At 39.6% G+C, this 273,474-nt stretch overlaps 3 protein-coding genes and 1 long non-coding RNA gene across 4 annotated transcripts; 1 reads left to right on the forward strand and 3 right to left on the reverse strand.

Moving 5' to 3' along the window:
• Nucleotides 1-11,437: 11,437 nt before the first annotated feature.
• On the reverse strand, nucleotides 11,438-228,365 carry b4galt2 (UDP-Gal:betaGlcNAc beta 1,4- galactosyltransferase, polypeptide 2). Its single transcript, XM_057856644.1, has 7 exons — nucleotides 227,581-228,365; nucleotides 138,726-138,844; nucleotides 137,121-137,237; nucleotides 70,960-71,147; nucleotides 70,717-70,839; nucleotides 47,622-47,726; nucleotides 11,438-13,326 (listed from the first exon to the last, which is right to left on the reverse strand). The coding sequence occupies exons 1-7, from the start codon at nucleotides 227,912-227,914 to the stop codon at nucleotides 13,176-13,178; spliced, it is 1,137 nt and encodes a 378-aa protein (XP_057712627.1). The 5' UTR covers nucleotides 227,915-228,365; the 3' UTR covers nucleotides 11,438-13,175.
• LOC130929486 (uncharacterized) lies at nucleotides 60,237-64,855 on the forward strand. Its single transcript, XM_057856643.1, has 9 exons — nucleotides 60,237-60,803; nucleotides 61,207-61,317; nucleotides 61,540-61,627; nucleotides 62,331-63,076; nucleotides 63,169-63,352; nucleotides 63,422-63,679; nucleotides 63,776-63,947; nucleotides 64,108-64,256; nucleotides 64,480-64,855. The coding sequence occupies exons 1-9, from the start codon at nucleotides 60,426-60,428 to the stop codon at nucleotides 64,665-64,667; spliced, it is 2,274 nt and encodes a 757-aa protein (XP_057712626.1). The 5' UTR covers nucleotides 60,237-60,425; the 3' UTR covers nucleotides 64,668-64,855.
• Nucleotides 61,821-66,384, reverse strand: LOC130929488 (uncharacterized). Its single transcript, XM_057856645.1, has 3 exons — nucleotides 65,965-66,384; nucleotides 65,474-65,683; nucleotides 61,821-65,294 (listed from the first exon to the last, which is right to left on the reverse strand). Exons 1-3 carry the CDS (start codon nucleotides 66,216-66,218, stop codon nucleotides 65,135-65,137), a joined length of 624 nt encoding a protein of 207 aa, XP_057712628.1. The 5' UTR covers nucleotides 66,219-66,384; the 3' UTR covers nucleotides 61,821-65,134.
• On the reverse strand, nucleotides 213,153-219,992 carry LOC130929489 (uncharacterized). The gene is made up of 2 exons (XR_009066903.1): nucleotides 215,453-219,992; nucleotides 213,153-215,419 (listed from the first exon to the last, which is right to left on the reverse strand). It is a non-coding gene; the product is annotated as an uncharacterized LOC130929489 (long non-coding RNA).
• Nucleotides 228,366-273,474: the final 45,109 nt, after the last annotated feature.

The raw sequence follows: 273,474 nt of genomic DNA on the forward strand, positions 1-273,474 counted from the left end.
AGACGTGGCTGGGTCTTTCAGCATGACAATGATCCCAAACACATAGCCAGGGCAACAAAGGAGTGGCTTCGTAAGAAGCATTCCAAGGTCCTGGAGTGGCCTGGCAAGCCTCCAGATTTCAACCCTATAGAAAATCTGTGGAGGGAGTTGAAAGCCGTGTTGCCCAACAACAGCCCCAAAACATCAATGCTCTAGAGGAGATATGCATGGAGGAATTGGCCAAAATACCAGCAACAGTGTGTGAAGAGTTACAGAAAACGTTTGGCCTCCGTTATTGCCAACAAAGGGTACATAACAAAGTATTGAGATGAACTTTTGGTATTGACCAAATACTTATTTTCCACCACGATTTTCAAATAAATTCTTTAAAAATCAATGTGATTTTCTGTCTTTTCTCCACATTCTGTCTCTCATTGTTGAGGTTTACCCATGTTGACAATTACAGGCCTCTCTAATATTTTCAAGTGGGAGAACTTGCACAATTAGTGGTTGACTAAATACTTATTTGCCCCACTGTAAGTCGCTCCAGAGTATAAGTCGCACCCCCAGCAAAACTATGAAAAAATCTGCTTATAGTCCAAAAAATACAGTAAAGTCCGTTACTAACCAGTAACCAGTAATATTAGCCGGGGGAAAAAAAGCCTTTTAAAGTACAGGATAATATTGAAATCAATGTTCATCATTGGTTTTGTGCCAATATGCATGTTGCCTTCAAAGTGAACGTGGAAAAAATACAAACATACAAATGTTCAGTTAAAGAGATGGCTTGAGTGTCGAGGGCTGAAAAAGACGGGGAAAATAAGCTAACTGTGGATCAAGTCGATCCAGTTTTTCGCTTTTTTTATCGACAACTTTTTCTTGTATGCATTGCCTTAAGCCACTGACAATGACATTATCCTGTTTCAACAATCTATCCTTTACCATCATACGCCCTGTCTTTCTTATATATCCTCTGGTTGTCTTATGTCTAAGCCCGTTCTTGGGGGCAATTTACATTGCTATTTTTGTGTAGCGATCACAAATGCTAGTCAGTGACAGCCAACGAACACTTAATTTTTTTTATTAATCACAAATCTTAATTCTATAATTTATTTACACTTCCCCCTGACTGAAGTTGTTTTTTGTTTTTTTTCCACAAAAGAAAAGGTAAGCGTGGCAGTCAGATACCATTTTAATTTTTTCAGGTCATTCATTGTCAAACAGAAGCAGCACGGCAAAACACCACGCTAAAAAATAAGTAAAAATATCATAATGGCTTACCTCTTCATCCTCTGTAGGGCCATGGCCCCAAACAAAATGTTTACTGAACATGAAATATGAATGGCTTCACCTTGCTGGTTGGTGTTAAATTGGTCTTTTGGACGTCCGTCCAAGTTGATCCATTCTTCACATTTTTTCCTCCGAGTTTATGGTTTCGGGAAACGTATGAAGAAAACATCGTTCATTTGTCGTAATGTTTAGAGTTGTTTCTACAAGTTCCATAGCAGCAGTGTTTGATTGGCATGTTTAAAAAAAAATTTTTTTTAAAAGCTTACCGAAGAAAACAAGCAGAAATAACATGCGACAGCGCGTCTATAATGTCCCACAACCGCGCTATGATGGCGACGCCACGGTCTAAAAATAGCATTCGTGCGGTTCGCTATTGTAATCAATTGTTTGAATTGCTCATTTCAATATATAATTCATAAGGATCTCTTATTTTTTATAACTTCAGTTGAAGTTATATTTTTCACAGAATATTTATTTTATTTGGAAAACCTTGAAGTTGTTACATTTATCATTATGAAAGTATCCAGTGAGGCATCACAATACAATTAGGAATAACACGTTAAGTGCACGACCGCATATATCGGTATCGGATTTTTGATGTTGGACAATATCGGTTAAAAAGTAATTATTGGAAAACTCTAATAATAACCATAAAAACTGAATTATTACACATACTGTTTATGCACTTTAATACATACTCTATATGATCTCATTCAGTGCCATGGGGAGGAGGTGGTTCATTTTTCAAGTTTGGAGAAAATTGAAACTCATTCACCACCAATGATAAACTCATGCACTGCCATACCTCCCAGCTCAAATGAATTTCACGTCTTTCATTGTCAATGGCAGCCAATGTGTTAACAGAATAAAAATAATGGGTACATGTCCAAAAAAACTGAAATCAAAATCTGACCCAACAATAATGACGTAATGCACATCTTCAAGTCACAACAGCAACACCAACATCCCCCAAAAATGACAGACATCAATCTTTAACCAGCAGATTTATTGATTGTATAGAAAAATTAGTTTTGATATGACACAATGCATTCTATATAAGATACAATTTCCAACATTCAATGTACAAAAAAAAGGAGCTTGGATTTTCAGTAGATATTTTTTTTGATCAATCTTAAAAATGCCTACGGGCCTAAAAGTCCCGCATACAAGAAGCACGTCCTGTCGTGAGAAAAGAAAACACGTAAGCACCTGAGGTGTGCTTCAAACATCCGACAGCACGCCGAGTCCATTAGCAAACATGGAGCGCCACACGCCGCACCGCTGAAAGCAAAGCAAATGAATCGAGTTCTAAGAACCCACCTCGGTGTAAACGTGCATTGGGGGACGCTTCTGTCTGCCCTTTACTCACCTCAAATCAAATTAGGTCTGACTGATGTGAGGCTGGAAGCCTTTTCAGTCTCTTCCCGTACGAATTAATAAGTCTCAGTGTACAAAAAAAAAAAAAGAAAAGAAAAAAAAAGTGCTGTAATTAGTAGAACCAGTTCATTTTTTTGCATGGCTATGAACAAAAATAGTTCTCCTGATTTGTGATGGGAAGAAATTAAGTACTACTCTGTACTTTTATCAACCTTTACAACAAATGATGACTTAAAGCAACACTAGGTAACTTTTCAACCTTTATAAGATATTTTCATAACATTTGTCCTGATAAGTCGACTGACAACTAGTTGAATGACACCTCTTTTATATCTTTAGGGGGTCTGTATCGCTTTCAATGGCACTAATTAACTTTGAGGAGGGTGACAGGAACCCTGCCACACAAAAAAAGTACAAATGTGTTGACTGCTGTACGGCATACGTCACTTCCCCCTTACTGCATTTATTATATATATACATACATATACATTGTCCTCCATAATTATTGGCACCCCTGAAAAAGATGTGTTTTTAGCTTCTAATATATATATATATATATATATATATATATATATATATATATATATTATATATTTAATTCAAATAATATGGGACCTTAATGGAAAAAAAGAGAAAAATCCAACCTTCAATACAAGTGCATTCATTCAGTGGGGAAAAAATCCCACATAAAGAAAAAAATATTTGACATCAAATAATGTGTGTCACAATTAATGAGCACCCCTGGTGTTAATACTTTGTACAACCCCCTTTTGCCAACAAAACAAGGTCTGGGGACTGAGATGGCCATGGGAGGAGCTTCATTTTGTGTCTGGTGAACAGTGTTGGGAGTAACGCCGTTATAAATAACGCCGTTACGCAACGGCGTTATTTTTTCAGTAACGGGGTAATCTAACTAATTACTTTTTCCGCCGTTACAACGCCGTTACCGTTACTGACGGTCAAAAGCGGTGCGTTACTTACTCTGAATAAATTGAAGAAACTACCAGCCGTGTCGAGTCGACTCTCTGCTCTGTTGATTTGTCATCCAAGACTTGGGGTGCGTTCAGGTTCGAGAACAGTGCACGTATTTCTGACTCCAAGCTGTTTGTCCCTGCTCATTCAATTAGACAATGCTTTCCAAAGTTTGGTAACATTTCTGTGTTTGCTACACCTGATGCTAGCCACGTTCCCATCTCTCACTGTCAGCCAGCAATAATTCTGCTTCCATCTTGAGGACGGCAGACGCTTTGAAGGTGACGTGAATTGTCGGGAAACGGGCCTACCTGAATGCCCCTCGAGAGATGCGATGGAAGTGATTGTGATTGGCTGAGGGTTAGAGTCATGTGTCGTGATAAGCCAAATCAGAGCCGGTGATTTCACAAGCAAACCGGAACAGCGGGTGCGGCAAACACACACACACGCAAAACAGATGCACAGGGTCGGGATGGCAGAGCATTCAGAAGAAAATTTGTCCCTTAAGAGGTGGGGATATAGACACTATTTCAAGTTTGTCGAAATTAAAGAACCTGCATGTAATGTGTAATTTATGTCCCAGGGCAAAGCTTTTGTCGACATCTGTGGTAAGCAATTCAAATCTGCTGAAGCACCTAACAAGTTAACTACCTGTCTGTTCTTCTCTATTCCGCTGACTCGAATACTGCTCAGAAAATTTCAAATTCTTTGACATACAACAAGTTCTTTTTAAAATAACGGAAATAGTTACTTTCCCTGGTAACTAGTTACTTTTACTTTAGAGTAATTCAGTTACTAACTCAGTTACTTTTTGGAAGAAGTAGTGAGTAATGTAACTAATTACTTTTTTAAAGTAACGTGCCCAACACTGCTGGTGAACCATTTCTGTGTAGATTTGGCCATATGTTTAGGGTCATTGTCTTGCTGAAAGACCCAGTGACGACCCATCTTCAGCTTTCGGGCAGAGGGCAACAGGTTTTGATTTAAAATGTCCTGGTATTTCAAAGCATTCATGATGCCATGCACCCTAACAAGGTTCCCAGGGCCTTTGGAAGCGAAACAGCCCCACAGCATCACTGACCCACCCCCAGACTTCACAGTGGGTATGAGGTGCTTTTCAGCATGCGCATCTTTCGTGGCACGCCAGACCCATTTAGAGTGTTTGTTGCCAAAAAGCTCAATCTTGGTCTCATCTGACCAAAGCACACGGATCCAAGCTTCAACTGGGAACTCGCAGTCTTCCTTAAGGCAAAACACTACCGGTTTTGTCCACCGGTGTCGCTAAAATCGACAAAACCTGAAAAGTTACCTTGGTGTTGCTAAAGTCGAAGTAAGTTGATGCAAATCTTGATTGATCAAGATGTTGGAAAAAAAACAGCAATGACATTGCAGAACATGAATTAGGGAGCACTAATGCAAATGGCTAGGACTTTTTGTGTATACATACTGTAATCAACAGCCAATTTTTTTGTTACTATATTTCAGAGTATGTTCATATTTCTGCTTAAAGTTGATTCAGCATTTCTACTTTTAAACAAGTATACAGTATACAGAGTGTCAGTACTTTGCCACCTCTGCTTCTAATATAATAAACTTAACCATTTTTGGCTTATGTTCATGAAATCTTTGTACAAATTCCTACAAAAAAAGTAGGAAACGTTGACTTATTTGATGGAATATTCATCAGCGAGTAAATTAAAGGCAAAACGAAATGGATTAGGAAGCACGCTTTTCTGATGGATAGAATGATTGCCTCATATTTAGGTTCACAAGTTTGATATTTTCTTCTATTTATTTTACACTTAAATAAGAGCTGATTTTTAGTTTTCGTCAATAGAAAAACTTTAGGTGACTTCTAACCAAAACCTTTGCCGTACAATTACATATATTTAACAAAGGGATTGTTGTAGTATTTCATAAATGCTCAAAATGATCAAATTAATTTGAGCCAGTCATCCCAATCCAACATACGGCAGCTGTAATTGCGCGCAACAAACAAGCTTTTGTCGCGTCGATAAACTGAACCGGTTAATGACTTTTACACTGCCTCATAACCCAAATTGGAGTATAGTCCAGAGGTGGATGATTGCATTTGGCTGCAGTTGGTGGCATGAAAGCCTGCAGTGAAATTTGCAGGAAGGAGGGCGGGAAAGGTCAATGGGACTCTGCGAAGGCAATCAGAGGTGATGAAATGCAAAACAAATGCTGTAAAAAAAAGGGAAGACAGTGTGAATGTGTGAATGCTTGCATGCGCCAAGAGAGGAGCCATCTAACCTTCTAAAAACAAAAAAACAACAACAACCTTGAGGCCAAGATGAAAGTACTGAGCAGAAGGGAACTTTTTTTTCCCCCTCAAGGCTCAACAAAGCCAACAAATAGGAAAGAATTGTTTTGGTTTGACAGTTCATCGTTTTAAACATGTCATTTAATGACTAGAAATTAACTACCGGTAACTACTGAAGGCATCAACTCGGTGTATATACTACAGTGGTGTGAAAAAGTATCTGAACCTTTAGGAATATCTCACATTTCTGCATAAAATCACCATCAAATGTGATCTGATCTTTTTCAAAATCACACAGATGAAAAAACAGTGCCTGCTTTAACTAGAACCACCCAGATATTTATAGGTTTTCATATTTTAATGAGGATAGTACGCAAACAATGATAGAAGGGGGAAAATAAGTAAGTGAACGATCACATTTAATATTTTGTGGCCCCCCTTTCGGGAGGATTTACTTCAACCAGACGCTTCCTATAGCTGCAGATCAGTCTGGCACATCGATCAGGACTAATCTTGGCTCATTCCTCTCTACAAAACTGCCGTATTTCAGTCAGATTCCTTAAATGTCTGGCATGAATCGCTGTCTATACAGTGTACTCCATAATTATTGGCACCTCTGAAAAAGATGTGTTTTTAATTCAAATAATATGGGACCTTAATGGAAAAAAAGAGAAAAATCCAACCTTCAAAACAAGTGCATTCATTCAGTGGGGAAAAAATCCTACATAAAGAAACAATTATTTGACATCAAATAATGTGTGTCACAATTATTAGCACCCCTGGTGTTAATACTTTGTACAACCCCTTTTGCCAACAAAACAAGGTCTGGGGACTGAGATGACCATGGGAGGAGCTTGATTTTGTGTCTGGTGAACCATTTCTGTGTAGATTTGGCCATATGTTTAGGGTCATTGTCTTGCTGAAAGACCCAGTGACGACCCATCTTCAGCTTTCGGGCAGAGGGCAACAGATTTTGATTTCAAATGTCCTGGTATTTCAAAGCATTCAATATGCCACGCACCCTAACAAGGTTCCCAGGGCCTTTGGAAGTGAAACAGCCCCACAGCATCACTGACCCACCCCCATACTTCACAGTGGGTATGAGGTGCTTTTCAGCATGCACATTTTTCGTGGTATGCCAGATCCACTTAGAGTGTTTGTGGCCAAAAAGCTCAATCTTGGTCTCACACAAAAATACACACCCAGGCTTCAACTGGGACCGTGTGCTTTGGTCAGATGAGACCAAGATTGAGCTTTTTGGCAACAAACACTCTTAGTGGGTCTGACGTGCCACGAAATATGCGCATGCTAAAAAACACAACTTTTTCAGGGGTGTCAATAATTATGGAGGGCACTGTAGGTCATGCCACAGCATCTCAATGGGGTGAAGTCTGGACTTTGACTTGGCCACTCCAGAACGTGCATTTTGTTCCTCTGAAACCATTCTGAAGTTGATTTACCTCTGTGTTTTGGATCATGGATAGATTGTGTTGTTGCAGCATCCATCCTCTTTTTAGCTTCCACAGCCTGACAGACGGCCTCAGGTTATCCTGCAAAACATTCTGCTAAACGTTTGACTTCATTCTTCCATTAATAATTGCAAGTTGTCCAGGCCGTGAGTCAGCAAAACAGCCCCAAATCATGATGCTCCCTCCACCATGCTTCACGGTGGGGATTAGATGTTGATGTTGGTGAGCTGTTCCGTTTTTCCTCCACACATGACGTTGTGTGTTATTCCCAAACAATTCAACTTTGGTTTCATCAGTCCACAAAATGTTTTGCCAGAACGTCTGTGGAGTGTCCAAGTGCCTTTTTGCTAACATTAAACGGACAACCATGTTTATTTTTAGACAGCAGTGGCTTCCTCCGTGGAGTCCTCCCATGAACGCCATTCTTGGCCATAGTTTTACATATAGTTGATGTGTGCACAGAATTATTGGATTGCGCCAGTGATTTCTGTAAGTCCTTAGCAGACACTCTGGTTCTTTTTTTACCTTTCTGAGTATTCTGCGCTGAACTCTTGGCATCATCTTTGGTGGACGGCCACTCATTGGGAGAGAAGAAACAGCTCCATTTGGAGACAACTTCTCTGACTGTCGATTGATGAACATCCAGACTTTTAGAGATGTTTTGTGTCCTTTCCCAGCTTTATGCAAATCAACAACCATTGATTGCAGGCCTTCGAACAGCTATTTTAACCGAGCCATGATGCACATCAGACAATGCTTCTTATCAAGACAATTCTTACCAGGTCTGTGTTTTATAATGGGCAGGTTAGCTTTAAACCACTCATCAGTGATTGGGCACACACCTGACTTAAATTGTTGTGTAAAAATTGGTTTCAATTGCTCGTTAAGTCTCCTTAGACAGAGGATTCAATTACTTATTTTTTTCCCCTTCTGTCATTGTTTGCATACTATCCTCATTAAAATATGAAAACCTATAAATGTTTGGGTGGTTTTAGTTACCCTAATTTTCGGACTATAAGCCGCTACTTTTTTCCCTCATTTTGAATCCTGTGGTTTCTAGTCCAGTGGGGCTTATTTGATTATTTGGGTTAATAAGTAACACTTTGCTTGACAGCGGCATCATAAGACTGTCATAAGAATGTCATAATTATGACATGACACGACAATATCATGGGTATTACTGAATTATTATGACAGATGTCAAAATGTGTCATGTTGCATATTATGTCACTAACTCCATTTATGTCCAGCTCAGATCTTTTACGTCCATTTAAAAGTAAGATAATTTGCTGTATGACACTAACCGACATCTATTATAAGCATTCAATAATGCCTATGACAGTGTCATGTAATAATTATGACAGTATTATTACACCACTATCCAAAAAATGTTACCAAATACCATAACTAGCAATTAATAAAACAACTAGAACAGTAACTGAAGAAATAATTAGCACAGAACATGAATTTTATTTATTTATTTTTACATCTGTAGCACTGCAATGCATGCTAGGAGGAATGTTGGATGATAACAGTGTTGACAGCAGGTGGCAGCAGAGGTTGACTGTCTCCCCCAAGGGAGAAGTGATGGCCAAATGAAGATTTTTAAAACAATAAGGCTTTGCACCAAATTGGTTCAAAGCTTAATGGTGGTTCATTTGGTTTCATTACAGTCTTATGATGCCATTGTCAAATGAAGTGTTACCAGTTAATATCTTTTGGTGTAAATATCCCATAATACAATGAGGACAACTGCGGCTTATAGTCCAGTGTGGCTTATCTATGAACAAATGCCGTTTTTTATGTCAAATTTGGTGGCTGGCGGCTTATAGTCAGGTGCTCCTTATAGTCCAGAAATTACAGTAAATCAGTTTTTTCATCTGTGTGATTTTGACAATTATCAGATCATATTTGATGGTGGATTTTATGGAGAAATGTGAGAAATTCCAAAAGGTTCAGATACTTTTTCATACCACTGTATATGTAGGCGACAATAGTGTGACAATGTAAAACAGCAACAAAAACTAGATTAAAGCATAAAAACCTTGGATATGCTTCATATGGGAAAATATGGAAGTACTCATTTCAAAAGATAAGGCTAAGTGTTTCTGAGATACCAAGATTTGGTGAGATAATGAATAAAAACTGCACTATTTGTTGTCAATGGAAGATTAGAAAGGACAATTTCTCTAAACCAGGGGTGTCAAACTCATTTTGCTCTGCAGGCCTCATTTATGGCAATTTGATCTCTTAGTTTATTTTTTGCCAAACGAGTTTTCACACTGGCTACCATTGAAAACGCTCAATGTCCAATCCATTTTGACTTGCCCCTCCGAGTCAAAATGGGTTGAACATCGAGTGCTGTCAATGGCAAAGGAAAATTAGCATTTGCTTGCAGTTCTTCCAGTTTAAGTTAATTGGACATCTATCGTTGACAATGGCAGGCATGATTTTTCATTTTACATCACTTTCGTGTAATTTTGATATACAGTGCCTTACAAAAGTATTCGGCCCCCTTGAACCTTGGAACCTTTCGCCACATTTCAGGCTTCAAACATAAAGATATAAAATTTTTTATTTTTTGTCAAGAATCAACAACAAGTGGGACACAATCGTGAAGTGGAACAAAATTTATTGGATAATTTAAACTTTTTTAACAAATAAAAAAACTGAAAAGTGGGGCATGCAATATTATTCGGCCCCCTTGCGTTAATACTTTGTAGCGCCACCTTTTGCTCCAATTACAGCTGCAAGTCGCTTGGGGTATGTTTCTATCAGTTTTGCACATCGAGAGACTGACATTCTTGCCCATTCTTCCTTGCAAAACAGCTCGAGCTCAGTGAGGTTGGATGGAGAGTGTTTGTGAACAGCAGTCTTCAGCTCTTTCCACAGATTCTCGATTGGATTTAGGTCTGGACTTTGACTTGGCCACCTGGATACGTTTATTTTTAAACCATTCCATTGTAGATTTGGCTTTATGTTTTGGATCATTGTCCTGTTGGAAGATAAATCTCCGTCCCAGTCTCAGGTCTTGTGCAGATACCAACAGGTTTTCTTCCAGAATGTTCCTGTATTTGGCTGCATCCATCTTCCCGTCAATTTTAACCATCTTCCCTGTCCCTGCTGAAGAAAAGCAGGCCCAAACCATGATGCTGCCACCACCATGTTTGACAGTGGGGATGGTGTGTTCAGGGTGATGAGCTGTGTTGCTTTTAAGCCAAACATATCGTTTAGCAGTGTGGTCAAGAAGTTCAATTTTGGTTTCATCTGACGAGAGCACCTTCTTCCACATGTTTGGTGTGTCTCCCAGGTGGCTTGTGGCAAACTTTAAACGAGACTTTTTATGGATATCTTTGAGAAATGGCTTTCTTCTTGCCACTCTTCCATAAAGGCCAGATTTGTGCAGTGTACGACTGATTGTTGTTCTATGGACAGACTCTCCCACCTCAGCTGTAGATCTCTGCAGTTCATCCAGAGTGATCATGGGCCTCTTGGCTGCATCTCTGATCAGTTTTCTCCTTGTTTGAGAAGAAAGTTTGGAAGGACGGCCAGGTCTTGGTAGATTTGCAGTGGTCTGATGCTCCTTCCATTTCAATATGATGGCTTGCACAGTGTTCCTTGAGATGTTTAAAGCTTGGGAAATCTTTTTGTATCCAAATCTGGCTTTAAACTTCTCCACAACAGTATCTCGGACCTGCCTGGTGTGTTCCTTGGTTTTCATAATGCTCTCTGCACTTTAAACAGAACCCTGAGACTATCACAGAGCAGGTGCATTTATACGGAGACTTGTTTACACACAGGTGGATTCTATTTATCATCATCGGTCATTTAGGACAACATTGGATCATTCAGAGATCCTCACTGAACTTCTGGAGTGAGTTTGCTGCACTGAAAGTAAAGGGGCCGAATAATATTGCACGCCCCACTTTTCAGTTTTTTATTTGTTAAAAAAGTTTAAATTATCCAATAAATGTTGTTCCACTACGATTGTGTCCCACTTGTTGTTGATTCTTGACAAAAAAATTAAATTTTATATCTTTATGTTTGAAGCCTGAAATGTGGCGAAAGGTTGCAAGATTCAAGTAGGCCGAATACTTTTGCAAGGCACTGTACATGTAGTCCCCGGGTTACAAATGACTTCCGTTCCTATGCTGGTGAAGTAACCCGAATTTCCGCATAAGTCGGAATTAACCTTTTAAGTACCCTAAAAAAACTATCTAAAAAGTCCAAAGCTATTGTAATATGTTTAATGATGGTTGATACACTGCCCTCTGGTGGAAGTGTTGGGTCTGGCTGGACTGCCGCCTTGTATGACTGACGAGCAGACTCAGACGTCTGACATGGATAAAGGATAGCTCCGCCCTGGTTTGGCCCACATAAGGCTGTAAGTTGTTTCAGCTAATATATGTTTGCGCTTAGTTTTATGGATTTGGGTGGATACACTGCCCCATAGTCTGATTCATTTCACATGGCTGAATCCAGCTGCTCCAAGTTAAGACCAACATAAGCCAAGTTTTTCTTTGCGCTAATGTTTTTTTGAATGCATTCCTAATTTGGTTTATAGGTATATTTAGCCATTTTATGTGTCCGGAAAAAAAAAGAAAAAAAAAAGCCGTTAGCGTTTCATAGCATTTAAGTTAGCGGACTTTTGCTATGTAAGTTAGCCAATCATTCTTTTGTTGTACATAGATCCTTATTTATTTATCTTTTTATAACGTTATTTTAATTTTTCGTGTTCCTCATCCGATTACTCGATTATTCGAACTAGCTAGTTCATCGATTAATCGACTACTAAAATAATCAATAGCTGCAGCCCTAATAATGTACAGTATGAATGCGCTACAATGTGCGCGGGCCGTACGTTTGACACCCCTGCTCTGAACTGAGATTTTCTACAAACCAATAAAACAGAGGAAGTCAATGAATAAAAGTCAAGGCCAACCATTGAGAGAAAGAATATGGCATCAAAAAATGTAGAATGAATTAAAACCAATGAAGCCAGTAGGTCAGCGAGAAACGAAAGAATTTAAAACTCATGAAGCCAATAAGTCACAGCCAGAAGACTGCAATGTAAAATGAAATGACTTAATTCCGTGTTCATTTGACAACCGTGGCCGTTGAAGATCAAATTTTAGAGGAACATGGGAAAGGATTACGACCCTGTCATGCTTCACATCATGTCAAATGGAACCATTAGAACATCACAAACTCATTTGCCTTTTCTAATAAAAGGAAAACCGTCTCAATCTAGAGTGATGCCATTTTCAAACCCCTTTCCACCTCTCCGCAGTCTCAACATATATATTCCTGGTGTACAAGTTGCTCCAAAAAAAAACAAAACAATAATGTCCCATCGTCATCCCGGTGTAGGAGACGCAGGCACGATACATTCATTCATTAATGCCAGAGGCTTCGATTTGGGAGTATTTTCGATAATGTACATAAGTGCGCCAGCTAAACAGTAGCGTGACACGCACGCCTGTTTTGAGCTTGGTAAACAGGCGGGAAGCGGCGTCCGTGATGTTTCTTGGCGTTTCACTCCCCGTTCCAGAGGTGACCTCATAAATCCATATGATAGCTTCATTTGACGTTCATATCTCAAAACTGCTTGAATGTTTTTAAGCATTCTGAGTCATTTAGCCCAGAGGTCCCAGAAACGCTTGCTTTTTGCAATTTGTGCAACTTTGGTCCCACACTCCAAAGTTGTCTAGAGGCTTAGTAGAGAAAGTGAAAGTATTAAAAAAAAAAGTCTTGGCCATGATGCGCTTGTGACATCCTTTGGCTAACTGCAACCGACCTTCTGGCTATCCCTTGAAAGGCCGAGGTGGTGGTTTTCCGATCTCTACGGATATGTTGGTGTATAACTGGTACCTTTTGATCTGCACTACTCTGTAGGTGAGTGAGCTGATGCCGTCCTTCTTCATGGTGTTCTTGGTGTTCTGGATTTTATTGAACCTGGAGAAAGAGAAGAAGGTCCAATCTTAAAACTTTTCTTCAAAGGGAACCACGGACAGAAAGAGTTCATAATTTAGAGTAGTGCTTCTCAATTATTTTCTGTAAAGCCCCCCCACAGGAAGACATAAACGTTCCGCGCTCCCCCAACTCTCTGCCGGCAATGTAAATATACCGTAGTATCAATTGTCTACAAAATTATTCTTATTATAATATAAGTAAACCTCTGCATAACATTGTCTCCTTTTTAATATTACAGAAAGAAAAAAAATAAAGTGTTAAAAAAAGAACACATCCATACTATAAAAATAGACTCAAGATACATTTTTTGACCGTATGATACTGAAAAAAAACAACAATAAAATCAAAAAAATAATCCTAAAGTCAAATTGAATAGCAACATTAACTCAAGAGGACAATACGCCAAACCATTAGACTGAAAAAACAAAAATTAATACAACAAAAACGACAGTGTCATTGGACAGAGAGACAGTTTTTATTTTTTGCTGCTGGCAGTATTAGCTCATTTGATGTGGTGTTGGGCTATTTTGCATTGAGCAACTTGGTATGCCACCTTATGTCATGCTGACAGTGCTCGCTGGTTTGCTGATGTAACACTGACACAGCGGGACAATTGTTGGCAATATTCAGCACCTTTTCACTGGAAAAAAAAAATCCCTTCTGTCCGGTGCGAACATTTTTAGACAAAGTAAACAGACTGGTCTTTCCTCGTCTCCCACTGTACTAAAAGTCAAAAGCCAAATGCTACATACGCTTCGTCATATTTCTTTTTCTTAGCTTTTCATATCTGTTGTGCTCTTTGCTGTGTGCTCTTGTTTGGTTCAAAAATACTGTGCACATGCTGAAAATGAGAGCGCCACTGCCACCCAATCAGCAGATGTGCAATTACACTTTATTCTAGTTCGGCAAAAAGTAGGTTCCCCAAGGTCACATGCGCCACCCCCAGCATCACTCCACGCCCCCCTGGGGGGTCCCGCCCCACTAGTTGAGAAGTACTGATTTAGAGTATCATAATCTGTAATTAAAACCTCTCTCCAAGTTTTCGTTTTGATAAAATTTGAAAAATTTGTTGGTAACACTTTACAATAAGGCTCCCTTAATTAAAATTAGTTAATGCACTTATATAGGAAAACTAATGTTTAAGTAACATTACAATAATTAATATAATTGCTTATCTAACATTTATTAATATATTAATTAACATGACTTACAGCATTGGCATATGCATTAGTTATTGCATTAGTTAATGCATAACCAGACAGTAACTAATGGTTTGGTTAAAAAAAAAAAGGCTTATATAGGGTTAAGGTTTAGGGTTTGTTTACTTAGCATTTATATGGCTTGTCTGCGGATACGGCCTGTCTGCACATTTGGTCCGGCCCCCTGAACAATACCAGAGAGCATTTTGTCCCCCCCCCCCCCCCCGGGTACTGTTTATGTGACTAAAAAAAAAAAAAAAAAAAAAAAAAGACAGGAGACAAAATGGCGGACGAGACTCGTAAAGTCGAAACCGCGTAAGGTGAGTACGTCGTAAATCGGAGACTACCTGTATCTCAAAAACGATAGCAGCATAAACGAAACCTTTTACAGCACAAACCGGCACAAATGATTGACGTAATTTCTAATATAACTTTGCGTCTGATGGGGGAGCAAACTTCACAGAGGTTTTCTCCTTTGCCATGGGCAAGTAAACATCCATGGACAAGCTATCAATACATACAACTTTCATACATCGTTCAGGCCAGGGGTCGCGTTAACCGAATATTTTCCGTCGTTGACCGTTTTTTTTAAACGGTGACAGAAAAAACTGAAGTCCATCTGTCATTTTGACAGGTTGCAATTCACACCCCAGACCATAGGGTGGCGAGTGAGCATATTAATTAGCTATTGTCTCTATTGATGCATGACGTCCATTGGCCTTACTCGGAAAAATGTCAAGGCAACTGAGTGTCCGAAGTTTCTTCAAAAAGCCCCAAAACGACGATGGTGTTGATAAAAGAGGTGAAAAAAGAGGGACTGATGCAGTGGACAACGAATCAAGTGAATCGCCGGTTCACTCCTCACTGCGGCGAGCCGTTGAAAACACCGCCAATTACCAAGAAGCAGAGAATTGGTAATAGGTGAAAGCGGCATAAAGCCAAAAAAGCGGACCAGACTAGCCAGAGCCTGAAATTATTTCAAGGAAAATATGGAGGGTGCCACCCCTGTATGTACTCTTTTTGCTAAGCTGAGCTCGCATACCACCGTAGCACGTCGGCTATGAACGAACACTTGACGCGCCGTCACCCAGGTGTATTTCGGAAGACAACAGGAAACAACAAGCTAGCGGATTGTAAGTACATACAACTTTTTAACGATTAAAAAAAAGAAAATTTGAAGTTGCCTTTATGTGCATCGTATCAACGTGCATTTTTGTTTAATAATAATAATAAATTAAGAAATATATATATATATATAAAATGGAATTATATAATATTTTATTATTAAATGTATTAGGATCATGGAAGGTCCCACTTGGGGGGAAAAAATATATATATATATATCCTGTATATACATAATATAATAAAAATGTATATGGAAACACAGCACTGGCCTGGTTACTGTAATCCATGACTGCACTAATGTTAGTTTCTTCATATTATAAAGTATTATTGTATTATTGTATATATACAGTGCCTTGCAAAAGTATTCGGCCCCCTTGAACCTTGCAACCTTTCGCCACCTTTCAGGCTTCAAACAAAGATATAAAATTTTAATTTTTTGTCAAGAATCAACAACAAGTGGGACACAATCGTGAAGTGGAACAAAATTTATTGGATAATTTAAACTTTTCTAACAAATAAAAAACTGAAAAGTGGGGCGTGCAATATTATTCGGCCCCCTTGCGTTAATACTTTGTAGCGCCACCTTTTGCTCCAATTTCAGCTGCAAGTCGCTTGGGGTATGTTTCTATCAGTTTTGCGCATCGAGAGACTGACAATCTTGCCCATTCTTCCTTGCAAAACAGCTCGAGCTCAGTGAGGTTGGATGGAGAGTGTTTGTGAACAGTAGTCTTCAGCTCTTTCCACAGATTCTCGATTGGATTCAGGTCTGGACTTTGACTTGGCCATTCTAACATCTGGATAAGTTTATTTTTGAACCATTCCATTGTAGATTTGGCTTTATGTTTTGGATCATTGTCCTGTTGGAAGATAAATCTCCGTCCCAGTCTCAGGTCTTGTGCAGATACCAACAGGTTTTCTTCCAGAATGTTCCTGTATTTGGCTGCATCCATCTTCCCGTCAATTTTAACCATCTTCCCTGTCCCTGCTGAAGAAAAGCAGGCCTAAACCATGATGCTGCCACCACCATGTTTGACAGTGGGGATGGTGTGTTCAGGGTGATGAGCTGTGTTGCTTTTACGCCAAACATATCGTTTTGCATTGTGGCCAAAAAGTTCAATTTTGGTTTCATCTGACCAGAGCACTTTCTTCCACATGTTTGGTGTGTCTCCCAGGTGGCTTGTGGCAAACTTTAAACGAGACTTTTTATGGATATCTTTGAGAAATGGCTTTCTTCTTGCCACTCTTCCATAAAGGCCAGATTTGTGCAGTGTACGACTGATTGTTGTCCTATGGACAGACTCTCCCACCTCAGCTGTAGATCTCTGCAGTTCATACAGAGTGATCATGGGCCTCTTGGCTGCATCTCTGATCAGTTTTCCCCTTGTTTGAGAAGAAAGTTTGGAAGGACGGCCGGGTCTTGGTAGATTTGCAGTGGTCTGATGCTCCTTCCATTTCAATATGATGGCTTGCACAGTGCTCCTTGAGATGTTTAAAGCTTGGGAAATCTTTTTGTATCCAAATCCGGCTTTAAACTTCTCCACAACAGTATCTCGGACCTGCCTGGTGTGTTCCTTGGTTTTCATAATGCTCTGCACTTTAAACAGAACCCTGAGACTATTGCAGAGCAGGTGCATTTATACGGAGACTTGATTACACACATTTGGATTCTAATTATCATCATCGGTCATTTAGGATAACATTGGATCATTCAGAGATCCTCACTGAACTTCTGGAGTGAGTTTGCTGCACTGAAAGTAAAGGGGCCGAATAATATTGCACGCCCCACTTTTCAGTTTTTTATTTGTTAAAAAAGTTTAAATTATCCAATAAATGTTGTTCCACTTCACGATTGTGTCCCACTTGTTGTTGATTCTTGACAAAAAAATGGAATTTCATATCTTTATGTTTGAAGCCTGAAATGTGGTGAAAGGTTGCAAGATTCAAGGGGGCCGGATACTTTTGCAAGGCACTGTACATATAGTGACTGCATCAAGACATAGTCATTTTAAAAATTTAAGTGACGGGTAAAAATAGATTATGACCGGATTTTTATGACCCTGTCAGTCAAAATGACAGACAACGAAAAAGTCTAGCGCAACCTCTGGTTCAGGCATATGAAAAAAAAAGATTTATTGTAAGAAATACAATAAAATTTAAGGAGGGCCTATATAGCTCCCCTTCACTGATTGTCTTTCTCTACCTTGGCGTGTTGCACTCAAGAGCTTCGAGCTGTCAAGTGGCTGGCCAAGATATAGGAATTCACTATGTGCATTACATACACATACTCCTTTAAAAAAATTACTTAACTACAGTGGGGCAAATAAGTATTTAGTCAATCATCAACTGTGCAAGTTCTCCTACTTGAAAATATTAGAGAGGCCTGTAATTGTCAACATGGGTAAACCTCAACCATGAGAGACAGAATGTGGAAAAATAAACAGAAAATCACATTGTTTGATTTTTAAAAAAATTATTTCCAAATTAGAGTGGAATATTAGTATTTGGTCACCTACAAACAGGCAAGATTTCTGGCTGTCAAAGAGGTCTAACTTCTTCTAACGAGGCTCCACTCGTTATCTGTATTAATGGCACCTGTTTTAACTCATTATCGGTATAAAAGACACCTGTCCACAACCTCAGTCAGTCACACTCCAAACTCCACTATGGCCAAGACCAAAGAGCTGTCGAAGGACACCAGAGACAAAATTGTAGACCTGCACCAGGCTGGGAAGACTGAATCTGCACTATGTAAAACGCTTGGTATAAAGAAATCAACTGTGGGAGCAATTATTAGAAAATGGAAGACGTTCAAGACCACTGATAATCTCCCTCGATCTGGGGCTCCATGCAAGATCTCACCCAGTGACGTCAAAATGATAACAAGAACGGTGGGCAAAAATCCCAGAGCCACATGGGGGGACCTAGTGAATGACCTCAGTAACAAAGGCTACTATCAGTAACACAATGCGCCGCCAGGGACTCAAATCCTGCACGGCCAGACATGTCCCCCTGCTGAAGAAAGTACACGTCCAGGCCCGTCTGTGGTTTGCTAGAGAGCATTTGGATGATCCAGAAGAGGACTGGGAGAATGTGTTATGGTCAGATGAAACCAAAATATAACTTTTTGGTAGAAAGACAAGTTCTCGTGTTTGGAGGAGAAAGAATACTGAATTGCATCCGAAAAACACCATACCCACTGTGAAGCATGGGGGTGAAAACATCATGCTTTGGGGCTGTTTTTCTGCAAAGGGACCAAGACGACTGATCTGTGTAAAGGAAAGAATGAATGGGGCTATGTAGCTAGAGATTTTGAGTGAAAATCTCCTTCCATCATCAAGGGCATTGAAGACGAGACGGGTCTTTCAGCATGACAATTATCCCAAACACACAGCCAGGGCAACAAAGGAGTGGCTTCGTAAGAAGCATTTTAAGGCCCTAGAGTGGCCTAGCCAGTCTCCAGATCTCAACCCCATAGAAAGTCCGTGTTGCCCAACGACAACCCCAAAACATCACTGCTCTAGAGGAGATCTGCATGGAGCAATGGGCCAAAATACCAGCAACAGTCTGTGAAAAGCTTGTGAAGAGTTACAGAAAACGTCTGGCCTCCGTTGTTGCCAAAAAAGGGTACATAACAAAGTATTGAGATGAACTTTTGGTATTGACCAAATATTTATTTTCCACCATGATTTGCAAATAAATTCTTTATAAATCAAACTGTGATTTTCTGTTTTTTTTTTCCACATTCTGTCTCTCATGGTTGAGGTTTACCCATGTTGACAATTACAGGCCTCTCTAATATTTTCAAATGGGAGAACTTGCACGATTAGTGGTTGACTAAATACTTCTTTGCCCCACTGTATATTTATAATTTCATTTCTGGTGAACAAAATATCGATGCAAATGGCCAAACTGTGCACGGTACATTTGCTCGTATATTCATATGTATGAAGTGAGTCCGTCTTTGAATATTATCATCTTTCTTCTCGCCCACGTCTGTTTTCTATATTGACTGACACTTACTGTATGTGGAGCTTCAGAAGCCTATAAAAAAGGCTTGTGCTGCAGTTTCTGTGTATGAAAAGTGCTATATAATTAAAGGTTTTGAATTATTGGTGGAAAAATGCCAACACATCACTAAAGCAACAAGGGAGCAAAATCAAGGCCATAGAAGGATTTTCTTAGTTTTCTTATAGCATCCATTTGAAAATTCACTTCATGTTTGACACCAGGAGTACATTATTCCAAGTTCTTAAGTCTTTACTTGGGGTGTGAAAGTCATAAGTGGATTTTATGGGGGGGGCCAGGGCTCCCCTGGTGGCCGAAAAGTGTCATTGCATGTAACTGACTGACTTAAAGTTGTAAAGCAATAAAGCAAACAACAAAAATGAATAAATTGAACAAAAAATGATATTTTTTATAATGGTCAAAATTATTTTTCAAACAGATCATGTGACCAGCACCTTAGACGGTCATTTGCTTTGCATATTATTAATTTTTTTTTTTTTTTTTTTTTTTTTAAATAGAGGGCGATTTATTTTTCAAATGATTTTTTTCTTTGTTTGAATTTTTTTTTTTTTTTTTTTGATTGAGGCAATTTTGGGGGGGATTGAATTATTTAGACACAAATGTGCTACCCATAATATGGCCCAAACCAGTGACGTGCGGTCAGGGGAGGCAGGTGAGGCAGAGCCTCACCTGTCATCATGACAAAAAAATAATTATAGCATCAAATTTATATTAATATTTGTCCATTGCTCTTAATGTATGACTCATTTCAAACATTTTTTATAGTCAAAATCGCTGAATTTGCCCATTTCCTGTTCAAATAACGAAATGAAACGAGAGGTGCGGCAGCAACGAGTAAAGCCTCACCTCTGATTGCGCAATCCATAACAAACTGGGTTGATACATGGAATTGGAGCGTGGTGGTTGCCATACATCTGCATGTCGCCATTATAATGTTTCCAGATACGTTTATTTGACCTGATTTTCCACAGTCTGGCTAATGTCTTTAACCCTTAAAGTTTAATGTTTGTTAGCGACATATTTAGTTTTGCTGATGGGAAATAAAACCGCAGTGAAAAGGCACAGGTTGCGGCAGATAGTACGCTGCCGCACAGAAAGGGGGCGAACGTGAGCCAACAGGTAATGGCGCCAGGCGAATCAAGTGCACTGCGGCGAGCCGTTTTGTATTGTTTACTACGTCGACATCGGACTCCCAAAATGGAAGAGGATTATATATCCAAACTTAAAAAATTCTCAAAACTGGACTTTCAGTCAAAAGTGGACCTGATTAACAGAGGAAGACCAACGCCGGAGCTAAAAGGTTTGCTTCAAACTACGGGACAGTCTAAGATAACTCGCTCTTTTCAAACGGAGTGGTACACCTGAAGAAAAACTACTGGCTGTGTGGCTGTCCTTCGAAAAACTGCCTTTACTGCTTCCCATGCCTTTTGTTCTCAACTTGTGCCAATGTCTGGACTAACACGGGATATTGTGACATGAAAAATTTACCACGAAGTCTCAGCAAACATGAGAGATCGTACACTCACATTCAAAGCCAGACTGCTTTAAAAATTTTTGGAACTCAAGGATCGATTTGGCTTTGAACGAACAGCGGCGGCTCAACGTTAGCACCCACAATGCTAAGGTAAAGGAGAACCGCGAGATTTTGAAAGACCTCATTAATGCAACCTGCTTCTTAGCTAAGCAGGAGTTAGCATTTCGTGGTAACGATGAGAGGGCAAGCTCTACTAATCGTGGCAATTATGTCGAACTTTTATGCGCTTTTGCTGAGAAAGATGAGAGGTTAGCTAGACATTTGGACACATCCACTGTGTTTTCTGGCTTGTCAAATAGAATACAGAACGATCTAATTGTAGCAATCGGTGATGTGATACAGTCAGAATAGGACCGATTCAGGACAACTTTCCTCCCTGGCGATCATCTCCATTGAGGCGGAGAGACTTTTAAAACTAAAGGAAAATAAGGAGGACTTTTACAACAAAGTAACTGAGGTTTTTGTGGCGAAGGGCAGGCGCATGGACTTCATCTACAAATAAAGGTAAGACCACAGTTTTCATTTTAATCTTAATATTTTAAAACTAAATTTTGGCCTTAAATAAAATATACTTTTTCTTTTCATGCTTTTTGTTGAGCAATCTGTATTAAATTGATTTAAGTATCAGATTCAAGTTTTAAAAACAACTGAATATTTCACAAAAGGTCAAAATTGAAATCTGTGGTTTTGTACACCACTCTGTACTCATTTATGTTGTATGAACTAAAGACTTGCGATGGAAATTCCAACACATGGAGAGTGTAGCGCAAATGCACGTTATTTTCTACCTTTACGTATCTGTAATATGTACCGTGTGTGTGTGTTTTGTGAAGAATGCTGATGAGATATGAAATAACCAGTAGTTAACTGAATAAGCTACCCTTTTTGGTTATATATTTGTAAATCTGACACTTAAGGAGTCAGTGCCTCACCAACCACGAACCTCACCGCACGTCACTGGCCCAAACACAAAAAGGATTGCTAAAATCAAAGAAAACCTTTTAAATTAAAAATCAAGTGTTCAAATGCAAACATTTGAGTCAATTTTTTTTTCGTATTCATAAACTTTTTTTCTATGATTGAAGTTTTTTTTTTTTGATTGAGGTGATTTTTCGTATATAATATACAATTACAGGCCTCTTTAATATTTTCAAGTAGGAGAACTTGCACAATTAGTGGTTGACTAAATACTTATTTGCCCCACTCTTTATGCATGTGTGATACATCATTGGAAACCTTAAAATCTCCATTTTATGGGGGGAAGTTTTGAACAGGAGGGCATTTAAAAAAAAAAACAAACAAACATTTAAACAGCAAAACCCTAACTGGAGGTGAGAGCACGCGAGAGGAGAATTAAAGACGCCATGATTTTAACGAGATATTAATGCGTACTAACCTCTTTTCGATCCAAAAACTCCATGTAGCATGTATCACCGAGTGTCAAGACACAGCTGTGAATGGCCACAGCTGGATTTTTGGCGGATTTTATGGGTGAAACATGGTCATATAACAAGGGTCGCGACGCAGGAAACGCAGACATCAAGGAGTGTTTGAGATGTTCATTTTCATATATTTACTCTTTTAAATATATATTTTTTTCAATTTTTCTTTGTTTGGATCAATTATTTATCATCTAATATATCGGAGAAAATGCAACAGTAACAAAAAAGATACAAATTAAGCGATAGTTATGTGGTAGATATTCGTGACTTTTTTACAGACGCCATTTTTTTTATTGTGACGTCATTTATTTAAAAGTTTCAAAGATGCTAGTGAATTATTTTTTAAAGTCGTTTTTTTTTAAACGAAATATTTAACGTCAATTATTGATTTTAAGCTACAAATGACACATTTTGAATAATAAATATAATTAATTACCTTCGTTTTATGGCTGGGTTAAAACAAACTAGGGCTGTGGCTATCGAATATTTTAGTAATCAAGTAATCGACAGAAAATTATATTGATTAATCGAGTAATCGGATAAAACAAATATTTTTAGGTGAAGAGCAATTATAAATATACATGAGAAAACAAGACATTTCATCTAATTTTGAACCATTTTCAGTCAATCAATGTCTTTATTTTCGATGTACATTGTTGAAAACAGCCAACAATTGCATCTCAGATGTAACTAGAATTTAAAAAAAAAAAGAATAATTCACTGCTTTCACTCCAAAAACTTTTAGATCTTATGAAAAAAAAAAAAAAAATCTAAATTTCTTACCTAAAAATGCCATTATGCTTGATAACACACATCACTTAAAAGTTAGGATTTTTTCCCACCTGTTTCAATTGTATTCTATTTGTGTCAAGCTACTTTTAAGTTTTAGTTTAGTTAGTCTAAACTGTAAGTCCTGATAGGCTTTTGAGTTTTTGCAGTGTTCAAAATAAATGTATGATACAGGCTATATTGGAGCACATTAGCGACCAGTGCTACTTGGTGTTTTATCCAGCAATGACTACTGAGCTAAAACTGATAGTTAGCATTATTAAGTTTTTATTTTACACCCTCATCACTCCACAGCGCTATGTTATGTTAAAGCCTGTATGTAAGACACGTTAGCCACGCATCAACTGTGGTCATAATTAATAGAAACCTAGCCCTCTGCAGGGCTAACGTTACGTGAGCGAGTGTCTGTTTTATTAGCGCTTAGCGCTCTTTATTAGCGCTTAGCGCTGTACTGCTTTATGATGGCGGCTGTTTACTAACGCTGCTGACTCTGTCATATCGCATCTAGTTCAACGTACATGTGATCTCTATGGGACGCATCAGACGCTGCCTGCTACCACTGTAGCATCATGCGGGCTAGTTTTTAGCTACGTCGGCGTCGTTTGTAGCGGCTGTCGGCTGCAGTAAGTTTGGTTTTTTTTCTTCATTGCTTCTTCCTTTAAGCACGTGACATCAGCGCGTTGTCCCGCATTAAAAGTAGTCTGAGCAAAATGTGATGCTTACAGCTGTCAAAATTAAACAATTACTCGAAGTGAATAAAATTACTCGGATTAGTTTTAAAACTCGAGTTACTCGAGTTGCTCGAGTATTCGTTTCAGCTCTAAAACAAACGTCTGTAAACGGGGGTTTCCAGGGTAAAACGGACAAATTAAAAATAGTTAGGGGGCTTAATGCGCCATGAATCTGCTATGGCAGCATACAGACATATTGTTCTATCAAACACAACAGTTTTGGCTTAAAATACAGCAGCTTATTTTAAAGAGGAGTGCAAGAGCAGAAACTGCTTTTTCAGTCTTGTCTGTGTTTTCCGCCATATAGTGGTGAAATATAGGCATTTTTTTCCTAAAGTTGTTCTTATTTTTCACTGAATGTTTATTTGGAAAACCTTGAACTTGTTACATTTATCATTATTAAAGCATCCAGTGGGGCATCATAATACCATTAGCCATTTTATGTTAAGTCCATGACTGTATATTGGTTTGATGACACATCTGGGCTGGAGTCAACTCCAGCTGGTAAAGACGCTGTTGATTTATTCTCTTGCCGTCTTAACATAACATTCGAACAATCCAAACGAAAGGTAACGCTAAGGCAGTACTTCTCAAATGGTGGGGCGCGCCCCCCCAGGGGGGCGCAGAGCGATGCCAGGGGGGGCGCGAGTGACCTCGGGGAACATGTTTTTTTTTTTTTTTTTTTTGCCGTACTAGAATAAAGTGTACTTGCACATCCACTCCGTGGGTGGCAGTGGCGCTCTCATTTTCAAAGTGCGTGCAGTATTTTTGAAGTAAGCAAGAGCACACGGAAGAGACTCATGCAGAGCTAGACTCACGCAGCGACCCACTGTCTTTCTCACGTGTCCGGCCGAGAAGTGCAGTTTTCGGCTTGGGATCGTCACGACCACCGCCCTCACCTACGGTTCTCCCTCGGCCGCCGAGAATGCGCTTTTTTCGGGCCGTTTGCCTTTGACTTTTAATATAGTGGGAAATGAGGAAAGACCACTGTTTACTGAGTCTAAAAATGATTATAGCGGAGAAGCCAAATCAGTTAAGACGCCACTTAAAGACATTAGACCTCAATCTCATTGACAAGCCGCTTGATTGTTTTTCAGCGAAAATGTGCCGAATATTTCCAATTGTCACAATCGTCCCGCTTTGTCAGTGTTATATCAGTAAACCAGTGAGCACTGTGGTGAATCAGCGAAAATAAAAACTTTCCTTCTGTCCAGAGACCTTTTTCCCCCCTTCTATTCAGTTTTGTTTTTTTTCGGTCAAATTTTTTGGCATGTTGTCCTGAAGAGTAAATGTTTCTAATCAATTTGAATTTGTTATTATTTACTGATTTTATTACATTTTATTTTTCAGTATCAAATGGTCAAAAATGTACCTTGAGTGTATTTTTACAGTTTGGATGTGACTTTTTTTTTTTTTTTTTTTTTTTTTTTAACTTCAGGCAAATTGATGCGCATTAAGTCTTTTCTGTTACAAGCAACACAATGTTAAAAAAGTTATACTTTATTATAAGTTGATCTATGTTACTTTTTTTCTTTAATAGAAAAAAAAAGGACACAATGTTAGGCTGAGGCGTACTTATAATAGTAATATAGACGAATGATACTATTTACAGTGGCGGCAGAGAGTTGGGGGGGCGCGAAACATTTACGTCTTCCTTGGGGGGGCGTAACAGAAAATAATTGAGAAGCACTGCGCTAAGGCAATAACATTGCTTCACAGCTACCGGCGCAATCCATCACCGGTTTGCCAACGACTCCAGAACATCGTTCCATTGGTGATGGTTCAAGAATTACATCACGAGTCCAATTTACGTGGGAAATTGGCTGCGATCGGACCACAGGAGACGGGAAATGAGCGCTACAAGCGTGCCAAGCAGCTGGTGATGCATGCTCGTCCAACAGAAACGAGGCTGTGGTTACATTTGTTCGTCTTTTTGGACGGCAAGATAATCAGCCAGGATCGAGTCATTACATGGTGAATAGGAGTGGGAACCTCTTGTCACCTCACGATCTGATACGATTTGCGATTCCAAGCTCACGATAACGATGATCTGACGATATAACGATGATCGATACATTGGTCAGGAAATCATTCTAGGATATTCTAAAAACAACAAATAAACAGAAAAACAAGCTTTTGCTGCAAATTGGAATGAGTTTATCACTAGTAGACGTCCAATCCATTTGAATTCGTTCATTCGTTCGTTCGTTCATTCGCTGCCATCCCTCCCACTTCAAACGGATTGAACGTCTATGGCCGTCATTGGCAGCCAATGCCAGACAATTAGGTCATTTTGGGCCATTTAAGGTCATTTACCTGTTGATTTTTAGTTACTTCCTGTTGATTTTGGGGTATTTTATGGGTCACTTCCTGTTTATTTTGAGTTACAGAACAGGAAGTGACCTGGGAATCACCCAAATGATTAGGCAGTGACTCAAACGCAACAGGACCTGTAAATGAACAGCAAGTGACCTGTAAATGTCCCGAAAATCGGACAGGTTGACTGCGAATGCTCAGGTTTCAAATTAGTGCTGCAACGATTAATCGATCGAGTATTCGATTGGACAAAAAGATTCAGATTAAAATTTTGCTGATTCGAGTATTCATTTAATTAAAGTGGCTGGAAGGAATTGGGGTTCGGTGACAAATTTGTCGGCTGTATATAATTGACCTAATCCTCCTATCAGAGAAGATGCAGCACTTTCAATTGGTTTGATGAATTTTATTTACAGTTGTTTGCATCCTTTGTGCCTTTGATTGCATCTGGACATTAATGTGAGTGTGTGGTTTGTGTATCTAAAAGAAACATATTAAGAAAACCATCAATAAACTTATTATAATGAAATAAACATGAAAAGTTCACAATACAATGAATTGAATGAATTCCAGCCGAAATAAACTAGGCGTTATACCAAAAATGACCACTAGATGTCCGCATTGGGCAAGCAATCAACCATCAACAATTAATGGCAACTCCAACAAACAAGAGGGCTGCTATTAGCTGCAGGTGATGCACTCGGTAGCTAAATGAATCGGTCACCAAAGACCACAATGGACAGCGATCTCAAATATGAACAGTGAATGGGATTAAATTCGGAATGTACACTTAGCGATCCAATACAGTGTAACTTTGTGCATATATTAGCACGCGCTAGGCGCAACTTGACCAATAGAATGCTACGTTAGCAATGGGATGCTACGAGCGGAGCTAACGTGCTACGAGCGATAAACAACAATATAAACTAGTAACACAAGCACAAGCATCACATATATGATTTCAGTATACGTGGCGAACATTACAACTTACTTATCACCGAGGCACACGGTTATTCATGCGAATGTAGGCACAATAATACTCAGCCGAGGACGAACATTTTTCCCTCAACCGCGGTCTTTTTAGGAATACTCTGCGCATGCGCAGCAACACAGTTGTCCCAAAGCGATGCAGCTCGCTGTCCAGCCCTCACAGCAGGGAATTCACAACAGTGGCGTTGTAATGGTTTGTTTTGAAAATGTTTGCATTTATTTTTATTGATTTGGGTAGATACACGGCCCCCTAGTCTACCTCATTTCACATGGCTGAATCCATCTGCTCCCTGTGAAGACCAACATAAGCTAAGTTTTTGTTTGAGCTAATGATTTTTTTTGAATGCATTCGTAATTTAGTTTAAAGGTACAGTGCCTTGCAAAAGTATTCGGCACCCTTGAACCTTGCAACCTTTCGCCACATTTCAGGCTTCAAACATAAAGATATAAAATTTTAATTTTTTGTCAAGAATCAACAACAAGTGGGACACAATCGTGAAGTGGAACAAAATTTATTGGATAATTTAAACTTTTTTAAAAAATAAAAAACTGAAAAGTGGGGCGTGCAATATTATTCGGCCCCCTTGCGTTAATACTTTGTAGCGCCACCTTTTGCTCCAATTACAGCTGCAAGTCGCTTGGGGTATGTTTCTATCAGTTTTGCACATCGAGAGACTGACATTCTTGCCCATTCTTCCTTGCAAAACAGCTCGAGCTCAGTGAGGTTGGATGGAGAGTGTTTGTGAACAGCAGTCTTCAGCTCTTTCCACAGATTCTCGATTGGATTCAGGTCTGGACTTTGACTTGGCCATTCTAACACCTGGATATGTTTATTTTTTAACCATTCCGTTGTAGATTTGGCTTTATGTTTTGGATCATTGTCCTGTTGGAAGATAAATCTCCATCCCAGTCTCAGGTCTTGTGCAGATACCAACAGGTTTTCTTCCAGAATGTTCCTGTATTTGGCTGCATCCATCTTCCCGTCAATTTTAACCATCTTCCCTGTCCCTGCTGAAGAAAAGCAGGCCCAAACCATGATGCTGCCACCACCATGTTTGACAGTGGGGATGGTGTGTTCAGGGTGATGAGCTGTGTTGCTTTTACGCCAAACATATCGTTTTGCATTGTGGCCAAAAAGTTCAATTTTGGTTTCATCTGACCAGAGCACCTTCTTCCACATGTTTGGTGTGTCTCCCAGGTCGCTTGTGGCAAACTTTAAACGAGACTTTTTATGGCTATCTTTGAGAAACGGCTTTCTTCTTGCCACTCTTCCATAAAGGCCAGATTTGTGCAGTGTACGATTGATTGTTGTCCTATGGACAGACTCTCCCACCTCAGCTGTAGATCTCTGCAGTTCATACAGAGTGATCATGGGCCTCTTGGCTGCCTCTCTGATCAGTTTTCTCCTTGTTTGAGAAGAAAGTTTGGAAGGACGGCCGGGTCTTGGTAGATTTGCAGTGGTCTGATGCTCCTTCCATTTCAATATGATGGCTTGCACAGTGCTCCTTGAGATGTTTAAAGCTTGGGAAATCTTTTTGTATCCAAATCCGGCTTTAAACTTCTCCACAACAGTATCTCGGACCTGCCTGGTGTGTTCCTTGGTTTTCATAATGCTCTCTGCACTTTAAACAGAACCCTGAGACTATCACAGAGCAGGTGTATTTATACGGAGACTTGATAACACACAGGTGGATTCTATTTATCATCATCGGTCATTTAGGACAACATTGGATCATTCAGAGATCCTCACTGAACTTCTGGAGTGAGTTTGCTGCACTGAAAGTAAAGGGGCTGAATAATATTGCACGCCCCACTTTTCAGTTTTTTATTTGTTAAAAAAGTTTAAATTATCCAATAAATGTTGTTCCACTTCACGATTGTGTCCCACTTGTTGTTGATTCTTGACAAAAAAATTAAATTGCATATCTTTATGTTTGAAGCCTGAAATGTGGCGAAAGGTTGCAAGATTCAAGGGGGCCGAATACTTTTGCAAGGCACTGTATATTTAGCCATTTTTTGTGGGAATATGTGTCTGAGCCATTTGTTAAGAGCATTGTAAAAAAGCGTTAGCATTTTATAACAGTTAAGCTAGTAGACTTTTGCAATCTAAGTTAGCCAATTGTTCTTTTGTTGTACATACAGTGCCCTCCATAATTATTGGCACCCCTGAAAAAGATGTGTTTTTTAGCTTCTAACATTTTTTTTTAATTCAAATAATATGGGACCTTAATGGGGGAAAAAAAAGAAAAATCCAACCTTCAATACAAGTGCATTCATTCAGTGGGGAAAAAAATCCCACATAAAGATAAAAATATTTGACATCAAATAATGTGTGTCACAATTATTAGCACCCCTGGTGTTAATACTCTGTACAACCCCCTTTTGCCAACAAAACAAGGTCTGGAGACTTAGATGGCCATGGGAGAAGCTTGATTTTGTGTCTGGTGAAACATTTCTGTGTAGATTTGGCCATATGTTTAGGGTCATTGTCTTGCTGAAAGACCCAGTGACAACCAATCTTCAGCTTTCGGGCAGAGGGCAACAGATTTTGATTTAAAATGTCCTGGTATTTCAAAGCATTCATGATGCCATGCACCCTAACAAGGTTCCCAGGGCCTTTGGAAGCAAAACACCCCCACAGCATCACTGACCCACCCCCATACTTCACAGTGTGTATGAGGTGCTTTTCAGCATGCGCATCTTTCGTGGCACGCCAGACCGACTAATAGAGGTGGGAATCTTTGGGCACCTAACGATTCGATTACGATTTAGAGACTCCGATTCGATTATAAATCGATTATTGATGCCCCCCACCCTTTTTTTTTTTATGTTTTGTATATTTGACCAAAATGTTCAAAAATCTCCTCCCCACCAGGGGTGCTAATAATTGTGACACATATCATTTGATGTCAAATAATATTTTCTTCATGTGGGATTTTTTTCCCCACTGAATGAATGCACTTGTATTGAAGGTTGGAATTTTCTCTTTTTTTTCCATTAAGGTCTCATATTATTTGAATTGTAAAAAAAATTCTTAGAAGCTAAAAAACACATCTTTTTCAGGGGTGCCAATAAGTATGGAGGGCACTGTAAATTAAAATAAGCCTCTATCAGAGTCCGTTTACGGCATGCAAATTGAGGTCATCTAATATTCTCTATATGTACGCATCGGATTAGTCTATGGCTTTTTAATCCACGTGCTCAATGGCGGATTTATCCGTAGATTTTTTTATTTTTTAATATCAGCATATCTTCTTCCATCCATCTGTCACTCCCCCCCTCAAATAATTTTATCTCTGGGTTCATCCATCCTTCATTTTTCTTCTGTCATGCAGGCTCATTTGGCTCCAAAGCATCTGCCCCCGCCCTCCCCAACTCCGTTGAGATGGAAGTGTCAATCCTCTCTCATAATTCTATTTTTACCTCAGTGTGTCACGCTGTTCGAGGAAAAGATTGCCGATTCCTGCATCTGCCCAGCTGTCCGAAAAACAGTTTGGTAGCTGGTGTGTAATCCTCATAAGTGAAGCGCACACATTCCCCATAAAATTTGGATTCAAATTAACCATTGAATTGTGTTAAAAGTCAGCCCATATTTTTAACTGAGAAGGGCTAAACAAACAAACGTTTTAGAGGATCCTCGGCACAATAAAGTTGATGCAAATGCTAAAGCGAACGCTATGCTAACGTGACGAGTTACATTTCGTGTGTGATGATCAGTCAGTCAGCATAATGTGGTACGAAAAAATATCTGAACCTTTTGGAATTTCTCACATTTCTCCATCTGATCTAATCTTTGTCAAAATCACACAGATGTAAAAACAGTGTCTGCTTTAACTAAAACCACCCAAACATTGTGAGGTTTTCATATTTAAATGCGGATAGCAGGCAAACAATGACAAAACGGCGAAAATAAGTAAGACCTTCAAGCTCACAAAGAGCCACATCGGACAGATAAAGGAGCCAAATGCATTTCTGGAGCCGCAGGTTGCAGATCGCTGTTCTAGATCCTATTCACCATTAGGGGTGTGACAAAATATCGAAATGGTGATATATCGTGATGATTTGTATCCCAAAAGGTTATCGATACGCTCCTGCCGAGAATCGAGATATCGTTTTAAAAAGGCGTCAATGTTTAAAAAAAAGAAACACAAAAAGGGACCAACAAGTTGCTACCAAAATCTTCCACCATAATAGTGTCTCAGGTAACTAAGGCTGCCATTGACGGTCCTCGACGCCCAATCCATTTAGACTGGGAACGTTCGTTCATTTGAAATAGGGCTGCAGCTATCGATTATTTTAGTAGTCGATTAATCGATGAACTATTTAGTTATAATATTCGAGTAATCGGATAAGGAACATAAACATTTTTACCTGAGCTGAGCCTCACACGGTATAGATATATATAAAAAAAGAGGATCTATGTACAACAAAAGAACAATTGGCTAACTTAGACTGCAAAAGTCTGCTAGCTTAAATTTTATAAAACGCTAACGCTTTTTTACAATGCTCTTAACAAATGGCTCAGACACATATTCCCACAAAAAATGGCTAAAGATACCTTTAAAATACAGTGCCCTACATAATTATTGGCACCCCTGAAAAAGATGTGTTTTTTAGCTTCTAATATATATATATATATATATATATATATATATATATATATATATATATATATATATATATATATATATATATATATATATTGCATATTATTTTCCAAATAATATGGGACCTTAATGGAAAAAAAGAAAAATCCAACCTTCAATAAAAGTGCATTCATTCAGTGGGAAAAAAAAACCCACATAAAGAAAAAAATATTTGACATCAAATTAGGGTTGTTCCGATCATGTTTTTTTGCTCCCGATCCGATCCTGATCGTTTTAGTTTGAGTATCTGCCGATCCCGATATTTCCCGATCCGATTGCTTTTTTTTGCTCCCGATTCAATTCCAATCATTCCCGATAATTTTTCCCGATCATATACATTTTGGCAATGCATTAAGAAAAAAATGAATAAAACTCGGACGAATATATACATTCAACATACCGTTAATAAGTACTGTATTTGTTTATTATGACAATAAATCCTCACGATAGCATTTACATTATGAACATTCTTTCTGTGAGAGGGATCCACGGATAGAAAGACTTGTGACTTTGTATATTGTGACTAAATATTGCCATCTAGTGTATTTGTTGAGCTTTCAGTAAATGATACTGTAGCCATGCCCAAATGGATGATGGGAAGTGGAACCATGACTGTGCGTAGTGCTACCAATTGATATATCTTCTCTGCGTTGGGAAATAACATAAGGTGATAAGAAAAAGATCAATTGCTACCTTGCACTACCATCCCCACATTGCTTCCCATGATATTTCTAATCGTGGGAAGAGGGTTGTAAGGCTTTAGCCAATTAAAAAAAGGCTCAAAGGCTGCCATAATTCACTCTGCTCATTTTACGCTGCTTTTTATCTCTCTATATAGGTAAAACGGCGTCATTACAGATTGAGAGCGACAATGCGTGAGTGGATCGTGCAGCGCATGCATTAATTGTGTTAAATATTTTAACGTGATACATTTTTTAAAAAATTAATTACCGCCGTTATCGGGATAAATTTGATAACCCTTCCTTAAGCCTAAACGAAAGACTCTGGATGAGTGTAACATATTATATCTGTAACGTTAAATACAATTAGAAAACGATTTAATTAAAAAAAATATAGATATTAAAAAAAAAGGCAATTTGCCAATTCCGATACTTTGAAAATGACGTGATCGGACCCGATCGATCGGCATCCCGACATCTCTAGTGACACACAATATTTGATGTCAAATAATTTTTCTTTATGTGGGATTTTTTCCCCCACTGAATGAATGCACTTGTATTGAAGGTTGGATTTTCTCTTTTTTTCCATTAAGGTCCCATATTATTTGAATTAAAAAATATATATATTAGAAGCTAAAAAACACATCTTTTTCAGGGGTGCCAATAATTATGGAGGGCACTGTAATGTACTTCCAAGACCTTCATATCAAAGCACATTGGACATATCATTAGGTACAGCAACATTTCAGTCTGAGAGGAAATGTGGCAAATGCTTGATTGACGCTTTTAACAATACGATGTGATTGTGATCGCGTCGGTTTGGAAGTGCACTTTAACAATGCGTTCTCATTAGGCTGATGCATTGTGACTGAGCTAATCGGTCTGTGGTCTTATTCGTGCTGCAACTAAATTGTCTTTATTGACTACAGAGAGGTGGCAGGGGGGGAAAAAAAGACATTTTAAAATGTGACTAACACGCTGAAACTGATAGCGTATAAATGGAATATTGAACATGCCCACGTGAGAAATTTATAGAGATACTTGAGTGTGTGTGTGCAGGTGATGGATGTGCTTCCTTTTGCGCCTGCGCTGACCCGCCATCTCATTGATATGCCACACCACTGCTGGGAGACTTGGAGAATGGACTCTTGTGTGTGTGAATGCGTCTGTGTGTGTGTGCAAAATAACACACACCCAGTGAACTGTCAAGGCAACTCTTTACTGTATAAACATAAGTACGCCTGGATAAACGTATTAGCATTGCTTAAAAAGGATGCTTCTTAGCATCTGTGCAAAAAACAAACAAAAAAAAAGAATTACAGTCCCTGACAAAAGTCTTGTCGCTTATCCATTTTGTAGAAAGTTGCTAATAACCTGACTTTCAATTATTCAATTGGTTTCAGAAATGGCTCATATGAAAGCTAAGACCCTCCCAAATGATGTTGAATGTACAAAAATATATTTGTTTCACTGAAAAAAGATTTATTATTTAATGATGAGATAAAGGTCAAATTTTGGCAAGACAAAAGTTTTGTCGCCTACAGAAAGTAGTGTGAAAATTGAACAAAAAATGGACTTCAAATACAAAAATATGTTACATAACAAAAGCAAATTAAGTAGTGGTGCTGTGAGATCCAAATTTAATATTTTGTATGACTTCCATGGGCTTCGGCAAGGATTCATACAATTTATTGATGAAGTCATCAGGAACATCAAAGAAAGCAGTTTTGAATGCCTCCCAGAGTTTATCAACATTCTTGGGTTTCGTCTTCCATGCTTCCTCTTTCATCCTACCCCAGACATGCTCAATGATGTTCATGTCTGGTGACTGGGCTGGCCAGTCCTGGAGGATTTTGATCTTATTTGCCTTGAGGAACTTTGAGGTAGCGATTGAAGTATGCGATGGAGCACCATCCTGCTGCAGAATTTGTCCCTTTTTATGGTTAGGAATGTAAGAGGCAGCTATGATTTGTTGATATTTCATACTATTTATGTTACTTTCCACCCTGCAGATCTCTCAGGGTGCAGACAATTAAAAAAACGTTTGGCCTTTGCCAAGGCCCACAGCCTGTTAAAAGGATGGACGCTGAAAAAGCGGCAAAAGGTGGATTTTTCAGATGAATATTCCATTGAATTACACCACAGTCGCCGAAAATATCGCAGGAGACCGACTGGAGCCCGCATGGATCCGAGATTCACTCAGAAAACAGTGAAGTTTGGTGGTGGCAAAATCATGGTCTGGGGTTACATCCAGTATGGGGGTGTGTGAGAAATCGGAGAGATTTTTGTATTTGAAGTACATTTTTTGTTCAATTTTCACACTACTTTCTGTAGGCGACAAAACTTTTGTCTTGCCAAAATTTGACCTTTATTTCTTCATGAAATGATAAATCTTTTTCAGTGAAACAAATATTATTTTTGTACATTCAACATCATTTGGGAGGGTCTTAGCTTTCATATGAGCCATTTCTGAAACCAATTGAATAATTCAAAGTCAGGTTATTAGCAATTGTTCCTACAAAAGGACTGGCTGAAAAGGAGCGTCCTGGAATGGCCGAGTCAAAGCCCAGATCCTAATCCCATTGAGATGCTGTGGACCGACTTGAAACGGGCTGCACATGGAAGAAACCCCTCAAACATCTCACATCTGAAAGTATTCTGCGTTGAGGAGTTGAGCTTGAACTTTCTTCAGACCGATGTCATAGACTGGTAGATGGCGACAAAAAGCGTCTCAATAAGGTTATTTCAGCCAAAGCTTGTTAGGTTTTGTGTTGGTTTTCTCCTAGTTTGACTTGTCCCTGTGATTGCCCATTGATTTCACCTGTTGTGCCTCCTAGTGTATCCTCCAACCTGCATCCTCGTGTGCTCACCTGTTCCTCGTTGTGTCGTTACCCCTCGTCTCTGTGTGTATATAAGCTACCAGTTTCTTTTCACTTTTTGTTGCATAAAGCGTCTCAATAAGGTTATTTCAGCCAAAGCTTGTTAGGTTTTGTGTTGGTTTTCTCCTAGTGTGACTTGTCCCTGTGATTGCCCATTGATTTCACCTGTTGTGCCTCCTAGTGTATCCTCCAATCTGCATCCTCCTGTGCTCACCTGTTCCTCGTTGTGTCGTTACCCCTCGTCTCTGTGTGTATATAAGCGCCCAGTTTCTTTTCACTTTTTGTTGTGTCATTGTCTATGTCAACATCAATTTCAAGTCCTGTCCAAGACCTCGTGTACCAGTCCCTCTGTTTAAGTAAGTTTTGGTTTGAACATTGCCTTTTTGATCCCCAGTCCTTTTGGTTGTACTTTGTGCTTTTGGTTAGTTGTTATTAAAACGTTTTTTGAGTTCACCACCACCTGCCTTGCTGCTTTTTGTTTCCCTGCAATTGGGTCCACACCACTTGCTTGCCCGCGTATTCCTGACAGAATGACGCAACAAAAAGTGAAAAGAAACTGGGAGCTTATATACACAGAGAGACGAGGGGTAACAACACAACGGGGAACAGGTGAGCACAGGAGGATGCAAGTTGGAGGATACACTAGGAGGCACAACAGGTGAAATCAATGGACAATCACAGGGACAAGTCACACTAGGAGAAAACCAACACAAAACCTAACAAAGCTAGCTATTAAGTGGTAGGGTGTCCTAACTTTTTCCTCAGTTAGAATATGCATTTTTGTTGATATATTTGTTTAATGAGTAAAACGATGTGATTTTTTGTTGTTTACCTGCAACCTAATTTTTTCACACAACTGTAAATTAGCAGTATAGCCCAGCATTGACTGGCATACTACTTTTGCTGGGTTGTTGAGGCCAAGGTTTGTTGAATCGACACATAAGAACCTTGAAATAAGGGCTTATCAATGGGGCAAAAAGCCACCTCAAATTAATTGGACATCTATCGCTGTCAATGGCAGCCAATGAGTTAAGTTGCTGAGGCAACAAGAGAGCTCCTCCTTCTTCTTAGATGTATGCATCATTCAACCCGTCCCCCATATCCAGTCGCATAACACGTTGTATTATTAATGCGTGTTTTTCCTTCATAGTGTCTAGGGTTCATAATACCCAGCTTGAGTACAACTTGATAGAAAGGTCATAGCTTCCGAAAATACACCTGACGCCTGGCGCCAAGTCTCAACGCTTGGGTACATTTAGTCTGTCTTCCGAGAGAGAAAGGCCGGCGTCTCTTTTCTATAAGTGGCAGTGTGTGTTTTTAGTCGTGATGCTGAATGATTAATGTGATGAGACGTCAACGTACATTCAGGACGTACTGAATAAATAAAGCTCGCGGTAGATCAACTCGTTTGTCCACTTACGGGCTCAAGAAATCCAATAGGGCATTCATACTCTACACCAGAGCTGAAACGATTACTTGAATAAGACTTGGAGACTTTTTTTTTTCTTCAAACCCATCCTGTTCAGCTGTTTGACACGGAAAATGGAAGTCTCAGTGCCCGGATAGTCTGAACAGTTTGAATGTTCACATTGAGAGACTGACATACTCCCATACCTAGTTTATTATGACAAAGCAGCGAACAGGACGGGGTTATAGGGGAACAGAAGAAAAGAAACACAAGAGAAGAAAGATAAACACAAACTACAACAAGAAATACATTGAACATCTAGACCAATTACTAATATGTTGGTGCTATTGTCAGCTAGATGTATTTCCGGTTGACACCATGTGGAAATGACTGAAAGGGGTAGAGCAGGGTTCACTAAATCTGGACCTCGGTGCCACTTTTCCTGTCGTGTTTTCCTGGTCTCCCTCCTCCAACACACCGGAATCAAAATAATCAGGATTATTATCAGGCTTCTGGAGAGGTTGCTGATGACATAATCATTTGATTCAGGTGTGTTAGGGGAGAGAGACGTGGAAAACACGACAGGAAAAGTGGCACCGAGGTCCGGATTTAGTGAACCCTGGGGTAGAGTGTACACAAATCAGCTCTGTGAACTAGAACCCAGTAATCATGTGAATCCCTTGTGAGTGTAAGCTCATTGGCGACCAAGCCTATGCCGCCCCATCGCCAATCCCGGCACCGGGACCCTCCACCCGAACGCGCCCTATCACATCCAGCCGCACGCGAGCCCCACCAGGCGCGACAGTCACGCAGACGAGCGGAGACGCCACGCGGGCGCCAACTCAGGGCCACGGCCCCCACCCAGCCAGCCCTGGGAAGGAGGGAGGGCAGGCGGGGGCCAAGCACAGCCCATCCCTCCTCCCGCAGCCCAGCAAAGGAGCCATCGTTCCCCCCCCCCCCCCGGGATCCAGGGTGGTCCCCCGGGCCACCCGCGCACCCATCAATCGAGGGGACGCACCACCAACACCACGCCTACCCCCACCCACGCCCGCCCACCCGGATCACGAGCCACAGCCGCAGCCCCCCAACCGGCACGGCATGCCACGGGACCCCCAGCGACCCACCAAGCCCAGGGCAGGGCAGGGTCCCCCGCCGGTGCAGGCAACACCCACCCGATACACCGGCGCCCAGCCAGCGACCCGTGACAGAGCACAGGGCGGATATCCAGTCAGAGGAGAGAGGGGAAGGCGGAGGCAGGAGAACACCGAGGAACCGCCACGGGGCGATGCAAGATCGCCCCCCCAAACCCCCCTCCCCACGCCCCAGGAGCCACGCCATAGGGAAAAAGTGTGGGACCCACCTACCACCCTATTACTGTGGCTGGTAGGTTCCCGGCTTGGAGACTTTGACTTCTGGCACTTTCATCTTTCCCTACCAAGCAGCATCCGACACTGGAAGAAACCTGCTTCAGAACGTCACTTCATTAGCGAATTTCATACCCCACCTACTAAACCCTAACCCTAACCCATATTATAAAGTTTGGAAGCCAGGTAGAAGAAACAAAATGTTTTCAATGAAATAGGAAAAAAAAGATGGCTTCCCAGTGACAGAGCTCTGAAGGGTTGAGGTTACACATTTGGCGAGCGCCATTTAAAGTGTTTTACAGACACGCATAAAACCTCCTCCTGTATAAATGACTTATTTGCTGGTGTGATGAATGAGGCCCAATATGGTGGGATGAGCCCTCAGAGGCACATTAATCAGCAGGAGTATAGCGCCTCACATTAAGCTGTTTAAACGGGGATTATCACTGTTTATTCTCTCTAAAAAGCACTCCCCCTTCCCACATACTAAAACACCCCAACTGTGCCCACCCAGTTCCATGCTTGGCTCAATCAATAATTTCACCAGGACCCAGAAGCTAAGACTCTTCTTTAGTTGCAACCCCTTCAAAACTATACATTCCCTAACAAAGTCTTGTCAGTTATCCATTTTGTAGAAAATATTGCTAATGAACTGACTTTTAATTATTTTTAACTTTATATCTATACAGTGGGGCAATTAAGTATTTAGTCAGCCACCAATTGTGCAAGTTCTCCTACTTGAAAGGATTAGAGAAGCCTGTAATTGTCTACATGGGTAAACCTCAACCATGAGAGACAAAATGTGGGGAAAAAAACAGAAAATGACATTGTTTGATTTTTAAAGAATTTATTTCCAAATTAGAGTGGAAAATAAGTATTTGGTCACCTACAAACAAGCAAGATTTCTGGCTGTCAAAGAGGTCTAACTTCTTCTAACAAGGTCTAACTAGGCTCCACTCGTTACCTGTATTAATGGCACCTGTTTTAACTCATTATCGGTATAAAAGACACCTGTCCACAATCTCAGTCAGTCACACTCCAAACTCCACTATGGCCAAGAGACCTAAGAGCTGTCGAAGGACACCAGACACAAAATTGTAGACCTGCACCAGGCTGGGAAGAGTGAATCTGCAATAGGTAAAACACTTCGTGTAAAGAAATAAACTGTGGGAGCAATTTTTGGAAAATGGAAGACATGCAAGACCACTGATACTCTCCCTCGATCCGGGCTCCATGCAAGATCTCACGTCAAAATGATAACAAGAACGGTGAGCAACAATCCCAGAACCAGAAGGGGGGACCTAGTGAATGACCTACAGAGAGCTGGGACCACAGTAACAAAGGCTACGATCAGTAACACAATGCACCGCCATGGACTCAAATCCTGCACTGCCAGACGTGTCCCCATGCTGAAGAAAGTACACGTCCAGGCCCATCTGCAGTCCGCTAGAGAGGATTTGGATGTTCCAGAAGAGGACTGGGAGAATGTGTTATGGTCAGATGAAACCAAAATAGAACTTTTTGGTAGAAACACAGGTTCTCGTGTTTGGAGGAGAAAGAATACTGAATTGCATCCGAAGAACACCATACCCACTGTGAAGCATAGGGGTGGAAACATCATGCTTTGGGGCTGTTTTTCTGCAAAGGGACCAGTACGACTGATCTGTGTAAAGGAAAGAATGAATGGGGCCACGTATCGAGAGATTTTGAGTGAAAATCTTCCATCAGCAAGGGGCATTGAAGATGAGACGTGGCTGGGTCTTTCAGCATGACAATGATCCCAAACACACAGCCAGGCTTACTACAAAGGAGTGGCTTCGTAAGAAGCATTTCAAGGTCCTGGAGTGGCCTAGCTAGTCTTCAGATCTCAACCCCATAGAAAATCTGTGAAGGGAGTTGAAAGTCCGTGTTCCCCAATGACAGCCCCAAAACATCACTGCTCTAGAGGAGATCTGCATGGAGGAATGGGCCAAAATACCAGCAAGCTTGTGAAGAGTTACAGAAAACATTTGGCCTCCGTTACTGCCAACAAAGGGTCCATAACAAAGTATTGAGATGAACTTTTGGTATTAACCAAATACTTATTTTCCACCATGATTTGCAAATAAATTCTTTAAAAATAAAACAATGTGATTTTCTGTTTTTTTTCCCCACATTGTCTCTCAGGGTGTAGGTTTACCCATGTTGACAATTACAGGCCTTTCTAATATTTTCAAGTGGGAGAACTTGCACAATTAGTGGTTGACTAAATACTTATTTGCCCCACTGAATATGGACGTAAAAGTCTCGATTCTTGTTTAAGAGCAAAAAAAAAAAAAAAAAAAAGTGCAGTTAGCATTTATTTTACGCAAATATGTCGAAGTACGATGCTAGTCTGTCTGTCAATGTGGCGGCCACCATATGTAAATAGAGCTTTTCCGGTGAAAATCTTTGTAAATAAATGCTTAAATCGCTGAATTCTTTATAGATATGGGCGTAAAACAGTCTCGGTTCTTGGTTAAAAGCAAAAAAAAAAACCCCATCCAGGTAGCATTTATTTTACATAAATACTGCGAAGTCTAGTAAGTAAGGAAATTAGCGGCCGCCATATGTGAACAAAGAACTTTTTCGGTTGAAAATTCTTGTGAATAAATGCTTAAATCCCTGAATTCTTTATAGATATGGAAGTAATACAGTCTCGATTCTTGGTTAAAAGCAAAAAAAAAACAACAACGCCCAGTTAGCAGTTATTTTACGTAAATATTGCGAAGTATAATGCCAATGGCGTAGCGGCTAATTTCTCACATTGATTTTTTTCACAGCGTTTCAAAATGCATGCAAGGTGCGAAAAATTTAATAATTACCTTGAAGCCTCGAACAAACCCCACCTGAAACAATCCTTCCTGTTTGTATGCGGTACAGCTTTCGTACTTTTTCAACCTAAATCCGGCACTGGATCCTTGTATGTGTTGACTAACTGCGACCGACTGCGAATAACTGAAGCAGTCTGTAGGACAGCCCCCTACTTGAAGGCGTTGCACAGTGACTGACGAATGTGACCCGTCACTACAATTATGAAGTCTATGCACAAACGTAGCAAGAATGATTGATATCATATAATTGTTATATAAATTTGAATCTGATGGGGGGCCAACTTCCCGATAGGATATAATTTCAGATCTGTGGACATCTATATGATATTTCCCGAAATTACAAAGTCTACCACGTATTGATTCGACTCAAAAACCTTTAATCGATTTTTTTATTTGCAATATTATGTACACATTTGTCACTTTAAAAAAGTGATCTCACTTTAAAAATTGAAAATATAGAACATTTATTGAAGTTAAAAAATTTGAAATGAAAGAAATTAAAACATTCTGAAACAAATTGAAAAAAAAGATGATTAAATACTAACAATAATAGGAAAATCATTTAGAAAATCAATTTGAAATAAAACATTTAAAACAAAATGTTCAAAAAAACATATAAAAAATTTAACAAAAACAAAATATTCAGGAAAAAAATCATGAAAATGTTCCTCCATTTTTATTTCTTAATTTAAAAAAAAAATTAAAACAAAGGAAAAAGATAACTAAAAAAACGAACAAAAAATAGTAAAATAAATTAGAAAATTAATTAGAACTAAAACGTTTCAAACAAAATGTTAAAAAATTGAAAATATAGAAAATTTACTAAAGTTAAAAAATTTGAAATTAAAAAAAAAAACATTCTGAAACAAAATGGAAAAAAGACAATTAGGAACTAACAAAAATAGGAAAATAATTTAGAAAGTCAATTTGAAATAAAACATTTAAAAAAACATGTTCTAAAAATATTTATATATAACAGAAAGGAAATATTCAGGAAACAATTCATGAAAATGTTACTCCATTTTTATTTAATTAAACAAATGAACAAAAGGAAAAAGACGATAAAAAAAAAGTAAAATCAATTAGAAAATCAATTAGAACTAAAATGTTTCAAACAAAATGTTAAAAAAAACATCAAAAATACATAAAAAAGAAATAATAAAGAATAATTCATTAAAAAATTTCGTTGATTTTTATTTTTTATTTATTCATTACAAATACATTTTAAAAATTCAAACAAAATGAAAAAAGATATTTAAAAAAAAACTAACAAAAAAGAATAAATTAATCTAGAAAATCAATTCGAATTAAAACAAAATTTTGAAAAAATTAAAGAAATGTTTTATGAAAAATATATCAAAAAGAAATATTCAGGATAAATACATCAAAATATTTTATTAAAGATTTATTTAAAAAAAAAAAAACTAGGGCTGTCAAACGATTAAAAATTTAAATCGAGTTACTTACAACTTAAAAATTAATTAATCGTAATTAAACGCAATTCAAACCATCTATAAAATATGCCATATTTTTCTGTAAATTATTGTTGGAATGGAAAGATAAGACAAAAGACAGATATATACATTCAACATACGGTACATAAGTACTGTATTTGTTTATTATAACAATAAATCAACAAGATGGCATTAACATTATTAACATTCTGTTAATGCAATCCATGGATAGAAAGACTTGTAGTTCTTTAAAGATAAATGTTAGTACAAGTTATAGAAATTTTATATTAAAACCCCTCTTAATGCTTTCGTTTTATTAAAATTTGTAAACTTTTCAATCAAAAAATAAACTAGTAGCTCGCCATTGTTGATGTCAATAATTACACCATGCTCAATCATTTTGCGCAAACCCATAAAATCATTTGGACCCAAGCGCCAGCAGAGGGCGCCAAACACCAAAAAACAAGTAACAAGCGGACATTACACTGCTGTCATTTTAATCATTTTAATCATCATTAATTGCGTCAAATATTTTAACGTGATTAATTAAAAAAAATTAACGCCCGTTAACGCGATAATTTTGACAGCCCTTAAAAAAAAACACATTTTTTTAGTCATATTTCACGAATTGACTTTCTTTATTTTATTTTTTTATCAATATTTTTTTTGGTATACTTCTGTATTCCTCCAATGCTTTACACCTATTTGTTAAATCATTGGCTACCACTGATTGCGACAAACGTCCCATCCATTTGAAGTGAGAGGTTGCCACCATCTCAGTTCCAATGGATCTGGCATCTACTCATTATGAACTCATTGATAAATGGACGTCCCATGATTGGACGTCTCATATCGTCAATAGCACTGACAGTTAAATGTAAATCCAGGCAACAAGGTGTTAATCTAATGCATATGTATTGCCCACATTTCACTCTAATTAGACATCAGCATGTAATGCATTTCTTATTGCAAGTCCACCTACATAGATGAGCTCACGTCATCCTTCCCGAAATGAAGCAAAATGAGATGTCAGACATCCAACACCGATATCTTGAAAACAATCTGCGGGGTGAATGGGATGATGTCTTAAAGCAAGCAGGTGCGTCTCGCGTGTCATCCATCATAGTTTTAAGTGCGCGCGTCGTCCGTAATTGCCTGCCAGAAACCACACGGCTCCAAATGGCAGTGTCTAGTCTGCTCGCTATCATCCAATTCAATAAACCAGCCGCTAGACCGGAGATCTACGCCACTGTGTTTCGTGCTCGATTCCCGCCTCGCCGCTCCCACCCTGCCTCCTTAAGAAACAAAGTTGCTACCACCAAGAAAGAGGCTATTTATTTAGATGTCAGTGAATTATTCATGGCGTTGCAAGGGGCAGAAAATTGTGTCTTTTAAATGGAACTAACTTAATTTAGTCTTTTTAATCACCCAGAAGCTCTTGAAGGATCTTTAGGAAATACAGTGCCTTGCAAAAGTATTCGGCCCCCTTGAACCTTGAAACCTTTTGCCACATTTCAGGCTTCAAACATAAAGATATAAAATGTGAATTTTTTGTCAAGAATCAACAACAAGTGGGACACAATTGTGAAGTGGAACAAAATTTATTGGATAATTTAAACTTTTTTAACAAATAAAAAACTGAAAAGTGGGGCGTGCAATATTATTCGGCCCCTTGCGTTAATACTTTGTAGCGCCACCTTTTGCTCCAATTACAGCTGCAAGTCGCTTGGGGTATGTTTCTATCAGTTTTGCACATCGAGAGACTGACATTCTTGCCCATTCTTCCTTGCAAAACAGCTCGAGCTCAGTGAGGTTGGATGGAGAGTGTATGTGAACAGCAGTCTCCAGCTCTTTCCACAGATTCTCGATTGGATTCAGGTCTGGACTTTGACTTGGCCATTCTAACACCTGGATACGTTTATTTTTGAACCATTCCATTGTAGATTTGGCTTTACGTTTTGGATCATTGTCCTGTTGGAAGATAAATCTCCGTCCCAGTCTCAGGTCTTGTTCAGATACCAACAGGTTTTCTTCCAGAATGTTCCTGTATTTGGCTGCATCCATCTTCCCGTCAATTTTAACCATCTTTCCTGTCCCTGCTGAAGAAAAGCAGGCCCAAACCATGATGCTGCCACCACCATGTTTGACAGTGGGGATGGTGTGTTCAGGGTGATGAGCTGTGTTGCTTTTACGCCAAACATATCGTTTTGCATTGTGGCCAAAAAGTTCAATTTTGGTTTCATCTGACCAGAGCACCTTCTTCCACATGTTTGGTGTGTCTCCCAGGTGGCTTGTGGCAAACTTTAAACGAGACTTTTTATGGATATCTTTATCTTTATCAATACAGTGCTGGCCAAAAGTATTGGCACCCCTGCAATTCTGTCCGATAATGCTCAATTTCTCCCAGAAAATGATTGCAATTACAAATGCTTTGGTAGTAATATCTTCTTTTTTTTTTTTTGCTTGCAATGAAAAAACACAAAAGAGATTGGGAGAAAAAATTAAATCATGATCATTTTACACAAAACCCCAAAAATGGGCCAGACAAAAGTATTGGCACCCTTGAAAAAGCATGTGATGCTTCTCTAATTTCTGTAATTAACAGCACCTGTTACTTACCTGAGTCACATAACAGGTGGTGGCAATAAATAAATCACACCTGCAGCCAGTGAAAATGGATTAAAGTTGACTCAACCTCTGTCCTGTGTCCTTGTGTGTACCACATTGAGCATGGAGAAAAGAAAGAAGACCAAAGAACTGGCTGAGGTCTTGAGAAGCAAAATTGTGAGGAAGCAAGGGCAATCTCAAGTAGTGCTGATGTGTCTCATAGCTATCACATCTTTGTAGAACTAGATGCGATATGACACACTGGACGGCGTTAGTAAACAGCCGCCATCTTAAAACAGTAGACTTCTCAGCACTAGTAAATAAGATGTCGCTCGCTGTCACTCGCTCACGTAACGTTAGCCCAGCGGTGGGCTAGGTTTCTATGGAGGTCGATTTGTGTCTAAAAAAAGTTGCTGTAATGAATAAAAAAAAGACGATTCAATCAAAATATATTTTTTCAATTAAAAAAAGTCACTTCATATAAAAAAAAATGTGTTTGAATGCAAAAATAAATTTGAAACTCAAAAAATGCATTTGAAAACCTTTTTTTTTTTTTTTTTTTTAAATTGTATTCTTTTTATTTATTTATTTATTTATTTTGATCGAAAAAACTTTTTTTTTTGATTGAATTAATTTAGTTTTGCATTTGGGTTACATTTTGGCTTTGTCTTTATTATTTAATCAAAAAATAAGTTGCTTCAAACAAAAAAAAATATTTTCAAAAGAAAAATAACACATCAAAAATAAAAAAAAATTCAATCATAGAAAAGACGTTTTTGAATGCGAAAAAAAAATTTAAGACTCAGAAATTTGCATTTGAACACTTCATTTTTCATTTAAACCGTTTTCTTTGAAGCAATCCTTTTTTTGTTTGGGCCATATTACGGGTAGGACATTTGTGTCTAAATCAGTTAATCCCAGAAAAAGTTACTTCTATCAAAAAAACTATTTTCAATCAAAGAAAAAAATCATTTGCAAAAATAAAATTGCCCTCCCCTAAAAGTTTTGAAAGCACTTTTTTTAAGTAGAAAAGTTATGATTGAATAATTTTGACACAAAGATCCAACTTTGCCGCTACTTCCGACATCTTTGAGTGACAGGTGATTACGCCAATGGCATAAAAGTGTGACGAAGCAAGAATAATGGCCATCAGGGCTCCAGCCAGCCATCGGAAAATAGCGCACCTAAGGCGGATGACTTCGATGCGAGGCAGTGCTTCTATGGTCCGAGAGTACATCTGAGATGCAATTGTTGGCTGTTTTTATAATGTACGATGAAAATAAAGACATTAACTGAATGAAAATGGTTCAATATTAGATGAAATGTCTTCTTGTCTTGTGACGGCCCCTGGCCGTTTAATAGTTAATTTTCAGAGATTCTTCCAGTCAGCTGATCGTCGCCTCCACCAGCTGGCTGCTTCCCCTCCCACTGTGACGACAGCTGATCGATGCAGGACGGACTGACGACGTCACCACCGCTGATTGGCCACGGGAAAAGGCGCCAAGCTTCTTAAACCTGCCGCTGTCAACGTTCTAAGAGGTCGCATTTGACAGTATTCTGCCGCGGTCCTCCTCGCCAGCTATTTGCTCGCCATTCACTCTCATTTGCATTTGATCGCTACTTTGATACACTCCCGCTTTTTCGGTGAGGTCTTTTGTGTTTATTCGTTATTGGATCGTTTTTGTTCACCATTGTAAATAAGAGCACTGAAGCAAGTAAGGGTAAGTCGCCATTTCTGTTCAACCCGTTTTCTCCTGTTTTGTATAGAGTAGGAAGTTAGGTTAGAAGCTGTCTTTTCTTTGTTCCTTTTACATGATCAGGGTTTAGTTTGCGGGTGGGGTTTAAGTGTAGTTCCTTTTGTTTGTTGTTTTGGCCTGGGCTTACCCTGAAGTCACGCTTCGTCGGCATTCTGTACATATTCATTGCGAGTTTGATTGTTGTAAATAAATTTGTGTCCACTCGTACATTTGTGTGGCTTGTTTTATGTTACGCCCTTCGCGAGCCGTCCTTGGGACGTAACATGTCTCATTTATACTGTATTTATAACTGCTCTTTACCTAAAAAAAAAATGTTTTATCCGACTACTCGATTAATCGATAGAATCTTCAGTCGATTACTCGATTACTAAAATATTCGATGGCTGCAGCCCTAATCAATATATACAAAAAACCTGAAATTAAAAAAATTAAAATTGCCTTAAAACAGTATATTTTGGAAAATTGAAGAATGACATACCTTTGAGGGTTTGGCTCATTGTGTTTGTCTCTCTCATGTTTAATCATTCTGTAGCGGCCGATGCGCACGTCCGGCCTGGACACCTTCATCCCATTTAGAGTTATCCTGCAACAGACACACACATTAGACCAGGGGTGTCCAAACTAGGGATGTCCCGATCCAGGTTTTTGCACTTCCGATCCGATACCGATATTGTTTTGCACTTCCGATCCGATACTGATACTGGCCGATACCGATGCCGGCTTGTCTGAGCATGAGTTAAAGTTTAAAGTTATTTAGCCTCCTTACTTAGTTGTCAAACTCATGTTGAAAAGAGTTTTAGTACTCTTGATAACAACTAGCCAGCTGAATTAGGTGAGTTTGAATAACACACAACGGTTGGTAACAAGAAACTGACCTGTTTATTCAATGACAAACACAAAACATTATAAATAACAAACAGAAATGGCATAGTCAGTCAGTAAAACGTGCAAATAATATTGTAAACTGTCTTAAAAAAGCAAAACACACAAACAACCTCAGTGGAAAATCCCACAACCCCCCCAAGCTATTAGATGCTTTTAATGTTTCGTGCATTAGTTACAATAATTGTATAAAAGCCTCTCAGGTTTAAATAAATGACTATTTCAGTATCAAGTTAACATTTTAAAACAGTAAATAAAATACTCAAGTCCCAATTGTGTATCAGCAGCTTTAAACTACATTCAATTCATTTAATTTCGCGAATCAACAGTTAAAGTTGTTAAAATTGCTCCCGTTATTCCATAATTTTCCTTCTGTCTACTTTCGACATGTGAAAGTTTTAAAACTGTTTTGAAGATAGATTCAAGTCAAGATTTTGCCGATTTAGGAGTATTTTAGATAAAAAGTTAATTAGGTTCGCTTGGAAGGTTCACAACAGCCTACTAGGGAAGTCTCCTGCTTTAAGATGGCGGCCGTTTAATTTTCCATACTTCAATATGGCTCACCCCGTCGAGTCTGTCATCTTGCATCTAGTTCTATATACATATGATATCTATTATCTACAGTAAAACGATGTTGACGTAGTTTGTAGCGGCTGTCCGTGTTCCGATCCGATACCGATGCGCATTTTTTTGCCCAAATCGGCGTCCGATCCGATCCAAATATCGGCTTGGGACATCTCTACTGCTGACCAATTCATTAAGTCTGTGTTCGGGCCAGACGTTATTGATTTTATGACAAAGGCTGGGGGCCGGATGAAATTTGACCACGGGCCGCATTTGGCCCCCGGGCCGGACTTTGGACATGTCTGCATTAGACACATAGGACACAATAAATCATTAGACTGAGCCTCCTCCAGTTTTCCTTCACTCTATTGCCTTCATGTAATCAACTCCACTGTTGGAGTGGAGTTCTGGAGAATTTTCACACGAATCCAATCTAATGTGCTAGTGCAGACTGAATTTGGAATAATGATTGGAGCAGTCTTGAAAGTGGTGTGAGCGTCCAGATGCATGCTGGCCAGTCCACTCTCAGTCACACAACAAAAATACTGTCCAGCGGATAAATTACTCTTATTTGTTGAAGATAATAGTGTAGCAAGTCTTTTTGTGCCAAACTGTGGAGTGACTTGAATGAAATTGCCTTATTAACTACTTCACACAGACACTTATGCTTGAATTAATCACTCTTTTCTTTTCATGCTAACTCTGAATGGGAATTTGTATGCCTGACTGCTAGCCTCACAAGCAAGGGCGTAGGTTTGGTGTTAATATTAGAAGGGACGATATAACAGCATAATGTATGCATGTACACTTTTTGCTGGGGACGGGACATTAATAAGACCAAACATACTTGGTGAATGGGCGTCAGTAAAGATCGGGTCCGATCACGTCATTTTCAAAGTATCGGAATCGGCAAAGAAACATCGGACATGCCTTTTAAAAAAAAAAAAAAAATATATATATATATATATATATATATATATATATATATATATATTTTTTTTTTTTAATTAAATCATTTTCTAATTGTATTTAATGTTACAGTCAAAATGTCTTACATTCATCCAGAGTCTTTAGTTTTGGCTTAAAGTAGGGCTATCAAATTTATCGCGTAAACGGCGGTAATTAATTTTTTTGAAATTAATCACGTTAAAATATTTAATGCAATTAACGCATGCGCTGCACGACCCACTCACGCATTGTCGCGTTGAATTTATAATGGCGCAGTTGTACCTACACTCACCGGCCACTTTAATAGTTACACCTGTCCAACTGCTCGTTAACACTTAATTTCTAATCAGCCAATCACATGGCGGCAACTCAGTGCATTTAGGCATGTAGACATGGTTTAAGACTATCTGCTGCAGTTCAAACCGAGCGTCAGTATGGGGAAGAAAGGTGATTTGAGTGACTTTGAAGGTGGCACGGTTGTTGGTGCCAGAAGGGTTGGTCTGAGTATTTCAGAAACTGCTGATCTACTGGGATTTTCACGCATAACCATCTCTAGGGTTTAGAGAGAATGGTCCGAAAAAGAAAAAATATCCAGTGAGCGGCAGTTCTGTGGGCAGAAATGCCTTGTTGATGCCAGAGGTCAGAGGAGAATGGCCAGACTGGTTCGAGCTGATAGAAAGGCAACAGTGACTCAAATAACCACCCATTACAACCAAGGTAGGCAGAAGAGCATCTCTGAATGCACAGTACATCGAACTTTGAGGCAGATGGGCTACAGCAGCAGAAGACCACGCCGGGTGCCACTCCTTTCAGCTAAGAACAGGAAACTGAGGCTACAATTTGCACAAGCTCATCCTAATTGGACAATAGAAGATTGGAAAAACGTTGCCTGGTCTGATGAGTCTTGATTTCTGCTGCGACATTCGGACGGTAGGGTCAGAATTTGGCGTCAAGAACATGAAAGCATGGATCCATCCTGCTTAGTATCAACGGTTCAGGCCGGTGGTGGTGGTGTAATGGTGTGGGGAATATTTTCTTGGCACTCTATGGGCCCCTTGGTACCAATTGAGCATCATTGGAACGCCACAGCCTACCTGATTGTTGTTGCTGACCATGTCCATCTCTTTATGACCACAAAGTACCCAACTTCTGATGGCTACTTTCAGCAGGATAATATCCCATGTCATAAAGCTGGAATCATCTCAGACTGGTTTCTTGAACATGACAATGAGTTCACTGTACTCAAATGGCCTCCACAGCCACCAGATCTCAATCCAATAGAGCATCTTTGGGATGTGGTGGAACGGGAGATTCGCATCATGGATGTGCAGCCGACAATTCTGCACCAACTGTGTGATGCCATCATGTCAATATGGACCCAAACCAAAAAAAAAAAAAAATAAAAAAAAAAATAAATAAATAAAAAATATGGACCAAACTCTCTGAGGAATGCTTCCAGCACCTTGTTGAATCTATGCCACGAAGAATTGAGGCAGTTCTGAAGGCAAAAGGGGGTCCAAACCGTTACTAGCATGGTGTACCTAATAAAGTGGCCGGTGAGTGTATATATATAGCGCTAACAGGCAACGTAAATGAGTAGAGAGAATTTTGGCAGTCTTTGAAGCCTCTTTCTAATTGGCAAAGGTCTTAAAATCCCTCTCTCAACAATTAGAAATACCGTGGGAAGCAATATGGGGAAGAACGGTAGTGGTTGATCTTTTCCTTAACACCCTATGTTATTTCCCAACGCAGAGAAGATATATCAATTGGTGCCACTACGCACAGTCATGGTTGCACTTCCCATCATGCATTTGGGCAGAACAGTTAAATGGCTACAGTATCATTTACTGAAAGCTCAACAAATACACTAGATGGCAATATTTAGTCACAATATACAAATTCACAAATCTTTCTATCCGTGGATCCCTCTCACAGAAAGAATGTTAATAATGTAAACGCCATCTTGAGGATTTATTGTCATTATAAACAAATACAGTACTTATGTACTGTATGTTGAATGTATATATTCGTCCGAGTTTTAGTCATCATGTCATCAGCCAATCCAACGTGCGTTTCAGGGGAAAAATGGACTGGCACATTCAACAAGTGAAAAGGGGTCAGTGAAACTGAACATAATGAAAGTACTGTAATTGATTTAATAATGTTAGGATCAATTCTATCCTTACAACATATAGGAAGACAATCTAAATGGCCTATATATAACTGAAGTCATTATGTAATGCAAATAAGGTTGCTTAAAAGTTGGTGGGGATAATTTGAGCATACTGAAAAGTTGGTAGTGTTATGTCCCTACCGTCCCTATGCAAACCTACGCCCTTGCTCACAAGACACATGCTAAATAGTAAAGACTGTAACCATGCCTAAACATTCACAAAGACATACCCACAATTAAAAATGTTCTTTCTTGAGATGTCCCTGATAGGATCATGTGATTGGAAATCGGCAAAAGAAACGGGGAAAAAAATGGTAATGAAATATTAAATGAATTGCAGTATTTCCCACAATATAAGGCACACCTTCAATGAAGGGCCTATTTTAAAACTGTTTTCATGTATAGAGCGCACCACATTATAAGGCGCAGTAGTAGTAACAGTGGTTGGGTTGCGTGATGCATCCACTAGATAGAGCTTTTTAAAGGGTATGAAAACGCAAAGGGGGTGTGAGACATCAATAGAACCGTTATGTGCCAAGATAACAAATATTGATAAAGTTAACAAAAAAATCAATCACATTAATGAGCAATTATGGAAAATAGATCGAAAATGACGAACATTTCCAAAAGTGTTCCGGAAACAGCCGAATGGGGCGGGGACGTCACTACAAGTGAATGAAAGTCGAGGCGGAGCCAGGTGCCATTGTTTTTTATCGACGAGAGAGTAGCGTTCGGGTTTGTTTGACTAAAACATCACTAAAATGGTTAAAAACCGCTGTGCTATGTGGTGTACAAATAGCAATTTATCGGAATATAGTATCCATGAGTTCCCGAACGCGATAAAGAAAGCTGAACTACGCAGACAATGGGTAAAGTTCGTCCGTGCAAAGAGGGCTAATTTTCTAGACCCAGCGGAGCCTCCAGCACGGTTTTCTGTGGTGTGCATTGTCCACCTGAAAGCTTCTCGAACTATGGACAAGTGAAATCGGGTTTTGCTAAAAGATTGCTGCTCAAAGGAGATGCAGTGCCTACCATACACGCGCAGCCACCCAAATGTCCCGAGATATCAAGAAAGAGGACGATGACTGGCAAAGGAGGCTAAGGCTAAGCAAAGGAGGGGAGCAGCCAAGCTCGAAATGGCCAGAGTGAGTACTCTTTTATAATAAAAAAAATATCACGCATTGGATACAGGACTGGACACATGCATAAATTATCGCTCGTAAAATATATAGAACAAATCCTCTGATCCCATTCATATTTGTGTCTGTTGGCAGAGCGAAAAGCTATGATAGCGCAATAAATGATAATTATTCTATACATTATTTTGCGGTCACGGTGTATCAGCTTCACAAAAAGAAATGCAAAACAAATCATTCGGTGTTTCCCACACGATCTGCTGCTGATGTTTCATCAGTGTCTTTGCTCCCCTCAATGACCGTTTCATTACGCTGCATTGGCGTTCGTTTGGGCTGAAATTGGTAACCTAAAACACCAATTAAAGCTTCGTAAATCTCCTCGTCACCATTAGATGAACATTCGTTACGTCCTTCTACGTCGGATTCGTCGCTGAAACTAGAAACGAAATTGTCTGCCATCATCGCCGCCATTCAGTATTAAAGCACTGAGCCTTTTTCTTGTTGAAGAAACACCCCTCACTGTCAATTCTGAATTCTCTTTTATTGACAACGAGGGGGGTTTCTTCATGAGGGAACCTGGAATATGTGCAGGACGAACACAATGCAACAGCATAAACAGCTCAAAACACCCCTAATTCTCCCCTCACTAGAAGGAATTATATTGATGCAGACAAGCGCTGCCCCCCTAGTGGCCGGTGGCACTCTCTTCACTTGTAATGACGTCACGCACACAATCTGCCAGATCTCGGGCACCGGTCGTTTTAGCTTGACAATCGATCCAAATTTCTCTCATTTTCGTGTGTGTAATTACACGAAGTGGCATGATATGAATACAAAAGGCATGCGTTTATGGATAAATGATGGAATATTAACATTTCCCCAGGGGTTGACATACCCTTTAACCGATAACTGATAACCCAATATTGTCCAACTCCGAAAATCCGATACTGATATCAAACCCAGGGTTTCCCCTACAGATAACAAATTGTGGCGCACCGCCACACCAAAATAAAAGCAGCCACGCCTTGCAAATTAGATGTTTTTTTGTTGTTGTTTTTTTAAAGCCGTTTCGAACTAGCGGCAGCCTAGTGTGAAGGGTTCAGAAAGCCAAAATCTTCTAAAAGCCCAATTGTCTTGTTTCCTTTCTATCAAGATGAACAACTTCACGTTTAGTGAAGACAGTCATGTTAATAAAGTAAGGTAAAAAATAAGATACTTTGAGGTACAATTAGGTACTGTTTGTACAAGTAAAAAAAAAATAAAATAAAAAAAGACAAAATGGCGTAAGTCGAGTACGTTGTAACCAGGGACTACCTGTAATTTTAAAATGCTTTTATCTTATTATTATTATCTTATTTATTTTATTTTTGTTTTATTTTCGACCACACAATAATATCGGAGCACTCTAATATTTAACTCGTTATCGCCATGAAAAATGTGTTCGTCGACGCAATATTTTCGTTATCGCCTTCGTTGTCGAAAACAACAATGTCATGTCATCATGTCACCCTCAGTAAACATGCTAGCTCTTCACATTCAGTACTGTAGAAATTATTTTAATCACAAAAACAAGGTGGGGAAGAGCAACTTGCTTATTTTAATTTGGCGACCTGAAGCGATGGTTGCTCTGAGGATGGTAGGGATGGACTTATTTGAGAGGGTGGGGCTTAAAGTTTGGTTCTTAACGTGCGTTATTTATTTTGTTTATTTTTCAGTAACCCAGTGAGCATCATGGAGTGGAAGAAATTGGAACGCGCTTTCGAAGTTTAGGCGTTTTTTTATAATCGGTCGGGGTGGGTGGATACACTGCCCTCTAGTCTGCCTCATTTTACATGGCCGAATCCAGCTGCTCCCTGTTCAGACCAACATAAGCTACGTTTTTGTTTGAGCTCGTTTTTTTCAATGCATTCGTAATTTAGAGGTATATTTAGCCAATTTTTGTGGGAATATGTGTGTGAACCATTTGTTAAGAGCGTTGTTAATTAAAAAACATTAGTATTTCATAGCATTTAAGCTAGCGGACTTTTGCTATGTAAGTTAGCCAATTTTGCTTTTGTTGTACATAGATCTTTTTTTTAAATACCGTTTGGGGCTCATTTCAGGTATTTTAATTTTTCTATTTTCTGTATCCGATAACTCGATTATTCGAACTAACTAGTTCATTGACTAATCGACTACTAAAATAATCGATAGCTGCAGCCCTAGTCACAAGTTCACAATGCAACGTGCATTCTGTAGACATTTCAATATTTCACCCCGTGGTCATGTTCCTCGCCGACAGTCAATTGTTTCATGGGTAAACAACTTCAGGGAACGGGTGGTGCAAAGAAAAATAATCCTGGGCAAGGTTTATTTACAGCAAATACACCCAGAAAACATTGACGACCATCCTTAGCGCAACCATCGCTCCAGGCTGCCAAATTTAAATAAGCAAGTTGCTCTGCCCCAACCCGTATAATGCAAACACAAGTCTCTTTATACAAATGTAGTAAACATGTGTCCATTCACATCAACATAATGATGTAACATTCTGTGTGTCTTTCCATATGGACAGTGTTAGCTATAGGCTAATGTAGCGTATTCATAGCAGGCGAGGGGATGCTGGGAAATAGGATGCATTGCTGTCAAACCGCCCTTCAATCTGCCCATGGTGACAAGACAAGGGTACAGAGGTGGGGGTGGTTTCTCGAGGGCAAGCTTTGCCCGCTGTTGTCCTTGTCTCAGCGTGACAGTAGATTCAGACCTCGTTCAACATTTGGGTAGCAGTACCGGCTGTAGGTTAACACTAGAAGTCCCAGAGAATTCTGGTACTCCTAATAGTCCCAAGCAAGGCCGATATGGCTTCTCCCCTGGAAAAACCCAGAGGTGGCCAAAATGACCCTAGTGCTTTTGAACTGGTAAGTCATTGTCCAACAGACAATATCCCTTCATATGAAAAACACACTCACGCAGCGATCTAACGCCGTATTTAGGTTGAAAAAGGACGAAAGCTGTACCCCATAGAACCAGGAATGATTGTCTCAGGAGTGATTTGTTCGAGGATTCAAGGTCATTATTATATTTTTTGTACCATGCGTGCATTTTGAAACGTTGTGAAAATAATCAATGGGAGAAATTAGCTGCGACGGCATTGGCGTCATAGTTCGCAATATTACGTGAAATAAATGCTAACTGCACGTTTTTTTTTGCTTTTAACCAAGAATCGAGACTGTTTTACATCCATATTTATAAAGAATTCAGGGATTCAAGCACTTATTCACAAACATTTTCAACAGAAAAAGCTCTTTGTTTTCATAAGGGGGCAGCAGCACATTCGACATATAAAATAAAATAAATGCTAACTTCATAGGTCTTTGCCCTTTTAACCAAAGAATTGAGACTGTTTTACGTCCATATCTATAAAGAATTCAGGGATTTAAGCATTTATTCACAATAATTTTCAACGGAAACAGCTTTGTTTACATATTCCTGCTGCTAATTTGCTTACTGACTAGCATCATAGTTTGCAATATTTACGTAAAATAAATGCTTCCCGTTTTTTTGGCTTTTAACCAAGAATCGAGACTGTTTTACGTCTATATCTATAAAGAATTCACGGATTTAAGCATTTACTCACAAGAATTTTCAACGTACAAAGCTCTTTGTTTCCACTCGGTCAGCTTTGATGGAGATAGGCCCCCTATTAATCGACCCTGTGTCCCGTCATTATCATTATGAAAGCTATGTTTAGAGTTTTACACATATTTTATAACGTACTTCTCTTATACTCCACACACAAAAACAACAAAAATTGCCTTAATGTGTATTTTTTTTCATTCATGCTCCATGCCCCTTACTCAGTCCTTCTAAACTATAGAAACAGCTCTTGCTTTACACTCAAATTGCAGTTCTAAAACCCCCCCCCCCCCCAAAAAAAATGTACATATTTGGGCCGTCCCCCCCCCCAGTTTTTTGTGTTTAGAGTAGAGCTGAAACGAATACTCGAGCAATTCAAGTAACTCGAGTTTAAAAACTGATCCGAGTAATTTTATTCACCTCGAGTAATCGTTTATTTAGACAGCTCTAAGCATCACGTTTTGCTCGGACTACTTTTAATGCGGGACAACGTGCTGATGTCACGTCCGTAGAGGAAGAAGCAAAAAAAAAAAAAAAAAAAAAACTTACTGCAACCGACAGCCGCTACAAACGACGCCGACGTTGCTAAATACTAGCCCGCACGATGCTACGTTGGTAGTGGGTATCGTATGATGAGTCTCATAGAGATCACATGTATGTTGAACTAGATGCGAAATGACAGAGTCGGCCGCGTCTGGGCAGCGTTAGTAAACAGCCGCCATCTTAAAGCAGTACAGCGCTAAGCGCTAATAAAGATCGCTAAGCGCTAATAAATAAGATTAACGTTACTGTCTGAGTCACTAGCTCACGTAACGTTAGCCCTGCGGAGGGCTAGGTTTCTATTAATTATGACCACTTTCGATGCGTGGCTAACGTGTCTTACATACAGGCTTTAACATAACATAGCTTTGTGGAGTGATGAGGGTGTAAAATAAAAACTTAATAATGCTAACTATCAATTTTAGCTTAGTCGTCATTGCTGGATAAAACACCTAGTAGCACTGGTCCCTAATGTGCTCCAATCCAGCCTGTATCATACATTTATTTTGAACACTGCAAAAACTCAAAATCCTATCAGGACTTACAGTTTAGAGAAACGTAAAACTTAACTAGAACTTAAAAATGGCTTGACACAAATAGAAATTCAATTGAAACATGTGGGAAAAAATCCTAACTTTTAAGTGATGTGTGTTATCAAGCATAATGGCATTTTTAGGTATGTATATATATATATATATATATATATATATATATATATATATATATATATATATATATATATATGTACAGTGTATCAAATACTTGTTCTCCCCACTGCATATATGTATGTATGTATGTATGTATGTATGTATGTATGTATGTATATACATATATATATATATTTATGTATATATGTATATATACAGTGCCTTGCAAAAGTATTCGGCCCCCTTGAACCTTGCAACCTTTCGCCACATTTCAGGCTTCAAACATAAAGATATAAAATTTTAATTTTTTGTCAAGAATCAACAACAAGTGGGACACAATCGTGAAGTGGAACAAAATTCATTGGATAATTTAAACTTTTTTAACAAATAAAAAACTTAAAAGTGGGGCGTGCAATATTATTCGGCCCCCTTGCGTTAATACTCTGTAGCGCCACCTTTTGCTCCAATTACAGCTGCAAGTCGCTTGGGGTATGTTTCTATCAGTTTTGCACATCGAGAGACTGACATTCTTGCCCATTCTTCCTTGCAAAACAGCTCGAGCTCAGTGAGGTTGGATGGAGAGTGTTTGTGAACAGCAGTCTTCAGCTCTTTCCACAGATTCTCGATTGGATTCAGGTCTAGACTTTGACTAGGCCATTCTAACACCTGGATACGTTTATTTTTGAACCATTCCATTGTAGATTTGGCTTTATGTTTTGGATCATTGTCCTGTTGGAAGATAAATCTCTATCCCAGTCTCAGGTCTTGTGCAGATACCAACAGGTTTTCTTCCAGAATGTTCCTGTATTTGGCTGCAGCCATCTTCCCGTCAATTTTAACCATCTTCCCTGTCCCTGCTGAAGAAAAGCAGGCCCAAACCATGATGCTGCCACCACCATGTTTGACAGTGGGGATGGTGTGTTCAGGGTGATGAGCTGTGTTGCTTTTACGCCAAACATAACGTTTTGCATTGTGGCCAAAAAGTTCAATTTTGGTTTCATCTGACCAGAGCACCTTCTTCCACATGTTTGGTGTGTCTCCCAGGTGGCTTGTGGCAAACTTTAAACAAGACTTTTTATGGATATCTTTGAGAAATGGCTTTCTTCTTGCCACTCTTCCATAAAGGCCAGATTTGTGCAGTGTACAACTGATTGTTGTCCTATGGACAGACTCTCCCACCTCAGCTGTAGATCTCTGCAGTTCATCCAGAGTGATCATGGGCCTCTTGGCTGCATCTCTGATCAGTTTTCTCCTTGTTTGAGAAGAAAGTTTGGAAGGACGGCCGGGTCTTGGTAGATTTGCAGTGGTCTGATGCTCCTTCCATTTCAATATGATGGCTTGCACAGTGCTCCTTGAGATGTTTAAAGCTTGGGAAATCTTTTTGTATCCAAATCCGGCTTTAAACTTCTCCACAACAGTATCTCGGACCTGCCTGGTGTGTTCCTTGGTTTTCATAATGCTCTCTGCACTTTAAACAGAACCCTGAGACTATCACAGAGCAGGTGCATTTATACGGAGACTTGATTACACACAGGTGGATTCTATGTATCATCATCGGTCATTTAGGAAAACATTGGATCATTCATAGATCCTCACTGAACTTCTGGAGTGAGTTTGCTGCACTGAAAATAAAGGGGCCGAATAATATTGCACGCCCCACTTTTCAGTTTTTTATTTGTTAAAAAAGTTTAAATTATCCAATAAATGTTGTTCCACTTCACGATTGTGTCCCACTTGTTGTTGATTCTTGACAAAAAAATTAAATTTCATATCTTTATGTTTGAAGCCTGAAATGTGGCGAAAGGTTGCAAGATTCAAGGGGGCCGAATACTTTTGCAAGGCACTGTATATGTATATATTTTTTTAATAAGATCTAAAGGTCTTTTGAGTGAAAGCAGTGAATTAGTCTTTTTTTTTTTTCTAGTTACATCTGAGATGCAATTGTTGGCTGTTTTCAAAAATATACATCGAAAATAAAGACATTGATTGACTGAAAATGGTTCAAGATTAGATGAAATGTCTTGTTTTCTCATGTATATTTATAATTGCTCTTCACCTAAAAATATATTTGTTTTATCGATAGAATTTTCAGTCGATTACTCGATTACTAAAATATTCGATAGCTGCAGCCCTAGTTTGGAGTATAGGTGAAGGTAGTTAAAAATGTGTAAAAAATGTAAAACTCCATAAATAAATGTAGCTTGACTTGAACTGACACAAACTATCACGTGAATAGTTTAACCGTGGGGTGTTCCCCCCCGTTTGGGCCGCATACTACCACAATGTATGTCTAGTGGTTGCATTTACATACGAATGGTAGCTGTCTGTGGGACAACGACTTGCTAATTCAAAAGTATTTGGCTCATTTTGGCCACCACTGGGTTTTTTCGCAGAAGAGGCCATATCGGCCTTGCTTGGTAATATTAGGAGTATTTGTCTTGAGAAAGGCTGAGTTGGCCTCTGTTGGGTTTTCTAGTGTTAAATCTAAAGTGCCCATGACACCAAAAAGCATGTTTATTTCATACTTTCCGCGGTATTTTATGCTCCTGAATGAAACAGACCGCTTGGATGTGTGTAGAAGCGATCGTTATATTTATTCAGTTTTTTGAATCCCGCGCTACGAAAATGACAGACTTCCGGCTGTGATCTCGGATTTAGGAAGAAGGCGGATGTGACGTGTACGGTAGAAGACCTCTTCGCTAGCTACCCGTGCTGTTGTGTGAGAAGGACTGCGGATTCGTCTAATTTAGCAGAGTATTTCCTTTATTTTTCGCACCATGCCGAAACGATGCGTTGCAGGCTTTTGTTCCAACGTCACGGGGAGTGATGTGAGCCTTTTTCGGTTCCCAAGAGATCCCGTTCGCCGGGAAGCATGGGTAAAGCAAGTACAACGAACGAGGGACAATTGGTCACCATCCAAATCCTCAGCGTTGTGTTCGGATCATTTTACTGAAGACTGTTTCGACCCTGTTCCTCTGCGGAAAGTTGAGATGGGACTTTCAGTGCAACATGCCAGAACCCTACTTGACACAGCTGTGCCAACAATTTTCCCCCGTCCTCAACATGGAGCTAGCGGCAGTGGGCAAAGCGCTCACAAATCTCTGAAGAGGAAGTCCGCTGCCATTGATAAGCGGACGAAAAAGGCTGCAGTTGAAGTAAGTAAGCGTTGTGTTTTATATAATGTAAAATACTGTAAACCCATTTCAGTGTGCTGCCAATAAATTAGCTTTAATTAAAAACCATCAAACAAAAAAATCACATTTGTTGCTGCTGTAATTATTTGCTGAATTATTCGCGCTTTACTATCAAACAATTCGTCTTGTTGACCTCAGAGGCTAGTGGTTATGGTACCTCATTTCATGCTTTAAATGATTTCTCTCATCACGTTTTGTGAATTTTGCGGGCTGCTAGCGCTAGCTAGCGCTAGCTGCGGGCTACTAGCGCTAGCTGCGGGCTACTAGCGCTAGCTAGCGCTAGCTAGCGCTAGCAGCCCGTCTCCTACAATTGTAATCGCGCGGCGTTTATTCGAGTGATTGAATTGTGTCCTTTTCTTTTCAGTCGATGATACAAGAATACCAGGCCCATTCAAAGACACAGTGCGAAAGTGTTAATCCAGACGCGGATAATCCTGAGTTGGAAGAATTTGCCGCTGGGCCAGCTCCTAAATCGGTACGTGTAATGTGTTTTACAAAATGTTATAAAACATTTCCACTCAAAATATGACTTTTTACACCTGGTGTATGTGTCATAATAACATTCCCTAAACCTTTCTGTCTTTGGTTTTGGGGAAAATTCTTATTTTGCCATCTAGTTATCAAAATATGATTACATAGTCAATACATTTGAGGCTAATGAATAACTATAAACTTGATGTTGTCTGTGTACCCATAGGTCGACGAGTCCTGTCAGGTTTGTCTTTTGCCACCAAGTCAGACTGTTGCTGTTAGTGCTGCTTTGCAACCTCAAAGACGACATAAAGGTAATTCGAAGTACATTTTCAGTTGCTTCTAATTTAAGGAATTACCTATCGTTGCTATTAACAAACTTTCAAAACATCCATTTGACTTGTGTTTATTGAATTAATATAATACAGATTAAAGAAACATTTTTTTTTAATATATATATATATATATATATATATATATATATATATATATATAAAATACCGAGTAAGGGCAAAGTGTTTACTATCATTATAATGTTTAAATGATTAACCTATAATAGGTTGGAACTTATCCAGTGTAAGTTTTTCATTGTCATAGCTGCCTTCCAAAATACATCACAGGCCAAATGTTTGGACACACCGTCTCTCATTAGTGCGTTTTCTTTATTTTTGTCACTATTTACATTGTAAATTCTCACTAAAGGTAATAAAACTATGTGCAATTATGTACTCAGCCAAAAAATGTGAAATATAACTAAAACATATAATATTCTAGTATCTTCAAAGTAGCCACCCTTTTCTCTGATTATTTTATTTTATTTTTTGTAATATAGAATAAAAAATAATAATATAATTTTCAAGTCTGATTGTTTTCTAATTCATTTGTTTGACAGGCTTACATAAAATCTAAACTCTACTGCGGTTAAAATGAAAATTTTTATTGGGTTTCTCACACAATCATCAACATGTTATAGCAATAGGGGGAAGAAGATTGTGATCTATTGTGTGTATCTTTCAGGTGTCCAGACAACATCCGGGCCCCTCATGATGACTGTGGGTACCCAAACCTGCGTTGTTCACTCAGAGCTGAATGTTACCATCGACAGCTGGGACTCGGATGAAGAAATGTTGGTGTGCGAGGCTGATTCTGAGTATGACCTACCCACCGCACCTTCTGACTGCGAGTCCAGCGAGTCCGATTGTCCTGATATGGCTGCGGCCGACCCTGCGCCAGTTCCCAGCCGGGTATATCTAATCTACTGGGTCGTCCTCATTCAGCTCATTAGCCAGTGGGTCAGTTGTCCTGCGTGTGCCTGCAAGAAGGTCAACTGGGTCCCTTCTGAGGTCGGTACCATGTTGGTGCTGGCCTTGAAGTGTGCTGAGCCTGGATGTGGTCACACCGGAACATGGAACTCCCAACCATATGTCGGCAGAATTGCTGCTGGAAACATATTTCTTTCTGCAGCCATTTTATTTGCTGGTGCAACTGTGGGCAAAGTTCTGCGTGTGTTATCTCACATGGGTGTAGCTGTTTACTCCACTCGGTCGTACTTTCGCCATCAAGAACGCTACCTTCACCAAGCCATCAAAAGCGTGTGGCGAGAACGGCAAATCTGGCTGTTGAGCCATCTACAAGCTGAGGGAGAGGAAATTGTTTGTGGTGGCGACGGACGAGCTGACTCACCCGGTCACAGTGCAAAATACGGGACTTACACGATGATGGAACTGCGGAAGCTAACCATCTTGGATGTGCAGATTGTGCAGGTAAATTAAACTTGTGAACAAAAGATGTTCGATATAAGCCTAATTCTTTATATATCATACTGTATGTTGCTTTGTTTTTTCCCAAATCTCAGAGTAACGAGGTAGGAGGTAGCTACCACATGGAGCCCGAAGGACTGGTTCGGTCACTGCGTGTGCTCGAGGAGTTTGTGCGTGTGGGAACTCTGGTGACAGATCGACATGTGACTGTCAACAAGCTCGTCCGAGAACAGTTCCCACACATTGAGCATCTTTTTGACATCTGGCATATTGGCAAAGGTAATAAGATTCATTATCACAGCTTTATTTATAGCATATTTTACACACCTACATAATTGTCTTTCCAAGGTTTGAAGAAAAAGTTGCAGAACCTCTCTAAGCTGCGTGGATGTGAAGCCCTAAAACCCTGGATTGGCAGTATCATCAACCATTTATATTGGTCCGTGGCGTCAACGCGACCTGGGGACCCCAGACTCATCCTCGACAAGTGGGAGTCAGTACTGAGCCATGTTCAGAATGATCACTCGGGCTTCAAAGGCAGTTTCCCCAGGTGCAGCCATGGTCCTTTGGAAGGTCGGGAACGGAAAAAGCCTTGGCTCACGCCTCGTAAGTTTGCATTCCATTACAATAAGCACACTTATACTATTTCGCAAAATGCTTCTCTGTTCAAGTACAAATTTGATTCTGTCTGGTATTTTGCAGACACCAAGTTGACCAATGAGCTGGAGAAGCTGATCTGTGGCTCCAAACTGTTGGCTGACATTCGCCGGCTGTCTCCAGTCTACCAGACTTCCCACCTGGAAGCCTTCCACAGTCTGGTGAACCATTTTACACCCAAAATGTTCGCCTTTTCTTACGAGGGGATGCTCAGCAGGTATTATTGTAACAATTTTCTGCTGATTTATCCAGTATATTATCTCATGTCTTTGTTTTTTGTTGTCCCAATCACAATCTGATCGATTAAGACATTTTCAATATGAATATTAATATGGAAATACTATTCCATCCATGTTTTTTTTTTTTTTTTTTTTAAGGACGATTGTGGCTGCTCTTCACTTCAATGAAAACGCCCATCGAGCCCACAGCTTAACCCGAGACGGAGTGGGGATTTATAGCATCCACTTTCCAAAATCAAAACAAGGCGGCCATGTTGTGCGCAAAGTTTTGGAGAACCCTACATTTGGTAAGTACGCATTACTAATCCTGTCAATTGAACTCATTGTTGTAAATTATTGGGTGTCATCGTAATGTACAAACCTTTGGACACTTTATTACTGGATACAGTGTCAAGTGTGTTTTTAGAATCTGTCCCATTTTTGCTTGATATTTGCAAGATAAATGGAATGGATTTCATGTGGAATTATCTCTGTGCATTTGTCAGTACCATTTGCTTCCCTTGTTATCAGAGTATGTTAGCGAGCTGATGTCGGCGGTGGAGAGGCTTGTGCAGGACGCGAGTGATGTAGAGCCGGATGAATTGGAGGCGATACCGGCTGTGCCCGAGGCCGGGAGGTTATCCCTCAGCAGCAGCTTTCAGCGACCTGACAAAGAACAGGCGGTCCGGGATCATGTCACACGTTTTAATGTGCCATGATTGAACCTTTAATTTTGTATAATTGTGTTCCCCAGTTCTTTCGTTGTCATCTTTTGAAAATGTGAGCTAGTTTTTTGAATTTATAAGGTATTATTGGTTCGAGCCCTGTGTAAATATGTTGGTATATATAAAATATAATGGCACACTTAAATTCCGGTGAATAAAACCATTTTGTGTATTTTTCCAAATCATTGTCTTGAGCTTGATACAGTAGCAATTGTTTTTTACTTGTATCAGCATGTCAGAAATAAGTATCTTATAACGTCCTTGCATTTGTCATATTTCCATATTCCATTCAGTACAATACTTTGTCATGGAAATATAATTTTTGTATTGCACTTAGCAAATATGTAATAAGACTAACCACTGAGGCTTGCAAAAATATTGAAGTAGAGATATTCTTTTAAAAATCACATCAGGATGACTGTATAATGAAACGATTACAATATTTTATTCAACTTGGAGTTTTAGGGAGGATTACAAGGTTGGTATCCAACAAACTCCGGTGATGGGAAGCTTGTCCTGATCTGCGCGACCACACAGGCTGGTAGAGGAACCCTGATCCTCCGCCCCAGGAACTCGTACACCCAGCGCACAAACTGGCGATACGCCGTGTAACGTTTCCAGCTGAAAGCACAATAGGATGGGGTCATTCATTTCCTTTTCCATTTGAAAACCAACACAGTAATGCAAACCGTTATTTTACATTGTAATTTGTGAGACAATGCTAACTAGCCTAAGTCACTGCCGATCACAAAAAAGGTTGGTTTATGAAATTCTGATCAGTGCATATATATGACACATACTTGTTTCCTGACTGGTCCTCATAATTTTGCCTGTAGGCATAATAGGCTGTCTGAAGGACGTCTACGTTCAGGCACACGGGCTGAAATCCAGGGTGCTGGGTAATACATTGGACCCCAGCCCCCTCCATCTTCTCCCTGACTCGCTCCTGTTCACCACAGCAAACGCACTCATCTACTGTGGGCATCACTGCACAGCATTCACATAAACACCTTCAGAAAAATAAATGAAATTTTAAATCTAAATGCAGAACATGGATTGTAGTGAAAGACTCCTTGCAAGAAAAATGTATTTTCTCAGGTCTCCACAAATTAAAAATAATAACAATGAAAATGTCACTATAAAAAAATGAACAGATACAGTGGGGAGAACAAGTATTTGAGACACTGCCAATGGGTTTTCCTATTAGCAGTGTCTCAAATACTTGTTCTCCCCACTGTGTATGTGAATAAAACAGAATATACCAAAACCGATTTAATTTTCAGCCACTCACCATGCAGTGTTGCCCAGTCTGCTGTGGTCATCCTGGGAGTTTGGCTCAGTCTCGTCTGTGTCGCTGCTTTCTGATTCCATATCTTTTTCCTCCAAATATGGCTCAAACCTATATGGCTGTATGGCACATACTTCCTCTGGATCGCCAATTATGTTTGAAAATTCCAAACTTGAACCAGAATCGCTGGAAAATGTTTCCTCCTCCATTGGGCTCAATGCTAAAGCTGCCTGAAATCGTTCTACCGCTGACGTCATCAGCAAGATGGCGGCGCCAGCGGGCTTTAACAGGAGGAGGGGCCTAACAGCACATTAAAAGTCTAATTTCTCGTTATCTGTGCTTTGCAAATTTGCTGTATATAGTCGAATCGTCTCAAAATATGATTCTAATTCACACAATAATGCTATTTAAGACTTTTTTTCTCGTGTCATATGCTCTTTAAATCTAAACACCACTTCATCTTAGTTGTTAATTATTACTTCCCGTTTCTAACTCAAACTTTTCAGCAGATGTTGGGATAACGTGGTCAGCACCAAAGGGGTGAACAGGATGAACGTGTACAGAAAACCCCGCCGGATTTTATATTAAACGCGTCTGAATGCAGCAGCTTGTCCAAAATGAGCTTTGAAGGGCATAGTCCTTACAACTGCTCTTAGAAAGGCTTTTAAAGCAGCCAGCCATGACAAGGCGAGGGAGTGTGCGTGCGTGCTAGCTCTTAATGCAAGGCCACCCATAACCTTCACACACGGCAGCTTAAAGCGAGATAAATTTATTGCCTTTTTAATGTGGCTCGAAATGCAAATCACAAACAGATTTGAAAAGCTTTACGTTGGGGAGAAAAATAGGACATGGAGACAGTGACGAGAACATCCCGGCTTTTTTTTTTTTTCCCTGTCACTGACGGGGTTAAACGGTGATAAAAGGCACGGTTCTACGGTTGATGTGCCGTCTCGACAAGTTTATTTGACAAAATGAGCCTTTTACGTGACACTCAAACATTTTCAAATGGGGCCAAGTTTCACTACAGCTACAGTGGGGAGAACAAGTATTTGATACACTGCCGATTTTGCTGGTTTTCCCACTTGCAAGCCATGTAGACGTCTGTAATATTTATCATAAGTTCTCTTCAACTGTGTGGGACGGAATCTAATACAAAAATCCAGAAAATCACATTGTATAATTTATAAATAATAAATTTGTATTTAACTGCATGAAATAAGTATTTGATACATTACCAACTAGTAAATATTTCGGCTCTTAGTTGTTTTTTAAGAACCCCTTCTGTTCTCCACTCATTACCGGAAGTAACTGCACCTGTTTGAACTTGTTACCTGTATAAAAGACACCTGTTCACATGCTCAAACAAACAAACAAACTCCAACCTCTCCACAATGGCCAAGACCAAAGAGCTGTGTCAGGACATCAGGGATAAAATAATAGACCTGCACAAGGCTGGGATGGGCTACAGGAAAATAAGCAAGCTGCTTGATGAGAAGGTAACAACTGTTGGAGCGATTATTAGAAAATGGAAGAAGTTCAAGTTGACGGTCAATTTGCCTCGTTCTGGGGCTCCATGCAAGATCTCACCATCTGGGGCATCACTGATCATGAGAAAGGTGAGGGATCAGCCCAGAACTACACGGCAGGACCTGGTCAATGACCTGAAGAGAGCTGGAACCACAGTCTCGAAGAAAACCATCGGAAACTCATTACGCCGTCATGGATTAGAATCCTACAGTGCACATAGGGTCCCGCTGCTGAAGCCAGTGCATGTCCAGACACGTCTGAAGTTTGCCAGTGACCATCTGGATGATCCAGAGGAGCAATGTGAGAAGGTCATGTGGTCGGATGAGACCAAAATTGAACTTTTTGGTCTAAACTCGGCTCGTCGTGTTTGGAGGAAAAAGAAGGATGAGTACAACCCCAAGAACACCATGCCAACCGTGAAACATGGAGGAGGAAACATCATTTTTTGGGGCTGCTTCTCTGCCAAGGGTACAGGACGACTGCACCGTATTGAGGGGAGGATGGATGGGGCTATGTATCGCCAGATCTTGGCTGACAACCTCCTTCCTTCAGTGAGAGCCCTGAAGATGGGTCGTGGCTGGGTCTTCCAGCATTACAACGACCCAAAGCACACAGCCAAGGCAACTAAAGAGTGGCTCCGTAAGAAGCATCTTAAGGTCCTGGAGTGGCCTAGCCAGTCACCAGATCTGAACCCGAGAGAAAATCTATGGAGGGAGCTGAAAGTCCGTGTTGCCCGGCAGCAGCCCCGAAACCTGAAGGCTCTGGAGAAGATCTGCATGGAGGAGTGGGCCAAAATCCCTGCTGCAGTGTGTGCAAACCTTGTCAAGGACTACAGGACAGGTTTGGTATCTGTAATACCAAACAAAGGTTTCTGTACCAAATATTAAGTTCGATTTTTGTGATGTATCAAATACTTATTTCATGCAATTAAATGCAAATTTATTATTTAAAAATCATACGTGATTTTCTGTTTTTTTGTATTAGATTCCGTCCCTCACAGTTGAAGGGAACTCATGATACAAATTACAGACCTCTACATGGCTTGCAAGTGGGAAAACCAGCAAAATCGGCAGTGTATCAAATACTTGTTCTCCCCACTGTACCATATCGTCTCCAGTAGTGGCCAAAGATTGTACTTAAGTATAAATAGCGTTACTTCCAAATAACGGAGTTATTGGCTGCTTGGGGGTCGGTCGTCCGTTGTGTGTACTTGTGTGTGTGTGGGTGGGGAGTGAAATTTTTGTTGAGAACTATCCAAGCGAAGGCTGTTTGTAGAGATATTTTAACACTTAAAGAGCCTGTGACATAAAAAAGCATTTTTATTTGATATTACACAGAGAATTTTATGCTCCTGAATGAAATGGACCGCTTGGCATAGGCGGAGTTGACTTTTGGGGCAGGATGGGCACAACACGTTGATGACCCCGTTACGCAGTGTCAGCAATAAAACTGACTTACAAGAATATTTATAATAATAAGTTGACAATGAGGATTTTTTGTTTTAAGTCAGGCTGCTTAGGCAATACCATCCATTGAATATGGTACGCCCGCCGGTGTCGTGCCAATGTAGCTACCCCAATCAAAAATTGTATCCCCTGGGCGGAGCCATATGAAGGTAGATTTGTGGCTTTATTATTCAATCAAAAAAAGTTGCTTCAATCAAAATATATATTCTCAACCCAAAACAACTCGCTTCAATAAAAAAAAAAATGTTTGAATGCAAAAATAAATGTAAAACTCATAAAAATGCATGGGAAAGTTTTTTTTTTTTTTTTTTTTTTTGATTCAAGCAACATTTTTGATTGAAGTAATGTTGATTTGTGTTTGGGCCAGATTTTGGCTAGGACATATTTGTCTTTATTATTCAATCAAAAAATAAGTTGCTTCAAAAAAATATATATTTTCAAAAAGAAAAATCACTTCAATCAAAACAAAAATTCAATCATGGAAAAGGTTTATGAATGTGAAAAAATATTTGAGATTGAAAAATTTGCATTTGAACACTTAATTTTTCATTGAAAAAGTTTTGTTTGATTTGAAGCAATCCTTTTTGTGTTTGGGCCATATTATGAGTAGGACATTTGTGTTTAAATCATTTAATCCCCCCAAAAAAGAAAAAAATCATTTGAAAAATTAAATTGCCCTTCCATAATTTTTTCTTTTTTTTTAATTTAAATTATATGCAAAGCAAATGACCGTCTAAGTTGCTAGTCACATGATCTCTTCGAAAAAATAATTTTGACCCATTATAAAAAAAAAAAAATTCTTTAATTTCATTCATTTTTGTTGCAGTTTTATTGCTTTACAACTTTTATATATATATATATAGGAAAGTCAATTACGTGCAATCACAGTTTTCGGCCAAACGGGGGGGGGGTCTGGCCCCAACTTAAAATCCGCTTATGCCGCTTGGATGATGTGCGTGGAGGCGATCGATATATTTATTCAATTTTTTTTAATCCCGCGCCATGAAAATGAATGACTTCCAGCCACGGTCTCGGATTGAGGAAGAAGGCAAAAGTGACGTTAGGCAAGGAAATGACAAAAGCCGGACAAACTCTGGTGGCATAAAATACCTTTCGCGAGGTTTAAGAAGACAGTTTTGACCATTATGCAGTAATTTAGCCCTGTCGTACTGAATAGATGCATTTTAATATTTCATATTTCATTTAGCACAAGACTGTTTTTTGTCATGACCATACAATTTATTTAACAATTGGGGAAAATACTTAGATAAAAAGAATATCCTGTAAAAATATTGGAGTAGAGAGATAAAAACAATGATGACATTTTGCTGCTCTCTGTCGCATTTTCCTCATTCTGAATCTTCCTCCTCCATTGGGCTGAATTCTAAATCAGCTGAAATCGTTACTCTGCCGACGTCATCACCCAGACGGCAGCGCCAGAGCGCCATAATGACAGGAGTAGCCAAACAGCAGATTGAAAAACTCATTTGTGTTCATCTGCACTTTGCCAAATTGTTTTATATAGTCCAATCGTCTCAAAATATGATTTTAATTCACATAATAATGCTATTTAAGATTTTTTTATAGTGTCACAGGCTGTTTAAAACACTTTATTACAGCTCTGTGCGCCATCTTACCTCTCTGTTTGACCCTTCCCTCTACCAACTCCGCCCACTCTACACCCACAAACCAGGCCTCTTTAAAGCGGTTTGTGGTTACGCTACAAAATTGAAGGCAGGCAAATATTTATATTAAAACTCACCTATTGTAGATGTCGTCATCCTCCCCTCCCCAGCCCCAGTAATCGTTGGGAAAGCCATTGATTTTCAGGAACTGTTTTTTACTAAGGCCTGATACGCCCCCAAAGTAGCCGGCGTAGGGCAACCTGAAACAGAACAAACAATGACGTTAGTAAAGAACACCACTGATTTCTTAATGTCCGAATCTCCATCGATGTACTGTACACTACGACAACGTCATTATAACAAGGACACATTTTTTTCACCTGAAGCCAAACTTGTCCATAGCGATGGCAAAGTGTCGGGGCTGCTCGTAACAGTGGTATAGGTTTCGGTCGTCCATGGGGATCAGGTCCACGTCGCTGAAGATGAAGCAGTTGTAGTCGCCGTCCTTCAGCGCCTCCGCGTAGCCAATGTTTAGCAGTTTGGCGCGGTTGAATGTGTCTTCACCCAACTGCAAAAACACAAAACCCCTAAATATTAACTCAATGGCTTCCACTAAAGGCAACAAGAGGTCCAATCCATTTCAACTGGGAGGTATGGCGGTGAACGATCATGCCACACACGTCCAAAAAAATGTTAACTTCACACAGGTGGGTAGTAATGCGTTACATGTAATCTGTTACATTTATTTTACTTGAATAACTTTTGAGAAAAATGTACTTCTAAGAGTAGTTTTATTAAGCCATATGTGAAAGAATATTTTATTCAAACACATAACTGCTGTGACTGCATCTATTCATGTTCGAGTGCTTTACCTATTGCTTTGAACATAATACAAAGAGTTTCTGTGGACTGCCTTATCTGATTTTACTCCCTCTTGTACCAGCTACCGCTAAGTTCCCAAGGTTGTAACTCAAGATGTTTTTCTGTGGAAAACCACCAGAGTTGATACTTAAGGTTCACTTTCGTTTTTGTAGGTATCCTTTCATAGTAAGCAACGCCCTTTCAACAAGCATATAGACCCTTGACTTGTGTATTCTCATTGTAGTCCTGCCTGTTCATAGCTCCTGGGTGGATCACAAAATTGTGCCCTTGATATACAGTGGAGCAAAGAAGTATTTAGTCAACCACTAATTGTGCAAGTTCTCCCACTTGAAAATATTAGAGAGGCCTGTAATTGTCAACATGGGTAAACCTCAACCATGAGAGACAGAATGTGGGAAAAAAAACTGAAAATCCCCATTGTTTGATTTTTAAAGAATTTATTTGCAAATCATGGTGAAAAATAAGTATTTGGTCAATACCAAAAGTTAATCTCAATACTTTGTTATGTTCCCTTGTTGGCAATAACGGAGGGCAAACATTTTCTGTAACTCTTCCCAAGCTTTTCACACACTGTTGCTGGTATTTTGGCCCATTCCTCCATGCAGATCTCCTCTCAAGCAGTGATGTTTTGGGGCTGTCGTTGGGCAACACGGACTTTCAACTCCCTCCACAGATTTTCTATGGGGTTGAGATCTGGAGACTGGCTAGGCCACTCCAGGACCTTGAAATGCTGCATACGAAGTAGTGCTGCCAGGATTAATATATTAACTCGAGTATTCGATTAGAAAAAAAGATTCAAATTAAATTTTGCTGCTTCGATTATTAGTTTATTTAAAGTGGCATTGTAATGGTTTGTTTTGAAAATGTTTTTAATTTTATTGATTTGGGTGGATACACTGCCCTGTAGTCTGCTTCATTTCACATGACTCAATCCAGCTGCTCCCTGTTAAGACCAACATAAGCTAAGTTTTTGTTTGAGCTAATGTTTTTTTAATGCATTCTGAAATTAGTTTAAAGATATATTTAACCGTTTTTTTTGTGGGAATATGTGTCTGAACCATCTGTTAAGAGCATTGTAAAAAAAGAAAAAATAATGGCACTTTGTAGCATATAAGCTAGCGGACTTTTGCTATGTAAGTTAGCCAATTGTTCTTTTGTTGTATATAGATCCTCATTTAATTATTCTTTTATACCGTTTGAGGCTCAGCTCAGGTATTTTATTTTATATGTTCCTTAATCGATTACTCGATTATTCGAACTAACTAGTTCATCGATTAATCGACTACGAAAATAATCGATAGCTGCAGCCCTACTACGAAGCCACTCCTTTATTGCCCTGGCTGTGTGTTTGGGATCATTGTCACGCTGAAAGACCCAGCCACGTCTCATCTTCAATGACCTTGCTGATGGAAGGAGATTTTCACTCAAAATCTCTCGATACATGGCCAAATTCATTCTTTCCTATACACAGATCAGTCGTCCTGGTCCCTTTGCAGAAAAACAGCCCCAAAACATGATGTTTCCACCCCCATGCTTCACAGTGGGTATGGTGCAATTCAGTATTCTTTTCCCTCCAAACAAGAGAACCTGTGTTTCTACCAAAAAGTTCTATTTTGGTTTCATCTGACCATAACACATTCTCCCAGTCCTCTTCTGGATAGTTCAAATGCTCTCTAGCGAACCGCAGACGGGCCTGGACGTGTACTGGCTTTAGCAGGGGGACACGTCTGGCAGTGCAGGATTTGAGTACTTGGCAGCGCATTGTGTTACTGATAGTAGCCGTTGTTACTGTGGTCCTCGCTCTCTGTAGGTCATTCACTAGGTCCCCCCGTGTGGTTCTGGGATTTTTACTCACTGTTCTTGTTATTATTTTGACACAAAGGGGTGAGATCTTGCATGGAGCCCCAGATCGAGGGAGATTATCAGTGGTCTTGTATGTCTTCCATTTTCTAATAATTGCTCCCACATTTGATTTCTTTACACCAAGCGTTTTACCTATTGCAGATTCACTCTTCCCAGCCTGGTGCAGGTCTACAATTTTGTTTCTGGTGTCCTTCGACAGCTCTTTGGTCTTGGCCATAGTGGAGTTTGGAGTGTGACTGACTGAGATTGTGGACAGGTGTCTTTTATACCGATAATGAGTTAAAACAGGTGCCATTAATACAGGTAACGATTGGAGCCTCGTTAGACCTCGTTAGAAGAAGTTAGAACTCTTTGACAGCCAGAAATCTTGCTTGTTTGTAAGTGACCAAATACTTATTTTCCACTCTAATTTGGAAAAAAAAATATTTTAAAATCAAACAATGTGATTTTCTGTTTTTTTCCACATTCTGTCTCACATGGTCTCTCTCATCTTTTCAAGTAGGAGACCTTGAACAATTGGTGGTTGACTAAATACTTATTTGCCCCACTGTAATTTTGAGGCGTTTCAGGTCATTTACTGTTGATTTCAGGTTAATGAACAAGACGTGACCCAGAAATGTCCCAAAATGAATAGGGAGTGACTCATAATCAACAGGAAGTAACCTGTAATTGCCTCGAAATGAACAGGAAGTGACCAGTAAATGCCCACAAAAGACTGGCTGTGAACCCTCCGGTTTCAGTGCTATTGGCTATGCTAGGCGTGCAATCCAGTCAAAATGAATTGGATGTCTAGTGCTGTCAATGGCAGGCGGTGAGGTAGCATAGACACTATACTAACGCAAGATTTTTTTCCCCCAAACATTTTCACCTTTTTAAAACAGTATATAGATTCTTGTCGGGAGCGTATCAAAAAATTTTTGGGCTACATAGTATCGCGATATATCACCTTTTTGATATATTGTCACATCTTTAGCTCACGTTGAAGCTATGACCACTCACATATTCTGCTGTTTGTCAACATAATCTATGCCAAACTGTTGTAAAAGTAATGACCTCTTCTTGTAAATGATTACCAAAATGTTGGTCAGTTGAACCTCTAGATTCAAATGGGTCACACTGACATATTGACATACTACACAGCTATACTTCATTGCTTTATCGCCGCTATACATCTATCAAGGCAGATGATATTGATGTATCTGTATGATCCCTGGGTATGATCGGTTTAATTAGCGACAGGCTTAATCAGTATATAATCCTCACAGCTGGAGGATTTACCACATCGTCAGTGTTATTTACGCCTGGGTGTGTTTAATAAATCTGAATCTGCTCTGACACCGTTATGTGTCTAGTAAATAACGGATCCGTTTCCACGCGGCAAAATTACGACGTTGCACCGTCACCGAGTTGTGCCAAGCAATTACGGCGAAAGGTACAGGTTGAGCATGACTGCGCGGCCATATTTAGTGGGCTGCTGCGCTTGTATTATCACCCGGTAGATGTATGTATTGACCTCTACTAAGCTGCTGTGCACGGTTATGTTTTACACACTCAGCACAGTGCGCATTGTTTATGTTTGTTTAGGGTTCAATGTGTGTGTGCATTGCATGCAAAGCTATCAGGCAGAATCACAATATAGGTCCTTCTCAAAAAAATTTGCATATTGTGATAAAGTTCATTATTTTCTGTAATGTACTGATAAACATTAGACTTTCATATATTTTAGATTCATTACATACAACTGGAGTAGTTCAAGCCTTTTATTGTTTTGATATTGATGATTTTGGCAAAAAAAAGTCAAGAAAAACCAAAAATCCCTATCTCGAAAAATTAGCATATCATGAAAAGGTACTCTTAATAAGCTACTAACCTAATCATCTGAATCAACGAATTAACTGAAAACTAGGGCTGCAGCTAAAGAATATTTTAGTAATCGATTAATCGACTGAAAATTCTATCAATTAATCCAGGAATGGGATAAAACATTTTTTTTAGGTAAAGAGCAATTATTAATATACATGAGAAAACAAGATATTTCATCTAATATTGAACCATTTTCAGTCAATCAATATCTTTATTTTCGATGTACATTGTTGAAAACAGCCAACATTTGCATCTCAGAGGTGACTAGAATAAAGACTAATTCACTGCTTTTACTTAAAAAACTTCTAGATCTTATAAAAACATATATATATATTTCTTACCTAAAAATGTCATTACGCTTGATAACACACATCACTTAAAAGTCAGGTGTTTTTCCCATGTGTTTCAATAGAATTTCCATATGTGTCAAGCTATTTTTAAGTTCTAGTTCAGTTTTAAGTTAGTCTAAACTGGAATTCCTGATAGGATTTTGAGTTTTTGCAGTGTTCAAAATAAATGTACGTATAATACCTGCTGTATTGGAGCATATTAGGGACCAGTGCTACTTGGTGTATAATCCAGCAATGACTGAGCTAAAATTGACAGTTAGCATTATTTTTTATTTTACACCCTCATCACTCTACAGCGCTATGTTTTCAGAGATTAAATAAAGCTTGTATGTAAGACACGTTAGCCACGCATCGACAGTGGTCATAATTAATAGAAAACTAGCCCTCCGCAGGGCTAACATTACGTGAGCTAGTGACAGTAACGTTAATCTTATTTATTAGCGCTATGTAGTCTACTGCTTTAAGATGGCGGCTGTTTACTAACGCCGCCCTGTCTGTAATTTCGCATCTAGTTTAGTGACGGGATCTGTCGTTCACTTGAGTAAACGAATCCATTCCGGTTCGTTCAGTAAAACGATTCGTTCAAACGAATCGTTCAACGAATCGTTCGCCCCCCTCATCTCCCTCCCCACCCAAATGAATCGTTCGGTTAGTGAACGGGAAGTGACGTTGCCGAACGAATCACCAAAGACCGCTTCGCAGTATAACTGAACGGGAAGTGACATTGCTTGGTCCCTCCCTCTCTTGCACATTGACCACTCGTCGTAGTTTCAGAAATGAGTGACAGGCGATATCATTCTGCTCTCAGAGACAGCCTCGTCTCCCTCCCGCTGCTGCAAAAGCGAGGGAGAACTTCCGCGTCGTCTGTCCTAGTTCTATGGGCTCAAAGTCATGGCTCGTGCTTGCATTTCGAATTAGGACACGGTTAAACATTTTCCTTTTGAGGGGGAAGTCGGGGTTTGGGGTCGGGGGCGCACAGACTTTCTTTAGCATGATCTTGCTCACATATACAATGCTGCTGCTAACAGCCAACGCGGCATGCCTGCTGTCACGAAAATAAAAATAAATCGAAAGTTTAATTTCTAATTATGGAACGGCCAACACATCATATTAACCTCTCGCTCTGTTGTATTTTTGTTTTTTATTATTAAGATGATCGTTTTGAATTTTTGCACTGGTATTAATAAATAAAATAATCCGGTCAGCTCCCCTGTCGTCCCCGCATCTCAGATCGTCAAATGCTGACGAGAAATAATTGTTTGCTTTATGATTTCGCCTTTCTACTCTCATTAGTCTGTTAAGAAAAATGTAGACATATTGCGACATCTCCCGTGTCCGCGCGCTTTGTTTTTGGGGCGCTTGAGTAGCACATGATGGACGGATTGACATAATTTGTCAAACCAACCGACACCCTCTGACACGAAAAAAAAAAAAAAAAAAACACTCGGAAAAAATTGACATGTATATACAGTTTCATTGCAAATCAGTTATGGTGATCATACTAAATATTATTTTTTTTCTGTGCACATATGAGGTACATATCGCTGCCATGAAGCCTCCATATAGTGACAGTTCTCTGCCCGCTTCACTGCCGTCACGCGACCGCAGCTCAGGTTTTGCTTGCCTCGCAGCTACGCGTGTTTTAAATTACTGTAAATTTGATAGTATATCGTCATAGGCACAGTCCCGAGTCTGTTGAGAAAAGTAGAACACTAAACCATGCTCGCTAGATTTGTGTGGTGTTTTTGTCTTTTTGAGCAGCATTTGATAGGCTCCACGTTAACAAATATGTGACAAAGTCGTTTCCTTTCATTTTATGACTCGTTCACCGCATAGTCATTACTGGAAAGTCAAGTTAGCAGCAAGCTAGGTCAGGAACCGGAGGACCGAATCACTGAACGGGAAGTGACAAAACTCAGTCTTTCCCCCCTGCCTGCTCGCTGGCTGCTTATTGGCCACACGTGGAAATGAGTGACATACGCCATGATTCTGTTTCCGCTCCCTCCCCTGCCCGCAATGAGGCTGGCGTCTGATTGGTCGTGTGCGATGTCAGAAGACGCTGCCGCTTGCTCAACGCCCTCCCACGCAGCGAACAAGCGCCACCAACTTCATAGAACGAATCAGTGCAGATGGTGATTAGTTCGGTCTCGTTCACCCAAACAATTCGTTCAAAAAGAACGAATCGTTCGCGACCGATACAACACTAATCTAGTTCTACTTACATATGATATCGATGAGATGCATCAGAACTTAGCTACCTGCTACCACTGTAGCATCATGCGGGCGTAGTTTTTAGCAACGTCGGCGTAGCTTGTAGGGGCTGTCGGCTGCAGTAAGGTTTTTAAAAAATTTTTTTTTATTGGTTCTTCCTCTACGCACGTGACGTCAGTGTGTTGTCCCGCATTAAAAGTACTCCGGGCAAAACGTGATGCTTAGAGCTGGCAAAATTAAACGATTCCTCGAGATAAATAATACTCGGATCAGTTTTTTAACTCGAGTTACTCGGGTATTCGTTTCAGCTCTACTCAAAACACCTGCGAAAGATTCCTGAGGCTTTTGACTGCCGACCTGACTGCTGTCCAGAAGGCCATCATTGACACCCTCAAGCAAGAGGCTAAGTCACAGAAAGAAATTTCTGAGCAAATAGGCTGTTCCCAGAGTGCTGTATCAAGGCACATCAGTGGGAAGGAAAAAGTGTGGCAGGAATTGCTGCACAACCAGAAGAGGTGACCGCACCCTGAGAAAGATTCTGGAGAAGGGCCGATTCCAGACCTTGGGGGAGCAGCAGAAACAGTGGACTGAGTCTGGAGTAGAAACATCCAGAGCCACCGTGCACAGACGTGTGCTGGAAATGGGTTACAGGTGCCGCATTCCCCAGGTCAAGCCACTTTTGAACCTGAAACAGCGGCAGAAGCGCCTGACCTGGGCTAAAGAGAAGCAGCACTGGACTGTTGCTCAGTGGTCCAAAATACTTTTTTCAGATGAAGGCAAATTTTGCATGTCATTCGGAAATCAAGGTGCCAGAGTTTCAATGCAGCTAGCTATTAGGAGAGTTTGGAGCATTTCATGCTTCCATCTGCTGAAAAGCTTTATGGAAATGAAGATTTCATTTTTCAGCACGACCTGGCACCTGCTCACAGTGCCAAAACCACTGGTAAATGATTTACTGACCATGGCATTACTGAGCTCAATTGGCCTGCCAACTCTCCTGACCTGAACCCCATATAGAATCTGCGGGATATTGTGAAGAGGAAGTTGAGAGACACCAGACCCAACACTGTGGATGAGCTTAAAGTGCCTGTGACACGAAAAAGCATGTTTATTTCATAATACACGCGGTATTTTATGCCCCTGAATGATATGGACCGCTTGGATGTGTGTGGGAGCGATCGCTATATTTATTTAGTTTTTTGAATCCCGCGCCATCAAAATGAGTGACTTCCGGCTTCGGTCTTGCATTGAGGAGGAGGGCGCTGTGACGTGTACGGTAGAAGACGTTCTCTTCACTATACAGTGTACTGTTGTGGATGAGGACGAAGGATTCAGCTGATTTTGCGGATTAATACTTTTATTTTTTGCATCACGCCAGCCAAACGGCTGCAGAAAAATCATTCTGTATGCGGGAGAGGCGTATGCGCCTTTTTGGAGTTTCAAAAGGTTCCCATCCACCGTGGATATTTACTGTGGGACCATTGGACTTACAAGGAAGTGAGTAAACATCTTGTTTTGTATTATGTCAAAATACAGTGATTACAAAGTAAACACTATAAAATTCCTTTAAATAAAGGACTACTTACGTTTGATCATTGATAGGCATGTAAAAAGCTATCCTCATGCTTATTAGCAGTTAGCTGTTAGCACGTTAGCTGCACAACAACTCCAGCCACCCTCCTCCGGGGAACGAACTGTAAATTGCTCTCCGCCGGGCGGTTTGACGATCCGCAAAGAAACTCGACAACCGGGTCGTCATGTCAAATAATCCAGGCTAGTTATGTGTGATTTTCCACTTCGAAGACGTTGAAACATCCCTCGGTTCGGGTTAGCATGTCGGCTAGCTGTCTCCTTCTGGTCTGCTTACATTCTCCGAAGCCGGGGAAGGGAAATTACATATGTCCGATTTAGGTGTCATAAAATATCGTTCGGGAGGTGTGACAGTAAAGGTGAAGTCGACAGTTTTGACCATTATGGAGTCATTTTGCCGTGTCGTCTTGAATAAATGGATTTTTATTATTTTATATTCCATTTAGCACAAGATTGTTATTTGTCATGACCATGCCATTTATTTAGCAATTGGGGAAAGTACTTGGGTAAAAAGAATATCCTGTAAAAATATTGAAGTAAAGCGACAGAAACAATGACATTTTGCCGCTCTCTTCGTCGCGTTTTCCTCATTGTGAATAGTTCCCCCTCGACGGGCTGACTGGTCCTTTTCAAGCCATTTATATAGCTATTGGGGAAAAATACTTGGATAAAAAGAATATCCTGTAAAAATATTGGGAGTAGAGAGACTGAAACAATGACATTTTGCGGCTCTCTTCGTCGCGTTTTCCTCGTTCTGAACAATTCCCCCTCAATGGGCTGAATAGTAAAACCGATGAGCCCAGTCTACCGCTGACGTCATCCACCTGTTGGGGACGTTAAAGCCCTATAATGGAAGGCGTGGCTAACCGGCAGATTAAAAGACTAATTTCTCGTCATCTGCGCTTTGCTAAATTGTTGTATATAGTCGAATCGTCTCAAAATATGATTCTAATTCACATAATAATGCCATTTAAGACTTTTTTTCTGGTGTCATATGCTCTTTAAGGCCGCTATCGAAGCATCCTGGGCCTCCATAACACCTCAGCAGTGCCACAGGCTGATTGCCTTCATGCCACGCCGCATTGAAGCAGTCATTTCTGCAAAAGGATTCCTGACCAAGTATTGAGCGCAAAGCTGATATAATTAATTGAAGGTTGACTTTTTTTGTATCAAATTTTTTTTTTTTGTATTGGTCAGATGAAATATGAAAAATTTTTTGAGATAGGGATTTTAGTTTTTTCTTGACTTTTTTGCCCAAATCATCAATATTAAAACAATAAAAGGCTTGAACTACTTCAGTTGTGTGTAATGAATCTAAAATATATGAAAGTCTAATGTTTATCAGTACACTACAGAAAATAATTAACTTTATCACAATATGCTAATTTTTTTAGAAGGACCTGTAGTAATAAATGCTAATGCTAAAATGAGAATGAGCCATTTCAATTCTCATTTTCTCAGTCCTTAGTAACCTGAATGACAGCCAAAGGTTGAAGCTAATGGCAGCTAACTTAATTATCAAGCTAGTGGAATGTACTACAACATCCTATATGATGACATACACTTTACCCTTTACACATCCTAGCCTCTTCATGTTTTTATGTGATGTGCACTTAGTCTTGAATTAGTTTGACCATTTCAATCTTTAAAGTTTATTGACAGCAACAACGATATTTTCATTTGGCATAAAGGCAAGACGTCGACATTGAGGCTATGCTAGTATTTCAAACTGTCACATAAATATTTTATGCTAGTGTTGGAATGAGGCAAGGCATTTATTTATGCATGAGCGACTGACTATACAGGCATTTGGCATACTGTACAAACTATATACTTTATATACTAAGATGAGTGTTCTAATAATACATGTTAAAAGACCACAGGCCTCTGCGCTTTTGATATACAGTAAGTTCCATCTCAGCATTGCTTGGAAAGCAGGAGGCTCATCAAAGCTTGATTAGATACTGTAGCCAACCCCGCACACACACACATATCTAATTCAAAAGCTAGCAGTCTTCAATCCCTCTCCCCATGTCTAGTTTCTCATGGAGGAGTGTGGCGGAGCTGGCGAGAGGCCAAGATAACTAATTTGTTGTAATGACTTTCGCAGTGTTGCACACAATGGCAACGCGCAAGCGAAAAGGCCATGGGCCGGTGGTGGCCGATTTAATTAGTGCTTACCATCCTGTTGTGCGAGGACCAAAATGACATTAACGCAACCCAGGGCCATTCCCCTGTAATAATACACCAGTGCCTTGAGGTAAAAGAGTTATACACTTTCTATTTTAAACAAACTAACAACTGCTTGAAGAAAACTTGTTAGCATCTTGCTCATAAGGGTTAAAGTGGGCTGGAGCCCTCCGGAGCTGAGCTCCGCCTCCTTAGTCAAATAAACAAATAGTTAAATTCAACCTGGCAGTAGCACCCATAGGCTGTATATAAAAGTAACGCTATGGCTTCCAACGCAGTTTGGCAAGTTCCATAGACGCCAGAAATCTGCTATTGCTTCCCACTGGCTGGTTGTAGAACACGGCAAACAAATCAGGCTGGAGGGCTTTGCAGACCTCGGACAAAACGCTGGACGCAGTGCTCGACGGCATTTTGAAGCTAGCAGCCACAGCTAGCTGGTTTCCACCCGAGGCTAGAACTCTCTATGCGGCATCAAAAGTTGGACAGACTGCCTCGAAACTGTCTTATGCGTCACCTGTGTCTCAACATTTGTATGATCAACATTTATTCATTGTTGATGAGCTGAAGATCCACATTCAAGCGTTCCATCTTGCATTGTTTATTTTTTCTCCATTAAACTAGACAAAATGAAGTCAGCAAGCATGCCCCAAAACCATACAAACATAACGCCACACCCCTCTAGTGGTTTGGCGGTGAATTACAGAGCAACGCGTCACCCTGCCGGAGAACCATCGAATGTCGAATGACGCCGTAGTCGCTGCGCCGTCACCGCAACGCGCGAGCATAACTCAGGCTTAAATCGTCGTCATCTGACGCCTCAGGTTCAAACATGTAGGGATTAATTGAAGAAAGTCCTTCCTGGGAGCCTTTGCCATTGTTAGCGTCACGAAAGAGCGATCCTGAATGGCTACGTTTGGTGGTAATATTACTGATATCGTTGCTGCTGCTATGCTTGCTGTGGATAGTCTTCCGTTGCGTTCAGGAAATTACGTCACACTTCTGGGCTTGGGAATGCATTACTGATGAAGTGCTAAAAAACTTAAACGCAAATTATCCTCGCAGGCGTTAGAAATTACATGGTTGTTTCGACAAACTCGTCCAAAGTTTATACTCGGAAAATTACACCAAAATCCGAAAAGATCTTCACCTTAACTTTAACTCATTTGCTGCTATAAACGTATAAATACATTCTATTTTTAATTGTTTAAGTATCCCAAAGAGAAAAAATGTCTTTTACGTTTTTTTTTTCACAAGAGACATCTCTAGGTTCTGATGCAACTTAGCTCCAAAGCACAATGCTGAAAATCCATTTTATTTTTTTATTTTTTTAACCTGTCCTGTTAAGCTGTTTGACATGGAGAATGGAAGTCTAAGTGCCCGGATAGTCTGAACAGTTTCAGCGGGGGGGGGGGGTTCAGCGCAGCCCATCCCTCCTCCCACAGCCCAGAAAAGGCGCCATGCCCCCCCCCGGGATTCAGGGTGGTCCCCCGGGCCACCCGCGCACCCATCAACCGGCCTTCAGGGATGGCAAGATAGGACGCACCACCAACCCCACACCCACCCATTTTAAAAACCATTTCAAAGCAATAAAACTGGCCACTGGAGGGTAGTAGCGCATTTGATAAGACCCGCAACCCGATTCAACGGAACGAACGGCGGGGCCGCACGGCCGGGGTGCCGGCGGAAGACGACCAAATGGACGTCCAGGCTCCCAGGCGGCGGACGACCGAGCAGAACAACCGAGAGGATGCCCGGGATGCCAGGCGCTGGATGACCGAGCAGAACGAACGGGACCACCAGTGCAGCGGACGATGCCGTTGAGTCCATGCTGCTCGCCGAGCAGAGCCCTCGCTGCTGTGCTCGGCCGCTCGCATACCCCGCACCGTCCAGTGAGTCAGCCGGAAATGCGCACGGCCAAACCAGTTCTCCCCCCGGAACACAAGTTCTCCAGGCGAACTCCGCCAAGAGGCAGCAGTCACCACAAAAGAAAGACTAAAAAAAATACATCTTGAAGTTTACCCTGACTGTCGCGGCCACAACAGCGTCATCTCTCAGTTCAATAGTTTAGTTATGTGTAAATAAATATAGAAATAAGCTCTATTTGTCTTGTTGTTTGTTATTTTGTAGAAGGGAAACATTATTCAGATGTTTGAGATGTAACTAAAGCAAAAAATAGCTGTGTTAAAGTAAAAGTTATGTTTGAAATGTATGTTTTTTCAAAGCATACATTTCATGAAATGTATGCTTTTACAAAAAGCTAAATTTCTGTTTTTTAATCAGAAAATGGAAAATTGCTCAAACTAAGCCATTTTCTAATGCTGATTTCTAAAGAATGGAAAAAGATATAAACTATTTTTTTTTCCTGCTGAAAGAAGAGAGTCTAATCTTTCTATTGGTTGGTTCCATCTTTATATAGCAACAGAACAGAATTTTCCGTGGGCCTTGCAAAATCAGTCAAAATCCAATAAAACGGCTGTGAGTGAAGGGTGTTGCACCGGTGAAAATGGCTGGGAGTGAATGAGTTCCCGATTCAAAACAGTAGTTATGCCAAAACTGTCAGCAAAATTCCAAATGTGTCAAAAGACATGAATGAATAAATATATAGAGAACTGTATTCACAGTAAAATGCTAGTGAACAGGAAAAAGAAGTGTAAACAAGCATGAAGTGTGTCAGAAAGCCAGCGCACATAAGAATGACTGAAGGGACTTAAAGGGGGAGGACGGAAGGATGACGAGTGGTGACAAACGTTACTGCAAAAAGACATGACAGGCAAGGTTGCCGCTGCCCTGCGGTGGTGGGGATGAAGCTGGGAGGGGGGGGCGCCGTGTGTCACTCAAAGAGAAACAGCCGACACGTGCAGAAAGAGACAAACAGTGGATAGACACAAGTAAGTATACTCAGGGAGCTGCCACCTGGCATCAGACACTCAAGATGCATGAAGGGAGAAGACGTTAGCAGATGGTCGCAGTGGCTGCGGGCTTTCGAGTTGCCATGCCGCAACCTGATTCAATTACTCAGAAAGACAAAACATTCAAATGTTTTAATAGAATGGTGTATAAATTAAAGTACTTCAAACTTTACAATAAGGAATGTATGAAAAAACATGTCGTGTCATACGCACTTTGCGTACGACACGAGAAAAAAAGTCTTAAATAGGATAATTATGTGAATTAGAATCATATTTTGAGACGATTCGACTATTTACAATTTAGCAAAGCGCAGATGACGAGAATTTAGTCTTTTAATCTGCCGGTTAGCCACGCCTACCATTATAGGGCTCTAGCATCCCCAACAGGTGGATGACGTCATCGGAGTCACGATTTCAACTGATTTAGTATGCAGCCCGTTGAATGGGAATTATTCAGAACAAGGAAAACATGACGAAGAGAGCCGCAAAATGTCATTGTTTCAGTATCTCTACTCCAATATTTTTACAGGATTTTCTTTTTTATGCAAGTATTTTTCCCCAATAGCTAAATATATGACATGGTCATGACAAATAACAGTCTTGTGCTAAATGGAATATGAAATAATAAAAATGCATTTATTCAAGACGACATGGCAAAATTACTCCATAATGGTCAAAACTGTCGACTTCACCTTTACTGTCGCACCTCCCGAACGATATTTTATGCCACCTAAATCGGGTTTATGTCATTTCCCTTTCCCGGCTTCAGAGAATGTAAACAAACCAAGAGGCGTGACAGCTAGCTGACATGCTAACCCGAACCGAGTGACGTTTCAAAGTCTTCGAAGTGGAAAATCACACATAACTAGCCCGGATTATTTCACATGACGACTGGGTTGTCGATTGTCGATCAGTAAACCGCCTGGCGGAGAGCAAGTTACAGCTCGTTCCCCTGCTAATATGGACAGGAGAGCTCGCCGAGGAAGCAGCTGGACAATGACCGCTGAACATTTACATGCCAATCCATGATCAAACGTAAGTAGTCCTTTTTTTAAAGAAAGTTTGTAGTGTTTACTTGGTAATTGCTGTACTCGCGGCTATTTTTTAACTCAAAGGAAAATTTGACAGAACACCGGGCACATGAGCACAATAAGCCGAATATAGTGCTCTCCCGGCGGGGGGATGTGCGACGAGCCGCCGGTGTTGTGCCGAAAAATAGCCGCCCCGCATGCATGTCTGCCACAAAATGCAAGCCACTTACATAATAAAATGATCCCAGTTTTTGACATAATACAAAACACGATGTTTACTCACTTCCTCGTAAGTCCCATGATCCCACAATAGTAGGGCTTGTTTTGGCCAATTTCCACCAGTGAATGGGAACCTTTTGAAACCCCAAAAAGGCGCACACGCCTCTCCCTCGTAGAGCAAGATTTTTCTGCAGCCGTTTGGCTGGCGTAATGCGAAAAATGAACGTATTAATCCGCAAAATCAGCTGAATCCTCAGTCCTTCTCATACAACAGTACGGCTGTATACGTCACAGCGCCCTCTTTCTCAATTCGAGACTCTTGCCGGAAGTCACTCATTTCAGGGCACGGGATTCAAAAAACTAAATAAATATAGCGATCGCTTCCGCACACATCCAAGCGATCCATTTCATTCAGGAGCATAAAATACCGCGTGTATTATGAAATAAACGTGCTTTTTCGTGAAAGGAAAAAGGTATTTTTGCCAACATGCAGATAGATAATCATTGAGATGCCTGCTTCCATTGTTTTACTGCAAAATAAAGATATTACAATCATAGTGTAACCAACACTAAAATACAGTGGGAGGACAAAAGAGTCATATGTTTATGGACTGATAGCTAGCTCTAAGCTGGTGTCATGCGCTACTCCAGGCAGACGCTGAGAAAAGGTAATCAGCGTCAACTCAACAAAAGTGGCCAAGAACAATTTTGCCAAATCCAAGACTAGCGACACCCCTGCGCACTGCCCTGACAGCCCCTCCGATCTGCCTCCCGGCAACCCCCGTGAAGTTGGCCCCCAATCAGACGCAAATCTGTATAAAAATGATGTCACTGGTTTGTGTTACGTTTGTGCTTGTTTGTTCTGTACAATGTTGTTTTCGTCAACGATGACAACAACGAAAATATTTCGTCAACAATTTTTTTCATGACGACGTCGTGATGGCGCGGTGAAAACTTTTCTTGGGAGACTAAAACAACGAGATGGACGCCAGTTGTCGTCTGACGACACGAGAACGAGATGAAAATTCCCCATAGCTTCCGTCATGAATTTACAATGTTTGATATTTTCTTACTGTAAGTGTAGTTAGCACACATTTAGCAGTGTTTGGTGGTGTCACTCGTGTGACGTGCTGCGCCTCATCCATGTTAGGTCAAACATAAAATTCCAACCTCTTCTTCTTCCTCCAACTCTTCATAAACTTGGATCTCCTCCCTTGCGCTCGATCTATCGCTTATATCGCTGTTTGAATCATTGTTTGAAGGGCTTTGTATGGCGGCCGTATGGAGCGCTGCCATCGCTGTTCTCGGTGTGGCGTATCACTTCCAGGTTCATCCCCTTTCAGGCTCAAACTTCGGAAACGCGATTATTTTGTCAAATATACAACATATAAATTATTTTTTTATGCTTTATTTGTTGGACAATGTTTTATTACTTTAATTGTGACCCTATTTGGCATGTTATGAAATTACTTCACATTTGGTCTTTAAAGGTCTGCGCTGAGTGATCGTGACATACTAAACTAACTTGTAGCATTAGCATAGCGTTCGTGTTAGCATTAGCATTTACCGCGGTGACTCGGTGTCTTCCTAAACTTTTGGAAAACATTTTACATACAGTTCGTGGCATCCCAGTGAGTTTAATTACAGTAATTGCAAATAATGGGCTGTTTTCCTGCTGATGGTGTATCATCATCATGAAAATGGTGATATCCTTGTAGACTCTACGGTTGACGCTCGTCTGGCTTGTTCATTCAAAATTGTTGGAAATCTTTTATTTATTTATTTATTTATTCGTGGACTAAAACTTTTGAAGTTTATAGACAAAAACATTTTGAGAATTGTCAACTAAAACTATACAAAATGTGTTGTTTACTTAAACTAGACGAAGATAAACGCATTTTGAAATGACTAAGACTAATAAGTATTTTCGTCCAAAAGACTACGACGAAAATTAAAATGGCAGCCAAAAACAACACTGGTGCTTTAAAAAGGTTTGTTTGTGCCGCTATCATTTTTGACATACTGACAATTCTTTTAAGGGTCAATCTGAGGTCAACCAGCCTCCCCATTTTGATTCAAAATGGCTAAAAAAAATGTGTGAGTCATTTTTGCCTCGTTTGTGCTGTAAAAATTTTCATTTGTGCTGCTATCGTTTTTGAGATATTGTGATATTAATTTTGGGTGATGTCACGCAGTGTAAATGATTGACACCATTTTTAGCCATTTTTAATCAAAATTGGGGACCGGTTGACCTCACATTGACCGATAAAAAAATTGTAAATGTCTCAAAGTGATAGTTATACAAACAAAACTTTTTACAGTACAAACAAGCACAAACGTAGCACAAACAATTGGATTTATTTTTATATAAATTTGCGTCTGATGAAGGCCAAATTCACGGAGGTATCCCGGTACCTTCAAAAAGATTTGACTTTTCTTGATATTCTTGAGAATCTCAATTAAAAATGATATTAAACAGCAGGGCTTTTATACTGTATTGCCAATTGCTTTTAGCCTATGATAATCATTTTAATTAAGCGATTCTAAATAATGTCAAATAACCATTCAACAAATAATAACACAAACTTTTCATTTTATGCATCTATGGCATGCTCTCACAGGACAAAAATCTCGAAATTGTTCTATAGGCGTATTTTCCTTTTGCAGTGGACAGAATTGTCTTCCTCTTCCTCCTGTTCCCATCTTCTCATAATGTCCGGAAACACACACATACACCGTCTGGGTTTCACGCCACGTGTCCCTCAGACCTGCTGCAGCTCGATACAGCGAGGTGACTCATCCCTCCTCATTTCCCATCACGACCAATATGGGACACCATCTGCCTCACGCCTTAATGCTGGAGCCTTCTCCAATCTTGCCGTCACTTTGAGATATTGCCTCTGTGTGTTAGTGTGTGTGTGCGTACGTGCGCGTAAATGTGTAAAATATGTGCACAGTGGCACTGTGTAGTGGGTTAAGTTACAAAACTTCCTTTTCCAAGATACAACTGCCAAGGCTGATGGAGACGAGACACGTTGGACATAAAAGCAAAGCTGTCTTGGCATTGCCAGAAGATCATTCTGGTGTCATCATTTTCTATGTCCCAGAGAGGCAGTTGATTGCATGGTATTACTAGAGATTGCTATGATTTAATGCGAAGTTTCAACCAGTGTTTGTGTTTGTTCTTTTTATATGGTGGTTGAATCTTAGTTTATTGTCGAAAAAAATTCCTACGCTGCGGGGCTTGCGATAGCAACTCGCCATGTTAATGTGTGTTTATTTGGTGAACGGTATATTTAATCAATTATGTGTAGCATCGCTATTAAACATTTTCTTTCCATGTAATATTTTCTTAAATCTCATCAAATTCCGGAGGTGTGGCTTATAGGCAGGTGCGCTCTATAGTCCGGAAATTACGGTCATTCTTTTTGATATCGTCAACAATAAAAAACATGAATTAATTAAATCGATTTATTGTCTTGGCATATGTCCAGTACAGTGATCCCTCGTTTTTCACGGATGATGGGGACCAAAACCCACCGCGATAAGTTAAAAACCATGAAGTATCGCCCCCCCCCCCCAAAAAAAATATTTTATTGTGTGTGTTATGTGTTTTCACTTTTTTCCCAAAGTATAATTAAAAAAAAAAAAAAAAAAAAAGATAATATGATTTTTTTTTAAATATGGAAAAAAAAAATATATATATATATATATATATACACACACATATACACACAGGGGTGCACATAAGTGGTCCGCATGCGCGCATGCGTACTGGACGTAGACAAACGCGCTGGCCCTCAACGGCTTCCATACGCTTTTGCGTACCGATGGCTGACCTACAGTGGCCGAGAGGTGTCAGGCGAAATGCAAAGTCCAAACACTTTGCAAATAGAAAAAAACACAAACCCAAATTGCAAACGCTTTGCAAAAGAAAAAAGCACGAACCCCAATTGCCACAACACGACAGCAAATGGCTCGTAGCACGAATGCAAATTCCCACAACACTATTCCCAATTCCTAACGCGCGATTGCAAATTGGCAAAAGCACGAATCCCAACTCATAAAACGCGACAGCAAATAGCTCGGAGCACAACTCCAAAATCACGCAACACAACGGCAAGTGGATGACCCGGAAGTTTAAAAAAAAAAAAAAAAAACACACTTTATGAAGTTGCCCGCCCCCCATCAGACGCAAATTTATATAATAATGATGTTAATCGTTTGTGCTGCAACGGTTTTGTAGAAACAGTATTATGCTTTTATTGAGATATTAATTACGAGTGGGGACGTCACTCGTAGCTTTTTCTTAGCTTAGCTCCCGCGGCTAATGGAGCGTACCAACTCTCTCGATAACAGAGTGGTGTCCTAATGACTAGCACGATCATAACACAAATTCGGGTCCATTTTTCAGTAAATGAGGGGCTTAGAGGGATGTCAGCACTCGAAATTGGTATCTCAAGCCCCCAATGTATGTATATATGTATGTATATATATATATATATATACATATATATATCAGGGGTCGCGTTAACCGAATATTTTCCGTCGTTAACCGATTTTTTAAAACGGTGACGGAAGAAACTGAAGTCCATCTGTCATTTTGACAGGTTGCAATTCATACCCCAGACCACAGGGTGGCGAGTGAGCATATTAATTAGCTACTTTCTCTTGATGCATTACGTCGTTGGCCTTACTCGGAAAAATGTCAAGGCAACCGAGTGTCCGAAGTTTCTTCAAAAAGCCCCAAAACTACGATTGTGTTGATAAAAGAGGTGAAAAAAGAGGGACTGCACAAGCGGGCACGCAATTCAATCCATGTGCACCAGGAGGAAGGTGTGAGACTGCGTTCAGGCCACAGCAGGGGAACTGTTAATTTCATTGTTCCATATGTAGCCTACCTAATGCGGCCACAGTCAGCTGTTTTTGTCACTGCGGAGAAAAAGTTACATATTCATCTGCTTGATGTGTGATGGCACGGTGTGGATTCTCTGTTAAGCTTGTTCGGGCAGAATATTAATTAAAAATGAATGAAAACTAAATACTATTGAAAATGTCATTATTATCATTTTAAAAATTTAAGTGACGGGTAAAAATAGATTATGACCGGATTTTTATGACCCTGTCAGTCAAAATGACAGACAAAGAAAAAGTCTAACGCAACCTCTGATATATATATATATATATATATATATATATATATATATATATATATATATATATATATATATATAGACACACACTGAAGTGTCACTTTTTTGGGGAGCAAAAAGTTTTGAACTCATTTTTTATTTGAAGTACTAAAAGTTTTGAAAGCACTTTTTTAAAAGTAGAAATGTGTATATAATATAATTGTGTATAATGTATATATATACAGTGCCCTCCATAATTTTTGGATTTATAATAATTATGTGTTTTTTAGCTTCTAATTTTTTTTTTCCTAAATAATATGGGACCTTAATGGGAAAAAAAAGAGAAAAATCCAACCTTCATTTCAAGTGCATTTATTCAGTGGGGAAAAAAAACCCACATAAAGAAATAATTATTTGACATCAAATAATGTGTGTCACAATTATTAGCACCCCTGGTTGTTAATACTTTGTACAACTCCCTTTTGTCAACAAAACAGCACCTAATCTTCTCCTATAATGTTTCACAAGATGGGAAGACAGAAAGAGGGATCTTCAGCCATTCCTCTCTCTAAATCATCCAGAGACCTGGGTCCTCTCCTCTGTACTCTCCTCTTCAGCTCACCCCACAGGTTTTCAATGGGGTTGAGGTCTGGGGACTGAGATGGCCATGGGAGGAGCTTGATTTTGTGTGTGATGAACCATTTCTGTGTAGATTTGGCCATATGTTTAGGGTCATTGTTTTGCTGAAAGACCCAGTGACGACCCATCTTCAGCTTTTGGGCAGAGGGCAACAGATTTTGATTTAAAATGTCCTGGTATTTCAAAGCATTTATGATGCCATGCACCCTAACAAGGTTCCCAGGGCCTTTGGAAGCGAAACAGCCCCACAGCATCACTGACCCACCCCCATACTTCACAGTGGGTATGAGGTGCTTTTCAGCATGGGCATCTTTCGTGGCACGCCAGACCCACTTAGAGTGTTTGTTGCCAAAAAGCTCAATCTTGGTCTCATCTGACCAAAGCACACGGTCCCAGATTTAAAATGTCCTGGTATTTCAAAGCATTCATGATGCCATGCACCCTAACAAGGTTCCCAGGGCCTTTGGAAGCGAAACAGCCCCACAGCATCACTGACCCACCCCCAGACTTCATCGTAAAAAAAAAAAAAAAAAAAAAAAAAAAAGTTTTATTGCATTTAGGCTAGTATTACCTATTAACCCAAATGATGTGGGAAAATATTACGTGCACATTATAAATGTGACCTAGATGCCCTAACATTAGCTAGAAGGGATTCACACGAGATAACCCATAGTAATCCCATAGCTAGAAGAGATTCACACGAAATAACTTGTTTTGATTGTTTTATTCCCATAGCTAGAAGGGATTCACACGAAATAACTTGTTTTGAAGGGATTCACACGAGATAACTTGTTTTGCACCATAGTATTGTTTTGCTTACACGCCTGGGTCCCATAGACTCTCACGAGATAACTTGTTTTGACTTTAACCGCTGGGAGCCTCAACTGGGGTGATTCTCATGCCCTTACGGGGGGGACTCTCACGATCTCAGGTGGTGCGTTTTCGTGGGAGCGAGGAGTGGCCGCCCGCGCTCTCACGTCAGACGCGCCTAGAAGAGTCGGGAGATTCCTCTGCCTCCCTGAAGTTTGCTGGCGGATCTGGTACCCATCGCCCAGCTTTGTCCCTTTTGTCGCTTTTACTGGAGTGTTGACCTGGCTTCCCACTCTTTTGTCACGGTAAGCGATTTTCATTTCTAAGGGACACTCTGATGTGCTGTAACAGTAACGCGGGCGTGTGAGGTTGGCAAACTCAGACTTAGCGTGAGGTTACTACTTGCTGTGCTTGTTTTTGATATCTGTTTGCTTGCTCTTGTGGGATTGTAATCAATAAATCACATATATTCTGCAATTGTCATAAATAAACATTGTCTATTGAGCAAAAATGTGCCTGTTACTGATTCACCGCGAACCTGAAATTTCATACAACACCAAATAAATCAACAAATGAGCTGCATTGGATTATAAACCGCAGGATTCAAAATGAGGGGAAAAAGTAGTGGCCTTTTGTCCGAAAATTACGGTAAATGGTTTTAAAGTATATGGGAATTGTGAAAACAAAGGATGGATCGGTAGCACATCAAACAGGCCGAGTAGCAAGGACACGATAAAGCCATTTTGTCTTGTGACTGATGAAAATTTCACAGATTAGCATCAACTATCGCTTGCTTCAGATTGTGCGGAGAGAAAATATGCTGTGTAAAGTGTGGTAGAGTGGTGATCCTCTTAGTCTTTGAGGTCTTTTGTCAGTCATTCCCACCTGATACCATTCATGAAGTGGGATCCGTTTAATCGTCCCGTATGGGGGCTTACAGACCTAATCACAAATCACCATCCAAGAAGGATTTGCTAATTAGCATGTCGCGCAGAGAGCCAGGGAGTTGTCAAAGTTTTGGCGAACATGCTCTCAGCAAAACTCGCCGTGAATCCCAAACAGCGGCGCTTATTAAAATTTCATCCACCGTCTCAGAGCGGTCCACTGACTGGCGAACCACGACGATCAATCGGGTTGTCAATGCAATCTCTTGAAGTTGGACGGGTTCGGCAGAGGTCAACAACACAACGGGTTTAAAAGCGCAACGTTGTCCTACGTGCACTTTTATTGCCTTCGGCTGAATTCCCTTCTTATGAGTGATGCTTTCGTATACCGACGAGGGAAGGCCGCGAGGCTCATAAACGGAGACAAGATGGAGGACAGTGTTTAGCGGGAATATAGCAGACGATATGAAGCGTGCACGCTGGATGATTAAAATTAACGTGCGTGCTAATGCACGACAGATAGCAAGGTGCTAACTAGGGGTGGGAACCTCTGGGTAGCTCACGATATGATGTGATTTATGATACAAGGCTCACGATAGGATGATCTCACAATATGGCGATACATTGGTCAAGAAATCTTTCTAATATATTCTAAAAAAAAAAAATAATGAAGAGAAAAGCAAGCTATTTTAATCCTTCTGCTGCGAATTTTAATGAGTTTACCACTCGTAGACATCCAATCCACATACAACACACGACCCGCGAAAGTGCCTTTATTGATCAGAAACACCAGACTATAACAACAGCAACCACCACTCTCAATCATGGTAGAGACTACCCATGAACCATTGCTGGCGTAACACATAAATAACAGTCGCTTCAGTATGAATGTAGAGCTGAAACGAATACTCGAGCAACTCGAGTAACTCAAGTTTAAAAACTGATCCGAGTGATTTTATTCACCCCGAGGAATCGTTTAATTTTGCCAGCTCTAAGCATCACTTTTTGCCCGGACTATTTTTAATGCGGGACAACGCGCTGACGTCACGTGCGTAGAGGAAGAAGCAATTAAAAAAAAACCTTACTGCCGCCGACAGCCGCTACAAACTACGCCAACGTTGCTAAAAACTACGTACGCATGATGCTAGAGTGTGGTAGCAGGTAGAGTCCGATGCGTCTCATAGATATCGCATGCATAGGACTAGATGCGAAATGACAGACTCGGCCGCGCCTGGACAGTGTTAGTAAACAGCCGCCATCTTTAAGCAGTAGACTTCTCAGCGCTAATAAATATAACATTACTGTCACTCGCTCACGTAACGTTAGCCCCTAGGCTAGGTTTCTATTGATTATGACCACTGTCGATGCGTGGCTAACGTGTCTTACATACAGGCTTTATTTAATCTGTAAAAACACAGCGCTGTAGAGTGATGAGGGTGTAAAATTAAAACATAATAAAGCTAACTGTCAGTTTTAGCTTAGTAGTCATTGCTGAATAAAACACCAAGTAGCACTGGTCTCTAATGTGCTCCAATACAGCAGGTATCATACATTTATTTTGAACACTGCAAAAGCTCAATCCTATCAGTACTTACAGTTTAGACTAACTTAAAACTTAACTAGAACTTAAAAATAAATTGACACAAATTGAAATTGAATTGAAACACGTGGGAAAAACACGTAGCTTTCAAGTGATGTGTGTTATCAAGCGTAATTACATTTTTAGGTAAGAAATATGTTTTTTTTTTTATATAAGATCTAGAAGTTTTTTGAGTGAAAGCAGTGAATTCTTTTTCTAGTCACATCTTAGATGCAATTGTTGGCGGTTTTCAACAATGTACATAAAAAATAAAGACATTGATTGAAAGAAAATGGTTCAATATTGGATTAAATGTCTTTTTTCTCATGTATATTTATAATTGCTCTTTACCTAAAAAAAAAAAAAAAAAAAAAAGTTTTATCAGATTACTCGATTAATGGATAGAATTTTCAGTCGATTAATCGATTACTAAAATATTCGATAGCTGCAGCCCTATATGAATGTCCAGCCAAAATTAATCCCTTTGTAATATTCCGGAAAATTGTTGAAGAGACGCGTCTTTTGCCCAAAAAACGGTGCTGTCATCTCCACAATCAGGGATTTCCAATGCTAATTTTTGGAAAACAAACATCTTTGGAGATATTTTTACCGCGAAAAGAGCACCTGACGAGCCTAAAACCTCGAAGACCCACGAACGGTGAAGGAGTGGATTCGTGACCCGTTTGTGAATAAACCGAGTGATTCGAGCATGTCTGTGCAACAGGAGGATCAACTTGTAGACATCGCAAATGACGGCGACCATATTAAACGTACATTTGAGACAACAACTCTACCGAGGGTCTGGATTAAAGTCATGCCGGAATATCCTGACATCGCACGATAATTTTGACAGCCCTAGCTTTATTATATTATATTGTATTATTATATTATATTATATTTTATTTTTATTATTTTCATTTTATTTACTATTGTTCCATGAAGAATCCAGCAAGGGTTATTTGATTGTGGCTTTCTAAAAAACAATACATTTTTACATTTAGGCAGTCCTGCAATCGTCACACTCTTTTTTTGTTAAAAACTGACCCAGGCCCCTCATCAGAGAAGGGAAAAGTTATGTGGCCCTCAGAGTAGAGCTAGGCGGTAAACCGAAAATTTACCGTCACCAAAATTCTTCACGATGACCGACGTAATTTTGACCATGTCGGTAAATTCGGTAAATTAATAGAACAAGAAAACAGTCTTTTCCTCCCGCTTTGACTGTGTGTTGTTCATCTATGTTCATTCCCCTTTAAGAAAGCAGTCAATGTACTTACATAGGGAGTCACGTGATCATCAGGAAGCCAATCAAACAGAAGCCCGGTTAGCTAACGCTAGCAGCTAACGCTACAAGCAAAACGTGATGGAGTGTGGCTTAAGGGAGGTTCGCCAAACTTTCCCCCGACATTTAGTAGACTCTTGGTGGCATCCAGGCCACAGGCTAACGCTAGCGGCCGCTAGCGGCTAACGCTACAAATGAACATGATGGAGTCGGATAGCGGCTCCAACCTTGTCGAAACGGCTGAAGTTAATGAGTGGATTGGGCACGGACTGCATCTAGCAATTACTACGTCGCGTTATTTTGTATCTGACTGTGTGTGATTTCTCTGATAGCTTTTGTGATGGTAAAGCATTCAGCATAAAGCACAATCCAACGGTTAAACTTCTATTATGACCGAAAAAACCCTGAAACCCTAAAGTAAACACTTGTATTGAATAATTATGTCACAGCAGCCATTAACAATAAATTGTCTTTTTGAAGTGTACTGTTCAAGCTGCAAGTCATTTGTGTTACAATGACATGTTTGCACAGGCATATTGATTTTGACAATGTACATTGTTCAAGCCATACATGCTGTTATAAATGCTCATACTTGAATTCTTATTGTTTACAATTAACTTAATGTTTAGACTGCATGTACAATTGTTAAATATATCAAATTGAATGCTGGTAACTAAATCAACAAGAAACTGTTAATCTGTATTTCATGCATTGATTCAGATTTTCAAATGATATAACAGTCCGCTTGGGAGACTTTATCGTCATTTATCGTTATCGAGGTAAATCTGCTCAATTTATCGAGATATGTGTTTAAGGCCATATCGCCCACCCCTACCTCAGAGGGAAAAGTTTGGGGACCCCTGATCTAAAGAACAAAAAAAAAAAGATTAAGAAGTGGGGAAACAGGAGGGAATGTTTGCCACTTTTGTGTTTAAAGCTCTCTGTATGATCTCGTCATCCGATGACGCCGAAGTGACGTATCTATACGCATAGTAATGCCAGAGCATTTTGCTCAATTAGCCTCCTGCTGGAAATAATGTTCCAACGGAAAGGCGAGCACAGCGGTGATGGTAATTGCTATTGTGACAATCCCACACTTTATGGAGGCCGCGTATAATTATGAAGGATGAGCTGCTGTGATGGTAGAAAACAAACTGCAATAAAAGACACCATTCTTCCTTTGTGGAGCCAGAATAAAACTGACAATCTGCTAAAAGCCAACAATGACCACGGAAATTGGAATAATAGCCATGGATATTTCTATTGTTTAAGCAATTATGAGTTTGAGGAAAATAGCAATGGTACCTCAGCATAAAATAAAAATATCGTCATTATTTTACGCTTGCCAACAATTACCGTATTGGCCCGAATATAAGATGGCCCTGATTATAAGACGAACCCCTCTTTTTCAAGACTGAAGTTTGAAAAAAGACTTTTTGAACACCGAATTATTTTTTATACAGAAAATAATTACAGTACACCCGAAACAAAATCCGAACACCAAATTAATTTTTATACAGAGAATGGTGTTCAAAAAGTATTTTTTCAAACTGGAGTCTTGAAAATAGGGGGCCGTCTTATATTCAGGCCGATACGGTAATTTGTTTGGTTCCGATGGTCTCAAGCATGTGCGGCGGCAACCAGGTGAAGAGTACAAATATAAGTGTGTCATGCCTACAGTCAAGCATGGTGGTGGGAATGTGTGGGAATGACCCCCCCCCACATCTCTTCAATCTCTGCAGCAATGCTGACAGCACTCCTGTAACGAGTCACATGACATTTTGGAGAGAAAATGACAAGCGGTACTCAATTTGGACATTTAGGGATGTACGTAGTTTCCATGCGGTGTACTCACTTTTGTTGCCAGGGGTTTAGATATTAAAGACGATATTTTGAGGAGAAAATAAATGAACTCTATTATATAAGATGTACACAGACTACTTTTCATTGTGACAAAGTGTCATTTTGTCTGTAGGCACGTTTACATGCTGACTTTTGTTCATACCGATTCAAATCGTTCCGAATGGAAATTTCAGATCAGCTGTTTACATGTCACTTCATCTATTCCGATCCAGTGTTTACATGTGACTGCCTTTATTCCGAAAGGACGTTTGACAACTGCCGTCTGACATGCGCAGATTAATCAAAACAAAGCGTCACGTTGCAAAACATGGAGATCGATCGTCGGAGTGCTGCTGTTTTAACTTTAACCCACTTGTTGTGTTTGTGGGGTCGTATCCGCTTCTGCTGTGTTGCTCTTTTGCCTTGTAGTAGCCGGTTTTCCACCGGTTTCTAATCTGGTCAACGCTCCGGTCTATTCCGGCTTCGTGTAACCTCTCGTGAACTCTTTTAAATAGTTCACTGTTCCTCGTTTTATGCCCATCTAAGCGAGCAATTATATTCAATTCTTTTAAAGTTTGAATTAAATACAATCTTTCCGCCGGACTCCAATTAGGTGCGCTGTGCTTGGAAGCCATGTTGTAAGTGACGTTACTTACATCACAAATTGACGTCACCACGTCAGTACAGAGCATGTGCAGAAAGAACGCAACCAGACACCATTCCGCTTCCCTGTTTACATGATATAATTTTACTTCTAATCGGTTTGGGAAAAGGAATATTCCACCCCTGTGATTCGGAATGAAATTCCATTCGGTTTGGGCCTGTTCATTCCGAATGAGGTGTTTATATGGAACACATTTATTCGGTTTGAACAAATATTCCGATTGTAATTGGAATATTTGGCTCCATGTAAACGTGGCAAGTGTTGTCCCATGATATACTTAAATATCTGCGGAAATGCGAGGGGTGTACTCACTTTTGTGATACACTGTATGAGATTAATAACACTGTAAAACTCAAATGACATTATCACCAGTTTTACTTGGTCGAGTGACTTCAAGTAAAAACAGTCGTGGACCTCAACTTCCGCACTTTCAAACGAGACCAACCAGCGCCACGTGGCTGACCTATTTACAGCGTGACAAGGCTTCAGAGATGATATGTGTAAATGTGTCGCCGCCAACACGTCTGGTAGAATTGACAATAAAGCAAACTTTGACTTTGACTTTGACTGTGCTAAAGGGTTCAATAAAATAAACTAAAAATTCAACTTATACTCCAGTGTTTTTATTTCCATCTTCATTTTGCATTTTTGACTGGTGCTACTTATACTCGGGTGCGACTTATAGTTCGTAAAATAAGGTGAGTAAAAAAGTTTTGCAATTTACCTTCAACTCCCTGTCAAGAATACCTTTTCTGAATGGGTCTCATTGTTGAGAATGTCCTGGAAATCACGCAAAATTACTGCTTCAAACTAAAACTACCGTATTTTTTTGCACTATAAGGTGCACCTGACGATAAGCCACCATCAGTGTTGTTAATAACGGCGTTACAATATAACGGCGTTACTAACGGCGTTATTTTTTTCAGTAGTGGGTAATCTAATTAATTACTTTTCTCATTTTGGCAACGCCGTTACCGTTACTGAGGACGGAAAGGCATGCGTTACTATGCGTTACTATATTGGTCGAAAAGTCTGAGGGAGACGGACTCACCGAGACGAAAGAGCAGAGCAGGAGCGGGGAGGAGGCAAGAAAGTTGTGACGCCGAGCAAACGCGATGCTAGGTAGCTCCAATAATTCATGTTGTAGCCGATAGCCGACAAACTACGCCCGCATGTTATGGTAGATATGGTAGACATGGTAGATATCACATGTACTGTATATAGATATAACTAGATGCAAAATGACAGCCGCCATCTTAAAGCAGTAGGCTTTTTAGGACGGCTCTGTTGTAGAGAACCTTCCTCGCGAACCTAAGTAACTTTTTATCTAAAATACTTCTAAATCGGCAAAATCTTGATTTGAATCTATCTTTAAATGATGAAACAGTTTTAAAACTTTCATATGTCGAAAGTAGAGAGAAGGGAACTAATGCAATAATGGGAGCAATTTTAACAACTTTTAACAGTTGATTCAGGGTAAAGGGTAAATTAGGGTAAAGAATTGGGCTCGGGCCAATTGTACCAAAAACCTCCACAAAAAACTTCACATAGTATGGCCAATTTTTTTTTTTTTTTTTTTTTTTTTGAGGGAAAAAAAAAAAAAAGTAATTATCACCAATCACTTTGCCAAGTAACTAATTACTCTTACATTCAGGTAATTGAGTTAGTAACGCAATTACTTTTTGGGAGAAGTAATTTGTAACTATAATTAATTACTTTTTTTCAGTAAGATTAACAACACTTGCCACCATTCACCAAATTTGGCACGAAAAGGGCATTTGTTCATAGATAAGCCACACCGGACTATAAGCAACATCTGTCCTCATTGTATTATGGGATATTGACACCACAAGATATTAACTGAAAGAATCTGAAACAAGAAAGCTGGAATCACGCCAGTGCCAGATCCAACAACCAGGGCCGTTGAGTTCCCGACAACCCGGCCAAAATGCCAAACCTCGTGCGTTCACCTTCGTCTTAACCCCTTGTACTGACTCCATTTTGAAAGCTGGAAAAAGGCTTCGAAGCAGAAATTGACAATTTATTCAGGTCGACAGCGAGAGGGACCCAGGCGTGGATTCAGGGTCATCATATCACAAGTCAACAAAAGGTTCCCGAGAAAAAAATGACATAGCTTAGTTAAATTTTCAGTCTTTTGAAGGCTCTCGCGGGGCAGGCCGTGGGCAAGAAGAAGGGTGTGTTGAAAATAATCTTCAATCGCAGTTTGGGCTGAGTCACCATTACTGGGGAAACAGCAGTAAGAGATTTTGTTCCGCCTCAGCCTCAAAGGGGCTCTTTGAGTCTTATAAGTCGTGTTATCAGTTGAATATTGGGTGTTCTCCGGCGTTCCTTGTGTTGGGACAGGATATCCCGCCATTTGTTCTGGACTGTTCGGAAGAACTGACGTGGAGACGTGGGCTTGTAGATGTCTTGCCTATCACCTGGTAGTCAGCGTTAATCTTGCTCAGTCAGTTTCATGACACATACGTTGGGCTTCCGTGATAAGATGGTGTCATGTATCTCTTATGCCCGAAATTCTGCTTGTTTTCCTTAAACTATGGTATAAGTGCTATTTATTTTATATTGGGTGTGTTAGAGTAATACAAACAGGAAATACGAGAAAAGATACTATTCCCTGATTGATTATATTAAGTGTGTTACAGTAACGCAAACAGTCAATTGGTAAATATGAGAAAACATACTATTCGCTTCACTATTTGACAGCGGCACATTATAACTGTGAAAAGACCAAATGAACCACCATGAAACTTTGAACCAATTGGCTGCAAAGCTTCATTGCTTCAAAAAGCTTAATTTGGCTATCACTGCTCCCCTGGGGGAGAGTCAACCTCTGCTGCCACCTGCTGTCAACACTGCTGTTGTCCAACATGCCTCCTAGCATGCATTGCACCACTGTAGATGTACATTACACTCAAAATTCATGTTTTGTGCTAATTATTTCTTCAATTACTGTTCCAGTTGTTTCATTAATTGCTAGTTATGGTATTTGTTTAGACTGTATTTGACAGTGGCACCATAAGACTGTTATTATACAATCATCATTATGACATGACACTATCATTAGCATAAATGAATGCTCATAACAGATGTCATTTAGTGTTATCCAGCAAATGATCTCAGTTTTGAATGGATGTAAAAGATCCAAGCAGGACATAAATGGAGTTAGTGGCAGAATTTGCTGGATGGCACTTAATGACATAAGAATTCAGTGACGCCCATGATAATGTCATGTCATAATTATGACCAGTGTTGTCAGTAACGCGTTACTTACGCGTTACTGACAAAAGACTGTCGGCCGCTAAAAACTCTACATCCAATTCAACAAGGAAGCACTTGGAATTACAGGACAACGCGACAAAACTCGAAAAAGCCTAGAGGTAACAAGATAGTACGCACTTCTACAGTTTGTAACCAGCCTTTATGCACATTTTATTGTCAGTGTTTGTAACCATAGGCGGAGTTTTACTTTTGTGGGGCTGGGGGCAAAGCATGTTGATAACTGAAACAAAAGTCAAAAGTTTGGACACACCGAAACATTTTTCCGTTTTATATATTTTCCCTACTATTGTAAATCCTCTCTGAATACATCAAAACTATGAACGAACATGTTGAATGGCAAAAAAAGTGAAATAACTGAAAACAGGTTTTATATTCTACATTCTTCAAAGTGTCCACCTTTGAGGTGTCCCCAAACTTTTGGCCAGTACTGTATAAAACTGTTCAAGCTCAGTTCTTGTTGGTTGCGTTTGAAAGCTTAGTTTTACAGAAATTCTAAATACCCATCTTGCCTCCACAGGTGTAGTTTTGGCTTAGCAAAGCAAAAGCTAGTGTCTTTGGTGCTGGAAAAATCAGCTCGAAAAATGATTTTGACCCATTATGAAATACGTTGTAGGACTCTTGTTCATTTCAATAATTTTTGTTGTTTGTTTTATTGCTTTACAACTTTTATAGACAATATTTTAACAGCTAGGTCTTTATTTTAAAGGGGAAGTTCAGAATTTTTGACATTAGGCTTTATCTTGGAGTTAGCGGGGGTTTATTTAGTCGTTGGAGTTGATTTGGACAAATTCCGTGCAGTTTGTCAGTTATTTGTTAGTTTCAGGGCTCCGGGGTGGCTAAGCTAGCGCAAGTCAATGGTGGTTGATATCAAATCCATCGCCTAATTAAACCCCCGCTAACTCAAAGATGAAGCCTTATGTGAAAAATTCAAATACAGTGCCTTGCAAAAGTATTCGGCCCCCTTGAATCTTGCAACCTTTCGCCATATTTCAGGCTTCAAACATAAAGACATGAAATTTAATTTTTTTGTCAAGAATCAACAACAAGTGGGACACAATCGTGAAGTGGAACAACATTAATTGGATAATTTAAACTTTTTTAACAAATAAAAAACTGAAAAGTGGGGCGTGCAATATTATTCGGCCCCTTTACTTTCAGTGCAGCAAACTCACTCCAGAAGTTCAGTGAGGATCTCTGAATGATCCAATGTTGTCCTAAATGACCGATGATGATAAATAGAATACACCTGTGTGTAATCAAGTCTCCGTATAAATGCACCTGCTCTGTGATAGTCTCAGGGTTCTGTTTAAAGTGCAGAGAGCATTATGAAAACCAAGGAACACACCAGGCAGGTCCGAGATACTGTTGTGGAGAAGTTTAAAGCCGGATTTGGATACAACAAGATTTCCCAAGCTTTAAACATCTCAAGGAGCACTGTGCAAGCCATCATATTGAAATGGAAGGAGCATCAGACCACTGCAAATCTACCAAGACCCGGCCGTCCTTCCAAACTTTCTTCTCAAACAAGGAGAAAACTGATCAGAGATGCAGCCAAGAGGCCAATGATCACTCTGGATGAACTGCAGAGATCTACAGCTGAGGTGGGAGAGTCTGTCCATAGGACAACAATCAGTCGTACACTGCACAAATCTGGCCTTTATGGAAGAGTGGCAAGAAGAAAGCCATTTCTCAAAGATATCCATAAAAAGTCTCGTTTAAAGTTTGCCACAAGCCACCTGGGAGACACACCAAACATGTGGACGAAGGTGCTCTGGTCAGATGAAACCAAAATTGAACTTTTTGGCCACAATGCAAAACGATATGTTTGGCGTAAAAGCAACACAGCTCATCACCCTGAACACACCATCCCCACTGTCAAACATGGTGGTGGCAGCATCATGGTTTGGGCCTGCTTTTCTTCAGCAGGGACAGGGAAGATGGTTAAAATTGACGGGAAGATGGCTGCAGCCAAATACAGGAACATTCTGGAAGAAAACCTGTTGGTATCTGCACAAGACCTGAGACTAGGACGGAGATTTATCTTCCAACAGGACAATGATCCAAAACATAAAGCCAAATCTACAATGGAATGGTTCAAAAATAAATGTATCCAGGTGTTAGAATGGCCAAGTCAAAGTCCAGACCTGAATCCAATCGAGAATCAGTGGAAAGCGCTGAAGACTGCTGTTCACAAACACTCTCCATCCAACCTCACTGAGCTCGAGCTGTTTTGCAAGGAAGAATGGGCAAGAATGTCAGTCTCTCGATGCACAAAACTGATAGAAACCTACCCCAAGCGACTTGCAGCTGTAATTGGAGCAAAAGGTGGCGCTACAAAGTATTAACGCAAGGGGGCCGAATAATATTGCACACCCCACTTTTCAGTTTTTTATTTGTTAAAAAAGTTTAAATTATCCAATAAATTTTGTTCCACTTCACGATTGTGTCCCACTTGTTGTTGATTCTTGACAAAAAATTAAAATTTTATATCTTTATGTTTGAAGCCTGAAATGTGGCGAAAGGTTGCAAGGTTCAAGGGGGCCGAATATTTTTGCAAGGCACTGTACATGCGATGACATTTTTTGTTGTCATTTTTATGTTGAGGCAGCAAAGGAGAAAAATTGGTAAAAAGTAACTGATAAGTTACTTTTAAAGAAACTTAGTTACTTTGATGATAAAGTAATCAGTAAAGTATCTAGATTACTTTTTTTAGGTGTAATCAGTAATCAGTAATTAAATTACTTTTTTTAAGTAATCTGTGACAACACTGATTATGACGCTGCTGTCAATAAAGTGTTACCTATTAACCCAAATAAATCAGCAAACAAGCCGCACTGGACTACAAGCCGTAGGATTCAAAAAGAAGGAAAAAAGTAGTGGCTTATAGTCCAAAAATGACGGTACTGACTTCCTTTTAAATTTCAAACCTCCACATGCAGTCTTTTTTAATCGAATAAGGTTATGATAAAAAGTCATGACTGTTAAGGTATTATAAAATACAGGCGGTCATGTGATTGCCTAAATGCCACAAGGCTGGTAAAATAAATATCCAGCATGACGGCTTCTCCATCGCTAATCAACCCAGCGGTTATGTTTAATGTCAAATCTGAAGATGCACAGAGTTGGACTTCCATTAGGCTAATCTGACCGGCCTTGGGAGCAGCCCAAAGCCGCCCGAACGCAAAAAGCGCTGCAAGGTTTGGCATTTCACTATCACGACTGACTGAGATGATGGAAATCAGCCTGCGGGATGAAGTTCAGTCAAGTGAGCAAAGTCTGGGCTTGAACCACAGCTGCTGAACGCAACCATGGGGTGGGAATGCAGGCAAAAGACCAGAGGGCAGTGCTGCAGGTGTGGCAAAACAGAATCCGAGATGGAACTTGCCAGAAAATATCATGAGGGATGTACATCATTCTGCATCCTAAATGTTTCTCACAACTCTGTCCTCCAAAGTATAGGTAATCCAGAGTTACGACGTACCTGATTTATATGATTTCGACTTTAGGACACTGCCTCTCGTCCGCCAATTTTTCTCCAGTCGTTTGTTTTTTTATGTCGCGTAAGAGAGTCTCGTCCCTCATTTTCTACTTATTTTTTGCTAATTGTATTAATATGATGTATAGTACATGCTTTTGGATATTTATTTTGAGATTTAGGGGATATTTTGGGTTATCTGAAGGATAAATTCCAATTTCTGTCCCGAGTTAGCTGGGATAGGCTCCAGCACCTCCGCGACCCTCGTGAGGAAAAAGCGGCATGGAAAATGAATGAATGAATGAATAAATTCCAATTTACACGGAAATTCAGGTTATGTCGTCAGCGTGGGAAGGGGACTTGTTCGTAACCCGGGGATTACCTGTATTGGAACAGTGAGGCATTCTTTTCAGTGCATTTCAAATGGTAGCATTGGCAATTGCTCTTGGCTCTCAGATTCACAAGCTTGTTTTTTTTTTTTTTTTGCTTCAAAACCTTCAAGACCTGGTTTTTCAATTGCATACTAATACGCTGAACTGAAATATAGTGATCCCTAGCGACTTTGCTGTTAATGTTTCGTGGATTCAATGCAAAAAGTATTCATCAAAAAATGAACATGAAAATGTATGTGTCGTTTTATGTTGGGGCTTTGTACATACCCACCGGCACTCATACAAGGCATGTGATTGGTTCTTGGTGCGAAACTGACACATGTACGCACCAATGAGCACCACTGCAGCCTCTCTTATTATGATCAACCGACGAGACTGCTAATAAGAGTGGCTTTATCCTGTGATGTGATTGGCTGCATACCATGGCAACCTGCCCGATTATGATCGACAGGCGAGTCCACCAATAAGAGTGGGCTTATTCCATAAGCTGACTGGCTGCGTACCATTGCACCCTACCCCATTATGATCGACAAATGAGTCTACCTATGAGAGTGGATTCATCTCGTGAGCTGATTGGCTGCACACATCACAGCCTCGCCCAGCCTCTTACCTTGTTCTATCTCTAGTCTCATGGGGGAATTCAACAAGGAGACCTCCCGGGTCATTTTCAGCAGTACTTTTCACCGTTTTTACCCACTTTGACAGCACACAAAGCCTGCTACAAACCTCAACAACCTCTGGGGGAATTTTAATCTTTTTTTTTGACCATTTTTTTTTTACTCGAAAATGAAGCACTCTGTCCTCTCCAAACACCTCCTGGACCTCAGGGTTCATTTTCAGGGGTACTTTTACCCACTTTGACAACACCCAAAGCCTGCTACAAACCTCCAACATCTTTTCGGTAATTTCAACTTCGTTTTTACCTGTAACTGAAGTATCATATCCCTAGCCTGGTACACCAGACTCACCGCTGTTCCAGCGATTGAGCTATTACCACCACTCAGCGGATACAATTTCCAGGGTGGAGCAAGCCACAGCAAACAGACAGCGGAGTGGACCAATCAGCGACGGGCGGACGTGACGTTAGTAAAGCGACGAGGGACTTGAGCGCGGAAGTAAAAATACGTGGTGAGCGGAGTTTATTCAACATGGCTAGCGCGAGACACCCTGTTGTCAGTGACTTGTTTCTATTTGTTTTTGTTCATTTAAAACTGATTTTACCGTGGATTGGAACATATTCTCGGTGCTCCTGTTCGTCATCCTTGTTGTTGTGGAGACGACTTCCGACGCAGAAGAGTGACATTGCTCGTTAAGAACACGGCACGCAAATAAACGAATATGATTGGACGGTTGATTTTGTCCTTGCTCGAGAGGCCGTTAATGGGCTGGGTCCCAGACTATTCTCACACTGTTTAAAAAATACAGGGAGAAAAGTCTGGTCGTGCCTACACGCTCTCTTCACTCGTGAGTGGATCTAAACGACATCCAGGAGGTGTGCCAAGTTCCCCCCACGCATCACGCAGGTACTGTACGTAAAACCTACTTTGCGTTTTTTCACTTTTCGAGGGGGGTTCTGGTCTCCATAAACCGCGAACAAAGAGGCATCGCTGTAATGCTACTTTTTGAATGAATGTAATAGGTTGATCAAGGCAACACAACAGACTTTTAATTAGGGCCCGAGCACTAGACGTGCGAAGGCCCTATTGTAATGCAAAGGATTATTATTATTATTATTATTATTATTATTCTTTCTTCATGGCAAATGAAAATGGCCAATTTGGAGGCCTGAACATGCACGAAAAGTCACCAAAATTTGCACATACGTGCAGATTCGCGTAAATTTCGATAATCTTGCGTCGTTTTGAAAATATGTCAAAAAATGGCTCAGTGGCGCCCCCTTGACCCTTAAAATTTTCAAAAAGGCCTCTCCTCTCAGGTTTTTAACGTAGAGCAATGAAATTTGGGGAGTAGATACCTTATGCCTAACTGTTCAAAAAAGCCTCTTGCACCCATATTCCAAATCCAACAGGAAATCGGGTATTTTGGATCGAATGTGAAATTTTTTCGGTTCACAGTTGGAGTTTACGTTTGGAGGCTTGAACATGCACGAAAACTCACCAAAATTTGCACATACATTCAACTTTGCGTAAATTTTGATAATCTACAAAAAAATTTAACAAAATGGCTCAGTGGCGCCCCCTTGAAATTTTCAAAAAGGCCTCTCCTATTAGGTTTTTTCAACGTAGAACAATGAAATTTAGTGAGTCGATACATTGTACAAAACTGCTCCAAAAAGTCTCTTGCACCCATATTCCAAACCCAACAGGAAGCTGGAAATTTTGGGTCAAATGCGAAATTTTATCGATTTACATTTGAGACCTTGTCGCTGAAGGATAAAGTTGGATCGTCTTCAAAATTGGTCAGACTATTCAGGAGACCTATGAGATCTTAAGTTTTCAAAATGGTGTGTTTTCATTCAAGGGTCTGGCCTGGGCGTGGTCCCAAAGTCGGCCATTTTTAGGCAAAATACCAAATTCAGAAAATGATTAAAAACTCCGTGATCCAACGTTCAATCTTTTTCATTTTTAGCATGTTTATGAGATATCCCAGCCTGAACACGACTGCATTGAAATATTACCCATTAGGCCTGGCGCCCCTAGTGGAAACAGGAAATGGCCTTCTTTACGAGACAGGCTCCTCCTCCAAGGGAAAAAAATCTATTGACCTCAAACCTGTTTCAGGGGAGCCTCAAGACATGTGTTCAGGTGCCTGATGAAAAATATTGAGGTTTCGTTGAAGCGGAGAGGTCCAAACTGGAAGTGAAAATGACCGTCAACAATTTGTCTCGCCAAAAACTTTGAACAGTCATAACTCGGCAGATATGCAACATATCTGCGCCAAACTTTCCGTGTTTGTTGAGAGTCATACCCTGAAGGTTCTTGTAGGGGTCATTTGCATCAACTCTACAGTGCCAACTAGTGGCGACAGAAAGAAGTTTTAAAAAAGGCCTTTCCTGTTGGGTTTTTTCAACGTAGAGCAATGAAATTTGGGGAGTAGATACCTTATGCCTAACTGCTCAAAATAGCCTCTTGCACCCATATTCCAAATCCAACAGAAAATCGGGTATTTTGGATCAAATGTGAAATTTCTGTCCATTTCTAGTACAGTTTACATTTGGAGGCCTGGACATGCACGAAAACTCACCAAATTTTGCACATACATGCGGCTTTGTGTGGATTTCGATAATCTTGCAACGTTACAAAAAAATGTAACAAAATGGCTCAGTGGCGCCCCCTTGAATTTTTCAAAAAGGCGTTTCCTATTAGGTTTTTTTAACGTAGAGCAATGAAATTTGGGGAGTCGATACCTTGTGCAAAACTGCTCCAAAAAGTCTCTTGCACCCATATTCCAAACCCAACAGGAAATCGGGTATTTTGGATCGAATGTGAAATTTTTATCAATTAACAGGGTGCACATTTGAGACCTTGTCACAGAGGGAATCAATTGGATCATCTTCAAAATTGGTTAGACAATTCAGGAGACCTATGAAATCTAAACTTTTCAAAATGGTGTGTTTTCATTCATGGGTCTGACCTGGGCGTGGTGCCAAAGTCGGCCATTTTTTCGGCAAAATGACAAATTCAGTAAAGGACTAATAGCTCCTTGAAACAACGTTCAATCTTTTTCATATCTGGCATGTATGTGCGGGATCCCACCCTGAACACGAGTGCATTGAAATATTACTCATTAGGCCTAGCGCCCCCTAGTGGGAACAGGAAATGCCTTTTTTACGAAACAGGCTCCTCCTCCAAGGAAAAAAAAATCTATTCACCTCAAACCTGCATCAGGGGAGCCTGAAGACATGTGTTCAGGTGCCTGATGAAAAATACTGAGGTTTGGTTGAAGCAGAAGGGTCCAACAGGAGAAGTAAAAATGACTGAAGCCATTTCGTCTCACCACAAGTTTTGAACAGTCATAACTTCTACAACATATCTGCGCCAAACATATCGTGCTTGTTGAGTCATAGTCTGAAGGGTCCTGTAGGGGTCATTTGCATCAACCCTACAGCGCCAACTAGTGGCAATAGAAAGTCACTCATTTTTTAAAATATATGTCCAGTTCTTTTCAGGTTGGTCATTGTAGTTTCAAGACCTTTTAAAATACTTATTTTACGGCCCATGTCCACATGTCTCTGTCTGTTGCTGTGATGACCCTTTATTCGCTCCTTTTTTGTAGTCCTCTGTCCAATAGGGGTTTTTATCTCTTAGGTGTGTGAATGTAAAGAGGCAACTTTCGCGCATGTTAGGTTCTAATGAGATGATTAGAGAGGACGATCTGCCACCACCCTGACCTGCACACTGTCCGAGTTGCATGACGTCCGAGTTGCGCTAGATTGCGAGGGCCCGTTCAGTCCTGCTTGCAGGCCTAGTTATTATTATTATTAGGACCCGAGCACTAGACGTGCGAAGGCCCTATTGTAATGCAAAGGATTATTATTATTATTATTATTATTATTCTTCTTTCTTCATGGCAAATGAAAATGGCCAATTTGGAGGCCTGAACATGCACGAAAAGTCACCAAAATTTGCACATACGTGCAGATTCGCGTAAATTTCGATAATCTTGCGTCGTTTTGAAAAAATGTCAAAAAATGGCTCAGTGGCGCCCCCTTGACCCTTAAAATTTTCAAAAAGGCCTCTCCTCTCAGGTTTTCAACGTAGAGCAATGAAATTTGGGGAGTAGATACCTTATGCCTAACTGTTCAAAAAAGCCTCTTGCACCCATATTCCAAATCCAACAGGAAATCGGGTATTTTGGATCGAATGTGAAATTTTTTCGGTTCACAGTTGGAGTTTACGTTTGGAGGCTTGAACATGCACGAAAACTCACCAAAATTTGCACATACATTCAACTTTGCGTAAATTTTGATAATCTACAAAAAAATTTAACAAAATGGCTCAGTGGCGCCCCCTTGAAATTTTCAAAAAGGCCTCTCCTATTAGGTTTTTTCAACATAGAACAATGAAATTTAGTGAGTCGATACATTGTACAAAACTGCTCCAAAAAGTCTCTTGCACCCATATTCCAAACCCAACAGGAAGCTGGAAATTTTGGGTCAAATGCGAAATTTTATCGATTTACATTTGAGACCTTGTCGCTGAAGGATAAAGTTGGATCGTCTTCAAAATTGGTCAGACTATTCAGGAGACCTATGAGATCTTAAGTTTTCAAAATGGTGTGTTTTCATTCAAGGGTCTGGCCTGGGCGTGGTCCCAAAGTCGGCCATTTTTAGGCAAAATACCAAATTCAGAAAATGATTAAAAACTCCGTGATCCAACGTTCAATCTTTTTCATTTTTAGCATGTTTATGAGATATCCCAGCCTGAACACGACTGCATTGAAATATTACCCATTAGGCCTGGCGCCCCTAGTGGAAACAGGAAATGGCCTTCTTTATGAGACAGGCTCCTCCTCCAAGGGAAAAAAATCTATTGACCTCAAACCTGTTTCAGGGGAGCCTCAAGACATGTGTTCAGGTGCCTGATGAAAAATATTGAGTTTTCGTTGAAGCGGAGAGGTCCAAACTGGAAGTGAAAATGACCGTCAACAATTTGTCTCGCCAAAAACTTTGAACAGTCATAACTCGGCAGATATGCAACATATCTGCGCCAAACTTTCCGTGATTGTTGAGAGTCATACCCTGAAGGTTCTTGTAGGGGTCATTTGCATCAACTCTACAGTGCCAACTAGTGGCGACAGAAAGAAGTTTTAAAAAAGGCCTTTCCTATTGGGTTTTTTCAACATAGAGCAAGGAAATTTGGGGAGTAGATACCTTATGCAAAACTGCTCCAAAAAGTCTCTTGCACCCATATTCCAAATCCAACAGGAAATCGGGTATTTTGGATCGAATGTGAAATTTTCATGGGTTCACAGTAAGAGTTAACATTTGGAGGCTTGAACATGCACGAAAACTCACCAAATTTTGCACATACATGCGGCTTTGTGTGGATTTCGATAATCTTGCAACATTACAAAAAAATGTAACAAAATGGCTCAGTGGCGCCCCCTTGAATTTTTCAAAAAGGCGTTTCCTATTAGGTTTTTTTAACGTAGAGCAATGAAATTTGGGGAGTCGATACCTTGTGCAAAACTGCTCCAAAAAGTCTCTTGCACCCATATTCCAAACCCAACAGGAAATCGGGTATTTTGGATCGAATGTGAAATTTTTATCAATTAACAGGGTGCACATTTGAGACCTTGTCACAGAGGGAATCAATTGGATCATCTTCAAAATTGGTTAGACAATTCAGGAGACCTATGAAATCTAAACTTTTCAAAATGGTGTGTTTTCATTCATGGGTCTGACCTGGGCGTGGTGCCAAAGTCGGCCATTTTTTCGGCAAAATGACAAATTCAGTAAAGGACTAATAGCTCCTTGAAACAACGTTCAATCTTTTTCATATCTGGCATGTATGTGCGGGATCCCACCCTGAACACGAGTGCATTGAAATATTACTCATTAGGCCTAGCGCCCCCTAGTGGGAACAGGAAATGCCTTTTTTACGAAACAGGCTCCTCCTCCAAGGAAAAAAAAATCTATTCACCTCAAACCTGCATCAGGGGAGCCTGAAGACGTGTTCAGGTGCCTGATGAAAAATACTGAGGTTTGGTTGAAGCAGAAGGGTCCAACAGGAGAAGTAAAAATGACTGAAGCCATTTCGTCTCACCACAAGTTTTGAACAGTCATAACTTCTACAACATATCTGCGCCAAACATATCGTGCTTGTTGAGTCATAGTCTGAAGGGTCCTGTAGGGGTCATTTGCATCAACCCTACAGCGCCAACTAGTGGCAATAGAAAGTCACTCATTTTTTAAAATATATGTCCAGTTCTTTTCAGGTTGGTCATTGTAGTTTCAAGACCTTTTAAAATACTTATTTTACGGCCCATGTCCACATGTCTCTGTCTGTTGCTGTGATGACCCTTTATTCGCTCCTTTTTTGTAGTCCTCTGTCCAATAGGGGTTTTTATCTCTTAGGTGTGTGAATGTAAAGAGGCAACTTTCGCGCATGTTAGGTTCTAATGAGATGATTAGAGAGGACGATCTGCCACCACCCTGACCTGCACACTGTCCGAGTTGCATGACGTCCGAGTTGCGCTAGATTGCGAGGGCCCGTTCAGTCCTGCTTGCAGGCCTAGTTATTATTATTCTTCTTTCTTCATGGCAAATGAAAATGGCCAATTTGGAGGCCTGAACATGCACGAAAAGTCACCAAAATTTGCACATACGTGCAGATTCGCGTAAAATTTGATAATCTAGCGTCGTTTTGAAAAAATTTCAAAAAATGGCTCAGTGGCGCCCCCTTGACCCTTAAAATTTTCAAAAAGGCCTCTCCTCTCAGGTTTTCAACGTAGAGCGATGAAATTTGGGGAGTAGATACCTTATGCCTAACTGTTCAAAAAAGCCTCTTGCACCCATATTCCAAATCCGACAGGAAATCGGATATTTTGGATCAAATGTGAAATTTTTTCGGTTCACAGTTGGAGTTTACGTTTGGAGGCCTGAACATGCACGAAAACTCACCAAAATTTGCACATACATGCAACTTTGCGTAAATTTTGATAATCTACAAAAAAATTTAACAAAATCGCTCAGTGGCGCCCCCTTGAAATTTTCAAAAAGGCCTGTCCTATTAGGTTTTTTCAACGTAGAATGATGAAATTTGGTGAGTCGATACATTGTGTAAAACTGCTCCAAAAAGTCTCTTGCACCCATATTCCAAACCCAACAGGAAGCCGGAAATTTTGGATCAAATGTGAAATTTTATCGATTTACATTTGAGACCTTGTCGCTGAAGAAAATAGTTGGATCGTCTTCAAAATTGGTCAGACTATTCAGGAGACATATGAGATCTTAAGTTTTCAAAATGGTGAGTTTTCACTCAAGGGTCTGACCTGGGCGTGGTCCCAAAGTCAGCCATTTTTGGGCAAAATTCCAAATTCAGAATATGATTAAAAACTCGGTGATACAACGTTCAATCTTTTTCATTTCTAGCATGTATATGAGATATCCCAGCCTGAACACGACTGCATTGAAATATTACCCATTAGGCCTGGCGCCCCCTAGTGGAAACAGGAAATGGCCTTCTTTACGAGACAGGCTCCTCCTCCAAGGGAAAAAAATCTATTGACCTCAAACCTGTTTCAGGGGAGCCTCAAGACATGTGTTCAGGTCCCTGATGAAAAATATTGAGGTTTCGTTGAAGCGGAGAGGTCCAAACTGGAAGTGAAAATGACCGTCAACAATTTGTCTCGCCAAAAATTTTGAACAGTCATAACTCGGCAGATATGCAACATATCTGCGCCAAACTTTCCGTGTTTGTTGAGAGTCATACCCTGAAGGTTCTTGTAGGGGTCATTTGCATCAACTCTACAGTGCCCACTAGTGGCGACAGAAAGAAGTTTTAAAAAAGGCCTTTCCTATTGGGTTTTTTCAACATAGAGCAAGGAAATTTGGGGAGTAGATACCTTATGCAAAACTGCTCCAAAAAGTCTCTTGCACCCATATTCCAAATCCAACAGGAAATCGGGTATTTTGGATCGAATGTGAAATTTTCATGGGTTCACAGTAAGAGTTTACATTTGGAGGCTTGAATATGCATAAAAACTCACCAAAATTTGCACATACATGCGGCTTTGGATAACGTTCGATAATCTTGCAACGTTACGAAACAATTTAACAAAATGGCTCAGTGGCGCCCCCTTGAAATTTTCAAAAAGGCCTCTCCATTTAGGTTTTTCTAACATAGAGTGATGAAATTTGGAGAGTCAAAACTTTGTGCAAAACTGCTCCAAAAAGTCTCTTGCACACACATTCCAAATCCTACAGGAAATCGGGTATTTTGGATTGAATGTGAACTTTTTATCGATTTACAGTGTGCACATTTTACACCTTGGCACCTAGGGAATTAGTTTGATCATTCTCAAAATTGGTGAGACTGTTCATGAGGCATATGAAATCTTAAGTTATAAAAATGGCGTGTTTTCATTCACGGGCCTCACCTGGGCGGGGCGCCAAATTCTTCCATTTTTTCGCCAAAACACCGAATTCGGAAAATGACTGATAACTCCCTCATACAACGTTCAATCTATTTGAAATCTGGCATGTGTGTGAGGTATACCAGCCTGAGCAGGACTGGATTGAAAATGTATCATTTGTGCCTGGCGCCTCCTAGTGGGAACAGGAAATGCCCTTTTTTACGGGACACACTCCTCCTCTAAAGGGAAAAAATCAATCTACCTCAAACCTGCATAAGGGAAACCTTAAGACCTGTCTTCAGGTGCCTGATGAAAAATATTGAAGTTTCGTTGAAGCGGAGGGGTCCAAACAGGAAAGTGAAAATGACTGTCAACAATTTTTCTCTCCAAAAACTTTGAACAGTCATAACTCGGCAGATATACAAGATATCTGCGCCAAACTTCCCGTGCTTGTTGAGAGTCATACCCTGAAGGGCCTTGTAGGGGTCATTTGCATCAACCCTACAGCGCCAACTAGTGGCGATAGAAAGTCACTCGTTTTTCCAAAACATGTCCAGTTCTTTTCATGTTGGTCATTGTAGTTTCAAGACCTATTAAAATACTTTTTTACGGCCCATGTCCACGTGTCTCTGTCTGTTGCCGTGACGACCCTTTGTTCGCCATTTAAAGGAAATTTTTTTTTTCAGAGACTCAGGGAACTTATGGAGCCACAATAGTTGGCACACTTGGTCGAATTGGCCCAGTTAGAAGATTAATTTTGGTTTTGAATAAGGGCTTGGCTGCACAGCTCAGTAGTGGCTCCTTTTTTGTAGTACTCTCTCCAATAGGGGTTTTTATCTCTTGGGTGTGGGAATTTAAATAGGCGACTTTCGAGCATGTTAGGTTCTAATGAGATGATTAGAGAGGAGGATCTCCCACCACCCTGACCTGCACACAGTCCGAGTTGCGTGACGTCCGAGTTGCGTTAGATTGCGAGGGCCCGTTCAGTCCTGCTTGCAGGCCTAGTTTCATTTAAAACATTTCAGGGTTCTTACAAAGCGAGCTAACTTCATAGGTAATAAACTGCAATACATATCCTGGAAATAAAAGCTGACCTGTTTCAAGCTTGTAAAATGTAGGTCTTACGTCTAATGACAGTGTTGACACAGTTTCCACCAAAATAGGGCTGCAACTATCAATGATTTTAGTAGTTGATTAATTGATGAACTAGTTAGTTCGAATAATCAAGTAATCGGATAAGGAACATAAAAAAATAAAATACCTGAGCTAGGGTTGTTCCGATCATGTTTTTTTGCTCCCGATCCGATCCCGATCGTTTTAGTTTGAGTATCTGCCGATCCCGATATTTCCCGATCCGATTGCTTTTTTTTTTTTTTTTTGCTCCCGATTAAATTCCAATCATTCGAGATATTTTTTCTCGATCATATACATTTTGGCAATGGATTAAGAAAAAAATGAATAAAACTCTGACGAATATATACCATTAACATACAGTACATAAGTACTGTATTTGTTTATTATGACAATAAATCCTCAAGAGGGCATTTAAATTATTAAAATTCTTTCTGTGAGAGGGATCCACGAATAGAAAGACTTGTAATTCTTAAAGGATAAATGTGACTTTGTATATTGTGACTAAATATTGCCATCTAGTGTATTTGTTGAGCTTTCAGTAAATGATACTGTAGCCGTTTAACTGTTCTGCTCAAATGCATGATGGGAAGTGCAACCATGATTGTGCTTAGTGGCACCAATTGATATATCTTCTCTGCTTTGGGAAATAACAGGGTGTTAAGAAAAAAATCAACTACTACCTTTCTTCCCCACATTGCTTCCTAGATATTTCTAATTATTGAGAGAGGGATTGTAAGACTTTAGCCAATTAAAAAAAGGCTCCAAAGGCTGCCAAAATTCTCTCTACTCATTTTATGCTGCCTTTTAGCTCTATATATAGGTAAAACAGCACCATTATAGATTGAACTCGACAATGCGGAGTGGGTCGTGCAGCGCATGCGTTAATTGCGTTAAATATTGTAACGTGATTAATTAAAAAAAAATTAATTACCGCCGTTAACGCGATAAATTTGATAACCCTACTTTAAGCCAAAACTAAAGACTCTGGATGAGTGTAAGACATTTCGTCTGTAACGTTTAATACAACTAGAAAACGATTTAATCAAACAATATATATATATTAAAAAAAGGCATGTCCGATATTTTTTTGCCGATTCCGATACTTTGAAAATGACGTGATCGGACCCGATCGATCGAATGACATCTTTAACCTGAGCCTCAAACGGTATAAAAAAATAAATAAATGAGGATCTAAGTACAGCTGAAGAATCAATCGGCTAACTTACACAACAAAAGTCCGCTAGCTTAAATGCTATAAAATTTTCTTTTTTTTTTTTTTTTTTTTTTTTTTTTTTTTACAATGCTCTTAACAAATGGCTCACATATTCCCGCAAAAAAGGCCAAATATACATAGAAACTAAATTACCAATGCATTAAAAAACATTAGCTCAAACAAAAACTTACGTTGGTCTTAACAGGGAGCAGCTGGATTCAGCCATGTGAAATGAGTTGCCTCTTATCCACCCAAATCAATAAAACTAAAAGCAAACACTTTCCAAACAAACCATTACAATGCCACTTTATTTAAACAAATAAACGAAGCAGCAAAATTCAATTCAAATATTTTTTTCTAATTGAATTACTTGAGTTATTTGATTCATTGTTGCAGCACGACACCAAACTCTAGCCTGTCTACTTGTGTGTTGCTTGCAGCTAATGTTATCGTTTGCCCTACAACAACTCTCATAGCAAGTGTGTGCCATCTCAAGTACTGCTTATGCGCAAAATGCAGGTCTCATACACAATATCAACAAGTGTATTGTTTCCACAATCAAGAATCTGCAAGGCCTTGAAGAGCATTTATGTTGGAAAGCCGCATTCTCTTTGTCAGTGGCTTTCAGGCAAAAGAATCTCTGGTCAGCATGACAGGGTTACGCACAGATTACTCGTGAGATCATCAATCTTAGAAAAAAAAAAAAAAAAGGTTTTCTTTTTCAAATCTCTGCTCATTGTTATTAATTCAATAAAAGCTTTGCAGCATATGGACATGATTAATTTACGCGTTCGGAGAGCTTTATAGTTTTCGCGGCAATGGTCGCTGAAATGTTTGCTCAAGGCCAAAACATGATATTTGTTAAACTACTCAACATAAATCATGTTTTGTAAGAACGAATTGCTTGTTTTCAGTAAGACAGTCATTCAGCAAACCGTTTTTTTTTTTTTCATTTAAATTGCTTGCGAACAAGCTTGTATTTAACTTTATTAAATTCCTGCTTGAGATATCTAGATTACAGACTCTGAGCCGTACGGGCGTGTATTTGCTTATATCTGGCGATACGATTCGTTTCACGAGTCACAGGTCACAATTCGATTCCATCCCGATTTATAACAACACCACTACTTGAAGACGATTACTGCTATATTTGATGGATGGGCAGGTGCTCACAGATCAAAAGGAGCACAAGAATAAGAATCTAATAGACCTTACAACAACATAACTTACCGGTTTAACCAGCTTTGCAGTAGAACTGGCTGTGACTGTGACAGGCTTTAATTGAGAGGGGGGAATAGTAAATAGAAATCAACACTGTCATTAACACTTTCTGGCTGCGACAACTTTAATTATTAAAGTAGAAAACTATATGAGAAAATTATATATTATTTGGTTTTTTTAATCCCCACAATAAACCTGGTGTAAGAATTTTCACTATTTTCTCGAACATGATTTATATGGGTAACACAATTTCCAACCACCAGATGACTCACAACACACCCAGGTCAAAGAGGAACAACGTGGAGGGTGCGGGTGGGCTTAGCGGCACACAGACGGCTTTTTTTTTTTTTTTTTAAAAGGTGTTTTTGACGTTAAAGTAAAGCACTCAGTGGCGTGTCTCCACAGTCGACCACACACGTAAGCATCCCAAAAAATGAAAGCCAAGTCAAAAGGGGCACTTTGGGCAGGTAGGGGCAAAGGGGAAGGTGCTCAAGCACCCTCCCCCCTGCACGTGCCATCACTTAAGAATAAAACAAATCAAAATGGACATGAGTACATTTTTATCAATTTATTCCCAAAACCTCATCCAGCACTCCAGTAAAACTGTTTGTTTTAAGTTTGAACAACATATGGCTTCCATGATAATATTTTCTCTTTTTTAGTGCAAACCTGCTTTAGTCTAGCGCTGCCCTGACTAGTCGACATCATTGATGATGGAAATGCGTCAGCGAGCAAGGGTTAAAAAAATATATGCGTGGAAAGTTGAGAATGCAGGCGCTCGGGATTTAAGTGGGGAAAGCGGCACAATGCCAAAAAAACGCACCAGAGTGGCCAAAACATTTGACATTTCAACGAAACAAAGGAGGGCACACTGTTGTGTCTGGTCTCTTCAATGCTAAGCTTGCATACCAGGCTGCACATCGGCCGCAAAATGAACACCTAAAGCGCCGTCACCCTGTTGTAATTTTGGAAGATGACAGGAGACAACAAGCTGGCAGATCGTAAGTCCATCTAACTAACTACATTTTTTATTGAAGTTCCTATGCCTGAGGACTTGAGAAGCAAAATTGCGAGGAAGCATGGGCAATCTCAAGGCTACTAGTCCATCTCCAAAGACCTGAATGTTCCTGTGTCTTCCCAAGATGTGGACTGTCAGGGAAGTTCATGTTTGAACTCCGAGACAAGTATCAATCAATAGCTCAGATAAGAGAAAGAATCAGACCCAGCCAAGGCTCGCCTGCTTCAAAGACTTTATAGAATACAAGATATATATCAGGGGTACAATGGCGTGATCCGGCCAGGAGCCGTGAACAAGCAGGAGTACAAAGAGGATACACAATTCAAGGGTTACATATGCTTGTTGAAAGGGGCGTTGCTTACTATGAAAACAATACCTACTATGAAAGCAAAAACGAAACTTATTACAGCTCACCACTGGTGATTTTTAGCTGAAAAACATCGTGAGTAACGACCTTGGGAGCTTAGCCGTAGCTGGCAAGAAAGGGAGTGAAAATCAGATAAGAGTAGACAGAAACTCTTTGTATTATGTTCAAAGAAAAACATGTGGAGCGCAAGAACATAGATGAAAACAGTCTAACGAAAGAATATAGTATCATAGCAGTTATGTGTTTTATAAGCATGAATAACGTATTCTTTCACATGGACGGAAAACAAAAATTGACGAGAGATTTCAACGAAAGATTGTGCAGATGGTGGATTAAGAACCTCGACTAAAATCCAAACAAGTTCAAGAAGTCCTGCAGTCCGAGGGTATAACAGTGTAAACCCGTACTATCCGTCGGCGTCTGAATGAAAAGGGACACTATGGTAGGATACCCAGGAAGACCACACTTCTGACCCAGAGACATAAAAAAGCCAGGCTAGAGTTTGCCAAAACTTACCTGAGAAAGCCAAAAACGTTTTGGAAGAACGTTCTCTGGTCAGATGAGACAAAAGTAGAGTTTTTTTGGTAAAAGACATCAACACAGAATTTGCAGGGGGAAAAAAAAGAGGCCTTCAAAGAAAACATGGTCCCCACAGTCAAACATGGCGAAAGTTCCCTGATGTTTTGGGGCTGCTTTGCAAACTCTGGCACTGGAGTGCTTGACCATGTGCATGGCATTATGAAGTCTGAAGACTACGAACAAATTTTGCAGCATAATATAAGGCCCAGTGTGAGAAAGCTGTTTTTTTTTTTCATTCTCTTTTGTGTTTTTTCATTACAAGAAAAATAAATGAAGTACCAATGTAAAATGTCCTTCCAAAGCATTTGTAATTGCAATCATATTCTGTATTTTCTTCTGAATTCCAAGTCAATCACATTCATCTCCAAAAAGCAAAAAGAAAACTAAACTGAGACAAGCAGCCACTGAAGTATCAGTATCAATATCTCATATCTTGTCGGATAAACACTCTAAATAAATGGGAACAAGAGACTGAGAGAGGCATCTGTTACGCAGCCACAGAGCGACCTCTTCCCTTCAGCGCCATTCTTCACTTTCCGTGTTCTTTGAAGCATAATTTCAAGAGATATAAAACAGACCAGACAAATCAATATGAATCCTTCTCAAAGACGACGATATTTAAAAAGAGTTTTGTATCAGTGATAACATCCTTGAGCTAAAAAGTTATTGCAGACGGCTGTGATAAGATAAAGAAATCTCAAGGTCAAAAATGATCAGCTGTCTGCATGATTGAACGCGTCCAAGTCCATCATCGGCGTCCTTGTTTGGAAAAGTAATGCCTCTAACTTGGTTGCAAATCAGTGCATTAAGATGAAAGTTTTGAAGCTGATGTACCAGCAGCTGTTGTATAACTTGAGGACACATTTACAGGTATGTAGCCTACTAGTCTTAAATTTATGGAGTCAATCTTTTGATGGCATCGAAAACAGAGTGAGGAATGATCACATAGAAACACTCCTGCTGCTCCGTTGCAATAACCATCACTCTCCCATTGATTTCCATCTACAATAACTGATGTGTAGCATTTGTCAGCTTTGTGTGTCATTCTGTTGGTCAGTTCGATTTTATTCCAGGACTACTCAAAATTTGTAGTTTTCCAATATTATCGGGCAGCCGATAATATCGACTGATAAAAAAGCATTTAAAAATGATGGTGCCAATATTATTCTAATGTAATTAAATATAATTACAAATATTACAGTTATTATCAATTATTAAATTTATATATTTTCTATTATATACAGTGGTATGAAAAAGTATGTGAACCTTTTGGAATTTCTCAAATTTCAGCATAAAATCATCAAATGTTATCTGATCTTTGTCAAAATCACACAGATGAAAAAACAGTGTCAGCTTTAACTAAAACCACCCAGACATTTATAGGTTTTCATATTGTAATGAGGATAGCATGCAAACAATGACAGAAGGAGTAAAAATAAGTTAGTGAACCCTCTGCCTAAGGAGACTTCAAGAGCAATCGAAACCATTTTTTTCAAAAGTTAAGTTTAGTTTCCAAAGTTTAAGTTAGGTGTGTGCCCAATTACTGATGAGTGGTTTAAAGCTGCCCTGCCCACTATAAAACACACACCGCATCAGAATTGTCTTGACGAGAAGCATTGTTCGATCTGCATCATGGCTCGGTCAAAAGAGCTGTCCGAAGACCAGCAATCAAGGATTGTTGATTTGTATAAAGCTGAGAAAGGATACAAAACCATCTCTAAAAGTCTGGATGTTCATCAATCCACAGTCAGAAAATTTGTCTACAAATGGACAGAGTTTGGCACTGTTGCTTCTCTCCCAAGGAGTGGCCGTCCACCAAAGATGATGACAAGAGTTCAGCGCAGAATACTCAGAGGTAAAAAAGAACCCTAGCGTGTCTGCTTAAGACTTACAGAAATCACTGGCACAGTCCAATATCTCTGTGCACACAAAGACTATATGCAAAACTACGGCCAAGAATGGTGTTCATGGGAGGACTCCACAGAAGAAGCCACTGCTTTCTAAAAGAAAAAAAAAATGTTGCTCGTTTAGTGTTTGCAAAAAGGCACTTGGACACTCCACATAAATTTTGGCTAAATATTTTGTGGACTGATGAAACCAAAGTTGAATTGTTTGGGAGTGACACACAACGTCATGTGTGAAGGAAAACAGCTCACCAACATCAACACCTCATCCCTACCGTGATGCATGGTGGAGGGAGCTTCATTATTTGGGGCTGCTTTGCTGCCTCAGGGCCTGGACGTCTTGCAATCATTAATGGAAGAATGAATTCAAAAGCTTATCAGGATGTTTTACAGGAAAACTTGAGGCCGTCTGTCAAGACAGTTGAAGCTAAAAAGAGGATGGATGCGCAACAACACAATGATCTAAGTCCAGACTTGAACCTTATTGAGATGCTGTGAAAAAGTGCACTATGAAGCTTAAGATGGCGATTCAAGAAGGATGGGCCAAGATTAGTCCTGATCGATATGCCAGACTGATCTCCAGCTACAGGAAGTGTCTGGTTGAAGTTACTGCTGCCAAAGAAATAAAAAAATATTAAATGTGATGGTTCACTTACTTATTTTCCCCCTTCTGTCATTGTTTGCATACTATCCTCATTAAAATATGAAAACCTATAAATGTTTGGGTGGTTTTAGTTAAAGCAGACAAAAATGATAAGGGCTGCGAAAAAACAACACTGCTGATCAGTTCTCATCGTGTGCGTGTGTTGTGCAGTCAATAAAGAGTCGAAAACCATCCAGGTCTTCTGGAAATATTTTAAAACGTAACACAACTGAGAGTCTAGGTACTCTAGGAGTTCAAAGCTCCAAACCGCAGCAAAGAAAAAGTGGTTATATGTACTTTTAAGAACTGCTAAAATGTTTTCATATCACCTGACCTTGAAATGTGAAAATGGTGAACGATAATCGAATATAATTGGCTATTGTAACCTTTGACTACCATTAAATTTTCAAAAGGGTAACTTGTAACATTTCCAAAGGACTTCTCTTAACACTGCTCCCAGCTAACAACATGCTAACCAGTCCGCCTGCTGCTAGCACAATCAGCTAACATTGAAACGCTGACATTTTATGCTAAGTAAATGCTAACTATTCAACACAAACACAATCTGTATGCTGACTCAAAGGGTTTTGTCAGAAGAGGTGACAATCATCTGTTAAAGAGACGGAAATGAAGGTCATATTATGTCCCGGTTATGCCCACTTTGCTTCGGAATAACCCCTTGAAAGCCTTCAGGCGGGAATTGAAAATAAGCGAACTGCTTTTTTTTCAAGCAATTATCGCTAACAGTATTTTTCTCCTGCTCTGCGATGTGTTTTGCAAAATGATTCCCATTGGTAATCTCAAACACTGCTGACATTATTATAACACATCCTTCTTTTGTGTATTTTCTCAATATTATAATCACGAGAGGAAAGATTAAATGATGAAAAAAAGGGGAAAAGAGCCACAGAACAAATAAGTGTTTTATTTTATTATTATTCATAAATAAGCAACTCTACTTGTAACTCTCAGAACCAAGCTTGTCGCAAGGTACAGTGGGGCAAATAAGTATTTAGTTAACAACCAACTGTGCAACTTCTCCTACTTGAAAAGATTAGAGAAGCCTGCAATTGTCAACATGGGTAAACCTCAACCATGAGAGACAGAATGTGTGGGGAAAAAAACAGAAAATCACATTGTTTGATTTTTGAAGAATTTATTTCCAAATTGGAGTGGAAAATAAGTATTTGGTCACCTACAAACAAGCAAGATTTCTGGCTGTCAAAGAGGTCAAACTTCTTCTAACGAGGTCTAACGAGGATCCACTCGTTACCTGTATTAATGGCACCTGTTTTAACTTATTATCGGTATAAAAGACACCTGTCCACAACCTCAATCAGTCACACTCCAAACTCCACTATGGCCAAGACCAAAGAGCTGTCGAACGACACCAGAGACAAAATTGTAGACCTGCACCAGGCTGGGAAGACTGAATCTGCAATAGCTAAAATGCTTGGTGTAAAGAAATCAACTGTGGGAGCAATTATTAGAAAATGGAAGACATACAAGACCACTGATAATCTCCCATCACATCATAGCCACATCAACAACTGAACTACATAAATTTGTCTTGTAATCCTGATACTGAGTTCCTTTTTGTTTTTTCCCCTAGATCCTGTACTGCTTGCCTACTGCTGCCTTGAAACTTCCTGTTGATATCAGGTCACTTCCTGTTGATTTGGGGACATTTTGGGGACACGCCCTGTTAATATCAGATCACTTCCCGTCGACTTGGGGAATTTTCGGGGACATGTCCTGTTGCATGGCTGTCAATAGCATCGACTTACTTGGGCACTAGCTGAAGGTCAATGTGCTATAATGGAAAGTTTTTGGTCTAAAATCTAGGGCTGTCAAAATTATCGCGTTAACGGACGGTAATTATTTTTTTAAATTAATCACGTTAAAATATTTGACGCATTTAACGCACATGCCCCGCTCAAACAGATTAAAATGACAGCACAGTGTAATGTCCACTTGTTACTTGTGTTTTTTGGTGTTTTTGTCACCCTCTGCTGGCACTTGGGTGCTACTGACTTTATGGGTTTCAGCACCACATGAGCATTGTGTAATTATTGACATCAACAATGGCGAACTACTAGTTTATTTTTTGATTGAAAATTTAAAAAATTTTATTAAAACAAAAACATTAAGAGGGGTTTTAATATAAAATGTCTATAACTTGTACTAACATTTATCTTTTAAGAACTACAAGTCTTTCTATCCATGGATCGCTTTAAGAGAATGTTAATGATGTTAATGCCATCTTGTTGATTTATTGTTATAAAAAACAAATATAGTACTTATGTACCGTATATGTTGAATGTATATATCCGCATTGTGTTTTATCTTTCCATTCCAACAATAATTTACAGAAAAATATGGCATATTTTATAGATGGTTTGAATTACGATTAATTACGATTAATTTTTAAGCTGTAATTAACTCGATTAAAATTTTCAATCGTTTGACAGCCCTACTAAAACCACAACTAAACCGTTTTTTTCTGCCATTGAAAATGAATGGGAAATTTGGCCATACATGGCCGTCAATGGCATGGACTTGCATTGCTGTCAATGGCATTGACTTACTTGGGCGCCGGTTTAATGTCAATGAGAAGTCATGGTAAATAATCAAAAATCACAAGGACCAATGTTTTCCTGCCATTGAAAATGAATGGGAAATTTGGACATACATGGCTGTCAATGGCATGCCATTATAAATGAATGGGAAAGTTTTTGGCGAATTTTGGAAGAACCATAAGTTTTTGGCAAATTCTGTATACAACTTTGATGTCTCTCCAGTTCTCGATTTTTTGATGTGTAAATTATGCGACTTGGTCCAAAAATGTACGACTTGATACATTTTGAAAAAAAAAAAATTTTTTTTGCAAAATTTTTCAAAATTTGAATTTTTTTTTTCAAAAATAACATTTTGGGGAAAAATATATTTTTTCAAAATTTTTCAAAATTTGATTTTTTTTTTTTTTTTTCCCCAAAATACACGCATTTACAGGCGAACGGAAAATTATGGGGTGGGGTCATTTTTAAAAAAATCCCTGGGTTGTGCGAAAATTCCAGTCATTTTGATCTTTGAACGGTGACGGTCGATTAAACGGTTTGGGCTATTGGCCATTTAAAAACAATATTGTAATTTTATGGTGCATTACTATGTTAGCATTAATAAATGGCATGAAAAAGAAGTGTTGTCATTATTGCCTTTAATAGACAGATTTAATTTGCAATATAAACATATTACAGTATGATACATTGAACAAAATGGACCCCAATTTTAATACTGAATACGGTTTTGATACAAATCTGGCCCTGATTGGGTAACGTGTGCCATATCTGGGCATCATTAATGTGGTTTCTGCTAATTTGGACCATTTCTGGTCCTAACCTGTGTTGATTCCCTAAATCCATACTGAGTTTGGCCTATTGTTCAAAAAGACACTGAGGCGGATCCGTTTCACGTAATTGGGCCAAAATTTGTCCGCTCCAGTTATATTTTGCTATCTGCGATTGGTTGAGGTCATGCTTGAAGTTGGTTGAAACTCCAAAGTTTTCACAGACTTTAGAGGCGTACTTTTCCCCACTTAAGAACCTCCACTGCAAATTGCATTATGTTGTGAAATTCATCCCTCCAGTCTGTGTAACTAAATGATTTTTCTTATGCTTTAAAATATTTTCGGGAGCTGGCATGTTAAATTATGAATGCCTCCAATATCTTTCACTGCTAGAGCACAATGTCTGAAGTTACTGTTTTCACAGCCCGGGCTTGAAGGCTGGAAAAAGAACAATCAAATTCAAACATGGAAGGAGATCACTATCTTCTTCTATGGTCATCTGCACAAATGTGGTTTTCTTACCAAACATTGTTAACATTTCATTATCTCGTAGTGTGTTTGGTCGTAAGTAGATAAGAAAAAAATAATTGCGGCTATAATTAAATAGACTTTGCTCCCATTAGCATTTGAATGACAAGCATGCCAACAAAAGATAGCGAAGAAGATTTTAAAATGATAAGCAGGGACATCAACTACAAATGAGATTTTTAATACAATTTGTACAATTGTACGAATCAAATCAACCAGAAACTGTTCTGCTTCAAATGTTTTAAATTGATATTATCTTTCACTTTTAATCATAACACTCATTCCGATGACAAATTGAAAAGCATTCCAATGCCAATTGAAAGTAGGGGTGTTACACAATATCGACAAGGATTGATACATCGTTTTAAAAAGGTCTCACTGTTAACTCATTTGCTCCCAAAAACGTATAAATATGTTCTATTTTTAACTGTTTCTACGTCTTTTACCTTTTTTTTTCTCGAGACATTTTTAGGTTCTAATGCAATTTAGCTCCAAAGCACAATGCTCACAATCCATTTTAAAGCAATAAAACTGGCCACTGGAGGGCAGTAGCGCATTTGGTAAGACCTGCAACCTGATTCAACGGAACTAACGGCCGAGGCACCGGCGGAAGACGACCGAATGGACGACCAGGAGGACGTCAGGGGTGGGAAATCCGAGCAGGACGACCGGGAGGACGCCCGGGATGCCAGGCGCTGGACGACTGAGCTGAACGACCGGGACCACCAGTGCAGCGGACGATGCCATTGAGTCCGTGCTGCTCGCCTAGCAGAGCCAACGCCGCCGTGCTCGGCCGCTCGCGTCCCCCGCGATCCTCCAGTGTCCTGCGACTCAGCCGGAAACACGCACGACCAAACCAGTTCCCCCCTAGGAACACAACATGCCCCACACAAGTTCCCCAGGCGAACTCCGCCACGAGGCAGTGGTCACCACAAAAGAAAGACTAAAAAAAATCCATTTTGATGAGACAGGCAGTGACGAGGGAAAAGCCCACCCCGTTCGCCGAGACAGCCGCGGCCACAACAGCGTCATCTCTCAGTTCAATAGTTTAGTTATGTGTAAATAAATTGTTACTTTGCTATCAAAAACTCTATTTGTCTTGTTGTTTATGTTATTTTGTAGAAGGAAAACATTATTCAGATGTTTGGGATGTCACAAAAGCAAAAAATAGCTTAAAGTCAATGTTATGTTTGAAATGTATGCTTTTACAAAAAGCTCAATTTCTCTGTTTTTTCATCAGAAATTGGAAAATTGCTCAAACTAAGCTATTTTCTAATGCTGATTTCTAAAGAACGGAAAAAGATATGAACTAAATTTTTTTCCTGCTGAAAGAAAAGAGTCTAATCTTTCTTTTGTTGGGTTACATGTAGGGTTGTTCCGATCATGTTTTTTTGCTCCCGAGCCGATCCCGATCGTTTTAGTTTGATTATCTGCCGATCCTGATATTTCCCGATCCGATTGCTTTTTTTTGCTCCTGATTCAATTCCAATCATTCCCGATAATTTTTCCCGATCATATACATTTTGGCAATGCATTAGGAAAAAAATGAATAAAACTCAGATGATTATATACTTTCAACATACAGTACATAAGTACTGTATTTGTTTATTATGACAATAAATCCTCAAGATGGCATTTACATTATTAACATTCTTTCTGTGAGAGGGATCCACGGATAGAAAGACTTGTGACTTTGTATATTGTGACTAAATATTGCCATCTAGTGTATTTCTTGAGCTTGTGTAAATGATACTGTAGCCATGCCCAAATGCATGATGGGAAGTGGAACCATGACTGTGCGTAGCGCTACCAATTGATATATCCTCTCTGTGTTGGGAAATAATATAAGGTGTTAAGAAAAATATCAAATGCTACCTTGCTTCCCCACATTGCTTCCCATGATATTTCTAATCGTAGGGAGAGGGATTGTAAGGCTTTAGCCAATTAAAAAAAGGCTCCAAAGGCTGCCAAAATTCACTCTACTCATTTTATGCTGCCTTTTATCTCTCTATATAGGTAAAGCGGCGCCATTACAGTTTGACCGCGACAATGCGTGAGTGGGTCGTGCAACGCATGCATTAATTGCGTCAAATATTTTAACGTGATACATTGTTAAAAAAATTAATTACCGTCGTTATCGGGATATATTTGATAACCCTACATTAAGCCTAAACTAAAGACTCTGGATAAGTGTAACATATTATGTTTGTAACGTTAAATACAATTAGAAAACGATTTAATTAAAAAATATACAGTATATATATTAAAAGAAAGGCATGGCCGACATTTTTTTGCCGATTCCGATACTTTGAAAATGACGTGATCGGACCCGATCGATCGGCATGTCTAGTTACATGTTTATATAACAATACAACAGAATTTTCTGTGGGCCTTGCAAAATCAGTCAAAATCCAGTAAAACGGCCAGGAGCGGAGTGGGTTGCTCCGGTGAAAATGGCTGCGAGTGAATGAAAAAACAACAACAACAAAAATTAAACCAACAGGTTGCTACCATAATCTTCCATTAGAACAGTGTCTACGTTAGCTCAATGGCTGCAATTTACAGCGCTAGTCATCCAATTCATTTTGGCTAGGTTCATACTGCAGATCTAAATGCAACATTCCGTTTTTTTGTCATATCTGTTTTTTGGCAAGCTCGTTCAAACTGCCATTGTCCATTGAGTCTGTTCAAGTACTACGGATGCACACTCATTGCCTGGCATTGGTTGCAACTGAGAAGCCATTGACGCCCAATCCGTTTGAAGTGGGAGGGATGGCAGCCACCCTCCCAGTTCAAATGGACTGGACGTTTACTTGTGATAAACTCACAGCAGAAGAATGAAAACTGCTTGCTTGTTTTGATGAATATTCTAGAATGATTTTCTGAGACGCATATTAATAATTATTGTATTGCTATATCGTGATATCATCGTAATCGTGACTAATTTAAACTGGGAGAGGTTCAAACGGATTGGACCACATCTTCCTCAGTGGCACTGAAAAACGATCATTCACTGTCAGCCTTCCAAGTTCAATCACTCTGGCGACTGCTTCAAGTATAGCCTTATTTTTCTCTTTTTTATATCAGGGGTCCTCACCACTATCCTCCACGGTGACCAAATTTGAATAGTGTCCCAATTGGATGCCTACTTTAAATGCAGCCTTATTTTGTGACGTTACGCAAGATGCATTTCTTGTGCTAAATATAACGGCCAATTTGAAGACTCTCCTGATTCCAAAACTCCTCCAAGCACATTTCTCGATGCCTGTTTTCAGCAGGATCATTTGTGGTCATTCATTGGACCAAATTCGAGGCCTTCAAATGCACATGTTAGGGGTAAAATGCTACTACGTCTATACGGCAACAGTGTTGTTTTTTAGGGCTGTCAAACGATTACAATTTTTAATCGAGTTAATCACAGCTTAAAAAGTAATTAATCGTAATTAATCGCAGTTCAAACCATCTCTAAAACTTGCAGTCTTTTTCTGTAAATTATTGTTGGAATAGAAAGATAAGACACAAGACGGACTTAACTGTTCCGCTCAAATGCATGATGGGAAGTTGGGCACCCATGACTGTCAGTGGTGGCTGCAAATGGTATACAGTATGTTCTGCGTTGTGTTCAATTAGGCGTGTTATAAAAAAGAATGTCTCCTCCTGCGCCCAAATGCATGATGGGAAGTTGGGCAACCATGACTGTCAGTGGTGGCTGCAAATGGTATACAGTATGTTCTGCGTTTTGTGTCGTATATACAGCAGGAGTGTTGTTTTTTTTAGGGCTGTCAAACGATTAAAATTTTTAATCGAGTTAATCACAGCTTAAAAATTACTTAATCGTAATTAATCGCAATTCAAACTATCTCAAAATATGTCGTATTTTTCTGTAAATTATTGTTGGAATGGAAAGATAAGACAAGACGGACATAAACATTCAACCTACTGAACAAAAGTACTGCATTCGTTTATTATAACAATAAATCCACAAGATGGCATTAACATTATTAACATTTATGTGTATTTTGCACAGATATTTGATTGGGAATGCCAGTTCTCTTTGCATCGAGCGCTTTTCTTTTTGTGAACATTATTTTTTTGAGAGATAGGAATATTATTTTTGTTGTGCTTTCACTAAATTATACTGTAGTGACTTAACTGTTCCGCCCAAATGCATGATGGGACGTTGGGCAACCATGACTGTCAGTGGCGGCTGCAAATGGTATACAGTATGTTCTGTGTTGTGTTCAATTAGGCGTGTTATAAAAAAGGAATGTCTCCTCCTCTGCCCAAATGCATGATGGGATGTTGGGCAACCATGACTGTCAGTGGTGGCTGCAAATGGTATACAGTATGTTCTGCGTTGTGTGTCGTATGTACGGCAGCAGTGTTGTTTTTTTTAGGGCTGTCAAAAGATTAAAATGTTCAATCGAGTTAATCACAGCTTAAAAATTAATTAATCGTAATTAATCACAATTCAAACCAGCTCTAAAATATGCCGTATTTTTCTGTAAATCATTGTTGGAATGGAAAGATAAGACACAAGACGGACATAAACATTCAACATACTGTATATAAGTACTGTATTTGTTTATTACAATAATAAATCCACAAAATGGCATTAACATTCTTAACATTTATGTGTATTTTGCATAGCTATTTGATTGGGAATGCCAGTTGTCTTTGCATTGATCGCTTTTCTTTTTGTGAACATTATTTTTTTGAGAGATAGGAATATTATTTTTGTTGTGCTTTCACTAAAAGATACTGTAGCGACTTATGCTCTGCCCAAATGCATGATGGGAAGTTGGGCAACCATGACTGTCAGTGGTGGCTGCAAATGGTACACAGTATGTTCTGCGTTGTGTTTAATTAGGGGTGTTAAGAAAAAAAAACGTCTCCTGCTTCGCCCAAATGCATGATGGGAAGTTGGGCAACCATGACTGTCAGTGGTGGCTGCAAATGGTACACAGTATGTTCTGCGCTGTGTTTAAAAAGGCGTCTTAAGAAAAAGATCATCTCTAGAGACATAGTCAAGACAAACAAGACAGACATATTTTAAAATTACTAAAATATTACGAAGACTAAAAAGTATTATTGTCCAAAACACTAAGACAAACACAAAAATTAAAAGGGCTGCCAAAAACAACACTGTACAGCAGCCTGGAACACTCAATAATTTCAAACATTCTTGCATACTGACTGACTGAGTCCTGACTCAACATCCAGTTGCAAAGATTAGATTGCCAAATCAATAAAAATAAATATATCGAGGCCAGATCAAAGAAAGCTCTCATCTAACGCAGCTTGGCTCCTATCACCTGCCTACTTTCGCTTCTGGGCTCTTTTCCAATTCACACGGATGAGAGATGACAGCCAAACAAACAAACAAACAAACAAACAAACTCTGGCACAGTCATGCGTAGCGTGACACAGTCATCCCTTTGCGATGTTTCCGAGTCGCATATTTTCCCACAATGCTTTATCACCATGTACACGTGTTTTAGATTGATGAGCGACAAGAGCAGAACAAATAACAATGAGTGTAACAACCTTTTTAAAGAGACAATAAACCCTCCTACTGGGGAAAAAAAGAAAGCCTTCGGCACTTTGCGAGCTTCCGGAGAAGGAGAACACTGGCGTATCGAGGACAGACACAGCGGGGCAAGCGGATCCAAAAAGGTCTGTTCCGCAGGGGGAAGTGATTAAAGACGCAGCGCAACGTCTCAGCGAGAGAGCATCGACACAGGTGATATTGTTACCTAAAGCTAGCTCCGCGTGCTGCCTCACAAGCATTTACTTCATCTCCAGTGTGATTTAAGTATAACAGGATTTCTACAGGTATAAGCAAATTTCATTTAATGCTTTTTAATGACACATTAAACAAATTTCATGCCCATGCTCAAGTGCATAGTTTTCACACAAAAACAGTTTTCCAATAATGACTTTTTAACCGATATCCTGATATTGTCCAACTCCAAAAATCCGATATCGATATACAGTATTAGAGCTGGGCGATATGGCCTAAAGTACGTATCACGTTAATTTGGCAGATTTACCTCGAGAACGATAAATGACCATAAATTCGCCCAAGTGGACTATTACAGTGGGGCAAATAAGTATTTAGTCAACCACTAATTGTTGAAGTTCTCCCACTTGAAAATATTAGAGAGGCCTGTAATTGTCAACATGGTTCAACCTCAACCATGAGAGACAGAATGTGGAAAAAAAAAAAAAAAACAGAAAATCACATTGTTTGATTTTTAAAGAATTTATTTGCAAATCATGGTGGAAAATAAGTATTTGGTCAATACCAAAAGTTCATGTCAATACTTTGTTATGTACCCTTTGTTGGCAATAACGGCGGCCAAACGTTTTCTGTAACTCTACACAAGCTTTTCACACACTGTTGCTGGTATTTTGGCCCATTCCTTCATGCAGCAGATTTTCTATGGGGTTGAGACCTGGAGACTGGTTAGGCCACTCCAGGACCTTGAAATGTTTCTTAAGAAGCCACTCCTTTGTTGCCTTGGCTGTGTGTTTGGGATCATTGTCATGCTGAAAGACCCAGCCATGTCTCATATTCAATGCCCTTGCTGATGGAAGGAGATTTTCACTAAAAATCTCTCGATACATGGCCCCATTCATTCTTACCTTCACAAAGATCAGTCGTCCTGGTCCCTTTGCAGAAAAAGCATGATGTTTCCACCCCCATGCTTCACAGTGGGTATGGTGTAATTCAGTATTCTTTTTCCTCCAAACAAGAGAACCTGTATTTCTACCAAAAAGTTCTAATTTGGTTTCATCTGACCATAACACATTCTCCCAGTCCTCTTCTGGATCATCCAAATGCTCTCTAGCGAACCGCAGACGGGCCTGGACGTGTACTTTCTTGAGCAGGGGGACACGCCTGGCAGTGCAGGATTTGAGTCCCTGGCGGCGAATTGTTACTGATAGTAGCCTTTGTTACTGTGGTCCCAGCTTTATGTAAGTCATTCACTAGGTCCACCCATGTGGTTCTGGGATTTTTGCTCACCATTCTTGTTATCATTTTGACACCCCGGGGTGAGGAGGGAGTTGAAAGTCCATGTTACCCAACGACAGCTCTAAAACATCACTGCTTGATGGGAGAAAATATTATGTGAAATATTAGCACATTATGCCTTTGTGATGTATGATTGCCTCTTTGACCTAGATTGTAACAACTTATTGTTTTTCACCTTGGGTTCCATAGTTAGGAGGGAAACTCAGGAGATAACTTGTTTTGCATCATAGTACGCGCTTGGGTTCCATAGTTAGGAGGGAATCTCACGAGATAACTTGTTTTGCACCATAGTACGCGCTTGAGTTCCATAGTTAGGAGGGAATCTCACGAGATAACTTAAATAAACATTCTACTTTAACCGCTAGGATCCTCAACTGTGGGGGAATCTCATACCCTTATGGGGGAGGGGAGTCTCACGAGTTCGAGTGGTGCGTTTTCGTGGGGGCGAGGAGTGGCCACCCGGAGATTCATCAGGAGATTCCCCATACCCGCCCACCCCCCCCCACCCCCCCGAAGTCTGCCAGAGGATTACGTACGAGTCGCTTGGCTTTGTTCCTTTGCTGCTTTGCCGGAGCGTTGGCTGCCCGCTCATTTATCAACGGTAAGCGATTTTCATTGTTAAGGAACAGTTTGTTGTGCTGTAACAGTTCTGGGATTGACAAACTAGATCTAACGTCATCGTTACCACTTGTGTTTTGCTTGTTTTTTGCTTGCCTTTGTGGGATTGTAATCAATAAATCTAATTTATTCTGCATTTTCTAATCAATAAACATCGTCTATTGAGCAAAAGTGTGCTGGTTGCTGACTCACCGCGAACCCGGAAATTTCGGAAAACATTGCTCTAGAGGAGATCTGCATGGAGGAATGGGCCAAAATACCAGCAACAGTGTGTGAAAAGCTTGTGAAGAGTTACAGATAACATTTGGCCTCCGTTATTGCAAACAAAGGGTGCATAACAAAGTATTGAGATGAACTTTTGGTATTGACCAAATACTTATTTTCCACCATGATTTGCAAATAAATTCTTTCAAAATCAAACGATTGTGATTTTCTGGTTTTCCACATTCTGTCTCTCATGGTTGAGGTTTGCCCATGTTGACAATTACAGGCCTCTCTAATATTTTCAAGTGGGAGAAATTGCACAATTAGTGGTTGACTAAATACTTGTTTGCCCCACTGTATATACAGTAATTTGAAAATCTGAATCAATGCGTGAAATACAAATCAACTGTTTCTCGTTGATTTATTCACAAGATTTCAATTTAACATATTTAACTCATTCACTCCCGGCCATTTCCACCGGTGCAACCCCCTTCGCTCCCGGCTGTTTTACTGGATTTTGACTGATTTTGCAAGGCCCACAGAAAATTCTGTTCTATTGCTATATAAACATTGAAGCCACCAAAAGAAAGATTAGATTCTCTTTTTTTCAGCAGTACGGCAAAGCATTCATCCTTGATGTTGCCAATGAATTCTTTGACAACTTTTCGGATAAAGACAAGATTATTAAACGGATAAAAGACATGCCCCTGTCAGCAAGAACTGTTCACGATCGTACCATCATGATGTCAAATCAAATTGAGGAAAATTACGAAGGACATAAATTCGGCTCCATTTTTTCCACTCGCTTTGGATGAGTCAACGGACGTAAGCAATTTATCACAGTTTAGCGTGATCGCAAGGTATGTTGTCGGTGACCCACAACATGAGGAAAGTGGCAGTTTTGGCTATGCAAGGGACTACAAGAGGGGAGGATTTATTCCAGTCCTTCATTGAGTTTGCTAAAGAAAAAATCCCAATGGACAAACTTCTTTCGGTGTGCACTGATGGTGCTCCGTGTATGGTTGAAAAAAAAAAACGGAGGATTTGTGTCGTTTCTTCGTGAACATGAAGAGACTAAATCACGTCATTTTCAAAGTATCGGAATCGGCAAAAAAATATCGGCCATGGCTTTTTTTAATATATATATATATTTTTAATTAAATCGTTTTCTAAATGTATTTAACGTTGCAGACATAAGATGTTACACTTATCCAGAGTCTTTAGGCTTAAGGTGCCGATAACGTCGGTAATTAATTTTTTAAAAATGTATCACGTTAAATATTTAACGCAATTAATGCATGCGTTGCACGACCCTCTCACGCATTGTCGCGTTCAATCTGTAATGGCGCCGTTTTACCCCTTTAGAGAGATAAAAGCAGTGTAAAATGAGTAGAGTGCATTTTGGCAGCCTTTGGAGCCTTTTTTTAATAGGCTAAAGCCTTACAATATCTCTTTCAACAATTAGAAATATCATGAGAAGCAATGTGGGGAAGCAAGGTAGCAATTGATCTTTTTCTTAACACCTTATGTTAGTTCCCAACGCAGAGAATATATATCCATTGGTAGCACTACGCACAGTCATGGGTCCACTTCCCATCATGCATTTGGGTTAAATGGCTGCAGTATCATTTACTGAAAGCTCAACAAATACACTAGATGGCAATATTTAGTCACAATATACAAAGTCACAAGTCTTTCTATCCGTGGATCCCTCTCACAGAAAGAATGTTAATAATGTAAATGCCATCATGAGGATTTATTGTCAAATAAACAAATACAGTACTTATGTACTGTATGTTGAATGTATTTTCTTAATGCACTGCCAAAATGTACAGTATATGATCGGGAAAAATTATCTGGAATGATTGGAATTGAATCGGGAGGAAAAAAAAGCAATTGGATCGGGAAATATCGGGATCGGCAGATACTCAAACTAAAACGATCGGATCGGGAGCAAAAAAACATGATCGGAACAACCCTAAAAGAGACGTATCCTAAGTTTCTCAATGCCTGCATGACGCTGAACTTCTTCAAGTACCAACCAGACTACAAAGCCATCAGCAACACCATGCAGCACCAGAATTGGCATTAATGGTAAGAAATACTCATCATTGATTAGCAACAGCATAACAATGTTATTAAAAAGAATTCAGAGACTTACTGTACTTAAAAAATGTTAAAATTACATAAAATGCACACATTACCCGTATTTTTAGTTTTAAACATATTGTATGGCTCTCACGGAATTACATTTAAAAAAATGTGTTGTTTATGGTTCTCTCAGCCAAAAAGGTTCCCGACCCCTGACGTATGACTCTCAGCTTTTTTCTAGCACTCACACTTTCTATCTTCAAAACGTTTCAGGTGTGAACCACCAAAAATAGATTTGAACAGCTTGCGAGAAAACATCAGCGTGTCGACAAGGCATGTGGAACCAAAAGGTTGTTCTACAAGGGAGGAGGAGGAACGGTAAGTACAAATAGCTCAATTGGAAAAAGAACTTAAATTGAAAACACGCACATCATACATACATACAAATTCAAAAGAAGATGGTCAGCTTTTAGGGGGGGGTTGAGATCCCTACCTGATTGATGATGTAGATGCCGTAATCGATCCTCTGACGTCTCAGGATGGGGTGGAGGTAGTGCAGCCAGTACTTCAGGTGGTTCTCCCGATGACGGAATGGGATGATGATGGCAACCTTAAATGCAGGACACACAAAAGTTTTCATAAATACATGCCTTAGAAGTGGATTCTATTTCCAAGAAATTTGAAAACGTTAGGATGTCTCGAAAAGATCATACTGAGATATTTTCCTTTGGGTTGGGCTGGTTTTGCAGTGAGATATCCTCGGAATACGGTCAGTGGTGCCAAGCGTGTTAAAGCTGTTCAAAATATACCATTCAACTAGGGTTGTTCCGATCATGTTTTTTTGCTCCCGATCCGATCCCGATCGTTTTAGTTTGAGTCTCTGCCGATCCCGATATTTCCCGATCCTATTGCTTTTTTTTTTGTTCCCGGTCATATACATTTTGGCAATGCATTAAGAAAAAAATTAATAAAACTCGGACGAATATATGCATTCAACATACAGTACTAATAAGTACTGTATTTGTTTATTATTACAATAAATCCTCAAGATGGCAATAACATTATTAACATTCTTTCTGTGAGAGGGATCCACGGATAGAAAGACTTGTAATTCTTAAAGGATAAATGTGACTTTGTATATTGTGACCAAATATTGCCATCTAGTGTATATAGTGAGCTTTCAGTAAATGATACTGTAGCCATTTAACTTCTGTCAAAATGCATGATGGGAAGTGCAACCATGCGCAGTGGTACCAATTGATATACAGTATCTTCTCTGCGTTGGGAGATAATATAGGGTGTTAAGACAAAGATGAATTACTACCTTTCTTCCCCACATTGCTTCCCGCGATATTTCTAATCATAGGGAGAGGGATTGTAAGGCTTTAGCCCATTAAAAAAAGGCTCCAAAGGCTGCCAAAATTCACTCTACTCATTTTCTATATATAGGTAAAACGGCGCCATTACAGATTGAACGCGACAATGCGTGAGTGGGTCGTGCAGCGCATGCGTTAATTGCGCTAAATATTTTAACGTGATAAATTTTTTAAAAAATTTAACGGGATAAATTTGATAACCCTACCTTAAGCCTAAACTAAAGACTCTGGATGAGTGTAACAAATTATGTCTGTAACGTTAAATACAATTAGAAAACGATTTAATTAAAAAATATATATATATTAAAAAAAAGCATGTCCGATATTTTTTTGCCGATTCCGATACTTTGAAAATGACGTGATCGGACCCGATCGATTGGCATCTCTAATGTAAACTATGCAATTTTTTTGACCACGCCTTTTTTTTTTTTTTTACCCTGTCTCTTAAAAGAATCGGAATCGTTCGGAACTGGAATCGAAACGTGGAATCGGAACCGGAATCCTTCAATTTCAAACAATGCCCAACCCTAATCATGAGTATTTTTTCCCTCCAAAAAAACAATTTGGCACCCCCTCCACTAGATGGTGCCCTTGTCAACCGCTTAGCTTGCCTATCCTCAGGGCCCGCCCTGGGTATAAAGCATCCAATGGCCTTTGTTCGACAACTGCTCCTAAACTGTATGTAAGGGTTAAGAAAAAGCCAGCATTTCGAAAATACACACCTTCCACCGAGACCGACAGTCAGGCGGTGTGTAGCGGCCTCCCTCCGTCACGTTTGGGTTCTCTCGTTGCACCCGCTCCATTGTCATCTGGGAGCTGAACTCGATCAACAGGCGGCCCACTGTGGGTGGAGAGAGAGATGGGAATAAAGCGAGTGAGGCTAAATAACAGGAACAACAAATAGGACGGCAGATAAAAGAGCAGCTACAGCACGTTTTTAAATCTTCAAAGTACCACTCGCCGCGTATCAAAGCATCCACGTACAAATAATGGCTGGCTTTGGAAGACATTCCTAGAAAACCCTCTTTGAAGTTTGTGCAAAGTTAGTTAATTACATGATGATGAAGCTACACCATATGTTACTTTACATATTTTAATCTCGTGCTGAGGGTTCAGATTCAAATTAATTATAGCGGAGAACAGCCAGGGACTATATAATACATCACAGCATATCATAGCAAATGCCAAATAGGACCTCTAATGGCTATGAGCAGCAGAGGGAATCGAAGAAATATGATTGGATGCTGAGGAAAGGCTTCGAGGCGATGCGTTGACATCTAAGCGCAATATGTTGACGAAAGCGTTTGTAGCTTGAATTGGAATAAAATTGGAACAATCTTTTTTTTTTCTTTCTTTCTTTCTTTCAAATTTCTTTTTATTGGTTTTACAAAAATACAGAACACCCCCCCTCCCCAAACAATCTTTTTGTTCATGGATAATATCCATTCTTTCATGCTCACAGTGTATCACAAAAGTGAGTACACCCCTCACATATCTTTTCATGGGAGAACACGGACAAAATGACACTTTGACACTAGGGGTGTGGAACAATCTTTTTGTTCATGGATAATATCCATTCTTTCATGCTCGCAGTGTATCACAAAAGTGAGTACACCCCTCACATATCTTTTCATGGGAGAACACTGACAAAATGACACTTTGACACTAGGGGTGTAACGGTACACAAAAATCTCGGTTCGGTACGTAGCTCGGTTTTGAGGTCACGGTTCGGTTCATTTTCACCTGCTGTCAACTGTTGACAGCAGGTGGAAGCAGACATCTCCTAGCATGCATTGCAGCGCTACAGATGTACAGTGCCTTGCAAAAGTATTCGGCCCCCTTGAATCTTGTAACCTTTCGCCACATTTCAGGCTTCAAACATAAAGATATGAAATTTAATTTTTTTGTCAAGAATCAAAAACAAGTGGGACACAATCGTGAAGTGGAACAACATTTATTGGATAATTTAAACTTTTTTAACAAATAAAAAACTGAAAAGTGGGGCGTGCAATATTATTCGGCCCCTTTACTTTCAGTGCAGCAAACTCACTCCAGAAGTTCAGTGAGGATCTCTGAATGATCCAATGTTGTCCTAAATGACCGATGATGATAAATAGAATCCACCTGTGTGTAATCAAGTCTCCGTATAAATGCACCTGCTCTGTGATAGTCTCAGGGTTCTGTTTAAAGTGCAGAGAGCATTATGAAAACCAAGGAACACACCAGGCAGGTCCGAGATACTGTTGTGGAGAAGTTTAAAGCCGGATTTGGATACAAAAAGATTTTCCAAGCTTTAAACATCTCAAGGAGCACTGTGCAAGCCATCATATTGAAATGGAAGGAGCATCAAAACACTGCAAATCTACCAAGACCCGGCCGTCCTTCCAAACTTTTTTCCCAAACAAGGAGAAAACTGATCAGAGATGCAGCCAAGAGGCCCATGATCACTCTGGATGAACTGCAGAGATCTACAGCTAAGGTGGGAGAGTCTGTCCATAGGACAACAATCAGTCGTACACTGCACAAATCTGGCCTTTATGGAAGAGTGGCAAGAAGAAAGCCATTTCTCAAAGATATCCATAAAAAGTCTCGTTTAAAGTTTGCCACAAGCCACCTGCGAGACACACCAAACATGTGGAAGAAGGTGCTCGGTCAGATTAAACCATAATTGAACTTTTTGGCCACAATGCAAAACAACATGTTTGGCGTAAAAGCAACACAGCTCATCACCCTGAACACACCATCCCCACTGTCAAACATGGTGGTGGCAGCACCACGGTTTGGGCCTGCTTTTCTTCAGCAGGGATAGGGAAGATGGTTAAAATTGACGGGAAGATGGATGCAGCCAAATACAGGAACATTCTGGAAGAAAACCTGTTGGTATCTGGACAAGACCTGAGACTGGGACAGAGATTTATCTTCCAACAGGACAATGATCCAAAACATAAAGCCAAATCTACAATGGAATGGTTCAAAAATGAACGTATCCAGGTGTTAGAATGGCCAAGTCAAAGTCCAGACCTGAATCCAATCGAGAATCTGTGGAAAGAGCTGAAGACTGCTGTTCACAAACACTCTCCATCCAACCTCACTGAGCTCGAGCTGTTTTGCAAGGAAGAATGGGCAAGAATGTCAGTCTCTCGATGCGCAAAACTGATAGAAACATACCCCAAGCGACTTGCAGCTGTAATTGGAGCAAAAGGTGGCGCTACAAAGTATTAACGCAAGGGGGCCGAATAATATTGCACGCCCCACTTTTCAGTTTTTTATTTGTTAAAAAAGTTTAAATTATCCAATAAATTTTGTTCCACTTCACGATTGTGTCCCACTTGTCGTTGATTCTTGACAAAAAATTAAAATTTTATATCTTTATGTTTGAAGCCTGAAATGTGGCGAAAGGTTGCAAAGTTCAAGGGGGCCGGATACTTCTGCAAGGCACTGTAAATAACAATCAAAATTCATGTTCATTAAATATGCAATTAATAATTTCAAAGTTCTGTGGTATGGGGGGCTAAAAGTGCCATGGATTTAAATGCAAACATTTGTTATTAAATGTGTCATTAATTCATTAAAATGGCGATCACATTCATGTAAAAACATATTCATTTTATTTATTTATTTATTTTGCTATCAAATATTATTTAATTCATTATTATTGGATAGTCTTGTGTAGTTGCCGTGCTTCAAGAATTTATTTTCTTTTAACTACGCCCATCAAAGATAGTGGCCGGATCCAATAGACAGGTACAGTAGGCTGCAAGAATTTAGGCGCTATTATGGTTATGTCATGCTGGTTTCACAATCAACAGCTATTTGACTAATATAATGTAACATTCCACTTTCTTCTCTTTGTAGATGCTCTTCTGAAATATTTTCCTTCTACCTCTGTACATCCTGGGCCATCTTTTACAGCGAACTTCTCCACATCAGCACCAAGTCCAAGCCCATCAAGTCCAGGAAAGAAGTGCACCTTCCAAAACAACTGTCATATGAAAGTGCAATAGATGATTTTGCATCAGTGAAGACAAGGTGAGTAAGGTTATAGGTCAAGGTGAAAAAAAAAAAAAGTTTCATTTTAAAGTGTTCTGTGTGTCTTTATATAGGTTGTGTGGGTGGGTGTTAATCATATTGTAATAACAATTGTAATTTATTTAATGCATTTGTTTTTTAAGTGTTTTTTATTGGTGCTTTTGAACAGTTATTAAAGCATTTCTGCACTTGTTCGTTATCTTTTTTTAATCAAATAAATTACAAAGAGATAATGTGCTTTTTCAGTGTGAGTGTTTAAATATATGTTGTGAAAATGGGGGGGGGGGGGCAACAAATGTGTTGTCTAAGGCACCCAATTGGTCAGGAACGGCCCTGGACACCGCTGTCAAATAAAGTCTTACCTACAGTGCCTTGCAAAAGTATTCGGCCCCCTTGAACCTTTCGCCACATTTCAGGCTTCAAACATAAAGATATAAAATTTTAATTTTTTGTCAAGAATCAACAACAAGTAAGACACAATCGTGAAGTGGAACAAAATTTATTGGATAATTTAAACTTTTTTAACAAATAAAAAACTGAAAAGTGGGGCGTGCAATATTATTCGGCCCCCTTGCGTTAATACTTTGTAGCGCCACCTTTTGCTCCAATTACAGCTGCAAGTCGCTTGGGGTATGTTTCTATCAGTTTTGCACATCGAGAGACTGACATTCTTGCCCATTCTTCCTTGCAAAACAGCTCGAGCTCAGTGAGGTTGGATGGAGAGTGTTTGTGAACAGCAGTCTTCAGCTCTTTCCACAGATTCTCGATTGGATTCAGGTCTGGACTTTGACTTGGCCATTCTAACACCTGGATACGTTTATTTTTGAACCATTCCATTGTAGATTTGGCTTTATGTTTTGGATCATTGTCCTGTTGGAAGATAAATCTCCGTCCCAGTCTCAGGTCTTGTGCAGATACCAACAGGTTTTCTTCCAGAATGTTCCTGTATTTGGCTGCATCCATCTTCCTGTCAATTTTAACCATCTTCCCTGTCCCTGCTGAAGAAAAGCAGGCCCAAACCATGATGCTGCCACCACCATGTTTGACAGTGGGGATGGTGTGTTCAGGGTGATGAGCTGTGTTGCTTTTACGCCAAACATATCGTTTTGCATTGTGGCCAAAAAGTTCAATTTTGGTTTCATCTGACCAGAGCACCTTCTTCCACATGTTTGGTGTGTCTCCCAGGTGGCTTGTGGCAAACTTTAAACGAGACTTTTTATGGATATCTTTGAGAAATGGCTTTCTTCTTGCCACTCTTCCACAAAGGCCAGATTTGTGCAGTGTACGACTGATTGTTGTCCTATGGACAGACTCTCCCACCTCAGCTGTAGATCTCTGCAGTTCATCCAGAGTGATCATGGGCCTCTTGGCTGCATCTCTGATCAGTTTTCTCCTTGTTTGAGAAGAAAGTTTGGAAGGACGGCCGGGTCTTGGTAGATTTGCAGTGGTCTGATGCTCCTTCCATTTCAATATGATGGCTTGCACAGTGCTCCTTGAGATGTTTAAAGTTTGGGAAATATTTTTGTATCCAAATCCGGCTTTAAACCTCTCCACAACAGTATCTCGGACCTGCCTGGTGTGTTCCTTGGTTTTCATAATGCTCTCTGCACTTTAAACAGAACCCTGAGACTATCACAGAGCAGGTGCATTTATACGGAGACTTTATTACACACAAGTGGATTCTATTTATCATCATCGGTCATTTAGGACAACATTGGATCATTCAGAGATCCTCACTGAACTTCTGGAGTGAGTTTGCTGCACTGAAAGTAAAGGGGCCGAATAATATTGCACGTCCCACTTTTCAGTTTTTTATTTGTTAAAAAAGTTTAAATTATCCAATAAATGTTGCTCCACTTCACGATTGTGTCCCACTTGTTGTTGATTCTTGACAAAAAAATTAAATTTCATATCTTAATGTTTGAAGCCTGAAATGTGGCGAAAGGTTGCAAGATTCAAGGGGGCCGAATACTTTTGCAAGGCAATGTATTTACCCAAATAAGTCACACTGGACTATAAGCAGCAGGATTCAAAATGAAGGCAAAAAGTAGCGGCTTATAGTCGGAAAATTACGGTAAATATATTTCGCCTATGTGAAAATTGCTTTCTTTTTGTTCCTGAATTGGGTATCGTCATCTCCTGTTCATTTTTTCTTCTTCACAGCCAAAGAGTTGAATCAGCTAACAATATCCCACAAAGTATATTCAAGAGTCAGGCGAGGAGAAAGACGATAATATAAAGCGAGCAACATGGATCTTTTCCTTTGGGTCAATTTCTTGTGTCCTGCATTGATGGATTTGTACATTAAAGCAGGGAAGTGCACACATGTGCCAGAGTTAATAATCCACTTAGTATTGATGAGTTTGTCTTGAGAGGCCTCATCCAATCAGCACACTGGAACGACCTGAAGAGTGATCGACTCTAACCGGGTTACATGCTCTCAATGGAAAGAGTCCCAATTGCACTTTTCACTCACCACCTTCTTCCTGTTATTAGTGAGAGTGATAGCCTTGAAAATCTTAAAAACCCAGATATGGTGGCAATTATAAGCGAATCATTATTCCAATAAGGTATCTTAAGAAACCTGGTGTTTTTAGTTGATAATAATGCCAGGTGACCAAGGTTGAGTACTGTTTGATGTTGTCTTCGATTATTTTGCCCTTTATATAATGTATAATAAGAGCTGATTTTTGGTGAAGTTTTAGCCAATAGAACAAACTTTTAAGTTTTAAATGCTAAGATAAAAAAAAGCCATTTTGTTCCGTAACGAACCATGACTTGTGTGTGCCGTTACACCCCTATCCAGTCTTATTTTTCATTTTTATAAACATCTTCAATAGGGCCGCAGCTATCGATTATTTTAGTAGTAGATTAATCGATTAACTAGTTAGTTCGAATAATCGAGTAATCGGATAAGCAGCATAAAAAATTTAAAATACCTGTGCTGAGTCTCAGACGGTATAAAAAAGTACTGTAAATAAATGACGATCTAAGTACAACAAAAGTACAATTGGCTAACATACATAGCAAACGTCCGCTAGCTTAAATGCTATAAAATGCTAACTTTTTTTTGTTTGTTTTACAATGCTGTTAAAAAATGGCTCGAACACATATTCCCACAAAAAAACAGCTAAATATACCTATAAACTAAATTACGAATGCATTAAAAAAAAAACATTAGCTCAACAAAAACTTAGCTTATGTTGGTCTTAACAGGGAGCAGCTGGATTCAGCCATGTGAAATGAGTTATGTCAAATTCACCGTTGCCACTAGAAGGCAGTGTATCCACTCAAATCTACATAACTAAAAGGAAACACTTTCAAAACAAACCAATACAACGCCACTTAAATAGCCTACCGCACTAATGCTATTTTTAGACCCGAAGGGGGTCAACACAGAAGCGCACTCGCATACAACCCGTGCTCTGCCAATAATCTTTCAAAAAAGAACATGCCAAGTAAACACTGCTGCAATGGAACTTGTAGAAACAACTGTCGATATTACGACCGTCCACATATGAAGGATGTTTTCTTCGGCTCTTTTTCAGCCCTCGACACTCAAGCCATCTCTTTAACTGAACATTTGTATGTTCTTCCACATCTTTACCAGTGAATTTGGCACCAAGGACATCATTTTCGGACATACAGATAACTGGTAGGTTTAGCTCAGTAGACATCTCGTTCGTACACTATTTACATGCATCTACTATGAGGGACAAACGCGAGTTTGACTCCCCTAGCAACAGTTGCTAACGTCATGAATATTATTGAGCAACATGTTACGTGTGGTACGCAATTCAACGAATAGTCGAAACAGCAAAATTTAATTTGAATCTTTTTTCTAATCAAATTACTTGAGTTAATCGTTTACCGTATTGGCCAGAATATAAGACTGTGTTTTTTTTGCATTGAAATAAGACTGAAAAAGTGGGGGTTGTCTTATATTCGCGGTCTAGACATTATACCCATTCACGACGCTAGATGGCGCCAGATATCATTGAAGCGATGTTCTGTCATGACAGATCTCAGCTACTCTCAAGTTTAACCAGTTTGCATTATTTTATTGCAATGTTTTTCCTAATTCTGATTTGTTTCAAGACTACAGTTACAGTTAGACTTCACTTTGATGGTTAATGCAGTTATTGCAATTTTGTTGTTTTATCACAATAGATTGGTCTATTTACATTTCAAAAACCAGAAGCCATTCATTTACGAATGTGATTGCACTTTGGTTTACATATTTAAATGTTCAGATATTAAAATTTGAATGAGGCAAAATAATGCAAAAAAACATGCATTTTTCTCAGGGTTGTTCCGATCATGTTTTTTTTTGATCCGATCCCAATCATTTTAGTTCGAGTATCTGCCGATCCCGATATTTCCCGATCCGATTGCTTTTTTTTGCTCCCGATTCAATTCCAATCATTCCCGATCATATACATTTTGGCAATGCATTAAGAAAAAAATGAATAAAACTTGGCTGATGACATGATGACTAAAACTCGGACGAATATATACATTCAACATACAGTACATAAGTACGGTATTTGTTTATTATGACAATAAATCCTCAAGAGGGCATTTACATTATTAACATTCTTTCTGTGAGAGGGATCCACGGATAGAAAGACTTGTAATTCTTATAGGATGAATGTGACTTTGTATATTGTGACTAAATATTGTCATCTAGTGTATTTGTTGAGCTTTCAGTAAATGATACTGTAGCCATTTAACTGCTCTTCCCAAATGCATGATGGGAAGTGCAACCATGACTGTGCGTAGTGGCACCAATTGATATATCTTCTCTGTGTTGGGAAATAACATAGGGTGTTAAGAAAATGATCAACCACTGCCTTGCTTCCCCACATTGCTTCCCACGATATTTCTAATTGTTGAGAGAGGGATTGTTAGGCTTTAGCCAATTAAAAAAAGGCTCCAAAGACTGCCAAAATTCACTCTACTCCTTATATGCTGCCTTTTAGCTCTATATATAGGTAAAACGGTTCCATTATAGATTGAACGCGACAATGCGTGAGTAGGTCGTGCAGTGCATGCATTAATTGCGTTAAATATTTTAACGTGATTAATTGAAAAAAAAATTATTACCGCCGTTAACGCGATAAATTTAATAGACCTACTTTAAGCCAAAACTAAAGACTTTGGATGAGTGTAAGACATTTTGTATGTAATGTTAAATACAATTAGAAAACAATTTAATTACAAAATATATATATATGAAAAAAAGGCATGTCCGATATTTTTTTTGCCGGTTCCGATACTTTGAAAATGACGTGATCTGGACACCTTTAATTGTTATAATCATTTGTTTCGGATGTACTGCCAATTATTTTCCTTTATGAAAATTAATTTGGTGTTCAAAAAGTCTTTTTTCAAACTTGAGTCTTGAAAAAGAGAGGATCGTCTTATGAACAGGGCCGTCTTAAATTCAGGCCAACACGGTAATAGTTGGAGCACTCATTTTCAAGCATTCTTAGATTTAGCATTTTTTCAATTTTGGTCTCAGGACAAGACAATTTACGCAGAAACTGTAAGTTTTAGTATTTTGTAGGTGGATTATATAAAATGTAAAGGATGGGACATAAAATCTCCTCCAATTCTGGAATGACCCTGCAGCAATCAGCTGTAAAGCACAGCAACACACGCATTCATCCGGTTGTTATGAGGACAGAAGCTAAAGACCCCAAATTCAATTGCATTGACAATTCCCTTTAAAATCCCCGAGAAAGACCACTAGCTTTTGGATCGTCATTTGGAAAAGACGGGAGGCACGGAGAGACTCCGGGATGCCGCCGCTGATTAACAAGAAGCCTTTCGTGCCATTTCCGCGATCAGATGGCGTGCGGGCGAGCGGAGGACGGGCCGAGGACACGGTGTCAGGCCTCTCGAGGGAGGATCAACGTTCAAGTGAAAATCTCACACATGCGCTACCGCGCTTGTGGTAAACCAGCAGAGGACTCGATGGCAAATGTTGAAAGTAACACTTGATTGACAACGTTAAGGACACGTTATGTAAGGACAACTGTCATTACATAATTCAAATACTGTAGCTAGCGCGCTTGCAAAAAATTAAAATAAAAAATAAAATACTGCTGAATTAGATATTGCATGTAATATATAGTGATGAGCAGAAGTATTTGCACCCCTTGTAATTTTGCAAGTTCACCCACTTAGAAAATTGGTAGAGGTCTGAAATTTCAATCATAGATGAATTTTCACTTATCGAGACATAATCTAAATTCACATTGTATAATTTTTCAATAATTTCTTTATAATTTACTGGGGTTCAAAAGTACTTGTAATTGTACCCCTGCGAAAATCAGTCCTAATATTTAGTGCATAAACTAGGGCTGTCAAACGATGAAAATTTTTCATCGAGTTAATTACAGCTTAAAAATTAATTAATCGTAATTAATCGCAATTAATCGCAATTCAAACCGTCTATAAAATATGCCATATTTTTCTGTAAATTATATATATATTCTGTAAAATAAATTGTTGGAATGGAAAGATAAGACACAAGATGGATATATACATTCAACATACGGTACATAAGGACTGTAGTGGGCATTTCACTCGACTGTCATTTAAATCTGTCTATGCTGTCCTCACTCCGAAGCGTCTACTTTTTCCAAAGCTAGACAGCTAGTGAACGACGCCTTAATAATTCTTCTTCCTTTTTCATCTGATTTATTAATAAAATGGCCTCAAACCATTGTCCTCTTTAGACCGTCGTAATACTACAAAATAAAAGTACACAAGCATTGCATTAGCAACAACGTTAGCTTAGCACGCTATACAGGTTCACTAAACATAAACAAAAAGCGTCTCATACAAAAAATAGAACATTTCGCTTACTAACATAATATGTACATTCTTTACAACAACCATACTTACGGACAAATCTTGTCCAAGGATCATATAAGCACAACATTATCAGCCCGAGACGTCGTGCAGGCATAATGAACTGGTAAGAAAACAATAAACCATGTCGCAAAGCGACCACAAGAGTTCGCTGTTGGACAGCATAAAAAGCCTTGCTGTAAAACTTACCAAAAGGCAGAATACTTTCTGAGCGGGACATGTGCGTTAATTGCGTCAAATATTTTAACGTGATTAATTAAAAAAATTAATTACCGCGCGTTAACGCGATAATTTTGACAGCCCTAGCATAAACCTTTGTTAGCAATTACAGAGGTCAGATGCTTTCTGTAGTTCTTCACCAGGTTTTCACATATGGAGACAGGGATTTTGGCCAATTCATCCACACAAATCTGGCCAAGCCACTCCAGAACTTTGATATGCTTGTTGCGCAGCCACTCTTTGCTCAGCTTGGCTGTGTGCTTCAGATTATTGTCATGTTGTAAGATCCAGCCACGACTCATCTTCAAGTCTCTGACTGAGGGAAGGAGGTTGTGGCTCAAAATCTGACGATACAGTTCACCATTCATCCTTTGCTTTGTACAGTACAGTTGTCCTGTCCCTTTTGCTGAAAAGCAGCCCCAAAGCGTGGGATTTCCACCCGATACTTCACAGTGGAGATGGTGTTCTTTTGCTTCCGCACACAACGAGTAAAGTTTGTATCAAAACTTTGGTCTCATCTGACTTCATGACTTTCTCCCATGACCCTCGTTCAGATGTTGCCTGGCAAACTTCAGACTGGCCTTCACGTGTACTGGCTTCAACATGGAAACCTTTTGAGCAATGCATGATTTTAAACCATTGCACCGTAGTTTTCTACTGACAGTAGCCTTTGAAACTGTGCATCCAGCGTTCTTTAGGTCACTGACCAGCTCCTGCTGTGTAGTTTTAGGCTGAGCCCTCACTTTTCTCATCATGAGTGATGCACCAGGAGGAGAGATTTTACATGGAGCCCCAGTCCGAGGTAGATAATCAGTCAGGTTTAGCCTTTTCCATTTTCTAACAATTGCTGCAACTCTTGATTTATTCTCATCAAGATGCTTTCCAATTGTCCCGTAGCATTTTCCAACTTTGTGGAGCTCAACAATTTTTTCTCTGGTGTCTTTCAAAAGTTCTCTGGTCTTGCCCATGGTAGTAGTTGGATTATGACTGACTGTGGGGTGCACAGGTGACAATCATGAGCTCAAACGGGTTGTGGGTATGTGGTTACTCATGGGGTAAAGGTGGACTGACAACTCTTTGAGTATCAGTATTATTGCCAATTCTCAGGGGTACAAATACTAATGAACAAATAAAGTATTCTAAAAATTATACAAAGTAAGCCCCAGATTTTTGTTTAGATTATGTCTCTATAAGCGGAAATGCATCTTTGATTGAAATTTCAAACCTCTATCTACAGTATTTTCTAAGTGGGTGAACTTGCAAAATCACAAGGGGTGCAAATACTTCTGCTCCTCACTGTATGTATATATATATACAGTGTATATATATATATATATATATATGGTGGAAATCACTCAGGTGACTTGAAGTTCCGTTCTGAGACCCCCAATTTGGCCAACTTTCAAAACTGTCCGATATGCATGTGTGATACATCATTGAAAATCTTAAAACCTCTATTTTCTGGTTGAAGAAAATTTTTGAACAGGAGGGCATTTAAAAAAAAATAATAATAAAAAATGTTTTTTTAACAGCAAAACCCTATCTGGAGGTGAGAGCACGCGAGAGCAGAATTACAGACGCCATGACTTTAACGAGATATGATCGCATACTTGCCTTGTTTCGATTCAAAAACTCCATTTAGCATGTATCACTGAGTGTCAAGACACAGCTGTGAATGGCCGCAGCTGGATTTTTGGGGGATTTTATGGGTGAAACATGGTAATATAACAAGTGTCGCGATGCAGAAATCGCAGACATCAAGTAGTGGTGGAGATTTTCTTCTTCATATATTTACCCTTTTAAACTTTTTTTTTCCCAAATGTTCTATGTTTGGATCAATTATTTTTATCATCTAACATATCGGAGGAAATGCGACAGTAACATAAAAAATACAATTAAGCGATAGTTATGAGGTAGAGATCCGAGACTTTTTTAGAGACGCCATTTTTTTCATTGTGACATAATTTGTTTAAAAGTTTAAAATATGTGAGTGAATAATTTTTTAAAGTCGTTTTTTTTTTTTTTTTTTTTTTTTTTAACAAAAAATGAGACATCAAATAATACATCAAATAATGATTCTAAGCTAAAAACGACTGACATTTTGAATGACAATACAATTGCTGAGCGTTTTATGGCTGGGTTGAAACAAAAGCGGTTGCGCGACGTCTGTAAACGTGGGTTTTCAGGGTAAAACGGACAAATTAAAAATAGTTCGGGGGCTTCATGCGCCATAAATCTGCTATGGCAGCATATAGACATATTTTTCTATCAAACACAACAGTTGTTTTGGCTTGAAATACAGCAGTTTCTTTTAAAGAGGAGTGCAAGAGCAGAAACTGCTTTTTCAAGGCAAGGCAAGGCAAATTTATTTATATAGCACAATTCAACACAAGGCAATTCAAAGTGCTTTACATCACATGAAGACCATAAAAATCACATTTAAATCAACACAACGTAAAAACCAAGACAAAAGATTGCATTTAATCACAGATTAAAAATAAATAAATAAAAATAAAACAAAAATAAAAATAAAGCAAAAACTACTACTACTAATAATCATTGAAATCAGCAATAGAGATAAGCACAAGAGGAATAGAAGGCAGGTAGATTGAAATATATAGACAGTTATGGATATGCAGTGCTAAACAAAAGCGTTTTTAGCCCTGATTTAAAGGAGCTAACAGTTTGAGCATACTTCAGACGTTCGGGTAACTTGTTCCAGAGATGAGGAGCATAATAACTAAATGCTGCCTCACCCTGCTTGGTTCTTGTTCTTGGAACATGCAGAAGACCCGTTCCAGACGACCTTAGGGGTCTAGATGTCTCATAGGAATCTAACAAGTCAAGCATGTATTTTGGTCCAAGGCCATTAAGTGTTTTGTAGACGAGCAGTAGTATTTTATAGTCTATCCTTTGACTCACTGGAAGCCAGTGTAGCGATTTCAAAACCGGTGTAATGTGGTCCAGCTTCCTTGTATTTGTGAGGACTCTGGCTGCAGCATTCTGTACTAGCTGCAGCTTCCTGACTGATTTTTTATCAAGACCTGTAAATATACCGTTGCAGTAGTCCAATCTGCTGAAAATGAATGCATGCATAAGTTTTTCCATGTCTTGTTGAGTCAGAAGCCCCTTAATTCTGGTTATATTTTTTAGGTGGTAATAAGCGGATTTAGTGACGGACTTTAGATGGCTATCAAATTTTAGGTCTGAGTCAATAATTACGCCAAGGTTTCTGACTTGATTTGTAGCTGTAAGTGACATTGTGCAAAGTTGGCTGCTTATCTTTGACCTTTCCTTTTTTGGCCCAAAAATGATCACCTCTATCTTCTCCACATTTAACTGGAGAAAATTCTGGCGCAGCCATTCATTGATTTGATGAATGCATTTACTCAGGGAGACTAAGGGACTATAATCATGTGGGGACACAGAAATGTACAGTTGTGTGTCATCTGCATAGGCGTGATAGGAGATGTCATACTGTTCCATTATCTGAGCTAACGGAAGCATATAGATGTTAAATAAGAGTGGTCCAAGAATTGACCCTTGAGGGACTCCACACGTGAATTTGGTTCGTTCTGACTGATAGTTTCCAATTGACACAAAGAAATCCCTATCATGTAAATAGGATGTGAACCACTGAAGAATAGTGCCAGTAAGCCCTACCCACTGTTCCAATCTGCTGAGTAGTATGTTGTGATCAACCGTGTCAAATGCGGCGCTGAGATCCAATAGTAGCAGAACAGATGATTTGCCTGCATCGGTATTTCGACGAATATCATTTAGGACTTTGATAAGCACGGTCTCGGTGCTGTGTTGTGGCCGAAATCCAGACTGAAATGAGTTAAAAAGATTGTTTTGGATCATAAAAGTCTGGATCTGTTCAAACACAATCCTTTCGATAATTTTCCCCAGGAATGTCAGATTTGATATTGGCCTGTAATTACTAATGGTTGAGGCATCCAGATTAGGTTTTTTTAGGAGAGGTTTTATTACTGCAGTTTTTAAAGTCTGAGGAAACTTTCAGTCTTGTCTGTGTTTTCCGCCAGATATATATATATATATATATATATATATATATATATATATATATATATATATATATATATATATATATATATATATATATATATATTTTGTTTTTAAGTATTCATACATATTCTATATTCTCTATTTCTATTCAATAGGCCTTCACAGGCCTTGAGCACCCCCTAGCGGTTTTGTGTGTAAATAACATGCGAAATGATATAATATGTTAATAATTTTACACATAAATCGTTCCAGAGTATAAAATGCACTCCCGGCCTAAATATTAAAAACACTGCGACATTATAGTAAAAAAATATGGTAACTGTATTTGTTGTAAGAGGAAAACACAAATACTAAAATAAAAAAAAAAATGTATGGAATTCGATTGAAAACAATACCATAGGGAGTGTGTAAAAGGGGTTATTGAACACACACAAAAAAACACCCCATCACAAAAGGGAGACAAAAAAAGGGTCCCTGACAGGAGGTCGGGATCAATTAAAAAAAGAAAAAAAAAAAAGAGGGAAAACCACAGTGAGAGGCAGACAAACGGAAAAAAACAAGGCAACGAGCAACGACGCGATATACAAACTGTAAAATGGCTGCAAGTCAATTACTCAGCAAGCCGCCTAGGATCGGTTTAAAGACACTGCTGATAAGCTGGATTTGAATGCAGGTACGACGTTGGAAACTCATCCCACATCTCTGTAACACAACAATATGACCAGCAGCAGAACGGGACAAAATCATGCGAATCGTCATACTAGCTTTGCTTGCTAGCTAGCATAGCTATTCTCCCAATCCAGCCCAACCGCATCATCACCCCAGTATGCATTGCGCGCGTATAACATGGCGCCCTCCATAGGTCTAAACATGTACTAAATTTCATAGATTTTTAAATCAGTGGCATTAATATTTATATTTCTAATAACATATTTTAGTTAAAGAGAATAATTGTGGCTTATTAGAAGAAGTCTACGCGTAGTCTTTCTGTCCAAGATTCCCTTTAAAACATAATTTAAAAAAAGAGCATAATTATCATTCCATGTTATTTAATAAGAATTTACAGTACCCAGGGTTTATTATTTCCTTTAGTTTCAGTTTTATTAAGTCTTTTCATCTGCCTCTTCGATTGTCCAATACAGCTTTCACGGCTTTCTATCCTCTTATCTTATCCTAATCATTACTGTATGCAGCCTTGTGTTGTATGAGTGCGTGATATATGTGTGAAATTACTAGATGTGGGGATTATCGGCATCCAAGAATCTCCTATGCGTGCTCTTTCAGTCACGAAACCCTGATGTGTGTGTGCCTGTGTGCAGGAGCTGCAATAAGAGATAGGGGGTAGGCATGACAGTGCTTTCTTTGCCCACAATATAGCAAAGGACAAAAAGAGTGACCGTCCAATAACCGATGATAAGAGCTTTGACTCCTTGTGTGCAGCAAAGCATACACATTATCTGACAGCGCAAGGCCGTAATGCCCATAATTGTTTCATTTTACTTACATTTCCTGTTATATGATTATTGGGGATGCACCGATCTGATCCCGTGATCAGAAATCGGGCCGATCGAACAGTTTTTCAGAGGATCGAAATCGGGTGAAAAGGATTGGGTTTTTAATTAAAAAAATATATTTATGTTTTTCTGCTTCATGCGTGAATAGCCTTTCACTCGCCGTCCTGCTAGTTAAGCAGTGCGCCAAACTTGTTTTTTCAGTGCATTTGTTTGGTACACAAGGTTAACGATTATTGATTTGGCTTTGATTTAGCGAATTAAGGCTTTAATTTTTTTAACGTCGTCGGGCAGAGTTGCAGTAAGAAGGAAGAAGTAGGTAGAAGGTTGCAGTCGTGTGCAGATGAGCAAGGTATTGCTCGTGTCGCATTCAAGAACTGCTCGGATTTCCAGCCATCAACCACCTTGCTGTCCGCGACAATGTGGACCCCAGCACGTCTGCTGTACATCATTTGATTAGACTCGTCAAGTGTCGATACACACGAAAGTGTCCTTTCCATATGTGACGACCGTCAATCCTCCCCTTTTGTTTTATTCCAACACATTGTTAAGGACAGCAAGGTTGCTGATGGCTAGAAATCCGAGCAGTACTTGAACGCGACACAAGGAGCTATCCAAAAGTGCCATGGTGCCAAGCAAGCTTAAACGTCATCACCGAACGAAACCAGGGTCCGCCCAGGATTGATAAATCTAAATTCAAGACTTTTAAGACCTTTTTTAATGCCATTTCAACTGAAAATTAATACTTTTCTCGCACCCATTATTTAGATAATATTGAATTATATTAAAAAAATAAAGCAATGAACATCAAATTTAACCTCAATTACTAAGTGTGTTTGACAAAAGAATGCACATTTACTGAAGATACAATTAAAACACATTTAAATATAAGGTCTTTCAGATTTTTCCCCCCAGGATAAAATGGATTTTACACTATTTTTGTAAAGCAACTTCGGAAATTACATTTGCAATACAACAGGTTTCCCTTTTAAGAGGACCTAGTCAAGGTGGTAGGTTGGTGATTGTCAAGTTGGTCACCTTAACTGGTGATTGTCAAGTTGGTCACCTTAACTGTAAAGTGCTTGGGAAAATCTTACAATTGGCAGTGAAAGTTTAAAAAACCGCCACTAAATGGCAGTAGTTTACCATTAATTACCACAAAATAAAAAAGCTACACATGACCATTTCCCTTGGTAATTGTTTTTTTCTAATCACATTAAAAGAAGTATACAAAACACATGTTAATTCTTTGTTAGCTATTGAAGACATTTCTTTTAATGAGATAGAGAAAATCCATACTCTTATTCAATCAAGAAATACATTTAAATATACCAGGAGGTGTTTTACTATCACCTACATTATAATTTGCCTATCACCATGCCATTTTATTCAGATCAACATTACCCCGCACTCGTTCCAATAATAGTGTCAACCGTGTTGTGTATCTGAGGGTGATGTTGGATCTACGACTCCGGTTTATCCATGCTAAGGCTAGTGCACCTGCCAATACCCCATTGAACATGGCTAACTCTTGAGTTAAAACTACGAAATTCACATTCATTCGAAAGGCAAACCGTGCAGAAATACATTATTGCATCTAACACATTTTAACTGGAGAAATTGGCAACTTACTTTGAAATGTTAAGCAGGTCCACTGCCTTCGCATGACCCATAAACTGCGACCCAAAGTATCTGGATGCGACTTGGTCGCCAATCCAATACCTCGCGTGCTGGTCCAACTGTTTGGACTTGATTGTCTTGTTGAGGCTTTCGTCGAACATAACAACTAAAGCATCTGAGCAGTTCCTTACGTTAGCACACAGTACTGTGCGATTGCCTGCTGTTGTGATGTTGATGCTAATGATGCTAACAGCGCGCACGCATGAGGTGCATTATGATATGTAGTGCAGTGCATCGTAAAAATTCTACGCGTCATCTTCGTTATGGATTAAAAAAAAAACAAAAAAAAAACTTTGTCACGGATAGAATTTAGGTTGCACTGAGATGTTCTTCAAAATTAAAACCACGGTGAAAAAATTCCAGACTTACGACCGCTAATTTAATACTTTTAATACCTTTAATAATGGAAAACTAAATTCAATGCTTTTTTAATACTTTTAATAACCCGCGGGTACCCTGGAAACACCCGTCGCTTCAAAACAAGCCGATGGACTATTTTGTTCGGCTTTGTAAAAACACAGAGAAATAGGCAACTTTTTTGAGAAAAACGACAAAGGTGCCGTATTTTTCGGACTATAAGTCGCACCTGAGTATTAGTGCACCAGCCATAAAATGCCCAACGAAAAGGGAAAAAACCTATATAAGTCATACCGGAGTATAAGTCGCATTTTGGGGGTAAATTTAAGTGATAAAATCCAACACATATCACATCTCTGTAAACCCTAGAGATGGTTGGGCGTGAAAATCCCAGTAGATCAGCAGTTTCTGAAATACTCAGACCAGCCCTTCTGGCACCAACAACCATGCCACGTTCAAAGTCACTCAAATCACCTTTCTTCCCCATACTGATGCTCGGTTTGAACTGCAGGAGATTGTCTTAAACCATGTCTACATGCCTAAATGCACTGAGTTGCCGCCATGTGATTGGCTGATTAGAAATTAAGTGTTAACGAGCAGTTGGTCAGGTGTACCTAATAAAGTGGCCGGTGAGTGTATATCACAATGTTATTTTTTCCCATATCGTTCAGGCCTAATTTATATATTTATTTTGTTTTATTTTTTTTACTTTTTAAGGGCTAAAAAGTAATAAAATAATCCAGAAATACAATGGCATTGCCAAAAGATACAAAAAATATAGTATGTCATCTTTATCCATTGTTTCAATGTACGTTTAATCTCACAACATTTTTAGCATTTGTTTTAAATTAAAGATTTTGTTCCATATTTTTAATTTGAAGACAAAAAGAGTTCCGTAGTCCGTAAAGGCATTTTATATTTTAAAAAGTAATGTTTTAAATACCATGAATCGTTTTTATTGTGTACTTTTTTACTAATGCAAGTGACTTTGATTGCTCACGTTGGCACGTTAGCTTAACGGAGTAAAATCATGCTGTTTCTTGGTCAAAAAACTGTCAACGCGCCACCACATCAATTACAATATCACAGTGTTTCTTACACATATGGGCTAATCTTGTCAAATCAAACTCTCAAGTGAGGCGCGGCGGGGATATATTGTCACGACTAACGGATATATAGTACCTACAGTTTCCATAGCAGCAAGCTTTTAATAAAGGTGGGTTTGAAAATTCAATATGATGCCTCAAAACTACTCCAAGAATGTTTCGGTAGAAAGAGTGTGCACACTTTCTTTCGAATTTATAGTCAAAACGGTTCGGATTCCTTGTCAGCCCACAAGTTTTGCATCTTACTTTTCCTGCCTGATGCTTTGACGCTTCATGACATGTTGACAATTGGGAAGCAAGGTGCCATTTCAAGACACAATCCTAATTGCCCATGTCAAGGTGCTGTGTCGCAGAGTTCTCGTTGATATGTCACACTACACTGGTGATATTCTCAAAAATAGAGCATGCTAGACTTTTCACTTTAGGTCCTCTGTGTGAATTGAAAACTGAGCCATAATGAGGCTAAATTCTGACATAGCCAGACATAACGCACATTAGGGGTCTGATAAAATATCGAAATGGCGATATATCGTGATACTTTGCATCCCAAAAGGATATCGATAAGCTCAAGCCAAGAATCAAGATATCGTTGAAAAGGTGTCAATGTTTAATTAATGTTTAATTAATAATTATGTCGTAATTAATCACAATTCAAACCATCTATAAAATATGCCATATTTTTCTATAAATTATTGTTGGAATGGAAAGATAAGACACAAGACAGATATATACACTCAACATACTGTAAATAAGTAATGTATTTGTTTATTATAACAGTAAATCAACAAGATGGCATTAACATTATTAACATTCTGTTAAAGCGATCCATGGATAGAAAGACTTGTAGTTCTTAAAAGATAAATGTTTGTACAAGTTATAGAAATTTTATATTAAAACCCCTCTTAATGTTTTCGTTTTAATTAAGTTTGTAAAATTTTCTATCAAAAAATAAACTAGTAGCTCGCCATTGCTGATGTCAATAATAATATGTTGTTGAACCCCATAAAATCAGTCGCACCCAAGCGCCAGCAGAGGGTGGCAAAACACCAAAATACAAAAGTAAGAAGTGGAAATGACACTTTGCTGTCATTTTAATCTGTTTGAGCGCGGCATGTGCGTTAAATGCGTCAAATATTTTAATGTGATTAATTTAAAAAATTAATTAACGCCCGTTAACGCAATAATTTTGACAGCCCTATAAATTATTGTAAGTAATTTTGCCTTATAGTATTTCCAGTGTATCAATCTACAACTCATGTAAACACAGGCTGCACAAAGAGTTAGAATTCTTTCCATGAACGCTCAACAAAGTGATAAGAACTAGAGGTGCACGATAATTATCGGTTCGATAATTATCGGTCTGATAATAGGAATTATGACGTCATCCCAATAAATCCGATAACATAATATATTATCGGCCCTATTAATAATAATTTTGGCAGGGTGTCGGATTGGGATTTGTGCGTTTGTTTCCACTCCCGTTTTTCCAGTATGCAAAGTTTTGTTACTGACTTTGTTTGGTTCATTATAATAATGTTCATGTCATAATGAAAATTCTGGTTCGGTCAAAGGCAAATCTAAGCTGAATCAACCACTAGTATTTTTGACCTACAGGTGTTCAAAAACTCAGGTGAATATACATTGAAAAATTATATATATATTATCGGTTATCGTATCGGCCTTGAGGAGCGGGAAGTTATTGGTATCGGTTTCAAAAAATGGATATCGTGCACCCCTAATAAGAACAAATGTACAACACAGAAAGTCCCATAATTTCATCTACGTCGTCCTGAATCCATTTTTTGGGAGATTCCGTGGGTTCCTCTGGTTTGATCTTGCAGTTTTAACTTTGTCGACACACTGCTTGACTTCTTATTTCAACCGCACTTCACGTTGTTCTGTCCAAACCAGAGGTCGGTAGCAGAAAATGTCAAAGATGGTGCAGCCCATGTTTTGCTCAGGAAACTTTTCTATAATGGCCCAAAATTATCTCATTGCCTGGCATTGGCTGCCACTGATGGCCATAGAAGTGGGAGGGGCCATTTTGAAGTGGGAGTGGTTCATTTGCTGCCTTCCTCCCAGTTCAAATGGATTGGACATCAACTATAGATGAACTTAAAGCAGAAGGATGAAGATAGCTTGTTTTTATTTTCATAAATTGTTTTGTAGAATACCCTAGAATGATATTCTGACCCGTGGAACGAAAACTGTTGTATCGCCATATCGTGAAATTTTTGTGAGCCTTCTATCACAAATCATAACGAATCTTGAGGTACCCAGACGTTCCTACCATTACCTAGCTAGCATTGTGTTCATTTTTCAATGTCAAAGCAGACTTAAAGGGCGAAAAAAACGAAACAAAGTAATACTTTGACCTATTTCATTTGTGCTTGGTTTAACAAACATGAGAGCCTAAAAGCTTCAAATGGCACAAATCCATGTGAACAGTATGTTCACTGATGTACGGCTGTAATGCGCGCAAAACGGATGGAGAAAGCGTGTAAAGGCGGGAGGAAGCGGAGGAGAGCGCGAAGAGAAGAAAGGAACAAGGGAGGGAGTGAGGACGAATGGTACTTTGTGATACACGAGCTAATGAAGAAGCACGAGAAACGCAGCTACGCCAGCTGTGCACCAAGGCAACACTCTCAAGAAGATAAAGAAAAAAGTTAACGGTAATTGTTTTGAATTTGCTTTGTTGTAAAGCATATAATTTGAACATTCGCTCGAAAACAGCAGCTGTTGTCTGCATGTTAAGCGTATTGTGAGTTGACCAGGCAGGGAAATGGACTAAATAAGAAATGAATTGAGGAAATGAAAACACAATCAATCACAGGACATTTCAACAATCCCCAAAACACAGTGCAAATTGCAGTTTAGGAAGAATATAGGGGTGGGAACGTCTGGGTACCTCATGATAAGATACAATTTGCGATCCAAGGCAATGACGATTATCTCACAGTATGGTGATACAACAATTATCGATACACGGGTCAGGAGATCATTCTACGATAGCCATAAAAAAATCTCATTTGCAAGGCGTGGCAACTTTATATTGGTGTGGCGGTGCGCCACAATCTTTCATTTGTAGGGGAAACCCTGGATAGTTGGCAAAACAACTAATAAACAGAAAAACAAGCTATTTTCATCCTTGGAATTTCATTTCAAACAGAATGATTGGGCGTCTATGTTCATTCGCTGCCATCCCTCCCACTTCAAACTTCTACGGCTGTCAGTGGTAGAAAATGCCAGGCAATGAGTTCATTTGGGGGGATTTCACGTCCTTTCCAGTTTATTTTCGGTCACTTCCTGTTGATTTTAGGGCACTTGCAGATCACTTTCTGTTGATTTTGGGATTACTGAAAAGGAAGTATCTCAAGAATGTCCACGAATGAATAGAAAGGGACTCAAAATCAACAGGAAGTAGCCTAAATGCCCTAAAATGAACAGGAAGTGTAAAATGCCCGCTACAGACTGGCAGTGAATGCTCTGGTTTCAGTGCCATTGACTCCGCTAGATGTCCAACTTGGTCAAAATGAATTTGATGTTTAGCACTAGCAATGGCAGCCAGTGAGCTAACGTAGACACTATTTAATGGAAGATTTTGGTAGCAACTTGTTGGTGTTTTTTTGTTTTTGTTTTGACAACAGTGAAACGTTTCAAAAACGTTATATCGACTCTTGGTGGGAGCAAACTGATAACCTTTTGGTCTACAAAGTATAGCGGTATATGATCTTTTCGATATACCGTATTGGCCCGAATATAAGACGGTAATTTTTGCATTGAAATAAGACTAAAAAAGTGGGGGTCGTCTTATTTTCGCGGTCTACACATTATACCCATTCACGACGCTAGATGGCGCCAGATATCATTGAAGCGATGTTTTGTCATGACAGATCTCAGCTACTCTCAAGTTTAACCAGATTGCATTATTTTATTGCAATGTTTTTCCTTATTCAGATTTGTTTCAAGACTACAATTATAGTTAGACTTCACTTTGATGGTTAATGCAGTTATTGCAATTTTGTTGTTTTATCACAATTAGAGATGTCCCGATCCGATATTTGGATCGGATCGGACGCCGATATGGGCAAAAAAATGCGCATCGGTATCGGATCGGCCGACACGGAAAAATTTACATAATCCATTCCAGCTTTTGCTTCGGTTTCCCTATAATCCGGACCGCATTTTACTGCACACCTTCAACGCACTACATTACCGTCTCCCAATTTACCGAGAGACTTTATCGGTAAAAATGTCAGCTGTGTGGGATCATTTCACCTTATAGGACGACAAAGACAAAGAGGCAGAGTGCAACATATGCCACAATAAAGTCAAGCGTGGCGGTAAAGCTGTAAGAAGTTTTAATACAACCAACCTAATCAAGCATTTAGCGAAATACCACCACAAACAATATGAGGAGTATGTTAAGAAAACCAAAGGACAAAAAGAAAGGTCCTACGCAACTAACACTGGTAGAAACTTTTGTTTTGTGTGACAAACTGGCACTCGACAGTCCCAAAGCCCAGGGAATAACAAGAGTCATTGCCGAAGAATTCATTCTGGATGACGAGCCATTATCTCTCGTGAGTAAAGACGCACCATCCAACACTTAGAACCACGGTACAACATGCCCAGCCGTCATTACATCCTTGAGCGATTCGGCCGTGGAAGATTCGAGAACGATTCACAAACATCCAAATTCCGATTATTGAAATATGTCGAGTAAAGCGGAACTAATACACAAGGGACGCAATGAGAAACGGACCGCATTGCGTCCAGAGATTAAACATCATGCTTGTCATAGACCCGGGTAATGCCAATGCTCAACTCACGGCTTTAGCTCAACTCATGCCACTGGATAAAAAACACAAGAATACCTGGCTGCTGCTGACAGCCGCTACAAACTACGTCAACGTCGTTTAACTGTAGATAATAGATATCATATGTATATAGAACTAGATGCAAAATGACAGACTCGACAGCGTTAGCAACATTGAAGTATGGAAAACTAGATGCGTTAGTAACCAGCCGCCATTTTAAAGCAGGAGACTTCCCTAGTAGGCTGTTGTGAACCTTCCAAGCGGACCTAATTAACTTTTTATCTAAAATACTCCTAAATCGGCAAAATCTTGACTTGAATTTGTCTTCAAAACAGTTTTAAAACTTTCACATGTCGAAAGTAGACAGAAGGGAAATTAGGGAATTATGGGAGCAATTTTAACAACTTTAACAGTTGATTCGCAAAATTAAATGAATTGAATGTAGTTTAAAGATGCTGATACAGAATGGGGACTTGAGTATTTTATTTACTGTTTTAAAATGTTAACTTGATACTGAAATAGTCGTTTATTTAAACCTGAGAGGCTTTTTATACAATTTTTGTAACTAATGCACGAAACATTAAAAGCATCTAATAGCTTGGGGGGGGGGGTTGTGGGATTTTCCACTGAGGTTGTTTGTGTGTTTTGCTTTTTTAAGATAGTTTACAATATTATTTGCACGTTTTACTGACTGACTATGCCATTTCTGTTTGTTATTTATAATGTTTTGTGTTTGTCACTGAATAAACAGGTCAGTTTCTTGTTACCAACCGTTGTGTGTTATTCAAACTCACCTAATTCAGCTGGCTAGTTGTTATCAAGAGTACTAAAACTCTTTTCAACATGAGTCTGACAACTAAGTAAGGAGGCTAAATAACTTTAAACTTTAACACCTGCTCAGATAGGCCGGTATCGGTCAGTATCGGATCGGAAGTGCTAAACAATATCGGTATCGGATTGGAAGTGCAAAAACCTGGATCGGGACATCCCTAATCACAATGGATTGTGTTTTTTTTTTTTAACATTTTAAAAACCAGAAGCCATTCATTTACGAATGTGATTGCACTTTAGTTTACATATTTAAATATTCAGATATTATTATTATTATAAAGTTGAATGAGGCAAAATAACATGCTTTTTCTCTCAAATATATTGTTATAATCATTTGTTTCAGATGTACTGTCATTATTTTCTGTATAAAAAATATTTTGGTGTTCAAAAAGTCTTTTTTCAAACTTCAGTCTTAAAAAAGAGGGAGTCGTCTTATAATCAGGGTCCTCTGACCGTAATTTTCGGACTATAAGCTGCTACTTTCTTCCTTCATTTTGATACCTGTGGCTTATAGTCCAGTGCGGCTTATTTGTTGATTTTTTTAGGTAACACTTTATTTGACAGCGGTGTCATAAGACTGTCATAAGATCATCAAAATTATGACATGACACTATCATGGACATTACTGAATGCTTATGTTATTAAGTGTCATTTGGCAAATTATGTCACTAACTCAATTTTTGTCCATCGTGGATCTTTTGCATCCATTCAAAAGTGAGATCATTTGCCGGATAACACTTAATGACATCTGTTATAAGCATTCATGAATGCTCAGGACAGAGACATGTCATAATTATGATTGTGTAATGACAGTCTTATGGCACCACTGTCAAATAAAGTGTTAGCAAATACCATAACTAGCAATTGATGAAACAATTGGAACAGTAACTGAAGAAATATTTAGCACAGAACATGATTTTTGATTGTTATTTACATCTGTAGCGCTGCAATGCATGCTAAGAGGCATGCTGGATGACAACAGTCAACAGCAGGTGGCAGCAGAGGTTGGCTGTCTCCCCCAAGTGAGCAGTGATGGCCAAATGAAGCTTCTTGAAGCAATAAAGCTTTGCACTAATTAGTTCAAAGTTTAATGATGGTTCATTTTGTCTTATGACAGTCGGTCGTATGATGCCGCTGTCAAATCAGGTTGTACTGGTTAATATCTTTTGGTGTAAATATCCCATGAGGACAGCTGCGGCTTATAGTCCAGTGCGGCTTATCTATGCACAAATGCCGTTTTCGTGCCAAATTTGGTGGGCTGCGGCTTATAGTCAGGTGCGTCTTATAGTGCGAAAATTAGGGTATATTCGGTCCAATACGGTATATTCAGATCCCTAATAGGAACTTGATCTGGTCCCAACTTTTAACCAGGCAGATTTTGCTGTGCCAACACACTGTTTTTTATTAGAACATTAAGAAAAACAGATGTTCTAGTTTATAGACGAAGAAAACAGATTATGCATGATCAATTCTGGTTTATTATCAGTTTATTAGCTTGAAATGAAATGATTCCAAGTCATCAAGGCAAAGCGGGCGCAGAGTTATCCTTGCCATATAATATGTGTGCGCCTGGGTGTGTGTGTGTGCGTGTGCTTGGCAAACACACTAAAGGTCTGACTGCCCCTCTGCAGCTGGCTCTGTGATGTGGTGGCTGGCATACACACCCAATGCAATGTCAGCCACTATATTCCTCAAAACCAATAAAGAAGCACATTTGCATTGCATCTGGGTTTTGCTGTTATACAGTTTTCAGTCCTATTGTTATCACACCTTTTATTGTTTTGCTTTTCCTTTGACAATATTTACCTATCATTTCGTCTATCATTTCAATAAAATGACTAGGGGTAATATATCGCAATATTTTGCACCCAAAAGTAGAGTTGTCCGATATTATCAGGTAGCCGATAATATCTGTTGATAAAAGCATTTTAAAATTATATCGGATAATGTCGACATCAATTTTTCGTTATCGGTTTTGGGCCAATATGCATGTTGCCTTCTAAATGAATGTGGAAGCCTTCTGCCTTTGGACAACGGCTGGTCACAGCTTAGCACAGGAGTTGTGCTTATTCACCATTAGATGTCACTAAACTAAGATGCTTGGGATTGCTTATGTTAGCATTACCATTATTAAAGCATCCACTTGGTGTTGCTTTCGTCAACGACGACGTTAACGGAATTATTTCGTCAACGAACAGCTTTTTAATGACGATGACGAGATGATAACAGGCAAAAAACGTGTTTTGGGAGACTAAAACATAACAAGCCTAATGCCAGTTTTCGTCTAACGAGATGAGACAAAAATGTGCAAAAGTTTCTGTCACGTTCACAATAAGTGACATTTTCCTCGTAGCGTTAGCATCGCATTTGCATTTGCGTTAGCATTAGGCGAGCATCTTCTTAAACTCTCGGACAACTTTTTTTTTTTTTTAAACAATTAATTAAGGGACCCTTGTTGCAAAGTGTTACCAAATTCCTGAGCTATTTCCTTTTTATTAACCCAAAATCAATAGGAAATGGCCTGTAAATGCCCCAATATCAACATGAAATGACCCATAGATGCCCCAAAAAAATCAACCGGAAATGATGTGACATGCCAGGAAATGTGAAATGGACATCTACTAGTGATGAACTCGTTCCAATTCAAAGCTGAAGAATGGAAATAGCGTGTTTTTCTGTTTATTTGTGGTTTGTTGAATATCTTAGAATGGTATTCTGACCCATGCATCGATAACTGCTGCATCGCCATATCGTGAGATAATCTTGTTTCTCAAATCGTATCAATAACTTGAGGTACCCATAGGTACCTTACCCCTAATAATGACGAATATGGGGACTAGAGCTGTCCCGACTAGTCGACGTCATCGACGACGGGTTAAAAAAAAAATTACATGCGGATAAAGTTTAGAATGGCGGGCGCTCGCGATACAAGCGGTTGTTACTGGCACCCCCAAGGGGGCCGCTGTTATTTCAATGTGACCGGCGTTGTCAGATTGAGCAAAGAGGAACAAAGTGGGCGAGCGAGCGAGAGAGAGAGGGAGGGAGCGAGATCGATGAGTTGGAAAAGTGCGCGGGTAGCGCCGAGTTGAGTGGCTGCGTCCCCCACGTTTTTGTTTTGGTCAATAAAAGTATCCATAAAGAGCCATCCGATGCCTCTCGGTGTTTTTATGCACGCCGCCGCCTTCCTGAGGAGGAAATCGGACGAACCCGGACGAACCGACGACAACGAGCCAAGCGAATCGCCGGTTCACTGCTCACTATGGCGAGGAGTTGAAAACACTGCCAATTACTAAAAAGGGCAGAATTGGTAACACATGAAAGCGGCATAAAGCCAAAAAAGCGGACCAGAATAGCCAGAGCCTGGAATTATTTCAAGGAAAATATGGAGGGTGCCACTTTCTGTACTCTTTGCTAAGCTGAGCTCACATACCACGGTAGCACGGCTATGAACGAACACTTGAAGCGCCGTCACCCATTGTCATTTTCGAAGACAACAAGCTAGCGGATTGTAAGTCCATACAACTTTCTAACGACTTTTTTTAATGGAAGTTGCCTTTATGTGCGTCGTATCAACGTGCATTTTTATTTAATAAAACAATTAATACATATACATATATATATATATATATATATTTTTTTTTTTTAAATTATTATTAAATTTATTAGGATCATGGAAGCTCCCACTTGGGGAATATATATACATATATCCTGTATATACATAATAAAAAAATTAGGGCTGTCAAATGATTAAAATTTTTAATCGAGTTAATTACAGCTTAAAAATTAATTAATCGTAATTAATCGCAATTAATCGCAATTCAAACCATCTATTAAAATATGCCATATTTGTCTGTAAATTATATACATATTCTGTAAAATAAATTGTTGGAATGGAAAGATAAGACACAAGATGGATATATACATTCAACATACGGTACATAAGGACTGTAGTGGGCATTTCACTCTACTGTCATTTAAATCTGTCTATGCTGTCCTCACTCCGAAGCGTCTTTTTCCAAAGCTAGACAGCTAGTGAACGACGCCTTAATAATCAGACTTCTTCCTTTTCCATCTGATTTATTAATAAAATGGCCTCAAACCATTGTCCTCTTTAGACCGTCGTAAAACTACAAAAAAAAAGTACACAAGCATTGCATTAGCAACAACGTTAGCTTAGCACGCTATACAGGTTCACTAAACATAAACAAAAAGCGTCTCATACAAAAAATAGAACATTTCGCTTACTAACATAATATGTACATTCTTTACAACAACCATACTTACGGACAAATCTTGTCCAAGGATCATATAAGCACAACATTACAACGCAGGCGTCAGCCCTAGACGTCGTGCAGCCATATTGAACCGGCAAGAAAACAATAAACCATGTCGCAAAGCGACCACAAGTGTTCGCTGTTAGACAGCACAAAAAGCCTTGCTGTAAAACTTACCAAAAGGCAGAATACTGTCTGAGCGGGACATGTGCGTTAATTGCGTCAAATATTTTAACGTGATTAATTAAAAAAATTAATTACCTCGTTTTAACGCGATAATTTTGACAGCCCTAATATATATATATATATATATATAGAGAGAGAGAGAGAGAGAGAGAGAGAGAGAGAGAGAGAGAGAGAGAGAGAGAGAGAGAGAGAGAGAGAGAGAGAGAGAGAGAGAGAGAGAGAGAGAGAGAGATTTTTTTTTTTTTTTTTTAATTATTATTAAATTTATTAGGATCATGGAAGCTACCACTTGGGGAAAATATATACAAATATCCTGTATATACATAATAAAAAAATATATGGAAACAGCACTGGCCTGCTTAGTGTAATCCATGACTGCACTAATGTGAGTTACTTCATATTATAAAGTATTACATATAGTAGTATACTATAAAATTAATACTATATATTTAATTTTTGTTACTGTGGGTATGTGTGCCTTTCAATCAAAATAATTGTGGTAATATTTCAGTGTGTCCTCTACTTGATCTATTTTCAGGTTAAAACAAACAAAAGTTGAACAGTTTTTCCCATCCCTCAAAAATGCGGAATGCACACCAGAAAAAGCATCGGAACTCACACAAATTATTCTGAAAATGGTTGTCCGAGAACAATATAGACAATGACATACCGCAAAAAGAGTAAGAATTGTTTTGACTCCTGTTAAAGAGGTGAAGTCACAGTGTTTCCGTTTACATTTTTTTGCACTAGTTAATGCCAGCAGCATTTGACCTCATTGTCCGTGATTTATTATTGGTATTTATGTTATTTATTTATACGTTAATAAAGAATTTAGGTGTCCCAAAAATTTTTTTTGTGAATTAATAAGCTTGAACAAAAATTTCATTATTAAAGTAGTAAAAAAAAATTTAAAAATAAAAAAATATTAGTCGACTAATCGTAAAAATCGTCGGCTGACTAATCGGGAGGAAATTAGTCGTTTGGGACAGCCCTAATGGGGATCTCTGTAAATAAGTTCCAGTCAGATTGTGGAGATGTGGCTATCAAATCAACATTGGAAACACGAACAAAGCACCGTCGAATGCACACGAGTTGCTCTTGAGTCAGGCATGAAAATGGGTCAGGGGTTAAAAAGGTGAGAAGGGTGTGGAGGAAATATGTTCCGGCGTTCTGCCAAAATGTCCTCCGTCGGCGAAACATGAGGCGAATTTGACAATTTTAATTTTTCACATAAGGCTTAATATTCAAATTAGCAGGGGTTTAATTAGTTGAAGGAGTTGATTTCAACCACCATTGACTCGCGCTCTCACCCCGAAGCCCTGAAACTATCAAATAACTGGCAAACTGCACAGAATTTGTTCAAATCAACTCCAGTGACTAATTGAACCCAGGCTAACTCAAAGATTAAGCCTAATGTAAAAAATTCTGAACTTCCCCTTTAAAGTATAGACCATTGAATATGACCATTAAAATGTTGTCTATAAAAGTTTTAGAGCAATAAAACAACAAAAATGAATGAAATGAATAAGAATCCTTCAAAGTATTTCATAATGGGTCCAAATTATTTTTCGAACAGATCCTGTGACTATAGCACCTGAGAGAAAGCCGTTTGCTTTGCTTAGCCAAAACTACAGCTGAGGAGGCAAGATGGATATTTAGAATTTCTTTAAACCTAAGCTTTCAAAACCCTCAACAACAACTGAGCTTGAACAGAGGATTGAGCACGTGCAGTATCAAAAAGTCCTGGCTGTCTTGTTACCCGTTGTGCTGTGATTCCAGGTGGTGCTTGAATTGGATGCTTTAGCGGTCAACAGTCTTTTAGAGCCAGCGCAAGGAGATATTTTTGTCATCTTTACTGGACAAAAATGTGAAGTAATGGCTGTGTTTCCAGTGTGCAAATGCAGCCGTTTGTAGTATATCTCCTGCCTATTTAATTGCATCCTGGCGAGATAGCAAGGCTATGTTGTTTTGACCGCAAATTCCCAGCGCTCACGGCTCACGCATCATGGTAAAACACGTCACCTGTTTTTTTTCCATCCCCGATTAGAAAATGTGACACGTGATGTCACTCCCATGACTACAGTATTCTTCATTATACATACATTATGGGGCAATAACAAAATAGTAACGCATAGGCATCAAGGAAAGTAACTTTAATCAGATTACGGATTTAGAAAAATGAACGCGTTAGATTGCTCTTTACTGAAAGAAAGTAATCAGATTACTGTTACGCATTACTCACATAACGCGTTACTGACAACACTGCTTTTATATTACCATTAAATACACAAGCTTGACGCTAACTTAACGGGAGCTATTTTTTTCACCAGAGATTTGGCTAGCTCTGGCAGTGTTCAATGCAAGCTGGAACGAACGGCAGTAACTTGTCATAACGCAAAATATGAAAACGATTGAAACCATTACTCACCAAATTCAATATACCCTACCCACCGACGTCACAAAACCACGTGCTCGCTGTATGGTTCCGCCCACTTGTCCGTCATTTTGTCTCTGTATTAGCATTGGTTTCAATTGATCGAGGAATTTAAAATGCATTTCATGGAAGACCCGGTGCTTTCTGATGCCGTAAACTCACTGGATGTGTTGCATAAAAGGCGTTATGTGGAAAAGCTTCGTTCTATACAGTCGCCAGATCCATATTTGATGCCTAAATCGATGATTTTTGACCGGCTGCCTTCGCCGTCTCTGCCTGACCCTTTACAACTATCTTGTCCACACAAAATCAGCCTTTCTCACGAAAGTTTGAAAAACTTTAAGAGCTTGGAGGCTTATAAATGCTACGTTGCTGGTTGAGTGAAACAGGTCCTCGTAAACGAAAATTCGGCAGGAATCTTGTGCTCGGAAGGTGAGTTACGAAATTTTCAATTCAAAATCTTTTGTTCTTGCTAACATCCACTGTCAAGTCTAATGTATTTCATGTCATTTGTCAATGGAGCTAGGGCTTTTAATGTTTATATGGATTAGCGATAGCACTCTCACTACATACATACGTGTATGTTGTTGGCGATTAGCCTAGCAATGATCTTAATTGTGGTTGTCAGCCCAAAACCCTCTAAATATATATTAAATGCATCTTACCAGATATAAAATGACTACTACATAATCTGTGGTAATCGTTTGGAGCCCAGTTTTCTCGTCGAATTGCAGCAGCCCATCTCGCTCTCTCCTCTCCGTGTCTCTCGGAATCCGGTAGAACTTCAAGTCTCTCCGTCTATCTTCTCTGTTATTGCAACCGACCGCCACACACGCCTTCATCATTTTGATTATTAATGTTAACGAGCAGAAAAACACGCCGTAAATAGGAGGAATGTACGTAGCCGTAACAGGTCAACACGATGTGTTGACGGACAAGTGTGCGGCACCAGTCAGGAGAGCGGAGTTGTGACGTCACGTGGGTAGGGTCTATATGCTGGCAAATGCATTCATCTAAAAAAAAAATTGGGAGTGAGACCTCTCCTCTTCAAGCGAACGTGAATTTGTGCTTAGAACAAGATCATCTGTCGCAATTAACGATCTTTGACGCTCTTTTCTCCCCCCTGCATTCAAACTTGTTTCTCTCTCAGCGGCTGTGATTAACCTCAATGAAGTTGCTCTCCTTGCTAAGCCTTGCCTATCATTCTGCTTTGTAAGTTTTTAGTAACTTTGTGTATTGAATTTGAAAGGAAAATGTGTGGGGGTTTTTTTTGGCGAACTTTTTCATGAAGCTAAACTGTTGAAGCTACTCACACTTGGAAAAATACGATTGTACAACGTTTTAAATGTATTCATTTGGTATATTTCAGTTGCCACGATGTGAGAGATCAATAAATTGCAGAAAAATACGCCTTGCGTTTGGAGAGCTTGTTTTTGGGTTTGCTGGAATAGCGTCACTGGCACACGCAGCATCAAACAGGGGAAAGGGTAAGCGCTGCCGCGCCAAGCCATTTCTGGCTGCATTTTTGACACATGAAAAATAACGATTACGTACTACTGTATGACGGAAAATTTTAGTGGTTTTGTAACCGCAACGTTTTAATAGCATGGTAAACCGTGAAGGTAACCGGCACATGCCTACATCCCCCCCCCCCCTTAAAAAATTTCTCCTCGGATCTACACGATTCACGTAGGTCATGCCTTTTTTACTTCAAAACGGCGAATTTCGCCGAAAGGTGAGAGATTTTCATGCCTGTGAGTGCACAAAACAGCAAGGATTTCATTACTTTCAAAAAGTCAGCCAACGTTGCAGGTTAATGCTTTGAAAAACAGAAAAAGCACTTGATTCTGAGAGCTGTCCACACATCAAGCAAGTTCGTCTCGCTCCAGCGCGGCTGACATCTGAACTCTCGGTGGGAGGCTGTCCAAGGGGCGAGGTGGGTTCTTTTTTTCACCAGCATACGCATCAGCGTCACCTGGCTTCATCTTGCTTCGCTTTAATCTTCCACTTCCCTTTTATTCCAATTTCCCTCCCCCTCAGGTATTGTCTGTCTTCCCACTATGGAAGAAGGCTGGAACGCGTCTAACTTGACTACAAACGGTAACACTCACCAGGCGACAACATTAGCAGGGTCCCCCCAGGATTGATAAATCTAAATTCAAGACTTTTAAGACCTTTTTTAATGCCATTTCAACTGAAAATTAATACTTTTCTCGCACCCATTATTTAGATAATATTGAGTCATATTAAAAAAATAAAGCACTGAACATCAAATTTAACCTCAATTACTAAGTGTGTTTGACAAAAGAATGCACATTTACCGAAGATACAATTAAAACACATTTAAATATAAGGTCTTTCAGATTTTTTTTTCCCAGGATAAAATGGATTTTACACTATTTTTGTAAAGCAAATTCAGAAATTACATTTGCAATACAAAAGGTTTCCCTTTTAAGAGGACCTAGTCAAGGTGGTATGTTGGTGATTGTCAAGTTGGTCACCTTAACTGTACAGTGCTTGGGAAAATCTTGCAATTGGCAGTGAAAGTTTAAAAAACAAACACTAAATGGCAGTAGTTTACCATTAATTACCACAAAATATAAAAGCTACACATGACCACTTCCCTTGGTAATTGTTTTTTTCTAATTACATTACAAGTATACAAAACACATGTTAATCCTTTGTTAGCTATTGAAGACATTTCTTTTAATCAGACAGCGAAAATCCATACTCTTATTCAATCAAGAAAAAAATTTAAATATACCAGGAGGTGTTTTACTATTACCTACATGATAATTTGCCTATCACCATGCCATGCTATTCAGATCAACGTTACCCCGCACTCCATGTTGTGTATTTGAAGGTGATGGTGGTGTTGTGCCAAAAAATGCCCCCCCCCGCGTGAAATGTCCGCCCTGACGGGAACGCTTATTTATAAGGCTTTATTGAGGTGAAAACACCAAATGTTTTCATGGACGCATTACAGGAATGGATTTACGACTGTAAAATCAGTTTTAAATAAATAAATTACACAAAGTAGTAGTACTGTATTTTAGTAACAAATCGTGGACTGGGACACATAATCATCTTTGAACAGAAAAGTATTAGTCTACAGGTTTTCACGACCATATCCCAATGACAATCACAAAGGTATGACATTTATTAGTTCAAGCAGAGTAAAATAATCCATATTCACGGTACAAGAAAATCGTTTCCATGTCCGTCGTTTGGTAAGAAAAAGCTGTTTGTACGAGTGACGTGTGGGCACTCAATAATAAAATAAATAAGCAAATAAATAAAATAAAATAAACGCTCAATAAAGCGTTATAAATAAGCATTCCCGTCAGGGGGGACATTTCACGCAAGGCGGCTATTTTTCGGCACAACAGTTGTTGATCTACGACTCCGGTTTATCCATGCTAAGGCTAGTGCAACTGCCAATACCCCATTGAACATGGCTAACTCTTGAGTTAAAACTACGAAATTCACATTCATTCGAAAGGCAAACCGTGCAGAAATACATTATTGCATCTAACACATTTTAATTGGAGAAATTGGCAACTTACTTTGAAATGTTAAGCAGGTCCACTGCCTTCGCATGACCCATAAACTGCGACCCAAAGTATCTGGATGCGACTTGGTCGCCAATCCAATACCTCGCATGCTGGTCCAACTGTTTGGACTTGATTGTCTTGTTGAGGCTTTCGTCGAACATAACAACTAAGGCATCTGAGCAGTTCCTTACGTTAGCACACAGTACTGTGCGATTGCCTGCTGTTGTGATGTTGATGCTAATGATGCTAACAGCGCGCACACACCAGGTGCATTATGATTTGTAGTGCAGTTTATCGTAAAAATTCTACGCGTCATCTTCGTTATGGATTAAAAAAAAAAAAAAAAAAAAAAAACATTTGTCACGGATATAATTTAGGTTGCACTGAGATGTTCTTCAAAATTAAAACCACGGTGAAAAAATTCCAGACTTACGACAGCTAATTTAATACTTTTAATACTTTTAATAATGGAAAACTAAATTCAATGCTTTTTTAATACTTTTAATAACCCGCAGGTACCCTGATTAGGTACACCTGAGTGCAATGAGCAAAACGCTTAATACTTCCAGCACCCATGAAGGGCAATATACAGTACCCCACCCCCCCAGGCTTCCCACCAATGAGAACATAATTAAAACATGAGCTGCATAAATGACGCAATGAGCACTAAGTGACCTTCCTCGAGGTATAAGATGAACAGATGCTAATGGGTTTCAACATGAGACAGTAAGCCTCACTTCCATTTGCACATCAACGGTGGACTGCGTCATTTGGATGCAAAGTTTATGAATACAAGCATGTTAAATGCACACTAAACAAGTACTTGGAGGATAGCATCTCCTATAAAAATACAGGTCGTCAAAAAACGTTTTCGCTTTTAACCAAGAATCGAGACTGTTTTACGTCCATACATATAAAGAATTCGGGGATTTTAGCATTTATTCACAAGAATTTTCACCGGAAAAGCTGTGTTTACATCAGGCAGCCACTAGCTACATTCACTAACGACTAGCATTGTACTAAGCCTGCAGCTATTGATTATTCTAGTAGTCGATTAATCGATGAACTATTCCGTTCGAATAATCAAGTAATCGGATAAGGAACATAAAAAATTAAAATACCTGACCTGAACCTCAAACGGTAAAAAAAATAAAAAATAAATGAGGATATATTTACAGCAAAAGAACAATTGGCTAACTTACATAGCAAAAGTCGCTAGTTTAAATGCTATAAAATGCTAGCATTTTTACAATGCTCTTAAAAAATAGTTCAAACACATATTCCCACAAAAAACGGCTAAATACACCTTAAGCTAAATTACGAATGCTTTAAAAAAACATTAGCTCAAACAAAAACTTAGCTTATGTTTGTCTTAACAGGGGGCAGCTGGATTCGGTCATGTGAAATAAGGCACACTAGAGGGCAGCGTATCCACCCAAATCAATAAAACTAGAGGCAAACACGTTCACATCAAACCATTACAACGCCACTTTAATAAACGAATACTCGAGGCAGCAAAATTTAATTTGAATATTTTTTTTCTAATCGAATACTCGAGTTGAATTAATCGTCCCAGATCTACATTGTACTTCGACATATTTACATAAAATAAATACTAACTGGAAGTTTTTTTTTTGGCCATATCTATAAAGATTTCGGGGATTTAAGCATTTATTCACAAGAATTTTCACCGGAAAAGCTGTGTTTACATCAGGCAGCCACTAGCTACATTCACTAACGACTAGCATTGTACTAAGCCTGCAGCTATCGATTATTTTAGTAGTCGATTAATTGATGAACTATTTAGTTCGAATAATCGAGTAATCAGAAAAGGAACATAAAAAATTAAAATGCCTGACCTGAACCTCAAACGGTATAAAAAAAAAAAAAAAAAGTAAAAAAAAAAAAGTAAATGAGGATATATGTACAGCAAAAGAACAATTGGCTAACTTACATAGCAAAAGTCCGCTAGTTTAAATGCTATAAATTTTTTACAATGCTCTTAACAAATAGTTCAAACACATATTCCCACAAAAAATGGCTAAATACACCTTTAAGCTAAGTTACGAATGCTTTAAAAAAAAACATTAGCTCAAACAAAAACTTAGCTCATGTTGGTCTTAACAGGGGGCAGCTGGATTCGGCCATGTGAAATGCGGCAGACTAGAGGGCAGTGTATCCACCCAAATCAATAAAACTAAAGGCAAACACATTCAAATCAAACCATTACGCCACTTTAATAAACGAATACTCGAGGCAGCAAAATTTAATTTGAATATTTTTTTTTCTAATCGAATACTCGAGTTGAATTAATCGTTCCAACACTACATTGTACTTCGACATATATACATAAAATAAATGCTAATTGCATGTTTTTTTTTTGTCCATATCTATAAAGAATTCGGGGATTTAAGCATTTATTCACATGAATTTTCGCATGAGAAGCTCTGTTTACATCAGGCGGCTGCTAGCTACATTCACTAACAGACTAGCAATGTACTTCGACATATTTACATAAAATAAATGCTGACTGTGTACTGTTCTCTCTATGTGTTAGGCTTCCAAGCGTTAACAAAGATAAACAGCAAGCCAAACTCCTTTTCAAGAGCCAGGAAGTGAGCGTCCAAGCTCCTTTTATTGACCTCTTTCAGACCAGAAGTCACGCTGACAACATTGAATCGGAGTGAAACTATAAAAAAGAAACACAAAACATATGCTTAATGAAATGCTAACATGGCGATGCTAACATTAGCACGTCTCAAATAAATGCTAACTGCATTACAAATGAGTAGATAGCATGCTAAAATATAGTGCTGAGTTGCCTCTCAATCTTGTTAAATAAAAACGTAATTAAACGTATTATAGTGCAGAAATTACTGTCAATATAGAACAATAAGCATGTAAACATTACATAAAACTCACAGTCATTGATTTCTGAGGGGGTTTTCAGGTAGGATTGCATTGGATTAACAAACCAAAATGAGCTCTGTTTACATCAGGCGGCTGCTAGCTACATTAACAGACTAGCAATGTACTTTGACATATTTACATAAAATAAATGCTGACTGCACGTTTTTTTTGTGCTTTTAACCAAGAATCGAGACTGTTTTACGTCCATATCTATAAAGAGTTCGGGGATTTAGGCATTTATTCACAAGAATTTTTGCTGGAACAGCTCTGTTTACATCAGGCGGCTGCTAACTACATTCACTAACAGACTAGCATTGTACTTCGACATATTTACATTGAATAAATGCTAACTGCACGTTTTTTTTTGTGCTTTTAACCATGAATCGAGACTGTTTTACGTCCATGTCTATAAAAAATTTGGGGATTCAAGCATTTATCCACAAGAATTTTCAATGGAAAAGCTATGTTTACACCAGGCGGCCGCTAGCTAAATTCACTAAGAGAATAGCATTATACTTCAACATATTTACATAAAATAAATGCTAACTGCACGTTTTTTTGCTTTTAACCAAGAATCGAGAAATGAGCTCTGTTTACATCAGGCGGCTGCTAGCTACATTCACTAACAGACTAGCAATGTACTTTGACATATTTACATAAAATAAATGCTAACCGCACTGTTTTTTTTTTTTGCTTTTAACCAAGAATCGAGACTGTTTTACATACGTACCTATAAAGAATTTAAGCATTTAATCACAAGAATTTTCACAGAAAAAGCTCTGTTTATGTCAGGCGGCCGCTAGCTACATTTACTAAAAGAATAGCATTGTACTTCGACATATTTACGTAAAATAAATGCTAACTGCACGTTTTTTTGTTTGTTTTTTTTTTGGAACCAAAAATCAAGACTGTTTTACGTCCATACCTTTAAAGACTTCGGGGATTTAAGCATTTATTCACAATAATTTTCACTGGAAAAGCTCTGTCTACATTAGACGGCTGCTAGCTACATTCACTAACGACTAGCATTGTACTTTGACATATTTACATAAAATAAATGCTAACTGCACGTTTTTTTGCTTTTAACCAAGAATCGAGAATGTTTTACATACCTATCTATAAAGAATTCGGGGATTTAAGCATTTATTCACAAGAATTGTCACCAGAAAAGCTCTGTTTACATCAGGTGACCGCTAGCTACATTTGGATGAAAAAATATGACATCCCTAAAATTACAAAGTATCCCAGTATATCAGCAGTTCAATATTTTGTCACACCCATAGTTAACACTCATTGCTTTAAAGTTGTTCCACCCCTTGTCCTCATAAAACCCGTACAGCAAAAAAAGGGGATAAAGTTATAGAGGCACTTTTTAGAATAAAGAACTGCCCTCTCAAAACAGACCGATTACAACAAGGCTAGAAAAAGACGTTGCCGTTATTCTTTCTGTTCTTTAGCAAAACTGAAATCGATTTCATTCCTTTAACAAAACGCATCATGTCTCTTTGAAATGAAATGAAAGGAACGGCCTGCAAGCATTGAACCAGACGACCCGTTTAAGTGTGCCGCAACAGTCATGCATATAAATTCAAAAATGCCTGTCAACGAGAAGCAAACAAAGACAGGACAAACAATCAGGTGAATGCAAACAGACCTTGAAAGCTTTCTAAAATTCAATTACATGACCACACACACACACACACACGCTACACTTGTCCATATTGAAAACCAATTTTTACGGCAAACAGCAACAGTAAGATATTGAATAGAGAGAGCATAATGTCTGTGATTAATGAAAATTTTAAAAAGATGTAAATGCAAGAACATGCACAGATAATCACAACATGATGAGGACTCTCTGCTGGAAATAAAGTGTCTCCTCCATGATAAAGATGACTACGGTCTTTGGGGGGATAATTAATGTGGATTAATTATAATACTGCTGATGATGACAGTGGACAAAGAGTAATTGCATGGCGTCTGCTGTGGGTGACCACATTCTCCTATTGTTGCTGTGTAGCAACAATGAAATGCTGATGGACTGACATTATGTATTCACTTTTTGTAGCCTTTAAAGACAAGTAAGTTTAGATAAAACTGTTTAAATAATGCAAAAACTACAAATTCAAAAGGGTATTTCATCACGAGTGTAGAGGAAATGAACAGATATCAATAGGACATGTCCCCCTCAACAGGAAATGACCTGATATGACCAGGACACGTCCCCGAAAAGTCCCCAAATGACCTGATATGACCAGGACATATCCCCCAAATGTCCCCAAATGACCTGATATGGCCAGGACATGTCCCCCAAATGTCCCCAAATGACCTGATATAGCCAGGACATGTTCCCAAAATGCCCCCAATTGACCTAAAATGTCCAGGAAATGTCCCCCAATTGTCCCTAAATGACCTGATATGACCAGGACATGTCCCCTAAATGTCCCCAAATGACCTGATATGGCCAGGACACGTCCCCGAAATGTCATCAAATGACCTGATATGACCAGGACATGTTCCCAAAATGCCCCCAATTGACCTAAAATGTCCAGGAAATGTCCCCCAATTGTCCCCAAATGACCTGAAATGACCAGGAAACGTTCCCGAAACGCCCCAAATGACCTGATATGTCCAGGAACTGTCCCCAAATGACCTGATATGTCCAGGATTTTCCCCCCCAAATTACCTGATATGACCAGTACATGTCCTCCAAATGACCTGATGTGGCCAGGACACATCCCCGAAACGTCACCAAATGACCTGATATGACCAGGACATGTTCCCAAAATACCCCCAAGTGACCTAAAATGTCCAGGACATGTCCCCAAATGACCTGATATAACCATGAAATGTCCCCCAATTGTCCCCAAATGACCTGATATGTCCAGGATTTTCCCCCCCAGATTACCTGATATGACCAGTACATGTCCTCCAAATGACCTGATGTGGCCAGGACACTTCCACGAAATGTCCCCAAATGACCTGATATGACCAGGACATGTCCCCCAAATGACCTGATATGTCCAGGATAATGTCCCCAAATGACCTGATATGGCCAGGACACGTCCCCGAAATGTCACCAAATGACCTGATATGACCAGGACATGTTCCCAAAATGCCCCCAAGTGACCTAAAATGTCCAGGACATGTCCCCAAATGACCTGATATAACCAGGAAATGTCCCCCAATTGTACCCAAATGACCTGATATGACCAGGACATGTCCCCCATTTGTCCCTATATGACCTCATGTGACCAGGACACGTCCACGAAACGCCCCCAAATGACCTGATATGTCCAGGATAATGTCCCCCAAATGACCTGATATGACCAGGACATTCCCCCCAAATGACCTGATATGCCCAGGACATGTCCCCAAATGACCTGATATGACCAGGACATGTCCCCGAAATGTCCCCAAATGACCTGATATGACCAGGATATGTCCCCCAATGGCCTGATATGACCAGGAGATGTCACAAAATGTTCCCAAATGACCTGATATGACCAGGATATGTCCCCCAATGGCCTGATATGATCAGGAGATGTCACAAAATGTTCCCAAATGACCTGATATGACTAGGACATGTCCCCCAAATGACCCAAAATGACCAGATATCAACAGTACGTGTCCCCCAAATCAACAGGAACTGGCCAGATATCAACAGTACGTGTCTCCCAAATGTCCCCAAATCAACCTGGGCGGGGCTAAGATCTGTATCTGCACACAGCAAAGCCCCATCGTAATTTCTCCAGAAATAGCAGTTTCTAGTATTTACTGCAATATTTCTGCCAGATAAATAAATATATTGATAAATGATTAAAATGTGGACAATTATTCACAGGCCCGTCCACACTTTCGCAGGTCCCTCAACATGACCGTCCGTTATGTGTGGGGTGCAATTTTTAAAAAGTTGTGGGCCCCTCCAGACAACCGGCCAAGCGGCTGGCAGACATATTTGATCACTTAAACACTGTATAACAGCTCCACACATCATTTTACCTTTCTGTTTGACCCTCTCCTCGCCCAACCACGCCCATTTTACTCCCCCAAAATGGGCCTCAGACCTGTGCGCACCCCAGCTCCCCCTAAATTCCGCCCCTGGTAAACCCTGAACTCCTTACCAGCCATTCGCAAATCTCGTAACGACATGCTTCTAATGAGATAATTTAGTAACCACAAATGCAATAAAATTGATGGTAATTGACAACCAAACGCTTATTAAATCCCTCTGGCCAAACGGTCCCATGTAGCGAAACGCCTTTTAAGTGATTTGCTGAAAGGATGACAGACTTTCTTGCATGTAGCTACCCGGCTAACAAGCTAATTAGGATGCAAAATCAGGGCGGGCAAACTTTACGATGCCTCAGTTCCCCTATTTCGATTGCATTTATGTCATCATAGTCCAGTGGTGAACAAAATCTGGAAGTTGGCTGAAGGTTTCTGAACGCAGGCGCACACACATACACACACACACACACACACAGAAGCTCAACTGGGATCTGATTAAACTGATGTAACAAACTGCACTTCTGCCTCCCCGCTGGGTTGAAAGCTCCCGACAAGTCGAGTCTATCTGACTCCAAAGACACCGTGGCCATTTATTTCTACTCCGCCGCCGCTCTAAAGGTCCCGGAAGGAGGCAGAGGAGGGGAGGACGGTTTGAAAGGTTGAAAAATAGATCGCTGAGGGAGGACATCGAGCGAGACACGGGGCAGCTTTTAGACCGGCGAAGAGAAGAAAAGAGAGGCAACCGGAGAGAGGAGATCATCGGTATTGATCCAAAAGTCATCTGCTGCTGCTGTCTTACTGTATGTTACGTTTCAGAAAACTGGGAGATCAGATTTTCTGACAGCTGACAAAGAAAAGTGTATTGTACTTGATTTGTTTTCAAGCAGCACACTTGATTTCTATTGTGCATCGTGGCCTCAGAGAAATGTGGAATCTCTTTACTCAATTTTTTTCTAATTGTATAAGAAGTTATTGCATTTAGTGCCGCAACGAGTAATCGACTGACTCGAGTAATTCGATTAGAAAAAAGCTTCGAATCAAATTTTGCTGCTTCGAGTATTCGTTTGATTTATGGTTTATTAAAAAGTATTTGCAGTTAGTTTTATTGATTTGGGTGGATACACTGCCCTCTAACAGTGAATATGACATAACTCATTTAACATGGCTGAATCCAGCTGCTCCCTGTTAAGACCAACCTAAGGTGTTTGTTTGCGCTAATGTGTTTTAATTAGGTCTGTCGAACGATTAAAATTTTCAATCGAGTTAATCACAGCTTAAAAATTAACTAATTGTAATTAATCGCAATTCAAACCATCTATAAAATATGCCATATTTTTCTGTAAATTATTGTTGGAATGGAAAGTTAAGACACAAGGCTGATATATACATTCAACATACTGTACATAAGTACTGTATTTGTTTATTATAACAATAAATCAACAAGATGGCATTAACATTAACATTCTGTTAAAGCGATCCATGGAAAATCAGTCGCACCCAAGCACCAGCAGAGGGCGACAAAACACGTGAAAACACAAGTAACAAGTTGACATGACACTGTGCTGTTATTTTAATCTGCTTGAGCGGGGCATGTCCGCTAATTGCGTCAAATATTTTAACGTGATGAATTTTAAAAAATTAATTACCGCCCGTTAACGCAATAATTTTGACAGCCCTAGTTTTAATATGTTTAATAATAACATGATTTTAATGCATTAGTAATACAGTTTATGTGAATATTTGGCTATTTTTGAGGGATTTAAGAGCATTGTAAAAACAATGTTAGCATTTTATAGCATTTAAGCTAGCGGAGTTTTGCTCAGCAAGTTAGCCAATTGTTCTGTTGTTGTACTTATATCCTCCTTTATTTATTTTTTTATCCTAAGCTCTGGTATTTTAATTTATTTTTAAATGTAAGTGAAATTCTGCGTCGTTTGAAGAAACACTCGGGAAGGTTATTTTGTATATGCATTTAATGCTCTTTTAAAAGTACAATTGTAGCAAGCCTTTGTTTTACATCTCCTAAAATGTATTTGGCTTAATCCGATTACTCGATTATTCGAACTAACTAGTGGATAGATTCATCGACTACTAAAATAATCGAGAGCTGCAATCCTAATTGCATTACAGTAATTTCATTAAACGTCTTCTCTGAGTGTGGAGTGTGTTACAAAGTATGTTGTGTAAAGATAGGTCGATATATCGGGCCGATATTTGGAAATTTGACGTATATCGTTATCGGCCATTTTTTTTTTTTTTTTTAAATCCGACTGGCCGATATGAAAAAGTCTATTTAAATTAGGAATAGCGACTAGGGATCACACCATTTTTCAGAGGATCGGAATCAGGTGAAAAGGATCGGGTTTTTAATTTAAAAAAATATATTTATGTTATTCTGCTTCATGCTCGTTCAGCCTCATTCTCCCTCCTGCTGCTTTTCCTGGTTAGTAAAGCACTGCGAGTTTTGCTTGTTAAAGTTTGCGAGGATTGACAGACGTTGAAGCTTTGATCTTGCCAGAGAAGCTTGGCAGCGCTACCTTCAAAGACGCCAAATCTGTCAATTATGGTTTAGCTCGTTAAAACACAAGTGTGCTATGGCAACGCATTATGTGTGTGTGCTTGGCTGATTTGACTGGACACACTCAATAAAGCATTTCATAAAGACAAGCATTTTTCTACGTTATTCTTGTTTGAAAATAATTTGCATGATGAAGGCGGCACAGTGGGACAGTAAGATGTTTAAAACTTTATTTATTTTTTTTTTTTTTTTTGGGAATGACACTTTTTTACGGAGAGCTATTTATTCAACCTCTCATTATACAAGATGTTTCTGAGTTGCAGAAATTCAGGCACTTCTGGAGCTAATTTTTATTTGTGTGATTCGTGGTGCTACAATTAATCGATTAATCAACAACTAATCGATTAGAAAATTAATCAACGATTATTTTGATACCCAATTAATCATTTTGGACCTTCTTGACCTTAAATGTGTCTAAATTCTTGAAATTATAACTAGTGCTGCAACGATTAATTGATTAACTCGAGTAATTCGATTAGAAAAAAGATTGTAATTAATATTTTGCTGCTTCGAGTATTCGTTTAATTAAATTAATTTGTTTTAAAAGTGTTTGCATTATTTTTATTGATTTAGGGTGGATACACTGCCCTCTAGTGGCAAAAGTGAAAATGACATAAGTCATTTAACATGGCTGAATCCAGCTTGTTAAGCGCATTGCAAAAAAACAAAAAAGTTACCTTAGCTTTATAGCATTTAAGCCAGTAGAGTTGTGCTATGTAAGTTAGCCAATTGGTCTTTTGTTGTACTTAGAACCTCATTTATTTATTTTTAATACTGTTTGAGGCTCAGCTCAGGTATTTTAATTTTTTATGTTCCTTATCCGATTACTCAATTATTCAAACTAACTAGTTCATCGATTAATCGACTACTAAAATGATCAATAGCTGCAGCCCTAATTATAACATACATATAACTACTTATTTGTAAATATTATCAGATTTCTCCATTATATTTTTGCTAAGTCAAAGTTGGACATCATCAAAAATTTGCAAAAACTGCTTTTACCTTGGAAAACAATTCATATTTTTGTTAATTTTCAGACATTTTACCTGTGTGAACTGGCTTGTTAATAAGGCTGCAACAACTAATCGATTAAATAGATTAAAATGATCAATAAATTACTTACCAACGAATTTTATAATCTATACAATTGTAGACTCCAGTTAAATCAGGAAGGTGTAATAAAATATTATTTTTGATGGAAATCGTCATCCATTTTGTCTTCATTGTTACTTACAACATGCCCAAAACAACTTCAAGGTAAATTGTGAAGGTAATTGAAAAAAGTGACATTTATCCGATTAATCGTAATTCATTGTCCGATTAATCAATTAAGAAAAAAAGAGTTGCAGCCCTAGATTCAATAAACATGCTTTCGGCATTTCAATGAAGTTCAGTGTTTGCATTATTCATTTTTTACACTTTTAGAGCAAATGACTATCGGCTCCAAAAATTGGTTGTCGGCCCCTCTAACTACTTATAATCGGTATCTGTATCGGTCCTGAAAAACTCATATCGGTCGATCTCTAATATATGTATAAATCTTTGACAATTGATTATTAGTAATTCCTTTTTTTATTTGTATTTTGCACGATCACATTTATCGTAAATGACTGGTAAGACACGTGTTTGTATTAATGTATAGGACATGCTTTTCACTTTTTTTTGACTCAAGATTATTTGTATTAGTTTTTGTTATGTTGTTTTCAGTGACGTTTTCATGTACTTTTTTTTAATGTCTTTTAACTCTGCCAAACCTATTTCTTGTCATTATGCAAGACCGTAATTGTCAGTGATAACTGACAAGGGCAGAGTGCATAAATCAAAGCTTGCATAGCGTGTGATAAATGTACCGAATAATGTGCCGAGGACGTTTCCTCCAATCCACTTGTTAAAAAAGGTGGAAGATATCATGAATAGCTATTCTTGAGGCGTGATTGTATCCAGTAAAGGACACAGCATGAGTGCCTGTGTTTGTGCTTGACTGAGTGTCATGGACATTTTGGAGTGTGAATTACTTTCTGTCACTATTTATTTCTGTTGCGCGAGGCGGCAGTTATCAAGAACCGAGTCATAATATTTTAGAGTAGCGCTTTGTTTTGAGGAGGCAAAATATGACACAAATATCAACAAAATCCAACTCGCTCCCTGTTTCTGCTGGCGTGCCCCAGGGCACTGTCCTGGGGCCTCTCCTCTTTATCATCTACAGTACATTCTCCCCCTCGGTTTCATTTTCCGCAAACATAACATCTACTATAACTTCTCCATCTCCGTTAACAATACCTACCCAGGTTAATAGTCTGGGTGTCATCCTCGACAGTATGCTACCCCACTCTAACCAAACACCAGATCACCTCCATCTCCATTGGCTTCTGGTCAAACAAAGAATCAAATATAAGATCATAAGATAAGCTCTTCACGGTCTGGCCCCATCCTATCTGTCGAAGTTCCAACCTCCATCTTATTAATACTCCTCTTTTACCACTCCGTTCCTCCCCTGCCCTTGACTTTTTTTGTCCCATGTGTCCATCTTGTCACCTACGGTCCCAGAGAATTTTGCCACTCTGTCCCCCAGCTCTGAAACTCTCAACCTCCTGATAACTTCACTTCCTTACCACTTTTCAAATCCTGACTGAAAACCCACCTGTTTGATTTATCGTACCCAGCTTCACTCCTCTTCTGCTCAGAGTTACGGTTAGGCCTGTCGCGATAACAAATTTTAGTGTGTGATAATTATCTCATAAATTATTGCGATATGCGATATTATTTCGCCCCCCCCAATGTTTTTTTTTCTTTTAAACCAATTTACAATAACACAGTATATATTATATAGATCAAGTACACCCATTTAAACGCGATAAATATTTACTCTTAAATTCAAAAATACTTTTTAAGAAATCACAACTAAAAACAATAGACCCTACCCACGTGACGTCACAACTCCGCCCTCCTGACTGGTGCCGCCCAATTGTCCGTCAACACATCGTGTTTACCTGTTACGGCTACGTACATTCCTCCTACTTACGGCGTGTTTTTCTGCTCGTTAACATTAATAATCAAAATGGTGAAGGCGTGTGTGGCGGTCGGTTGCAATAACAGAGAAGATAGACGGAGAGACTTGAAGTTCTACCGGATTCCGAGAGACCCGGAGAGGAGAGAGCGAGATGGGCTGCTGCAATTCGACGAGAAAACTGGGCTCCAAACGATTACCACAGATTATGTAGTAGTCATTTTATATCTGGTAAGATGCATTTAATATATATTTAGAGGGCTTTGGGCTGACAACCACAATTAAGATCATTGCGAGGCTAATCGCCAACAACATACACGTATGTATGTAGTGAGAGTGCTATCGCTAAACCATATAAACATTAAAAGCCCTAGCTCCATTGACAAATGACATGAAATACATTAGACTTGACAGTGGATGTTAGCAAGAACAAAAGATTTTGAATTGAAAATTTCGTAACTCACCTTTCCAAGCACAAGATAGATTCCTGCCGAATTTTCGTGGACGAGGACCTGTTTCACTCAACCAGCAACGAAGTATTTATAAGCCTCCAAGCTCTTAGTTTTTCAAACTTTCGTGAGAATAGGCTGATTGTGTGTGGACAAGATAGTTGTAAATATCAGGGTAGCTAGCAGATGTCAGGCAAATATGGCGAAGTCAGCGGGTGGAAAAACATCGATTTAGGCATCAAATATGGATCTGGCGAATGGATAAACTGAAGCTTTTCCACATAACGCCTTTTATGCAACGCATCAAGTGAGTTTACGGCATCCGAAAGCACCGGGTCTTCCATGAAATGCATTATAAATTGCTCGATCAATTGAGACCATTGATAATACAGACACAAAATGACGGACAAGGGGGCGGAACAATACAGCGATCACGTGATGTTGTGACGTCGGTGGGTAGGGTCTATAGACCATGCCTCTTAAGTAAAAAACAATACCGCACAGAAACACAGAATAAATAAAATGTGTTTTTCCAAGAAAAAAATAAATAAAATTGCACTTATTGCAATTGCAATCAGGCAAATAAAAATGTTTCCCCTCATACCTTCTGCTATGGTGTTCCATAGGGATGCAACGATTCAGTTAAGTCACAGTTCGGTACAATTTTCGATACGGGGGACACGATTTTCGATCCAATTCAATATATTTAATGCTCTGAAAAAAACAAATAGTTATATTTTTTGTTTCGATTTTTTTTTTTTTTTTTTGCTAACGTGCAAAAATTACATTGCCAGCATAGAAACATGCATTTTAGTGCATAACATTTATGTGCTTACTTACTGATCCGAAGAAATTTTGCATAAAAGTGTTGAGAATGATCTTTACTGTTTGTAAAGTGAGGCGGGGCACACTGTTGATTGCTACAGCTCTCTTACCAGCTAGGTTTACTACATGAGCAAGACATCCTATTTGTGGTCCAAATCCATCTGTGTCTTGTACTGAATAAACAATATTTGCAGCATTATCTATAGTCACTGGAATGGATTGATTTGGCCTTCTTAACTTCCATTCAGTTTATAATTCATCGATTTAGGATATGGACTACGTGTCCCATAATCACTCTGGGCTCTCGTAGCCAATGGCATGGGACGTAGCACATCTAGTTTGCTATTTCATGATCTTTAGTGTGTGCGCGCGCATTAAAAAAAGTAAGCAAACGCCACAGTCACGTCTGCTCATTACTGCACAACACCAGCATATGACAATCGACTTCCTAAACAGGACGAGTTTGAAGCACAGCGCTCTTAATTTGCCACTCAATGTTCATCATATCCATTCAGCTGTCCGTTGTCAAAGTGAGGTTGTTCGTAGCAGCCAAGTCGGTAACAATGTTTTGGCGGACTTTGTTGTAAAGATCCGGTATTGTGCCGAAAAATAGCCGCTCTGCGTAAAATGTCACCCCTGATGGGAGCGCCCACACATCAACAACACTGGCACGCCGGAGATGGTCCACAGTCAATCCGGAGCACTGACGCGGCCGGTATACGTTGAACAATAGGATATAATGGGAACGGTTGGCTGGGGCGCTATTTTTTGCCGGACCTGGTATGAAGATGCATTTTGCGTAGTTGGTAACAAGGAATCCGAACTTTTAACAGCACATCTGCTGTGCACGCGAGGCTATAAATCGCAGTGGATAAATTACCGCCTTTATTTTTATTTATCGTGCGATAAATGGAATTATTGCATATTGCGACAGGCTTAGTTACGGTTTTTAAAAAGGAACCTCGGACTTAACACTAAAAAAACCCAGAAAATTCTGGTACTCCTACTAGTCCCAAACAATGGCAGATATGGCCTCTCCCCCGGAAAACCCAGAGGTGGCAAAAATGACTCAAGCGCTTTTGAATTGGCAAGTCGTTGTCGGACAGACAACAGCCGTTCGTATGGAAATGCAACCACTAGACATACATTAACTTCAGACAAAATGACCACAATCCATACTCCATGCCCCTGATTCGGTCCTTCTAAACTATAGCCACAATTCCTAAAATTGCAGTTCTAAAACGCTTTTTTTTCTCCTTCAAAACAATGTACACATTTGGCCCATTCTTTCTGTCGTTATGTGTGGAGAAGTGAATTAAAAAATGTGTAAAAAGTGTCAAACTTTATAAATAAATGTAATTAAATAAATGTAGTTTGACTTGAACTGACACAAACTATCACATGAGTCACTGAGGAGTGGCCAAATCGGCCATTGCTAGGGCATATTAGGAGTGTTTGTCATGGGAAAGGCCAAGTCGGCCTGTGCTGGGTTTTCTAGTGTTAAAGACTTGTAGGCTCAAATAAGCCACAATTGTTCTCTTTTACTAAAGTGTTATTAAAAACACATATATTACTGCCATGGATTTAAAAACCTATAATATTTAGTCCATGTTTTGATCTACGGAGGGCGCCATGTTTTACGTGTGCAATGCACACTGCGGGTGATGACGTGGTTGGGTTGGAATGGGAGAATAACTGTGCTAGCTAGCAAGCGAAGCTAATATGACGACTGGAATGATTTTGTCACATTCTGCTGCTGGTCAGATTGTTTTGTTACAGAAATGTGGGATGAGTTCCCAACATTGTACCTGCATCCAATTCCAGCTCATAAGCAGTGTCTTTAACCCGTTAACACATAAGCCTATTTTGGCTGAATTTGCATGCCTTTGATGTTGCCTTTATACTTCAAAGAAAAAATTGTTCACAATGGCCAAGTTGGGTCCCTTTTTTCAGGACACCTTGAACTTCATGTCCAAACTGTTGTTTTCTTCACTGACCGATTATAATCCACATTTTGGACCCAAAAAGAAAAAAAAAATCCCAAAATCTTTTTTCAAAATTTGTAATGTTGATGTCCCACTGACAACCAAACATGCTCGACCAACTGTTTTGAAGCTTCATAATATGTATTCAACTTGTTAGGATAAACATTCAATAGAAAAAATAAGATTGAATAGTTTTATGTTTGACAATTCAACACAAACAGCAGGTATGGGTGTTTTTGGCCTTTACACATACAATGGTCGAAATAGTTTATATACAGTGCAAAATAGTGAGAAAAAAATATATATATAAATATATCATCTAACACAAAAAGAGTTTGGAGGATATCTCTTTGTGAAGTTAGTTATTGTAACCATCACCTTATCAAAGGTACAGTGGGGCAAATAAGTATTTAGTCAACCACTAATTGTGCAAGTTCTCCCACTTGAAAATATTAGAGAGGCCTGTAATTTTCAACATGGGTAAACCACAACCATGAGGATTTAAGCATTTATTCACAAGAATTTTCAACGGAAAAGCCCTGTTTACATATGGCGGCCGCAAATTTCCTTACTGACCAGCCTTATAGTTCGCAATATTTACGTAAAATAAATGCTACCTGTACGTTTTTTTGGCTTTAAACCAAGAATCGAGACCGTTTCACGTCCATATCTATAAGGAATTCAGGGATTTAAGCATTTATTCACAAGAATTTTCAATCGAAAAATATCTGTTTACATATGGCGGCCGCTAATTTCCTTACTGACTAGCCTCATTGTTCGCAATATTTACAGTTGTGGTCAAAAATTGACATACCCTTGTGAAGAACATAATGTCATGGCTCTCTTGAGTTTCCACTTATTTCTACAACTCTTGATTTTTCTCCGACAGAGTGATTGGAACAGATACTTCTTTGTAACAAAAAACATTCATGAAGTTTGGTTCTTTTATGACTTTATCATGGGTTAACAGAAAAAGTGATCAAATCTGCTGGGTCAAAAATATACGTACAGCAACACGAATTAGCAATTTCTTGTGAGTGATTATTGACTTGAACAATCATTGACTTGAACAAGTCAGGAAAGTCACTTGGAGCCATTTCAAAGCAGCTCCAGGTCCCAAGAGCAACAGTGCAAACAATTGTTTGTAAGTATAAAGTGCATGGCACTGTTTTGTCACTGCCACGATCAGGAAGAAAATGCAAGCTATCACCTGCTGCTGAGAGAAAATTGGTCAGGAGGGTGAAGATTCAACCGAGAATCACCAAAAAGCAGATCTGCCAAGAATTAGAAGCTGCTGGAACACAGGTGTCAGTGTCCACAGTCAAGCGTGTTTTGCATCTCCATGGACTGAGAGGCTGCCGTGCAAGAAGGAAGCCCTTGCTCCAAAAGCGGCACCTTAAGGCTCGACTGAAGTTTGCTGCTGATCACATGGACAAAGATAAGACCTTCTGGAGGAAAGTTCTGTGGTCAGACGAAACAAAAATCGAGCTGTTTGGCCACAATGCCCAGCAATATGTTTTGAGGAGAAAAGGTGAGGCCTTTAACCCCAAGTACACCATGCCTACCGTCAAGCACGGCGGTGGTAGTATTATGCTGTGGGGCTGTTTTGCTTCCAATGGAACTGGTGCTTTACAGAGAGTAAATGGGATAATGAAGAAGGAGGATTACCTTCAAATTCTTCAAGATAACCTAACGTCATCAGCCCGAAGATTGGGTCTTGGGCGCAGTTGGAACACCCAACAGGACAATGACCCCAAACACACATCAAAAGTGGTCACTGGAATGGCTAAATCAGGCTAGAATTAAGGTTTTCGAATGGCCTTCGCAAAGTACTGACTTAAACCCCATTGAGAACTTGTGGACAATGCTGAAGAAACAAGTCCATGTCAGAAAGCCATCAAATTTAACTGAAATACACCAATTCTGTCAAGAGGAGTGGTCAAAGATTCAACCAGAAGCTTGCCAGAAGTTTGTGGATGACTACCAAAAGCGCCTAATTGAAGTGAAAATGGCCAAGGGACATGTTACCAAATATTAGCGCTGCTGTATGTATATTTTTGACCCAGCAGATTTGATCACTTTTTTCTGTTCACCCATAATAAAGTCATAAAAGAACCAAACTTCATGAATGTTTTTTGTGACAAAGAAGTATCTGTTCCAATCACTCTATCAGAGAAAAATCAGAGTTGTAGAAATAACTGGAAACTCAAGAGAGCCATGACATTATGTTCTTCACAAGTGTATGTAAACTTTTGACCACAACTGTACGTAAAATAAATGCTACCTGCACTTTTTTTTTTGGCTTTTTACCAAGCATCGAGACTGTTTTACGTCCAACTCTATAAAGAATTCAGGGATTTAAGCAGTTATTTACAAGAATTTTCAATGAGTTTCCACTCGATCAGCTTTGATCAAGATAGGCCCCCTATGAATCAGCCCAAAGTCCCGTCAATACATTATGAAGCCTATGGCCAAACAGTATGAAATCCGTCAAAGAAAAGCCAAAATTGAGATTTTCTCCATGTTATTTGTATAGTTGGTCCTTCAGCTTACATTTTCAAGGTAAAAAAAAAAAATCTCAAAACTACTGAATAAATCATTTCACGTGGCTGCAGGTAAACAGGAAAATCTAAATGTGATGCATCATATTTGCTGATATGGCTGATATTTAAAAGGCAAAAAAACACATCACTATGCCTCGTAAAATCCTCATCCTGACACCTTTGTGGTCTGTCATGGAGGCTCTTGAAAGGAGGCAACTGACATGCATTGTTAAAAAAAAAAAAAACACACACAAAGTAAGTCCTAAAATTAGCACTTGTGGAGGTTTTTGTGGGACCATTGGGAAGAGATGAAAGCCACTTCCATATCTTGCAAACAATCAAAAGTGAAATGTTTGCATAAAAGTGGCATTGTTTTATTGCTGCTGATGCATACACAAAAACAGAAACCAAGACAAAAGTAAGATCGCATGGATGATTGGTCAATGTATGAATTGAGATAAATGTGTGGATGTTTTAAGGGTTGCATGGTTATGGGAGGCCATTTGAGAAATATATCATACTTGCTTTCACATGTAGCATCATATGCTCATGCATGCAGAACTTACACACACACACACACACTACAATTCTCTCTCACACTTAGAAGTACTAGTATACTCTCTCACACACACACAACCATTCTCTCTCACACTTAGTAGTATACTCACACACACACACACACACATCTCTATACTAGGCATGTGCCAGTTACCGGTTTTGTGGTTTACCGTGGTGTGAAAATGTTGCGGTTTCAAAACCACTAAAATTTTCCGTCAGACTGTAGTACGGTACTCGCTATTTTTCATGTGTCAAAAATGCAGCCAAAAGTGGCTTGACGCGGCAGCGCTCACCCCCTCCCGTCTGTGTGTGAAAATGACACTATCGGCTAGACAGCCAGCGAACCCAAACACAAATACTCCAAACATAAGGCGTTCTTTTCTTCAATTTATTGAGCTCTCAAATCGTGGTAATTGGGTTATACAAAACGAATACATTTAAAGCGTTGTACAATTGTATTTTTCATTGTGTGAGGAGCTTCAACAGATTAGCACAATACTTTGTTATGTACCCTTTGTTGGCAATAACGGAGGCCAAATCTTTTCTGTGACTCTTCACAAGCTTTTCACACACTGTTTCTGCTATTTTGGCCCAATCCTCCATGCAGATCTCCTCTAGAGCAGTGATGTTTTGGGGCTGTCGTTGGGCAGCACCGACTTTCAACTCCCGCCACAGATTTTCTATGGGGTTGAGATCTGGAGACTGGCTAGGCCACTCCAGGACCTTGAAATGCTTCTTACGAAGCCACTCCTTTGTTGCCCTGGCTGTGTGTTTGGGATCATTGTCATGCTGAAAGACCCAGTCACGTCTCATCTTCAATGCCCTTGCTGACGGAAGGAGATTTTCACTCAAAATCTCTCGATACATGGCCCCATTCATTCTTTCCTTTACACAGATCAGTCGTCCTGGTGTCTTTGCAGAAAAACAGCCCCAAAGGATGATGTTTCCACCCCCATGCGTCATAGTGGGTATTAGAGGTGGGAATTTTTGGGCACCTAACGATTCGATTACGATTCAGGGGCTCCGATTCGATTATAAATCGATTATTGATGCACCACAACCCTCCCCCTTCTCCCGCTTTTAATTTTTTGTACACTAGTTCCAAAATTGTTCAAAAATCCTCTCAGGCTAAACAAACTACTATTTCAGTATCACGTTAACCGTTAAAAACAGTAAATAAAATACTCAAGTCCCTATTCTGTATCGCCACTACATTCAATTAATTTAATGTTGTGAATCAACCGTTAAAGTTGTTAAAATTGCTCCCGTTATTCCATAATTTCCCTTCTGTCTACTTTCGACGTGAAAGTTTTAAAATTGTTTCATCATTTAAAGATAGATTCAAGTGAAGATTTTGCCGATTTTTTTTTTTTTTTAATAGATAAAAAGTATTTAGGTTCGCTACAACATAACCTTCAAGAGAAGTCTACTGCTTTAAGATGGCGCCTGTTTACTAGCGCGGGAAAGTGTCATTTCGCATCTAGTTCTTGGTATATGATCTAACACGGCCGTCGTCTGTCATTTCACATCTAGCTCTAGATATATGTGATATCTACCATTGACGTATGTTGCCGTATGTTTGTAGCAACTAGCAACTGGGTGCTGTTTGTAGCGGCTGATGGCCGCAGTCAGGTATTGTTTTTTTTTTTTTTATCTAGCGGCATGAGTTGAACATGATATTTACTCTCGGTCCGTTCCTCATTGCGTCCTGAAGACCACTCTGACTGTGTTTTATTTCCGCTTTGCCTGGTATAATTCAATAATCGGAATTTGGATGTTTGTGAATCGTTCTCGAATCTTCCACGGCTGAATCACGAATAATCTAAGAATCGGAAATTCCGCACGCCTCTAGTGGGTATGGTGTTCTTCGGATGCAATTCAGTATTCTTTCTCCTCCAAACACAAGAACCTGTGTTTCTACCAAAAAGTTCTATTTTGGTTTCATCTGACCATAACACATTTTCCCAGTCCTCTTCTGGATCATTCAAATGATCTCTAGCGAACTGCAGACGGGCCTGAACATGTACTTTCTTCAGCAGGGGGACACATCTGGCAGTGCAGGATTTGAGTCCCTGGCGGCGCATTGTGTTACTGATAGTAGCCTTTGTTACTGTGGTCCCAGCTCTCTGTAGGTCATTCACTTGTTCCCCCCGTGTCGTTCGGGGATTTTTGCTCACCATTCTTGTTATCATTTTTGACGCCACGGGGTGAGATCTTGCATGGAGCCCCAGATTAAGGGAGATTATTAGTGGTTTTGTATGTCTTCCATTTTCTAATAATTGCTCCCACAGTTGATTTCTTTACACCAAGCGTTTTACCTATTGCAGATTCAGTCTTCCCAGCCTGGTGCAGGTCTACAATTTTGTCTCTGGTGTCCTTCGACAGCTCTTTGGTCTTGGCCATAGTGGAGTTTGGAGTGTGACTGACTGAGGTTGTGGACAGGTGTCTTTTACACCGATAATGAGTTAAAACAGGTGCCATTAATACAGGTAACAAGTGGAGCCTCATTAGAAGAAGTTAGACCTCTCTGACAGCCAGAAATCTTGCTTGTTTGTAGGTGACCAAATACTTATTTTGCACTCTAATTTGGAAATAAATTCTTTAAAAATCAAACACTGTGATTTTCTGTTGTTTTTTCCCCCCCACATTCTGTCTCTCATGGTTGAGGTTTACCCATGTTGACAGTTACAGGCCTCTTTAATCTTTTCAAGTAGGAGAACTTGCACAATGGATGGTTGACTAAATACTTATTTGCCCCACTGTATGAGCCATTTCTGAAACCAATTGAATTATTAAAAGTCAGGTTATTAGCAAATGTTTCTACAAAATGGATAAGCAACAAGACTTTTGTCAGGGACTGTAGTTCGTCATGTGTGAGCATATGATGTTACATGTGAAAGCAAATATGATTTATTTCTCAAACAGCCTCCCATATCTGGTTTGAGCTTTTCATACCGTGCAGCATATGAATAACATGTTACAAGGATGAGGGGAGATTTGTTTCCAGTAAGTTAATGTAGTAGTGTAGTGTCATGTAGAGAATGATAACTGCCATTTCTTCGATGAATTATGATTTTGAGTATTGATAGGAAGGCTGGTTAATCAGGTTGATAAAGTAGATGACTGAAATGATAGATTGGCTGAGTATGTGATGGCAACAGATGAAGCATTAGTTCATTGTGGGATAAAAATGAAAACTGACTGCGGGTCTCTCGTATTCATCGTGTTTTTATATTAATTTTTTTTTTTGTACTTCACAACAGCAACATAAAACAACCTGGCTGCCTCCGTTCATCTTCTTCCTCTGGTGCTCACATTTAATTACGATATCAAACGAAGTGGGTAGGATCGCTCGTGCGGGCTACCATCGTGAAAATCTGGGCTCGTGATTATTTAAAATAAACACGCTGGCTGTGATTAATGGCTCGCTTTTGCGCCTTGAGGATTTGAAATTGAACTAACACACACAAGCGCGCACGCAGACACTCGCACAAAATAAAAGATTAAATACGCTCCACTGATTTCATGTTGTTTCCCCTCCACGCAGATTAATGTCTACAAGCAGGGAAAAGCGCGTACATAAAGTTAAAAGCCATAAAAGTTTAAAACGGTACAATTTTCGTTGCATTATCGGGCATGTTGAATAACACAAAGGAGAAACAAAAGAGTGGTGGCGCGGGAACAACACGCAGATGGCCACGTCTCGGTCCAAAGCGCCTTGAGGCAGATCCTGCATTCACGCCCAACGAGTCCACTCCAAAGCAGATGGTTTTCAACCCTAAAAATGGACCAGCACCAAAATGAGAGGTCGAGAACTTCATTTTTTTCTCATATTATATGGAATACTTGAGATGAGTAACATAGAACATCACGCAAGTGAGTAACCCTGGTATATGTTTGAAGGAGATAGTACCTTTTCTCGTAGGCACTGTCTAACACACCCAGTATAAAATAAATAGCCCTTATACCATAGTTTAAAGAAAACAAGCAGAATGTAGGGCATAAGAGATACATGACGCCATCTTATCACGGAAGCCCAACGTGTGCGTCATGCAACTGACTGAGCAGCAGCACTAACTCTCGCAATCAGTTCTCCTGAACAGTCCAGGACAAATAGCTGGACGCCCTGTCCCAACACAAGGAACACCAGAGAACGCCCGAGATCCACCTGACAACACGACTGATGAGACTCCAAGAGCCCCTTTGACGCTGAGGTGGCAAAATCCACAACCCTCGTTGCCCTGACAACAGTAACTCCCGAATCCTCATGTCCAATCCACAGACAATCATGCTAAACAAAGCCCAAACACACCCTTCTTCTGCCCACAGCCCGCCCCGCGAAAGCCTTCAAAAAGACTGAATGTTTAACTAAGCATTGTCATTTTTTTCTCGGGAACCTTTTGTTGACTTGTGATATGGTGACCCTGAATCCTCGCCTGGGTCCCTCTGTACTGTATGATTGCTGTCGACTCAGAATAAATTGTCAACTTGTGCTTTGAAGCCTTTTTCCAGCTTTCAAAATGGAGTCAGTACAAGGGGTTAAGACTAATGTGAACACGCGGAGTTTGGCCTTTTGGCCGGGTTGTTGGAGTCATGCCGGTACGGGTCGCTGAAGCTGCGCCAGCACGGGTCTGGCGGTTCGGCTGGGGTGATTCCGGCAATCTGGCTAAGAGGTCAGATTCCTTCATGTTTTACAGTGCACCCCGCGGCGGACTTGGCAATTTAAGGGCCTAAGGGGAATATATCCAGGGGCCCTCTTCATGGGTCAGGGGTTAAAAAGGTGAGAAGGGTGTGGAGGAAATATGTTCTGGTACACTAGGGCTGTCCTAAACGACAAATTTTCTCCTGATTAGTCAGCCGACTAGTTTTACGATTAATCGACTAATCTAATAATTTTCTTTTTGTTACTAATTTAGCAATGAAATTTTTTTTGACGCTTATTAATTCACAAAACTATTTTGGAACACTTAAATTCTTTATTAAAGTACAAATAATCATGTAAATAACAATAAATGATCACAAATAAACAATGAGGTTAAATGCTGATAGCATTTACTAGTGCAAAAGAATGGAAAGTAAACAGATTCAGCACACTGACTTTGCCTTTCCAACGTTATTCAAAAAACTTCTTAAAATTCTAAAATTCTACCATTATTATTATAGTACCGTATACTACTATACATAATAGTAGGATAATAATTATAATAATTATTCATTGCCAATCATATTTGTCATAAAGAATGACATTTGAAAGCTATTCTTAGTGAAGAATCTGTATTCTGTAGCATTTACTCAACATATTATAATATTAATTCTGAAGTATGTGGGATTAACTCCAGAAATTGTTATTTATATGACGGTCATGACGTGCTTTTACTTTGAAATGTTCACCAGAGGTACGTTCGCTAAACCGCTAACCGAAAGCTTTACACTCCATAAAAAAACATTCTTCGTCATTGCTTGTGGTGTTTTAAATTGTTATCAAATGCTGTTAACCAGCTGTTGAGTGTTATTGTATGACTGATTGGAACTGTACTGCATTGTTTCGCTACAGGGTGTGCTGTCGTGTATTTTATGTTCGTTTTGAAGAAATAGTTAAAAGAGGCATTAGCGGCCTGTTCTTAACTTCTCCCTCACTGCACTTTGGCTCTCATGGAGAGCACGTTCGCTCATGTGTTCGAAATAAACGATAGCAGACGTGCAAAGTAGCAAGTGAGCTGTAAAAATAGCGAGCTTAGTGGCGTGAAAAACGCGGGAGAGCTAAGTGAAGCTAACGAACAGCTAAGCGGAGCTAAGCGATGCTAAACGGAGCTGAGCTAAGCTAAACGTTGCTAAATGAAGCTAAGCGAATGATACTCAGTCCGTCGTCGTGGAACAGTCCATTGTAGTGCATGTGTGAGGGGGAGATAATATAAATGCAGCATTCAAATGGATTTCTTTTTTGTTTTGTTAGTTGTTTGTTTGGTATGCTGACATAATTATACATGACGAATAGTTGGGGGTGCTGCTGGCTCCGGTGGCCCAAGTCTCATCTGACCAGTTGAAGCCTGGGACCGTATGTATTTTTGTGTGAGACCAAGATTGAGCTCTTTGGCAACAAACACTCTAAGTGGGTCTGGCGTGCCTCGAAAGATGCGCATGCTGAAAAGCACCTCATACCCACTGTGAAGTATGGGGGTGGGTCAGTGATGCTGTGGGGCTGTTTTGCTTCCAAAGGCCCTGGGAACCTTGTTAGGGTGCATGGCATCATGAATGCTTTGAAATACCAGGACATTTTAAATCAAAATCTGTTGCCCTCTGTCAGAAAGCTGAAGATGGGTCGTCACTGGGTCTTTCAGCAAGACAATGACCCTAAACATATGGCCAAATCTACACAGAAATGGTTCACCAGACACATAATCAAGCTCCTCCCATGTCCATCTCAGTCCCCAGACCTTGTTTTGTTGGCAAAAGGGGATTGTACAAAGTATGAACACCAGGGGTGCTAATAATTGTGACACACATTATTTGATGTGAAATATTTTTTTCTTTATGTAGGATTTTGTTCCCCACTGAATGAATGCACTTGTATTGAAGGTTGGGTTTTTCTCCTTTTTTCCATTAAGGTCGCATATTATTTGAATTAAAAAAAAAATATTAGAAGCTAAAAAACACATCTTTTTCAGGGGTGCCAATAATTATGGAGGGCACTGTATATATTTCTGTCTCCATCCATGTACCCGTTTATAATGCGCACCATGATTTTACAAGTTGATTTTAGGGGGGAAAAGTGCGCGTTATATTCGGTAAATTACGAATGCATTAAAAAAAACATTAGCTCAAACAAAAACTAAGCTTATGTTTGTTTTAACATGGAGCAGCTGGATTCAGCCATGTGAAATGAGGCAGAGAAGAGGGCAGTGTATCCACTCAAATCAATAAAACTGAATGCAAACACTTTCAAAATAAACCATTACAACGCCACAATAATTCAACGAATACTCGAAGCAGCAAAATTGAATTCGAATCTTTTTTTCCAACCGAAATCTCGAGTTAATCGATTAATTATTGCAACACTACAAAAGAGTAATAGTAGACGAAGTAAAAGAAGCTTCCTGAGCAAGTACGAGAGGGAAAAAAACACTCTTTAGACCCTCAAAAACAAAGGATAATCATTCAGGATAATCTTCCAGAGACATTTGTGAAATCAATCCATGAAATTTGGCCCGCATTTCAGCATTTGTGTACCCCTCTGAACAATACAAGCAACCTTACAGGTTGTCACTGCGAGCCAAAAACAAACTGGAGTGGAACCAAAAAGTAATCGACTGGCTCCCGTTGCAGACATGCCTCCTGCCGTTACCGATTGCCGCGACCGATCAGCGAGGCGGGTTTCCAGGGAGTCGTCTCCCTCGTGGCATGGACCCGATTCGTGTCGAAAGAGTACGCACTTCGCCGAGGTGAGTGGAGGAAGAGAGAGCAAACTAAGGAGTGATAACAGACTGACCTAAAAACAGGTAATTCACCACAGACAGCAGCCAGTCAAATGAAGAAAAAGTTGCACCCATCACTTTAACTATGTTGCTAATCACGTTGATTTAATGATGGAGAGATAGCAACGAGCAGACAACCCACTTAAGCTTATCTCCCACGCCGTACAACAAGGGAGGAAGAAAAAAAATACCATATGGGAGTAACTGTAGATGCAAGACCTATATAAACAACACATTGTGGACTATTAATAGCCACTTTCACACAGCCATTCTGGCAAATAGGCACATTAGAGGTGTAACAGCATTTCTTCACCTGTTTCTTTCAAACAAAACAGCTCGACAAAGCTGTTGAAGCCTCACACATTCAAATAATTTGACGTGTGGGGACATTTGGCAGGGGCGACAAATGCTTTTGGGATTAAGGTGTATGGGCTGTGGGAACTAAGTGTGAAGCTTCTCACTTTACCCTTTTAGCGCCATCCTTGATGAGTACAGGTACAGTGGTACGAAAAAGTGTCGGAACCTTTTGGAATTTCTCACATTTCTGCGTAAAATCACCATCAAATGTGATCTAAGCTTTGTCAAAATCACACAGATGTAAAAACAGTATTTGCTTTAACTAAAACCACCCAAACATTTATAGGTTTTCAGATTTTAAGGAGTATAGCATAGAGCCGGGCGGTATACCGAAAATTAGCCTTCACCGAAATTCTTTAACCCTTGAGAGTCGAAGGACGCGCCGGCCCGTCCTCAGCGCACGTCGTCTTTGAAGCACCCTCACATTTTAGTTACGTCACCCATATACCGTTGGTTGGTCTCGTTTTAAAGTGTGGAAGTTGCGGTTTACTCTCGTTATTATTTGAAGTCAATCGACCAACTAAAACGTGAGATATTGTCATTTAAGTTTTATAGTTTTATTGTCCTCTCAAAAAAACATTATAACGCTGCATGGATCATTTGTTTATGTCTATATTTCCATTTCTTGTCCTTTTTCAAAACGGAAGCTCCATGAAAAAAACACAAATCAAACGAACTCTTTCGAAGTCACAGTGGAAGCACAAAATGCGTTTTTTTTATAAATATAATTGCCGTGCGAGATTCCACTGAACGAGAGGGAGGAGTGTTCTGAAGCAGCGAGGTGGCGAGCGACGGCCGTTTGGATCAAGCGAGCGACTTTTTGTGACTTTGAGAATGAACGGAAAACTAAATTTAGGCCAAGCAATTGTGCTTTTTGATCAACTTGAGGAAGAGGATGGTCCAAATTCGTCATCATCGTCTTCTTCGGAAGAGTCCTCGAGAGAAGACAGTGACGGATTTGAACACGTGGGTGACGCCATCGATGAGCAGGGGTAAGCCAACTCACTTTTTTTTTTTTTATGCTGAAAAAGTTTCTTTTGAAAGTTTCTTTTGATATTGCAAGACAAAGTTAATTTTGATGTAATATAAGTGTGTGTTTGTGTATATAATAATAAAATGTGCATATCAGATCAAAGTTGTACGTGCACTGTGTGTATCCCAGGCAGGCATTTATAATTTGTGGTGTTCTTCTTTCTATATGAAGATTAGGGATGTAGCACATATTCAGCTATGGTATTCTTTCTATTGTCATACATATAAATTTCCATTATTATTTATTGCTGTATATATTTTTATTTTATACTTTATTATTTTCATAAATACTGACTTTTTTTCCATGTACATTTATAGTGACAATGAAAGTAAAGTGAAATGAAAATGGAAGGGTGGAAGGGTGGAAAGAGGACCGACACCCCATGGAAGTGTGGGCTGTGTGATGTAGCCCTGTGTCTAATTCCAGGACGAAACTGCTTTTCGGAGTGGCATGCCCGAAAAAAAATTAACTTGTTTATTGTAAATATTTTTGAAAATACTTTTTTTTCCAATGTTATATATATTTTTTTTCCCACAATCAGTCTTCTCAATTTGTGTATATAAATGTGTGTTCAAGAAGCTTGATTGTGTGTACATAGTTTTCATCAGGTGATGGGCCGCAATACCTAAACTCATAAAGAGATGGCCTCTAAACACTTTTTGTGTTAGATGGTATATATTTTTTCACTGTTCTTCACTGTTTGGTCTGCTGTATATAACCTGTTTTGACTAGAGCATGTATAAAGGCAAAAAACGCCTATGGCTGTACCTGTTGTTTATGTTAAATTGTCAAATATAAGACTATTTATTCTAATTTGTTTTGGTTGAATGTTTATCCTAACATGTTGAATAAATATTACAAAGTTTCAAAACGGTTCGTTACGCATGTTTGGTTGTCAATTGGACATCAATATTAAAAATTTTGACAAAACGATTTTGGAATTTTTGGTCTTTTTGGGCCCAAAATGATGATTTATAATTGGTCAGTGAAGGAAACAACAGTTTGGAAATGAAGTTCAAGGTGTCACAAAAAAAGGGACCAAATCAGGCCATCGTAAACAATTCTTTCTTTGAAATATAAAGGCAACTTCAAAGGCATGCAAAATCAGACAAAATAGGCCCAGACCTTAAAGGGTTAACGATGACCGACGTAATTTTGACCGTGTCGGTAAATTCGCTGATTTGATAAAACAAGAAAATATAGTCTTTTCATCCTGCTTTGCCTCTGTGTTGTTCGGCTATGTTCATTCCCCTTTAAGAAAGCAGTCAGTGTTCTTACGTATGAAGTCACGCGGTTATCAGGAACTCAAACAAACAGAAGCCCGGTAGGCTAACGCTAGCGGCTAACGCTAGCGGTTAACGCTACAAGCAAACGTGATGGAGTCGGGCTTACGTGAGCTTCACCAAACTTTCACCCAACATTAAGTACACTCTTGGCGGCCTCCAAACGTGCTTTCCTCTCTGGTTCTCACGATTTCAGGAGAGGGTGCTTTCTACTGGTAGCCAGGCAACAGGCTAACACTAGCGGCTAACTCTATAAAATGAACGTGATGGAGTGGCTCTAACCTTGTCAAAACAGCTAACTAAATGAGTGGATTGGACACTAACTGCATCTATTAATTAGTATGTCACGTTATTTTGTATCTTTGTGTGTTCTCTGATGTGGGTAAGGCATTCAGCATAAATTATAATGCAACAGTGAAGCCTATAATATGACCGTTTAATGGCCACAGCTATTTTTCTGTATGCGCTTGCTTCATTCTGTGTCATTACTGCCATGATAAAATCTTAAATGTTTCATTGGCAAAAGAGCAATACAGCTTTAATATGTGTGTGTGTGTGTCTGTGTGTGTGTGTGTGGGGGGGGGGCATGTGTTCGTGCATGTATTTAAAAATGCTCTGGGGGAAAAAACCTGAAACCTTGAAGTAAACACTTATGTTGAGTAATTATGTCACAGCAGCCATTAACAATAAGTTGTCTGTTTAAAGTGTTTTGTTCAAACTGTAAGTCATTTTGTGTTACAATGAAATGTTTGCACAGTCCTCGTATTGATCTTTATAATGTTGTACATTGTTCAAGTCATACAGGCTGTAATAAATGTTCATACTTGAATTCTTATGGTTTACAACATTTTTTATATATACTAAAAGTTGAGACAGCACGTACAATTGTTTATATATGTTAAATTGAAATCTGGTAAATAAATCAACGAGAAGTAGTAAATTTATAATTTACACATTGATTCAGATTTTCAAATCATATAACAGTCCGCTTGGGTGAATTTATCGTCATTTATCGTTATCGAGGTAAATCTGCTCAATTTACCGTGATTTGTACTTTAGCCCATATCGCCCAGCCCTAGTATAGCATGCAAACAATTACAGAAGGGGAAAAAATAAGTAAGTGAACGCTGTGCTTAAGGAGACTTAAAGAGCAATTGAAACCAATTTTTACCAAACAATTTAAGTCAGGTGTGGGGCCATTCACTGATGAGCAGTTTAAAGCTGCCCTGCCCACTATAAAACACACACCTGGTAAGAATTGTCTTTATGAAAAGCATCTCGATCAAAAGAGCTGTCTGAAGACCTGCGATCAAGGATTGTCGATTTGTATAAAGCTGGGAAAGGATACAAAACCATCTCTAAAAGTCTGGATGTTCATTAATCGACAGTCTGAGAAGTTGTCTCCAAATGGAGAGAGTTTCGCACTGTTGCTTCTCTCCCAAGGGTGGCCGTTCACCAAAGATGATGCCAAGAGTTCAGCGCGAATACTCAGAGAGGTAAAAAAGAACCCGAGAGTTTCTGCTGGACTTACACTTACAAAAATCACTGGCACAGTCCAATATCTCTGTGCACACAACAACTAAATGTAAAACTATGGCCAAGAATAGTGTTCATGGGAGGACTCCACAGAGGAAGCCACTGCTGTCTAGAAAAAAAAAAAAAACATTGTTGCTCGTTTAATGTTCGCAAAAAGGCACTTGGACACTCCACAGAAGTTTTGACAAAATATTTTGTGGACTGATGAAACCAAAGTTGAATTGTTTGGGAGTAACACACAACGTCATGTGCGGAGGAAAAATGGAACAGCTCACCAACATCAACACCTCATCCCCACCATGAAGCATGGTGGAGGGAACATCATGATTTGGGGTTGTTTTGCTACCTCAGGGCCTGGACAACTTGCAATCATTAATGGAAGAATGAATTCAAAGGTTTATCAGGATGTTTTGCAGGAAAACCTGATGTTGTCTGTCAGACAGTTGAAGCTAAAAAGAAAATGGATGCTGCAACAAGAAAATGATCCAAAACACAAAAGTAAATCAACTTCAGAATGGTTTCAGATGAAGAAAATAGACCTTTTGGGGAGGCTAAGTCAAAGTCCAGAGTTGAACCCCATTGAGATGCTGTGGCATGACCTAAAGAGACCGATTCATGCCAGACAACCCAGGAATCTGACTGAACTACAGCAGTTTTGTAGAAATGAATGAGCCAAGATTAGTCCTGATCAATTTGCCAGTCTAATCTGCAGCTACAGGAAGTGTCATGTTGAAGCTATTGCAGCCAGGGGGGGGCGGGACAAAATATTTAATGTGATGGTTCACTTACTTATTTTTCCCTGTTCTGTCATTGTTTGCATACTATCCTCATTAAAATATGGAAACCTATAAAACTTTGGGTGGTTTTAGCTCAAGCAGACAGTTTTTTCATCTGTGTGATTTTGACAAAAATCAGATCACATTCAATGGTGATTTTATGCAAAAATGTGAGGAATTAAAAAATGTTCAGGTACTTTTTCATACCACTGTAGTCCCCGGGTTATGAACGAGTTCTACTCCTACGCTGGCAATGTAAAGAAGCATTGCAAAAAAAAAAAAAAAAAAAAAAAAAAAAAAAACTCACGACATTACAGTTTTAGTAACTTCAGAAAGATTAGTACTTTGTTTTGGGTCCAGAAAAATTGACAGGGAGCATTCCATATTTAACCTTTGGCTCAGTGAGGCATACCTTGAAGACACAAACTGGCAGGCTGCAGTAGCAAAGGGTGCGTGAGTTGGATTGTTTGCTATATATTGATTTTTCACAGTGCATTTTGTATGTGTGCAAGCATATGTGTGTGTCTTTGTTCGTGTTGTGAGGAAAGAGAGATTTTGTTTTGCACCATAGGGCCTGTATAAAGACCCCAAAGGTAATTCATGAGAAAATGTGGAGCTGTAATTGGAATTTAGGAGTGTCTGACCGAAGCACCTCTGTATGTGTGCGTGAGTGGGCACGCACACAAGCGTACAAATGTGCATGTGTGAGAGACAGCTACTATTGAGTGCTATTGTTTAAATCTTGTACAATCTATTGTTCATTTACAGTCTAAGTGCCTCATTAACTAGATCGGCACTTAAGTCAGGAGTCAACCTCCACCAAAACCTGACTATCTTAATTTAAATCAGCCTGAAGTCTTTTAGAACGAAAATCACATACAGTGGGGCAAATAAGTATTTAGTCTAGAGATGTCCCGATCTGATATTTGGATCGGATTGGACGCCGATATGGGCAAAAAAATGCGGATCGGTATCGGATCGGCCAACACGGAAAAATTCCGATCCAGACTTCCGATCCAGTTTTTTTGAAAATCCCGTCCGGGTTTTCCTGCGCACTAATATACATAATCCATTCCAGTTTTTGCTTCGGTTTCCCTAAATCCGGTCCGCATTTTACGGCACACCTTCAACACACTACATTACCGTCTCCCAATTTACCAAGAGACTTTGCCAGTAAAAATGTCAGCTGTGTGGGATCATTTCACCTTCAAGGACGACAAAGACGAAGAGGCAGAGTGCAACATATGCTACAATAAAGTCAAGCGTGGTGGTAAAGCTGTAAGAAGTTTTAATACAACCAACCTAATCAAGCATTTAGCGACATACACATGCATTGAAAACTAGGTGCGTTAGTAAACAGCCGCCATCTTAAAGCAGGAGACTTCCCTTGTAGGCTGTTGTAGTGAACCTTCCAAGCGAACCTAATTAACTTTTTATCTAAAATACTCCTAAATCGGCAAAATCTTGTCTTGAATCTATCTTCAAAACAGTTTTAAAACTTTCACATGTCAATAGTAGACAGAAGGGAAATTATGGAATAACGGGAGCAATTTTAACAACTTAAACAGTTGATTCGCAAAATGAAATGAACTGAATGTAGTTGAAAGCTGCTGATAAAGAATGGGGACTTGAGTATTTTATTTACTGTTTTAAAATGTTAACTTGATACTGAAATAGTCGTTTATTTAAACCTGAGAGGCTTTTTATAAAATTTTCGTAACTAATGCACGAAACATTAAAAGCATTTAATAGCTTGGGGGGGTTTGTGTGATTTTCCACTGAGGTTGTTTGTGTGTTTTGCTTTTTTAAGACAGTTTACAATATTATTTGCACGTTTTACTGACTGACTATGCCATTTCTGTTTGTTATTTATAATGTTTTGTGTTTGTCACTGAATAAACAGGTCAGTTTCTTGTTACCAACCATTGTGTGTTCTTCAAACTCACCTAATCCAGCTGGCTAGTTGTTATCAAGAGTACTAAAACCCTTTTCAACATGAGTCTGACAACTAAGTAAGGAGGCTAAATAACTTTAAACTTTAATAAATGCTCAGATAGGCCGTTATCGGTATCGGCCAGTATCGGTATCGGATCAGAAGTGCAAAACAATATCGGTATCTGATCGGAGTGCAAAAACCTGGATCGGGACATCCCTAATTTAGTCAGCCACCAATTGTGCAAGTTCTCCTACTTGAAAAGACTGGAGAGGCCTGTAATTGTCAACATTGGTAAACCTCAACCATGAGCGACAGAACGTGGAAAAAACTACCAGACATGTCCCCCTGCTGAAGCCAGTACACGTCCAGGCCCGTCTGCGGTTCGCTAGAGAGCATTTGGATGATCCAGAAGAGGACTGGGAGAATGTGTTATGGTCTGATGAAACCAAAATAGAACTTTTTGGTAGAAACACAGGTTCTGGTGTTTGGAGGAAAAAGAATACTGAATTCCACCATACCCACTGTGAAGCATGGGGGTGGAAACATCATGCTTTGGGGCTGTTTTTCTGCAAAGGGACCAGAACGACTGATCTGTGTAAAGGAAAGAATGAATGGGGCCATGTATTGAGATATTTTGAGTGAAAATCTCCTTCCATCAGCAAGGGCATTGAAGATGAGACTTGGCTGGGTCTTTCAGCATGACACTGATCCCAAACACACAGCCAGGGCAACAAAGGAGTGGCTTTGTAAGAAGCATTTCAAGGTCCTGGAGTGGCCTAGCCAGTATCCAGATCTCAACCCCATAGAAAATCTGTGGAGGGAGTTGAAAGTCCGTGTTGCCCAACGACAGCCCCAAAACATCACTGCTCTAGAGGAGATCTGCATGGAGGAATGGGCCAAAATACCAGCAACAGTGTGTGAAAAGCTTGTGAAGAGTTACAGAAAACGTTTGGCCTCCGTTATTGCCAACAAAGGGTACATAACAAAGTATTGAGATGAACTTTTGGTATTGACCAAATACTTATTTTCCACCATGATTTGGATTTTTTTTTTTTTTTAATTAAACAATGTGATTTTCTGGGTTTTTTTCTCCATATTCTGTCTCTCATGGTTGAGGTTTACCCATGTTGAAAATTACAGGCCTCTCTAATATTTTAAAGTGGGAGAACTTTCTCAATTAGTGGTTGACTAAATACTTATTTGCCCCACTATATGCCTGCAGTCTGAACGCTGCCATACTGTCCCTCTAAGAGTTTAAATACGCGTCTCAGTTTAAATTTTTCGCTGCTAAGCATTTAGCCTGTCTCCTCCCCTTGTCATAGTAACATTTCATTGGGCCAGCGGTAGATGAGGCTAGGTAAACAGTTGCTCACTTGCGTCAAACAAAATAAATGCTTAAAAAATGCCTCTAAGGCTCTACTGTAATTTTCCATCAGCAAACTGAGGAGTGCCAAAAGCGACAATGACTTCTTCTGCTCCCAGTACAAGAAATGTGCGGAGAAATGAAGCGGAAACCTCACAAATGTTTATCGTTTTCATAAAATGAAATCTAAAAGATTAAATCCCCCTGTATAAGAGAGCAATCCACTAATCGCTCTCGTGCTAATTTCCCAAATGTGAATTTAGAGCACATTAGAAAGATGATATTTGACGCCGCGCCTCGCCTCTCCTCATTGCGCCCGAAACGATGCGAGGCCTTTGCTGGCTTCTGAGATAGATGCTAATTTCAACCACGGCAGATGAAGATGCCACGGATATTATCCCACGGTTGTCTTCAAAAAATCAAAATAAACACAACTCTTTTTTTTTTTTTTTATTTGTATAGCCACTGATAAGCTTTTTAACTAATCCACATCCAATCTTTCACAGTGCTAATCCGCCAGGCGTGACGGCCCGCGTAAATACTGCGAACGGAGCCCCAGCATGAATAATGACAATGTTTTGGTTCATTTGTCGGCGATAACTTCAGGCTTTCGCTTGCTGGCGGGTTGACATGTGAATTTTATTGTCGTACGTGATCAATGTTAGCCAACACACATAGTGGTACCCAGTGCTTAATTTGTAAATCATAAGGTTCCAGAACGCAAACTACAGTCCCTGACAAAAGTCTTGTCGCTGATCCATTTTGTAGAAACAATTGCTATTAACTAGGGCTGTCAAACGATTAAAATTTTTAATCGAGTTAATCACAGCTTAAAAATTAATTAATCGTAATTAAATCACAATTCAAACCATCTCTAAAATATGCCATATTTTTCTGTAAATTATTGTTGGAATGGAAAGATAAGACAAGACGGATATATACATTCAACATACTGTACATAAGTACTGTATTTGTTTATTATAACAATAAATCCACAGGACGGCATTAACATTAACAGTCTTTCTGTGAAAGGATCCACGGATAGAAAGGCTTGTAATTCTTAAAAGATATTGCCATCTAGTGTATTTGTTGAGCTAAACTTAATGTTCGAATAGAGTTTTATTTTGCGTAGCTATTTTGATTGGGAATGCCAGAGCTCTTTGCATTGAGCGCTTTTCTTTTTGTGAACATTATTTTATTTTTGAGAGATAGGAATATTATTTTTGTTGTGCTTTCACTAAATCAGTACTTCTCAAATAGTGTTTTTTTTTTTTTTTTTTTTTTTTTTTTTGGCTGTACTGTAATAAAGTGTACTTTCACATCCCCTCAGTGGGTGGCAGTGGCGCTCTCATTTTCAGAGTGCGCGCAGTATTTTTGAACTAAGGAAGAGCACTCAGCACACACAGAAAACAAATATGAAGAGCAGTGTGCCGCCGCCGTTTTCGAAAGCCGTTTTCCGACCGGACTCACTCACGCAGCGACCCACTGTTTTGTCCGGTTCTCACGTCGCCGCCCGAGACGTGCCATTTTCGGCTTGGGATCGTCACGACGACCGCCCTCGCCTACGGTTCTACCTCGGCCGTCGAGAATGCGCTTTTTTCGAGCCGTTTGCCTTTTAGCTTTGACTTTTAATACAGTGGGTGATGAGGAAAGACCACTGTTTACTGTGTCTAAAAATAATTATAGCGAACAGCCAGAAGCCAAATCAATTAAGACACCACTTAAAGACATTAGACCCTAGGAGTGGGAACCTCAGGGCACCTCACGATACGATACGATTCGCGATACAAGGCTCACGATAACGATTATCTCACGATATCACGATACAGCGATTATCAATATATTGGTCAGAAATTTGATACAGGATATTCTATGATACAACTGTTGAAATGGAAAAAAAAAGATGTTTCAAAATAGAAAAAAATACTGTTTGAGTCATTTATTAAACAGTGACACCTTTTCAGTGCAACATTGCTGTAAAATATAAATCTACTGCAAATTGTGTACCTGCACATATAGAGGAAACAAACCACAACCACCAATATTTCTTTGAGAGATCATGATGAATGGCACTTCTAATTTCTTTAAAGTTTTAAATCTTCTGAAAATTTTTTAACAGTGCTGTAGGTGTCACTCAGCAGTTGAGCTTGGCGTGGGGCAATGATAAAATTGGTGGGTTTTTTCTTCGTATATGACCTTTGTTGCCAAAAGCATTTGTTTGAGCACTTCCACCATCTGCTTCAGCATTTGAGATGTCGGACTCAGTCAGTCACATTCTTCCTCACCTTAAAAACAACAAAATAAAACAAAAAATATTAGCTACTTAATAGCTTTTGAGTTGAAATGCTTATTTTTTTTGTATTGGAAGTATTGAGTGAATTAAAAAAATATGAATGAATGTATATAAATTAAAAATGCAATAATTACCTATTTTTAATATGTAGGCTACATTAATTATCATGCACATCACCTTATATATCTTGGAAGCTATTCAAGCCATTTTTATGGCTTGTTGTATCAAAATGGCAGTAATAACAGTTTGTGTCGTAAACTAGATGGAAAGAGGTTCTTAAAAAATATCAAATAAATCATTAAATTCATGTTGGGTTGTTCGATATTCATTTTCATCCAGTTTAGGGTGCTGGTTTATTTTATTTCATTCAACACCAAATGTCATCAAAATAATGCATGTAAATTAAAAAATCAATTACATTGTAAAACTTTCTTACCTCAAGTGATGAAAGGGACGCAGTGAAGAAATCCAGTGTCCAATTCGTCACCAGCCGCTAGTGAACCTTATTTTTGTTAGACAATTCTTGCTTACAGCAAAGTCCTTGTTCACCTTACTTCCTTTCTTGTTGTTGTAAAATGTAAAGTGTGTCCACATGTGTGATTTGTAGCAATATTTTTCTCACTTTTTCCTCCACCGTTCTCACGAAGCTTTTTTATTTTTTTCAACCCACTTGGAGCTTCCTCCCTTCTTCTCTAGACTACTTGTGCGCACTTTACCTTCACCGCCACTCTCGAGCACTCCTAGTGGACCACCAAGGAATTGCTCCACAAACATTGAGCAGTTTACAGCATCCAATTGCCAATATGTCAAATAAAAGTATCGATACTTGGCGGGAGCATATCGATAACCGATCGGGTTGCAAAATATCGCGATATATCGCTGTATCGAGATATTGTCACACTCTTATTAGACCCCAATCTCATTGATACGCCGCTTGATTGTTTTTCAGCGAAAACGTGCCAAATATTGCCAACAATCGTCCTGCTTTGTCAGTGTTATATCAGTAAACCAGTGAGCATTGTTAGCATGCTCATTGCAAAATAACTCCACACCATTGCAAAGGAGGTATAGTGTGAGAAGCAAAAATAAAAACTCTCCTTCTGTCCAAGGACACTCTTTTTTTCTTTTATTCAGTTTTGTTTTTTCGGTCAATTTTTTTGGCATATTGTCCTCATGAGTGAATGTTTCTAATCAATTTTAATTGTTATTATTTACTGATTTTATTACATTTTTATTTTTCTGTGTCAAATGGTCAAAAATCTACCTGGAGTGTATTTTTTACAGTTTGGATGTGACTTTTTTTGAAATTCAGGCAAATTGATGCGCGTCAAGTATTCTCTGTTACAAACAAAACAATGTTAATAAAGTTATACTTTATTATACGTTGATCTATGTTACTTTTTTTCTTTATTAGAAAAAAAGGACACAATGTTAGGCAGATGCGTATTTATAATAGTAATTTTATAGACAAATGATACTATTTACAGTGGCAGCAGAGAGTTTGGGGGGGTGCGAAACATTTACGTCTTCCTTGGGGGGGCGTAACTGAAAATAATTGAGAAGCACTGCACTAAATGATACTGTAGCAAATTATGTTCTTAACTTCCTAAATGCATGATGGGAATTTGAGCAACCATGAGTCACAGTGGTTGCTGCAAATGGTATAACTTCTCTGCGTTGAGTACAATACATGGTCAATACAATACAATATCATCTTCAGTTATTCTTCCCCATGTCGCTTGCCACAATAGTTATAACTGTTGTGGAAGAGATGCCACTGCTTATTCCATTAAATAGCACGGCTCCAATATATGCCTGCGTTACCAATTCACCATTCTTGGTAATTTACGGTGCTATGGACCGGGGATTCATGTTGGCTCATTGTTGTCGGTTAGCTCAGTTCGTCCGATGTCCTCCTGAAGAAGACGGCGGAGTACATATAAACTCCGAGAGGTGTTGGATGGCTTTTTATTAACAAAACAAAAGCATGTGGGGGATGCAGCACTTGAGCATGCGCACTTTCTCTACTCTCTCGCTCACTCTCTCGACCACTTTCTTCCTCCCTGCTCAATCTGACAACGCCGGTCATATTGAAAATGACAGCGGCCCCATTGGCGGGTGCCGGTAACACCTGCGTCCACTCCACTTGCTTAACGGCGCCATTGTAGTCTGTTCGCGGCAATACTTGAGTGGGTCGTTCCGCGCGTGCGTTAATTGCATTAAATATTTTGACGTGATTAATTTAAAAAATTAATTACCGCCCGTTAACACGTTAATTTTGACAGCCCTACTAATAACCTGACTTTTAATTATTCAATCGGTTTCAGAAATGGCTCATATGAAAGCTAAGACCCTCCCAAATGATGTTGAATGTACAAAAATATATTTGTTTCACTGAAAAAAGATTTATCATTTAATGAAGACATAATGGTCAAATTTTGGCAAGACAAAAGTTTTGTCGCCTACAGAAAGTACTGTATGTGATTTTCTGTTTTTTTTTTCCACATTCTGTCTCTCATGGTTGAGGTTTACCCATGTTGACAACTACAGGCCTCTCTAATATTATCAAGTAGGAGAACTTGCACAATTAGTGGATGACTAAATACTTATTTGCCACACTGTATCTGCGGAAAGTGGTAGCGCACGACAATACACGGTTGCTTGTCTATTAGCGTTGGGCAAAGTGTGGAAGTTTGCAACAGAAATAGAAAGAAAAGAAATAATTCATGCACTCTCCTTCGGGTGAAAATTAGAGCGCAGCACCATGGAGAGAAGAAGGTCGTTTTCACGCAAATTTATGGCAGCCATTACAGCATCAAGAAAAGGCCTTTTTAGCTCCTAAACCCATGGTTTGCTTCCTCAATGTATGGCTTATATGGCTTGATTGAGAGGCCGAAAGCAGTTTTTTTAATGCATTCCCCACTTTTGACGGCAATAGACGTCCAATTTGAACTGGATTCTTTGTCTGTCGCTGTCAATAGCACTGAAACCTTTTCTTCTAGCTGTTCCAGTAAAAATATTATATTTATAATGTTTATTGGCATCATTGGCTATAGAAGAGTCAATGACAACATGTTAGCTTGCGAGCTACATAGCAGTTTGCAGCCAACGCCACTATTTTGCATCATACCTCCCGAGCTAATTGAATGCGTGCCGTTTTTGAACACACGGCAGCCTTTAACACTATTGTGAGCTGGGACTTAACCCACGTAGACTTTGTAATTTAACAAGCAAGCGGAGCAGACAGTGCGTGGGTGTTTATAGAAAAGTAAAACCTCGGCGGGCAGCGCCACGAGCCGACACGACAAAAGGTTGGCAACTCTTAACGATGAAAAGGTGGCTACGGGCAACTTTTTTTAATCACTAATTTAAAAAGTTAATTGGCTAGGTGACAGCGGGATGTAAGGCAGCATGACAGCGGGGTAGGCAACCTAGGAAGCCTCGCCTGGCAGCTTTTAAAGCACAAATGCATGGTGGGAGTTGGCAAGCTACAGGAGGTAGAGGAAGGAGGGATAGTCAGGCTTAACTAAACTCTCATCTTTCTGCTGACACATTTTGATGGGTACTCATAGAAAAATATTTGCAGTGTTTAACATCATGTTTAAGGTTTCTCAGCTCTATTTAAAGCGTGAGTAAATGTCAGACAATTGGACTCGAGTCTGAGAGACTTGCAAATTTGATGACTCGCTGCTCAACTCGGACTTGAAGAAAAAAACACAGGCTAGGATTTGACTTGCTTGAGCTGAAAGGGTTCGAGACTCGGGACTCAGCTAGTGAGGCAATAACTCGAGACTCGATAAGCTGACTCACCACGCCTTCACGGAACATCATGGCAATAAAAAAAAACTATCAAATTCCCTGCACATTATACTGCTTTTTTTTTTAAATTATGACTTACATTGACCGTAAGGTTTCTCTTCAAAGATAAACCTGAGTGCTTTGTGGATGGGCTGGGGAACAATGGTGAAGGCCTTAAGTAACCTATAACTCAACTTGTCTCGTCTTGAAAACTTTTAACTCTGCTTGACTCGACATAACCTCGAGACTCGAGTCGATATAACCTCGAGACTTGACATAACCTCGAGACTCCACTCAACTTAACCTCAAGCGTCAACATAACCTCAAGATTCGACTCGACCTGACATAACCTCGAGACTGGACTCGATATAACTTTGTGACTCGACTCGACATAACCTCGTGACTCAACTCGACATAACCTCCTGACTTCACGCGACTCGACGTAACCTCCTGACTCGATGCCACATTACCTTGAGACTCGACTCGACATTCCCTCGAGACTCGGCATAACCTCGAGACTCGACTCGACATAACCTCGAGACTCGACTCGACTTAACCTCGAGACTCGACTCAACTTAACCTCGAGACTCGACTTAACCTCGAGACTCGACTCGACTTAACCTCAAGACTCGACATAACCTCGTGACTCAACGCGACTCGACATAACTTCGTGACTCGACCTAACCTCCTGACTCGACTTTACTCGACATAACCTCGCGACTCCACTCGACATAACCTTGAGACGACACAACCTCGAGACTCGACACAACATTGAGACTCGACATAACCTCGTGACTCGACGCGACTTGACTTGACATAACCTCGTGACTCGACGCCACTTGACTCGACATAACCTCCTGACTCAATGCCACTTGACTCGACATAACCTCGTGACTCGACTCGACATTACCTCGAAACTCGACACAACCTCGAGACTCGACATAACCTCGAGACTCGACATAACCTCGAGACTTGACTCGACTCGACATGACCTCCTGACTCGATGCCACTTGACTCGACATAACCTCCTGACTCGACTCGACATAACCTCGAGACTCGACTCGACATAACCTCAAGACTCGACTCGATATTACCTCGATACTCGACATAACCTTGAGACTCGAACTAAACCTCGAGACTCGACTCGACATAACCTCGTGACTCCACTCGACACAACCTCGAGACTCGACACCTCGAGATTCGACTTAACCTCGTGACTCGACTCGTGACTCGACATAACCTCATGACTCGACGCGACTTGACTCGACATAACCTCCTGACTCGATGCCACTTGACTCGACATAACCTCGTGACTCGACTCAACATAACCTTGTGACTCGACTCGCCATTATCTCGAAACTTGACATAACCTCGAGACTCGACTTAACCTCGAGACTCGACTTGACAACCTCGTGACTCGACATAACCTCGTGACTCGATGCAACTCGACATAACTTTGTGACTCGACGCGACTCGACATAACTTCGTGACTCGACATAACCTCCTGACTCGACGCGACTTGACTCGACATAAGCTCGAGACTCGACTTAACCTCGAGACTCGACTCGACATAACCTTGGGACTTGACATAACCTTGTGACTCGACGCGACTTGACATAACTTCGTGACTCGACATAACCTCCTGACTCGACGCGACTTGACTCGACATAACCTCGAGACTCGACATAACCTCAAGACTCGACTCGACATAACCTTGAGACTCGACTTAACCTTGTGACTTGACATAACCTTGTGACTCGACGCGACTTGACATAACTTCGTGACTCGACATAACCTCCTGACTCGACGCGACTTGACATAACGTCGAGACTCGACATAACCTCAAGACTCGACTCGACATAACCTTGAGACTCGACTCGACTTAACCCTGAGACTACACTCGACATAACCTCCTGACTCGACATAACCTCCTGACTCGACACGACTTGACTCGACATAAGCTCCTGACTCGATGCCACTTGACTCGACATAACCTCGGGACTCGACATAACCTCGAGACTCGACTCGACATAACCTCGAGACTCGACATAACCTCGAGACTCGACTCGACATAACCTCGAGACTCGACTCGACATAACCTCGAGACTCGACTCGACTTGACCTCAAGACTCGACATAACCTCGTGACTCGACATAACCTCCTGACTTGACGTGACTTTACTCGACATAACCTCGTGACTCGACTCGACATAACCTCGTGACTCGACTCGACATAACCTCGAGACTCGACACAACCTCGTGACTCGATGCGACTTGCCCAAGACATGTAAGACTCGGGACTTACATGTTCCTCGGATCATATTAACTCATGCAATTTCCTGGTAAATGTGTTGGTCACATGACAACTTGTTCCAACTGCAGTTCCTCAAAAACAAGCCGAGAGACACTTTCCCTCAATTAGTCGCCAGTCTCTCCAGCAGGTAAAAAGAAAATCAATCACACTCTCAAACAATTTTCCTACCAGGAAAGTAAAAACAGATGAGCTGTAATTATAGCAATTTGAATCGTAGATTCTGTTGTTTACATGCAGACATTAGAGAGTTTTATACAAGACCTGGGAGTTGTTTTAAATCGTAATTAGAAATCTCTACTTTGTCTCTTTTAAGGAGCTAACTGCTGAGCCTATTTGAACCTTGTACAAAACAGTAGCACTGAGCAAGGCTTGGAAACGGTTTTCTCTGATGTATTAACTCATTGGTTGCTGTTGACGGCGACTCTGTGAATTGCAGGGAGTTTGTTGCATTCAGTGGTAGCCAAAGAGTTAAACTGCGAGGGCTGGCAGTGATCATCTTTGAAATAAAAATGATCTCACATCAGTCAACAACCCGTTTAAAATATGTAGATGATTACTCAGTTTGCTGTTATTTTTCTACTAGTTTATTCAGGCTGTCTGACATGCACGGAGCAACACACGCACACACACTAAGGGAGAAGCACACACACTTGGCTGCAGGGGAACACCAGCTGACAGGTGCTGCTTCTATGAGTGGCTTGCATCCACCCAGTATGTAATTTGTGTGTGTGCGTCCCTCCAAATCCCAACCAGCACACCACCTCTCCACCTGCAGTTCCTTCCTTTTCTGTGCCGCCATCTAGAACTTTCCCACAATCCATCTGAAAAAAAACCCGACTATCTCACACAGCACGAGACTAAGATGAGCTACACAAGCACACCTAGACCTGCCGTGAATACTAAAACCTCTTGAATACATCTCTGGTAGCCCCAAAATATGGGGCGTGTCGAGCCCTCTCCAGCTGAAGGCATATTTCTTAATGTGACACGAAATAAGACCAAATGAAAAGAGCAATTGCTTGGCACCCCTGCAGTTCTGTCAGATAATGCTCAATTTCTCCCAGAAAATGATTGCAATTACAAATGCTTTGGTATTAATATCTTAATTTATTTTGCTTGCAATTAAAAACACAAAAGAGAATGGGGAAAACATGAAATCATTATAATTTTACACAAAACTGCAAAAATGGGCCCGACAAAAGTATTGGCACCCTTAACCTAATACTTGGTAGCACAACCCTTAGATGAAATAACTGGGAACAAACGCTCCTAGTATCCATCACTGAGTTTCTTACAATGCTCTGCTGGAATTTTAGACCATTCTTCTTTGGCCAACTGCTCCAGGTCTCTGAGATTTGAAGGGTGCCTTCTCCAAACTGCCATTTTCAGATCTCTCCACAGGTGTTCTATGGGATTAAGGTCTGGACTCATTGCTGGCCACTTTAGAAGTATAAAGTGCTTTCTCTCAAACCGTTTTCTAGTGCTTTTTGAAGTGTGTTTTGGGCCATTGCCCTGCTGGAAGACCCATGACCTCTGAGGGAGACCCAGCTTTCTCACACTGGGCCCTACATTATGCCGCAAAATTTGTTGGTAGTCTTCAGACTTCATAATGCCATGCACACGGTCAAGCACTCCAGTGCCAGAGGAAGCAAAGCAACTCCAAAACATCAGGAAACCTCTGCCATGTTTGACTCCAGGACCGTGTTCTTTTCTTTGAAGGCCTCGTTTTTTTCCCCTGTAAACTCTATGTTAATGCCTTTTCCCAAAAAGCTCTACGTTTGTCTGGGTATCCTACCATAGAGTCCCTTTTCATTCAGATGCTGACGGATTGAACGGGTTGACACCGTTGTACTGCAGGACAGCTTGAACTTGTTTGGTTGTTAGTCGAGGTTCTTTATCCACCAGCCCTTTCTTTCGTTCTTTCGTTGAAATCTCTCGTCAATTTTTCTTTTCTGTCCACCTCTATGGAGGCTGGCAACAGCGCCACAGGCTTTACACTTATTGATGACACTGCGCACGGTAAACACAGGAACATTCAAGTCTTTGGAGACTTGTAGCCTTGAGATTGCCCATGCTTCCTCACAATTTTGCTTCTCAAGTCCTCAGACAGTTCATTGGTGTTCTTTCTTTTCTCCGGGCTCAAAGTGGTACACACAAGGACAAAAGTTGAGTCAACTTTAATCCATTTTAACTGGCTGCAAGTGTGATTTAGTTATTGCCATCACCTGTTATGTGCCACAGGTAAGTAGCAGGTGCTGTTAATTAGTGTTGCAACGATTAATCAATTACCTCGAGTATTCGATGAGAAAAAAATATTCGAATTAATTTTTTTTTTGCTTCGAGTATTCGTTTAATTAAAGTGGCGTTATAATGGTTTATTTTGAAAGTGTTTACATTTAGTTTTATTGATAAGGGTGGATACACTGCCCTTTGGTCTGCCTCATTTCACATGGCTGAATCCAACTGCTCCCTGTTAAGATCAACGTAAGTTTTCGTTTGAGCTAATGTTTTTGAATGCATTTGTAATTTAAGTTTCTAGGTATATTTAGCGGGTTTATTGTGGGAATATGAGTCTGAACCACTTATTAAGGGCATTGGGGGAAAAAAAAAAGGTTAGCATTTTATAGCATTTAAGCTATCAGACATTTGCTATGTAAGTTAGCCAAGTGTTCTTTTGTTGTACATAGATCCTCATTTATTTATTTTTATACCGTTTGAGGCCCACCTTAGGTATTTTAGTTTTTCATGTTCCTTCTCCGATTACTCGATTATTCGAACTAACTAGTTCATCGATTAATCGACTACTAAATAATTGAAAGCTGCAGACCTACTGTTATTTACACAAATTAGAGAAGCATCACATGATTTTTCAAAGGGTGCCAATAATTTTGTCTGACCCATTTTTGGAGTTTTGTGTAAAATGATAATGATTTAACTTTTTTCCCCCCATTCTCTTTTGTGTTTTTTCATTGCGAGTAAAATAAATGAAGATCTTACTACCAAAGCATTTGTAATTGCAATCATTTTCTGGGAGAAATTGAGCATTATCTGACAGAATTGCATAGGTACCAAACTGCGAATACTTTTGGTCAGCACTGTACAGTAGGGCAAATAAGTATTTAGACAACCACTAATTGTGCAAGTTCTCCCACTTGAAAATATTAGAGAGGCCTGTAATTGTCAACATGGGTAAACCTCAACCATGAGAGACAGAATTTGGAAACCCCCCCAGAAAATCACAGTTCGATTTTTAAAGAATTTATTTGCAAATCATGGTGGAAAATAAGTATTTGGTCAATACCAAAGTTCATCTCAATACTTTGTTATTAACCCTTTGTTGGCAATAACGGAGGCCAAACGTTTTCTGTAACTCTTCACATGCTTTTCACACACTGTTGCTGGTATTTTGAGCCATTCCTCCATGCAGATCTCCTCTAGAGCACTGATGTTTTGGGGCTGTCGTTGGGCAACACGGACTTTCAACTCCCTCCACAAATTTTCTATGGGGTTGAGATCTGGAGACTGGCTAGGCCACTCCAGGACCTTGAAATGCTTCTTACGAAGCCACTCCTTTGTTGCCCTGGCTGTGTGTTTGGGATCATCGTCATGCTGAAAGACCCAGCCACGTATCATCTTCAATGCCCTTGCTGATGGAAGGAGATTTTCCCTCAAAATCTCTCGATACATTCATTCTTTCCTTTACACAGATCAGTGGTCCTGGTCCATTTGCAGAAAAACAGCCCCAAAACATGATGTTTCCACCCCCATGCTTCACAGTGGGTATGGTGTTCTTCGGATGCAATTCAGTATTCTTTCTCCTCCAAACACGAGAACCTGTGTTTCTACTAGAAAGTTCTATTTTGGTTTCATCTGACCATAACACATTCTCCCAGTCCTTTTCTGGATCATCCAAATGCCCTCTAGCGAACCGCAGACGGGTCTGGACGTATACTGGCTTCAGCAGGGGGACACATCTGGCAGTGCAGGATTTGAGTCCCTGGCTGCACATTGTGTTACTGGTAGTAGCCTTTGTTACTGTGGTCCCAGCTCTCTGTTGGTCATTCACTAGGTCCCCCCGTGTGGTTCTGGGATTTTTGCTCAGCGTTCTTGTTATCATTTTGACGCCACGGGGTGAGATCTTGCATGGAGCCCCAGATCGAGGATGATGATCAGTGGTCTTGTATGTCTTCCATTTTCTAATAATTGCTCCCACAGTTGATTTCTTTACACCAAGCGTTTTACCTATTGCAGATTCAGTCTTCCCAGCCTGGTGCAGGTCTACAATTTTGTCTCTGGTATCCTTTGACAGCTCTTTGGTCTTGGCCATAGTGGAGTTTGGAGTGTGACTGACTGAGCTTGTGGACAGGTGTCTTTTATACCGATAATGAGTTAAAACAGGTGCCATTAATACAGGTAACAAGTGGAGCCTCGTTAGAAGAAGTTAGACCTCTTTGACAGCCAGAAATCTTGCTTGTTTGTAGGTGACCAAATACTTATTTTCCACTCTAATTTGGAAATAAATTCTTTAAAAATCAAACAATGTGATTTTCAGTTTTTTTCCCCCCACATTCTGTCTCTCATGGTTGAGGTTTACCCATGTCGACAATTACAGGACTCTGTAATCCTTTCAAGTAGGATAACTTGCACAATTGGTGGTTGACTAAATACTTATTTGCCCCACCATATTATTTGAAAATCGTAATCCCACTAAATGGAAACAGATCGTAATCCAACGTAATCCAACTGAGTTGAATCGTTCAACTTTAAATCAAATCATTATTCATCGGGTGTTGAATTTTAAGATGTTGTGTAGTGACGCTTCGCAGTATCTTGATTACGGCGTCAAAATCAAAACACTGAAGCTAACACAAATATATCTGCATTGGTGTACTTGGGCGTCCTATCATGGTTTCCGGATGCGCAGGCGTGTCGGGAGAGACGCGGCGGGGGAGTTGCAAAGAGAAAAAAAGAACAGCAGGTGATGTCTGACGAGGTAAGCGGTGCCTTTTACAGCACCCCGCTGGTTGTCTGATGCACGGCGCTTACAAAAAAGGAACTGCATTTGGAAAACACACCGGTTTCTTTTGCTGTGGAAGTCAAATATGAAGGAAAACCAGCTTGTAATCAAACACTTTTTGATTCACACGCTGCTTGTGTTGCCATCATCGATGAAAACACAATTTTTGGCGTGCATTTATGATGTTGTGAGGTCTTTCTGTCAGAATGAAGCAGTACTACACTTGATTTTAAATCCATTTTATGTTTCTGGCCAGCCAGGAAAACAACGCTTGCTCTGCTGCTAATTGGTAAAAGACAGGAAGAATCCTGAAAAAGGGGATTTAGAGAAATGGCAGCCTTAGAGAGAAAAAGAAATCAAAGTCTCCTCTTGTCTCATTATTACTCTAATTAACTCCTCGTAATCGTGGTAGTATTGAGAATAAATCTCTGCCTGAACACTTAACATTTTTGTAAGGGTATATACAGTAGGGCAAATAAATATTTAGTCAACCACTAATTGTGCAAGTTCTCCCACTTGAAAATATCAGAGAGGCCTGTAATTGTCAACATGGGTAAACCTCAACCATGAGAGACGGAATGTGAAAAAACAACAGAAAATCACATTGTTTGATTTTTAAAGAATTTATTTGCAAATCATGGTGGAAAATAAGTATTTGGTTAATACCAAAAGTTCATCTCAATACTTTGTTATGTACCCTTTGTTGGCAATAATGGAGGCTAAACATTTTCTGTAACTGTTCACAAGCTTTTCACACACTGTTGCTGGTATTTTGGCCCATTCCTCCATACAGATCTCCTCTATAGCAGTGATATTTTGTGGCTGTCGTTGGGCAACACGGACTTTCAACTCCCTCCACAGATTTTTTTATGGGGTTGAGATCTGGAGACTGGCTGGGTCACTCCAGGACCTTGAAATGCTTCTTACGAAGCCACTCTTCTGTTGCCCTGGCTGTGTGTTTGGGATCATTGTCATGCTGAAAGACACAGCCAAGTCTCATCTTGAATGCCCTTGCTGATGGAAGGAGATTTTCACTCAAAATATCTCAATACATGGCCCCATTCATTCTTTCCTTTACACGGATCAGTCGACCTGGTCCCTTTGCAGAAAAACAGCCCCAAAGCATGATGTTTCCACCCCCATGCTTCACAGTGGGTATTGTGTTCTTCGGATGCAATTCAGTATTCTTTCTCCTCCAAACACGAGAACCTGTGTTTCTACCAAAAACTTCTATTTTGGTTTTATCTGACCATAACACATTCTCCCAGTCCTCTTCTGGATAGTTCAAATGCTCTCTAGTGAACCGCAGACGGGCCTGGACGTGTACTGGTTTCAGCAGGAGGACACGTCTGGCAGTGCAGGATTTGAGTACCTGGCAGCGCATTGTGTTACTGATAGTAGCCTTTGTTACTGTGGTCCTAGCTCTCTGTAGGTCATTCACTAGGTCCCCCCGTGTGGTTCTGGGATTTTTACTCACTGTTCTTGTTATCATTTTGACACCAAGGGGTGAGATCTTGCATGGAGCCCCAGATCGAGGGAGATTATCAGTTGTCTTGTATGTCTTCCATTTTCTAATAATTGCTCCCACAGTTGATTTCTTTACACCAAGCGTTTTACCTATTGCAGATTCAGTCTTCCCAGCCTGGTGCAGGTCTACAATTTTGTCTCTGGTGTCCTTTGACAGCTCTTTGGTCTTGGCCATAGTGGAGTTTGGAGTGTGACTGACTGTGGACAGGTGTCTTTTATACCGATAATGAGTTAAAACAGGTGCCATTAATACAGGTAACGAGTGGAGCCTCGTTAGACCTCGTTAGAAGAAGTTAAGACCTCTTTGAAAGCCATAAATCTTGCTTGTTTGTAGGTGACCAATTACTTATTTTCCACTCTAATTTGGAAGTAAATTCTTTAAAAATCAAACAACATGATTTTCTGTTTTTTTTTTTTTCCACATTCTGTCTCTCGCGGTTGAGGTCTACCCATGTTGACAATTACACGCCTTTTTCTAATCTTTTCAAGTAGGAGAACTTGCACAATTGGTGGTTGACTAAATACTTATTTGCCCCACTGTATCTCGTGGAACCTTATGTACTGTCCTGGAAAAAATTTGACTTTTTAGAGCATTCCCCAGAAAGTGAAAGAAAACGTTGACCAATCGGCATGTAATTGGTTGGACATGTAACATATTTTTCGGACTATAAGTCGCATTTTTCTTCATAGTTTGGCCGGGGATGCGACTTATACTCTGGAGCGATTTATGTGTTAAATTATTTAGTGCAGCAACGATTAATCGATTAACTCGACTAATTCGATTAGAAAAACAGATTCTAATTAAATGTTGCTGCTTCGAGTATTCGTTTAATTAAAGTGGCGTTGTAATGGTTTGTTGTGAAAGTCTTTGCATTTAGTTTTGTAGATTTGGGTGGACACACTGCCCTCTAGTGGCAACAGTGAATATGGCATAACTCAATTCACATGGCTGAATCCAACTGCGCCCTGTTAAGACCAACATACAGTAAGCTAATTTTTTGTTTGAGCTAATGCTTTTTCAATGCATTCGCAATTTAGTTTATAGGTATATGTAGCCGTTTTTTGAGGGAATTTGAACCTTTTGTTAAGAGCATTGTTAAAAAAAAAAAAAAGTGATAATTTTATAGGATTTAAGCTAGCTGACTTTTGCTATGTAAGTTAGCTAATTGTTCTTTTGTTGTACTTAGATCCTGATTTATTTATTTTATATGAGGCTTAGCTCAGGTATTTTAAATGTTTATGTTCCTTATCCGATTACTTGAATATTCGAACTAACTAGTTCATCGCAGCCCTAAAATTCATTCATTCATTCATTTTCCATGCCACTTATTCCTCACGAGGGTCGCAGAGGTGCTGGAGCCTATCCCAGCTAACAACGGGCAGTAGGCAGGGGACACCCTGAACTGGTTGCCAGCCAATCGCAGGGCACAAGGAGACACACAACCATTCACGCACACACTCATACCTACGGACAATTTAGAGTGTTCAATCAGCCTACCATGCATGTTTTTGGGATGTGGGAGGAAACCGGAGTTCCCGGAGGAAACCCACGCAGGCACGGGGAGAACATGCAAACTCCACACAGGAAGGCCGAAGCCCGGGATTGAACCCTTGATCTCAGAACTGTGAGGCAGATGTGCTAACCACTCAGCCACCGTGCCGCCAGCCATAAAATTATTAACACTATATTATATCATTTCATGTTATTTTCACTAGAGGTCGACAGATATGGGATTTTTCAAATGCCGATACCAATACCGATATCTAAAATTTCAGCCGATTGATGATATCCAAAGCCGATTTTGTAAACCGATATTTGAGGCCAATATAGGTACTTTTTTTTTTAAGTACGTAGATTATGAAAGGCAATTTTTAAAAAAAAATGCTTAAACTGCTTCAAATTTACAATAACCTGAGATTTAAAGGATTAATTCGGTTTAGTGCTACCAAACCAACAAACGCCGCACTTCTTTTTATAATCATGCACAGTCAGCAAGAACAGTACATTATTTTCAAATAAATAAACTTACCAGGATGTCATGACGAGATGTAAACAAGAAGTGGAAACCTTTAAGAGGATGCTCGCCATGCTAAAGCTTATGGTGAGGCGAATGCTACGCTAACGCTACAAGTTACATTTAGAGTGTAATTTAGAGTGCAAGGATCACTTAGTAAACACCATCAAAGGCTAAAACAACATTGCATAGTCTCTCATGCAAGATAAAAAAAAATCTTACAATATTTACAAAACAGGCAAGCCGGAAGCTTCCAATAGCAGCCTACTTTGAGCCAATAATACCTGACTGCAGCCGACAGTCAAACTACGCCCAGTTGCTACAAACTACGCCCACGTTGCTACAAACTATGCCCACATGATGCTACGCTAGATATCACATGTATATGGCAGAAAACACGAAGGTGACTTGAAGTTCTGCTCTGAGACCCAATTTTAAAATTGTCCTATACGCATTTGCCATACATAATTGGAAAGCTTAAAATCTCAATTTTCTGGGTGAAATAAATAATTTAACAGGTGGGAATTTAAAAAAAAAAAAAAAAAAATCAAACTGCAAAACCCTAACTGGAGGTGAGAGCATGCGAGAGCAGAATTAAAGACGCCATGATTTTAACGAGATATTATCGCGTACTAACCTCTTTTCGATCCAAAAACGCCATGTAGCATGTATCAACAAGTGTCAAGACACAGCTGTGAATGGCCACAGCCAGATTTTTGGGGGGATTTTATAGGTGAAACACGGTAATATAACAAGGGTCGCGATGCAGAAATCGCAGACATCAAGGTGTGGTTGAGATTTTCGTTTTCATATATTTACCCTTTTAAAAGCTGTTTTTTTTTTTTTGTTTTTTTTTTCAATTTTTCTTTGGATCGATTATTTATCATCACCAGGACCCACAGCGGCCCTTGAGAACCGGTTTGGAGACCCCTGCTCTAGGGCTATTAATGAGAAAAAAATTATTCAAACTAAAGATGTCCCGATCGATCGACATCCCGATCGATCGGGTCCGATCACGTCATTTTCAAAGTATCGGAATGGGCAAAAAAATATTGGACATGCCTTTTTTAATATACTGTATATATATATATATATATATATATATATATATATATATATTTTTTTTTTTTTATAAAATCATTTTCTAATTGTATTTAATGTTACAGACAAAATGTCTTACACTCATCCAGAGTCTTTAGTTTTGGCTTAAAGTAGGGCTATCAAATTTATTGCCTAAACGGCAGTAATAACTTTAAAATATTTAACGCAATTAACGGATGCGCTGCACTACCCACTCAGGCATTGTCGCGTTCAATCTATATTTGCACCGTTTTACGTATACATAGAGCTAAAAGGCAACGTAACATGAGTAGAGAGAATTTTGACAGCCTGGGAAAGAAAGGTAGTAGTTGATCTTTTTGAAAAGTGCTATATAAGTATAAAACAATTTACCATTTACCCTATGTTATTTCCCAACGCAGAGAAGATATATCAATTGCTACCACTACGCACAGTCATGGTTGCACTTCCCATCATGCATTTGGGCAGAACAGTTAAATGGCTACAGTATCATTTACTGAAAGCTCAACAAATACACTAGATGGCAATATTTAGTCACACTATACAAAGTCACATTTATCCTTTAAGAATTACAAGTCTTTCTATCCGTGGATCCCTCTCACAGAAAGAATGTTAATAATGTAAATGCTATCTTGAGGATTTATTGTCATAATAAACAAATACAGTACTTATGTATTGTATGTTGAATGTATATATTATTCCGAGTTTTATTCATTTTTTTCTTAATGCATTGCCAAAATGTATATGATTGGGAAAAATTATCGGGATTGATTGGAATTGAACCGGGAGCAAAAAACAAAAAGCAATCGGATCGGGAAATATCGCGATCGGCAGATACTTAAACTAAAACGATCGGGATCGGATCGGGAGCAAAAAAACATGATCGGAACAACCCTAATTAAAACAATTTTGTCCATCAGGATCTTCAAACTACAAACTGAGAATATGGTTTTACTAGCTGACCGAATTGAAGGAATTCTTTCAGCGGTTGACTTACCCAGGCCGGGGGGGTTCTCAGGACACGGCGGCAGGGGCTTGGGCGAAGGTGTCCGGTTAGCGTGAGGCTGCACGGTGGGCCCCACTTGCTCACCCGTAGCTATGTAGCTAGCAACAGTGGCATTCGGCCTGGAAATGTTGTATAAGTAAAAATGAGGTCCACTGGCATTATTCCGGGAGCCGTTGCGTCCGTTGTTAAAGCGGCTGAAGAGGTCGAAGCGCTGAGAGTAGACGTCGAAGTAGAGGATCATCATGATGATGAAGTGGAGCAGGCAGAGCAAAAGGACACCCTTGCAGATGCGCTCAAGAGTTCGGCCCAACATCAACCGGGTCATGGCCGGGGATGAGGAGCGGCGGGCGACCGCCGGCCACGACGATGATGACGTGGCGTGGTTGCAATCATGCGCTCATCGCGATGGCCTTGTGCGTCATATCTCAATGAGCTAGAATACGCAAGTACATGTAGTTCACTACTAACACCTATGTTTCTGCATGAGTCATGGGGATTCTGATAAAGGGGCTCCGAGGAAAGTCCTGGCCTCCAGTTTGGTCCTGATGCGTCCCTGCATGACAGCGGATCTAAAACAAGTTGATTGGTCTTGATCCCAGATGAATTTAGAACCAGACTGCGTTATCTCAAATATAAGGCAAAGGGATATGTGTTCATGCTCCACTCAGAGCTGGCGACCATTCAGATGAAAAAAAAACATTGTCACTGGGTACTGACAACAGGTTATCCAGTTGGTGACCAATGCCGTCTAGGATCTTGGTAACGCAGATTTCCAGGATGTTTGTCTCAGACACCTGAACGGGGGAAAAAACAGTGACATGAAATCTATTGAATCTGGAATTTAATCAAATTTGCTTGTTAACACTCATCAGATGAAAAACATTTAAAAAGAAGAAACATTGACCACCTCAGTGAGATATAGACATTAATAGTAGTAGCAGCTATCTCAAGTGAACGTCCTATCATGGCAGGCAGTGTTGTTCTCGTCAACGATGACTATAGCGAAAATATTTCATGACGAGGCGATAACAAGCTAAAAACTTGTCTGGGAGACTAAATCATAATGAGACGAATGCCAGTTTTCGTCTGACGAGACGAGAATGCGTAATAGTTTCCGTCAAGAGTTCACAATGTGTGACATTTTTATCTGTAGAGTTAGCCTTCATCATAGCAGTGTCTGGTTGTGTCACCCATGTGACATGCTGCGCCCACCCCCCAACTCACCAGTGTCTTCTCCAGTCTTCCAGGCTTGTTTGTTTTGAAACATACATGGTAGGATATGTTTTCTTATTTGGCAAGAGAGAATATGCAATGTTGCTTTAGCCCAGTGCTTCTCAATTATTTTCTGTTGAGCCCCCCCCAAGGAAGACGTAAATGTTTCGCGCCCCCCCCAAACTCTCTGCCGCCACTGTAAATAGTATCATTTGTCTATAAAATTACTATCATAAATATGCATCTGCCTATGATTGTCCTTTTTTTTCTAATAAAGAAAAAAGTAACATAGATAAACTTATAATAAAGTATAACTTTATTAACATTGTTTTGTTTGTAACAGAGAAGACTTGACGCGCATCAATTTGCCTGAATTTCAAAAAAAGTCACATCCAAACTGTAAAAATACACTCAACGTACATTTTTGACCATTTGATACAGAAAGATAAAATGTAATAAAATCAGTAAATAATAACAAATTCAAATTCATTAGAAACATTCATTCATGAGGACAATATGCCAAAAAAATTGACCGAAAAAACAAAACTGAAAAAAAAAAAGAAAAAAAAAAAAAAAGTGTCCTTGGACAGAGGGACCGTTTTTATTTTTGCTGCTCACACCTCCTTTGCAATGGTGTAGAGTTATTTTGCAATGAGCATGCTAACAATGCTCACTGGTTTACTGATATAACACTGACAAAGCAGGACAATTGTTGGCAATATTCGGCACGTTTTCGCTGAAAAACAATCAAGCGGCTTATCAATGAGATTGGAGTCTAATGTCTTTAAGTGGCGTCTTAATTGATTTGGCTTCTGACTGTCCACTATAATTATTTTTAGACACAGTAAACAGGTGTCTTTCCTCATCACCCACTGTATTAAAAGTCAAAGCTAAAAGGCAAACGGCACGAAAAAAGCACATTCTCGGCGGCCGAGGTAGAACCGTAGGTGAGGGCGGTCGTCGTGACGATCCCAAGCCGAAAATGGCACTTCTTGGGCGGCGACGTGAGAACCGGACGTCGTCACAAGTCGCTGCGTGAGTGAGTCCGGTCGGAAAACGGCTTTTGAAAACGGCGGCGGCGCACTGCTCTTCATATCTGTTTTCTGTGTGCTGAGTGCTCTTCTTTAGTTCAAAAATACTGCGCGCACTCTGAAAATGAGAGCGCCACTGCCACCCACTGAGTGGATGAGCAAGTACACTTTATTCCAGTAGGGCAAAAAAAAAAAAAAAAAAAAAAAAAACATGTTCCCCGAGGTCACAAGCGCCCCCCTGGCATCGCTCTGCGCCCCCACTATTTGAGAAGTACTGCTTTAGCCTTTAAAGGTCTATGTTGAGTGATCATCACACACTAATTGTAACTCAGTGTTAGCATAGCATTCATGTTCACGTTACCCTAGGCAATTGCTTTCTTTTTTTTTAAACCTGTCCTGTTCTGCTGTTTGACATGGAGAATGGAAGTCAAAGTGTCCGGTTGGTCTGAACAGTTTTAATGTTTCACATTGAGAGTATGACATACTCCCATTGTGATCATTCAACATATCTCGTTTATTATGACAAAATAGCAAACAGGAAGGGATTATGGGGGAACAGACAAAAAGAAACAGTAGAAAAGAAAGAAAAGAAACACAAACAACAAGAAATACATTGAACGCCTGCACTAACTATTAATATGGTGGTGCTATCGTCAGTTAGATGTATTTCTGGTTGACACCATGTGAGGGGCCTGTTGACCAGGGAAAGAAGGGGGAGGGGGGTCTACAAGCTAAGTGATTGGGTGGGGTAGAGTGTACACAAATCTGCTCTGTGATCTAGAACCCCGTAATCGTGTGAATCCCTTGTGAGTGTAAGCCCGTTGGCAACCGACCCTACGCTGCCCCATCGCCAATCCCGGCACCGGGACCCCTCACCCGAGCACGCCCAATCACATCCAGCCGCACGCGAGCCCCACCAAACACGCGACAATCACGCAGACGCCGTGCAGGCACCAACCCAGGGCCACGGCCCCCACCCAGCCAGCCCGGGGAGGGAGGGCGGCTGGGTGGGGCCCATCCCTCCTCCCGCAGCCCAGCAAAGGAGCCATCGTCACCCTCCCCGGGATCCAGCGCGCTCCCATTAACCGGCCTTCAGGGATGGAAAGAGGGGATGCACCACCAAACCCACGCTCACTCCCACCACCACCCGCCATCCCGGCCCACGGCTGTGGCCCCCCAACCGGCACAGCACGCCATGGGACCCCCAGCTAGCTACCTTACCTTAGGCTATTGCTTACGGCGAGCTTCCTCTTAAGCTCTCGGACAACTTTTTTATGTACAGTTCGTGGTGTCCAGGTGGGTATAATTACAGTGGTACCTCTAAATATGAAGTTAATTTGTTCCAGGACCTTGTTTGTAAGTCAAAATGGTCATATATCGAGCAGGATTTACCCATAAGAATACATAATAATTCCATTAATTCGTTCCACAGCCCGAAAACCTCCATTAAATCCTTAATAAATACTGCTAGGACAACTGCAAATAGCAATTACACTGAGCAAAACAAACAAATTATGAATTAGAATAACTAATATAATAATAGTATACCATCATCAAATGTGATCTGATCTTTGTCAAAGTCACACATATGTAAAAACAGTGTCTGCTTTAACTAAAACCACCCAAATACTTTTAGGTTTTTGTATTTTAATGATGATAGAATACAAACAATGACAGAAGGGGGAACAATAAGTAAGTGAACCCTCTGCCTAGGGAGACTTAAAGAGCATTTCAAACCAATTTTACCAAACAATTTAAGTCAGGTGTGTGCCCAATCACTGATGAGTGGTTTAAAGCTGCCCTACCCAGTGTAAAACACACACCTGGGAAGAATTGTCTTGATGAGAAGCATTGTCTGATGTGCATTATGGCTCGGTCAAAAGACAGATCAAGGATTGTTGATTTGTATAGAGCTGTGAACGGATACAAAACCATCTCTAAAAGTCTGGATGTTCATCAATCGACAGAGAAGTTGTCTACAGATGGAGAGTTTGGCTGTTGCTTCTCTCCCAAGGAGTGGCCGTCCACCAAAGATGATGCCAAGAATTCAGCGCAGAATACTCAGAGAGGTAAAAAAAGAACCCTAGAATGCCTGCTAAAGACTTACAGAAATCACTGGCACAGTCCAATATCTCTGTGCATACATCAACTATATGTAAAAATATGGCCAGGAATGGTGTTCATGGGAGGACTCCATGGAGGAAGCCACTGCTGTCTAAAAAAATATTGTTGCTCGTTTAATTTTCGCAAAAAGGCACTTGGACACTCCACAGAAGTTTTGGCAAAATATTTTGTGGACTGATAAAACCAAAGTTGAATTCTTTGGGAGTAACACACAACATCATGTCTGGAGGAAAAATGGAACTGCTCACCAACATCAACACTTCATCGCCACCGTGAAGCATTGGAGGAGGGAGCTTTATGATTTGGGGCTGTTTTGTTGCCTCAGGGCCTGGACAACTTGCAATCATTAATGGAAGAACAAATTCAAAAGGAAAACCTGAGGCTGTCTGTCAGACAGTTGAAGCCAAAAAGAGGATGGATGCTGCAACAAGACAATGATCCAAAACACAGAAGTAAATCAACTTCAGAATGGTTTCAGAAGAACAAAATACACGTTCTTGAGTGGCCAAGTCAAAGTACAGACTTGAACCCCATTGAGATGCTGTGGCTTGAGCAAAAGACAGCGATTCATGCCAGACATCCCAGGAATCTGACTGAACTCCAGCAATTTTTTAGAGAAGAATGGGCCAAGATTAGTCCTGATCGATGTGCCAGACTGATCTGATCGTCCAAAAGACTAAGAAGAAAATTAAAAGGGCTGCCAAAAACAACACTGGTGGCAGGATGAAGCAGGGCCTACTACTGCCGTTTTGCATGGGCTGTAGCTCGTGCCAAATTTTCCTATTGGATCTCATTAGATTGTTTAAGTGTAACTCATGTTGTAACCATTGTGTGCATTCATTTCCATATGTTGGATCTCAGGCGTCGCTATTTGTGATAAATGATGACGCAAACACCGGCCCCTTCATCATGAGGACCCCGAGAGAAGTTGTTTTCGCTGTAGTACATTTAATGGTCTCTTTCCTCTGTTCCTCCACCTCATCTTTTTAATGAAGAAGATTCTGCTAAGAGACAGACAACCCAGCAGTGTGGCGTTAGGAAGAAGAAACAAGCTCATTTTTACCGCAGACAGCTTCCAGTCCTTAAACAGCAGTAACAACTATAGGGGTACTTTTTTTCCTCAACCTTTTTTTTTGTTGAGTAGAAAACATTTCCACTGACCTTTTGGCGAGCAGGATAGCTGAAAGCGTAATGAATTGGTAGTGAAGATGGGCTCTGTGTGTGGAAAATTACCTTTAAGGTTTAGTGCTTTAATGCTTAGTAAAGTGCTTTTCAGTTTTTAATTGCTTTATCATGAGGGAAAGGAAAGATTTTAAATCAAGTGTAGAGTATTGAACGGCAGGTCGGATTTACTCAATTACAGGATCACCAGTTTGAAAAAAATAGTACCGTATTGGCCCGAATATAAGACGGTGTTTTTTGCATTGAAATAATACTGAAAAAGAGGGGGTCGTCTTATATTCGCGGTGTAGACATTATACCCATTCACGATGCTAGATGGCGCCAGATATCATTGAAGCGATGTTCTGTCATGACAGATCTCAGTTACTCTCAAGTTTAACTAGTTTGCATTATTTTATTGCAATTTTTTTTCCTTATTCAGATTTGTTTCAAAACTACAGTTACAGTTAGACTTCACTTTGGTGATTAATGCAGTTATTGCAATTTTGTTGTTTTATCACAATAGATTGGTTTATTTTAGGGCTGTCAAACGATTAAAATTTTTAATCGGGTTAATCACAGCTTAAAAAATTAATTAATCGTAATTAATCACAATTCAAACCATCGCTAAAATATGTCATATTTTTCTGTAAATTATTTTTGGAATGGAAAGATAAGACACAAGACGGGTGTATAATTTCAACATACTGTACATAAGTACTGTATTTGTTTATTATGACAACAAATCAACAAGAGGGCATTAACATTATTAACATTCTGTTAAAGCGATCCATGGATAGAAAGACTTGTAGTTCTTAAAAGATAAATGCTAGTACAAGTTATAGAAATTTTATATTAAAACCCCTCTTAATGTTTTCGTTTTAATAAAATTTGTAAAATTGTCAAACAAAAAATAAACTAGTAGCTCGCCATTGTTGACATCAATAATTATTGGCTCATGGATGGTGCCATAAAATCAGTTGCACCCAAGCGCCAGCAGAGGGCGACAAAACACAAAAAACAAGCAACAAATGGACATGCCACTGTCATTTTAATCTGCTTGAGCGGGGCATGTGCGTTAATTGCGTCAAATACTTTAACGTGATTAATTTTTTTAAAAAATTACTGCCCGTTAACGCGATACTTTTGACAGCCCTAGTTTATTTACATTTCAAAAACCAGAAGCCATTCATTTATGAATGTGATTGCACTTTATTTTACATATTTAAATGTTCAGATATTAAGATTTGAATGAGGCAAAATACCATGCTTTTTCTCTCAAATATATTGTTATGATCATTTGTTTCGGATGTACTGTAAATATTTTCTTTATAAAAATTAATTTGGTGTTCAAAAAGTCTTTTTTCAAACTTGAAAAAGAGTGGGTCGTCTTATAATCAGGGTCATCTTATATTCGGGCCAATACGGTATATTTTAAGCCAGTGTTGTTTTTTTGCAGCCCTTCTTTTGGACAAAAATACTTCTTAGTCATATTTCGGTCATTTCAAAATAAGTACATCTAGTTTTAGTCGATGAAATAGCATACAAATTTCCTCTAGTTTTAGTCGAGTTGCTCAAAAAATCCTCGTCTTTAAAATTCAGAAGTTTTAGTCCAAAAATAAATCAAAGGTTTCGAACAATTTCAAATAAATGTAGACAGATGAGCACATAGCGTCTACAAGGACGACGGCAACTTGATGATAATTAGAGTTGGGCATCGAGCATCGATGGGATCCAGGACTATCACTCCGGTTCTCCTGGAACCGTTCAATTTTTTATTTTTTTTTAAAATTTCAATACCAAATTTCGATGGCCTGACCGCCGACCGGAAAGAATAGCTGCCGAACTGCATGGAGAAGAAGCGACGTGAAGACTAAATCTGTTATGAGCAAATCATATGAAGTGGCTAATTTAGCTTAGCACAAAAACATGTTGCTTCGGTTCACATAAATAACAACATTAGTGCTGCAACGATTAATCGATTAACTCGAGTATTCGATTAGAAAAAAATATTCAAATTCAATTTTACTGCTTCGAGTATTCGTTTAATTAAAGTGACATTGTAATGGTTTATTTTGAAAGTGTTTGCATTTAGTTTTTATTGATTTGGGTGGATACACTGCCTTCTAGTCTGCCTCAATTCACATGCCTGAATCCAGGTGCTCCCTGTTAAGACCAACATAGGCTAAATTTTGTTTGAGCTCATGTTTTTTTTTTTTTTTTTTTATGCATTTGTAATTTAGTTTATTGGTATATTTAGCCTATTTTTGTGGGAATACGTGTCTGAACCATTTGTTAAGAGCATTGTAAAGAGCTAGCATTTTATAGCATTTAAACTAGCGGACTATTGCGATGTAAGTTAGCCTATTGTTCTTCTGTTGTACGTAGGTCCTCATTGATTTATTTTTTTTTCCATATGAGGCTTAGCTCAGATAATTAAATTTTTCATGTTCCTTATCAGATTACTCGATTATTCAAACTAATGGTTTATCGATTAATCGACTACTAAAATAACCGATAGCTGCAGCCTTAAACAACATATTAACAGAATAAATACACCGAAATGATATCAGACCCTCTGTTAAAACGTGCAAACTTAAGAGATTTTGTTTGCTCAAGGGTTCCCAACGATGTCTAGTGCAGAGGAGGTGTGTGACGTCTGTACACCTCAAGGATTTTTTCCAACTAAAGTATTAAGTTCTTTTTGCCTACTGCTTCCAGTAAGTCACAGAGCACATAGCAAAACCAAAGAAAAACTGTAGAGTCCAGATTTACAATAGTGAAATCTTGTGGACGGATGAACAATATATCAGTTTAGAAAGAAATCAAACCCAAAAAGTGGTCAACTTAAGATCAAGGGACAGAATGTCAACCCTTAACTAACTTGTAGAAATACCACCTAAAACAAACGCTGCAATACAATAAATACCTGCTGCATAAGACACTCTTAAACAGACATGTCCAAAATCTGGCCCGGGGGCCAAATGCGGCCCGTGGTCAGATTTCCTCCGGCCCCCAGCCTCTGTCATAAAATCAATAACGTCTGGTCCGCACACAGACTTAATAAATTGGTCAGCAGTACTGCTACAAGCATATGAAGTAGCTTACACACTAAATGCTGCTCCTCATTTACCCACAAAAAGGGAGCAGCACTCTAAGCAACATTACCACAATTGACCCTTTACTCCCAATTTTCTAAAATGGCGACAAGCAACAAAAAAAGTTGACTGCAACGGCTGGCGCTCCAAGGATAGGTGGAAACTGGACTATTTCGTCACTAAAATACGCAACGACTGTGTCTGCCTCATTTGCAAAGAGACAGTCGATGTTTTTAAAAAGTTCAATATGAGGCGATATTACCAAACAAGACACGCTGACATGTACGACAAGATTACAGGGTAGATACGTAGCGAGAAATTGAAGCAACTTGAAGCTAGTTTAATTTCACAGCAGCAGTATTTCGCAAGAGCCCGACAGTCGAAAGAGAACGGCACAAAGGCTAGCTGCAAAATTGTTGAAATTATAAATAAAAAATAAAAAATAAAAAAAAAGTAGTGCTGCAACGATTAATCGATTAATTCCAGTATTCGATTAGAAAAAAATATTCAAACTAAATTTTGTTGCTTCGAGTATTCGTTTAATTGAAGTGGCATTGTAATGGTTGATTTTAAAAGTGTTTGCATTTCATTTTACTGATGAGGTTGGATACAATGCCCTCTGGTCTGCCTCTTTTCACATGGTTGAATCCAACAGCTCCCTGTTAAGACCAACATAAGCTTTTTTTTTTTTTTTGGAGCGAATGTTTTTTTTAACGCATTCTTAATTTAAGTTTGTAGGTATATTTAGCCGTTTTTTGTGAGAATATGTGTCTGAACCACTTGTTAAGAGCATTGTAAAAAAAAAAAAAAAAAAACTTTAGCATTTTATAGCATTTAAGCTAGCAGACTTTTTCAATCAAGTTAGCCAATTATTCTTTTGTTGTACACAGATCCTCATTTTAAAAAAAATTCAATCGTTTGAGCCTCAGCTCAGGTGTTTTAATTTTTCATGTTCCTTATCCGATTACTCGATTATTCGAACAAACTAGTCCATCGATTAATCGACTACTAAAATATTCGATAGCTGCAGCCCTATAATAAAGCAAATGTGACACACAGAACGGCTTGCTAAAATTTGCTTAAATATACTGTTCTACGTAAAGGACGTCAGCCCAGGTCGGCCCCCCACATTTTTACCACACCAAATCTGGCCCACTTTGCAAAAAGTTTGGACACCCCTGCTCTAAAACATAGGCAAAAGAATATGTGTAAAGGTTTTCTCCAAGAGCTTTTCAAAAATAAAACATAAATAGATGTGCTGGGGTCCACATTGTAGCGGACAGCAAGGTGGCCGATGGGTAGAAATCCAAGCAGTTCTTGAACGCGACACAAGCAATACTTCGCTCACCTGCACACGACCGAGAACTTTTTACCTACTCCTTCCTTCCTACTTCAACTCCGCCCGACGACATTAAAAAAAAAAAAAAAAATGCGGCATTGAAAAATTTCTCGCGGGACACCTGACAATCTCTCACGGCACACTAGTGTGCCGTGTGTGCCGCGGCACAACGGTTGAAAAACACTGCTTTAGGCCATATCGCCCAACCCTAGTACAGTGCCTTGCAAAAGTATTCGGCCCCCTTGAACCTTGCAACCTTTCGCCACATTTCAGGCTTCAAACATAAAGATATAACATTTTAATTTTTTGTCAAGAATCAACAACAAGTGGGACACAATCGTGAAGTGGAACAAAATTTATTGGATAATTTAAAGTTTTTTAACAAATAAAAAACTGAAAAGTAGGGCGTGCAATATTATTCGGCCCCCTTGCGTTAATACTTTGTAGCGCCACCTTTTGCTCCAATTACAGCTGCAAGTCGCTTGGGGTATGTTTCTATCAGTTTTGCACATCGAGAGACTGACATTCTTGTCCATTCTTCCTTGCAAAACAGCTCGAGCTCAGTGAGGTTGGATGGAGAGTGTTTGTGAACAGCAGTCTTCAGCTCTTTCCACAGATTCTCGATTGGATTCAGGTCTGGACTTTGACTTGGCCATTCTAACACCTGGATACGTTTATTTTTGAACCATTCCATTGCAGATTTGGCTTTATGTTTTGGATCATTGTCCTGTTGGAAGATAAATCTCCGTCCCAGTCTCAGGTCTTGTGCAGATACCAACAGGTTTTCTTCCAGAATGTTCCGGTTTTTGGCTGCATCCATCTTCCCGTCAATTTTAACCATCTTCCCTGTCCCTGCTGAAGAAAAGCAGGCCCAAACCATGATGCTGCCACCACCATGTTTGACAGTGGGGATGGTGTGTTCAGGGTGATGAGCTGTGTTGCTTTTACGCCAAACATATCGTTTTGCATTGTGGCCAAAAAGTTCAATTTTGGTTTCATCTGACCAGAGCACCTTCTTCCACATGTTTGGTGTGTCTCCCAGGTGGCTTGTGGCAAACTTTAAACGAGACTTTTTATGGATATCTTTGAGAAATTGCTTTCTTCTTGCCACTCTTCCATAAAGGCCAGATTTGTGCAGTGTACGACTGATTGTTGTCCTATGGACAGACTCTCCCACTTTAGCTGTAGATGTCTGCAGTTCATCCAGAGTGATCATGGGCCTCTTGGCTGCATCTCTGATCAGTTTTCTCCTTATTTGAGAAGAAAGTTTGGAAGGACGGCCGGGTCTTGGTAGATTTGCAGTGGTCTGATGCTCCTTCCATTTCAATATGATGGCTTGCACAGTGCTCCTTGAGATGTTTAAAGCTTGGGAAATCTTTTTGTATCCAAATCCGGCTTTAAACTTCTCCACAACAGTATCTCGGACCTGCCTGGTGTGTTCCTTGGTTTTCATAATGCTCTCTGCACTTTAAACAGAACCCTGAGACTATCACAGAGCAGGTGCATTTATACGGAGACTTGATTACACACAGGGGGATTCTATTTATCATCATCGGTCATTTAGGACAACATTGGATCATTCAGAGATCCTCACTGAACTTCTGGAGTGAGTTTGCTGCACTGAAAGTAAAGGGGCCGAATAATATTGCACGCCCCACTTTTCAGTTTTTTATTTGTTAAAAAAGTTTAAATTATCCAATAAATGTTGTTCCACTTCACGATTGTGTCCCACTTGTTGTTGATTCTTGACAAAAAAATTAAATTTCATATCTTTATGTTTGAAGCCTGAAATGTGGGGAAAGGTTGCAAGATTCAAGGGGGCCGAATACTTTTGCAAGGCACTGTATATATTTATAATTGCTCTTTAATCGATGGAATTTTCAGTAGAATACTCAATTACTAAAATATTTGATAGCTGCAGCCCTAAATACTAGCAGTTGTCACTTTCATTAACTCTCGGAAGCCGGCCATCTTACAAACCTCATAACTTGGTGATTACGTCACCCACGCGTTTGCGGTACCCCTAATTCGATTGTGCGGAAGTGGAAATCGTATCGTGAGGCACCCAGAGGTTCCCACCCCTCATAGAAATGAAAAATACATTACAGTTGGAGATTGAGCCGAGGTGAATCTATCGTCTTTTTTTCTGCAGTCACCAAGTAGTGTCGGAATAAAGTTGTCCTCTTGAGTGTTTAACTCTATCTCCTTTTATGCAGTTACTGAATTTACATTTAAATAGCTCAGCAGGGCTCAGTCATGACGTTGCCGCCGACACAATTATGGCGGCAACTATCTCGGTGGTGTGTTTTCAAAAACTTAAGTGCAATGTTATGTCAAGAAAGAGGCGCGGACCGGCACTTCTCAGAAGGATTTAATGATGGCAAATAGAGATAGAGACTCGTGCGTGCACGTGTTCGTGCGTGCATGCCTGTGAGGGGTTGGGGGGCGATGAATCAAATCAGTCGAGTGCAGTAGCTCGGGTCAAGGCTTTAAATTGGAGAGTTTAATTCAAGCTGAAAGAGCGTTGGAAAGGGAATGTTTCACGCAGTTCTCTCATCATTTCAGCTCTTGTCACATAAATGTAAAAGATGCTTCATGCTCAGCTGCAATATTTTGTCCCAAGCCAAAACACACGTGCATGCGCATACACACAAACGTAATCACCAGTAAAATGGAAAAAAAGGAGGAAGAGTTTACTGAATGTAACATACTTATAGCTGCTCTGCCATTGGCTATTGCCAAGCATCTTCCTGGCATCCAATTGGCTAAGACCTCTACAGTATGTGTATGTGAGGATCCAAGCGTCCTCTTCATTCGCCCCTCCGGCCATGAGGTGTTTTCGACAACTTTCAGGCTTTCCCCTACACATTAAATATTGTGGCACACCGCCACGCTAAAATAAAAGCCGCAATGCCATGCAAAAAGATTTTATTTATTTTTTAAAAAAATTTTAAGGCCGTTTCAAACTAACGGCAGCCAAGTGTGAGGGTTCAGCGGCAACCTATTCATTTGTATTGTCATGTCCGTAACTATACGAGGCCCCCGTAAGAGATGATTGGACGGGGAGCTGTGACGTAAAGGGACGCAAGAAGGCGATAGCGGTCGCATGTCGCGGAAGCCCACTGTTATTTTGTGTTTCTTTTTCTTTATTATTGTTGCCACAATAAAGTGGCTCAGCCAATACAGACTCCTCTCCTTTTCCCCCCCATCCGGGGCATTACTGTATTTTGAGATCGGACATTTTGGCGAAAGTGAGCGGTGGACGTACAGTGGGGCAAATAAGTATTTAGTCAGCCACTAATTGTGCATGTTCTCCCACTTGAAAAGATTAGAGAGGCCTGTAATTGTCAACATGGGTGAACCTCAACCATGAGAGACAGAATGTGAAAAAAAACCAACAGAAAATCACATTGTTTGATTTTTAAAGAATTTATTTGCAAATCATGGTGGAAAATAAGTATTTGGTCAATACCAAAAGTTCATCTCAATACTTTGTTATGTACCCTTTGTTGGCAATAACGGAGGTCAAACGTTTTCTGTAACTCTTCACAAGCTTTTCACACACTGTTGCTGGTATTTTGGCCCATTCCTCCATGCAGATCTCCTCTAGAGCAGTGATGTTATTGGGCTGTCGTTGGGCAACACGGCCTTTCAACTCCCTCCACAGATTTTCTATGGAGTTGAGATCTGGAGTCTGGCTAGGCCACTCCAGGACCTTGAAATGCTTCTTATGAAGCCGCTCCTTTGTTGCCCTGGCTGTGTGTGGGATCATTGTCATGCTGAAAGATGCAGCCATGTCTCATCTTCAATGCCCTTGCTGATGGAAGGAGATTTTCACTCAAAATCTTTCGATACATGGCCCCATTCATTCTCTCCTTTACACAGATCAGTTGTCCTGGTCCCTTTGCAGAAAAACAGCCCCAAACCATGATGTGTCCTCCCCCATGCTTCACAGTGGGTATGGTGTTCTTTGGATGCAATTCAGTATTCTTTCTCCTCCAAACACGAGAACCTGTGTTTCTACCAAAAAGTTCTATTTTGGTTTCATTTGACCATAACACATTCTCCCAGTCCTCTTCTGGATCATCCAAATGCTCTCTAGCGAACCGCAGACGGGCCTGGACGTGTTCTGGGTTCAGCAGGGGCACACGTCTGGCAGTGCAGGATTTGAGTCCCTTGCGGCGCATTGTGTTACTGATAGTAGCCTTTGTTACTGTGGTCCCAGCTCTCTGTAGGTCATTCACTAGGTCCCCCTGTGTGGTTCTGGGATTTTTGCTCACCGTTCTTGTTATCATTTTGACGCCACGGGGTGAGATCTTGCATGGAGCCCCAGATCGAGGGAGATTATCAGTTGTCTTGTATGTCTTCCATTTTTTAATAATTGCTCCCACAGTTGATTTCTTTCCACCAAGCGTTTTACCTATTGCAGATTCAGTCTTCCTAGCCTGGTGCAGGTCTACAATTTTGTCTCTGGTGTCCTTCAACAGCTCTTTGGTCTTAGCCATTGTGGAGTTTGGAGTGTGACTGACAAGAGAGTGTTGACAGGTGTCTTTTATACCGATAATGAGTTAAAACAGGTGCCATTAATTCAGGTAACGAGTGGAGCCTCGTTCGACCTCGTTAGAAGAAGTTAGACCTCTTAGACAGAAATCTGGCTTGTTTGTAGGTGACCAAATATTTTCCACTGTAATTTGGAAATAAATTCTTTAAAAATCAAACAATATGATTTTCTCTTTTTTTTCCACATTCTGTCTCTCACGGTTGAGCTTTACCCATGTTGACAATTACAGGCCTCTCTAATCTTTTCAAGTAGGAGAACTTGCAGAATTGGTGGTTGACTAAATACTTATTTGCCCCACTGTAGATTGTCTTCACATATTTTTTAAGGATTGAATTGACCCTACCATTATTAAGTGAATTACTTTCATTATGTTCAGACTTACAGTGTCACAATTTCCCCCCCCTCAAACGCATGTTTGATTGGCTGATGACTAGTTAAATTCCCTTGTTTTCAGTGTAAATCTAATAGAAATAAGTGAAATTACCTGATAGTGCTTCAAGTAAATTTTACTCCGATTTCTTGAAATAAGAAAAATAGCTATCTGAAAATAATCTTAACACTGTTATTTTAAGCAAAAAGTCAGTATATTTAATCTTATAAAAAAGAAGCTTTTTTTCATCAGAAATGTTCTTAATTTAAAAAGTGATATTGTTCAAAACATTATTTGAAATCATTTCCCCCCTTGATTTTGGTGAAAAATGACCAACCTTTAGATCTATGGGCTTAATCCTTGTGAAGAGTTACAGAAAACGTTTGGCCTCTGTTATTGCCAACAAAGGGTACATAACAAAGTATTAAGATGAACTTTTGGTATTGACCAAATACTTATTTTCCACCATGCTTTACAAATAAATTCTTTAAAAATCAAACAATGTGATTTTCTGTTTTTTTTCCCCGCATTCTGTCCCTCATGGTTGAGGTTTACCCATGTTGACAATTACAGGCCTCTCTAATATTTTCAAGTGGGAGAACTTACACAATTAGTGGTTCACTAAATTCTTATTCGCCCCACTGTAAATGACCACTGTAACTGAAGTCATTATATAATGCAAATAAGGTTGCCTAAAAGTTGGTGGGGACAATTTGAGCATCCTGAAAAGTTCCTAGTGTTTATGGCCGTAACACCCCTATGCAAACCTACGCCATTGGTCCATTTACAGAAGGAATAGTATTGTTGTGTTAATGTAGTACATATTAGGGCCAAATATAAGGAAAAGGAAGGACTACAAGATGTAAGTAGTACTATTGCTACAAGAAAAAAAAAGTCGTATTATTACGTAGGGTAATGTAGCTGTAATCAGCTACGCATTTTGCGTACATGTACCGTAGCTGAGAGCTACGACATTAGCCTGGCTAATAAAATATTTCAAATAGATCTTTGTGATGGTTCGTCTTGAAAAACAAAATGTGAAAAAAAAAAAAATTGTCATGATATGACGCAATTTTGCCGTGGCTAGACATGGTGAGGCGGTCCGACTCCGATGCAGCCCACCACCGCATTTTCAAAAAATCCTAGGGGAAACCCTGACTTTATGGATTACCTGACCCAGGTATTGACAATTGTTTTATCACCATATCGTGAGATCATCGTTATCATGAGTCTTGTATCGCAAATCGTATCATCGTGAGGTACCCAAGTTTTCCGTCCCTACTAAAGACATGGAAACATTTCATCATCTTGTTTACAATACATCACATTCTGTTGAGCCTGCTGAAAAATGTCACATTTGTGTGAGCATTTTATTTTAGTATGCTATAGAACATATTGATTCGGAAAGAAACGCAGGGCTTTTCGAACAAATCTGAAGCAATTGCTCAACAATTGGCATTGACCAAATACACCCTTTCCACAATAAAGCAATGTCAACAACACTTTTACCATTACCAGGAGACTAGAGCCCGCTTCCAGTGCAGGGCCAACATAAAACTGGCAGCACCTGTAAGACATCTGTAACTTGCAATTTTAATTGGGCTGCAGATGCAGCGGTGGACAGACTGCTCATTTGTGCCGGTACATAATTCATAATGTTGGTCAAACATACAGTATGCTTGCAGCCAAAGTGAAGGATTTCATCATGAACAGGGCAATTCGTGGGTGATATAGTGGCACGTTTTACAATTAATACATGCCAAGTAGCCAAAAAATATCCTCAAGCAAGAGTAGCATTACTTCTAAATAATGTTACTCAAGTAAAAGTAGCCATCGAGTAAATTTACTCAAGTACAAGTGAAAAACTGAAAGAAGAATACTCAAGTAATGAGTAACATTGTAAGTAACTGCTTACAATGTTTGATTTTTTTTTAAATCATGTTTTTTTTTTTTCTCAGTTCATATGAACTGTTGTTATTATTATACTGTATTATGTGTTGAATTGTGCTATATAAATAAATTTTGCCTTGCTTTGCCTTATTTATTTTTTTGTTATTTTATTCATATTAACATTATATTCATGTTGATGTTCCAATTTGCAAATACAGTATCTTGTGAAAAATACAAAAAGTCCTGTTCAATGGATTTTTTAAAACCCATACATAACCACCAAACCATCAAAATAACACATTTTAGAGCTATAATTGCAATACCGTTATCATACTGTCAAAATCTCATACTGGCACATGCCTAATTATAACCTATTACATGACCAGATTAGGTGAAAATGATGACACAAAAATCATTGAATTCAGACCAGAACAACACTATGAAACATCACCTGTCCAAAGAGCATGAGTGCCCTCTAGTGGAGACAAAAAAAAGTTAACTTTGATTGGTATAATGGACTTATGTGGTTATTTTTTCGACATCTCATTGGTGGAACTGCGACAGCCACTGCCCGCATCTCGAGCAATAATTAAGTCAACATTTAGAATAAAGACGAAAAATGTAACGACTGTAGTGTAGCCAAAAGTATTGGAGTAAGGGTAGTGTTTCTTTACAAATCTATTCAAGTGAAAGTAAAAAGTATTGCATGGTAAAACTGATCTAAGAAGTACATTTTTCTCAAAAAGCTACTCGAATAACTCTAACACGTTACTACCCACCTCTGCTAAGGTGCCACCAAAGCTCTGCCTCGTAGGAAAGTACTATAGTAATTGCTGCATTTTTTGGTTTGCATTGAAATGTCAATAAATCTGTTTAAAATCGATACATTTTACACTTTGGTCCTCTTCTTTACCCAATGTGACCATGCAGTAACATTAAAATCATGGCACAAACAAAGCTGTTTTAATAAATTGTTGCACTACAGGGATTCCCAATTTTCCACGATTATTTTAATATTGTGTGTGACATTTCCGAAATATCTTTTCTTTGAGCCTTTGGTTAAATTAGCCTCGCAGTTTACGGTAGTTGGGTTTTGTTGTATCCTGCTGACATGCTGCAAATGCATTTTCATGTGGAGCGATTGAGGGATAAATTTTTGTTATCTTTCATCACAAGTGCAGATTTGGTTTTATAAATGTTTTATTTTACTTACAGACCCCATGGTTGTTTCTTGGAAAGCCTGTCTGACTCAAAGGCTTTGACCATTTATGTTTATTCTACACAACTGCAAACTACAATGCTAAAGATATTGTTGTGAACTCTGATAGCATCAAGAAAAAAAATGCATTATCTTGATTATCCTTTTGAATTGGGCGTCATATGAGTGTGTCACTGTACCTAATGTTGTGGCCAGTGGGTATCTGTGCGTGTTTGGCAGATGTTTTCATCGGGGCCCTCGGGCTTATTGTATGTCTTCAGCTCATGTGGAAGATGACATTTCGTCTCATCCAAGCGGGAACAATGCGGATGTAAATATATATATACAGTGCCCTCCATAATTATTGGCACCCCTGGTTAAGATATGTTTTTTAGCGTCTATTTTTTTTCCTTTTTAATTCAAATAATATGGGACCTTAATGGAAAAAAAGAGAAAAATCCAACCTTCAATACAAGTGCATTTATTCAGTGGGGGAAAAATCCCACATAAAGAAATAATTATTTGACATCAAATAATGTGTGTGACAATTATTAGCACCCCTGGCGTTAATACTTTGTACGACCCCCTTTTGCCAACAAAACAAGGTCTGGGGACTGAGATGGCCATGGGAGGAGCTTGATTTTGTGTCTGGTGAACCATTTCTGTGTAGATTTGGCCATATGTTTAGGGTCATTGTCTTGCTGAAAGACCCAGTGACGACCCATCTTCAGCTTTCGGGCAAAGGGCAACAGATTTCGATTTCAAATGTCCTGGTATTTCAAAGCATTCATGATGCCATGCACCCTAACAAGGTTCCCAGGGCCTTTGGAAGCGAAACAGCCCCACAGGATCACTGACCCACCCCCATACTTCACAGTGGGTATGAGGTGCTGTCTACACACCAACAAGCTGTTTGGGAGGCATGCACGGAGAAAACCTTTCCTCACTCACAATCATACATGCAAATGTCTGGAGTTCGCCAAGTGGTATTGGGGCTTCAACTGTTACCGTGTGCTTTGGTCAGATGAGACCAAGATTGAGCTTTTTGGAACCAAACACTCTAAGTGGGTCTGTTGTGCCACGAAATATGCGCATGCTGAAAAGCACCTCATACCCACTGTGAAGTATGGGGGTGGGTCAGTGAAGCACACGGTCCCAGGCTTCAACTGGGACCATGTGCTTTGGTCAGATGAGACCAAGATTGAGCTTTTTGGAACCCAACACTCTAAGTGGGTCTGGCGTGCCACGAAAGATGCGCATGCTGAAAAGCACCTCATACCCACTGTGAAGTATGGGGGTGGGTCAGTGATGCTGTGGGGCTATTTCGCTTCAAAAGGCCCTGTGAACCTTGTTAGGGTGCATGGCATCATGAATGCTTTGAAATACCAGGACATTTTAAATCAAAATCTGTTGCCCTCTGCCCAAAAGCTGAAGATGGGTCGTCACTGGGTCTTTCAGCAAGACAATGACCCTAAACATATGGCCAAATCTACACAGAAATGGTTCACCAGACACAAAATCAAGCTCCTCCCATGGCCATCTCAGTCCCCAGACCTTGTTTTGTTGGCAAAAGGAGGTTGTACAAAGTATTAACACCAGGGGTGCTAATAATTGTCACACACATTATTTGATGTGAAATAATTATTTCTTTATGTGGGATTTTTTCCCCACTGAATAAATGCACTTGTATTGAAGGTTGGATTTTTCTCTTTTTTTCCATTAAGGTCCCATATTATTTGAATTAAAAAATAAATTATTAGAAGCTACAAAACACATCTTAACCAGGGGTGCCAATAATTATGGAGGGCACTGTATATATATATATTTATATATATTAGGGCTGTCAAATGATTACAATTTTTAATTTAGTTAATTACAGCTTAAAAATTAATTAATCGTAATTAATCGCAATTAATCGCAATCCAAACCATCTATAAAATATGCCATATTTTTCTGTAAATTATTTTTGGAATGGAAAGACAAGACAAGATGGATATATACATTCAACATACGGTACATAAGGACTGTATTTTTCTATTATAACAATAAATCAACAAGATGGCATTAACATTATTAACATTCTGTTAAAGCGATCCATGGATAGAAAGACTTGTAGTTCTTAAAAGAAAAATTTTAGTACAATTTATAGAAATTTTATATTAAAACCCCTCTTAATGTTTTCGTTTTAATGAAATTTGTAAAATTTTCAATCAAAAAATAAACTAGTAGCCCGCCATTGTTGATGCCAATAATTACACAATGCTCATGGGTGCTTAAGCCCATAAAATCAGTCGCACCCAAGCGCCAGCAGAGGGCAACAAAACTCCAAAAAACACAAGTAACAAGTAACATTGCACTGTGCTGTCATTTTAATCTGTTTGAGCGGGGCATGTGCGTTAATTGCGTCAAATATTTTAACGTGATTAATTTAAAAAATTAATTACCGCGCGTCAACGCGATAATTTTGACAGCCCTAGTTTTAATATCAAATTATTTTGACTCATAATACCATTTATCTTTTAAGAACTCCAAGTGTTTCTATTCGTGCTTCCTTTTAATAATCTGTATAAAATACCACTAATATAAAACTATCAAAACTGCAGATTGCATGAAAACAGAAACATACAGGAAAAAACTGATGGCAGATTTCATATCAATGACTAAAAAGTGTATAGAACCTTTAAAAAAAAAAAATGAGCAGCTTATAGTCCCACATGTCTGTCATGAGAGCAACATGATGACGATAACTGTGGGAGGAGGGGGGAGTATGGCAGGGATGAAGATGTAATTGGGAAACAAGTGGGTCATTTGCTGGTCAGAAGACAAAAATACGCCACAGGATCACAGTGACTATTCTGCTTTCGGGCTGTAATATAATTGCCTTCAAGTCCATCAATGCGTTTGTAAATGCTCAGCCAAATGCTGCCAAGCTTGTTGATCCTTAGTAACTATTCTTATTATTGTTAAAGATGTCAACCTCACGTAGAGGGAGATCATTTTTGCTTAAGAAAAATCCTAACTTTGGCTGCAGCTATTGAATATTTCTAGAATCAATTCTACTGTTTATATATTTACTGTTTACAGTATCTGAGATTATCCCCATGACCGGTTAGTGAACAATCTTTTGAGAATGTAGCTTCGCTTTCTGTAGTTTTGATTTGGTTAGCAGCTTACTATACTAATCCCATCAAGCCAAATGACACGTTAAGTTATGTAACCCGCGTCACCCCCCAGCATTCGACTTACGCATAACGACACAGCCGATACACCGACGTTCGTTTTTTTTACCGAGTGAGCAAGCTTGAAAACACTGTCGCAGAGACGACATGAATCAGATGCTTGACCTTTTGCTGTTCATTAAAGCCAGGCGATGCCGGGGCTCCCCGGTTTACCGTGTGCATCCTTGCATCCCTTGTGTGCTCACGACAAAATGTCAGAGACAACAGCAGGAAACACTAAAAGTAATCTAAGGAGAGCAACATGAGTAAGAGTTGAAGTGAATTAGCACTACTAGAAGCTCCTAACGGCTTAGACGTCTATTGCTGTCAATGGCAGTGAATGAGTTAAGTATAGTGCCGCAACGATTAATCGATTAACTCGAGTAATTCGATAGAAGAATGATTAGAATTCAATTTTGCTGCTTCGAGTATTCGTTTAAATAAAGTGGCGTTGTAATGGTTTGTTTTTGAAGTGTTTGCATTTAGTTTTATTGATTTGAGTGTATACACTGCGCTGTAGTGGCAACAGCGAATATGACAGAACTCATTTCATGTGGCTGAATCCAGCTGCTCCCTTTTAAGACCAACATAAGCCAAGTTATTGTTTCAGCTAATGTTTTTTTCAATGCATTTGTAATTTAGTTTGTAGGTATATTTAGCCATTTTTGTGGGGAATGTGTGTCTAAAACATTTGTTAAGAGCATTGTAAAATATATATATATATATATATATTTTTAATTAAAAAAAAAAAGTTAGCATTTTATAGCATTCAAGCTAGCGGACTTTTGCTATGCTATGCTAAGTTGTTCCAATTGTTCTTTTGTTGTACTTAGTACAATTTGTACAATTTGCGATAAAATCAGGAAATCTCTCTTGAATATAGGGCTGCAGCAGTGCAGCTATCGATTAGTTTAGTAGTTGATTAATCTATCAACTAGTTAGTTCGAATAATCGAGAAATTGGATTAGGAACTTAAAAAAATAAAATAACTGATCTTAGCTTTAAACAGTATAAAAATATATAAATGAGAATCTAAGTACAACAATAGAATGATTGGCAAACTTGTACTGTATAGCAAAAGTCCACTAGCTTAAATGCTATAAAATGCTACCTTTTTTTTTTGTTTTTACAATGCTCTTAACAAATCGTTAAAACACATATTCCTACAAAAAAAAAAAAAAAAAAACGGATAAAAAAAACAGTCCAGAACAAATGGCGGGACACCCTGTCCCAACACAAGGAACACCGGAGAACACCCGATATCCACCTGATAACACGACTGATAAGATTCCAAGAGCCCCTTTGACGCTGAGGTGGCAAACTCCACAACCCTCTCCTCATTGCCCTGACAACAGTAACTCAATGTTAGCCATTACTTGAGTATTCTTTTCACCAAATACTTTTTTACGTGTACATGAGTAAATTTTTGGATGACTACTTTTACTTTTGTAATATTATTTAGAAATAACTACTTCAAATTTGTGGATACTCTACCCACCTCTGGCGATTTATCACCGTTTCGATATATATTTTCAAACCCCTATGATTGACTATATATAATTATTCATACCACCTCTAAGGTCTTAGATTTTATGCCTCTGGGTGCAAAAAATCAGACACATCTTTACTGTATATGTGTGTGTAACTGTAACTACAAAGGCACGGTGAAAAACTAAAAACAGCGACGAGCACCCAAAAAAAAGTAGCATTGATGAAAAGAACTCATGGAGGGGGGAAACAAAATTCAAGAGAGAACAAAACACAACAGGGCTCTCTGAGCACAACAGTTAAATTGCCTCTCAGCCGTCGTGCACGCTGAAGGAGGTCGGGTCTCTTGAAAAGACGTCCGACAGCTGCTCTTCACTCTGCTCGTTGTTGCACATCAATGCACAACTTGAGTCGCAAGCTCAAAAGTAAATTTTAGGGGAAAATACTTCCAAGTACATCAACACGAAACAGGATTTTCATGTTTGAATGCTAGATGCTAGCTATATTTTAGGAAATAAAATAAATCTCAAAAGGTTCGGAGAACTACTTTGACAAATAATTTTTTTTTATTATTAGGGCTGTCAAACGATTAAAATTTTTAATCGAGTTAATCACAGCTTAAAAATTAATTAATTGTAATTAATCGCAATTCAAACCTTGTATGAAATATGCCATATTTTTCTTTAAATTATTGTTGGAATGGAAAGATAAGACACAAGACAGATATATACATTCAACATACTGTACATAAGTACTGTATTTGTGTATTTTAACAATAAATCAACAAGATGGCATTAACATTATTAACATTCTCTTCAAGCGATCCATGGATAGAAAGACTTGTAGTTCTTAAAAGATGAATGTTAGTACAAGTTAGAGAAATTTTATATTAAAACTAGAGATGTATGCCGATCGATCGGGTCCGATCACATCATTTTCAAAGTATCGGAATCGGCAAAAAAATATCGGACATGTCTTTTTTTAATATATATATATTTTTTAATTAAATCGTTTTTCTAATTGTATTTAACGTTACAGACATAATGTGTTACACTCTTCCAGAGTCTTTAGTTTAAGCTTAAGGTAGGGTTACGATCGGGTCCGATCACGTCATTTTCAAAGTATCGGAATCGGCAAAAAAATATCGGACATGTCTTTTTTTAATATATATATATTTTTAAATTAAATCGTTTTTCTAATTGTATTTAACGTTACAGACATAATGTGTTACACTCTTCCAGAGTCTTTAGTTTACGCTTAAAGGGTATGACAACACCTGGGGAAATGCTAATATTCCATCATTTATCCATCAATGCATGCCTTTTGAATTCACATCATGCCACTTCGTATAATTACACACATCGCAACACCAAGAAAATGATAGAAATTAGGTCGATTGTCAAGCTAAAAGGACCCGCCCCCGAGATGCCGGAAATCTAGCATATTGTGTGCGTGACGTCACTATATGGAAACAACTGGCTCAGTGCTTAGTACTGAATGGCGGCGATGATGGCGGACAATTTTGTTTCTATTTGCAGCGACGAATCCGACGTAACGAACATTCTTCTAATAGTGACGAGGAGAGTTATGAACCTTTCTTTGGTGTTTTGGGTTATCAATTTGAGCCCAAACGAAAGCCAATGCAGCCTAATGGAAGGATCATTGAGGGAAGCAATCACACTGATGAAACACCGGCGGCAACAGAATCACCGAATGGTTTGTTTTGCATTTCTTTTTGTGAAGCTGATACGCCGTGACCGCAAAATAAAGTAATGTATAGAATAATTATCATTTAATATGCTATCATCGGTTTCGCTCTGCCAACTGACACAAATATGAATGGGATTCGAGGATTTGTTCTATATATTTTACGAGCGATAATTTATACATGTGTCCAGTCCTATATCCAATGCGTGATATGTTTTTTATTATAAAAGAGTACTCACTCTGGCCATTTCCCTCCTTTGCTTTGCCTGGGGTGGTGAGGTGGTCTCATCAGAGCCGGTCATCGTCCTCTTTCACCGGGCACCGCATCTGCTTTCAGCAGCAATTTCTTAGCAAAACCTGATTTCATTTGCCCATAGTTCGTATAGCTTTCAGGTGTAAAATGTGCACCACACAAAACCGTGCCGGAGGCTGGGTCTGCAAAATTAGCCCTCTTAGCACGGACGAACTTTACTGCATAGTCCAGCTCTTTTTCTCGCATTCGGGAACTCATGGGTACTACATTGCGACAAATGGCTATTTGTAAACCACATAGCATGACAGGTTTGAACCATTTTAGCGATTTTTTGATAAAACACGAACGCAACTCTCTCGTCGATAAACAACGATGGCGCCTGCCTCGACCTTTTGTTTCCTTGTTATGACGTCTTCGCCCCATTCGGCCGTTTCCGGAACACTTTCGGAAATGTTCGTCATTTTCGAACTATTTTCGATAATTGCTCATTAATGTGATTGATTTTTTTGTTAACTTTATCAATATTTGTTATCTTGGCACATAACGGTTCTATTGATGTCTCACATCCCCTTTGCGTTTTCATACCCTTTAAGGTAGGGTTATCAAATATATCGCGTTAACGGCGAGAATTAATATTTTTAACATTTTTCACGTTACAATATTTACCGCAATTAACGCATGCGCTGCACGACCCACTCACGCATTGTCGCGTTCAATCTATAATGGCGCCGTTTTACCTCTTACAGTATATAGAGCTAAAACACAACTAAGTATTACAATGCAGGCTAATTACTCGTATAATGAGAAAATTCACACATCGTTAGCATATGAAATTATGCTAACGTTTTTTTTTTAATTAGGAAATTATGGCACATTTTTGTCTCGTTCTCGTGTCGTCAGACACAAACTGGCATTCGTCTCATTACAATTTCGTCTCATATTTTTCGTTTGTGAAATTGTGATAGTCTCGTCAACGTCAAGAAAAAAATTATTCGGTGATGAAATATTTTTGTTATCGTCATCTTTGACGAAAACAGCAGTAGTTTAATCTAAAGTTTTTATTGGGGGGGGGGGGGGGGGTTGCTACTAATGTCAGTGAGATCTTCATGGATGGTAATGTATAAGATTGTTCACAAGCTTTGCTCAAGTCAAACATAATTTCCTGGAGTCTCAGAAGAATGGTTTAAGTCTTAAATGCTTCTTTAGTCAGATATACAGTATTTTGTGAAAAGTATGCCTCCAAAATTAGAACTTCATTGATTTGTCTTCCAGGATTTGCACAAGTCTTCTGAGATTTGCAGTCTTCTCGAGTTGCCCAAAAGCCATCCAAATCAAGGGTTCAACCTCTGTGACTCTGACAGTGTCAATATTTAATGCCGTATTGAATACAGCATGAGATACTCGCTTCTGATCTGGCCGCTCATTTGTCAGAAGAGCAAAGGTGTAGCCAAAGTGTTCTGATGGCGGCTCATAAGAGTTGGAATAGACCAAGACTGGCTTCTGATCCGTTTAACTATTAGTGTCTTTCGGGCCGTTCACCATCACCCAATTGTACACTCCATAGCTGTCCATTTGATTAACCTTTGCCCTTCATGTCTTGCGCTGAATAGCTCGTGTATGAAAGGGTATTTTGCCACTCAAGTGTAAAAACAACCTGAGTGATGTTATGCGGAAGCGCAAGGATGGCTACTAAAAATGTTCATGTATAGCTGATGACTGACAGTAATAATGTGTAGCAGTGCTCTGCATTAGATGTGCTAAATATAGACACATGATAAAATAAAGTGCATACTATTTCATAGTAGTTTAGTATGGCATACTTCTGGACACACATATACAGAAGCTGCGAATAAAACAAAATTTAAGAATCGATTCAGGCTGCATCTACCGATTATTTTAGTAGTCGCTTAATCGATGAACTAGTTAGTTCGAATAATCGGGTAATCGGAAAGAGAACATAGTAAAATTAAAATACTTAAGCTTAGCCTCAAACGGTATAAAAAGAATAACTGGCTAACTTACGTAGCAAAAGTCTCAAGGGCTGTCAAACGATTAAAAATTTTAATCGAGTTAATCACAGCTTAAAAATTGATTAATTGTAGTTAATTGCAATTTAAGCCATCTATAAAATATGCCATATTTTTCTATAAATTATTGTTGGAATAGAAAGATAAGACGCAAGACGAATATATACATTCAACATACTGTACATAAGTACTGTATTTGTTTATTATAACAATGAATCAACAAGATGGCATTAACATTAACATTCTGTTAAAGCGATCCATGGATAGAAAGACTTGTAGTTCTTTAAAGATAAAGGTTAGTACAAGTTATAGAAATTTTATATCAAAACCCCACTTAATGTTTTCGTTTTAATGAATTTTGTAAAATCTTCAATCAAAAAATAAACTAGTAGCTCGCCATTGTTGATGTCAATAATTACACAATTCTCATGGTGCTGAAACCCATAAAATCAGTCGCACCCAAGCGCCAGCAGAGGGCAACAAAACAAAAAAAAAAACACAAGTAACAAGTTAATCGTAATTAATCGCAATTCAAACCATCTTTAAAATATGCCATATTTTTCTGTAAATTATTGTTGGAATGGAAAGATAAGACACAAGACTAGGGGGGTAACGGTACACAAAAATCTCAGTTGAGTACGTACCTCGGTTTTGAGGTCACGGTTCGGTTCATTTTCGGTACAGTAAGAAAACAAAATGCAAAATATAAATGTGCTAGTTGTTTATTACGCATAAAGGGGAAAAGATATAGTCATCGCACACACCATATAATTGTCTGCATTAGTCTAACACATATATAGTCTAACACATACATATGGTACAGGTTGGCACCGTCTAACTGTTTGCATTACGTAATATAATTAATCAGGAAATAGTATCATTTTCATATTTACGGTAGGACTACACTACTAAAATAAAATAAATAGCACACCATAGTTTAATGAGAAGAAATAGAAGACATACACAATGGCGTCTTATCACAAGATTGACGCACCAACTCGTGCAATCAGCTCTCCCAGCAAACTCCAAGGACAAAGCGCTTTGTCCTAAAACAAGTACAACCAGCCCGGACAGCAAAGTTGATAGCCGGCGTCCCAATCCGCGCACGAACCTAAGCCGCCTAAAACCGGCCACCAAGGGGAAGACCCAAAAGCAACGCCCAGACCCACCTTCGGACACGCCTTCGACATGACCCGCGTCAGCAAAGACTTTAAAAAGACTGGACACTGAGATAACACAGATTTTTTCTGCTCGGAAACATGTAGCCTTGTTTGGATCCAGAATTGTCCCTCCGTCGTCTGTTTTTGCCTTGTTTTTACCAATGTCGACGAATAAATTGTCAACCTGTTTTCGGTGAGTGTTCGTCAAGCTTTTGAAACATGGAGTCAGTACAAAGGGTTAAAATAAGAGGACGCACGAGATTCGCCCTTCCCGGCGGGCGCACGCGGGGCAGCGTCAGCCGAGCGGCACTTGTTTTGGTTGGTGCTGTCCCCGGTTGCGTCAGGGCCAGGGGGGCGAATTTCAACACACACCTTTGTGCTTTCAACAATAGGAACATTAGCCTATACAAAGCTCGAATTCTGCTCAAAAAGTAGCGCATATTTAAAGATAATCAAACAACAATTTGCCTTTCAGACCCCGCGTATTGGTCAGCTTTGTTTCTGAATGAAAGAAGAAAAAAGAAGTCCTGTGCTAAAGAGAAAAGCAATCCCAATGACAAAGATTTTAACATGTATTTTGCAAATGAAATGCCTCAATGAACCTTTTTTTCCCTTATGAACGGTTTCCAGAAGCTTTATTGGTGGATTTTCTCAAATTAAAGCACCACAGAGAAATTAACAAATTTAATTGTTTAAAAAGGATCTGTGTATTATTCTTATTATTTAATTACAGGTGTTTTAGCTCATTTCAATTTATCTTATTTAAATGGGCTATTATTTATTTTATGATGTGTGTTAATTTTACAAATGTTATGTAGTATTCATTTATATTGTATATTTTATGTTGTATAACTTGAGTACCTATGTGAATATTAGTTGTTACTACTACTTGTTTTGTTGTGGTAGGAGGGTTTTGTATTGAACACAGGGCCGTGTTGGTTATTATTATAGCAGAGAAGACAGCAGTAAATCAACAAAGACAAGTCAACTGTGCCCCGATCTACCACTCAAAAGATCTGATGGACTCAAAAAGTGGGTTACGGTTGCATATTAGTTTGAAAATCGACCGGATCCACCATATTTTTACACGAGTGACTTCCGGTCTGCCCAATCCTAGCTACCGGTAGTAGTATTGACGCAGGAGGTTCGCGTCTCGCATCAAAAAATAAACTCTGCCGTTCTTTTCGCGTGCGTCGTGTTGAGCCGCTTCTGGGACGTGTCTAACACGCGGCCGCACTGCAACTGGTGTGCACTGGCCGATTGACTTTAACACCCACGTTTCACTGCGTTCTCGCGGCGGCCACGTTGTCGCGCCGTTGACGTTTCTGGGTTACACTGTCCTACCGTGTTGGTCCTCATTATCGTAGAGAAGACGGAGTATATATATAATCTACACAAAGAAACTGTAACCCGATCGACTCACAGCCTCCAAAAGTAAGGGTTACATTACGTCAGAAACTCGTTCGGTACGCCTCCGTTCCGAACCGAGCACCACGTACCGAAACGGTTCAATACAAATACATGTACCATTACACCCTTACACAAGATGGACATAAACATTCAACATACTGTACATACTAAGTACTGTATTTGTTTATTATAACAATAAATCCATTAGATGGCATTAACATTATTAACATTTATGTGTATTTTGCATAGCTATTTGATTGCGAATACCAATTCTCTTTGTATTGAGCGCTTTTCTTTTTGTGAAAATTATTTTTTTGAGAGATAGGAATGTTATTTTTGTTGTGCTTTCACTAAATGATACTGTAACGAATTAACTATTCCGCCCAAATGCATGATGGGAAGTTGGGCAACCATGACTGTCAGTGGTGGCTGCAAATGGTATACAGTATTTTCTGCGTTGTGTTCAATTAGGTGTTTTAAGAAAAAGAACGTGTTGGCGCCCGCGCGGTTTCTCCGCCCGTCTGCGTGGCTGTCGCGCGCCCGGTGGGGCTTGCGTGCTGCTGGATGTGGTAGGGCATGCTCGGGTTGGGGGTTCCGGTGCCGGGATTGGCGATGCGGCAGCGTAGGGTTGGTCGCCAACGGGCTTACACTCATAAGAGATTCACACGATTACTGGGTTCTAGATCACAGAACTGATTTGTGTACACTCTACCCCTTTCAATCACTTAGCTTATAGTCTTATAGACACCCCCACCCCCATTCTCCTCTTTCACTGGCCAATTGGCCCCCACATGGTGTAAACCGGAAATACATCTCGCTGACGATAGCACCAGCATATTAGTAACTAGTTTAGATGTTCAATGTATTTCTTGTTGTTGTTTATGTGTTTCTTTTCTTTCTTCTCTTGTATTTCTTTTCTTCTGTCCCCCCATAATCCCTTCCTGTTCGCTGCTTTGTCATAATAAAAAGGTATTTTGAAGGATCACAATGGGAGTATGTCAGACTCTCCATGTGAAACATTAAAACTGTTCAGAATCCGGGCACTTAGACTTCCATTCTCTGTGTCAAACAGCTGAACAGGACAGGTTTAAAAAAAAAAAAAAAAAAAAAAAAAAAAGAACGTCTCCTGCTCCGCCCAAATGCATGATAGGAAGTTGGGCAACCATGACTGTTAGTGGTGGCAGCAAATGGTATACAATGTGTTCTGCGTTGTGTTCAATTAAGCGTGTTAAGAAAAAGATCGTCTTTTGCTCCGCCCGAATGCATGATGGGAAGTTGGGCAACCATGACTGTTAGTAGTGGCGGCCAATAAAAGGCGCGGTCTAATGAACGCATGTGTCCACTCACATTTCTCTGCCTTATCGCTCTCAATGTGCTAAAACGGCGTCATTGTAAACTGTTTGAGGCAACGCATGAACGGAGTATTCCGTCCATGCGTTAAATTGCGTCAAATATTTTAACGGGATTAATTTTAAAAATGTATTATCGACCGTTAACGTGGTAAATTTGACAGCCCTACTTGAAACTACTGCTGCACAAATGAAAGACAAGAAGCAAAGAACTATCGCTCTTCCCCTCTCGCTCTAAAAAATAAGTTGCGAACAGACGCGCGACCGCCTGTCTCATACACAAATTTATTTCGCAGTCTTTTGAAAAAGGAGTAAATCTGTCGCTCAGTAACCAGCAGCATCCATCATAACGTTGTGCGTGCGTCCGTTAAAGGTGTCCGGGCGGCGGACGTGTCTTGAATTTCGTTCCACTACGAACGGCTGTCATAACGTTATGAGGGACAATCATTGAATCGTAATCGAATCGTCACGTGTCGAATCGCAATGCATGTAATACCGTATTGGCCCTAATATAAGACAGGTTTTTTTTGCATTGAAATAAGACTGAAAAAGAGGGGGTCGTCTTATATTCGCGGTCTAGACATTATACTCAGACATTATACCCATTCATGACGCTAGATGGCGCCAGATATCATTGAAGCGATTTTCTGTAATGACAGCTCTCAGCTACTCTCCCCATTAACGACGCTAGATGGCGCCAGATATAATTGAAGCGACGTTCTGGCAAGACAGATCTCAGCTACTCTCAAGTTTAACCAGTTTGCATTTATTTTAGGGCTGTCAAACGATTAAAATTTTTAATCGGGTTGATCACAGCTTAAAAACTAATTAATCGTAATTAATCGCAATTCAAACCATCTATAAAAATATGCCATATTTTTCTGTAAATTATTGTTGGAATCGAAACAGAAGACACAAGACAGATATATACATTCAACATACCGTACATAAGTACTGTATTTGTTTATTATAACAATAAATCAACAAGATGACATTAACATTATCAACATTCTGTTAAAGCAATCCATGGATAGAAATACTTTTAGTTCTTAAAAAAAAAAAATTAGTACAAGTTATAGAAATTTTATATTAAAACCCCTTTTAATGATTTCATTTTAATCAAATTTGTAAAATTTTCAATCAAAAAATAAACTAGTAGCTCGCTAGTTGATGTCAATAATCACACCATGCTCATGGTGCTGAAACCCATAAAATCAGTCGCACACAAGCAGAGGGCGACAAAACACCAAAAAACACAAGTAACAAGTGCACATGACACTGTGCTGTCATTTTAATCTGTTTGAGCGGGGCATGTACGTTAAATGCGTCAAATATTTTAACGTGATTAATTTTATAAATTAATAACCACCCGTTAATGCGATAATTTTGACAGCCCTAATTTATTTATATATTATTTTATTGCAATGTTTTTCCTTATTCAGATTTGTTTCAAATTTACTGTTACAGTTAGACTTCACTTTGATGGTTAATTCAGTTATTGCAATTTTGTTGTTTTATCACAATAGATTGGTTTATTTACATTTAAAAAACCAGAAGCCATTCATTTACCAATGTGATTGCACTTTAGTTTACATATTTAAATCTTCAGATATTAAGATTTGAATGAGGCAAAATAACATGCTTTTTCTCTCAAATATATTGTTATATTCATTTGTTTCGGATGAACTGTAATTATTTTCGTTTTAAAAATTATTTGGTGTTCAAAAAGTCTTTTTTCAAACTTGAGTCTAGAAAAAGGGGGTCGTCTTATAATCAGGGCCGTCTTATATTAGGGCCATTCAACATTCTTGGAACCCATGTTGATTTCTCTCACAAGAAAATCCGACGTGCGTCCGTCTTCCGGCAAAACAAAGAAACTGTGGCGCTGTTGTAAATCGTACGTATTTCGAGCATGTCGTCAAATGTAGAAACAAATCAACAAATTTTACGTCGGATGTCGAAATGATCGTATGTCAAGGAACCACTGTATTGTCACACCCCCATGCAAAAAAAAAAATCATTTCTACTGCACCACACACATTTAAGCTAATTGTGTGATTCTTTATATCAGGTCCTCCAGAGGTACGCATTGACTCCAATCAACCGTGTCTATCAGGCATCTGTGTTTCAGAGCGCGTAAAACTGTGACCTTCCGTCTGTAATTACCCCACCCCGACCACCACTGCCGAGGCCACGAGTGCCCCTCTGCTATCTGATGAGCTCAGGCATTGCCGCCTGGCAGATGAGCGCCGATATCGCACGCGAGCGTCAAAGTTCATAGGGCAAATCCCCTAGCTCACGTCACAGTGTAACAGACACCATCAGATGGCGTCCTGAGAATCTATCCTGGAATACACTATCACTCAAGGGCCAATCTCGATTTGATCCTTCAGAGTGGAGGCATTATTTTAATTTGATCGCTTTAAACTTGAGTGACTGAAGAGGAATGTTAAAATGCAATAAGTTAAGACATTTAAACATCCAGATGACAGTGCTTAATTTGTAAATCAAAAGGTGCCGGAACTCAAAGTACATATGACAGTGCAGGGATGACGACACGGGGACAGGTCCCAAAACATATGCAGAAAATGGTGCTGAAAACAAAACGCAAATGCCCACTTGCCATGCTGTAGGATTTTTTTTTTTCTTTCTCTTCTCTGTGCTTTTCTGACTCGTTTTGAACCATCTTCCTTCTTTTTGAAAAAAGACAGTAAATGCAACCGTCTTTTTGGCATGATGAAATTCCGTTTGATCCTGGCTGCTAGTTCCCCAGATGCTGCAAATTTCAAATGGTTTTATTGTCTTTTTTTTTTTTTTTTTATGTCAGGGGTGTGATTTGTTGGTCCAGCTTTTCAGTGCATCAACAAATCTCCGACTCTTTCAAATGACATTAAATTTTTATAAACAACATGCAATTCTTGGGATTTGTTGTGTAAATGTATTCATGCATATTATTATTTTATTTCATACTGTAATGTCTTTAACTGTGTGTAATATTCTGATATGTTTTCCGAGGCACCCTGTAGTGCACGCAATGTTACACTTGTTTTGGTCAAGTGATGCGGGAGTGCGATAGAGCGGCAGGAGATTCAATGCTTTTAAGACCCCGTGGGAACCCTGCCGCTCAGGCATAGCGTCCGATGGGCGGGATATACTGTGGGGCAAATAAGTATTTAGTCAAACAAAAAAATCACATTGTTTGATTTTTAAAGAATTTATTTCCAAATTACAGTGGAAAATAAGTATTTGGTCACCTACAAACAAGCAAGATTTCTGGCTGTCAAAGAGGTCTAACGTCTTCTAACAAGTTCTAACGAGGCTCCACTCGTTACCTGTATTAATGGCACCTGTTTTAACTCATTGTCGGTATAAAAGACACCTGTCCACAACCTCAGTCAGTCACACTCCAAACTCTTCTATGGCCAAGACCAAAGAGATGTCGAAGGACACCAGAGACAAAATTGTAGGCCTGCATCAGGCTGGGAAGACTGAATCTGCAATAGGTAAAACGCTTGGTGTAAAGAAATCAACTGTGGGAGCAATTATTAGAAAATGGAAGACATACAAGACCACTGATAATCTCCCTCGATCTGGGGTTCCATGCAAGATCTCACCCCCGTGGCGTCAAAATGATAACAAGAACGGTGAGCAAAACTCCCAGAAACACACGGGGGCACCTAGTGAATGACCCACAGAGAGCTGGGACTACAGTAACAAAGGCTACGATCAGTAACACAATGCGCCGCCAGGGACTCAAATCCTGCACTGCCAAACGTGTCCCCCTGCTGAAGCCAGTACACATCCAGGCCCGTCTGCGGTTCGCTAGAGAGCATTTGGATGATCCAGAAGAGGACTGGGAGAATGTGTTATGGTCAGATGAAACTAGGGCTGCAGCTATGGAATATTTTAGTAATCGAGCAATCGACTGAAAATTCTATCGATTAATCGAGTAATCGGATAAAACAAATATATTTTTAGGTGAAGAGCAATTATAAATATACATGAGAAAACAAGACATTTAATCTAATTTTGATCCATTTTCAGTCAATCAATGTCTTTATTTTCGATGTATATTGTTGAAAACAGCCAACAATTGCATCTGAGATGTAACTAGAATAAAAAAAAGACTAATTCACTGCTTTCACTCAAAAACCTTTTAGATCTTATCAAAAAAAAAATATATATATATATATATATATATACATATATATATATACAGTGCCTTGCAAAAGTATTCGGCCCCCTTGAACCTTGCAACCTTTCGCCACATTTCAGGCTTCAAACTTATAGATAAAAAAATTTTAATTTTTTGTCAAGAATCAACAACAAGTGGGACACAATCGTGAAGTGGAACAAAATTTATTGGATAATTTAAACTTTTTTACCAAATAAAAAACTGAAAAGTGGGGCGTGCAATATTATTCGGCCCCCTTGCGTTAATACTTTGTAGCGCCACCTTTTGCTCCAGTTACAGCTGCAAGTCGCTTGGGGTATGTTCCTATCAGTTTTGCACATCGAGAGACTGACATTCTTGCCCATTCTTCCTTGCAAAACAGCTCGAGCTCATTGAGGTTGGATTGAGAGTGTTTGTGAACAGCAGTCTTCAGCTCTTTCCACAGATTCTCGATTGGATTCAGGTCTGGACTTTGACTTGGCCATTCTAACACCTGGATACGTTTATTTTTTAACCATTCCATTGTAGATTTGGCTTTATGTTTTGGATCACTGTCCTGTTGGAAGATAAATCTCCGTCCCAGTCTCAGGTCTTGTGCAGATACCAACAGGAATGTTTCTGTATTTGGCTGCATCCATCTTCCCGTCAATTTTAACCATCTTCCCTGTCCCTGCTGAAGAAAAGCAGGCCCAAACCATGATGCTGCCACCACCATGTTTGACAGTGGGGATGGTGTGTTCAGGGTGATGAGCTGTGTTGCTTTTACGCCAAACATATCGTTTTGCATTGTGGCCAAAAAGTTCAATTTTGGTTTCATCTGACCAGAGCACCTTCTTCCACATGTTTGGTGTGTCTCCCAGGTGGCTTGTGGCAAACTTTAAACGAGACTTTTTATGGATATCTTTGAGAAATGGCTTTCTTCTTGCCACTCTTCCATAAAGGCCAGATTTGTGCAGTGTACGACTGATTGTTGTCCAATGGACAGACTCTCCCACCTCAGCTGTAGATCTCTGCAGTTCATCCAGAGTGATCATGGGCCTCTTGGCTGCATCTCTGATCAGTTTTCTCCTTGTCTGAGAAGAAAGTTTGGAAGGACGGCCGGGTCTTGGTAGATTTGCAGTGGTCTGATGCTCCTTCCATTTCAATATAATGGCTTGCACAGTGCTCCTTGAGATGTTTAAAGCTTGGGAAATCGTTTTGTTTTCAAATCCGGCCTTAAACTTCTCCACAACAGTATCTCGGACCTGCCTGGTGTGTTCCTTGGTTTTCATAATGCTCTCTGCACTTTAAACAGAACCCTGAGACCAGGGGCGGACTGGGACTAAAAAGCAGCCCTGGACTTTGACTCAGCCCAGCCCACAAGAATTGCTATACGAAGGGAAACACCGACCCCCTAGGGGGTTCGGGGGCATGCCCCCCCGGGGATTAAAAAAAAAAAAATTTTTTTTACACATTTTATTGTAAAATGCATCAATTTCGTGCACTTTGAGAAAAAATGAAGAAAATGTGTCTAGACTGTGACTGTCTGACTTGAGGCGCTCAAAGTACTGCAAGGCTGAACTGGAGTTTGATTCATTTTCTGTACTAGCTCTATGATCAACCTGAATAAACAAATGAAAGAATTTATTTTTCAAAGCAAGTTTTATGTATCCAATTGATTATAATATATCTCTATATATCTCTGTCTATAAAATGACTTCATTGTTTATGCCATAATTCAGTGGTCTCCAAACTATTACACATAGGGCCGCAGCGGGCGAGGGATTTCATTCCAACAAAACAAGACAACACGTATCCACCAATCTGGTGTCTTACAAGTGTAATCAGTTGATTGCAGTCAGGTGCTGCTTGTTTTAGCAGAAACTTCTTTGGTTAAACTGTCGGTACTCGATCGGTTGAAACAAAAACCAGGCCCCACAGCGTCCCTTGAGGACCGGTTTAGAGACCACTGTTGTGTTGATTTAAATGTGATTTTTATGGTCTTCATGTGATGTAAAGCACTTTGAATTGCCTTGTGTTGAATTGTGCTATATAAATAAATTTGCCTTGCCATAATTAATCTTGCCATACAAATAATAAATTTCAATGAAAATACAATAAACATTTCAAGACAAATCCTGTATACATAACCTTCATTGGAAAGTATTAACCTTAAAACAAAACGATATATAAATGATTAATATATATAACATCAATTTAACTACCTAAACTTTAAAGTAAAGTTTATTAATATTTTGTTATATTTCTTCTGAATTAATATTGCTGCTGCGTGTGCATACGTTGTTTTACAGCTAAAATATTTTTCTTAGGAGAGTGCTAGTAGGACTAGCATACTGTAACTTGACACGATTGCAAACGGGTACATGGGCTAGCTGGCACTAACCCTTTAATTGTCATTTATTTCATTTAAAATGTAGCTACCTGGTGGATAACTGCCAGTATACCGAGCAAGTAACCCTCTTCATCACTACTTACTTTCCCTGCGTTTGTCTGGGGAAGTTCCATATCGTTACCCCCCTCCCTCTTCTTTTCTCTCTCCCTGCACCGGTTGCACGTCAGAGCGGCTGCCGCTCCCACACTCAGCATCGCCGGGGGCTGGGCTGTTGACTTGTTACCCGACGTGGCCGTTGCAGCTTGCGAAAATATTTGTCAATTTATGACATTTTAATGCTTCGCTCTCCAGTTTCTTTAATTTTTTCTCCCTAACCTTCTCAGCGCCACCCTTCTCTTTTCTTTTTTTGCCACCACCATTCGTATTGACGCATGTTGTTATTTTGCTTCCACAAGGATCCAATGAAGGCTACTCTGTGCTTTCTTCGTTCTTCTATCAGATTGGCAGTGCCAGGCGCATTGCTGCCACCTGTCGGATTGGATGCGAACTGTAGTTAATCAGAGGATAGGGGGGATAAAAACAGTGATGTATAATGAATGGCGGCCGCCGGCCGTCCAGGGCACCGGCCGTTCTGTGATCCTCCAGAACCCACAGATTACCAGTCCGCCCCTGCCTGAGACTATCAAAGAGCAGGTGCAGTTATACGGAGACTTGATTACACACAGGTGGATTCTATTTATCATCATCGGTCATTTAGGACAACATTGGATCATTCAGAGATCCTCACTGAACTTCTGGAGTGAGTTTGCTGCACTGAAAGTAAATGGGCCGAATAATATTGCACGCCCCACTTTTCAGTTTTTTATTTGTTAAAAAAGTTTAAATTATCCAATAAATGTTGTTCCACTTCACGATTGTGTCCCACTTGTTGTTGATTCTTGACAAAAAAATAAAATTTCATATCTTTATGTTTGAAGCCTGAAATGTGGCGAAAGGTTGCAAGATTCAAGGGGGCCGAATGCTTTTGCAAGGCACTGTATATATATATTTATATACCTAAAAATGCCGTTACGCTTGATAACATACATCACTTAAAAGTGACTTTTTTTTCCCCACGTGTTTCAATTGAATTTCTATTTGTGTCAAGCCATTTTTAAGTTCTAGTTAAGTTTTAAGTTAGTCTAAACTGTAGGTCCTGATAGGATTTTGAGTTTTTGCAGTGTTCAAAATAAATGTATGATACAGGCTGTATTGGAGCACATTAGGGACCAGTGCTACTTGGTGTTTTATCCAGCAATGACTACTGAGCTAAAATTGATAGTTAGCATTATTGAGTTTTTATTTTACTTATACTATATTTTATTTTTATATGTTATGTTAAAGCCTGTATGTAAGACACGTTAGCCACGCATCGACAGTAGTCATAATTAGTAGAAACCTAGCCCTCCGCAGGGCTAACGTTACGTGAGCTTGTGACAGTAACGTTAATTTTATTTATTAGCGCTTAGCGCTCTTTATTAGCGCTTAGCGCTCTACTGCTTTAAGATGGCGGCGGTTTACTAACGCTTCCCAGACGCGGCCGAGTCTGTCATTTCGCATCTAGTTCAACTATGAGATGCATCAGATGCTACCTGCTACCAACTAGCATCGTGCGGGCAAGTATTTAGCAACGTCGGCGTCGTGTGTAGCAGCTGTCTGCTGCAGTAAGTTTTGTTGTTGTTGTTTTTTTTGCTTCGTTCTCTACGCACGTAACATCAGCGCGTTGTCCCGCATTAAAAGTAGTCCCAGCAAAACGTGATGCTTACAGCTGTCAAAATAAACGAATACTCGAGGTGAATAAAATTACTCGGATCAGTTTTTAAACTCGAGTTACTCAAGTTGCTCGAGTATCCGTTTCAGCTCTAGATGAAACCAAAATAGAACTTTTTGGTAGCAACACAGGTTTTCGTGTTTGGAGGAGAAAGAATACTGAATTGCATCCGAAGAACACCATACCCACTGTGAAGCATGGGGGTGGAAACATCATGCTTTGGGGCTGTTTTTCTGCAAAGGGACCAGGACGACTGATCTGTAAAGGAAAGAATGAATGGGGCCGTCAGCAAGGGCATTGAAGATGAGACGTGGCTGGGTCTTTCAGCATGACAATGATCCCAAACACACAGCCACGGCAACAAAGGAGTGGCTTCGTAAGGAGCATTTCAAGCTGCTGGAGTGGCCTAGCCAGATCTCAACCCCATAGAAAATCTGTGGAGGGAGTTGAAAGTCCGTGTTGCCCAACGACAGCCCCAAAACATCACTGCTCTAGAGGAGATCTGCATGGAGGAATGGGCCAAAATACCAGGAACAGTGTGTGGAAAGCTTGTTAAGAGTTACAGAAAACGTTTGGCCTCCGTTATTGCCAACAAAGGGTACATAACAAAGTATTGAGATTAGAGCTGAAACGAATACTCGAGCAACTCGAGTAACTCGAGTTTAAAAACTGATCCGAGTAGTTTTATTCACCTCGAGTAATCGTTTATTTTGACAGCTCTAAGCATCACGTTTTGCTTGGACTACTTTTAATGCGGGAAGCGCTGATGTCACATACGTAGAGGAAGAAGAAGAAGAGAAAAAAAACTTACTGCAGCCGACAGCCGCTACAAACGACGCTGACATTGCTAAATACTACCCCGCACGATGCTAGTTGGTAGCAGGTAGTGTCTGATGAGTCTCATAGAGATCACATGTATGTTGAACTAGATGTGAAATGACAAACTCGGCCGCATCTGGGCAGCGTTAGTAAACAGCCGCCATCTTAAAGCAGTAGAGCGCTAAGCGCTAATAAAGAGCGCTAAGCGCTAATAAATAAGATTAACGTAACGTTAGCCCTGCGGAGGGCTAGGTTTCTATTAATTATGACCACTGTCGATGCTTGGCTAACGTGTCTTACATACAGGCTTTAACATAACATAGCGATGTGGAGTGATGAGGGTGTAAAATAAAAACTCAATAATGCTAACTATCAATTTTAGCTCAGTAGTCATTGCTGGATAAAACACCAAGTAGCACTGGTCCCTAATGTGCTCCAATACAGCCTGTAATCATACATTTATTTTGAACACTTCAAAAACTCAAAATCCTATCAGGACTTACAATTTAGACGAACTTAAAACTTAACTAGAACTTAAAAATGGCTTGACACAAATAGAAATTCAATGGAAACACGTGGGGAAAAAATCCTAACTTTGAAGTGATGTGTGTTATCAAGCGTAACGGCATTTTTAGGTATATATATATATATATATATATATATATATATATATTAGAGCTGAAACGAGTACTCGAGCAACTCGAGTAACTCGAGTTTAAAAACTGGTCCGAGTAATTTTATTCACCTCGAGTAATCGTTTATTTTGACAGCTCTAAGCATCACGTTTTGCTCGGACTACTTTTAATGCGGGACAACGCGCTTTCACGTGCGGAGAGGAAGAAGGAAAAAAAAAAAAAAAACTTACTGCAGCTGACAGCCGCCACAAACGACGCCGACGTTGCCAAATACTAGCCCGCGCGATGCTACGCTGGTAACAGCTAGCGTCTGATGCGTCTCATAAAGATCACATGTATGTTGAACTAGATGAGCAATGACAGACTCGGCCACGTCTGGGCAGCGTTATTAAACAGCCGCCATCTTAAAGCAGTACAGCGCTAAGCGCTAGTAAAGAGCGCTAAGCGCTAATAAATAAGATTAACGTTACTGTCGCTACTAGCTCACGTAAAGTTAGCCCTGCGGAGGGCTAGGTTTCAATTAATTATGACCACTGTCGATGCGTGGCTAACGTGTCTTACATACAGGCTTTAACATAACATAGCATTGTGGAGTGATGAGGGTGTAAAATAAAAACTTTATCATGCTAACTATCAATTTTAGCTCAGTAGTCATTGCTGGATAAAACACCAAGTAGCACTGGTCCCTAATGTGCTCCAGTACAGCCTGTATCATACATTTATTTTGAACACTGCAAAAACTCAAAATTCTATCAGGACTTACAGTTTAGACTAACTTAAAACTTAACTAGAACTTAAAAATGGCTTGACACAAAGAGAAATTCAATTGAAACACGTGGGGAAAAATCCTAACTTTTAAGTGATGTGTGTTATCAAGCGTAACGGCATTTTTAGGTCATATATAAATATATAATTTTTTAAAAAAATAAGATCTAAAAGTTTTTTGAGTGAAAGCAGTGAATTAGTTTTTTTTTTTTTTTTTTTTTAATTCTAGCTACATCTGAGATGCAATTGTTGGCTGTTTTCAACAATATACATCGAAAATAAAGACATTGATTGACTGAAAATGGTTCAAGATTAGATGAAATGTCTTGTTTTCTCATGTATATTTATAATTGCTCTTCACCTAAAAATATATTTGTTTTATCCGATTACTCGATTAATCGATAGAATTTTCAGTCGATTACTCGATTACTAAAATATTCGATAGCTGCAGCCCTAATATATATATATATATATATATATATATATATATATATATATATATATATATATATATATATATATTTTTTTTTTTTTTTTTTTTTTTTTTTTTAAATAAGAGCTAAAGGTTTTTTGAGTGGAAGCAGTGAATTAGTCTTTTTTTTATTCTAGTTACATCTGAGATGCAATTGTTGGCTGTTTTCAACAACATCCATCGAAAATAAAGACATTGATTGACTGAAAATGGTTCAAGATTAGATGAAATGTCTTGTTTTGTCATGTATATTTATAATTGCTCTTCACCCAAAGATATATTTGTTTTATCTGATTACTCGATTAATCGATAGAATTTTCAGTCGATTACTCGATTACTAAAATATTCGATAGCTGCAGCCCTAATTGAGATGAACTTTTGGTATAGACCAAATACTTATTTTCCACCATGATTTGCAAATAAATCATTTAAAAATCAAACAATGTAATTTTCTGGGTTTTTTTCTCCACATTCTGTCCCTCGCGGTTGAGGTTTACCCATGTTAACAATTACAGGCCTCTCTAATATTTTCAAGTGGGACAACTTGCATGATTAGTGGTTGACTAAATACTTATTTGCCCCACTGTATATTTGATCAATTATTTTTTGACATTTCGGGGAAAGATCAGCTTCCTTGCAGTCTTCGTCTCACTTTGGTCGAAAGTGTTTTCACGGGGGTTAGACTTTACATTACTTTCTTTGGAGGTAAATTACAAGTCAAACTTGCAGTACTGTGCCACTTAATAATAGTATCATTGCATCCAATAGTGTGGTGACTTACAGCACCGTTCCGGTCTCCCTCTGAGGAGATATTGTGTCAGAAATGAGAGACGTGTCGGATTGGATTAACATCCTCTCTCCCCAGTCTGTGTGGAACTGCCTGGTTGGGTTAAGCTTCATCGCGAGAAAGACCTCCACATCCTTGTTACCCCCCACTACCACCAGAGTCTCTTAAGAAGAAAACGCTCCCCCCAAAACAGACCCATGGACATGTCATGATACAGTCGCCTTTGTACACATCTTTGTTCAAGCAGATATTGCATTATGCAAAATGATGCGAGCTGCAGAGTGGACTTTTTTTTTTAAGAGCTGGAGGCAGCTGTGTTGTGCACGGGAGGAAGGCTAGCATGGCGGGTGCAAAGAGGCAGTGTGCAGGGTGGCCGAGGTGGAATTGGAAACCACAAAAGAATTAGCACCACCAAAAAGCAGGAAAATGGATTCAATCAAATCTACTCGGGAACGCTGCGCTGCTTGCTTACCTTGTCAGGCGAATACTTGCATCTTTGTCTCTTCTTTGCAGCACATCGTGTTGGAAATTGTTCAAATATTATGATAGTAAATTTAAAAAGCAATTTTCATCCAATATGTAGATGAGTAATGAGTATATTTAAGGGGGAAATGAAGTGAATTCATTCCAAAATAAAAGCACCGCGTTGTTTAGCTAGCGTCAAGCGAATCCGTCGCGTCGACGTCGTTCAAACGAAAAGGAGGCGAGTAGCGGTGGGGTCAAAATGGTTCCGTCGTCATTTAGGTGTTTGTGGTCAAGGCAGCAAAAAGAAAGCGAAGGAAAGGATGGAAGGATGCTCCTCTTCCTCTCTCCGGCAGGTCCCTTCTGCTTCGCTTTCACTTACTTACGGAAGCCGGAGGAGAATAGGAGTGAGGGAGGCAGGCAGAGGAGTATCGCCTTTTGTTTTTTCTTACTCTTTAGTATTCAATTTTTGGATGGAATTTGTTTAGTGTGCTCGTTAAGGTGGCTGATCAAAATGTAAAATGTTTGTTTGTACACACAAAAAATAATAATAATCAAGTAAACTGAAGTTTTTCTTAAAGTGTTATATAATTCGTTGAAAAACATTAAAACAATATTACAGTAGTTCGTTTTGAATGGTCAGTATTTGTCAAATAAACAAATACATCAATTAGAAATAATTTGCTGTAAAACATTTTAATAGAGCTGAATTGTTCATGCAGGCAGGGGCAGATCCGCCAGGGTGGTCTGGGGTGGCAACTGCCACCTTAAAAGACAGGTTGCACGATTGGCATGAGCCCTCGTAGTCCAGCACCACACGTTCATGTTTTTGTTAACATTATCGGACTCAAACTACACTAACATAATCCGGAGAAAAGCTCAAACAACGACTTTCCACAAAGCAGACCATTTAAAGTCGAGAATAGTAAAAAAAAAAAAATGGGTGGATGGATTGATTGGTCGGATGGATGGATGGATGGATGGATGGATGGATGGATGGATGGATGGATGGATGGATGGATGGATGGATGGATGGATGGATGGATGGATGGATGGATGGATGGATGGATGGATGGATGGAGGCAGGGATGGAGGCAGGGATGGAGGCAGGGATGGAGGCAGGGATGAATGGATGGGTCAGATGGATGGGTGGGATGGAGGAAGGGAAGGAGGGATGGGTCAGATGGATGGTTGGATTGGTCGGTCGGATGGAGGTAGGGTTGGATGGGTCAGGTGGATGGATGGATGGACGGACGGACGGACGGACGGATGGATGAATCGGATGGAGGAAGGGAGTGAGGGATGGGTCAGATGGATGGATGGAGGCAGGGATGGATGGGTCAGATGATGGTTGGCTGGATGGATGCATTGGATGGATGGATTGGTCAGGTGGATGGAGGCAGGGATGGATGGGTCAGATGGATGGATGGATGCATGGGTGGATGCATGGATGGATGCATGGGTGGGATGGAGGAAGGGAGGGAGGGATGGGGAAGATCGCTGGATGGCTGCATCAGATGGATGGTTGGATTGGTCGGTCGGATGGAGATAGGGTTGGATGGATGGATGGATGGATGGATGGATGGATGGATGGATGGATGGATGGATGGATGGATGGATGGATGGATGGATGGATGGATGGATGGATGGATGGAGGAAGGGAGTGAGGGATGGGTCAGATGGATGGATGGAGGCAGGGATGGATAGGTCAGATGATGGTTGGCTGGATTGATGCATTGGATGGATGGATTGGTCAGATGGATGGAGGCAGGGATGGATGGGTCGGATGGATGGATGGATGGATGGATGGATGGATGGATGGATGGATGGATGGATGGATGGATGGATGCATGGGTGGATGCATGGATGGATGCATGGGTGGGATGGAGGAAGGGAGGGAGGGATGGGGAAGATGGCTGGATGGCTGCATCGGATGGATGGATGGATTGGTCGGATGGATGGAGGTAGGGGTGGATGGGTCAGGTGGATGGATGGATGAGTCGGATGGAAGAAGGGAGTGAGGGATGGGTCGGATGGATGGATGGACAGACGGACGGATGGATGCATGGGTGGGATGGAGGGAGGGATGGGGAAGATGGATGGTTGGCTGGATGGCTGCATCGGATGGATGGATTGGTCGGATGGATGGAGGTGGGGTGGATGGGTCAGGTGGATGGATGGATGAGTTGGAAGGAGGAAGGAAGTGTGGGATGGGTCAGAGTGATGGGTGGGTGGCTGGATGGCTGCATCGGATGGATGAATTGGTCGGATGGATGGAGGTCAGATGGATGGATGGATGGCTGCATTGGATGGCTGGATTGGTCGGATGGATGGATAGGTGACTGGATGGCTGCATCGGATGGATGGATTGCTGCATCGGTTGTATGGGTGGATTGGTCGGATGGAGGAGGTCAGATGGATGGATGGCTGCACCGGATGGCTGGATTGGTCGGATGGGTGGATGTATGGGTGACTGGATGGCTGCATCGGATGGATGGATTGGTTGGATGGGTGGCTGGATGGCTGCATCGGATGGATGGATGGATGGATGGATGGATGGATGGATGGCTGGCTGGCTGGCTGGCTGGCTGGCTGGCTGGATGGCTGCATCAGATGGATGGATTGCTGCATCGGTTGTATGGGTGGATTGGTCGGATGGAGGAGGTCAGATGGATGGATGGCTGCACCGGATGGCTGGATTGGTCGGATGGGTGGATGTATGGGTGACTGGATGGCTGCATCGGATGGATGGATTGGTTGGATGGGTGGCTGGATGGCTGCATCGGATGGATTGGATGGATGGATGGATGGATGGATGAGTCAGATGGAGGAAGGGAGTGAGGGATGGGTCGGATGGATGGGTGGGTGGCTGCGTCGGATGGATGGATTGGTCGGATGGATGGAGGCAGGGATGGATGGGTCAGGTGGATGGATGGATGGATGGATGGATGGATGGGTCGGATGGAGGAAAGGAGTAAGGGATGGGTCAGATGGGTGGCTGGATGGCTGCATCAGATGGATGGATTGCTGCAT

Source organism: Corythoichthys intestinalis, chromosome 14 (assembly GCF_030265065.1).
Source record: "Corythoichthys intestinalis isolate RoL2023-P3 chromosome 14, ASM3026506v1, whole genome shotgun sequence".
NCBI classification, from domain to species: Eukaryota; Metazoa; Chordata; class Actinopteri; order Syngnathiformes; family Syngnathidae; genus Corythoichthys; species Corythoichthys intestinalis.

Bases quoted from the DNA above. Each gene is read 5' to 3' on its own strand.
- LOC130929486 (XM_057856643.1), top strand. From the start codon at position 60,426: ATGCCGAAACGATGCGTTGCAGGCTTTTGTTCCAACGTCACGGGGAGT. The intron at 60,804-61,206 runs GTAAGTAAGCGT...TTTTCTTTTCAG, and splicing joins CGAAAAAGGCTGCAGTTGAA to TCGATGATACAAGAATACCA. The intron at 63,948-64,107 runs GTATTATTGTAA...TTTTTTTTTAAG, and splicing joins TACGAGGGGATGCTCAGCAG to GACGATTGTGGCTGCTCTTC.
- LOC130929488 (XM_057856645.1), bottom strand. From the start codon at position 66,218: ATGACGTCAGCGGTAGAACGATTTCAGGCAGCTTTAGCATTGAGCCCA. The intron at 65,684-65,964 runs GTGAGTGGCTGA...ATTTTTCTGAAG, and splicing joins AGACTGGGCAACACTGCATG to GTGTTTATGTGAATGCTGTG. The intron at 65,295-65,473 runs GTATGTGTCATA...TTGTGCTTTCAG, and splicing joins GAGGACCAGTCAGGAAACAA to CTGGAAACGTTACACGGCGT.
- b4galt2 (XM_057856644.1), bottom strand. From the start codon at position 227,914: ATGACCCGGTTGATGTTGGGCCGAACTCTTGAGCGCATCTGCAAGGGT. The intron at 71,148-137,120 runs GTAGGGATCTCA...GTGTTTTTGCAG, and splicing joins GCATCTACATCATCAATCAG to TTGGGTGAAGACACATTCAA. The intron at 47,727-70,716 runs GTGAGTTTTAAT...TGTCTGTTGCAG, and splicing joins GATGACGACATCTACAATAG to GATAACTCTAAATGGGATGA.